The 277,546-nt window shown below is 34.7% G+C and overlaps 3 protein-coding genes across 4 annotated transcripts; 1 reads left to right on the top strand and 2 right to left on the bottom strand.

The window, feature by feature from the left end:
• Positions 1-11,510: 11,510 nt before the first annotated feature.
• Positions 11,511-14,421, top strand: LOC116413596 (uncharacterized). Its single transcript, XM_052894528.1, has 4 exons — positions 11,511-11,655; positions 12,257-12,409; positions 12,772-12,918; positions 13,902-14,421. The coding sequence occupies exons 1-4, from the start codon at positions 11,596-11,598 to the stop codon at positions 14,049-14,051; spliced, it is 510 nt and encodes a 169-aa protein (XP_052750488.1). The 5' UTR covers positions 11,511-11,595; the 3' UTR covers positions 14,052-14,421.
• Positions 14,422-63,726: 49,305 nt separating this feature from the next.
• Positions 63,727-70,569, bottom strand: LOC113515828 (uncharacterized). Its single transcript, XM_052894531.1, has 3 exons — positions 68,347-70,569; positions 66,979-66,982; positions 63,727-64,138 (listed from the first exon to the last, which is right to left on the bottom strand). Exons 1-3 carry the CDS (start codon positions 69,117-69,119, stop codon positions 63,770-63,772), a joined length of 1,146 nt encoding a protein of 381 aa, XP_052750491.1. The 5' UTR covers positions 69,120-70,569; the 3' UTR covers positions 63,727-63,769.
• Positions 70,570-73,986: 3,417 nt separating this feature from the next.
• On the bottom strand, positions 73,987-274,374 carry LOC113510534 (QRFP-like peptide receptor). 2 transcript variants are annotated; one of them, XM_052894526.1, is made up of 9 exons: positions 274,088-274,374; positions 251,438-251,779; positions 117,932-118,074; positions 111,942-112,168; positions 101,375-101,483; positions 84,363-84,460; positions 79,144-79,312; positions 78,394-78,515; positions 73,987-77,035 (listed from the first exon to the last, which is right to left on the bottom strand). In XM_052894526.1, the coding sequence occupies exons 2-9, from the start codon at positions 251,638-251,640 to the stop codon at positions 76,847-76,849; spliced, it is 1,260 nt and encodes a 419-aa protein (XP_052750486.1). In that variant the 5' UTR covers positions 251,641-251,779; positions 274,088-274,374; the 3' UTR covers positions 73,987-76,846. The 2 variants fall into 2 exon arrangements, with proteins under 2 accessions (XP_052750486.1, XP_052750487.1); XM_052894527.1 differs by lacking the exon at positions 274,088-274,374 and having other exon boundaries at positions 251,438-252,085.
• Positions 274,375-277,546: the final 3,172 nt, after the last annotated feature.

The raw sequence follows: 277,546 nt of genomic DNA, 5'->3' as shown, positions 1-277,546 counted from the left end.
ATTATATGTATTTATAGTGTATGTATTTATGTAGTATTTTATTATATATTTTAATATTTTATTTAACTGTATATTTGTTTATGTATTAATAGTTGTAGCACTTCAGCTGCCCGCTAACGAAATGCTTTCTCACTGTACTGGGTTGACTGGAAGAGATCTCTGTCAAAGATAAGTCCACCCTTGCTCACAACATTTATAAATATATTATTTTATATGTAACTTACAAGTGCAATAAAGGATATATATTGTATTTTATAGAAATAAAAGCTAAATTATTACATAAGAACATTTCCCGTTACAATGTGCCACTTTCCATCAGGTGAGTCATAACAAACTAATGGGCTAGCCGATGGAAAGTCAGAACCGTTACGTTAAAAAAATAACATTATTGTACATTTCACAAATATACTGTGACTCCCATGTCGTTCTTCGGGCATTGCAATGAAGATGTTAAAAAGATTTACAAGCTATTTGGCGACCTTAATGATTTTGCATCAACGTAAATTCGATCCTCGCACAACACAAACTTCTGTTATTATGAGTATATTATTTTATACAATAAATATTAAAAAAATGGAAATAAAATTCCAACAAGAACTTGAGATATATTTAATGTCGCTTGATTATTACTGATAATAATGATTATAAAATTGTCATCATTGTATTTATATATATAATACACAAATATAATAAGTACGTACATCAGCATTGTGAGAGGTAATAATTCTTCAGGCGCAATTTGAAATTTGAAAATGTATGTATTTATATAATGGACATGTCTCAATAAACAAACAAATTATTAAATAAATAAATATTGAAATAAATAAATAAACATCTGCGAAATGTTTTGTAGCCGATTTAATTATTAACATTTTCATTAAGGGCTGCTAAAACAGAGTATATGTTAAAGTGATATACATATATATTCTCCCTCGTTCCAAACATGTACACAGCAAGTATATTACAGAGATAATATATTCTCTTTACACTATACTATTTGGTTGTACAGTTTACGTGTAAGATAATTTTAGAGTACCACAGGGAGATCTATGTTTCAAACGGTAAATTAAACATGACATTAGTGGGAGTTCGTTATTATTATCCTGTGTCATGACAAGGCATGTCATTGAGTATTACGTATATATAGGATAGGTTTTTTTTTTATACAACTTAGAATGGCAAACAAGCTAACGGCCCACCTGATGTAAAGTTGTAATCGTCGCCTATAGACATGAGCAGTAGCATGGACATAACAGAGTATACTGTTTCGCCCGTGATACCCCCCGTGCGTTGCCATTCCTGAGGACTCAGGTGTTATTCCTCTGTACCCAGTAAATTCACGCCATATCCCACCATTCAAACCGAAACACAGCCATGCAAACACAACTGCTTCACCGTAGAAACACGAATGGGACAGAGGTACTCAAGCAATCGACTTTTGTACAAAGTCTCCCTCTGGTGGGAGTTCAAGTTACAAGAGTACAAGTTCAATAAAGAATATAATCATTTTACGTGATTTTAATTTGTGTTCATTCTATGGCAAAACCCAAGCTCCGTATGTCATTTGAAATGATTTATTTTCAACCGGAAAATTTTGATCCGGAAGATCGAACGTACGGGTGTACGCTCGCAGCAAGTAAATAAGTTCGTAAAAAGGCTATGAGAAGGTACATTCAAAGTCAAGAAGGTACTGATAGAAATGTATGAAGACGGAATATACGATGAAAGGTCGACGACACAAATAATAAATACAATAAAAATGTCATGTAGACAGACGTATATTCTTTATACCTTTTCAAAGTATTACAGTAAATAAACTTAGCAAATGTATTGCTTTTTATGTTGAGATTGTGTTCCACAAAATATTACTTACTTAAGTTGTGGCAAAATAAATTATTTTGATTTTAACTAATTAATTGATTAATTATTTATAAATTATTATTATTTATTTATTAATTATTTTATTTATTTATTGGAAAACCAACAGCTTACAATTTATAGCTTAAAACAACAACTTATCCATATAAAAAGCCAATAACAGGTTTTCACTAACTTAGCGATATAAATTTGTCGTGGCTAGAATATTATAAAATTTAGAAGGAAATAAAAATAAGAAACTACACTATAGTACATTATAACAATACTTACTAGATTGTGTGTGTGTGTGTGTGTGTGTGTGTGTGTGTGTGTGTGTGTGTGTGCGCGTGCGTGTGTGCGTGCGTGCGTGCGTGAATGCGTGCGTGTGTGTGTGTGTGTGTGTGTGTGTGTGTGTGTGTGTGTGTGTGTGTGTGTGTGTGTTGTGTTAAATTTTTATAAGACCAATTTTTAAGTATAATAGTTTTTTTTACATAATTAAAGGATTTTCTACATCAATTTACTGCTAATTTACAAGGTAATAAACATAAGAAAATAACCGAATTAATAATTTCCTGCTTTTTTTATAATTTTTTTATGCAACTTAGAATAGCAAACAATCTAACGGCCCACCTGATGGAAAGTAGTAACCGTCGCCTGTAGACATGAGCAGTATAATGGACATAACAGAGTATTTTGTTTCGCTCATGATTTGCTCCCCCCATGCGTTGCCATTCTTGTGGACTTGGATATTATTCCTTTGTACCCTATTCTTCTTTTTTAAGTTGGTTTTTGTCCAGACTTAAAAGCAATGGTAAAGTCACCAATATACTCCGGCAGGATGCAAGTAAAAGATAAGCATTAAAGTTAGTGAGGTAGTAGTTACTCTTGATGATGAAATCGGAGCAAAGGCTTGCCCCGAGGCCCCCCGAGGCTAAAGATAGATAGACAGATAATTTATTTGCATTACTTACAGCACACAAATTTTAACAAATACAGGTATACATAAAAAAGCGAGATAAGAGAAATGATTAAAAAAAAATACATAAAACCAAGCATAATTTTTCCTTTTGTGCGTGCGTCATAACAATACAAAATGGTCACAACTCAGTTTATTGCTTCGCCCTCAAAAGAGCAAAGCACTGATATTCTATTGTGGCTAAAGGGAATAGGGTAACAATAAAATAATACTACCATATTATCGATACAGTAAACTGACAGATATGACGGTCTATCTAGCAGACAAATGGAACATAGAGGTAACTTGCAGGAATATCTAACATTTGCCTTTCAATAATTTTTTTTTTAATTAATTTCGAAACTAGATTTAGTGGCGATCAGTCTTATGGGAGTTGGTATATTGTTCCAACATTTTGTGGCTTGATATCGGAGCTACCATTGAAAGCTGTTTTATGGGGATGACCAGCTAGAATAAAACGTAACGCACTAGTACTGTAAAGAGGTGATACGATTTAAAAATACTTAGTAATATTTAAAACTCATATCTATCTGTTAATTGTGTGGGAAGATAACCTACAATTAGTGGACTTTTGACGTTATGAAAGCATGGCCTAGATAACATAACACTAGAGTGGTAACAGTGGTGGTAAACTGTTGAGGGAGTTGTGGCAATACGCATTATGTACTTAGACGCCTCATACAACCATTCATTCTACATCGTGCACTCGGACGGATCGGTCGTTTACCAGTGTTGTTCCTTATTATTTTTATTTTTATATTCATTTATTCATATTTAGTTTCAAGCTTAATAATTGATAAATAAATTATAATAATAATTTAATTGTATTCATAATTATACGATTGTGTTCAGATTTTTTTAAGAATATTTGGTTCCATGCAACCTATACAATTATGTAACATTTTAATATAGATTTTTTTACAACACGGGGGCAAACGAGCATGCAGCTCATCTGATGGTATGTGACTACCGCCGCCCATGATCACCCACAACACCAACGGCATTGCAGGTGCGCTACCGGCCTTTTAAAAAGGAATATGCTCTTTTCTTGAAAGTTATAATGTCGTATCGGTTCGGAAATACTGCTGCTGGAAGTTGATTCTAAAGAGATTCTAAAACGCACAATGGAAGACCGCCACTCGTTCAGATGGTTGGGATGAAATTTTAGTTTATGGCTGGTTGTACGGTGGTGAAAATCAGCAGCAGATATCATTTTTGTATATAGTTGAAGATGGTTATTTTTACATAAAGATAGATATAAGGTTACATTGCAAATTGGCTTGTTATTCGGCTCATGTCACCGTAGACGCACCTCGGTCTATCAGCGAATTCAATTTAGTCCGTAAAACGTTACTCACATTTTGATTTATTCATCATCCATCAAGTTTAGTGCTCCTGTTTTTATTTATATATCTCAATCGACTAATGGAAGCAAAAATTTTTTTATTTTCGATTATATGTAGTTACAGAATATACACTTATAGAAGGGCCAAATTAAAAGTACCCGTAACCGACGAGCGTGTATGACAAGATTGATGAATGTGGAAGAAGCGAAAGAGGTTTGTTTGAATCGAAGCATTTGGCGTTCCAGTGTGGTCCACTGCCTACCCTAATGGGAGACAGGCGTGACAGATATGTATGTATGTATGTACTTATAGGACAATTAAGAATTATAGATAGAAAGAAATATTTTTATTCAAGTAAACTTAGATGCAAGCATTTTTTTTTATACCACTGAGGTGGCAAACAAGCATACGGCCCACCTGATGGTAAGCGGTTACCATAGCCTATGAACGCCTGCAATACCAGAGGTATTACGCGCTTGTTGCCGACCCTGAAGAAACCTCTTTACCCCCCTTTTGAAGAATCCTATGCTGTAGTCTCTTGGAAAAACCTCGGCAGGGAGCTCATTCCATAACCTGCGTGTTCGTGGGAGAAAACAGCTCTGAAACCGCGTTGTACGCGACTATTTAGGCTGTAAGGTATGAGGGCGAACTCCCTGTCGATGGCGAGCCGTTTTTTTTTAATATTTTAAGCATTTTTGTGTAATCATCCCTTTTTATTACAGTTATCATTATAAATAAAAATCAATTATTGACTATATTTCTTAATAAATGTAGTATAGCTGGATCTATTTAGAATTTTTTTATTGTTATTTTTGTAAGATTTATATGGAAGGAAATATTTAAATTAAAAAAAAAATGGGTTAAACCTTCAATTAAAAATGAAACCATCGCGCTGAATTCCAGACATATTTATCGCGATGGGCTAACTGACCTGCCTTTTCATCCTCACCTATTATCCCTCACTGGTGCCCCGCTAGCGTATATCGTTAGCGCAGGTGGGATCGCCACATGTTTGTTACGTTATAACTTCGTCATTTGTAAACTGATTTGAACAAATCTTTCTTTGCCTGAAAGAATATACTTGCACCTTGATCTCGTAGAATTTTTATCAAAATCGGTTCAGTCGTTTAATTTTGAAATTAAAATAACTTATTTTGCTACAAATGAAGTTTTTTTTTTTTTTGGTGGAACACAACCTTAAATTATTCTTTACGGAGTGAAACAAAAATAAAAATCGGTAAAAAAACTTTTAAGTTAAACGGTTTTATTTTATGTGCACTGAAAACTACAAAATAAATAAATAGTTACTTACCTATCAACCTACGTAGGTGATCTCGGTCATTAATATCTCTGATGGTAGTGGTTGTCATAACATGAACCATGTCAGCGGCCGAAAGGCAGTTCATGAGAGAACACTAACACCAGGGTTTGCTTGGTAGGTAAACTAAGCAGCCCACACTATAACAAGTAGGTATTTTGACCTTCTAATTCAGAAATATTTTAGTACTAGGCAGAATAGCTTTTAGGCATATTAGACTAAAATAAAAACGTGGGGCCCATTAACTATTTCTGTATTATTTTATACTATACTAAGTGTGGATTACATCGACTTATTATAATCGTCATCATCATCATCCTAGCGGTTTATCCCGGTCGCATCCGAAATCTCATAGCTCCGGAGTCCAGGGTCCGCTGAATCGATTTACTATAATCGTAACTGGAGGTTTTGACCATCAATAACCAGCCGTTACGGCTTCACCAGCGAACGCCGAGCTCATGATCTACCAAAGTATAAGATATGCTATAGGTATGATTTCAGAGGGGCCCCACGTTTTTATTTTAGTCTAATATGCCTAAAAGCTATTCTGCCTAGTACTAAAATATTTCTGAACTAGAAGGTCAAAATACCTACTTGTTATAGTGTGGGCTGCTTAGTTTACCTACCAAGCAAACCCTGGTGTTAGTGTTCTCTCATGAACTGCCTTTCGGCCACTGACATGGTTCATGTTATGACAACCACTACCATCAGAGATATTAATGACCGAGATCACCTACGTAGGTTGATAGGTAAGTAACTATTTATTTATTTTGTAGTTTTCAGTGCACATAAAATAAAACCGTTTAACTTAAAAGTTTTTTTACCGATTTTTATTTTCTTGTTTTTAGTATTTAGTGAAATTGTTTACCGAATATTCCTCATTCTATTTAATTCATTCAGTGCATCATTATTACATGGTTTCTTACCTGATAATTTAGTACAATCTAATTCCTCAATACATAGCCCGTCCAGAGACTTGACTCGACTTAGAGCCACGTATGCTTGTCCTTCCTCAAACAATTTTGAGCCCAAATATACTACTGCATGGTCGACGGTGTTGCCCTGCATTTTATGGACGGTGAATGCCCATGACAAAACTAAGGGCAACATCCTTTTTTCAGCCGTATCATAATTGAATTTTGCTGGAAACTGTATGGCTTTAGGGTAAATAACGTGCATGCCGTCTGTGCCAAAGTCAATTAAAACTGATGATATATCTGTTTCGTACATCTGGGTTCGACGGAACTGAGGCCAAAAAATTTCTGTAATGTGGCCTATAGCGTCATTTAACAATCCTTTTGTAACGTCAATGTTGGACCGCAACATTACTTTTGCACCTACAAATATTTCAAGTACCTCCAGGTAAGCCTCCAGTCTTATTTATATTTGTTGGTATTTTTTGTTTATTGTTACCATGTTGTTCCCACGATTAAGGGGCATTTTGACGGTCGACCCCCGCAGTCCAGTAAAGGGACAAGGCTTAATATACAACAAGATGCGCCCAATCTTGAGGGGGAAGCGCTTACGACATTACATTTTTATCCACCCTAATGCCAAACAGTCCTCGGCACGTTTTAACCTATTACCATAACTTGGGTGGTATAACTACCGCTTACTAACGAGGTATCTAATTACCTATTTTTTTTATCTGCCCCTCTAACGTCACACAATCTTAGACGCAACTGTTCTCGATACGACTAATCATGCCCCCACCTAATACGCCATTTTGTAACGGCGTATATCTTGAATTTGATATTTTGACATAATCATCGTGTTTTACTAGTGTAGCCCTTTCATTTGATACCCATATTGCGGGGGTTAAGGAAAAATATGTAATCCGCCATTTTGTATCGGCGGCCATCTTAGATTTATAATGTTATTGATTTTATTATATTGTATTGTCATCTAAATTAAATGTGTGTACCAAATTTCAGATCAATCTGACAACGGGAAGGTGCTTAAATTCCAATTTCTAATTTTGACCCAAATAAATAAATACCGTACGGGTCGAGCTAAATAAAACCGTTTAAAAAACTACTTATTGCAAATCAAAATCTATATGTAAACATACAATATTTTCAATATAGAAAATCTAGGAAAAAAGATATTGTAGGATATATCCGATACGTGTCATCGTTTAAAGGTTTGTTCACTCTAATTATGTTTGTCCAAACATTTTAAGAGCACGTAACCCAGATTAGGTAATACACTGATATTGAGCACACAAACTAGGTATATATACATTTTTTTTTATACAACTTAGAATGGCAAACAAGCTGACGGCCCACCTGATGGAAAGTGGTAACCGTCGCCTATAGACATGAGCAGTACCATAGACATAACAAAGTATACTGTTCCGCCCATGATACCCCCCATGCGTTGCCATTCCTGAGGACTCAGGTGTTATTACTCTGTACCCAGTAAATTCACGCCATATCCCACCCTTCAAACCGAAACACAGCCATGCAAACACAACTGCTTCACGGTTGAAACACGAATGGAACAGACAGAGACAAAATAAATCATATAAATGTATTTACTGTATACTAAAATAGCTAAACTACGGCTACATCATCAATTATATTGCTAGCGTGTTAAAGTGTGCTTTCAACTGTTATACTCGTTTGACAAACATGTCATTTGTCACATGTCACGCGGTGTAAACGAAAGTGTGGGAAGGAAATAAAATACGTTATATTGTAGATGTAATATAATATTTACAAATATATTTTCCGAGCTTGTTTTTGGGATTCGCTGCATGTAATTCTAGTGGGAGATCGGGATTGTTTTATTATAAATCTTTTGTTGTTTTTAAATTTAACAAAACTTGGTAATAATTTAGATACTAGAGGGAGACTTTGTATAAAAGTCGTTTGCTTGGGCACCTCTGTTCCATCCATGTTTCTATTATGAAACAACTATGTTTGCATGGCTATGTTTCAGATTGAAGGGTAGGATATGACAGTGAATTTATAGCTTACAAAAGAATAACACCTGAGTCCTCAGGAATAGCAACGCATGGGGGGTATCATGGGCGAAACAGTATACTCTATTATGTCCATGGCACTGCTCATGTCTATAGGCGACGGTTACCATTTTCCATCAGGTGAACCGTCAGCTTGTTTGCCGTTCTAAGTTGTATAAAAAAAATCAATATTCGCATCTCAGCTACATACAGTCGTATATATATATATATATATATATATATATATATATATATATATATATATATATATATATATATATATATATATATATATATATATATATATTTGGAATATGTAAACAAATATATTAAAATATGGTGATCAAGATCTATATCATAACTATTTTATTTTTGGCACTGCGGGTATCCTGTCCGTTAAATATAATATTCGATTATTTCCTTCATGTAAATACTGAGTAAACACTCTTAAACAGGTACAAAATGTTTATACATGACCTCTCCTGATGATCTAGTTTGCAACCAACCGTGTATATCTCGATACGGAATCTCTTTGTTCCAAAAACAAATCGTCGCATCGATTCATTCATAACGACCTATTAACATTCTATTGCCAGGTACGAATCTCACTTGACAAAAAGAGTATATTTTTATTAGTATTTTAGCTATTAACTGGCCATTGCTGAACATAAGTCTTGCCCATAAGAGTTTTGCTATTAGTTGCCATGTTTGACAGGCGGGTTGGCAATCACAGTTAGGCTTTGAAAGATATTTTAAATGAGACGTTACTGCCCATCCTTCGACTATAAGTTCCCTTAGTCGCCTCTTACGACACCCACGTGTCTGGTCACGTGGACCTCTCTCCATTAGCAGAATTTAAATTTAACAAAACTTGGTAATAATTGAGATACTAGAGGGAGACTTTGTACAAAAGTCGTTTGCTTGGGCACTTCTGTTCCATCCATGTTTCTACTATGAAACAACTATGTTTGCATGGCTGTGTTTCGGTTTGAAGGATGAGATATGACAATGAATTTACAGGATACAGGGGAATAACACCTGAGTCCTCAGGAATGGCAACGCATGAGGGGTATCTTGGGCAAAACAGTATACTCTGTTATGTCCATGGTACTGCTCATGTCTATAGGCGACGTTTGCCACTTTCCACGTAGGCCGTCAGCTTGTTCGCCATTCTAAGTTGAATAAAAAAAAATATTAAAAAAGACACCATTCGCCTAATGAAGAAGACTTCCAGATAAAGTGAAAACAATTGTTGGAAACAACAAACGTAGTAATTTCGTTAAATTGCACGTAAACAACAATATAGTTTACCTTTAAAAGGTTGCTAACGATGTCAGTTTCACTATGTGTACTCAAGTTTAATCAATGGTAAAACATTACTGTGTAACAGCCCGGCAAATAATACCTATAGTAAATGTAAAATTATACCCATTACAGCGTTCGGAATTATACGTAAATTCCGTTGTATTGGAAACGTACAAAACGTAATTATTTTTTAATATAATCTACGTATCAATTTTAGGATTCCGTAAAATATATTATTGTGTGATATCAATTACTCGCAAATCTTTTAAACCGTAATATATATTTATGTACATGTCGTATAGTCTATGTATAGAATAGATCACCTCTTCCTTGCCCGTGAGTGTCGTAAGAGGTTACTAAGAGAACGTTAAGTTCTCTTAGTCACCACTTGTCACTTGTTTGAGGGTTGAGCAACAGTGCAACTTTCAAAACATCACCGAACCCTAACTGCGGTTGCCAACCCGTCTGCTAAGTGTGGCAACTACTGGCAAAACCCTATAGGTATATCGTAGTGTTTTATAGACATATAATATATTTCAACATTTGTTTTATTTATTTATTTACTCTTTATTGCGCCATTGATAAAAAATAAAAAATACAGTAATTTTTAATGAGAAGTGATACAAAAGGCGGCCTTATCGCTAAGCAATCTCTTATAGACAACCTTTGGGCAGAGGACATTGAGAAAAAAACAAAGGGTTGGTGGCACACTATTATATGTATTATTTTTGTTTTATATATTTATTTTAATAGAAATATAATATTGTATATATTTATATTTATATATTGAAAAGTTTTTTTTAATAAAATTTTACTTATTAAATTATTTTTACATCATCATCATCAAATCAGCCTTTAACTGTCCACCGGTGAACATAAGTCACCCTCTTGGTGAAATTTGCCAGTAGTTGCCACGCTTGGCAGGCTGATTAGCAACATATATTATAAATGTTCGATATTTTATATTAGTGCCTGTGTTTTTACATAAATTCTCTTTTTCTATATTTTTTATTTATTTTATCATTAAATAATTCACATACATTATAATAACATTTATCAATTAGGATTTTTTTTTATTTATACTTAAATACATACATTAGTTGGAGCATCCTTTATAGATTTTGGTATTTTATTAAAGCCACGTTGATTGGTTAATTAAATAAATAAATAAAAATAAAAATAATATAAATCATATACTGTACTGTAAATAGTAGATTATAGCTAAAGATTCAAAAAAATATTTTTTTAGCAGTATTATATTTGAATTATTCCGTGATAAACATTTTACGTATTGGTCCCATAACAGACGTGTAGGTTCCGACATAGAATTGACCACCCCCTCCTTTCCCGTGGGTGTCAGAGGCGACTAAGAAAGCTTATGGTGGAGGGATGGGCAGCAGCGCCCCTCTTAAAACAGCTAACTATAAGAAAAGGAATAGGCACTTATTTATCAAACAGATTAGTTAGAAATGGCCTGTCGCGTCCCACTGTTGGGTAAAGGTCTTCCCCAACTGCTTCCACCTCCCACGGTTGCTGACCATAGTGTCGATCCGGTCGAATAGGTAAATAATACGAAATGTTAACATTTCCAGCAATTTTTTTTTAATACGGAACTCTTGTCTTTTTTAGTTCAACTGCCGCTGATCAATTATATCTATCGCAATTATTGTAAAATTGTACAAATGTTTCCAAAAATACATGTCGTTTGCATAAACAGCATTTTGATTTCACATTGACAGTACAATGGGTACGAAGGAATAGTCCTGTGTTCTCTATTGTTCGTTTTTTTTTTAAAATAAATAAATAAATAATTATTATTTATTACAAAATGTCCTCGAAACGACTACTGCTACTGCTCATCGGCTGGCTATGTGTTTACACTATATATGTAAGTTGTATATATATATATTTTTTATAGAACTTAGAATGGAAAATAAGCTGACGGCCAACCTGATGGAAAGTGGTAACCGTCGCCTATAGACATGAGCAGTGCCATGGACATAACAGAGTATACTGTTTCGCCCATGATACCCCCTATGCGTTGCCATTCCTGAGGATTCAGGTGTACCCTGTAAATTCCCGCCAAGTATATATTATTTTTTAAATATATAATAATATATATATATATAATTTTAATTCATCTAATAATCTATATTTTATATATGAATAATAATTGCTTACTAATATATCGCTCGCCAATCGGTTTGACATAAAATTTTATTTTGAATATTCTTTTTCCTGAGTCGGTGTATTATGTTTTTATTCAAATATTTTTTTTCATGTTTTGCAAAAAAAATGTCTAAGATTATTTAATTTACTCAATTTACTTTCATTTAATAAGTTTACTTTCATTTACTTTCATTTAATTCAACTAATTTAATTTAATGTCATTTAATTTATTTTAATTAATTTCATTTCATAGTAAATAGTTCTATATAAAATGATATTACAAATTTTACTAAACGCATTTTTCTGTTTTTTACCAACAGTGCATCCGAATAATACCTGAAAAAGCGGAAATTAATTACTTTAATCCTAAATTCATGTCGGACGTAGATATGAACGTGACGTCGTTAGCTAAAGGAGTATATGCCATTAATATTCACGGGGACACTAAACAAACATGGGCCAACAACGTTACGGTACAGTACAGGATCTGATAATTATATATTACATTGATCAGGTAGGCCATGGCCTATCTGAAAGAGCAGTAACCGGTATGTTTGCATAAGAGAAAGATGTATTTAAGAATCCATTAATATAAGCCTTTAAAACACCCAAAAATACTCTCTACGGACTTCAAAAAAATATATTTACTTAAAATGTTTATATATTTTTTTTATTATTAAAATCTGAAAATCGTTTCCTAAAAATTATTATCTGATCAATCAGATTCTAATTTTAACACAACCGTTTACTAAAAATAAACAGACAAATTTAAAGGACTTTGAATTAAATTTATTTAAATTAAATTAGATTATGAGTTTAATTAATTTCACTTCAGCTCGACGTCGTCGTGTATGAACTCCAGGGTAAGGAGTACAAGCCGACATTCATCGAGTTTCATTTCCGCCTTTGCGATTTAATAAACGACGATCCACATATTGGGAAGCTTCTATCCAGTGCAGGTTTCACCTGTCCCCTGTTACCGGTAAATTATTTTAATATCTAACAATTTAGTTGTAACTCTGATAAATTTTTAAATTAAGAACTTCTTAAATGGAGTGTCAAAAATCAAAAACGTCTTCAAAAATAGGCGTATGGTATTTTAGTTATTTGATTAATATTATTTTATTTTATTTTACAACCATGAGAATGCGCGCGACAGCTAACACTCAAAAATTGATAACTATTATTATTATCAGAAGTTCTACAACCATTCATATTAGTCACCAATCTCCGACCGCTATTACGTCCACGCACATTTTGCGGCATTTGTTTCATCTGTTTTTGTGTTTAGAGATTAATCATTAATTCTTGTAGGTTTATTTTTATTTAAGTATGTTGTAAATATTTGTTAGTGTTAATATGTATGTATACTCGTATTATTAATTTTTACCCACAATATTCCTTTATATTCGCCATTTCTTCGCACGCTTTTAAGTCAATCAAGAGAAAATCGTCTGAAATTTTAATCCGATCATGTAAATCCTCTAAAATGCTACAACACACACGTATTGTACATGTACACGGCTTACTGAAATGGAAATTTAGTCCGCGGACAAAATGTCCGCCATCCGTTTGAACCGTTTAATAACCAGTATGCGTATGGACCTTAAGAGTGGTACAACGATAGACAAACAATATGCCAATATTAAATAAAATCATTTAACGCCATATCTTATATCTTGCCGTGTAGGTCCCGGCATAGAATAGCCCAATCCTTCCTTTCCCGTGAGTGTCGTAAGAGGCGACTAAGGAAGCTTATGGTGGAACACAGCAGTCTCTTTTAAAACATCATCAAAAGCCAAACTGCGGTTGTCAACCCGCCTGTCAAACGTGGCAACTATTGGCAAAACCCTCTTTGTGGGAAAGGCTTATGTCCAGCAGTGGACATTTAGCGGTTGATATAAAAACAACATAGAACGTAGTATCTAGCCATAGCGGTGTAACTCATTTTTTCTTATTTTCCAGGGAAAGTATTCCTTCAAAAATATAGCCATTCCAAACGACGATATCCCATACCCGCTCCCTTTCCAACGAGCAAAAGGAGTTGGAACAGTGGTACATAATCCTACAGGAGTTGTTATGGCCAACGGTAGCATGTATTTGCACTTCAAATAGTACACTTTCATAAATTGAGAAAAAGTTATTGAATATTAATAAAATCGTGTTAATTATTAAGCAGTTTCAATTCAACTACAGAGCATATTATTAAAAAAAAAAATAAAAAAATAAAGATTTCGACGGTTAAAAGCCTATCTCCTAACACAGTGTAAAGAATTTCAATATTTATTTTAACAAGTTCAGCTACAAGGTATATGAATAAATCTTAATTTATTTTTTATGCAACTCAGAATGGCAAAAAAGCTGACGGTCCACCTGATGGAAAGTGGTAACGTCGCCTATAGACATGAGCAGTACCATGAACATACTCGTAATAGAGTATACTGTTTCGTCCATGATACCCCCTATGTGTTGCCATTCCTGAGAACTAAGGTGTTAACCTGTATACCCTGTAAATTCACTGTCATATCCCATCCTTCAAACCGAAACACAGCCATGCTTCACGGTAGAAACACAAATAGGATAGAGGTGCCCTAACAAACGGCTTTTGTACAAAGTCTCCCTTTGGTGAAACTTAACTTTTCAAATATTAAAATTTATTATTAAATATAAAAATCAACTACTACCATAATTTTTTTACTGCCATAAATAATTACTACCATAATTTTTTTTATGGATGATATTTTTTTTGATTAGTGAAAATGGTATGGTAACTCCGTTGCGCTAACGGGATACGCTGGCGGAGCACCAGTGAAGGGTGATAGATGAGAATGAAAACAGGCCAGTAAGCCCATCATGATGAATTCATCAGGAATTAACCATGATAGTTTTCAGGGGGAACCGCGAGGAGGTCGACCTGGTTGGCTATATTGCTAGTAATGGGATTCTCAGTCTCCATTACTAACAATCCCTTTCTCCCCTTATGGATGATATTGGAATGACATCCCAGCCTGTGCTATCAGTATACGCTGGCGGGACACCAATGAGAAATGATATGTTAGAATGAAAAGGCAGGTCAATTAGTTCACGTGATCGTAAATTTACTTTGAATTAAACACTTTCTAGAAGATTTCTAGAAGGAACCGCGTGGAAGTCGACCTGATAGGGTATATTGCTAGCAAGAGGGCTGTTAAATCCCATTACTAACAATTCCTTTCCCCCCACCATATATGTAGCCAACAATAAATTAATCAATCTGCTAAATTATAAACGTTAATATGTAAGTGTAATAATCCGCGTGAAGGTCGACCTGACCGTTACTAAAAAATCTCAATAAAGCGATGTTATAAGTACACTGAAAGATGATAGACATGTATACACCATGAAACAATATAAACATATACACGTGGGCTTGTTCATTAAAAGATTTCTTTTTAACGTACATACGAGTATCCGTATGTTATGAAGAGCGATGTGAAGGGATCCGTCTGTTTGTTGATGCTATTATATGGATTTTTATGGAGAAATATGATGCAATGTTGGCAGTCATGGGTATTTTTGGAATAATTTTAACTGTTTATCCAGAGCAGATGGTAACAATGTGGCCTTCAAATAAATATTTGTATGTTTGTTTAGATGTTTTTTTTATAGAGTGTGAACATTTATTTATTTATTTGCCAATAATTTAAACATTAAAACTCACAACACCCAACACAATACCACAAAGTGGTAACCGTCTCCTATAAACATGAGCAAAGCATTGCCCATAAAGGGAGTTTTACAAGTAGTTGCCACATTTAGCAGGCGTATTGACAACCGCAATTAGGCTTTTGGACATATTTTAAAAGGGACTCTGCTACCAATCCCTCGACCATTAATTAATTTCCCTCAGTCGTCTCTTACGACACCCACGGGAATCGAATGGGTGATCTATTCAATGCCAAGACTACAAGGAAATATCGATATTTATTATTATTAAAAAAAAAAAATCTAATGAAGAACCTTCTCGATTATGAAGTCGCCTATAAATTACGTTATTATTAAAAAAAAACAGTCGAATTAAGAGCCTCTCAAATTATGAAGTCGCCTATAAATTACGTTATTATTAAAAAAAAAGCAGTCGAATAAAGAGCCTTTCAAATTATGAAGTCGCCTATAAATTACGTTATTATTAAAAAAAAAGCAGTTGAATAAAGAGCCTTTCAAATTATGAAGTCGCCTATAAATTACGTTACATTACACGAAATATTAATTTAAACATGTAGGTATTTGAGACAGTATTTGACATTCATTAGATGAGCAACATTCCCCAAGGCACAGCCTCGAATTAGAAAATAATATTTGAAGAATGTTTCACCATATAAACTTACAGATTGTATGTTATATTAATTTCGTATTACTACCCACATTTTGTGAAGTGATTCAGGAAAAATATACACCTAGTATATATTCGATGTTTGTATTTATTTATAATAAATTACCGTCACATGAGTATAATAAATGAAAATAAATTTAGTAAATTTATTAGATTACTAAAAAAAGCCACAAAATAAGGCCTATGCAAAAGAGTGGTAAGAACCTCTAGTCCTGTCCCAAGAGGCTATCTATTTCTCTCGCTACCATTGCAATGCCTAAAAAGTAATATATATATATGCCAATTTGTTCTATATTTGTCTATGGAGTTATACTATAATTCACATAATAGTAAAGTTATAAATAAATTTTTATGGCTGATTTCAAAGGACAACGAACATGTCGCAGGATGAGTTGGTACTGATGTTTATTTCCCATGCTGTTGTTATGGTCCCATTTTTGGCAATATACCCTGTCAGGTCGACCTTCACGTGGTTCCCCTGGAAACTATCGTGCTGGAATTCAGCACGATGGGCTAACTGATCTGCCTTTTCATTCTCATCTATCATTGCTCACTGGTGCACCGCCAGCGTATACCGTTAGCGCAGGTAGGGTTACCATTTTATTATCATTTATAAAAAAAAAACCAAAACGTGCTCCTATACGGTTCCTCATAGACAGAAGCTTCAAGTTACTTTTTTCGGAGTTTTTTTATGTGATAGAATTCGTAGAAGAACCAAAGCGACCACTGTAACCCTAAGTATAAGCAAGCTGAAGGGGCAATTGACTGGTCATAGCTCGAAGAATGGATAACCAATGGGAATGAAAGGTTCTTGGGTGGAGACCCCGTTCGGGCAAAATTAATATAGGATGACTCCCTACTAGATGGAGAGACGATCTCAGATGTATTACAAAGACAAAATGGATTTAGATGGCTCGGGACCATTCTTATTGTAATCTATAAGGGAGACCTGTATTCAGCAGTAAATAGTTAACGACTAATAGAATGGTAATGATGATGGTGAACAGTTATTTTAATTATGATTTTTTATGAATTTGCTCATTTTTCATTATCAACTAACCTACTTCTTTGACTTATACTACTTCATAGTTTCAATTCACTTTATATGTATTATAAAAATTAATAATAACCCATTTGTTTTCAATAATTGATTTATTAATTGCGTTATATGTAAATTACTGACGAAATATCTACTATTTCAATTTGCTCTTGAAACATAAAACTTGTATACCAAAATCTAATCACAAAATTCCTGAATTATATAGTATTATTTGATAGAGTAAAATCAATTATCTCGATGTACGAGGTGTTATTTTTAGACCAAATGCGACCTGTTGCTCAGCCCGAGTGTTAGGTTGAAAAAAGCTGTGTGACTATTTTCAAATCGAATTTTCTACCTCAACATCTAATATCTACCAAAAACTACCAAAGCGATTAATTTTGATAAATATTCTTCTTACTAACAAAACTCTTTACTTATTGTAACTCTTTGACATTTTGTATGTCAAATATTGATTATAAATACACCATTATTAATGTTATTTGATTTATTTTTCAATTTACCAAGACATACATAATATTATACCAATACAAATTTAACACCAACAATTATCGAGTGTAAACGATAAACAAATTAAATGAAATATATTGTAATTTACACGTTTCTGCGGTATAAAATTAAAATTATATAAATATAAAAAATAACAAAAATATAACAAGTGTTTGATAAGACATCTAGCAACACTATAATTGAGTCAAAAAGTACCAGACAATTTTTATCTACTATTATTAGGCTGGTAAAATTTCAAATTGCTGATTAGTTAATAAGAATTATATTGTATAATTCTGATTTTATTAATATATATGCTAATACTAATTAAAATAAAAACTAATCTAGAAAAATAAGTTAGAAATATAATAGTTGGTACGCTGACAATATCCTATGTGCTAAAAATATCTTCCATTTGTGTTTCGGATTTCATTTGAATCCGTAGCTAGAGCCACTTAAACGTGATTGAAAAATAAACATCAAAATATCGTCAAAAGCTCGGTAACACGAGACGTCATATGGTAAATACGGCACGACCCACGTAATTCGTCTGGGGAGATAATAGGGTGGTGTTGTTAGCTATTTCTACCGTAACCCAGCAATGGTAGTTTATTTTATAGCTGTCATTTATCTACTAACACTCTCACTATATTTCCCTAGTTAGTAAAGAGACACAGATAGTGATGTGCTATGAACGGCTGACTCGAGAACACGAATGACTAATACGTTCCCATGTATGAGAGTTTTCAATAAACAGAGGGCCTACCATGAAATGTTTTCCGAAATTTCGGAGCCAAACAGAAATTTGATGTTAAAATTACATAATACATGCCGTTTGGAAATATTAAAAATGTTAAAATATCGTTCCTTTGGACTTTTATGATAGGATGTATGACGAACGAAATGTTCAACTCCATTTATTGGTCCGATTTTGGTATGAACAAAAACACGAAATTGAGTCCGAAATTTCGGAATTTCATTTCATGATACACCCGCAGGATTCGAATAATCAATAACAGAGGGCCTACTATGAAATGAAATTCCGAAGTTTCGGACTCAATTTCGTGTTCTCGTTTATACATAAATCGGCCCAATAAATGAAGCTTAGCATTGCGTTCGTCATAAATCCTACCATAAAAGTCAAAAGGAATAATATTTTAATATTTTTAAAGTTTATAAAAGGTAAATATTATGTAATTTTAACATCAAATTTGTGTTTCGTTCGGCTCCGAATTTTCGGAAAACACTCGTGGCAGGCCCTCAGATTTCGAGTGCTTACAATATTTAAATGCTAGTCGCGTATTTATTACAAGTTGTTTGATCCTGTTTCTTGCTCGTAACATTTTATTTTTTTTTTCCTTAATTACCAAATGAAAAATATTTCAAACTAACTGAGCATTTATTATGTTCATAAAAATATTAAGTATTAAATAATATTTAGTATAAATACGCCTATGTTACTTAAACTTACGTAATTTGTAACTTCTACAATAATCAAATTTAAGAAATATTTTTATTTGTAAGGATCTGTTCACATAGCGTAAAATGATATTTTCCTTTTCCTGCAACATTGTATTTATATTTAAATTCAATAAAATAGTTTAAAAAATACACTCAATTTCTAATTAAAGTAAATAAAACTTGTAATTAAAGTAATTAAAATTCCTGAGTCCTCAGGAATGGCAACGCATGGGGGGTATCGTGGGCGAAACAGTATACTCTGTTATGTCCATAGTACTGCTCATGTCTATAGACGACGGTTACCACTTTCCATCAGGTGGGCCATCAGCTTGTTTGCCATTCTAAGTTGTATAAATATATATATATATATATATATATATATAGGTATATAAAGTACTAACGGCCCGTCGCCCGTCCTGGCTTCGCACGGGTGGACATTAAAAAAAAAATATCGATTAAAGTGTCCAATCTAGAAATTTTATAACGTAAAAATTCACAAAGAAAAGATTTTTCAATTTAAACTGGACACACGATACCACGCATGCAAATCCACGGACAACAGTTTGTGGTACATAAAGTAAGCTTATTTGTCTCGCAAAATTAACACCAGTCTGTCAAGTCCCCGCCACCGAAACACGGCTTCGAAAATTCAATTCAGGGAATTTTACAATTCAATAGACTCGACCAACGTGGCTGAACTGGATTCGATAATCAAATATTTCACAACATTAGCAAATGTATTTTAACTTTTATTTAAATAGAATGGAAATTTATAACTTTCATGGAGCTAATTATATCAATATTGTTTAGTTATACTATTTAATTTGCGTAAATATTGTTCACATTGTAAATAAATACATTTAATAAGTAACATTGGAATTGGAATGGCCGCGTGGTCCCGGCATAGAAAAGCCCACCCCTTCCTATTCCGTGAGTGTCGTATGAGTCAACTAAGGGAGAGCGAGAGATGGGCAGCAGCGTGCCTCTTAAAACGTCTCTAAAGGCTGACTGCGGTTGCCAATCTGCCTGCCAACCGTGGCAACTACTAACAAAACCCAAGGGGGAGGCTTATGTTCAGCAGTGGACAGTTAAAGGCTGATATGATGATCATGATGATTGGAATTGCAGGGAGCAAATTGATTTAATAGACTTAGTGTAGGTATCAAACAATTTGTGTTCTATTTCGGTTTGTTTTTTTTTTGTATTTTATTTAAAGAGGGGCTGGTCAAACCAGCACTATTGCATTGGGACACTCACAGCCTTAGCTGATCCAGTTCCTTTCACCTAATATGAGATATATATATATATATATATATATATATATATATATATATATATATATATATATATATATATATATATATATATATATATATATTTCTGTATTTTCTGTTGTAACTATGTATTTTTCTAGTAATACTCGTACCATCTGTTGAATTTCTACTTTATTTGTAGATATTTCACTACATCTCATTTTAACAATTACGTGTTAGTAACAGAAGTTTTCCATGTGGTACCGACATAGAATGGGCTACCCCTTCCTTTCCCGTGGATGTTGAAAAAGACAACTCAGGGAACTTAATTTATTTATTAATTTGTCTATTATCTAGCTGAAACATGAGGTACATGGCTTTACAAAAGACAAAAGTACATGTTATAATTTTATTTGTATTTATTTTAATAGTCGAGGGATGGACAGCAGCGTCCCTCTTTATACGTCACGAACGCCTAATTGCGGTTACCAACCCACCTGTCAGTTGTGGTAGCTAGTGATAAAAACCTTTCAAGAAGGCCCATGATCAGCAGTGGGCGTGTGTACCCTACACGTCTGATATGATGAACAGATATGTACAAATTTAAACATACAAATATTAAAAATGAGATATGAGAAAGGACATGCTACGTTTTGTATGGGACATGAAGGGAATAATATCTCTTACAGCTACTGGTATTATTTAGGCGGCGTACTATTGAGAGATGATTGATGGAAACGAAGTTAGTTCAATTGGCCGCCCTGACGAATTTACCAGGAATTAAACACGTGGAGGACAGAAGAGAGACAGTGGAGTTTGACCTTATATTTATAAGTTTACTATTGTAATCTTTTGGAGGAAACAATAAAGAGTATCTATCTATCTATCTATTTTGTGTTTTTTTTATGGGTGATAATGGAATGGTAACCTCGTCTGCGCTATCGGTATACGCTGGCGGGGCACCAGTGAGAGATGATAGGTGACCATGAAAGCAGGTCAGTTAGCCCATTGTGAAGAATTCCACGAAAATTCACCTTGATGGTTTTCAGGGGGAACCGCGTGGAAGTCGACCTGATAGGGTACATTGGTAGCCATGGGGCTGTTAGATGCCATTACTAACAATCCCTTTCCCACAATGTTTTGCGGTTAGAAATATAAGAAGAATAAAAACAAATAAACATAAGAAGAGTTGAAAACTGCGCCCAGTATGGTGTCTTGGAGAGGCCTATATCCAGCGGTGGGCTGTAATGGGCTAATAATGATGATAACTAGATAAACTAATTATAAAAGTCGATTGCTTGGGTACCTCTGTCCCATGCGTGTTTCAACCGTGAAGCAGCTGTGTTTGCATGGCTGTGTTTCGGTTTGAAGGGTGGGATATGGTGTGAATTTACTGGGTACAGAGGAATAACAGCTGAGTCCTCAGGAATAGCAACGCATGGGGAGTATCATGGGCGAAACAATATACTCTGTTATGTCCATGGTACTGCTCATGTCTATAGGTGACGGTTATTACTTTCCATCAGGTGGGCGGTCAGCTTGTTCGCCATTCTAAGTTGTATAAAAAAAATAAAAAAAAGTTATAGCAAACTTTAACACTTGTAGGTAACACGGTATGGTTTGTTCATAAAACTTTATTACCTCAATTACAATAAACTTTACCGCCAATGTCCCTGATATAACAGTTTTCGATAAAACCACAGGGAAAATCAACCCACAAGTTTTACAGACGCGAAGGTTAATGTCACTCGGAGACTGGCCGTGTGACCGAGTTCCAGTAATTCACGCAGTTTATAGGCTCCACATGTATGTCGTATGTACCAACTGGGACACGGTACAGTAATATAGAGGGTGTGGTGCCTACTTAGTGAATTGTTTGTCTTTAAGACTCACAGGGCATAATTTCAGAATACAGTGATAATCTTGAATTACAACAAGCACATATGAATATAAATGTACTAATATGAGACTTGATTACTGTGCCTTGTAAAGTTTTTTAAAAATGTCCACCCGTGCGAAGCCGGGACGGGCCGTTAGTACTTTATATATATATATATATATATATATATATATATATATATATATATATATATATATATATATATATATATATATATACAACTCTCTTTATCTGGAGCACCATGGATTGTGCTGAAACAGCACTGTAGCGCCTCAAATGCTGCAGCATAATGAGCACGGACCTATTTCACAGTACATTGCGACAGAGGGGAAGGAATTGTTAGTAATGGGGAGATCAGTCTCCATTGCTATCAATATACCTTATCAGGTCGACCTCCACGTGGTTCTCCCTTGAAACCATCGTGATTAATTTATCGTTGAATGTGTCACGATGGGCTAACTGAGCTGCCTTTTCATCCTCACCATCCCTCACTGGTGCCCCGCCAGTGTATTCCGATAACGCAAACGGGGTTACCATTCCATTATCATCTATTAAATAAAAAAAGTACATTGCGACACGCGCACCCATACGAGTACACACTTGCTCTTATTATATATATTTTTTTTTATTTTGATTATATATATATATATATATATATATATATATATATATATATATATATATACAGTTATACTTAGTTCTTTCATTTATGATACTGTGTTAGCCGCATGATTCTATGATTAAATTCTTTCTTTCTTTTCTAACAAGCTGTCTGGTAGACATAGAGACACATACGTCGAGATACAAAAGGAAACACCATAGAAGCTACAGATGAATCAATAAACGGTATCAAATTCTAAGTTGGCAATTTTCACTAGATGATGGAACTGTGCAGCCAAGACTGCCTTAACGACTTTTTTTTCGTAGCCAGTCTAAGGTACTAACAAAATTTGCCCAGGAACACCAGGATAAAGTCGACCCTGAGTACATACGATAAAGTTACATTTGGAGATAACTTTGTATAAAGTTTTTTAGAAAAAAAAACATAGATTGGACAGAATTTATCAAAATGTTAATGAATGTGACATTGGAAATGAGACGATCTTCCAAAGACTACAAAGTGCGGTAATAGAGTCAGCAGACTCTAACAGGAAACTTTATAATTTGGTGACAAAAACAAAATCTAGTCTTCATTGGGAATGATTTTCTGAAATTAAGGGTACTTTATTTATTTTTTTTATACAACTTAGAATAGCAAACAAGCTTCAGCTTGTTTGCTATTCTAAGTTGTATAAAAAAATTCTAAGGCCTTCAGGCCCACCTGATGGAAAGTGGTAACCGTCGCCTATAGATATGAGCAGTACTATGGACATAACAGAGTATACTGTTTCGCCCATGATACCCTCCATGTGTTGCCATTCCTGAGGACTCAGATGTTATTTCTCTGTACCCAGTAAATTCACGCCATATCCCATTCTTCAAACCGAAACACAGCCATGCAAACACAACTGCTTCACGGTTGAAACACGAATGGGACAGAGGTGCCCAAGCAAACGACTTTTGTACAAAGTCTCCCTCTGGTATCCATTTTATTAAGTAATAGCAGTCTGGCCTTACGTAGGTAGATAAAATTTTCGAAGTCAATTATAACATATGTGAAGGATAGGTAAGGCTGGTCACGTAGCTCGAAGTATCGACAACCGATAGGGACGAAATATTCTTGAGTGGCGACTCCGTATGTACAAACGCAATGTAGGACGACCCCCCATTAGATGGAGTGACGACCTCAAATGCATTTACTTATGGAAATCTACATCATCAGCCAGTAACATATTAACATAATCATCATCATTTCAGCCATTATCTGTCCACTGCTGGACATAGGCCTCTCCCATAAACTGACATAAGGAACTGTCCTGAGCTACTTACGTTTATTTCCTTATATCTTTATCTTATGCTATCAAAATTGTGTACAAAAAGCACTCGCTTTTTTTACACATTTAGACAAATTTTGATTTACCACCTACTACCAACTAACGGATTAGTTTTTTTTTTTCCAAATAATCCCATTTCTCAAATATATATTTACAAAATTTGGTTAAAACCAGAGCGGTTTATGAGATTAACGTGAACGAATAACAAGACTTTGACTGTGCCCGTAAAACAAGACTTTTATATAAGGATTTTTTTAATGAATGCTAATGAAATGGTAAGCCCGCCTGCGCTAACGGTATACACCAACAAGGCACCAGTGAAGGATGATAGGTGAGGATGAAGTAGGTCAGTTAGTTCATCGTAATAAATGCACGTGGAATTCAGCACGATGGTTTCCAGGGGGGACTACGTGGAGGTCGACCTGACAGGGTATATTGCTAGCAATGGGACTGGTAGTTCTCATTACGAACAATCCCTTCTCCCCTAATATAAAGTTTTAGTATAATATTAATTTAAATATAACGGTTTTTACAGTTTTATATTTAACGCCATCTCTTGTTTTTTAGAGACAACACTCTACTTGATATTTTTAATTGAAACGCTAACAAACATACAATGAAAGAATTTATTTATTTAATAACAAATCTATTAAAAAACGAATAATTATATGTAAAATAATTATAAATTGACATTAATGCATGTATTATAGCTACCTACCAATATAGGTAATTTTGCTACACCCAAACAGGGTTTCATGTTCTTACTCATTATAAGAACATTGTAACAACTCTATATTATGTACCTGAATGCATTATAATAAATAAATAAATAAAATATTATATCCAATATAAGGTAAATTTCTTAAAGTAATTACATTATTTCAATGTACAGTTTTGATTTAGTGACTACATTGTTATATGTAAGAAAAATAAATGTCAGACCTAATTTGTAATTCCTTTGAGATCTGTTTTTGTTTAGGTTAAGAAAAGGGAGTAGGTACCTTTGTTTCTACGCATTCGTAAGATATATACTTAATGTTAGTTCTAAGTTTTCTTTATCCAATTATTTTATTTACATTTTGTTTTAGTTTCTCATAGGTTGTATATGAATAATATATTATTCTATATTTATATATTTTAGTGTTCATAATTTTGTATTTTTTTTTATGCGACTTAGAATGGCAAACAAGCTGACGGCCCACCTGATGGAAAGTGGTAACCGTCGCCTATAGACCTGAGCTGTACCATGGACATAACAGAGTATACTGTTTCGCCCATAATACCCCTTATGCCATTCCTGAGGACTCAGGTATTATTTCTTTTTATACCCTTTTTGGGCACCTAGGATAAAATATTTACGATAATTTTCATTGAATTGTCTCAGACTGTACGACCTTGATTACGTGTCCTTATCAATTAATTAATTATATCAAAGATCTTCGATTAATAAGGGATGGAATCTCGCTGCGGGCATCTCGTTCTATAATTAACAATCGAAGTCGCGCCAATTACTTGACACTCCACATAGAATATAACTATATCAATAGAAATAATATAACTAGATAGATAGATAGATGGATAGATACTGTAGGAAACAATCTATTCCTCCAAAAGATTACAATAGTAAACTTATTATAAATATAAACAATTACAAGAAATAATCACAATGAGAAAACAATGGGCGACCTTATCGCTAAGAGCGATCTCTTCCAGGTAACCTTTGTATGGAGAGGAGTAATTATAAACAATTTGGTGGGAGGCACAATGAAAAACTAGTCATTTATTATGATTGAGCACTTGACAATTTTGTCGGGTGGTCCCGGCATAGAATGGGTCTTTTCATTCTTTTAGGTGTATGTCTCGTAAAAGGAACAGAATGGGCAGCAGCCCTCTTAAAACATCACCAAAGCATAACTGCAGTTGCCCATCCGCCTACCAGGGAGGAAAGGGATTGTTAGTAACAGGATCTAACAGTTCCATTGCTAGTAATGTACCCTATCAAGTCGACCTCCACACGGTCCCCCCTGGAAATCATCGTGGTTAATTCTCACGGAATTCTTCACGATGGGCTAACTGACCTGCTTTCGCCTTCGCCTATCACCTCTCACTGGTGCCCCGCCAATGTATACCGATAGCGCAGACGGGGTTACCATAACATTTTCACTCATTAAAAAAAACCCGCCTACCAAGCGTGGTTCTGTTAGACCCCCTCATTACCATTATAATTACCAATTTAAATAGATATATTATTGAAATATGTAAAATTATACAGAAAGGGACTTTTTTTTTTATAACTTAGAATGGCATACAAGCTGACGACCCACCTGATGGAAAGTGGTAACTGTCGCCTATAAACATGAGCAGTGCCATGGACATAACAGAGTATACTGTTTCGCCCATGATACCCCCCATGCGTTGCCATTCCTGAGGACTCAGGTGTTATTCCTCTGAACCCAGTAAATTCACGCCATATCCCACCCTTCAAACCGAAACACAGCCATGCAAACACAGCTGCTTCACGGTTGAAACACGAATGGGACAGAGGTACTCAAGTAATCGACTTTTATACAAAGTCTCCCTCTGTAGAAAAGTCGTCTGTTTGGATACTTCTGTCCCATTCTGTCATGCAGTAGTTGTGTTTTTGGGATTCTGTGTTGAAGGGTGGGATATAGCAATGAAATTACAGGATAAATAAACACATGAAGGGATTTTTTTTTTGTTAATGAATACTGTTCCTGGAAACCTGAGTCTGAGACTTATTGGGACACTGAGAGTAAAAATATTTGTACGAATTTTTCCTTTATTGATTTAATAATGTTTTCTTATTTTTAGATTCCTAGAAGGTAGGTATTACGCTTGAAGAGTAGAAGGACGACACAGTATGTTATATACTGTGTCGCCATGATTATATTCATGTCTTTAGGCGACGTTTACCAGTTTCTATCAGGTGGACCATCAGCCTGTTTGCTGATCTAAGTAAGCAGAAAATTACATTCCATTCAACACTAGTTGTGATTGTTAATTTCGTACGGGTATCCAGTGAAGAGACATTTTAACAAAGGTCTAATATGAAATTAAATTTCGTATTTTCGGATTTAATTTCGTGTTTATGTTTATACCACCTAAGTCCTCAGTAATAGCAACGCATAGGGGGTATCATGGGCGAAACAGCATACTCTGTTATGTCCATGGTACTGCTCATGTCTATAGGCGACGGTTACCACTTTCCATCAGGTGGGCCGTCAGCTTGTTTGCCATTTTACTGACCTAACTTCATCCTAACTCATCCTTCACTAGTAGTTACTGCTAATTTAAACAAATAGTTCGTATGAGGTTCTTTTTTTTATATATTAAAGGAAAATCAGCAAAACCCACATAACTGATATGTTCTAGTGGTATTACATAAATTGGCACAACCGGGAATTGAACCGGGAATATTGTTTAAACAAAACAACATGCCTACTTTTATACTACAGAAAATGGCGTCCAAACTCAGTTGTTACAATATTGCAAAGCTATTTAGAAAGCCTCCACGAAAAAATGCGTTCTCATTTTTACTGAGAAAAAATACTTCCCATTTTGAAAGAAACCGCTATAATCTACTCGGACAACTGAATATAATGCTGTTAGGTACTCACTAAACATTTGTTTGGTTACTCTTATTTATAACAACAAATACAGTTTATTTCAAAGGAAAAAAAGACAGCGACTTCCAGCGTAATATATTATAACAATAAAACAGTAAATTCTCTAGAAAATATTATAATATCTATGTACATATTATAAATGTGTAAATTTACAGTAGGCTGGATCCGCACTATAATTCCGCTCTCGGTCTATTATTACTTAAAAAACAATATGCGTACAAAATGCTGGATCCACACTATAATCCCGCTTTGAGTCCGCTCTCGGCCTAGTCCGCACTGGGCCTAGTCCGCTTTCGGTCTATTATTACGTAAGAAACAATAAGTTGGATTAACACTGTAGTTCCGCTCTGAATCCACTCTTGGTCTAGTCCGCTTTCAGTCTATTATTAACTATATAACAATGTGTGTATTCTCTCTACAATTTAATCTCCGAGCGAAGCGAGAGTGAACTGTGCCCGGCTTTATAGTATGGATCCAGCGTACATAGGACATATTTGAGAGAAATTTATTTAAAATGCCTTCAAAAATTCAAAAAAAAAAATTCAAAAATCATTTATTCATGTAGGACATTTTAGCCGCTTATGAACGTCAAATTTTTACATTATAATTTTATATTTTCCCTACCGTCCAGTTCGGTATATAGATCCAATTGAGAAGAACTGGCAAGAAACTCAATTGAATTACTTTTTTTTTTAAAGCCAGTTTATTTACAATGTATATTTATATAGGTGTCTATGTCTAACATTAAATGAAAATTCAGTGCATGAACAACTATTGCCATGCACTCTCGTCATTCAAGTAATCATTTAGTGAGTAATAGGCTTTGCTCAGTAAATATGATTTAACAGATGTTTTGAATTTATTTAAGGGTAATTCCAACATATCCTTTGGTATCTTATTGTAAATTTTTATACCTATTCCCATAAAAGACCTATTAACTTTTTCTAAACGATACTTGGGGACAGCAAGTTTGTCTTTAAATCTAGTATTAATATTATGAATATTGCTGTTTTTAAACGGTTTTATTTAGCTCGACCTGTACGGTATTTATTTATTTGGGTCAAAATTAGAAATTGGAATTTAAGCACCTTCCCGTTGTCAGATTGGTCTGAAATTTGGTACACACATTTAATTTAGATGACAATACAATATAATAAAATCAATAACATTATAAATCTAAGATGGCCGCCGATACAAAATGGCGGATTACATGTTTTTCCTTAATCCCCGCAATATGGGTATCAAATGAAAGGGCTACACTAATAAAACACGATGATTATGTCAAAATTTAAAATTCAAGATGGACGCCGTTCCAATATGGCGGATTAGGTACATATTTTTCCACAACCACCACAATATGGGTATCAAATAATAGGACTACACTGAGACACCCAGACACTAGACACTCGGACACTAGACACTCAGACGCTAGACCCTCAGACACTAGACACTCAGACACTCAGACCCTAGACACACAGACACTAGACACTCGGATACAAGACACTCAGACACTAGACACTCGGACACTAGACACTCAGACACTAGACACTCGACACTCGACACTCGACACTCAGAGACCAAACACCAGACATAAGACACTCAGACATTCGACACTCAGACACTAGATACTAGACACTCGTCACTAGACACTCGACACTCAGACACTAAACACCAGACACTAGACACTCAGACACTCGACACTCGACGTCACTCGACACTCGACACTCGACACTCGACACTCGACACTCGACACTCGACACTCGACACTCGACACTCGACACTCGACACTAAACACTAGACACTAGACACTCAGACACTCGACACTCAGACACTAGTCACTCGACACTCGAGACTAGACACTCTGACACTCGACACTCAGACACTAAACACCAGACACTAGACACTCAGACACTCGACACTCGACGTCACTCGACACTCGACACCCGACACTCGACACTCGACACTCGACACTAAACACTAGGCACTAGACACTAGACACTCAGACACTCGACACTCAGACACTAGACACTCGACACTCAAATACTAAACACTAGACACTAGACACTCCAACACTCGGATATAAGACACTCAGACACTAGATTCTCAGACACTTGACACTCAGACACCCAGACACTAGACACTCAGACACTAGACACTCGAAACTCGACACTCGACACTTGACACTCGACACTCGACACTAGACACTCAGACGCTAGACCCTCAGACACTAGACACTCAGACACTCAGACCCTAGACACACAGACACTAGACACTCGGATACAAGACACTCAGACACTAGACACTCGGACACTAGACACTCAGACATTAGACACTCGACACTCGACAATCAGACACTAAACACCAGACACAAGACACTCAGACACTCGACACTCGACGTCACTCGACACTCGACACTCGACACTCGACACTCAAATACTAAACACTAGACACTGGACACTCCGACACTCGGATATAAGACACTCAGACACTAGACTCTCAGACACTTGACACTCAGACCCTAGACACACAGACACTAGACACTCGGATACAAGACACTCAGACACTAGACACTCGGACACTAGACACTCAGACATTAGACACTCGACACTCGACACTCGACACTCGACACTCGACACTCGACACTCAGACACTAAACACCAGACACAAGACACTCAGACACTCGACACTCGACGTCACTAGACACTCGACACTCGACACTCGACACTCGACACTCGACACTCAGACACTAAACACTAGACACTAGACACTAGACACTCGACACTCAGACACTCGACACTCGACACTCGACACTCAGATACTAAACACTAGACACTAGACACTCAGACATCCAGACACTAGACACTCAGACACTGGACACTCAGACACTAAACACCAGACACTAGACACTCAGACACTCGACACTCGACGTCACTCGACACTCGACACTCGACACTCGACACTCGACACTCGACACTCGACATTCGACACTCGACACCCGACACTCGACACTCGACACTCGACACTCGACACTCGACACTCGACACTAAACACTAGACACTAGACACTCAGACACTCGACACTCAGACACTAGACACTCGACACTCGACACTAGACACTCTGACACTCAACACTCAGACACTAAACACCAGACACTAGACACTCAGACACTCGACACTCGACGTCACTCGACACTCGACACCCGACACTCGACACTCGACACTCGACACTCGACACTAAACACTAGACACTAGACACTAGACACTCAGACACTCGACACTCAGACACTAGACACTCGACACTCAAATACTAAACACTAGACACTAGACACTCCAACACTCGGATATAAGACACTCAGACACTAGATTCTCAGACACTTGACACTCAGACACCCAGACACTAGACACTCGAAACTCGACACTCGACACTTGACACTCGACACTCGACACTAGACACTCAGACGCTAGACCCTCAGACACTAGACACTCAGACACTCAGACCCTAGACACACAGACACTAGACACTCGGATACAAGACACTCAGACACTAGACACTCGGACACTAGACACTCAGACATTAGACACTCGACACTCGACACTCGACACTCGACACTCGACACTCGACACTCGACACTCGACACTCAGACACTAAACACCAGACACAAGACACTCAGACACTCGACACTCGACGTCACTCGACACTCGACACTCGACACTCGACACTCGACACTCGACACTCAAATACTAAACACTAGACACTGGACACTCCGACACTCGACACTCGACACTAAACACTAGACACTAGACACTAGACACTCAGACACTAGACTCTCAGACACTTGACACTTAGACACCCAGACACTAGACACTCAGACACTAGACACTCAGACACTAGACACTCGAAACTCGACACTCGACACTTGACACTCGACACTTGACACTCGACACTCAACACTCGACATTTAGACACAAGACACTCAGACACTCGACACTCAGACACTAGACACTAGACACTCGTCACTAGACACTCGACACTCGACACTCGACACTCGACACTCGACACTCGACACTCAGACACTAAACACTAGACAGTAGACACTCAGACACTCGACACTCAGACACTAGACACTCGACACTCGACACTCAGATACTAAACACTAGACACTAGACACTCAGACATCCAGACACTAGACACTCAGACACTGGACACTCGGATACAAGACACTCAGACACTAGACTCTCAGACACTTGACACTCAGACACTCAGACACCCAGACACTAGACACTCTGACACTCGACACTCGACACTCAGACACTAAACACCAGACACTAGACACTCAGACACTCGACACTCGACGTCACTCGACACTCGACACTCGACACTCGACACTCGACACTCGACACTCGACACTCGACACTCGACACTCGACATTCGACACTCGACACTCGACACTCGACACTCGACACCCGACACTCGATACTCGACACTCGACACTCGACACTAAACACTAGACACTAGACACTCAGACACTCGACACTCAGACACTAGACACTCGACACTCGACACTCGACACTCAAATACTAAACACTAGACACTAGACACTCCGACACTCGGATATAAGACACTCAGACACTAGACACTCAGACACCCAGACACTAGACACTCAGACACTAGACACTCAGACACTAGACACTCGAAACTCGACACTCGACACTTGACACTTGACACTCGACATTTAGACACAAGACACTCAGACACTCGACACTCAGACACTAGACACTAGACACTCGTCACTAGACACTCGACACTCGACACTCGACACTCGACACTCAGACACTAAACACTAGACACTAGACACTAGACACTCAGACACTCGACACTCAGACACTAGACACTCGACACTCGACACTCAGATACTAAACACTAGACACTAGACACTCAGACACTGGACACTCGGATACAAGACACTCAGACACTAGACTCTCAGACACTTGACACTCAGACACCTTTTTGGCCTCAGTTCCGTCGAACCCAAATGTACGAAACAGATATATCATCAGTTTTAATTGACTTTGGCACAGACGGCATGCACGTTATTAACCCTAAAGCCATACAGTTTCCAGCAAAATTCAATTATGGTACGGCTGAAAAAAGGATGTTGCCCTTAGTTTTGTCATGAGCATTCACCGTCCATAAAATGCAGGGCAGCACCGTCGACCATGCAGTAGTATATTTGGGCTCAAAATGGTTTGAGGAAGGACAAGCATACGTGGCTCTAAGTCGAGTCAAGTCTCTGGAAGGGCTATGTATTGAGGAATTAGATTGTACTAAATTATCAGGTAAGAAACCATATAATAATGATGCACTGAATGAATTAAATAGAATGAGGAATATTCGGTAAACAATTTCACTAAATACTAAAAACAAGAAAATAAAAATCGGTAAAAAAAACTTTTAAGTTAAACGGTTTTATTTTATGTGCACTGAAAACTACAAAATAAATAAATAGTTACTTACCTATCAACCTACGTAGGTGATCTCGGTCATTAATATCTCTGATGGTAGTGGTTGTCATAACATGAACCATGTCAGCGGCCGAAAGACAGTTCATGAGAGAACACTAACACCAGGGTTTGCTTGGTAGGTAAACTAAGCAGCCCACACTATAACAAGTAGGTATTTTGACCTTCTAGTTCAGAAATATTTTAGTACTAGGCAGAATAGCTTTTAGGCATATTAGACTAAAATAAAAACGTGGGGCCCCTCTGAAATCATACCTATAGCAGAGCATATCTTATACTTTAGTAGATCATGAGCTCGGCGTTCGCTAGTGAAGCCGTAACGGCTGGTTATTGATGGTCAAAACCTCCAGTTACGATTATAGTAAGTCGATTCAGCGGACCCTGGACTCCGGAGCTATGAGGTTTCGAATGCGACCGGGATAAACCGCTAGGATGATGATGATGACGATTATAATAAGTCGATGCAATCCACACTTAGTATAGTAGAAAGTAATACAGAAATAGTTAATGGGCCCCACGTTTTTATTTTAGTCTAATATGCCTAAAAGCTATTCTGCCCAGTACTAAAATATTTCTGATCTAGAAGGTCAAAATACCTACTTGTTATAGTGTGGGCTGCTTAGTTTACCTACCAAGCAAACCCTGGTGTTAGTGTTCTCTCATGAACTGCCTTTTGGCCGCTGACATGGTTCATGTTATGACAACCACTACCATCAGAGATATTAATGACCGAGATCACCTACGTAGGTTGATAGGTAAGTAACTATTTATTTATTTTGTAGTTTTCAGTGCACATAAAATAAAACCGTTTAACTTAAAAGTTTTTTTACCGATTTTTATTTGGAAATAAGTCAAGATTTTTATGAACATATAGAATATTTGAATATATAAATTGAGAAGCAACGGTGAGAATATTTGCCTCTTTGAATTTCTCTCTTAATGAGTCACGACTCTTCATACAGTAGATCGCTCGAACGGCACGTTTTTGTAATATGAATATATTCTTAATATCTGCCGCTTTTCCCCATAGTAATATTCCATAAGAGAGTAAACTATGAAAATAACTAAAATAGACTAATCTAGCAGTATCAGTATCAGTGTACTGTCTAACTTTACGCACGGCAAAAGCTGCTGAACTTAGTTTCGCTGCAAGGCTTTGAATTTGTGCACCCCATTGTGTTTTATTATCTAGTGTGATTCCTAGAAAGACAGTAGATTCTATAAATTCGAGAGATTCGTCATTTAATTTAATATTGCAATTAGTATTAAAACTTTTAGATAGAGAGAAATTAACACATTTTGTTTTTTTAGCGTTTAACATAAGATTGTTAGTTGTAAACCAGTGCAGGAGACGCCGCAAAGCACTATTTACATCGTCATAATTATTAGTCATTCTATTAACTTTAAAAATCAATTAACCTTAACTGAACAGCAGAAGCCAGATCATTAATAATCCCCGTGGGAGTAGACAGGCATCTGTAAATAACTGCTGCTGTGGCTAACTCACACTCGGTATGCCCACAATTCACCGAGTATATTAAAATACAACGTGATGGGAGCGAACTTACCATGGTCATTCGAATTAATCAATAAACTATTAGTACTAATTATTAATATCAGAACTATTTATTTATATTTTAAGGATACAAATAAAGTGAAATTACTGAAATAAAAAATAATATATACATCCATACTGATCGACTGGTTCTCAAGCCGGGATAGTCTAAGGTATCCTTTGTTATGAAAGAATAAGCTACAAAAATCGAAAAGCACAACCCAGTATTAAGTAATTATTTAATTACTTAACAAATGTCAATTATTCTCATTCCAAATATAATTAGCATACACAAATCTATTATTCTCTCTAAGTGCTTTCTAATGTATTTATCATACTGTCGTGTAACAACAATTAACATTACCACCGCACCTACGAGTATAAGACCACGCCTGAAGCAAAGCAAAAACTAATTACGTGCTAATAATATAGGGTTTATTATTAATGAATTAATTATCTTCTATCATACAGATGGAAGCATAGCAGTTTTAAAGAGTTAAAATAAAAGGTTCCGTTTATAACATAAGTTTGAATAAAATGCTCTTGTGCCTCTCGAGTCGTTGTTTTTCCTAAATTTCGCTTAAATTTCAAAATTCTAATTATCATTCTTGGACCCTCTAAATAGACAGACTGACAATCAGGTAGATAAATAAATAAAAAACAGACAGGCAGACAGATGGATAGAAAAAAAAAATATAACGATGATGATCATTTTAATAAAGTTCAACGTCACTCAATATACAAAAACATGGAATAAACAGATTACTGCACCAATTACAAGAACCGAAATCGTTTTATATAATGGAGAAGCTATTTGGACATAATTAATATCATAAATTTGGATAGATATCTTTCCGTTTAAACATTAAATGCTCCAGCGTTTTTATAGTATTCCTATTGTCTATTATTATAATATTTTTCGCTTTTTAACTAAAACACCTCGATTAGTTAAATGTGTTTTTGAACGGGTTATACACAGAACTGACCTGGTTCATATTGTTAAGTATTATTACTCAGTATCCAGTACTGTGTGATAGTTTTCAAAAAATTATAATATTTTGGAGAAATGTTTTCTAGCCTGTTATTTACATTGCTCGCTGGATGGCTGTATAACTTTACTATACATGTAAGTTGATTACCTATTTGTTTTCCCTGTTACTTCCTACGCCTGAATTATGGATGTAAATATTTATTTATTTATTAATTTATATGTTTTTGTATATTCACGTATAGTATAGATATTAGGTTATACCAAAATGTACAGGCGGACTTATCCCTTAAAGGGATTTCTTGCCGTCAATCTCGACAACACGAAAGGTGAAAGTATTTATAAAGTTTATACATAAAGTATAACATATATAGTGCAAAAAGAATATTTTGATTAAATTTATATTATTTATTTATTTTATTTAATTCTTTATTGTACACACCAGTTATAAGAATATGACAGAGGTAATCAAATGTACAAAGGCGAGCTCAACTCTGATAGAGTTCTCTTCCAGCAATACCCAAAGTGGAAAGGAGCATTATTAGTAGTTATAAAGTTAGTAACAGAGTAATAAAAGAAGCCTTTATTATCCCCCTACCTAAAAAAAATATCCCCACAGTTTTTTTCGATTATCGACCTATATCCATTCTCCCCTTCCTTTCCAAAGCTCTGGAAAAGTTAGTACATCAGCAACTCAACTTGTTTCTGTCCAAAAATAACCTTCTTAATCCTCTGCAATCTGGTTTCCGCGCAGGTCACAGCACGACTACTGCTCTTGTAAAGATCTCTGATGATATCCGTTTCGGAATGGATAGCTCAGAGCTGACAGTTTTAACATTATTAGATTTCAGTAATGCTTTTAATACCGTCGATTTCGACATTTTGTTGCAACTGGTGACTTCTCTCTACATATCTCCAACGGCAATTGAATGGTTTCGTAGTTACCTGGTTGGACGTCGGCAGCGTATTCGTATCAACGACTCTTTGTCATCTTGGTGCAGTACATCTGCGGGCGTGCCCCAGGGTGGCGTCTTATCTCCTCTTTTATTTGCCTTATTTATCAACAATATCACGTCTCAGCTTCGGTCTTCCTACCATCTTTATGCAGACGACCATCAAATTTACTGCCGGGCTCCTCTTATTAATATTTCTGTTGCAGTAAATACAATAAACGAAGACCTTGAACGTATATCTGTCTGGAGCAAATCCTATGGTCTTGCTGTAAATCCGACTAAGACCCAGGTTATAATCATAGGTAGCCCTAGTTACATTTCCAGAATGGCTTTGAATGACCTTCCTTCTGTAGTTTTTAATGGAATGAAGTTAAACTACAGCGACCGCGTTAAAAATCTCGGCATTTGTTTTGATAGTACTTTATCCTGGTCACCTCAGATTGCTGAGATTAGCAGGAGGATGTTTGCGGCAACTGGATCCCTTTACAGGTTGCGTAAGGTTCTTCCTATGGATACCAAAATTGCGCTTGCTCATACATTGCTCCTCCCCATCCTTGACTACGCCGATTCCTGTTATTCAAATGTCACTGAAGAGCAGTTAAATAAACTTGAGCGTCTTCAAAATTTATGTATACGGTTCATATTTGGACTTCGCAAATATGACCATGTATCCCAATATCGTACACGACTCAAGTGGCTCTCTATCCGTCTTCGTCGTAACTGGCACATCCTTTCCCTTCTTTACTCAATTCTCTTTAATCCAGTTACACCTCATTATTTAAAAGAACGTTTTATGTTTCTTGGAGAGAGCAATTCTAATTCTTATTCTTTACGTAGTACTGACAACCTCCAACTCATAATTCCTACCCATTCTTCCTCTTTCTACTCCAAATCCTTTTCCGTGCAAGCAGTTCGTTTGTGGAACTCACTCCCTACCTCTATACGGTGCGCTCAATCGTTGCCCATTTTTAAAAACTTAGTTAAAGCCCACTACCTATCCTTATAATCACTTAGTCCTACGTATTTCCAGTTTTATGTGTGTTATATATATATAATAATAATAATAATAATAATAATAAACAGATTTATTTCTCTTCACAATTCATTACAGTGAAATACAATGCTTATTTTAAACAAATTATAAATATAATTGTGAGAGACTGGTGCCTGAGATAGGTATAAGAATACCTGTATTACAGGTCACCAGGGCCTCACTCCGCGGGGTTACTTACTAAGCACTTGTAATACAATAAAAAATAGAAAGAGATATTTAATTATAATTTAATCTGGAAGTTGTGTGTGTGTGTGTGTGTGTGTGTGTGTGTGTGTGTGTGTGTGTGTGCGCGTTCGTGTGTGTGCGTGTGTGTGTTCGCGCGCGCGCGTGTGTGTGTGTGTATGTGCGTGTCTCTCGCTGTGTGTATTTGTGTTTGTACGCATTCATATAAAAATTAAGGTAGTTAGTTATTTTCTCACATCTGTGGGATAAGTAAGGCCTCTGTAGCATCATAGTCAAGTGATTTTAACCAATTGGATATGAGCTTTTTACAAGCGTACCTATGATGTCGGTAGATTGACAACTGAGCGTTGATTTTATTATATAAGTAACTACTTAGAAAACAATAAAAATTTTTTGAGAAGCATTTTTTAAATGCTTTAGTAGAACAAACAGAATTTTTACGACGTTTATGCCTCTTCAAATTTGGATCAAACAACATCTGTGAATGTTTTTTTAGTACTGTTGATATTATAAATGTTTGCCTGACTGTTAGCACGTCCCATTTCTTATATAATTCTGTAGTAGAATAGCGAGATGGGAGTGCACCTGCAACTTTTAATATCAATCTCTGTGCTTTTTCGGCCTCCAGAAGATGAGTCCTAGCAGCACCTCCCCAAGAAGAAATACAGTACTGAATCAAAGACTGGCATAACGCAAAGTATACCATTTTAATAACACGGCGATTAGCCACATGCCTTAAGTTCTTAAAGATGTAAATAAGTTTGCGAAGTTTAGATACCAAGATATCAATATGAGCTCTGAAGTTTAATGTTTGATCTATAACTACACCAAGGTACCTGATAGTAGCTGTTCTTTGAAGGGACGGACATTGGCAAACGACAGAGCTTAAGTTCTGGCAGGAATGGGCAACTATAGTAAAAGACAATGGAGGTAAGAGGTTTTTCCTGAAACCAAAAGCTATATATTTACTTTTAGTGACATTGAGAGTCAGAATATTACTATGAAGCCAGGCACATACCTTATCAAAACCTTGTTGCGCACTTTGGAAAACACTTTCCCAATCATCACCGCTGAAGAAGAGAGCCGTGTCATCAGCAAAGGTAAGTATACGACCATTTTTAAGCTGGATTTCACACAATTCATTAATATATACGAGAAATAGCGTAGGCCCAAGTATACTCCCCTGTGGAACACCAAAACATATATCAATTTCATCACTAATCCAATCATCAATCTTTACCCGTTGCTTCCTGTTTGATAAATAATCCTTAAAAAGCTTCAAAGGAAGACCTCGTATACCAATTCTTTCAAGTTTCTCTACAAGTAAAGGAATAGAAACGGTATCAAATGCCCGGGCCAAGTCAAGAAATATCGTAAGACATTTCTTTCCTTCATCAAGGTTAGTAACAACTGAATTAGTTAGTTCATGTACAGCTTCATCTGTTGACCTTCCAGAGCGAAATCCAAACTGAGACGAAGATAGGAGAAAGTTTTTTTCTAGAAAATGGATTAGTCTTTTATTCAACAGCCTTTCCAGAACTTTGGATAAGGTAGGGAGAATTGAGATAGGTCTGAAATTATCCACACAGTCACGATCACCACTCTTATGTACTGGTTTAATAAGAGCAATTTTAAAAACTAAAGGAAATACACCTGAAGCAATTGCGAGATTACAAATATAAGTTAAGGGAGGAATAATTGCATGCATATATCGCTTAACAATTGTACCAGATATTTGATCTATTCCTGCTGAGCAACTATTTTTCAAGCCCAAGATAAGTTGTTCAATCTCTTTCTCATCAGTATTGAGCAAAACAAATGATTTTGTCGGTCCTGCATAACCAGAGCTATGACTAATGTTAGATATATTCAAATCGATTTTTTCAGCTAATCGCTTCCCCACGTTTGCATAAAAAATATTAACATCATCAACACTCTTTTTTGGATTGTCAGGTTTTATAAGTCCAAGCGAATAGTCAATATTTATTGCAGATCCACCCACAGATCTAATAATTTCCCACAGTTTTCTTTTATTATGTTTTGCATTTTCAATTTCCTGGCTTTCATATTTTCTTTTTTGTTTTTTTAAAATAGAGTTACAGAAATTTCTGTATCTTTTATAAATTGTTTTAAGTATTTCATTATCTGGGTCTTTTCTTACTTTTTTGTGTAAATTATCTCTATTTCTCATGCATCGCAATAGACCAATGGTTATCCAGGGTTTGTATATTTTTTTTCTTCTAGAAACTGTAACAATTTTGGTGTTTTCCTCAACAACTCTATTTAAACAGGAATTAAGGAGTGCCGCTGCCACATTAACATCAGAGCATTTAAATATGGGATCGAAATTTAAACCTTGCACCGCTCGATCCAATCCAACAAAATCAATGGTTTTATTTGGCTGTTTTGAATAATCTATTTTATTATTGATATCAAGAAAGATTCCTACACTTTCGTGATCAGTTATAGAAGTTTCAGCTACAGTACAAATAGGTTCCAATTTTGTTTTGATCATAATGTGATCCAGACATGCATGACCACGTGTAGGTAAATTATGAGCAGGCAACATACAGTGGCTAGCCAACAGATTGAGATAATCATTAGAACGTTTATCTGAGGAACAGTCTGCTATGTCAATATTTATATCGCCACATAAAATAATATTTTTAAAATTATTTAGGTTACTCAATATTAGATCAACTGAGTTTATAAAATTAATTGTATTATATTGGCTAGGTGGGCGATATATACCAATGATGCAGATTTCTGAACACAATTTTATCAATAAACAATTAGCATCATTTAACTCCGGCTCCTCAATCCTGACGTTATATATCTTTTTATAATAAATAACTACACCTTCGTTCTGAGTTTTATGAGACGTTGTTGCAATGTGATTGTATTCATCCAAATCAGGAATATAAGATGCAGACTGAAGCCAACACTCGGTAAGTATTAATACATCCCAATCAATATTTGATCGTACAAGAAGAGTCATAAAGTTAGTCATGTTGCAGTTAATACTTCTTATGTTTTGGGTTAATATTTTTAACTTACGTCTGCAATTAGGTATGAGAGCTCTAATATCAGCGATATCACACTTAATAGCTTTGGCTATTGAAAAACTATCTAGACCCAGATTCAAAGCTTCGTTATCTAGAAAATCGAATTTTAATAAATGGGTTTGCAAGGCACATCTTATTTAACATAATTGGAGTTACAGAATTAAAGTGAGAAAAAACATGCGTAAAGTTAAAGTATATATTGTGTACGTGTAATGTCTGTTTTGGAGGTGATAACAAAAAGTAAAAATAATTTATTTCAAGAAGAGTGATAAAGTATGATTCTGTGATATGATTAAGTGTATCCCAGATAATTTGTAAATTTATTGTTACAATATATTTATAAAAACAGTATAGAATAGAAAAGTAAAATAAAATATAAAAAATAATAATAGGCATGCATAAAGTCCATTCTTGTTGAAGAGAAACATTAAGTCATAAGATAATTTGACTAATATCAACTTCATTCTCAACACGAATAGGTCTCTGGTTCTCTTCCTTCTTTATATATACTTTTCCAAATGATGTCCATGCTGCCAAAAGTTTCTTATTTTTCACGTTTTCTCTTGCAATATAGTAAAGTCGCCTGGCTTTGTTAGTCAAAAATTCTGAAACAAATACAGCCCTAGGCATACCTGGAAGATTAATGTTTTGAGTATTTAACTGCGGCTTCTTGTTAGTTCGACAGGATTTATTGTAATATCGGAACGAAGTCAGAAGTGATTCTTTCCTATTAGTGCTGGTGAAATCAATGACAATAGCCTCTGATTTAGATCGGTAAATATCTCTTACTTCCTGGTCCATTATTGGCATGTCCAAAGATAGTGCCGTGCCAACATTTTTGACTATATCTGTTAATATTTGTTTATTTTCATTATTTTGCTTAGGTATATTTCTAATTTCTATAGTAGAACTGATAGTTTTCCTTTCCAACACCTACAACTTTCTTTCCAGATTCGCTACTCGCTTTCTATATTCAACATTCTCATGCTCTAAATTACCCACTTTAAGCAATAACTCCTCATATTGACCGGAAATAAACTCCATCGACTTCTGAATCTCTTGATTTTGATTAATTAATACACCCATGTCCTTGCTTAATGACTCAAACTTTTGCTCCTGCTGATTTTTAATCTCATTAAACATCTTTATTATATCAGACATGGAGGTTTCTGAATGATGTGGAAGTTCACCAAAGGTACGCTTTTGTCGCTTTGTTACATTGAGTGTATTAGACTCTAAAATTTCATTGCAGGACGATGATTTATCTAGAGCGGAATCCGAACCATAGTGTGTTGTAGATGCATTTCTTACAGTCAATTTTGACCCTGGCGGAGAGCGCTGTACTGACATAGTTACTACCAATTTTGCTCTTTATATTAGCTATGCCTTAAATAAATTTTTTATCATACAAAAAGTGAGCCGTTGTTGAGGATTGATCCTACAACTTCGTATCAGTAGTAAGACAACAAAATCGGTGGGCCACGAAGACCGTACTCGGTATAATGAAATAAGCAATCTCTTTCAGACAAAAGATCACTCGTGAATTGTTGGTGTGTCTATTTATAACATTTATAAGCAACGATGAGGTGAAAGTTTTTGAAGTGAGCCAGTGAAACCCAATAATAACGGAATGTTTCGAGAATTAAATTAAACAATACACTCACAATTCAGGCAGTCTACTTGAAGATATTTATCAACTTCAATGTTTCTTATTATGGTAATATAATGGTATAATTTTCAACTCCTTTTAATACGTTTCAGCACTTATTTTTTAATTAAATGTAAGAGCAACACAAACACGTCCATTCGATGCGACTACCCGCAGAGGAGAGGAATAATGTTAATAAAGGATATATGTGTATTAATATGGTATATTTGTATGTATTTATGCGTATATATGTATATGTATGTATATATATTTATATGTGTATGTGTATGTATATATATGTATATGTTTGGTTGTATGTGTTTATTTATGTATGTATATGTATATGACTATGCTGTCACAAATATTATTTTTTACAAATCTATTTTTTTTTAACGCGCCACCTACCTAATTATGCTTTAATCCTTTCTACCCAAAGGTTGTCTGGAAGAGATTGCTTAGCAATAAGACCGCCTTTTGTACTACACTATACGTATTGAAAATTGTTTTAACAAATCATGTTATGTTGGTGCAATAAAGTGTTAAATAAATAAAATAAATAAATAATAAAATTATAAATAATTATATTTTAATACCACTGAGGTAGCAAACAAGTATACGGTCTGCCTAAGGGGTTACCATAGCCTATGAACGCCTGCAATATTAGGGGCATTACGCACGTTGCCGACCCTTGGCAGTTTTTAGCGTATCAAGTTAAAACATACATCAGATTTCAAGCTCGTTCTTTCGTTGTTTGCCTTTTTGTTTTAATGGACAAATTAAAAAACTACTCAACCTATTTTTTAAAATTCTTTCGTCTATCAAAAGCTACATTATGAGCTATATATTTCAAAAATTCTATCTACTCGTGAATCTTTAGGTATGGGTATCTAGCTGGGCCAAATCACTAGTGCACATATAAAGTTATGAGGAATTGTTGCCCAAAAGAACAGATATAACAAATCTCAAGTCTCTTTCTGAACATGAAAATGTTTATTATAATTCGTTCAGAACAGAAAATTACACTTTTTCGTTCATTCATTTTACGATAAGTAAAGAAAATAGTTATTTATCATATACGTGTATAAGCAGCTTGACAGTAGAACGAGAAAGATATATTAACTTCATCATCATCATTTTCATTATATCAGGCTTTAACTGTCCACTGTTAAACATAAGCCTCCTCCTTAGGGGAGGCCAGTAGTTGCCACGCTTAGCAAGTGTATTGACAACCACAATTAGTATTTGGAGGTGTTATAAGAGGGACGCTGCTGCCTATCCCGCTCTCCGCCTTAGTCACTTTACCACACCCACGCATTATCACCATATCAGACGTTAACTGGCCCCAGCTAAACATAAGCGTAGCTCATAGATTGTTAAAAGTAAATAATTTAATGAGGGAGTTGTCTTGTCTCCTTGTCTGCTTGTGTTTGTCTGTACAAGGTGGTCACTCAACAACCTTTCTTCTCCATCGGTTATCAGTTCTTCGAACTATGCCACTAACTTGCTACTTCAGTCATATTACTTTATATACATACCATATGTTAAACTTTAAACTTTACCAGTGGGAGACTTTTATACAAAAGTAGATTGCTTGGGTACCTCTGTCCTATTCGTGTTTCTACTGTGAAGCAGTTGTGTTTGCATGGCTGTGTTTCGGCTTGAAGGGTGGGATACGGCGAGAATTTACAGGGTACAGAGGAATAACATCTGAGTCCTCAGGAATGGCACGTAATGGGGGGTATCACGGGCGTAACAGTATACTCTGTTATGTCCATGGTACTGCTCATGTCTATAGGCGACGGTTACCACTTTCCATCAGGTGGGCTATCAGCTTGTTTGCCATTCTAAGTTGTATAAAAAAAATGTTAAACTTTAACAAATTTTACTTTTGTCAACAGTGCCTGCAGGTAGTACCTGAAAGAGCTGAAGTGACTTACCTTAACCATGATTTCATAGTGGACGCATATCTAAAAGTGAGAAGAAACGTTAGAAGGGGTCCCTATGTAATAAATTTGTACGGAGAAATCAAACATACGTGGGCAAATAATATTTCGGTATAGTATAATAGTGTTAAATATCTATAATTGAGGGTAGAGGATATAAAAAAAAAAATTAAAAAATACCACGATTTTGTTCGTTCAATCGTAGCAATACCATATATTTTACCACAAAAACTAAGCAACTCAACCGATTTTGATAAAATTTCATACTTTTAGTATATACTTTTAGGTAAAATAATAAATTTTCAAATCTATTATTTTATCTAAAATTATTTATAAACGACGGAGTTATAAGGTAAAATACATGAACAGTACCGTGAACATAACAGAGTATACTATGCCGCCCATGAGACTGATCATGCGTTGCCATTCCCGAGGACTAACCTTGTTCATAAAATCAAATAAACCTATTTTAATCATTACACGGTTTTGTCACTTTCTTTCAAATAAGGAATTTAGCACCAAAGAAAGAGACAAACCTGTTCAATAGATAAAATGGGCTTATAAAAGGTTAGAAAATTTGGGAGTAAGTATTGTATAAGCATCTATTAGTTTCACTTATTTAAATATATCTTGTACATGCATAAATATATTTTATTAATATATATTTATGAAATGGTAACCCCGCCTGTGCTATCGGTATACACTGGTGGGGAAGTGATGATGAAGCAGGTCAGTTAGACCATCGTGACATAATTTATAATGTATCAATCACGATGGTTTCCAGGGTAATCGCAATGAGTGCTGTATTTCTAGTAACAGAGTTGATAATACCAATTATTAATAATCCATTTGCCTCCACTCAAATATTTTTTAATGTACCAAGTCGATACACATTGTAGTGCGTTTTATCTTTGATGGTCATAATTATTCAGTCCACGAACGAAGGGTGAAGTGAGGCCAGCAATATTGGCCTTTAGAAACGCATTTCTATTGACAAGTTACACTGTACATCTGTTAAAATATAGCTCATTTATACTTTTTTTTTTTAAATCTATCAGCTGCATTGTTATCAGATCGACCTCTGCGTGACAAAACCAGTTATTTTAATTAAAAACTAAATTACTGGACTGACTGACCTGTAAATATATCATTCGGCATAGAGCTCATTCATACAGCCTGAGTTTTATATTTATACAACTTAGAATGGCAAACAAGCTGACGGCCCACCTGATGGAAAGTGGTAACCGTCGCCTATAGACATGAGCGGTACCATGGATATAACAGAGTATACTGTTTCGCCAATGATACCCCCTATGCGTTGCCATTCCTGAGGATCAGGTGTTATTCCTCTGTACCCAGTAAATTCACGCCATATCCCACCCTTCAAACCGAAACACAGCAATGCCGAACACAACTGCTTCACGGTTGAAACACGAATGGGACAGAGGTAGAAATTAAGTTACATAATTACTGTGTTAATCGATTAAATTTGTTACAGCTCGACGTTATCTTGTACGAGTTTCTGCACAATGAGTATAAACGTACATTTGTTGAGTTCCATTTCAGATTTTGTGATTTGATCAATAACGATCCGTACATTGGCAAAGCTATGGCAAACGTTGGAATTATATGCCCCGCACCACCGGTATAGTCAATTTACGTACATTTCTATATTTATGTTTATTTATATTTAGTTATATATGTATATTTATACAATTTAGTCATATTTTAATTTGGTTACTTTTTTCTGTATTTACTATGTATGACTTGCGCCATTTGCCATCTCTCTGTACTTACTTACTACTTTATGCTATATTGTCTATAAGAGATTTCTTTTATCACTACTAGTAAGGCCGCCTTTTGTATTTGCACATTCTGTATTAATATTCTTTGTAAACATCTCTTTTGTACGCAATAAAAAGTTTATTATAGTTATTGTTACTAACACAACTTATCGATTCACTCGATCACTATATCTTACAGTTGTTGGTATTCATATAAAACTTCCATCAATGCATTATCATCATCATGTTAGCCATTATGTGTCCACTGCTGAAATTAGGCCTCTCTTATACACTGCTATAAGAAACGATCTTAACCTACCTGCATCCACTGATTCTCTGCAATGCATTTGAAATCATAGCTCCATATAGAGAGGGATCGTCCTAGTTTGCATTTGCTCGTACGGGTCTCTAGTCAAGAACTTTTCTTCTCCATCGGTTTTCGGTTTTTCAAGCTGTTTGATTTGTTGCCACTTTAGCTTGCTTATACTCCGGACTTTGTAGGTAACTTTGTTTTATTTTTATGGATGTAATAGTGACAATTAAAAAATGCGGCGATATCATCTTCATCCAATCATGTCCCCAATTGATTTATCTTTGAGATCCGTCCGTTGTTCATATTGGCAAGTTCACTACTTCTTATCATCGACAGCATACTTCCATTAAATTTATTTGTTTGAAAACAAGGATAACTTAATAATTCTGTTGCATTATTATTATTCTGTTTCTGCCTACCCTAATGGGAGACAGGCGTGACAGATATGTATGTATGTATGTGTGTATTATTATTATTATGATAATTTGAATATACGATCGGAGCTTATCTCAATGCGATTACAAGTAAATACAACCTATATACTTCATTTTTATTGGCAACGTTTCGAATTGGATTGTTATCATGTCATGGTCACGGCAGAACTGAAGTTATCTAATTCATCTGTAATAGCAGCACTTTAAGTCGTGATCGTAAAATTAAAATAACGCGAAAGTTGAATATTAACTATTTTATGACATTGTTACGTAACTGTAGAATATCTTGCGTGTTCTTTTAAGCATATAATGTTTCAAATCTGACAGTGTTATCAAAAATTTCCTAATTTAACAATCCTTGTGGTAAAATTTTTAAGTTAGTTACTAATCTTATCATTCGATGTTTTATTGTTAATCCTCTTCTATATCTTCTTAACAATAGATACAAATTAATGTAAAATAAGTGCTATACAATCACACCGACCGTCTGATCCTCGAGCTAAGGATCAGGAACCAGACAACGAATTTCTAGAAGTACAACTCAGAGTACCTAACATATACTCGACACAATTGAAAAAAGTTCATCAAAAGGATGTTCTGCACTGGATTACCCAAATTAAATCACTTTCTCTCTAACTACACTGGGTTGGCTGGAAGAGATCTCTTTCAGAGATAAGTCCTCCCTTGCTAACAAGTTGTTAAACTAATTGTCGAATATATTGTTTAAGTGCAATAAAGAATATATATCATTTACACAAAGCAATATGCCTACTATTACATTACAAAGATCGTCAATAAACTTTACATTTGATTTTTTTTCAGGGAAAATATAATCTTACTGACATACGTATTCCCGCTGATAATTTTCCATACGTATGGCCATTTGAGCGTGCAAAAGGCTTTTGTGAATTCACACACAGCCCTACTGGAAAAGTCATAGCCAACGCCAGTTTATACTTGCAATTTAAACAAAAACCATTAGGCAAAACCACGAAAAAATAATGATTAACTAACTTCTGTAAATTTATAGTTAATATAATCATGTCATCTTGGGACCTGTACAAATCAAGAACTTTTGCAAAATAAGTTCTGTGGATTATAAAGTACATTCATATATTTATTGTTGTGATTCAATATATCTTATATAATTGTTAATTACAGGAATGGATTAAATTCTGCAAATGCATTGTAATTTTTTTTGTTATTTTCAGTCTTAATTTGTCTTAATAAACAGCATTATATTTCATATAGGGTTTTGCTATTAATTTTGTAAAATCAAAAAGAGCAAGTAGTTTAATTTCACATAAACTAGAATGCCTATGGCATCTGTCTCTAATTGTCTATTTATAACTCTCCATTGATTTCAGTAAATGGAAAAGATAAAACATTTGTTTTTAAATGAAAACATGCTCTCGTTATTACCCAATTTTCTTTTGTACATAACTTCTTTTTTTATACAACTTAGAATAGCAAACAAGCTGACGGCCCACCTGATGGAAAGTGGTAACCGTTGCCTATAGACATGAGCAGTACCATAGACATAACAGAGTACACTGTTTCGCCCATGATGCCCCCCATGCGTTACCATTCCTGATGACTCAGGTGTTATTCCTCTGTACCCAGTAAATTCACATATTAATTACAACTTTATTTTATATATTAAAATAATAATATCCACATGCTTTGCTAGCACATGAAATAGTCCCTGCTCTGCTTAAGCTGCATTGTCATGTTGCAGCGCTGATTTTCAATGAAGCCAACACTGAAGAGGTAGCACTCTAAAAACAAGATCAAATGTATATATAAAATACAGTTAATAGTATATTGAAATATACTATTTTCTGGATTTTATACATGATACCAACATTATCATATCAGGGAACAAAAATTTGTGATTCGACCTTTTGAAAATCTATGTGAATTTAATTTGGTTTTATAACTTTTTATGTACTATCTATCGCGTAACTTCATAATTTACTTAGTAGTTATACTCGTGTATTAATAATGAATAAAGCCTATTATATATTAAACAATAACTTACGTGCCTGGCGGCTAATAGTCAGATATGGGACAATTTATTATCTAAAATACGAATTAGGTCTGACATATGTACATCTGAATATATGTATGTTATATGATGTACAATACAATATTTATAATAATGGATTCGATTTATCTAATAATTTGAATCACTTTTGTACTAATCTGTATTGACAGAAATTCATAATTGTAAAATCTACTTGAAGAAAGCAATAGTTGAGTTTCTTGCCAGTATTTCTTAACTGAAATTGTATACCGAATAGGCGATAGAAACAAAAAAAAACTATTCAAAAATTATTGTAATTAAGTTTACTTGAATAAAAAATATAAAATATATAAAACATATTATTATATGAAGAATACGTCAAACATACAGAAATCCTAATGTAAAACATTAAAAATTTGTAATACTGCTAAGCCCCTGCACTTAAGTAAATTGATTAATAAATCTGATAACAATGTAAAAGCTATTTAAAAGGTAATAAATGTCGAGGCCGATAAAATAAAATCTTACAACAACAAAGTAAATTTAAATCCTGATAGTAATTTATTAAAATAGATAATGAAATAGCAAGTACTTTAGAATTATTTATCTCCAATATGCCAGTCATCATACCCACTGGTAAGCTTCTCTGCATTTACAACTGAATATTTTCAACAAAAAATTTTAACAGCCCATTTATTTGGTACTCTAGTATAGTAATTTTTTATGCAACTTAGAATAGCAAACAAGCTGACGGCCCACCTAACGGAAAGAGGTAACCGTCGCATATAGACATGAACAGTACCATGGACATAACAGAGTATACTATTTCACTCATGATAACCCACGCGTTGCTATTCCTGAAGACTCAAGTGTTATTCTTCTGTAAATTCACTACCATATCCCACCCTTCAAACCGAAACACAGCCAAGCAAATATTACTGCTTCACAGTAGAAACACGAATGAGAAAGAAATACCCAAGCAAACGACTTTTGAACAAAATCTTCCTCTAATAAGTAAGTAAGTGCAAAATGTAAGATATGTTATAAATATACAATGCGTCATATATTCAAATAATCTTTTTCAAATGTACTTCTTTATATGGTAAGCACTTTTGAATTTTTTTTTTCATCTATTGCAGGATTGAGAATGTTGTTGTCTGCTAAGAAAAGCCGCATATATATTTAAATGTTCTATGTCTAAAATTACATGGTCATTATAAAGCTCATACATGATCGACTAACACTAATCACGTTTGTCATTTTAGTAATCGTTTAGTGTGTTAGGCATTGAATGTGAAGACCCTATTGAGTTTTATTATCAGGAGTGATTCCGAGAAAAGTAGTAAAATCTAAATAATAATTAAAAATATTTTTTTTTAATTATTATTGATCCTCTATGAATAGCGTTTTTTTTTTCTAGTGAAGAAACTAGTAATTTTAAAATGTTCAAAAGGACAGACTTATTAACTTTTTTTTAAACCGATGTTCAGTTAGACATAGTACTTGTACATTTTTGGGACTCTAAAAAAAGACCGATTTCTAATTCTTTGCTGGAAAAATCACGAATATTTTGATAAACTAGAACCATATCCTATAACCATTGTCTTACATATCAGTTTAAATTTATACATGACACATTGTTATTACCAATGCTTCTAACATTATTATTATAACTCGTTATACTACTTATAACAAGATCTTATATATTATAAGCCAGTAAACTAGCTAATTTTTTTTTTGTGTTTTACGGACATTTATCCCTAGTCAAGTATTCCGTAGTCTTGAATGCGTCCATAAGCTACAGTGACCATTTACCATCAGACGGGTTGTATGCTTATTCGTCACCTTTGTAGTATAAAAAAAAGTTTGTAATATAACCTGTTTTAATGCCACAAACTTTTACTTTTATTTTGTTACCTCAAAAAAATAAATAAATATGATTACAAAATATGTAAATATTATAAATAATCATATAAAATCTAATTTAATACGAGTAGTAACTACATCCTTAGAGACAATTTTAAACATTCTATAAAAAACGTTTTATATCACTTTTTTTTTTCATATATGATGTGGCTATTAAATGATATGTAATGTCTGTGATTATATTTAAATAACCAACTTCCTTTCCCGTATCGCGATTTTATTATATTTCAAAATTCTATTTTCAAAATGTTTATGCATAAATGCAGTAGAACTAGAACGGAGAGGTAGAACTAGGGCTTTTCACCAGGTAAGTATCTTTTAGATCGTTTTCCAGCTGCCTATTAAAATTGAGATAATTAATATCCAAATTTAGAAAATATTGATTAAATGTTCTTTTGAATAAAGATATTGAGACATTTAAATCAAGTAATAATAGTGCAGAAACGAGAGCCTTGCACAAAAATAAGACTACTTTAAAAAAAATTTAAAGTGTTATTCGAAATGAAAAAGTCGTATCTATGATTCGTACGTTCATTATTTCATTCTGAATAAGAATTAGCCTTTATCAAGCGTAAATCTCTCGCTAAGCAACTGTTTTGTTTAAAGAGACCCATTTGACAATAAAATTATGATTTACTACAATTTTAAATGATACAGTATAAATAATAATATTTTTATTGAATAAACTTAATTTACAATTAAGTTTGTTTTTTCAATAAGCATTTAAATTTTTATGAATCTACCGCTGAGTTGGGAATATAATTTTAGCTGAGAAGAATGGGCAAATATTTATATTCATGAGCATCCCTTTGTATTTGTCTTGATATGTTCTATATATAAGTACGTACTTTTTTTTCCAACACGGGAGACAATCGAGAGTGCGGCTTATTTGATGGTATGTGACTACCGCCGCCCACGATCACCTGTAACATCAGAGGCATTGCAGGTATGTTGCCATTCTTTTAAAAAGGAATATTCTCTTTTCTTAAAGATTATGTTGTCGTATCGGTTCGGAAATACTACTGCTGGAAGTTTATTCCAAAGAGTGGTTGTGCGTGGAAGAAAGTGTCTTGAAAAACGCACGGTAGAAGACCGCCACTCATCTAGATGGTAGGGGTGAAACTTTAGTTTGTGGCGGATTGTACGGTGGTGGAAATCTGCAATAGGTATCAATCCGAACAATTTCTCAGAGCACTCCCCATGATATATTCGGTAGAAGATGCACAGAGATGCAACATCTCTGCGCAGTTTCAGTGGATCATGCTGGACAATAAGGCGCTGATCATCAATAGTTCGAGCCGCCTGACTTTGAAAGAAGTGCAACGGAAGGAGCTGGTACTGCGGCGTTCCTGTCCATAGGTGAGAACAGCGTTCCATATGTGGCTTAACTTGAGCTTTATACTCGTACAATTTCAAGCAGTGTTCTGGCGTGAAATATCGTCTCACTCTATTGAGCACTCCTAACTTTTTGGAGTCCATCTTAGCCTTTTCCATACCAAATTAAAAGTGACAACCACTACACTCAGTCATTACAAAATTAAATATATGTATAACATTATTGTTATTATTTAAATTTCTAGAAAATTCACATCTCCCCTCTTCAGGAAAGGAGATGGCAAACTAACCCCTGGCAGAAGGACAGTCGGCCGGGGTTCAGGGCCCCAGGGAGAGATACCCGCGTACAATGCGGGCAGAATCTAAGAGCACCGCTTTCTGCATCTTTCCCGGAAGTGAGCCGCCTCGGAATCCCAACCGTCTGAAATGTTGTTCCAGACTGGTTAGGATAAGACCATTCACCGACATAACGATTGGAATGATTTCGGTGGATGTCACCCCCCAGCCCAGATGTAAGCCAAGTCAAGATATTTTTTTTTCGGTTTCGGCTTTCACGAGGTTCTCGTCATGCAGTACGGTGACATCTACCAAAAACACCCTCGAGAGTGCCCGATCCATCACCAGGATATCAGGTTTGTTCACAAGAACTGTCCTGTCCGTGATTGATCCCTGTAGAGCCTGACGCTGTTGCTTTCGAGGACCGGCAGGGGCTCATACTTATAGCACGGCAACCTCTCATTCGCGAAGCCGTACTTCAAAACTAACTCTTGATGGAGTATTTTGGCTACCAGGTTGTGTCTGTGCAAGTACTCGGTGTTGGCAAGAGCTGAACAACCCGAAAGCACATGTCTGAGTGACTTACCGGGATGGCGACATGCCCGACAGATGTCCTCAGTGCCATCTTTCAGAATGTGCTTTCGGTAACTGTTCATCTTAACCACCTGATCCTGTATTGCACAGACAAAACCCTCGGTCTCTCCGAAGAGATCACCGAATTATAGCCAGTGCACGGAGGTCTTCGTGCAACTCCTTCTCTCTTCATACGGTCTCCCGCTGAGAGGTACCCTGGACTTCGAATTTTTGCCAGTCCTCTTTAGCCAGAGGAAGAGGAGTGAATCCTTTGTCACATTCTATGACCTCTCTATGCATAACCTTGTCTCTTTTTTGTAGAAAATATGTCCTGAGGCTATCGATCTCGCGGTTATGCATGGTCTTAACGCTTAACAAGTCGCGAGCACCAGCCTTCCGCGGGATATACAGCCTTATGACTGACGATTTCGGGTGATGTATTCTATAAAGGGTCATAGTTGTGCGAACTTTCCGATCCAGAGCTTCGAGATCAGTTTGAGACCATTTGAACACGCCAAAAGTGTAAAGGAGTACGGGTATGATCCAGCCGTTATAAGCTCGGACTTTATTGGCCCCGACAAGGAACTTTTCAGTATTCTTTTAAGGTGCGCAAAAAACTCCTCGCGGACTGACTGTTTCATATCCGCCTCCCTCACATCGATGTTTTGTGACATGCCCAGATACATTGTATGTTTCAGTCTCAGAGAGGGTTTTGATATTAAAGGGATCTGTAACGATCCCTTTAGTTTGAGTGACCCGTCCCCTCTGCACATGGAGAACCACGCACTTGTCTATTCCGAGCGCCATCCTAACAGAGCTGCTTTAATCATTTACGATATTTAGCAGCTTCGTCAGGCGTTCGACGCTCGGAACTAGCAGTTTCAAGTCATACATGTACAGAAGGCGAAACACTAGTGTACCTCCTCTCTGATACTGAAATCCAGTCCCCGAATTACTCCAGTAAGGTACTGAATAGATTCAGGGACAGGCAAGACGAAAGCGGACTCAAACAATTGCCTTGGAATATTCCCCTCTTGACCTCAATCCGGTCTGCGGTATCTGTCAATTGCTCGCCCTGGATAGTGAAAATCGTCGTCCACTGCCCCATGCATGCCTCCAGGAACACACGAACTGTATTATCAATCTTGTACAGCTCGAATATTCTCCGGAGCCATGAATGGGGCACGGAATCGAACGCCAGAATCTATCCAGGCGGCGGAGAAATTCCGACGGTACTGCTTGACCAGGTGGCCAGCGACAGCATCAATGAGGAACAGCTCCTTCGATCCGCGCTACCGCCCCCTCATTCGTTCTGAGCGTTAGATAGGATCTTATTCTTGTACACGTGACGAGAGATCTTAGCGCTCAGAACGGATGTTAACGTCTTATATATTGTCGTAAGACAAGTGATGGGGCGATATTTAGATGGATCCGCGGTATCGCTGTCTTAGAAGCTAAATGAGTGATCCCGGTTGTAAGGAAGTTTGGGAGCGCCCTGTTTTCGAGGACAATCTGGAATTGCACGGCTAAAGTCGCTTAGGTGGCCGAGAACGCCTTTAGCCATTAGTTCTGCAATCCGTCGATTCCCGGACTTTTCCAGTTCGGAGCCCGACAGATCGCGGCAACCACGTCTTCTTTTGTAATGGTAATGGCGTTATTCGAGCACATGCTTTCTCAACACCGTGCATCCATGCGCCCTCCTCATGTTCCACAGGTTCAGACCACAGCTGTCGCCAGAAGGCGACGAAATTCGCTGTGTCGGGTCTTTGTCCTGTGGGCTGTAGTTTTGGGCGCTCCAAGTTCCTATAAAATTTCCGTTGATCACTCATAAAGAGACGATTTTAATTATTATAGAACATACTAATGATTTAGATAGCATATATGTCAATATTTTAACGTTATACGTTATAGGTATCAACTTGAATTTATTTTGGCCAAGCATTTTTGTCATTCTGTAATAGTACTTTTTACAAAGAATCTTTTATATTTCATTAATTTTTTATTTCACTTTATTAGGAAATTATATAATTCCTAGAACACATAAATAATAAATATAGCAATAAGATAAATCAGTGAAGTTTTCACAAAAAAACCGAGACATTAAATAAACAAGAGTAGATAATAAATATGAAAATGTATCTAACATAATACGAAGAGAAACGTAACAATAAAATAAACAAAAAATTTTTTTTTTAATTAGGAAATTGCAAAATGTTCCGTCCATATGTGCTATCATAGTAGTTTTGAAACGTCTCTCCGGTTTTTTTTAATGGCCCCTAATGGATTGATACCCCACCTGCGCTAACGGTATATGCTGGCGAGGCACCAGTAGCCCATCGTGATGTATACACATAGAATTCAGTACGATGGTTTTTAGGGGAGACCACATGGAAGAGTATATTGCTAGCAATGAGACTGGTAGTCCACATTACTAACAATCCCCCCCCCCCCTCAAGCAGGACTGTTAAATTTAACTAGTTTATTATTAAACCCTACACACACTACCTAAGAACTATACTGACCTCTAATTTCAGTCGACACAATACCAACAGTAAGAATATCTGTACATACTTGTACATATTTATCACGCCTGTCTCCCATGAGGGTAGGCAGAAACAATGTCTGTACAGATACATTAAACAAATATATAAAATAAAAATTACAATACCTCGAAATTATTCTGTGCATTCCAAGTTCGGCGGCTCGAATTATTGATTATAATCAACGCCTTACTGTCCGGTTCGACCCACTGAAACTGCGCAGAGATGTTGCATCTCTGTACATCTTCTACCGAAATTATCATAGGGAACGCTCTGAGGAATTGTTCGGATTGATACCTGCTGCTGATTTTCACCGCCGTACAACCCGCCATAAACTAAAGTTTCATCCCAACCATCTGGACGAGTGGTTGTCTTCCACCATACGTTTTTCAAAGCACTTTCTTCACGCACAACCACTCTTTGGAAATAACTTCCAGCAGCAGTATTTCCGAACCGATATGACAACGTAACCTTCAAGAAAAGAGCATATTCCTTTTTAAAAGGCCGGCAGCACACCTGCAATACCGTTGGTGTTATGAGCGATCACGGGCGGCGGTAGTTACTTATCATCATACTCGTTTGCCCCCTGTATTGTAAAAAAAATATTTTGTAATGAAAATATTTTACAATGTCTACTGGAACGCTAGCGCCTCTGCCTTGAGGAGGTGGACGTTGACAGCCACGACACAGTTATTTTTTACTAATGTGGCTGTTATCGTACACTACCCTACTTTTGTAATTTTTTATGTTTCCAATAAATACAAATACATCCTATTTGTTGTGTCAACAAAACCGTAGTTCGCAAATTTCTATGTCTTTGTCTGCAAAATATATAACCAAGTCATCAGCATATTGTAAAATATGAACTATATGGTCTAATGATTTACAGATTTTGTCAGACGCTATATTGAAAAGGCGAAAGAGGGTCGCCCTATGCCAAAACCTTTATTCGTGTATCATGTGATTATATTATATATTATTAAAATGTCTTGCAAATTATCTATTATACTGTTTACTGGATGGCTGTGCTCTGTTTTCATTCATGTAAGTTTATTATTGCCTATTAAGACGCGCCTGTTTCTATTTCGATCTATTTCTAAAATTAAAACGCCAATTTTAAAACCGTGAATTTCCGGCATAGAATGAGCCACCGTATGTGTCGTAAGAGGCGACTAAGGAAAATTAATAGCTGAGGGATAGAAAGCAGTGGTTCTCTTAAAACATTATGAAAGCTTAACTATGGTTTCCAACTCACCTACCAAGCGTGGCAACTACTGTCAAAATAGGGGCTACACAAAAATTGGACGGCAACCTCCCCAAAAAGGAGATCTATGTTCAGTGGACAGATAAACACCCGTAACTATAGAGGAACTGCAAATGTGTTGTCGGCCTTTTAGAAAGAAACATGTTTGTCTGCATGTTTGTTCTAGCATCATACAAAAAATATTGCTAGTGCAATAGTAATTTAGTAATGCGATTTTCACAATTGTGTTCCCGAAGATCGAACGTAAAATCTATTGAAGTTGCAAGTAAATTCTTGGTTTCTTTTTAATATACATTATGCTAACAGGGCCTCGAGTTAGTACCTGAAAGAGTCGAAGTGAGTTACGTTAATCGTGACTTCATAGAGAAACTCAATATAACCGTGAGGAGGAACGTCCGAAGAGGGCCTTATGTAGTCAACGCGTACGCTGAACTTAAACATACATGGAACAATAATGTTACGGTACAGTACAGTGATAGATTTTAGAATAGAATAGAAATAATCTTTATCAATAATTATGTAGATTACGTGTATCTATATCATTATATAGAATAGGCCACCCCTTCCTTTCCCATGGGTGTCATAAGAGGCGACTAAGGGAGGGCGAGATGTGGGCAATAGCGTCCCACTTAAAAGATTTCCAAAGCCTAACTGCGATTGCCAATCCGCCTGCCAAACGTGGCAACTACTGGCAAAACTTATGTTTGGGAGGCTTCTATTCAGCAGTGTACAGTTAAAGGCTTATCTGATGATGATGATGATGATTATGTCATAATACACATTGGCATGCACACATACATGCACACGAGTACACACTCGCACATTTTATTATTATTTGTTTATTTTTAATTATATTAAATACTTAGTTTTTTTTTTTTTTATTTATGCTACTGTTCAAGTAGTACGATTCTATGAATAAATTATTTCATTCTTTAAAAAAAAAAAAACTTATAAACCAAGTTTGTAAATTCATTTTTTATCTAAAAGGATATAAGTACTTACAGATTCGTCTCGTAGACATTTTATCACAATCAGTTGAACTGTTTAGCGTTTAAATCAAAATTTATAATTTTACCATTACTGAAAACGGGTTTTTTTTAACGGTTTAATTATTGTACGATGAAGTACACTTGTTTTTGTTTCAGGTTGACGTTATTTTATACGAATTTCTGCACAATGAGTACAAGCGGACATTTGTTGAGTTTCACTTTAAACTATGCGACATGATAAACCATGATCAGTTCATAGGCAGAGCTGTGGTCGCCGCTGGCATAAAGTGTCCTGTACAGATGGTAAAATTGATATTTCACGTGGGTGTCATAGGAAACGACTAAAGGAGGGCGAGAGATGGGCAGCAGCATCCCTGCCATCCTTTGCCCTCCTTAAAACAGAGATGTTTTAAGAGGGACTTTCTATCAGGTGTACTGTCAGTTTGTTTGTTATTCTAAGTTGCATAATAAACAGCCATTACAGCTTATGTACGCACGTCTGCAATACTAAAGATATCACGTGCTCATTACTGCCTCTGGAGAAACCTTAATATGCCGTTTTTGATGAACTTTGACAAATCAATTTACAATGAGTAACTCGAGTCTCTTTCTTTTTACTTTTCACCAGAGGGAAACTTTGTATAAAAGTCATTTGTTTGGACACCTCTGTTCCATTCGTGTTTCTACCGTAAAGCAGTTGTGTTTGCATGGCTGTGTTTTCGTTTAAGTGATGGGATATGACAGTGAATTTACAGAGTACAGAGGAATAACACCCGATTCCTCAGGAATGGCAACGCATAGGAGGTATCATGGGCGTAACAATATACTATGTTATGTCCATGGTACTGCTCATGTCTTTAGGCGACGGTTATCACTTTCCATCAGGTGGGCCGTCAGCTTGTTCACATTCAGCCATTCTAAGTTGCACAAAAAAATCTCAATAGGAATTCTTAACAAATAAACATGGTGTTTACTAATTGTTTTCAGGGAATATATAATCTCACTGGTCTTGGTTTTCCTGCTGATGACTTTAAATATGTATGGCCTTTTGAACGCGCAAAAGCCTTCGTTGAATTGACACAAACCGCTACAGGGAAAGTCATAGCCAACGGCAGTATTTATATCCTTTTTAAGCAAAAACCTTTATACAAAACAACTAGAAAGCCTAGAGTATGATGTGTATAAATATATCGTAATGTAGTATGAAGTCATAGTCCAGTATAAATATGAATATATATGTGATTAAAAGCAGGTTGAACTGCCCTTACATTGGTCCCTGTTGTGGTATATCAAATGGGATGCTTCAGTGGCGATCGAATTTGTTTATTGTTTCTTTTATTTATTTGTTTTATTGTAAGGTATACTAACATTAGGCTAAAGTATTTAAAGTTTTTCAAGGCACTCTCTTCCACACACAACCACTCTTTGGAATCAATTTCCAGCAGCAATATTTCCAAACCGATACGATATCATAACCTTCAATAAAAGAGAATATTCCTTTTTAAAAGGCCAGCAGCACACCTACAAGGCCTTTGATGTTGTGGGTGATTATGGGTAGCGGTAGTCACTTACCATCAGGTGAGCCGCATGCTCGTTTGCCCCCTGTGTTGTAAAAAAAAGTTATGTTAACAAATTGGGCTTGTAATAAAGATTATTATTATTTTAAAACAAGAGATATTCACTTGAGTTTTGTTACTGGCCGTCTCAAGTTAACGTATTGTATATTGCATCTCGTTGTGTTATACTTATTGAACTTAGATTATATATATATAGAGTATTAAATGTCAAAATTAGTTTTAAGTTTTAATCAGCCAATGTAACATTTGGCTGATTGATTCTTGACTCTTGTGTTTCTTAATCAAAACAAAAGACGCCTTTTTTAGTGTTGCAAGTAAATAGGTTGATTAAATTTCCCAGATTAAGTCGTATTTTAAATTTTATTTGAGAACAATTTTTCTTATATTTTTCATTTTCTCTCTGTCTTCATTATCCGTATCATATAGTGTCATTTAAAATTGTAGCTACCTTCAAAAGATTTATAAATGAAAACATATTTTATATCTATGATCATTGTCATGGCAGCCTATAGGGGAGGCCTATGTTCAGCATTGGACAGATAATGGAATGGAACATGATATATGGTGTTTATTATATGGGGGAGGTATATGATACCCCCCATGCGTTGCCATTCCTGAGGACTCGGGTGTTATTCCTCTGTACCCAGTAAATTCATATATCCATATTAGGAAATATATATACACAAAAAATTCTTTATATACATATTATAATAAAATCGCTTATGCATTTCATACATGCACTTATATTACTTGCATACACCCATTCTAACTTTCCTACCTCGCTTTGGAATCAAAATTTTTGTTCGTATAAATAAAATCCGTTATTGGCTGTATTCATAAGAGACTTAGCATGTAAGTTGTTTTTTAAGAGCTGTGGATTTTTGTATAAAATAAAATAAAAAATAAAAAAAATTAGTGATACTGGCAATTTGTTACATATTTTTTGTTTGATGACAAAAAGGGATAATAACTTAATATATTCATGTATTCATACAAACATTGTATTATTTTTTTTGCTCATCTCTCAATATAAATATCGAATGAAAGAATATTTTAAATAAAATACAATAAGAGTTCCTACAGTGTGGTCCCGGGATAGAATCGACTACCCTTTCCTTTAACGTGGGAGAAATCGTAATCGTAAGAGAAAACTAAGGGAACTTAATGACCCAGGGATAGGATGCAATTCAGAACTTCATTTTGCTTATTTTCACCCAATCATATAGATAAATGTTGCTTGTCTGCTTCAAAGGGAAATGGCGAATACAAACCGCTGCATTTTTGCGATAGATGTCGCTGAATTAAACAATGCGATCTGAGACTCTGAATCTTATAACGAACTATATTTTAATAATAAAAAAATTAACTGCTAACGACTGTAATCAATAAAGCGGCAGTTAGAGACCTAAATTACCAATTATAATCATTGTGATGAACATAATATTCTTTAAACTAAATTTTCTCACATAATTTTAATACAACGTAGCACCAAAGGGATATTAGCGATTCTTCCACAGCGAGAGAGTTATTCGTGTACAGAAATATATGTAATACTGGATATATACTGCTTCATATTATATATTTTTTATTATATTTTTATTATATATACTAAATATATCAGGATATTGACCTCGGACCTTTCCGATGGTAGCTGTAACTTGTAACAAAATTAAAACCTATTATTTGTTTCTATCGTATAAATTGGAATTATACAGTTTTATAAGGCAGGACATTAATACTGATACTTTGCAAATTTAAAGTTTATTATACGCCAATAGATGGCGTAAGATTTTTAAATATTGTACTTTTAACTCCATCTATGTTTGCGAGAATAAACTACTCACGTTCTGTATTAAGAAATAGTTTGACAATAGTGGTCATTAGGAATAGAACATACTTAATAATAATAAAGGCACAGATAATATAAAATTAAGTATAGTATTATATTATACCCATGATATTAGTAAGTAACTATGCGTATTTAATGTTAGGGGGCACGGCAGTGCACTCGCTAAGTCGAGGACAGCCCTACTATACTATTATAGTGACTGTACTCACCATCATCTCAGCTATTATCTGTTCACTACTGAAGGCCTCCCCCCCCCCATAGATAGCCACAAGAAATAGTCCCGAGCTACCTGCATCCACTGAGAGCCATAACAATATTAGAGATTTTAATTTTTATAACAATTATAATGACGTGGCATTTGTACGGCAAATGAATAATCTAATACAAAATCTATTATTTCAATTTCTAAGTAAATCTAAACATCGCACTGAAGAATAACTTATTTTATTAGTAAAATATGATATCGTGTACATTATATTTAATATAAAAATAAAAATGTCTAATATTAATACGGTCATTATAAATGTTGATAGATGTCGGCGCACAACACTAGCGATCGGCTCGCGGTCGGCCCAATCCAGTTGAGGTTGGCTCGCCTGTACCGTTTCCGACGTCCACTACATAGGACGTGCGCATAAAATTTATTTGTAAACCTTTATAATATAATCATTTAAAATTGGAGTCAGATTATTATTCATATCCACCTCGGAACATGGTGACCACGACGTGATTTCCAAAATATCTTACGCGTAATTACACATCGTAAAGCATTACAAACAGCGCTTGTAAGTTGTGCACCTAGCAGACATGCACTTAGTTCGAGACGCGGGACAGTTAACGGTTTTACCGGAGCTACCCTAGCCTTAGCACATAAGAGACGAACAGTTATATCACCTTGCTTGTTTATAGACCGAAGATAAATGCAAGCAGCATATGCTGACTCTGACGCGTCACAGAAACAATGGAGTTCAACATCTACAGGGGATTCGCACAAAGCATGTCTTGGAATACGTATGTCGTATATATATTTTATATTATAAATAAATTCTTGCCATGATTTAGCGATATCCTTTGGAGCGGGATCATCCCAGCCAATGTTATCCAACCATAATCGTTGGATTAAGATTTTTGGTTTAATAGTAATTGGACTCAACAAACCAAAAGGATTTAATTATCAGTTCATCATCTCACACATTAGGTATAGGGTGGAATCCTAACAAAGATTATATACATTTTCCAACTAATTATCAAAATTCAAAAGACATTCCAACTAAGAGATCTATATTGTCAGATTCATGTAAAGTTTTTGATCCTCTTGGTTTGTTGAGTCCAATTACTATTAAACCAAAAATCTTAATCCAACGATTATGGTTGGATAACATTGGCTGGGATGATCCCGCTCCAAAGGATATCGCTAAATCATGGCAAGAATTTATTTATAATATAAAATATATATACGACATACGTATTCCAAGACATGCTTTGTGCGAATCCCCTGTAGATGTTGAACTCCATTGTTTCTGTGACGCGTCAGAGTCAGCATATGCTGCTTGCATTTATCTTCGGTCTATAAACAAGCAAGGTGATATAACTGTTCGTCTCTTATGTGCTAAGGCTAGGGTAGCTCCGGTAAAACCGTTAACTGTCCCGCGTCTCGAACTAAGTGCATGTCTGCTAGATGCACAACTTACAAGCGCTGTTTGTAATGCTTTACGATGTGTAATTACGCGTAAGATATTTTGGAAATCACGTCGTGGTCACCATGTTCCGAGGTGGATATGAATAATAATCTGACTCCAATTTTAAATGATTATATTATAAAGGTTTACAAATAAATTTTATGCGCACGTCCTATGTAGTGGACGTCGGAAACGGTACAGGCGAGCCAACCTCAACTGGATTGGGCCGACCGCGAGCCGATCGCTAGTGTTGTGCGCCGACATCCTCCGGGGCCTTGGAAGCATCAGCTTCCAATGAAGTCTCCTCTGATGGCTCCATCAATGGACAGATATACTTTACAGCACGTCGGAAATTGCCTGCTGCAGTTTTAATCTCAACAACGCGCACCACTCCATCTTGACCTGGAAACAGAGAGCAGATGCGACCCATTCTCCAGCACATGGGAGGGGAGTTATCTTCCTTTAACAGTACCAAATCATTTATTTGAAGCTGTCTATCTGGGATCCGCCATTTCTGCCTTTGCTGCAATTCAGACACGTATTCCAACTGCCAGCGTTTCCAAAATTGCTGCCGTAAAAGCTCCAACCGTTGAAAACTGTTTAAACGGTTTATCTTTTTATCCTGCAAATTAGGTGTCGGTAACGACAAAAGTGGTCTTCCAATAAGGAAGTGCCCTGGGGTTAAGGATTGAAGGTCATCGGGACAGGACGACAAGGGACATAGGGGTCTACTGTTAAGAATTGCCTCAATTTGACTAAACAACGTTGCCATTTCTTCAAATGTGAGATGAGCGTTACCTAAAATCCTCTTTAAAAAATATTTGGCTGACTTCACGCCTGCTTCAAATAAACCCCCGAAATGCGGAGCATAAGCTGGTTGAAAATGAAATTTAATACCTTCCTTGGAAGAAAAATCTGAAATGTCATCAGTGTTGGCGCTAATAAACTGTCTAATTTCTTTAGAAGCTGCCACAAAATTGCGACCATTATCGCAAAATATATCTAAAGGCTTACCTCTGCGAGAGATAAAACGACGCAGTGATAATATGAACGCATCTTTAGAAAGTTCACTCACGGCTTCCAAGTGCAGACACTTGTATCTAAGACACACAAAAACGCACAGATAACATTTTGTTATTCGAGAACCTTTACCCTTTCTGTTAGTTATAAAGAATGGTCCAGCAAAATCGACACCAGTACTAATGAAAGGAAAATCTGGATTTACGCGTTGCTTGGGTAGTGCACCCATTAATGGTGTTGATGTTCTACCGCTTGCCCTTCTACATACAGTGCACTGTCTAGCTACAGTACGCGCTAAATCTCTTCCAGCTATAGGCCAGACAGATTCTCTAACCGAGGACAGAAGTAGCTGAGGACCAGCATGAAGAAGACGTATATGTTCCCGCTGAAAAAACAACTTGGTGAGTCTATGCTTAGCATGAAGTAGCATAGGATGACATTTATCAAATGTGTAACAAGAGTAATTCAAACGTCCGCCTACTCGCAGGATACCATTACTGTCTATAAAAGGACTCAACGAACATAGATAATTTTTAGAACTAAGAAATTTATTGTTTCGTAATAAAGTTATTTCTTTAGGAAAACTTTGTTCCTGAGCTACTTTAACTAAAAATTCAAACGAGTAATTTAATTGTTCAAGTTGTAAGATACCAATCTGCTTGTTTGAAGGGTATCTACAATTATGTATGAATCGAAACACAAATGCAAAGGTACGCTGTAGACGAGTAAAATTTGAAAATCGATCAAAATCTATTATCGATTCTACACTTTCATTACACATGTTAACATTCACCTTTATTTCAGGCAAATTGTTAACCTGTATCCCTGTTGGAATTGAAGTGGGCCATAAAGAAACATTTTTACGCAAAAATGAAGGACCCTGCCACCATAAATCAAAATTAAGAATTTCCTTCGCATTGGCACCACGTGAAGCTAAATCAGCTGGATTTAATGTTGTAGAAATATGATGCCAATCAGCGATACTAGTTAAATCAAGAATGACACTGACTCTGTTCGCCACGAAAGTTTTTAATTTATCGTATCTCGTACCTAACCAAGCCAATACTATGGACGAATCAGTCCAAAATATCTTACGCGTAATTACACATCGTAAAGCATTACAAACAGCGCTTGTAAGTTGTGCACCTAGCAGACATGCACTTAGTTCGAGACGCGGGACAGTTAACGGTTTTACCGGAGCTACCCTAGCCTTAGCACATAAGAGACGAACAGTTATATCACCTTGCTTGTTTATAGACCGAAGATAAATGCAAGCAGCATATGCTGACTCTGACGCGTCACAGAAACAATGGAGTTCAACATCTACAGGGGATTCGCACAAAGCATGTCTTGGAATACGTATGTCGTATATATATTTTATATTATAAATAAATTCTTGCCATGATTTAGCGATATCTTTTGGAGCGGGATCATCCCAGCCAATGTTATCCAACCATAATCGTTGGATTAAGATTTTTGGTTTAATAGTAATTGGACTCAACAAACCAAGAGGATCAAAAACTTTACATGAATCTGACAATATAGATCTCTTAGTTGGAATGTCTTTTGAATTTTGATAATTAGTTGGAAAATGTATATAATCTTTGTTAGGATTCCACCCTATACCTAATGTGTGAGATGATGAACTGATAATTAAATCCTTTTGGTCGTTCCGTGAATCGACCAAAATAGATGGTAAGTTCGAACGATATTTACGTAAGCTAAAGCAACCAGAGGAAAGAGCGCTTTCCACCGACTTCTTAATATACACTAGTTCATCTTTATTATCACTGCCCGTTAACAAATCGTCAACCAAAAAATCATTTTGTATTATTAATTTTATATTTAGATCATCACATTCCTCGCCTAACTGCCACAAACAGCGTGTACTTAAAAAGCTACTACTAGTGTAACCATAAGTTACAGTATTAAGCCTAAGAGATTTCAGTGGTTCATTTTCATTGAAACGCCATAATATCATTTGTAAATTACGATCACTGTCCTGAATCTCTATTTGCCTGTACATTTTTGCAATATCGCCTGACAGTACATATGTGTATTGACGAAACCTAATTAAAATATTAAATAAAGAATCTTGAATATAAGGTCCAGTCATTTGTATATCATTAATAGAATAACCAGATGTAGTTTTAACGCTACCGTTGAATACAACGCGTAGCTTAGTAGATTCACTAGATGGCTTAAACACTGCATGATGAGGAATAAAAAAAGATTGATTCGGAATAAAAACAGGTGATTCCGTTAAATGCCCTAAGTCTGCATACTCCTTAATAAATTCTGAATAAGATTGCTTAAGTATTGGATTTTTCGCGAAACGTTTTTCTAAAGCTAAAAATTGTCTTTTGGCTGACCTGAATGAATCTCCCAAACAGTCGGGTGCAGTAATAAGGGGCAATTTAACACAAAATCTACCGTCCTTATTTCTATATATTTTTACAAAAATGTTGTTCACATAATATTTCCTCCTCAGTTCTTTTATTATTAGCTGGAGGAATCTGTTCTAACTCCCAAAACTTCTTTACTGTCTCATTTAAACAATCATTACTATTATCTTTATCTTTATGTTCAATAGCAAGATTACAAAATACTGAATTAGTGTTCATGGTATACATTGGACCTGCTAATATCCAACCAAGTTTGGATTTTCGCATTATTGGTTTATTCGGTCCAAGATTAATTTGTTGAGACTCAATCAGGTCCCAAAAGATATCAGTGCCCAATAGCATGTCTATGGGTGCAGATCGATTGAAGTTAGGGTCTGCAAATTGTATATTAGAAGGCAAGTGAAGTTGAGAAATATCAAATGTTTTATTAGGTATATTTCTGGTTATTTGTGGAAGTACAAGACATGATAATTGTGTTTTAAAATTGTTATATTTAGATTTTACGTTAACTTCACAACGTTCTAACGCATTAGAAGAAAATAAATTACCAACGCCTAATATATCAACCCGGATTGGCAGAGAAGTCAATTGCAATAAGTTTATCATTCTTTTTGTAATAAGAGAAGACTGACTTCCACTATCCAACAAGGCTCGAACTGTAATGAACTTATTCGTCGTTGGATTCTGTACTTCTATCAAAGCTGTAGATAGCAAGGCATTGTTACTACTAAAATGATTTGTGAAGCCACATACACTGCTTTCAGAATTTTGTCCGACTGCAAATAAGGCAGTTTCGGTATTAGAAGTAACTGCATGTACCTGAGATGAGTTTACAGGTTGAGAAGACTCCCTATGTAGTAAGGTATTATGACGTCTCTCACAAATAGAACAACGACTTAATCTGCATTGGTGTGATGAGTGTCCCTTACATAAACAATTAAGGCAAACCTTTAACCTTGATGCTTCAGAGATTCTGTCCTCTACTGGCTTGGATAGGAACGATGCACAATCATACAAACGATGGCTACCGCGGCAGAGGACACACGAAGGTGAAGAAGCAGAGGCTTGGGTCTTAGCTGAAACCACAAAAGATTTGAAGTGAGATCTTCTATTTTGATTAAGAGATGAATTATGATCTACCTTTATCTGATCTACACGATCAGGCTTGATGTGATTTAATGATTCTAAAACATCTGCTCGACGCTTAAGAAAACTAAAGAAATCATTTAAAGAAGGCGATTTCTCAAAACTATTTTTATGTTCTTCCCATTTAATGCTAGTACTGCCGTCGAGTTTTGCTGAGACTAAATGGATGACAAGAGTATCCCAGGACTGAGTTGGTTCACCTAGATTATTAAGAGCGCGCAAATTCTTTGATACATGGTCTATCAAAAACCTTATCCCCTTGGCAGAGTCGCGAGTGATAGGCCGAATATTACACAAAGAATTTAAATGATTGTGTATTAACTGCTTCTCGTTGTTGTATCTCTCACATAAGAGATGCCAAGCTTCTTTATAATTGACAGCACTAACTTCTAAATTACTAATGACACGAGAGGCTTCACCCTCTAGGTAAGAATTTAGATAATGAAATTTGTGGATAGGGTCAATATTATCATTGTTATGTATAAGCGAAGTATATGTGTCTCTGAACTCAATCCATTTAAAATAAGTCCCATCAAAGCTCCCAATTTTTAGAGTGGGAAGTTTAAAGTGAAAGCTCTTATTATGACCACATGACTTATTACAATCTGAACTCGATCCAGAGTGAATCGATTTATAATCATCTACAATCTGATTTTTCTCTAAAATTACTTGAGTCTTAGCAATAAGAGTAGAAAAATCAATTTCGATTTCCTCTCTTGTATCAAGTTCCGACTCCAAACTATTTGAATTCACAAATTCAATTTGTGATTGACAATCATCAAAAATGGACATTAAGTCTTTAAATCTCTCAAATCTCTGTGTTAACATAAGCAAACTAGTCTTATCATGTTTATCATATGAATCAATAAATTTAGTTAAAAAATTACTGTACTTTGTTATGCGACCTTTAATTGAACTTCGTTTGGTAATAAGATCCTTTATATTACTAGGATTTATAGTTGGAACATCTAATTTAATGTTCTCTAAAGGTGTTCTCACAGATCGATCTGAGGTGTGTGACATTATAAATAACACTTAAACAATTTACTTAATAAACTTAAAAGGGATTGACTTTGATAAACTAAAAATATACGAAAAGAAAAAAATAAAATAAATGATACGTAAATGTAACCAAGCTGGCCTATGACGATGACGCAATAGACCACTCGACGCACGAAAACAATAGGGCCAGGCGATGCGAGTGCAGCAGCCAGGTAAGCGGTAGGTACTTATTGCAACTGCGCTGGTGCACTGGAATGTGTAAATATTGCAAATGTTATAAAAAATGTACCAAACATAAAATGTTAATGTTGCATTTATAATATTTATTATTACTTCATAGTGAATAGTAATAAAATTACAATGAAATAACCAACTACTTGAATGTGATATAATTATCTTACTAAAGTATTTGCGTAGCACTAATAATCAAATATGCAACAAACTATATTCTAACTAAATAATACTCAAATAGACAGATACAATAAAACAAACTACTAAAACAATTTACTACTACTAAATTAATTTTCTACTTAGGGATTTAGATATCTTTTACGTATGTTTTACTTAATTATTATACCATTATACCTACTATTGTTATATTATACATTAGTATACAATTGTATCTATTCTATTGGTTATTCACTGTAATAGTGTTATAATTATCTATTTTAATCGACTTCTACCTTTCTGAATTGAGATCGTAGGGTAGTTATGATAAAATAATAAAAAGATATGTACCAACGTTTATACGATAAACTATTGAATTATTTAGCTTACAATTAATCGATAAGCTTGTAGATAATGCGCTAATAACTACAGGTATACTAAATAGTATTAGGTACCCCTAATTTAATAGACTCAAAAAAAAAAAAGAATAGAAATTAAATTTACGTAATCAACTTATACTGAAAAAAATCACTGATTAAGAAGTAGCAACTAAAAGCAAATTGAGGCAGAATGATTATAATAATATTAGGTAGGAAAGATAGGATAAGGCACTTCCCTTGCTAAGCTGTAGCTGCGGCACTGCTCGTAGTCTGCTGGTGGACCGGCTGGCTTTAAGCAATTGGTGGATAGCCTTCCGTAATTGTTGATGTTTTTTATTGTTGTAATTAGCTTCTCCAGAAACAAATAATACCAGATATATAGATTTCTTCAATATATTCCCATGTAATGGAGGTAGATAAATATTTTTCTTGCTAAGCGTTAGCTGCGGTGTTTTATTAATACTGTTGACCGGCTGGCTTTAAGCAATGTTACTTTATATTAATTGATATCTTGAAAATCACGTCGTGGTCACCATGTTCCGAGGTGGATATGAATAATAATCTGACTCCAATTTTAAATGATTATATTATAAAGGTTTACAAATAAATTTTATGCGCACGTCCTATGTAGTGGACGTCGGAAAGGGTACAGGCGAGCCAACCTCAACTGGATTGGGCCGACCGCGAGCCGATCGCTAGTGTTGTGCGCCGACAATAGATAATTGGTAAGATAACATTTTCTAACGAAGTTGTTTAATAGGTGCTTCCATTCATACTAACAAAGATAACTGACGTAGTTTTACATGAGATTTTACAATTTTTAATAGTGAAAGAACAGTGTTACGAGACTTGGCATTTTTTACATTTTATATTTTTAATGGATTATTTTTTCCTCTTTTTGACCGAAAACTTATAGAAAATTATAAAAAACTAAACAAAAACAAAAGTCTATTGCACGGGTAGCTTTGTCCGACTTGTATGTCTGCCGCTAAGCAACAGTGTTTGAATGTCTGTATTTCGAAATACAAGAGTTGAAAGATGCACGTTGCTCTTTTCGGTCGCATATTTTTTTTGCAACGTTCTTTCCAGGTTCATTATTATTATCATCTCAGCCATTATTCGTCCACTGTTGGACACAGGTCTTCCCCGTGGACTGCCATAAGGAACGGTCCTGAGCCACCTGCATTTCCACGTTGCATCTTATTAATGTAATAAATGCGAAATTTTATAATCAAGGATGAGTGAATAAATTACTGTTTGTTACTCTTGTTTGTTTCATCGTGCCTCCAACCAAATTGTATATAATTACTCCTCTCCATCCAAAGGTTGCCTGGAAGAGATGACTCTTAGAGATAAGGTCGCCTATTGTTTTCTCATTGTGATTATTTCTTGTAATTATTTATATTTATAATAAGTTTACTATTGTAATCTTTTGGAGGAAACAATAAAGAGTATCTATCTAACTATCTATCTTTCACGCAAAAGTTACTAAACGGGTTTCAAGTAAATTTAGTACACAGGTCATGTCCTAAATTTTGCACAGAGAATTACTTTATGTACTGATTCCCGTGCGCAGACCCACGGGACACAACTAACTGAAATATAAAAATCAAACAAACCTAATTTGAAAATAATAATTTATTTACAAAACACCGTTATTGTTTACATTATATTTAGCATACTCTTTCAGTTTACAGATCAATGTGTACCATACATATTATACATTCCCTATATTTAAATTTTAATAAAACAATTAAAGTGCATGAAAAGTATTGCATTGCGTTATATTTCTTACAAACATAAACAAACTTATGATAGTAAAAAATATGTTCCTATTTACATTATTTCAATTTAGTTTAATAAATTTTTTACACTATTTTAATTTAGTTTAACAAATAAACTTTTTTATTACATAATTACTTTTACACATACACTTGAACGACAATTTTATATATAATTACATTTATCAAAGACTTAGATGTTCCCTGTATTCGAAAAAGCTAAATATTTAAACAACAATTGAATGTGTTATAAAAATCTTATAATATTTCGATAATTTATATATAATATATAAAACATTGCCAAAGAGGGTTGACGTCAGGCAGGTGGCCGGTCGTAAAACTAAAAACCAAATCTTTTTGTAATATGGATAAAATCATATTACGCCGACCCCAAATGATTGGGATAAGGGCAGGAAGATAATGATATATAATATATAAAACAAAAATTTTAATACAACTCACCAATATTTCAATTTTTATTTCGTTGTTGACAAGAAAAAAATATTGTACCTAATCGATTATTATTCTATTCGATTATTATCGAGTATTCGATTATAAAAATAAAATATATTATTATCTAAATAAATAAACACTAACTCCCTTGTTCATAAAAATGTCAAACCTCCCATAAATCTATTTTAGCTATTGAACTCTTTTGTCTCTTTCTTTTACACTAAATTCCCAATTTGAAAGAAAGTAACAAAACAGTTTAATTTGATCTAAAAACCAAACAACTGAATTGATTTTGATAAAATTTCTACGGGACCAATGTGTAAGAGTATCTTCTCAGATAAAAAAAAATCCAAATCGACTTAGAAGTGACGGATTCATGAGGTAGAAAACATAACAACCATACGTACTTTCTTTTTTAAAGTCGATTAAAAATAGGTTTGTTGTTATGAATATGCGGATAAAAAAATATCAGCTCTAGCAATAGTCTTTATTAACACATTATGTATATATATATGTATATATATATATATACATATATACATATATATATATATATATATATATATATATATATATATATATATATATATATATATATATACATAATGTGCTAATAAAGATAATATATCGTCGTGTATGGGTGTCGTAAGAGACGTGTAAGGGAGAGCAAGGAATAGGCAATAACGTCCCTTTTAAAATACCTCTAAAGCCTAACTGCGATTTCTAAGCATGTCAAAATACAGCTTAATACAGCATGAGACTCTTCTCGTAAGAATCTAGAATTATTATAGGCTAGTTGACTTGGTACAGTTCTTTTATACTACTGTGGTAGCAAACAAGTATAGAACCTGTGTGATGGTGAATTTACTGGGTACAGAGGAATAACACCTGAGTCCTCAGGAATGGCAACGCATGAGGGGTATCATGGGTGAAACAGTATACACTGTTATGTCCATGGTACTGCTCATGTCTATAGGCGACGGTTACCACTTTCCATCAGGTGGTCCGTCAGCTTGTTTGCCATTCTAAGTTGTATAAAAAAAAAATGGTAAACAGGATTATTGTAACCAAAACTTTGCACTATCGTATTATGCTTTGTTCTTTTAGTAATCTAGTAATCAAGACCTAGTTTAAATATAAGAGATGACCTTATTTAATTATTCATTATCATGTACAAACGGTATTGACTAGATTTTTTTTATTATTAATTAATTAAATAGAATTATTTATTACTTACATGAATTATTATTAATAAATTACAAATAAACATATTTAAATTTATAGATTATTTACAAAATTATACTGTAAATCTCATAGATCTATATATAAATCGATCTCAAATTATTTTTAAGAACAAGCTTCAGTATAAATACACTTAAGGTACTGTTTTGATCAATAAACAGAAGTTGAAGTATCACTCGAGTACTGTAAACATTCGCTTATAAAAGGGAAGGAAAAAAAATACAAGATTCATTAATAAAAAAAAAAACTCAGAATGGTATCTTGCCATCGGCATCTCCACATAGTATTAATCTTTTGTAATCTATTAAGACAATTAGTCAAATGGGCCACCCCTTTTTTTCCCATAGGTGTCGTAAGAGGCAACTAAGGGAACTTAATGGTCCAGAGCTGGGCAGCAGCGTCCGTCTTAAAACGTCAACAAAGTTTAACTTTTGTAGCAAGTACTTGTAAAACCCCACTTATGGGGATCCCAATGTTCAACAATAGTTAATCATGCTGTGTATAGTATAAAAACCATAATAACCTATATATATATATATATATATATATATATATAATTATGAACAGTGTTTTGAATGTAAGTATATAAGCTACTTTGTATTTAGGTAAACATATATATTATTTCTTAATACTGTCTCCTCCTATTATTGTACGCACACCGCCCGCTCCTTTCCACTCAGGGTTTGCTGGAAGAGTACTCTTACAGAGTTAAGCTCGGCTGTTGTACATTTTTAATTTAATGCAATTTTTTCTATATAATAAAATATAAATAAATAACAATACAAATGAAATATCATAAAAAAGTAGCTAAAAACTAGCATATATGATCTTCTTAATTATTATTACTGTTATAACATATGTACAGTTATGTTTAATAAGGAGCCAAAACAGTAAAAAAGTTTCTTTTGTTAGTGAATTTGTCCCAAGGAGGGTCAAGCAAGCGGTCGATCGTAAAACTGAAGGCCAGAAACTTTGGTGATATAGATAAAAGTATATTACACCGACCCCAAACGATTAGGATAAGGACCTCCGTCCTTGTAGATGATGATAATAGGTGAACTTCGACAATATACTAGTAGATTTGCATGTTTAAACGTAATAATTTAATTTGGCAATATTTACTTACTGGAGTGCACATAAAAAAAAACATTTTTTTTTTAATTATACAGGCCTGAATGACTTTGAAGAAAAAGAAATTAAATATAATATAATTAATCTAATTTTGTCTAGTTTGTTTAAAAATTGTCACAATATTGTACACTGCTGTACCCGCTGACATTGATGCTCCTTTCCACTTTGGGTGTTGCTGGAGGAAAACTCTATCAGAGTTAAGCTCGCCTTTGTACATTTAATTACCTCTGTCATTTTTTTATAACTGGTGTGTACAATAAAGAATTAAATAATAAATTTTATACAAACATTTATTTGTTTTTTTTTTTATTCTATAATATTCCGCTATAAAATAGTTAAGTCTTTTATGATATCTATCAGCATCAATATTTTGGGCAGCGGTCTATTATATTTATTTATTTATTTATTTATTTATTTATTTAAGGAACACCAACAGCATATTGCATTATAACATATAGGTATAACAACATTAAATACAATACAATATTAATGCACATGCCTATTATAGGTATTCACAGCATTCACTTTAACGTAATTATACAGTGTAAGAAATTTAAGTAAATAACAAAAATAAACATGTAATCTAAGTTGTGAGCAAAATCAGAAAATAAGATTATGACTAAATTAAATTAAAAAAAAATATTAAAAAAAATATATATTATGACAATTAGAGTTAATGTTCATAAGATTGTTGTACAAAGTGCTTCAGCAATTTATTCCTGTAGGAATTCGAATTATCGTACACTATATCAATTTCAGGTAATTTGGCATTAATTTCATTGTATGACACATATAAATAATTGTACAAAACTATGTATATTTATTTATTTTATTATGTTGTTACTTCTAAGTGAATAACATCTGAGTCCTCAGGAATGGCAACGCATGGGGGTATCATGGGCGAAACAGTATACTCTATTATGTCCATGGTACTGCTCATGTCTATAGGCGACGGTTACCACTTTCCATCAGGTGGGCCTTCAGCTTGTTTGCCATTCTACGTTGTATAAAAAAAATGCATTATTTCGTTTTCCACTTTCGTCAATATAGAGGCAGTGTCGACTCCTGACACCGTAGTCGTTGCCTGTTCTACGTTTGTAATAGTTGGGATAGAACCAGTTTTTTTATGTAAGTTATCTGCCACTGTCAACCAAATATTTTCCCACCATTTTTTCATATAGTTAATTTAATACAAATAATGTAAGAATAATTGTCTTTCAGTTAATTATTCTATTAGATTTATTGAATAATTAAAGTTATGTTTGACTCAAATTTCGTTTATTAATCAAAACTGTACCTTAAACACTCTTGACACGCTTGAGGTCGATTTACAGTATAGTCCTTAACTTAGGCCTTTTTATAACTTAATTGATTATTAAATCCTAAAAATATACAGAGTATTTATAATTAGTTCATGTCTGTTTGTCTATCTATCCGTATAACATTTTTCTTTGGTAATTCAATGAGATCTGAATCATTTTAAACACCTTTTAAAATTGCTTCTCAATTTTGAATATACAAAATATTTTCAGAACCATTTCCCCAACTTCAAACAAGACACCTGTCTAATATCAAAAGTTTTTAGGCCATCTTTTTTAAGCCGCAAACATACCATCCGACACGTCCTTCAACCACGGCTGTTGGATACGATCTGAACAATACATTTACATTATACACTGTACACACCAGTGATACATAACTTTGAATCGTACTTACACCGTCAGACATTCGTTGACGATTTGGCGCGTTGGATGTTTCGCACACCCACATGTACGTCGATTAAGGAGAAAAAGAGAGAGAGAGATACACAAATACTGTGAATACTTTTCATTAGTATCCATCAGTCGCAGCTGACGGACGTACTCTATAGTGTGTTTGTGGGTTTACGCGCAAAGGTTTTTTTGTTTTGTTTACTGGATGAAATAAGGCAAGGGATAATAATTTTTAAATTATCCAAACATCATATTAAACAAAGTCGAATTTAGAACCACAATCGAGACTAAGTACGTACTTTTAATAATATTTACATTATACAATAAATTATTAAAACGAAATGCAAGTTCCTTAATTTTATAGGGATTTTGCAGGCAAGGGGGTTTCTTATGAGAGATTGTAAACCTGACAGTAAATTAAAATGAGCTGCCTTCCAAATCGCTACTAGACCTATAAATATAGATTTAAAAAGTCAATCCAGAGACAAATTAGATATTATTGTAATAGAAAATAATAAATAGGATAAAGATTTTAAACCACACAGGGAAGCCATTTGCTTCATAAGCAGTTTAGTAAAAAAGAAAAGTATTTAGAAAGTAAAGTTTACAGTAAATGCCAAATTAAGGTATCCACTGATATCGAAACTGTCTGTCGGTGAATCTTACAGAAATTGCGGATTCATGTGTCGATCTTTCCAGCTGTTCTCCCGTACAGAGTTCCTCTGGACCCTTCCGTACTGGATACTTGGAGCACACGTGGTCCGTCCCAGTTGGTTATTGCTGCTTCTAAAAGTCACTGTGGTACAAGTTCGCATACTAGACATGTTGGATTTTTGACGTAAACCTTGCATCTGGAAATAAATATGACGATATTTTTTTATATTAGTAGATTATTACCACGATGATTTTTCATGACCTTCATTACGTAGCGATAACATTGACTTCCAGTGTCTGCGGAGTCGATCTATATACTCGTATCAACAGATATTTGTATTCATATGCATGTTTGTTTGTGTGTATCGATATAAATAAAAATGTATCGGTAAACGAGTTGCTTAATGAGAATTCAACTACTCGAGAGTGGCTAGAGTAATTGTGCTAAGTTTTTTTTTATTCCAAATATTCGTTAATCTTGCAGAAAGATTTACGAAGATTTTTAAAAATTAGTAAATTGTTCTTTAAATTCGTAAAGATCTTATTTTCTTTTTTCCATATAAACTGTTAGTTTATGATAGAACGACGTTTAACGAGCTAGCTTATATATTTATAAAAAAACTATCTGACAGTTTTCTAGTACCAATAATATAAGCTTTGGTTAGATTGGATCTAAATTACGCTGTGTAATATGTCCAGTGACATTTGTTGTTGTAAAAAATTTTTTTTCTAATTACATCCCATCCCAATTCTTAACACACAAATCAAACTTTTAATCTATTAATGTAGAATCGTTTGTCTGTAAGAAAATTTTGCTTTGCAGCCAGCAAAATTTTGCACACCAAAGAACAAAGACAATGGAAATGTGAGACCAACACGGGAGTAAACTCTATTAATTGCAGTAAGAATTATAAAAATCGATTCATACTGGGCGGTGTAATCTCGTAACTTCATAGCAGAGACAAAAGAAATACAGCAAAAGTAACAATGTCATCCAATTTGGAGTCCCATAAAAGTTAAATTCTACAATGAAGTTAAACACATATGGTCAGTATCACTAGCGCAGATGGTGAGGCGTGTGGAATATTCAATGGAGATATCCAAGGCTACAGTGAATTCTGATTAGTACTAGCTTCAGCGATATAGCCTTATACCCACTTATATTACAGTATTCCAAATCAGTTACATGTATTCCAAATCAGTTACATGTATAAAGAACAACCAGTGGTCTAATACCTTTAACAAATCTCAAACGATTACATGATATTTTCCTAAATATTGTGTAATCGTTAATATTACTCGATCTGGACGTGTTTCTTGGATAATTGGTAAAAAAGAATTCTGTAAACTGTGTACCAGCACTGATGTTACTCGTAATTGGAGTGAAAACAATGTATATTTGTATTTATGTTCGAATAAACAGCAGTATGGGGACGATGTATCAATACTTTTAATTTGGTTTTGCAAAACATTAAAAAAATTAAAGATCGAATGGAATTTATATAAAAAAAAAGTATTGCAACACCGTCGTCTGCGTGTAGTTGTGTGAACTTACATGGAAGTGAGTACTAGAGTGTATGTTACCGGTGTCGTGGCAGATCAGCTTGCGCAGTGACCTTCTAAAGTTACGCGTCATCAGGCAGTACACTATAGGATTTATGGCCGAGTTCGCGTGCCCTGAAATGTAGATAAGGATCTTGGTGCAATATAAAAAGAGAAATATTACATTTTTATTGCCTGTGCAACAATTTAGGTTCTAGAGGCCCTTTGTCGCCAGAATTACTTTTCACTCGTCTAAGTGGCAGAATAACTCTTTATTTCTCTGAAGTTCCAATGTATCCAGTAGATACAACGACAGATGGTATCATCGTCTTCTATTGAATATACTTGTATGTTAGATATCTCACATAGAGTGTGAAAATTAATAGTTCTGAACCATGCTTTTGGCCATTATATTATGGTATGATATACCAAACAACGAGCATCTTGAAGCATACTATAGGAATAAGTTCTTATGGCATAACCTAAGACACTCAAATTTGAAAAAAGAAATAAAAAATCATTACCCCAATTGGCTTGATTATTACAAAATTTATTACCGAATCCAATGATTTAAGTAATCCGGTTTGAAGAGTGGAAATTACAGGGTATTGAAGCACAACATTCTTCAAGTTCTTAGAAATGGCAAAGTATTAGTGAGACTATCAACGTCACTGTGTACGATGTCCATTTTCTATCAGGCAGTTTGTCAGCTTCTTTACCATTCGATAGTGTACTATCAAAAACAATAATCACATCTACTTACCTAGTAGCAGTGTGTACGGCAACACGGATGAAACAGATTCAATTTCCACAGCGTTCACATCAATTAGCAATTGCAAGATGTTGTATGGCAACCAACACAACGCGAAGAGAACGGCAAGTAACAGGAGAATCCATGCTACCCGCTTCCTCTCGCGAACTAGTCGTAATCGCTGGAAAGAGAGAAATAATATACTTTTAATTCTTAATTAAATCAGTTTATTAGTCTTTTGGTTCTGCTACTGTATTTGGCTCAAACACTTAAGAATTTTATGATTTTACAATGGACAAATATATTTTCCTATTGTTTCAACGCACACGTTTGATAGAATATTAGAAAGCTCATCCCATATCATAACGATTAATATGAGTTCATAGTTTTGGATCTAAATTTCAATTTCATAGGAGCATTTTCCTGTATATAATCAAGTTATGGAATAAACTTGTAAATAAGTTTGCTTCGGTTTCTGTGAAGCATGGCTTATACATAGCTATATTGATATTGTTACAGTTGACACTATAAGCAGTGGGCTTTGGCACAGTTAAGTTTTGGTGATGTTTAAAGATCACCAAATCGACCATAAAATTCCCTTAGTCGCCTCTTACGATACTCACGGGAAAAGAATGGGGTTGTCCATTCTGTACCGGGACTACACGACTAACTATCATCATAATATGGTATTATCACACAATCACACCAAGTTTTGAAGCTAGAATACTCTAAACCCGAATCATTTCACAAAAGTTCATATCCTAATTTGGCCTTACTGGAATAGAATCCGGAATCTCGATTATGTATAAAACATCTTGACCACTAGTTCACGAGGTAGCCAATGTCAAATGGTAATGTATAAGAATATACTTGGGGTACATATTAAATTTTTGTCGTAGCAATTACTGGCAAAACCGGGAAATAGAGGAAGTCAAAATAGGAGAAGTCTATGTTCAACAGTGGGCAGTTAACAGCTGATATAATGATAATGACATAGATCCAAATAACTATCTCGTAAATCTAACTGAAAAGTTATATTACCTTTCAAAACACGTACTAAATCTTGCATCCAACCATAAAGGAAATTAATTATATCGCGACATGACATGCCTGACTAAATAACGATTTCATATATGAAGCGATGGTATAAATTTTGTATTCATATTAAATTTTGATAAGCTCATCACAAGGATTAAATTAATTTACCTATTAAATTAACATGTAGGTGTAATTTGTGTATCTTGCTAATTATTTTTTATCAGATTGAGATCAGAGGGAGACTTTGTACAAAAGTCGTTTGCTTGGGTACCTCTGTCCTATTCGTGTTTCAACCGTAAAGCATTTGTGTTTGCATGGCTGTGTTTCGGTTTGAAGGGTGGGATATGGCGTGAATTTACAGGGTACAGAGGAATAACACCTAAGTCCTCAGGAATGGCAAAGCTTAGGGAGTGCCATGAGCTTAACAGTATACTCTGTTATGTTCATGGTACTGCTCATGTGTATAGGCGACGGTTACCACTTTCCATCAGGTAGACAGACAGCTTGTTTACCATTCTAAGTTGTATAAAGAAAAAGATTGAATTTTTTCGGTAATAAGAAGTACCTGCAGCTACTAATCACCATCACCAAAGCCTAACTGCGGTTGCCAATGAGCTTGCTAAACGTGGAAACTACAGACTTTTCAATAAAGGAAGCCCTATGCTCAGTAGTGGACAGGTAACGACTTATATTGTATGGTATGATATCTTCCATTTACAAGCACCGTTTGGTTACAGTTTTATTATATTAATAAAAAATAGTTTTGTGAAATGAATTGGGTGTACATCGTGTCATCGCAGTAAGTCCGTTTAACTGAATTGATATTAGTACGATTAATTTTAACAAAATGGCGACTAATCAAATACCTAACTTTTCCATTCAACATATCAAACCTTCAATTTATATCAGTTAGCTATCGCAGCTAAAGCTTGTGTATGTTTCGTTTTTGTAAATGAGTTCAATACTCAGTCTCGGGGGAACTTGTTTAGTTGGCTCCGAACTGCCACTCAGTCAAATGAGATTTGATGCTATCTACGATACTAGAGAGATCTAAGCATATCTAAATAGTTACCTATTTTAGATATCTATATGATAGAGGACTTTTTTTTTTTAATTTCAGCAGTAGACTGTCTTATTGCAAAATCAAAAATAATCTATTGATTATTTTTGATTTTGGAATAAGACATTCTTTTATTAAATAATATATATTTGTATATTCCTCATAAAATTCCGGAATGATTTCAGTAAAATCTAATGTGTTAATAATATTATATCATCATTAATACGTTGTCCTTTTATTCCGAACAGAATTTCTTAGTTCGTTCAAGTTGTGTACTTAAGCTTTGTAACTGGATTATTTATTTATTTTATTTATATACTATTTTACATTTACTTATAATATAGATATTAGGTTATCATTAGACTTATCCTTTAAAAGGATTGCTTCCAGTCAACTTTAAGACCCCGAAAGGAGAGAGTATCTAAGGAGTATAAACTATATGTAAGTATATATAGTTTTAGTTAGTTATTATTATGCGTATGCAATGACTAACTCAAATATTTAGGCCATAAAACAAACCCATTTTCTTTAGTGAATCTGAGATCTGTGTCAGTTAGTCGCGGATACACTAAATATTTCTTTTTTCATTAATAGTGACCATCATTGCCCATGAACACTTGAACCACAAGGACAGTTGCTGGTGCATTGCCGGCGTTATAAAATCTATCTGTTAGCTTGTATATTGTAACTATTATATAGCCAATATTGTGGACACCTTTAACAGGCATGCATATACTACCATGTTTTTTACTTTTTATGCAACTTACAATGAAAAACAAGCTGACGGCCCAACTGATGGAAAGTGGTAATCGTCGCCTATAGACATGAGCAGTACTATGGACATAACAGAGTGTACTGTTTCGCCCATGATACCCCCCATGCATTGCCATTCCTGAGTATTCAGGTGTTATTTCTCTGCACCCTGTAAATTCACTGCCATATTCCACCCTTTAAACCGAAACACAGCTATGCAAACACAAGTTTTTTACGGTTAAAACACGAATAGGACAGAGGTGCCCAAGCAATCAACTTTTGTACAAAGTATCGCTTTAGTAAATTTAATTTATATAATATTAAAAACTATATTTTAAAAATATATATGTATATAACACTGTCGATGTACCAATAAACAAATAAGTAACATTCAATATTCCAAAAAAAAAATGTATTATTCTCGTTCCAAGAAAATAAATTAAATGGATAAATATTCTTTATTGTTTCTACCAAAATAATGCAGTAGAGAATTGAGGAAAACAGAAACAGATCAGATACAAAAGGATCAGTGGGCGTTGTGTATTTATATAAAGTGGTATCTTTTATTAAAAATAATATTGTACGAAATAATAATAACTGTAATGTAAATGTAATAATAAAAATGTAATAATAACGAGTATGAAAATCTTAATAAAGAGAAATCCCGTGACGCACCAGAGGGAGACTTTGTACAAAAGTCGATTGCTTGGGTACTTCTGTCCCATTCGTGTTTCAACCGTGAAGCAGTTGTGTTTGGATGGCTGTGTTTCGCTTTGAAGGGTGGGATATGGCGTGAATTTACTGGGTACAGAGGAATAACACCTGAGTCCTCAGGAATGGCAACGCATGGGGGGTATCATGGGCGAAACAGTATACTTTGTTATTTCCATGGTACTGCTCATGTCTATAGGCGACGGTTACCACTTTCCATCAGGTGGGCCGTCAGCTTAATTGCCATTCTACGTTGTATAAAAAAAACGCATTGAGCGTTTCCGTTAATGTAATAATTATGAAGCAGTGTAATGATTGAATATAAATATTGTAAATGTATATTGTTGTCTTGATTTTTTTTAAACTATTGACATGGCAAACAAGCATACTTGATGGTAAGCGGTTACCGTAGTTTACAAACGCCTGTACAAGAGCATTACGCGAGTCGCTGACCCTGAAGAAACCAACTTTTTTAATGGGTTAAAATGGAATGGTAATCCCGCCTGCGCTAATGGGATACGCTAGCGGAGCACCAGTGAAGGGTGATCGATGAGAATGAAAACAGGCCGTTAACCCATCATAATGAATTCGCCAGGAATTAACCATGATAGTTTCCAGGGGGGACCGCGAGGAGGTCGATCTGGTTGGCTATATTGCTAGCAATGGGATTCTCAGTCTCCATTACTAACGATCCCTTTCCTCCCGAGGAAACCTGTTTACCCCTTATTTGAAGAACTTGAAAGACTATTACGCAAAATTTCTTTACTTTCCGAGGTAGGCTCAGGTTGGGATCTCGGGGCGAGCCCCTTTGCCCCGAATTAACACTGGGGATGACTATCCTCAGATTACTGACTTCAATGCCTCTTGTTCTAGCATCAATGAGGAGTTAAGAATAGTAATACTAATCCTTCTCTTCTTTCTCTTACTGAGAAATAGTACAGTTTTATCCAAATATAAACATTAATGCCATGTGGTCTTGACATAAAATGAGATTCCCTTTTTATGCGTCCTTTTTAAAACGCCAAAGTCTAACTGCGATTGCCAACTTATCTGTCAAACATGGCAAATACTGGTAAAACTTCCCAATAGTTAAAAGTCTATATTCAACACTGGACAGTTAACAGCTATTACGAATAATGGAAATGGAAGGGATGGTAAAGGAAGGGATGGCTTATTCTATGCCGGGACCACACGGCAAATTATATCTGAATACAAAATATATTTTATATAGACTTAATTAATATAAATGAGAATATTTTGTGGACCTATTAGCTCATCTAACATCACGCGTGATGGTGATCAACAGTGAAAAAAAAACAAAAAAAAAATTCTGTCTTAAATATAGCCCAATATTAACCCCATTATTCGGGCTAAGTTTTTTTTTTTATACAACTTAGAATAGCAAACAAGCTGACGGTCCACCTGATGGACAGTGGTGGAGTGGTAACCGTCGCCTATAGACACGAGCAGTACCATGGACATAACAGAGTATACTGTTTCGCCCATAATACCCCTCATGCGTTGCCATTCCTGAGGACTCAGGTGTTATTCCTCTGTACCCTGTAAATTAATTCAAATAAAATTCCTCTGAGCATTCCATGTAGTGATTTAAATGTGTATTTATTTTCCTTTAAAGCAATAAAAAGTGTTAAGCTCACTAAGAGCTTACCTGTTGACTGTTGACACTGCCTTCTGTCTGGTCGAAGGGAGGCAACACGGAGCATAACCTTCTGCCCATAAGAGAATATGACACCACCACTATGCAACCTGAAAATGTAAATTTGAAAATTTGATGACATTTTTATTTTATTTATCCTAAACCATAAGAATTTTATTTATTATTTATTTATAATTGTCATCATACCAGCCTTTAACTGTCCACTGCTGAACATAAATCTCCCCCTTGGGGGGTTTTACCAGTATTTGCCACGCATGGCAGGCGGATTGGAAACCGCAGTCAGGCTTTAGACATGTTTAAGAGGGACGTTGCTGTCCAATTCTCGCCCTACCTTTGTCGGTTCTTACGACACCCACGGCAAAAGGTGGTCTTTTCTATACCAGGACCACACGGCCAGGGGTGGCCTATACTATGCCGGGACGAATTCGCAAATGCGAAACATGATTATTTCTTAGTCTACTATAATTGTATTATGACACGCATATTCATCATCATTTCAGCCATTATCTGTCCACTGCTGGACATAGGTCTCCCCATAGACTACCCTAAGGAACGGTCTTGAGCCACCTGCACCCACTAACTTCCTACAATGCATTTCAAGGGGGGGAATGGGATTGTTAGCAATGGAGACTGAGAATCCCATTGCTAGCAATATACCCAACCAGGTGGACCTCCTCGCGGTTCCCCTTGGAAACTATCATGGTTAATTCCTGATGAATTCATCATTATGGGCTAACTGGACTGTTTTCATTTTCATCGATCACCCTTCACTGGTGCTCCACCTGTGTATACCGGTAGCGCAGGTGGAGCTGCTATTCCATTTTCATCCATCAAAAAAAATGCATTTCATCTAGTGGGGGATCGTCCCATACTGCGTTTACCCGTACGGAGTCGCCACACAAGAACCTTTCTTCCCCATCGGTTGTCGGTTCTTCGAGCAATGTGACTAGCAAATTATGGCACACGTCAATATCAAAATTAAATATTATTTAAATTAATGTGCAAAAATTAATCTTTCATTTGACTAAAGACTGATATTGAATGACTCATGTATTTAACTTTCACTTTCCTACGTCACCGCCCCACTCCTTTTCGAGCGATACTTCTATGCGCTAGAGAGCAGACTTGCATTGACTTCCTAGTAGCACAGTAGAGAAGACCAATATAAAATAATATTGGAGAGCTTGTTTTATTTATTCAAAGCCCAATTTTCAATAAAATACAATTTTAACGACAGATGTTTATTAAAATTCCACGATGTATTCTAATTTATACCGTAATGAAAATTCACATAACTGTAAAGAGGCAAACAGTTATTTATATATTAAACGAATTCGCCGCGTATATTTTGACGTACATATTTAAATATACAGTTGTGATATTAATGAAATGATATATTTCATAGAAAATTATTTACATTTGTAGAAATAAAATTGTAACACAGTGATTTTGTTCGTATTCTGTTTTCAATAAAGAAAGAAAGAAGAAAGAAACATTTTTTTAGATTTATGCATTCTTGAATAGTTATATTTCTTCATTTCTATTATAATAATATTCCTGATAAAATTATATCCTCTAGCCCATATTTATTTATGTAAAAGTGAGTTTGTTCCTTTGTTACATTATAACGCCTTAATGGCGAAACAATCACTGTGAAATTTAGTATACACATACTTTATGGGATGGAAATAAAATATATGCTACTTTTTATCCCGGTCAGTAGACATTTCCCGGTCACGCGGACAAAGTCGCGAGTAGAAGCTATTATGGTATAACTAAAGATCCTAATAATAAATGTATTATAATGATAATAAATGTATAATACAAAAAAAAATAGCAAAAAAAATTCAATTGTAACAAAATCAGATCTTTTAATCTAAAAACTAAATTACTTAGCCAATTTTGATAAAAATTCTACGGAACTAATCTGTAAGTATACTCTTTCAGATAAAAAAATAATTTTCCAAATCGGTTCCAAATTTTACAACTCATGAAGTTATGAGGTAACACACATAAATAAAAAAATACAACCGAATTGAGAAACTTCTCAGTTTTTAAATTCTTTAAAAATTCATAGACATATAGCCAATTTGGCAACTAGTAATAGACTGAGTTTATAGTTTGTTATAAACTCAGTCTGTAGGTATAGTTACTAAATGAGAAAATGAGTTTGTATGTTCAGAAAGAAAGAGTCTTTTTGAAGTGGTTTGAAAATATGTATTTACGTGATACTATAATGTTATTTCAAAATCTGTCACCTTTGTAAACAATAAAACATTACTGTTATGTTAAATTGTACAAATAGGCTTTTAAAAAAATACAACCGAATTTAAAACCTCTTCCATTTTTAAGTCCGCTGAAAATTAATAGTCTTTGACTATATAGCAATTTGGCAACTAGTAACAGACATGCTTATGGACTGAGTTTATAGCAAACTATAAACTCAGCCTATACTAGCCTAGTTACTAAATAACAAAGTGAATTTGTATGTTCAAAAAGAGTCTTTTCGAAGTCGTTTGAAAATATGTATATTTATGTAATATAATGTTACTTCGAAACCAGTTGCGTTGATAAACAATAAATCATTACTGCCATGTTAAGTTATACAAACAAGCTTTCAAAATCAACTACGTAATTTCCAATCAGAACCCTCCTGTATATTGTTATAATTTTGATTAATTCAATTTGCCGTCTCGATACATATACCTAATCAATATTCACAGGGATGGATTAAATTTGATTACACGTATCCTTTAATGAACACTGTAATAAGCTGTAATGTCACGAGACAACGATTTCATTACAAAGGGTTAAGACAAAATTATTACAGGATTATTCACCTAATAGCTAATTGGTTAGAATTAACTTTATAATCATAAAGACGTCCAAATACATGTCATGGGTAAAATCAAACGACTCTGAGATTCACGTGCACGCTTTTTCCTATTTTTTTCTATTATATATATATATATATATATATATATATATATATATATATATATATATATATATATATATATATATATATATATATATATATATATATATATATATATATAATATATATATATATATATATATATTATAATGAAATAGATTTCCACAAACAACGATTTATATTAGTATAGTAATATCAATGGATTTTAATTAAATTATATAAATGTGTGACAATATGGTTTTGACATAGAATACCACTTCCTTTCACGAGGGTATCGTGAGAGGCAAATAAGAGAACAAAAAAGCTGAGTGGTGGGCAGCAGCATCCCTGATATTGTTCATAGCATATAATAGTTTGTTACTTTTTATATAATTTATCAGTTGTTTCAGCCATTAACTGTCCACTGCTGGCTATAGCCTCCCCCATAAGGAGGACTTTTTCAGTAGTTACCACGCTTCGCAAGCAGGTTGGAAAACACAGTTTGGTTTTTGATGATGTTTTATGAGGGACGCTGCTACCCATTCCTTCACCATGAGCTCCCTTCGTCGCCTTTTACGACACTCACAGAAAAGGAATGGGTGGCTTATTCTACGCCGGCATCTACATGGCTATCATTTATATTTTATTAGTAGTATTTATTTATTTATTCTTTGTTCATCATATTACAAAAAAATGTGTAAAAGCTGGACTAAATATTATATAGCATTAAATATGCATATAATACATACTACAAATATAGGCAGGGAAACAAAAATGTGTGAGAAATATTTGTCATACTCCAAACACACGTCATATAGTCGCTTCATTGAACGAAAAAGAATCGGTCGTTATGAGGGTTCGTATTTCATGGAAGGATTGCAGTAATACGACGAGATATGATCATACCAGTAGGACAAAAAGGGTCCAAGGAAAGGACCCGTTTCAAAGGAATACCGTCTCGAAAAATAGATAAGCAAGTCGTAAAACATATAAAAAGAAAATACACGCGATAAATAGGATATCAAAGGCACATTCTACTCATAAGTTGTTATTACAGTTGAAAATCCCCATATTTCACAATACTGAGAATACTGAGTTTATAAACTAGGTATGCAGGTATAATACCGTGATGTTAGTTCGACTGTATTAAAGTTTATTAAACAAATTGATATAGAGTAAGGGAATTTATATTAATATTATAAATTTGAAAGTGAGTTTAGTTTGCTACCACTTGATGCTTTAAAGGCTCAATGAGTAGTCATAAAATTTGATAGGAAAGGACTAATTTTTAAACCATTGCCAATTAATTTATATTTAATATTATATTTATAGTAATTTATTATTAATTTCCAGTTAATTTACGAGTAATAGTAAGTAAAAATAGAGCATTACAAAACATATATATTTATAAGTTTTAAAAGTAATATTTTATTTTGATTACAATTTAAAGGTCAATATCTGAAAATAACTAACTAATTACGTAGTATTTCTTACTACTCAATAAAAATTGTTTAAGTAAGGAAAAAATGTTCGTACAATGATATGTCACAAGATGAGTAAGGTACAACCCCTTGTTTGACATAATTAAATATCTGGAAGACGAAGGACTTAAATAAATAAATGTACTTTTTTTCGTAATGTTCTTTTGTTTGTCCATCGTTGCCATCTTGAATAGCATTTTTCTCTTTTCCCTTTAACTGTCCACTGCTAAACATAAATCTCCTCCAATAGTGGGATTTCTGCCAGTAGTTGCTATGCTTGGCAGGCGGGTTAGCAACCGCAATTAGGATTTGGTGATGTTTTAAGAGGGATATTGCTGCCCTCGGCCATTAAGTTCCCTAAGTCGCTTCTTACGACAGTCACGAGAAAAGAAAGTATGACGAAGGACTGATATATCCATCAGGAATGAACCATCGTTAGTTTCTAAGGGAAATCGCCTAGAAGTCGACCTATCAGGGTATATTGCCGGCTTATAGATTCTATTATAATCTTTACCTCCATTCATGTTATAATATCAAATACCTACCTACATCATTGAATGAATGATTTTTTTTATACAACTTAGAATAGTGAAACAAGCTAATGACCCACCTGATGGAAAGCGGTAACCGTCGCCTACAGACATGAGCAGTACCATGGACATAACAGAGTATACTGTTTCGCCTATGATACCCCCCATGCGTTGCCATTCCTGAGGACTCAGGTGTTATTCCTCTGTACCCTATAAATTCACGTTACATCCCATCCTTCAAACCGAAAAAAAGCTATGCAAACACAACTGCTTTACGGTTGAAACATGAATGTGACAGAGGTACCCAAGTAAACGACTTTTGTACAAATTAATTCTTTATTCTGCATGCTGTGGTAATTATAGTTTGATAGGTAGGTAATATGGTACAACATAGTCTACCCACAACGTGCGTGCACTATGAAAATTATAAAAAAAAAATACATTACACATTTTCATTACAAATAGTCCAAATAAATTACAATAAACAATTTTTATATCCTTTTTCTAATATTCATTATTAAAATATTCTTTTAAAATTATAAAAACATTTCACAAGAAGTAACTGTTTTAACGTCTTGTCATCAAACATCCCATTACTATCCCACGTTTGGGTATAAGTCTTTTACCATTAAAAAAAAAAGGTCATTGTATCACACTGGCTGAAGGAGTCGGAATAAAGACACAGGCACTATATAGGCAAGATCAGTCACTATATCGTATTTATATGGACAAATTCGCGGGTAATAGCTAGTCGAATATGTTTTAAAGGTCGTTAAACGAAATTTCTCTCTAATTTCATACAGAAGTTCGTGACAGAAAAATATCGTTGGCACGATAATAGAGTTCTACGGAATCCTAAAAATGAATTTAATATCAAATACCAGACAATCATAAAGGGGAAATATACATATATAGATATATATATGTAAATATGATATAGCAATACAAAAAATGCGTACCATTTACACCGAAATAATTGTGAGTGCAATAGAAGCGAGTGAACGAAATTTTGACAAATTATTTTCAAAACGTTCGTAAAAGTATGTTTTTTTCAGCAAAAAGTATTGGTTGACCCGGAATGCGTTGATTTCCTTCCAAAATAGATAGATTCCAAGAACCCCTCCTGTGCTAACGGGATACGCTGGCGGAGCACCAGTGAAGGGTGATAGATGAGAATGAAAACAGGTCAGTTAGCCCATCATGATGAATTCATCAGGAATTAACCATGATAGTTTCCAGGAAGAACCGCGAGGGGGTCCACCTGGTTGGGTATATTGCTAGCAATGGGATTCTCAGTCTCCATCACTAACAATCCCTTCCCTCCCCCCCCCCCCCCCACGTAATGGGGTATTAGATGAATGCAACAACAAAACTATATAAAAGGGATGATTGCAGATGAACTCTAAAAGGTTAAAGACAGCTCTTAAACTTTCCAATAAGAGTTACACGATCGTGACATGAATATCTGAACAATTCACTTCGAACTTAATTCCAATGCAAAATTTCAGCTAAATCTGATAGAAAAAACTAGTTCTGATTCAATTAACACGATTTGACTTGAAATAATTAAAATATAACAAGCGAAATATCACAATATACCAGAGGGAGACTTTGTACAAAAGTTGATTGCTTGGGTCCCTCTATCCCATTCGTGTTTCTAGCGTGAAGTAGTTGTGTTTGCATGGCTATGTTTCGGTTTGGAGGGTGGGATATGGCGTAAATTTACAGGGTATAGAGGAATAACACCTGAGTCCTCAGGAATGGCAATGCATGGGGGGTATCATGGGCGAAACAGTATACTCTGTTATGTCCATGGTAATGCTCATGTTTATAGGCGACGGTTACCATTTTCCATCAGGTGGGCCGTTAGCTTGTTTACCATTCTAAGTTGTATAAAAAAATAAACTATGTGAAATTATTCGTCACTCCATTTTTTTAATGCAACTTAGAATGACAAATCCTTCAAATCGAAATACAGCCATGCAAATACAAATGGTTTACGGTGGAGACACGAATGGGACAGAGGTACCCAAGCAAACGACTCTTGTATAAAGTCTCCCTCTGGTGAAGCTACAGTGCTTCATATAAACTAGCAAATAACTCATTATAAATAAAATCGCAGATTGTGATTGCGTTCGGATTTATTCACGAGTCATCGGCTGCTCTCGGTTAACAGTACAATGAGGAGGGAAAGGGATTGTTAGCAATGGAGTTTGACAGCCCCATTGCTAGCAATATGCCTTATTAGGTCGACCTCCACGTGGTTCCCCCTGGAAACCATCGTGAACAATTCTTGTTGAATTCGTCACGATGGGCTAACTGACCTACTTCATCCTCACTTATCATCCTTCACTGGTGCGTCGATGTATACCGATAGTGCGGGTAGGGCTACCATTTCATTATCATCCATTAAAAAACAGTGCAATGAAATCGCAGCAAACAGTGACTGAGCCATATAGAGCAAGCGAATGGAGACTTTATTACAATGCGTTAAAGTCTTATCATAAAAAGCATAATTTATATTTCACATTCAATAGTGCATAGTAGCAATTGTGATGTTAAATTATAGCAAAGTAAAATCACATTTAATGATTTGTAACAGGTGATATCAATGTGAATAAAAATAATAACATTTCAGGCATTATCCGTCCACTGCTGGACATAAGCTTCGCCCATAAACTACCATAAAAACGGTTCTAAGCCACCTGCATCCACTGACTCCGTGACAATGCATTTCAGGTCGTCACTCCATCTTGTGGGGATCGTCCCATACTGTGCTTGCCTGTGCACACAAGAACCTTTCTTCCCCATGGGTTGTCGGTTCTTCGAGTTATGTAACCAGCCTATTGCCACTTTCATTTGAATGATATTGCATTAAATATATCATTAATTACTGTCTAGTAATAATTGGAACATTGCTAGGGCGTTCCTCGCAACTGACGTGGATAGATGCTTACCTAGAACAAAAATGGCGACAAATGATTGAGAAAGCCAACTCTGAGTAACGAGACAGCGTGAATAATATAAGAAAATAGAAGATTAATACATACAGAGTGGCTGACTTAATTATTTGTTACTAACTACCCGCCCCAACTTCGCACGGGTTTACATCTTTAAAAGGATATTTTTACACTGTTCTTTCACAATAACCTTGTCCTGATAAATAAATACAATAGAAGAAAAAATATATTTTTTTTTTTTATACAACTTAGAATGGCAAACAAGCTGACGGCCCACCTGATGGAAAGTGGTAACCGTCGCCTATAGACATGAGCAGTACCATGGATATAGCAGAATATACTGTTTCGCCCATGATACTCCCCATGCGTTGCCATTTCTGAGGCCTCAGGTGTTATTCCTCTGTACCCAGTAAATTCACACCATATCTCACCCTTCAAACCGAAACACAGTCATGCAAACACAACTGCTTTACGGTTGAAACACGAATGGGACAGAGGTACCCAAGCAATCGACTTTTGTACAAAGTCTCCCTCTGGTATCATCATGGTATCATTAAATTAAGTGTACCCGTTATAAAGTATTGCGCTTAAATACATACATACACAATTAATTTTTATGTATACAGATTTATAGTAAAGCCTGCAAGTAATAATTCTGTCTATTTATATAAGTGAATTTAAACATGGATAGCAACGCATAGATATGTATGTAATAGACAACGCACAGTAACAAAACTAACCCATAATAATAAAAAAAGATCATGACCGACAGCGCGTCAACAGTCCCTCGAACCGTCGTGCAAATATGAGACGAGTGGAATGAAGTGAAATAGATGAAAGTGAATAAAGCAAAAGATTTGTAAATCCTTTGATTTTTGATCCTCTCTATCTGTACTGTAAGAAATTTATAGACATTACCCAATTTTGTATGAACGGTCAAAATAAAAATCACTTATAAAATTTTCTGCTCTAATGCACCGTATGTAGCAATTTTCAACCGACCAAAAAAGAAGAAGATTCTTAATTTGATATTTTTTATGTTTATTACCTCATAAATCCTCATAAAACCAGTTATTAATAGATTTGAAATAGTACATTACTGCAGCGGCCCGCAACTGAGGCATTGATGGACGAACGTGCGAATGTAGGCAGAGGCGTAGCCGAGGCACACATACGTGAGTCCATCAATGTCTAGTTGTGGCCAAGGCTTGTATAATACTTTTCTCAAACAATGCGCGGAAATCAAAAACATAATTTTACTTTGAAGTTCAATGACGAATAACGAACAATAATAATTTTTCACGCGCCATAATGTTCCTTTGTTTTTTTTTCTTCAATAAACAGCTGTCTATTTACAAGCCAGTTCGAAATTTAAATGAAACCTTTTATTAGTTACCTCCTTGGTAGCCATGTTTCGAAGTAAAAGGTCATTCCATTTTTAAATTACAGGACAGATATGAGTTTACATAGTAATTTATCTGGCCGCAAAACACGACAGATATGGATTTTCATACAACTTTTACTGGCCGCTGCCCGCATGTATTTGGCCAGTACGGCAATTTTGATTTATCTCGAAGAAGATTGTCAAAATAATGCTCACATTTCCAAGCATGTTTGAGAAAAAATCTTTTTTAATTAAAAAGATATAGTTACATAAAATGTTTATCAAAATCGATTCAATAGGTTGGTTTTAAAATAAAAATAACTGGTCTTTGCGATTCGACTGATGTATGTTTTTTTTTTTTTGTCGAATACAATCTATTAAATTATTGTAAAAATAGCATGAATATGTATTGATTTTTTTAACATTTTATTAAATCGGTTATAAGCTTTTAGATAAAGCGTTTTTTTTAATTTATTTCTATCTATATCTACGATATCATTGAACTATTGCCAGTTTCCCCTTGTAAAGGGTGATTGAGATATCATTAAATTATTTTCATGATTAAAGGAGACTATCCTATTATGGAATTAATTATTGAATGGTATTAAACAGAATTAATTTGTCGTCGTACCAATATTAAGGTAACTGCCGAGTGGTATTGGTACAGTCACTTCGAATATGTGTTTAAGCATAAAAATTACATGAAATAAGAACTGATTTTTTCAAACTAATGTAATAAAATTGTGATTTGACAATATTTATAGGTAAAGGGAGATATTAATAAAAATCTTTAGAGCAATAAAATCCAAGGCAATAATTTTTAGAAATTTTGTCTGTCTATCAACATGTTTATTCAGACATCTCATAAAAAACTATAATACCAAATTGGGTGTAGTTTTCACAGTTGTGTCCGCAAAGGCCTTTTTTATGTATTTTTATTGTATACAATTTTATATTCATTACATTTGGGTACAAATTTGTTTATAATATCAATTGAGAAATTAATTCATCATCATCACCATCATATCAGCCGTTAATCATCCACTGATGAACATAAGCCTCCCCTTTGTACAAACAAAATGTAGCCAACCGTATCATAATCTATACTTATAATAAATTTGTAGAGAGGTCAATTCTGTACATGAAATATATTTCCAAAATAACTATCAGCGGGTGATTCCTGATCGATACTGATGCCAAAAATGCGATCAGTAAAATTTTTGTCTGTCTGTCTGTATGTTCGTTATAGAAACAAAAACTACTCGATGGATTCTAACGAAACTTGATACAATTATTCTTCATACTCCTGGGCAGGTTATAGTATACTTTTCATCACGCTACGATCAATAGAAGCAGAGCAGTGAAGGGAAATGTGTCTGTTACATCAAAACCACTGAACCGTGTGGAAGGACATAGGCTACTTATTTTACGAAAAACGACGGAAACGCGGACGAAGTCACGGGCAACAGCTAGTTTTAAATAAATCTGAAAATAAAGTCTCGTCCGGTTTCCGCCTCGATTGTACCAACCACCGTCGCGTGCTGCGAAACACTAAAATTTCACTTCTGCCATTTAATTTGGCTTCGAGATTTACTAGATAGATCAACGACATCTTAACAATGGAGACGATTGGCCGGACCATTAATTAAGCTCAAGTGACTTGGAAATGAGATGATCCAAAAGATCAGTGAATAATTTTCTCCAGATAAATAGATAGTAGAGAGGGCAAAATAACAATTTGATCTTGCTCCCAAAATTAACAAATTTAAATGCCATAATTTATTGTTGCATTCCTAAATTTTCTTGTGTAATAGGTTTTAATATTTACACGCCTACATTGTGGCAGAATGTAGTTCGCCGTGTAGGTCCTGGCATAGAATAGGCCACCCATTCCTTTTCCAAGAGATGACTAAGGGAGCCTAAGATGTAGAGATGGGCAACAGTGTCCTTCTTAAAACATCTCCAAGACCCGACTGTATGCGAATGTCGAGAGATTCACGTGTGGTCCCGGCATAGAATGGGAATAAGGAGGCTGAAGGAACTAAATAGTCGAGGGATGGGCAGCAGTGTCCGTTTTTAACATTTCCAAACTCCAACTGCGGTTGCCAATCCGCCTGCCAGAAATGGTAACTACTAGCAAAACCCTCCAAGGGGGAGGCTTATGTTCAGCAGTGGACAGTTAAAGGCTGAAATGATAATGGATAACGATTGTGGCAGAATAAGATTGGACTATAATTTTCTTCTGATGGCAACTCATTCCTTGGCCTGGATGTCAGAGACCGAATAAGGAAGTCATGAATGAAATCGCGCTGTATGCGATCATTCAGTTTCTAAAGTATGGGGTCAAGCTCTCTGTCGATAGCAAGCGATACGACAGTAAAAAATGGTAACGAACTTCATATGAAACAAAACAATTATCAATACCGTTTCAGAATTAGAAAATATATTGTAATAATACAAAGCAACAAACAAGAACAAACAAAACAAACAAATTTTGCCTTAAACAGTAGGTATGTGTACCTACATGTATACCAAATTTCATAGTGATTTGTTAAGTCATTAATTAATCAGTCAAGCCACTTTTTATGTTACTTAGAATTGCAAACAAACTGACAGCTCATTACAATTATACTTAAAATATAATAATTAACTAATTATTACATTAAACATTATAGAAATAAATTAATCTTTATCACCAGAGGGAGACTTTGTACAAAACTCTTTTGCTTATCACCTCTCTTATGCACCTCTGCCCATTCGTGTTTCAACCGTGAAGCAGTTGCGTTTGCATGGCTGTGTTTCGGTTTGAAGTGTGGATTATGGCAGTGAATTTACAGAGTACAGAGGAATAACACCTGAGTTCTCAGGAATGGCAACGCATGAGGGGTATCATGGGCGAAACAGTATACTTATTTATGTCCACAGTACTGCTCATGTCTATAGGCGACGGTTACTATTCTCCATCAGGTGCGCCATCAGCTTGTTTGCCATTCTAAGTTGTTTAAAAAAGAAGTATATTAAAGTAAAATATTACAGTTAAATTGAAGATCTAGTCTTCGTTTAAAATGCTTCGAAACAGTTAATTACAAGATAATAATGTACAAAGATTAATACTCGACAATAGATTGACTCGGCACGTCGCTGTCGAGACGTGATGCGAGGCACACATTTTAATCAAGCCGCTTTATAGAATCAACAAAAATAAAGACAGTATTACAGTTTCCCGTAATTATGCCTCTGCTCGCTTTCCATGGAAGATTCCTTTAATTTCCGCGCATGTGAATGTCTCGGTTTACTTTGTACGTGTAAAGTAAATAGATTAATTAATATATTATTATAATATATACACACATCCTGTATTATTTGTAATTGTGACAAATTAATTATTATTTTATATGAATTCTCGTTCTAAAATAGCAGCTCTTTAGTGAGAAACGAATCATGTGTTTATCAATGCATGAGAGTAAATCTGTTATAGACGATATTGTGTATCGTTATTTTAATATTAGAATATACGATTTTATATTAAAATTCCAATGGAATTGATAAATATTTTATTAGTATACTAGCGACCCGCCCCGGCTTCGCACGGGTGCAATGCTGATACTAAATAGCGCCGCCGGCCCCCTATTATATTACGACATTACATTAGAAACTTTTAAAATTATCAGTGCTCCTCTACTATATTATGTATGTATTATACATATAAACTTTCCTCTTGTATCACTCTATCTTTTAAGAAAAAACGCTTCAAAAATCCGTTGCGTAGTTTCAAAGATTCAAGCATACATAGGGACAGACAGACAGCGACAGCAACTTTCTTTTACACTATGTAGTGAAGAGGTATATAAAAATATCTTGTTTAAACATAAGCTGCGGCCGCTTGTGGCTGGCTAATACTGATTAAAATACATTCAATCCTAGAGTGGATACGTCTAAATCCCTCTTACTAACTAGTTCATAAAAAGTTTCATTACACTAACCGTCTGAAGTATTCCAATCTCGTGGCTGAGGTCAAACCCTTAATTTACTGGCATTTGATATTATAATAAATTTTATTAAAAAAAAAAAACTTAGATATTTACACTAATATTATAAAGAGGAAAGATTTGTATTTTTGTGTATGTGTGTGTGTGTGTGTGTGTGTGCATGTTTGTAATGAATAAACTCAGAAACAACTTTGCCGATTTCAAAACTTCCTTCACCATTACAAAGCTACATTCACCCTGAGTAACATAGGTTATATTTATTGCTAGAAAAGATTAGGAATTCTTACTAAAACTTTAGTAACGTAACTCAAGGTGTAAAAAAATGCTATAAAATAACTTTCGTCGCGTGCGCTGCGGAAACTATTGGTGATAGAACAAAAGTATGTTTTACAATATTGAAGAAAATATCAATCACTATAAAAAACTTCGCGATATGATATGTCCAACTATTATCGTTATGTGACAATGACCACTTTTTAAAATATTGTAAAAATGCCCAGCGTGCGAAGCCAGGACGGGCCGCTAGTAAACATAAATAGATGAAGATTAAAGCAGGTTAGTTAGCCTATCGTGATGAATTCCACATCAATTAACTACGATAGTTTCCAGAACTATTGAATTTACTGGGTACAGAGGAATAACACCCGAGTCCTCAGGAATGGCAACGCATGAGGGGTATCATGGGCGAAACAGTATACTCTGTTATGTCCATGGTACTGCTCATGTTAATAGGCGACGGTTACCACTTTCCATAAGGTGGGCCGTCAGCTTGTTTGCCATTTTAAGTTGAATATAAAAAAAAACTATTGAACCTATTTTAGTAAATCCTTTCAGATAAAAAAAGAATTCCCTAAATCGGTTTACAACTGACGCAATTATGAGGTAACAAACATAACAAAAAAAAAATACAACCGTATCGAGAATACTTTTCTTTTTTAAATCAATTAAAAATAACACAATAGTTTAATAATACAATAATTTGAAAAGAGCAACTGTTGAGTTTATTCACCTCAGCAGATAAAAACATTCTGAATCCTGTAGACGATTAAAAAAAAATATTTTTTAAAAGAGCTTTGTAAAGAAGTCCTCTTAAACTTTCACTTCACCAGAGGGATACTTTGTACAAAAGTCGATTGCTTGGGTACCTCTGTCCCATTCGTATTTCAACCGTAAAGCAGCTGTGTTTGCATGGCTGTGTTTCGGTTTGAAGGGTGCGATATAGCGTGAATTTACTGGTTACAGAGGAATAACACCCGAGTCCTCAGGAATGGCAACGCATGGGGGGTATCATGGGCGAAACAGTATACTCTGTTATGTCCATGGTACTGCTCATGTCTATAGGCGACGGTTACCACTTTCCACCAGGTGGACCGTTAGCTTGTTTGCCATTCTAAGTAGCATAAAAAAAATCGATTCTATTCTTAAAATTAACCGATTATAACGAATGCCTAACTATATTACATTATTTTAATGCCATTTTCATGTAAGAATACTTAAGAAAACCATAAAAGACGACTAACACTGTGTATTATATTGAAATATATGTAATTTATCTAAAAATAAAACACATTGAAAAGCGACGACTCATAAAATTCTTCTTCCAAGTTAGAAATTTTCCCTTTTTCATTGCCATATGAAAATAAACTTTGAATATTAGCTGCATTGTTTTAAAATTCATTGAACTCTCTGCTTTTTTTTCTCACAAACTGAACCATGATGGCTTCTTAAGTGTGAAATATTACACATTTCGGTGATGGAAACCAGTTTGCTCGAAGTATTGTTGTATGATTTTTATTTTTATGAAGAAACTTTACTACTGTAATATGTATGAATCAGTTAAAATTATGAAAATATGTTATAACAAACTAGTGGAATAGAGTATTACATTTTGCTTATTTAATTTTTCTTTTTATGCAATTTAGAATGGCAAACAACTTGACGGCTCACCTGATGGAAAATGGTAACCGTCGCCTATAGACATGAGAAGTAACATGGACATAACAGAATATACTGGTTCGCCCATGATACCCCCATGCGTTGCGATTCCTAAGGACTCGGGTGTTATTCCTCTGTACCTTGTAAATTTTAAATAAAAGAAAAAACTATTTGAATTACTTAAATAATGATAAAATTAATATTTAATACTAATGTCATTGTTCTAATCATTTCCCGTTAGAATACCGTTTAGAATAACCTACTTCTTCTGATCCCATGGGTGTCATAAGAATCGACTAAGGGAACTTAACGGTCGAGGGATAGGCAGCACTACCGGCAACTAAGTGGGGAAAGAATTATTACTAATGGGGTACTACCACTAGCACCACTGGTAATAGTATACCCTATCAGGACGACCCCCACGTAGTTCCCCCGGAAACCATCAGGGTTATTTCTTGTAGAATTCATCACGATAGGCGTCACGAAATTACCTGCTTTTATCCTCACCTGTCATCTATCACTGGTGCCACGCCAGTGTATACCGATAGCGTAAAGTTACCATTCCATTATCATCCATAAAAAAAACACTACTGGCAAACCTCCCAATAGGGGGAGCCTATATTCAGCAGTGGACAGTTAACAGCTTATTCTGATTTATAAAGTAATAAAATACATGGATATAAAAAACAAATAAATTTTCAATTTTGTTTGTTTTTCTGCTAGAGGACATTTTCCTTTATTCTGTCATATTAATTTTGTGTCAAATTAAGTCACACTTTTACGAATACCTTTCGTAGTAATATCCTGGCTTTGGGAATAAATTTAATTTATTTATTTGTACTGTTATTATTATTATATAAGCCGTTAGCTATCCACTGCTGGAAATAGCTCTCCCATAAGGGGGATTTTGCAAATCGCTTGGCAGGCGAATTTGCAACCGCATTTAGACTTTGATGGTGTTTTAAGAAGAACGTTTCCTTTAATTATTAAATTCCCTTAATCACCTCTTACGACACCCATGGGACAGGAAAGCTTAGCTTCTTCTATACCGGGACCATATGGATATTATTTGTGCTAGGTAAGTTGTAATTTATGTAGATATTTTTATTTTATACTAGCAAATCGTCCCAGCTTCATTCGGGTATATATGTAGTATATACCCGAGCGAAGCTGGCCGCCACCATTAGTATGTGTGTGACTGCTAACACTTGAAAATTGACTAATAGAAATTCCATAAACTTCCACACTAGCAATCCAGCAATCCCCCTCGTTTAGAGCCTAGTATTAATCATCTGGGATGGTTAATACTAGGGTCTAAGCAACGATCTAATAATTTGCCTGAAGATGCTTCGTTTAGAGGAGAAATACGTGTCGCAAAACGTGCGTGATCAAAATGGCTGTTGGAAATTAATGGCTAATGTGGGAGACCAGAGGGAGACTTTGTACAAAAGTCGATTGCTTGGGTACCTCTCTCCCATTCGTGTTTCAACCGTGAAGCAGTTGTGTTTGCATGGCTGATATAGCGTGAATTTACTGGGTACAGAGGAATAACACCCGAGTCCTCAGGAATGGCAACGCATGGGGGGTATCACGGGCGAAACAGTATACTCTGTTATGTCCATGCTACTGCTCATGTCTATAGGCGACGGTTACCACTTTCCATCAGGTGGGTCGTCAGTATATTAAATAATGAATATATTAAACTATATTACTTATATATACAAACACATGTTGCAAAAACATACATACATATACAAACAAACATATATAATATACCGTAATACCAATAAAGATATTATTTACTTACCAGGGACAGCGTAGACCAGGATGAAACTGAATGTTCCAAACAGCTCTTTCCTGATTGAATCCGGCCATTTTTCTGTACAAAACTCAATTGTGCCTTCCGCCCATATTCCCTGTAAACAAAAAAATAATATGATGTTAATATCTTAACATATGAAAACTTAAAGTTCACAAAGTTTGTTCATGCTAATATGAAATCCAAAATCGCTCAACGGATTTTAATGATTCTTTTTAAATGGGCTTTGTTTATTTCTATATTAATTGAGACAAATGATAGTTTTTATCTCGCTAAGAAAAAATGTACCCGATCAGTAGTGGTAGAGGCGATACAACGTCGATGGCGTAAGCTATATAATCGATAGAAAAAATTACATATTTCAGCCTATATGTCCGTGCTTATCTACACACTTTACCAGAAGGAGACTTTGTACAAAAGTCGTTTACTTGAGTACCTTTGTCCCATTCGTGTTTTAATCATGAAGCAGTCGTGTTTGCATGACTGTGTTTCGGTTTGAAGGGTGGGATATGGCGTATATTTACAGGGTACAGAGGAATAACACCTGAGTACTCAGAAATGGCAACGCATGGGGGGGTATCATGGGTGAAACAGTATACTCTGTTATGTGCATGGTACTGCTCTTGTTTACAGGCGACGGTTACCACTTTCTATCATGTGGGCCGTCAGCTTGTGTGCCATTCTAAGTTGTATAAAACAAAACACACACACACTAAGCGAGAAGAGTACAAAATACTATAGGCGAGGGAAACGCAAAAACTTTCTAAAGGGTAACATTGGCAAAATATGGACAAATCTTACCCCAAATGTTTTTTCCCCTATAATTATATTTGCGATCAGTCAAGGGCTGTGAGCAGATGTGTTGTTTGCGAATAATAACAAAATACTGTGCTACCCAGCGAGAAAATCTACTCATACAGAATTTTAATACGCAACCGGCGAGCTTGTAAGGAAAGATTGATGTATCTGGAGGAAGCGAAAGAGGTTTGTTTGAATCGAAGCATTTGGCGTTCAATTGTTTCTGGCTACCCTCAAGGGAAACAGGCGTGACGGATATGTAAGCAACTTTTATATTTATTTCTGTAATCACTAGGTTTATTTTCATGTTAGTCGCATATTATTTTCATTATCCTATCAGCCCTTGACTGTCTACTGCTGAGCATAAGACTTCTTAATAAGGACTTTTTTAATGGGTGATAATTGAATGGTAACCCCGCCTGAGCTATCGGTATATCCTGGCAGAACACTAGTAAGGGATGACAGATGAGGATGAATGCAAATCAGTTAGCCCATTCTGACTAATTCCATAAGAGGTAAACAAGATGGTTTCCAGTAGGAACCGCGTGGGAGTCGACCTGAAAGGTTACATTGCTGGCAATGGAGCGCTTAAATCCCCATAACTAAGAATCCCTCCCTCATAAGCGGGGTTTTCTAGTAGTTGCCACGCTTGATTGGATTGGCAACCGCAGTTAGGCTTTTAGTAATCTTTTAAGAGGTACGATGCTGTTCATCCCTCGACTATTAAGTTTTCTTAGTCGCCTCTTACACTTATAGAAAAGGAAGAGGTAGGCCAATCTATGCCGCAGCCAGGACTACGCAGTGATATTAATAAGTGTAAATTAATTTAGTTACGATTATACTACGACCTATTCAATTTTTGCAGGAGTAATGACCTAATTATTTAGTTACGATTATACTACGACCTATTAAATTTTTTCAGGAGTAATGACCTATTAATTTAGTTACGATTATACTGCGACCTATTCAATTTTTGCAGGAGTAATGACCTATTAATTTAGTTACGATTATACTACGACCTATTCAATTTTTGCAAGAGTAATGACCTATTAATTTAGTTACGATTATACTACGACCTATTGTATTTTTGCATGACCTACTTATATTTTTGAAGAATAAATGAATGAAAACTCTTTTGTTTCTTCATAGAATGGTACAGGTTATAAAGATAAACAGCATAGACACAAAAAATATAATAATTATCGTAATCACAATTTGTAACATACATACATTTATGGTACAATTGCAATTTATTTATTTATTATTTATTGATTACATTACAAAAAAAATCTTGTACGAAAGGCGGACTTAATGCTATATAACATTCTCTCCCAGTCAACCTTTGGCGAAATAGAAATACAAATATGCGGTTAAAAATTGAAAAGTGTTGTATAAAAACAATTACACCTAAGTTACATCCATATTGTATATGAAATGTATATAAAAAAAATTAACTATGACGTTCAAAATTAACAGCAATAATATTAAACTTTCTAAGGTAGGTGACCCGTTTAAATTTGACACATGACGATTGTTTTGATACAAACTGTCGATCCAAATCTCACAGCCTCTTGTATAGAATATTGTTAATTCCATCCTAAGTTATAGATATATTGGTAGTTAGTTATTAACTTGGCGTTATTAAACTACACATAGGGCGAAATAAATAAACTGAACTAGACAAATGATAATTTATAAATTTCCTACATTGTTTTCTTTAAATAAAGTGTATTTAGGAAAAGAGATGAATGAGTAAGTATAAACAGTATGGCCGGCAGTACACCTGCAATGCCGCTGGTGTTGTGGGTGATCATGGGCGGCGGTAGTCACTTACCATCAGGTGAGCCGCATGCTCGTTTGCCCCCTGTGTTGTAAAAAAAAAATAAACCCTTTATTGCTCCCTCCAAAGAAAGTTACATGAAATTCATTATCATGTTCCTACCTTTACTTCAATCATATAAATTTTGCGATTTCATCGACCATTAAGTTTCCTTGGCCGCCTCTTACGTCAGCCATGGTTTTTTTATATTTATACAACTTAGAATGGCAAACAAGCTGACGGCCCACCTGATGGAAAGTGATAACCGTCGCCTATAGACATGAGCAGTACCATGAACATAACAGAGTATACTGTTTCGCCCATGATACCCCCCATGCGTTGCCATTCCTGAGGACTCAGGTGTTATTCCTCTGTACCCAGTAAATTCACGCCATATCCCACCCTTCAAACCGAAACACAGCCTTGCAAACACAACTGCTTCACGGTTGAAACATGAATGGGACAGAGGTTACCCAAGCAATCGACTTTTGTACAAAGTCTCCCTCTCCCCAATACTTAATTTATTAATATATATTATTATATATTGAAAATTTATAAATAACTTTCATAAATACCTCACGAATTTCCTACGGCTGGAGCGTATACAATTTACATCACCTGGTCTCGAACTAATTGTGTTGTTCTCCTATGTTATGTTAATGAGAGACGACTAAACAGCTGGTAACGCCGCCCCCATTGTCTGTACTTCATTTATGTACCCGCCGCGAGATGAGAATAGAACGATGAGGACAAAGTAATTTATACAACCGATATAGACATCGCTTAGTCGTCTTTATATGTATATGTATATCTGTATATGTATTTGTATATGTATATGTATGTATATGTATATGTATATGTAGTATATGTATATGTATATGTATATGTATATGTATATGTATATGTATATGTATATGTATATGTATATGTATATGTATATGTATATGTATATGTATATGTATATGTATATGTATATGTATATGTATATGTATATGTATATGTATATGTATATGTATATGTATATGTATATATATATACTCGAGAGCAGTGAATCCAGGTCACCTAAAGAAAACTATAAATCTTTGAAACTAAGAATGCTAGCTTAATAAAGTTAACGGTAAAAGGAACGGAAATTAAAGCTTCTTAATTACTGCAAGATTATGTCATAAAAAATCTAATATGAAAAAGGCAGACTTTCAAAGATGGAACTACGACATTACTGCATTTTATTTTGCTTTTGTTTCTAATCTGTCGTTTAAGTGGGTATATAAACCATATTTATTATTCAACCTATAATCGTGTCAAATACAAGGTTAGTCGTAAATAGTATATAAAGCTGAATATCAGCAACAAAAAAAAAAAGGAGACAAAGTCTCGTCTTAGACTTAAGGGGTCGTTAACGCCTATGAGCTTCGAATCGACTATTCTCAAAGCCCGTCTTTGAACCAAGTCAAGAGGACCAAGCTGGTATCTGCGAGTAGGTGCTTCGATCCACAAGTAAAAGCAGCAAAACTTTTAAAGTACATATTCATAAAACATACCTCTTACAGTATTCACTTTTAGATTTTCCCGCTGAATATTTTATATTTTACAAGAGACAGGAATTATTGTATTGGAAAATAAGTAGATTCTGTATTGCATGTACTATATTTATACTTATATATTACATTCATAAAGATATAGCTTTGATATTACCTATACAAGAGGGATGTGTACATTGAGATGCCTTAAGGGACCAACCACGTCCCTAAACAAAAATGGACACGACATACTAGATGGCGTTAGAATCGAGATTTGTAGTTTTTATTGATTATTTTATAATTAAAGACAACTTGAAGCAAAATTTCTAAATCTGCTGACGGTTATATTAATTTTTTACTCATATAGTGATAATTTAATATCTTTTTTATATTTATTCTCCTGTGTTGTACATTTAAAAAAAATACACACTAGGATGGAATATTGCGAGTGTGTGAGTCATTATTCATTCAAAATAGGTCGCGTTTTATTTGTCATTTCATTTAAATTTTAAAAATGCATACACATTTATTACTACGAAAATGAAAGTACACAAACATAATGCATAACGTGTCAGAGATTTGCATACACCAGATGGCGCTGTGTGTAGTGCATACGATCACCATAATAATTACCACTTTTAATTAAGTACTGGACGATTTTACTGTTCATACAATAGGAGAGTATTATGTATGCATGCGATGCACGTTGAACAAAATATTAAAGAGGAACAAGTAATATTCACACGTATGCACACACACACACACGCATACATACACGCACACATACGCTTTTTCATCTACACACACACGCATACACTCACTCATACGACTCATGCCCACACATATCTGTAAGAAGATATTAGGCTGCAACAAGTTTTTTTAATGGATGATAATGAAATGGTAACCCCACCCGCGCTATCGGTATACACAGGCGGGGCACCAGTGAAGTTTGATATATGAGGATGAAGTAGGTCCGTTAGCCCATCGTGACGAATTCAATAAGAATTGTTTACGATGGTTTCCAGGGGGAACCACGTGGAGGTAATGTGAGTCAGTGGATGCAGGTGGCTCAGGATCGTACCTTATGGCAGTTTATGGGGGAAGTTTATATCCAGCAGTGGACGGATAATGGCTGAAATGCTATAAATATTAACGGTAGCTTGAATCATCACAAAATTAATACAATATTACTGATATTGTCTTAATTTTGTGATAAACTAATATAATAGCAATAGGGAAATAAATGCATTATTTATAATAAGATTTACTTAACAAAATTGTTTCTGAAATATCTCTCTCTCTCTTCGTCCTCTTCATTACTGAAGGTCGTGTCCCTGAAATATCTATGTCGCGTTAAATATCAATAAAAACAAATTCATACTAATAGGGAACTTCCTTCATCATCATCATCATCATCACCCTTATACCAATCACTATTTGGGGTCGCCGTAATATGTTTTTGTCTTCCATTCTTCTCTATTTGGAGTCATTTCCGCAATGACTCCCATTCTGGCCATATCACCTTTCACACAGTCCATCCTTGTCTTTTTAGCTTTTCATCTGCCCTTCTTTCGGTATTATCGTCCAAAAAATATATTATCAATTACCAAATAACTTCCTTTGATCCGCGTCAATTTTATTGAGACCCTGTTAAGGTCTGTTTATGAACAATAATTACTTATAATTAAATTCAATTAAGGGTATAAATTTATAAAATACAAAATGGTTTTGATCTAAACATTATCGGTACTAATTAGAAATATTAAAAAATCTTTGATATTTTTATGACGTTATTAATTATTGATAATTAAATATCTTATAAAAATATAATCACAGAATTAAATTCACCAGAGGGAGACTTTGTACAAAAGTCGATTGCTTGGGTACCTCTGTCCTATTCGTGTTTCTACCGTGAAGCAGTTGTGTTTGCATGGCTGTGTTTCGGTTTTCACGCCATATCCCACGATATGGCGTGAATTTACTGGGTACAGAGGAATAACATCCGAGTCCTTAGGAATGGCAACGCATGGTGGGTATCATGGATGAAACAGTATACTTATAACAGTATAACCGTCGCCTATAAACATGAGTAGTACCGTGGACATAACAGAGTATACTGTTTCGCCCATGATATCCCCCATGCGTTGCCATTCTTGAGACCCTCAGGCATTATTCCTCTGTACCCAGTAAATTCACGCCATATCCCACCCTTCAAACCGAAACACAGCCATGCAAACACAACTGAAACACGAATGGGACAGAGGTACCCAAGCAATCGACTTTTGTACAAAGTCTCCCTCTGGTATAAGTATAGATATGTATTGATTTAAAGTATTTATATAGTTTACTGGGGATTGCGTGTTTTGTTTGTATTCATTGATGGAGGCATTGTGATATCATTAGAAAGAGCGCTTCAAAATCTCTAACCTCGGATTGGAAAGGATTTTATGTACATGAACATATTATGTAAAGGGATTTTGAGTGGACGGTTATTATGTAAATGTAAACTACCGTAAAAGTTTTTAAACACAAACGTCTGTTGTCAATAATTCGCAGAATTTGTTCAGCGTAGTTGTCACGCTTGGCAGGTGGGCTAAAGTACTGTACCGATTTTGATAAAATGTATACAATACTAATCTGTAAGTAAATAAATAAATAAATATCCTTTCAGATAAAAAAAAAATTTCTTCCACGCACAACCACTCTTTGGAATCAACTTCCAGCAGCAGCATTTCCGAACCGATACGACAACATAACCTTCAAGAAAAAAGTATATTCCTTCTTAAAAGGCCGGCAGCACACCTGCCTCTGTCGTTGGGGGCGATTATGAGCGGCGGTAGTCACTTACCATCGATCGAGTCACATGCTCACATTACCAGAGGGAGACTTTGTACAAAAGTCGATTGCTTGGGCACCTCTGTCCCATTCGTGTTTCAACCGTGAAGCAGTTGTGTTTGCATAGCTGTGTTTCGGTTTGAAGGGTGGGATATGGCGTGAAATTACTGGGTACAGAGAAATAACACCTGAGTCCTCAGGAATGGCAACGCATGGGGGGTATCATGGACGAAACAGTATACTCTGTTATGTCCATGGTACTGCACATGTATAAAGGCGACGGTTACCACTTTCCATCAGGTGGACCGTCAGCTTGTTTGCCATTCTAAGTTGTATAAAAAAAAAATATAAAAAATGCTCGTTTGCACCTGTGTTATAAAAATATATATATAAAAAAAAACAGCCGAATTCTAGTTCATCTCTCTATTCTATGTTACCACAAAAAGTATATAATATAACAAAAAAATGAGACAAAATTTCATGTACAGGCGTTGAAGTTGTCACGAGTCGTATCGTTCATTATGTCTGGAGAGCTACACATGTCACAGTAACTAGTTTCGACTATTATCTGTTTCTGACAAATAGTCTGATAAGTTTATTCTAGGAATTGAAACTAGAAAAAAATTAATATTACTGTGGCGTATACATGAAAAAAAAATGTTACTAATTTTATGCATTCTGATTTTGTTTTTGTTTTTTTTTATTTTTTGTACATGTATCTTTATTTTTTCACTGTGCTTTTGTCTCTTTTGCTGTTTGTGTGCTGTAAGTAATGCAAATAAATTATCTATCTATCTATCTATCTATCTATCTATCTATCTATCAGTATATTTAAACGCATCACTTCAGAATGTTTGGACATATTTGGATAATTTTTTTTTGATGTATTTATTCATTTCAGGACAAGGTTTGTATAAAATAATCATTTTCCTTTGTTTTTTTTTTTGAAAAACCATATGGAAAATAGAAAATTTTGGGTTAAATAACCATCATATAAAAATGTTTGTGAGTGAGAGGCAATATTTGTTTTTTTTATACCACTGAAGTGGCAAACAAGCATATGGCCTACCTGATAGCAAGTGGTTACCGTAGCCTATGAACACTTGCAATACCAGAAGTACGCGCGCGTTGCCGACCCTGAAGAAACCTCTTTACCTCCCTTTTGAAAAACCCCATGCTGTAGGCTCTTGGGAAAATCACGGCAGGGAGCTCATTCCACAACCTGAGTGTTCGTGGAAGGAAACATCTCTGAAACCGCGCAGTACGCGACCATTGAGGCTGTAGTTGATTTTCTTTTCTTCATTAATGTACCCGCATGACAACAGCTAGTTTTAAATAAATACATATATCTTATTTCTGGCAAATTTGGTTTTTAATAGAATTTACGTATGTATATCCCTGAAAGCTTAATTAATAACAGTACCGAGGCTTATTGTGAGAATTTTTTCAGGAATTTTTACTTTACCGAGTTGATTTATTTTAAATCATTATGTTTGCTTTCAATAGAATCGACATCCATATTGGTTTCGTATACATTTAACGATTGAAGTTGGGTTTTTTGTGTAACATTTTATATATGTGACTAACCAGAGGGAGACTTTGTACAAAAGTCATTTGCTTGGGTACCTCTGTCCTTTTCGTGTTTCTACCGTGAAGCAGTTGTGTTTGCATGGCTGTGTTTCGGTTTGAAGATATGAGAGTGAATTTACAGGGTACAGAGGAATAACACTTGAGTGGTCAGGAATGGCAAAGCATGGGGGGTATCATGGACGAAACAGTATACTCTGTTATGTTCATGGTACTGCTCATGTGTATAGGCGACGGTTACCACTTCCCATCAGGTGGGCCGTCAGCTTTTTTGCTATTCTAAGTTGCATAAAAAAAAACATCATTGTGAATTATTGTGGACTATTTACCAGCCTCTTTGAAATAAAAATTTTGTATCATATTTATTTTTAAATTTAACCTTACAACATACTTTCTCCCATAAATTGATTTATAAATGTATATTATGGTAACCTTATTCACGCAGTATGGATAAAAAAGTTGACCTGTTTATAGAAAGGCATTTGTATGGAGCCACTCCATCTGTATAATACTCTATATAAGTCAGAGGTTCCCAAACTTATTTTGTCCACTGCCCACTTTGAGAATAAATTATTTTTTAGCGCCCCCATTTGTTCACCTATTTAAAAACCACTATTACCTCAAGATAAGATCAAGGACCCACCAACAGCAGATATAGCTTATTGCGGAAAATCTTAGACATAAGTTCTTAATTTACTTATTATTCAGATATTATTAATAATTTATTAAATATTATAATAGTGCATGTGGTGTTCGCGTATAAAAGATTTTTACATTAGGCAAAATTATTTTTTTGTATTATTAAGTTGCATGTAAAATGTAAAAGTTGTATGTGAACCTTATTAAATAAATAAATAAATAAAGATCAACAAATCACCCTCCCAAGCCCGCAACACAACGCCATTTTTTTTCTGGGTCTCTTGTCCCTTTAGGCCTGCAGCGCCCACAAGGGGGCGTTATCGCCCACTTTGGGAAAGGCTGATCTAAGTGTACGAATACTTGAATGTTTTTTTTAAGCAGTTAATATACATAGAAACGATGTTCAGTTAAGCTTACTATTTTTCAGTTGGACGAGCATCAAGTTATTCCATTTGCTTACATTCGATACGATCACTTGTACATTACGTATGTTAGTATTTGGAGGGATCATGGAGACTGTAGTGAATACAGTCAATTTGTATTGAGTTTTTTAAGGATATTCGTGAATATAAAATTGGATACCACAAAAGAAAATCGCCTTCAATTGTGGCCAAAATAGTTCTTTGGATTTAAAAACAAATACGAGTATGTAAGTAAATCCTTTCAGATAAAAATAAAATATTTTTCAAATGAGCAGCAAACATTAAAAAAATTGCGACCAAACTAAAAATGGAAACCTTTTTGAAGTCGGTTAAAACTAGATTTCTTATGATATTTAGGATGGCTAACAAGCTGACAATCTACCGTAACCATAACCATTGTTTATAGACATTAATAACACCATGAATACGACAAAATATACTGTGACAACCATGGAGCCCCTCACAGGACGCTATTTCTGAAGACTATGATGCTACGCTTCTATACTATATAATTTCACTGCCATCGATTAAAACACAGCCATAATAAGCGAGTACAGTAACTTGCTCCACAGAAAAATACGGGTTTTTTTATGCAACTTAGAAAGGCAAACAACTGACGGCCATACTTTACGGTAGAAACACAAACGGGATAAAGGTGCCCAAACAAACGACTTTTGTACAAAGTCTCCCACTACTAATTGAATAAAGTTTACTTCTTCTGTATATTATTATTATTCTCTTTCTATTACATATAATAGAAGAAGGATGAAGTCATGAAGCTCCGGAACTCGCGCGCATATGTCAGACGAGTCTTGAAAATGCATGAAATGCAAGATATGTGCAAGAATAGAGGCCTTTGGTATTCGGTTCTCTCTGCTTACCCCTCAAGGAATTTAGCGTGAAGACTGATAAAAATTTAAATAAAAATATCTTACCGATCCATTTCTCGTCTTGGACAGCAATGGCACCATCTCTCTTTCAACCGCTGCCACTCCTAGTAACGGAGCAAATATCATCAGCGCCACAAACCACAGCGCAGCAAGGAGGCTGCAGGCACCGCGTCTTGACGGCATCCAGGGTTGCCGCAGACTCTGCGTGATGGCCAGGTACCGGTCTACCGACATGGCTGTGATGGTAAATACGCTGGATGCGACTGCCACCCCTGAAACAAATAGAGACATGACCAGATTACAAACAAATATTTCAGAATTCAGAAAGATAAATCGTGTTTTTACACAATGTGTGTACAAGTAAATTTTGCTTTTGCAATAAGTAATCAGATTTTTGCTCCACCATGCAGAACAGCAGCTACAATTATCGCAAAATTGATCATCATCATCATCATCATATCGGTTGATAACTGTCCACTGTTGATCATAAACCTTCTTTATAAAGAGGTTTTTGCTAGTATTTGCCACGCTTGGTAGACGGGTTGGCAACCGTAGTTAGGATTTGGCGATATTTTAAGAAAGACGTTGCTGCCTATCCCCCTACCTTTAAGTTCCCTTAGTCGTCTCTTACGATACCCACGGAAAAGGCTGGCTCATTCAATGCTGGGACCACACAGCGAATATTGTAGATCCCCACATATATATATTATATATTATAGGGAGAGATTGTTAATAATGGAGACTAAGGACCCCATTGCTAGCAATATACCCAAACAGGTCGACCTCCACGTGGTCCCCCCCTGGAAACCATCGTGCTGAATTCCAAGTGTATTCAACACGATGGGCTAACTGAACTGTCTTGTCATTCTCATCTATCATCACTCACTGGTGTTCCGCCAACGTATACCGATAGCGCAGACGGGGTTACTATTCCATCAGCACCCATTAAAAAAAAATACTGTTGGTATAAATAAATACAATAAAATAATACATAACTGTTTCAAACTAACAAGAGTCTAAGAGACGAGACTAATGTAGTAGTATGTAGTATGTAAGTAGTATGTAGTTTGTAAAGTACCGATGGGAATGAGGTCCCAGATCAAAAACTTCTAATGTAATGTAGCATGCAATGGTACTGTCTGTTTACAAAATTGAAATACAATCCTTTCATCTATTTTTGCAGCATCCGAACATTCTTGGAAACTTTCTCGTTTTATATTTCAACATTTACTGAATGTATGAAATATATTCCAGTATTGTAAACTTGCAGCTCGCGTCAGCTTCACATTTTTTTTTTTTTAATATAATAAAAATCTTGTTACTCACTAATAATGTAAGCTTTATATACTTAAAACGAATTTTTAAAATCAAAATCATATAATTAATTTACTTATTTATTTAAACTTTAATACACAGTAAAATTCCATGTACCTACATTTGGCGGACTTAACACCGGACGGTGTTCTCTACCAGTCAACTATTGGGCAAACAGAGAAATACGTACGCGGTGTATTATTGAACAAAGTTGCATTATTTGATTATAATAATTTGTAATTTATGTAAATATTTATTTTAATTTCTGTTTTGCACTACTACTGCCCACTCACTACTTCCTATGCCACTGCGTTAGGTTGACTGGAAGAAATCTCTTTTTTTTTTACAACACAGTTTTACAATATACAGGATTAGTGCGTCATACAATGAAATTAATGCCAAATTACCTGAAATTGATATAGTGTACGATAATTCGAATTCCTACAGGAATAAATTGCTGAAGCACTTTGTACAACAATCTTATGAACATTAACTCTAATTGTCATAATATATATTTTTTTAATATTTTTTTTTTAATTTAATTCACTCATAATCTTATTTTCTGATATTGCTCACAACTTAGATTACATGTTTATTTTTGTTATTTAGTTAAATTTCTTACACTGTATAATTATGTTAAAGTGAATGCTGTGAATACCTATAATAGGCATGTGCATTAATATTGTATTGTATTTAATGTTGTTATACCTATATGTTATAATGCAATATGCTGTTGGTGTTCCTTAAATAAATAAATAAAATAAAATAAAATACAATATATATAAAAAGGTATCAATAATATTTAATATATGAAATATACCAATCTAGTCACTATAAATGTCAGTTAATATAAAACAATTTCTATCAAACTCGATCACTTATAAAGACTTATTCTCAATTTTCTAGTTATACTTAGATAGAGTTATATTAAAAGCATAAACTAGGCAGAAGTGACACTTCATTTAATACAGTAATGCTTAAAATATACCCTTTTCCCTTGCAAAGCCCTATTTGGTAGGCTTGTCACGTATTTTATACATATTTAAAAATTAATTTTACAATGTAACACAGTACACACACAAATGAGCGAGATGCACGTCTTCATTGTGGTCCCTGTCATCTGCAAACATTGCTTATTGTTTAATAGAATGAGAAAAATTAGCGAGTCAACGTTATTATTAATTACTACCTGCCCATTCCGACTTCGCACTGGCATACTAGTGAAGAAAACGAAACCAAATCTTCCCTAATTTTAATACAACTAAGCAAATCTTCGCTCTTACTCACTCACTCACTTTTTATGAGGAGATTTTTAAAAATCTATTTATTTATATATTAAATTTATATATGCTAGATAACACAACGATTTTGCCACTTCTCCATAATGAGTTACTCGTCAGTCACATTTAACTGGTTAAGCTACAATCGAGATAAATCGCATTACTACAGATCCCGCCTTTAATATGTCAATACGCCTAGAAAGTCTGAATGGCGAACTTAACACCATATGGCGTTATTTACCAGCCGACCGTAGACAGGAATAATGGAAAATATAATTGATGGTACAATGGCATGAACAATGTTAAATTCAAAAAGTAATAAAAAAATAATAAACATATATTATTATAATATTACATACATACATTATACATACATATAGTAGCCTTTTTTTTTTTTTTTTTTTTTATACAACTTAGAATGGCAAACAAGCTGACGGCCCACTTAATGGAAAGTGGTAACCGTCGCCTATAGACATGAGCAGTACCATGGACATAACAGAGTATACTGTTTCGCCCATGATACCCCCCATGCATTGCCATTCCTGAGGACTCAGGTGTTATTCCTCTGTACCCAGTATAAAGATATTAGAAGCGGCTCAGAAATATTTAGAGTCTGGGTTAAATACATTTATTATAACTCTGTATGTTAGCACACTAGGTTTATAACATTGATTTGGCTTTTGCCGTTATAATGTTATAATTATTTTTAATGAATAAATAAATAAATAAATAAATATTACCAACATTGTAACCTTTTGGAGGAAACAATAAAGAGTATCTATCTCGGCTGGGGCCTGTACCAATGAGTTATTTTCTAACATATGTACGGATTTAGCAATTTTTCTAAATTATCGCTCGCTTTAAACGGTGAAGGAAAACATCGTGAGGAAACCTGCATACGCTAGAGAAGAAATTTAAAAGCGTATGTACCTACAAGCATCCATATAACGGGAAAGCTTTCACGGCAGTCGCTCTTGTAAAAAGCTGATCTTGTCAAGTCACATATGGTGTCGCTTGCAAGCGTACCCTGGGCTCCAATTAGGATGCAACCGGGACATATGCTCGGATGATTATAATAAAGAGTATCTATTAACTACTAGCAAAACCTCCCTTATGGGAAACCTGTGTTCAGCAGCAGACAGTTAAAGACTAATAATAAATAATATCGAAAGAAAAACTATTCAAATAAACCAGCGTCAGACAAAGCAAAGGGTCCAAGACATTTTACGTTTGTATAGATTCCAAACACAAAGAATTCACAAGAGTCTCACCAGAGGGAGACTTTGTACATAAGTCGTTTGCTTGGGTACCTCTGCCTCATTCTTGTTTCAACCGTAAAACTGTTGTGTTTGCATGGCTGTTTCGGTTTGAAGGGTGAGCTATGGCATGTATTTACACACACAGAGGTGTTACACCTGAGTCCTCAGGAATGGCAACGCATTGGGGGTATCATGGGCAAAACAATATACTCTGTTATGTCCATGGAACTGCTTATGTTTATAGGCGACGGTTACCACTCTCCTTAAGGTGGGCCGTCAGCTTGTTTGCCATTCTATGTTGTATAAAAAAAATAACTTTTATTTACAATTTTTCACATTTTTTTTTCATATAAAATTTGTTCTGCCAATCAGTCTGAATGCAACAAATAGCCAAATGGCTGTTACTATTCTGAACTGATGGGCTAACCTACATTCGACAATTGATTTTATTTATTCATGTAATTACATATTCACAGAATAAATTATAGTTTTCTTTCACCTTCGAGAACATTAATATAATATCTATGATGAAGGATAAATGGTTGAAAATACGTAATATTTACAAGTTTTATCAGTGGATCATAGACTATTTAAAAATGGGCTACGTTTTGTTATAATAAATATCCTGTCCATTAAATGATACAATATCTTGAAATTGACTGGCATTATAAATATGAATCACCAGATTTTAATGATAATTACGCATAAACGGCGAATGAATATAAATCAAATCTAGTACGCAGCTAAAGGGAAGAAAGGAATTGTTAGCAATGGAGTTTGACAGCCCCATTGCTAGCAATATACCCTATTAGGTCCCCCTGGAAACCATCGTGAACAATTCTTGTTGAATTCGTCACGTTGGGCTAACTGACCTGCCTCATCCTCATCGATCATCCTTCACTGGCGCCCCGCCGGTGTATACCGATAGCACGGGTGGGATTACCATTCCATTATCACCCATTAAAATAAAATAGTACGCAGCTAGATCGTCTACCTTCTATCATCCATTATGTCGGATTATAAGAACGGTGAAAGACAAACCTGGTTCACGAACTCCCCGTGTTTTTTACGCGTTCTTGTTTTATCTTCAAATTGTCCAACACTTTTGTTGATTCGCTTAAGTATCACTGTATGTTGCGCGGAGATCGCGGCTGATTGAATAATATGCAACTGGCGGAGATTTATTTGTGATCTTACAGGAACTTGATTAGCTCGACGCACAGTTGGATCTATAAGTCTGATTTTGTCCATCTACCCCCCCAATGTGATTCCAGATTTGATCAGGAATATGGATAGGTAAGGAGGGTAGAAGTGTATTGGGGCGTGGCGTTCGGAAATGTTTAATATACATATATAAAAATGATGAGATTATATTAACCACATTGTTATTATTAAACTTTTCATGTTTCTGTATGTATATGTATGTATTTTGTGTATGTGGGCCAGCTGGTTTGCCATTCTAAGTTGTATAAAAAAATCTTCATTTATGTATTACAATATTGTAATTCATACATGAAGTCTCTAAATAGTATAAAATAAAGCCGCGATTTGCATTTGTTTGTCTCTCTGATTTTTTAAACCACGCTATATTTTGATACAAGTTTCACTATCATAGGCCTCACCCATAGACTGCTATAAAGAACGATCCTGAGCTACCTGCAACCACTAAATCCCTGCAATGCATTTCACTCCATGTAGTGGGGAGTCGACCTACGCTACGTTTACCCGTACGCGATCGCCACTCAAGAACTTTTCTTCCCCATCGGTTGTCGGTTTTGTGACCAGCGCATTGCCACTTCAGCTTGCTTATCTTTCGGACTATGTCGGTTAGGTTTCATTGTATTTACATATTATTTTTACGTCCTCATTAAATCTCATGAAATTTGAAATACCGAATTCAGATGAAAAAAGATACAGGCTACTTTTTATTCCGGTCAGTAAACACATTACCGGAGGGAGGCTTTGTACAAAAGTACACCTGAGTCCTCAGGAATAGCAATGCATGGGGGGTATCATGGGCGAAACAGTATACTCTGTTATGTCCATAGTACTGCTCATGTCTATAGGCAACGGTTACCACTTTCCATCAGGTGGCCCGTCAGCTTGTTAGCCATTCTAAGTTGTATAAAAAAAATATATAGTTTAACAAAATTAGTAACATTGTATAGTACGAAAAACTTACCTTGTAGAAAATTAACTGTCTTGCACATAACCTCCCCGAAGTACCACAGCAGCGTGACAGACTTAGCTATCTGTACCGGCATACAGAACAGTGTGACCAGCAAGTCTGCCACCGACAGGTTCACCAGGAATATGTTCGTCACGCTGCAACAAGAAAAATAAATTTTATTAAGAATTTAAAAGAATTTTTCACCGTGTGGTCACGGCATAGAATAGGCCGCCCCTTCATTTCCTATGGATATTGTGAGAAGACTAAAGGAACTTTATGGTTGAGAGATGAGTAGCACGGTCGCTCTTAAAACAACATTTATATACAAAATAAAGAGTACTGGATATTTACTTCTTTAAAATAACTACATATTCATACATATATACATACATATCTGTCACGCCTGTCTCCCATTAGGGTAGGCAGAAACAATGGAACGCCAAATGCTTCGATTCAAACAAACCTCTTTCGCTTCCTCCACATTCATCAATCTTTCCATACACGCTCGCCGGTTACGGGCACTTTTAATTTGGCCCTTCTACAGCACGTCGCCTATTTGGTCAACTACATATTTCTATTAACAAAACGCAAAATTGATTCACATATCATTGAAGCATTTCACAAAGCATGCAATGAGATTTTCTTATTCAGCACTAATGAACAAGAAAATCGCATTAAACGCACAAGTAATCTCGTATCTCAATGGACACCGTACACTTTGTCTCACAATCGCTAAAGACATTACTGACAAAGCAATCCAATCAATGTCACAAAAGATAGACAAGACAGAACAGTCTCGTGCAGTTGGGCTAACACTTCTGATCAGTGTGAACAACAATTCTCTACCTCATTAGTTACATAGGTACGTAATCTAGTATTTTCAGAGCAGAAAGACAATTCAGCGTTTAAGTAAATGACATAAGGTATATGATGAAGTAAATTATGCACAATAAACTTAAATCGACACTTTCTTTAACGCATAACCATTCTTTGGAATCAACTTCCAGCAGCAGTATTTCTGAACTGATACAACAACATAACCTTCAAAAAAAGAGCATATTCCTTTTTAAAAGGTCGATAACATATTTGTAATGCTGTTGGTGTTGTCGGTGATCATGGGCGGCGGTAGTCAAAAGGGCGTTGTAAAACAAAAATCGACTTCAAAATGAGTATGAATGATTTTTAGCAAGTACGATAGCTGGCCAACTTTAGCAGACCAGTCAACTGTGCTTTTAAATTCTAGTTTACAGAAAATCCGATGACCCCAAAATATTGAAGGAATCATTTTATAAAACTCTTTTCCACGCTTAGCCTCTCATATATATATATATATATATATATATATATATATACGACAATCAGTCGTTTTTTTAAGCAACTTTTTAAAGAAAATTATTCTCAATTCGTTTGAATTTTAGTCATTCTTTTTATACTACTGAGGTGCCAAACCAGCATATAACCCACCCGGTGGTAAACGGTTACCGTAGCCTATGAACGCCTGTAATACCAGAGGCATTACGCGCATTTCCTACTGCAATTTTACTCTTTTTTTGAAGAACCCCATGCTGCAGTCTCTTGGGAAAACCTCGGTAGAGAGCTCATTCCATAACCTAAGTCTAAACGAAATCTCATAAATACAAGCATTACAATTATATTATTATATGTAAAACTGTACAAAACAATTATAGAAATTGCAAGTAATATTTCATGGCCAATTAAAACCCCCATTACGTTAAACCCTTTAATATTGTTTTCCCTTTAGTAAAGGTATTAGATAAATTGACGCAATTCTGTTGTCTTAAACAAATACAACAACGAATTTCATTTACACTTCAGTCTAATTAATGAAAGTAATTAACAATGTAAGCCGAGGTTTTTTTTTAAACAATACACTTGTTTGTCTATTTTTTAGACAATTTACTTATTTGTCTTTATTGCTGTGTGGTCCAGGCCTAGATATGGGTCATCTCTTCCTTTCCCATGGGTGTCGTAAGGGAACTTAACAGTCGAGAGATGGAGAGCAGCGTCCCTCTTTAAACATCACCAAAGCTTAACTACGGTTGCCAACCCGCCTGCCAAGTGTGGCAACTACTGGCAAAATCCCCCAATAGAGGGAGGCCTATGTTCGGTAGTGGACTGTTATATATAAGTTTGCCTTTGCTAACATTATTATTAACTTATCGTTGTTCCTGTATATATGTATATATATATATATATATATATATATATATATATATATATATATATATATATATATAGTCAAAAATATAATACTACAAAAATAGCTGCATTAAATCAGATATAATTTTTACAATTGTATTCCTGAAGATCCATTTTATAATCAAGCGTATATTTTATTGCAATAGGCTATCTTAAAGTAGTTTATGTCATTGGTCCAGTATCCAATATCTTTTCGTACGAAGTCGCAGTCTAGTCCTAAATAAACGCTTAAATAATTGTTTTTATACTTTATTTACTAGATACACGAGTTTAAAAAACGAGATTGGCGACGTAAAAACAACAATGAAAAGCCTCAATCTGTTATATACTTAGTTATGATTTATATATTAATTAATCTATTATATACTATGTATAGTTATTTATATAAGATGTTACCAAATTATCTGCATTCCCTGCTACAAGGCATAGTATTAGATATATAGTAGTAATGCGAAGTAGTATGAAATTATTGTAAAAAAATAAAATAAAAAAATACTTAAATTTCTTCATTGCTTGTAAAACGTCCTTGTAACCATACTTTTCTTTGACTCATCGTTGGTCGCGCTCGCTACGTCAGTTTTAGCGTAACGTTTTTTAAAAGGCACTTTTTGCACAGGGTGAAAAAATTACATTGACTAAAGATATTTTTTGTATGAAAAATTTTATGACATTTGAGACACGAATATCTATTATTAGTGTAACGTATATGCGTAATACTATATCCCCTTAAAGGGAATACAAATAATTTAGTAACACCTTATATATGTATTGTATGTGATTTATGAATACATATTTTTTGTAAATATATGTTTATTTATCATAAATTGTTATAGTTCAAAATATTTAATTAATTTACAATTTTTTTTTTTATTTAAATCTATGCACCGCCATTTACTCCCTCTGTTTAACTGGTAGAGAATGCCATCAGGCATTAAGTCCGCCCCGTAGACATATTCTAATGCGTGCAAAAATATAAATAAATAAATAAATATTAAACTGGATAGAAACAAACAGCTGATAAGGTTGATTCGATAAATAAACAAAAGATTAGCAGAGGCGTTCCATCGTTTTCAATAACTGTCCGAAATTGGATATTTGCTCCGCAGGGAGAATGTGTTACGTGCTTATTTACGGATTCCTGTTTGCGAACCTTAAGATTACCATCTTACTGATATTATAAAAGTTATTTTTTTAATTATTTATTTAAAATAATTTTATTGAACAAAATAAAATATTGTATAAAAGGCGGTTTTAATGCTAGTGACATTCTCTACCAGTCAACCTTTGGAATGAACAGTGAATCACGAACGTGGTACTTTTTTTTTTTTGATGGGTGAAAATGGTATGGTAACCCCGCCTGCGCTAACGGGATACGCTGGCGGAGCACCAGTGAAGGGTGATAGATGAGAATGAAAACAGGCCAGTTAGCCCATCATGATGAATTCATCATGAATTAACCATGATAGTTTCCAGGGGGAACCGCGAGGAGATCTGGCTATATTGCTAGCAATGGGATTCTCAGTCTCCATTACTAACAATCCCTTCCCCTCCGGCACTTTATTATTGGGATACTTAGACATATTAACGGTTAAATAATGAATACCTATATACAATATGTAAGGTATACGTATATAATATAAATTGATTATTACAATATACATAATATTAATATTTGATACTGCGACATATGCTGATTTAGGTCCTTTGCACAAACACTGCTACATTCATTTTGTTTTTTATATATTTTTCTTTTATTCAAAATTAAAGTAAAATAGTAATGTTATTATATAATTGTGTAATCTCCATTATTATGTTGTTTTGTTATATGTAACATGTATAATTTATATTGTTTTTCTTAAAAGCAATTGTATTTAACTAATGATACTATTTAAATGAATGGTTTGTTTAGTGTATGTGTAAATAAATAAAATAAATAAATAATAATAATAATATAGTAATAAGTTTAAGTTTTTCATAATAAGTTTCGTCGGATAACCACACAGTGTATGTGTTCAGAGATTTAGGCTATAATGTAATTTCTAGTTAAGTTAAACCTGTTTTTTACATTATTCCTTTGTTATACGAGTTTTTGTACTGATGCTTTCCTGGGTGAGCGTATTGGAAGACTGTAAAGCGCATCCAGTTGATGTAATAAATATATAATATATCATATGATAAATTAATTTTTATAATAACAAGTATTTTTATGCAGGTATACTTAGGATGGTAAACAAGCTGTCCACCTGATGAAAAGTGGTAACCGTCACCTATAGATATGAACAGTACCATAGGCATAACAGAGTGCACTGTTATGCCCATCGCACTCCTCATACATTGCCATTCCTGATGCCATTCCTAAGACTTCAAACCGAAACACAGCCATGCAAACGCAACTGCTTCATGGTAGAAACACGAATGAGACAAAGGTACCCAAGCAATCGACTTTTGTACAAAGTCTCCCTCTGGTAATGTTTTACACAATCATAATTATTAATTAAATAATTGATCAGAAATATTGAAAATTCATCGTGTAGGACCCGACATAGCATGGACCACCCTTTCCTTTCCCTTGGGTGTCGTGAGAGGCAAATAAGAGAGCTAACAGTGGAGGGATGAGCAGCAGCGTCCCTCTTAAAACATCTGCAAAAGCCTAACGGCAATTGCCAACCCGCTTGCCAAGCATGGCAACTACTAGCAAAACTCCCCTTATGGGGAAATCTTATGTTCAACAATGAACAGTTAAAGGCTGAAATAATAATAATAATAATAACAAAAATTGAAAATTCGCATTTCAATAAACATTGTTATGAATACGCTTAATATTATTTACATATGTCGTATTACCTATGTCGTGTTGTTTCGAGAAAGGCGCAAACAAAAGAATGGGAAACTCACAAAACAAGCTAAGAATAGCATCTATACGTAGTCGTAGCGATAGTGACGACCAATTACTCGCTTCAATAACAATTTCAATCGTGACGCCAACGCGAACGTTACCACGGGGGCACTACCAGACCCTTTCACTTGACAATAATTATGAACGCTTTGAAAGTTTCAATACTGAGCGAGTCTGTTACGTATATACGCAATTGTATTGTTCTACAGAACGCTTACAATAGTATTTTATTTGACTTAGAATGATGAACAAATGAATAAACAGACAGACAAATCGATGAAGATATGAATGAATGAATGAGTACACTTTATTTGTATTATACAATATAGGAAATAAGCAAGGCAATTTACAAACACAACGATACAATGACATAAGTACAGTAAGGCGTTCTTATTGCTGAGAGCAATCTTTTCAAGACAACCTTAACAGAAATTTAAAAGAGTAACTGTTGAATTTCTGGCAGGCTCTTTTCAATAGATAATTAACAATCTAATCTATCTAAATAATTAACAAACACCTGATAGAAAGTGGTAGTTTACTGGGTACAGAGGAATAACACCTGAGTCCTCAGGAATGGCAACGCATGGGTGATATCATGGGCGAAACAGTATACTCTGTTATGTCCATGGTACTGCTCATGTTTATAGGCGACGGTTACCACTTTCCATCAGGTGGGCCGTCAGCTCGTTTGCCATTCTAAGTTATATAAAAAAAAACTAGGGTTACCAACTCACCCGTCAAGTGTAACAACTACTAGCAAATGTCTTTCTACCAGTGAAATATCCGGAATAATAATTTCGTTGTTATTTTTCGATAACTTTCGTATTTTTTTTTATTTTTCCTAATACTGTACAATGACCGAGTCCAAAATGAAACATCTCCTTTGACGTCGAATTCCTTATGAAATATAAACATGCATTCACAAAATAGCGGGTCCGTACAGACAAATATACAGGAAACGGCTAAGGGCTATAAATGCTTAAAATATTTCGCATATTTGTGTTGCACATATGTACAAAATGTACTTTGATATATAATAAAAAGCGGAAACGTTGACCCAATATGTAAATTTTTGTTGCCTTTCAAATAAAAAGGCAATACAAAAATTTTGCGTGAAATATTTGCCGATGAAAGCTGTTTATATACCTAAAGCCTTTCTTATTGTTTTTTTTTTTTTGACTAACATAGCTATCTAATATTTACTTTTGACCATGAACACTGTATAATAACCAGAGAATGTACCAGAGCGAGACTTTGTACAAAAGTCGATTGCTTGGGTACCTCTGTCCCATCCGTGTTTCAACCGTTAAACAGTTGTGTTTGCATGGCTGTATTTCGGTTTGAAGGGGTATGAAGTGAATTTACTGGATGCAGAGTAATAACACCTGAGTTCTCAGGAATGGCAACGCATGGGGAGTATCATGGGCGAAACAATATACTCTGTTCTGTCCATGGTACTGCCCATGTCTATAGGCGACGGTTACCACTTTACATCAGGTGGACCGTCAGCTTGTTTGCCATTCTAAGTTGTATAAAAAAAAAGAAACGGAAAAAAGTCAAAGAAATAAAACTACGTTTTCTGGCTGAAAAACGCTATTGAAATAAAATCTATTAATTCAAGAGATCTCCAGGAAATTTGGGACAAAGAGTGTGTCCTCAGATTTCGTCCAAATCCTTTAATCCTTCTGCCAATTATGAAAAGGCTTTGAAGATCGATTGTTTTTTATAGAAAGACTTTACTGATTTAGTATAACTTTCTCAAAATTAAGATTATGTATTTTTATAAGCAGAAAAGGAAGCAAAAAGGTTGTCAATACACCTGCATTTGTTTTATAAGATTTTTTTTTATATACAACTTAGAATGGCAAACAAGCTGACGGCCCACCTGATGGAAAGTGGTAACCGTCGCCTATAGACATGAGCTGTACCATGGACATAACAGAGTATACTGTTTCGCCCATGATACTCCCCATGCGTTGCCATTCCTGAGGACTCAGGTGTTATTCCTTTATGTGATGTTTAACATCGCATAAAATTTAAAATACCGTGTTTAAATACACCTATTTAAATACACTAACGGGACTTAAATCAATTATTTATTCGATGTCTTTTCCAATTATAATTCCTTTTGAACGATAAAGTTAATAGTCACGCTGAAAAAGTTACGGGCAAATAAATAAAACACCAATGAACCCAATAATGCCATTCAGGGGGGCACGATTTGCCGTTTTTATTATCTAAAAATATAAAAAAATATTTCTGCCGAAATTCAATTATATTATATAATAAAATAGAAATCTTATGTAATATTCAAGTTCCTTTTAAAAATAATAGCGATATTGCCAGAAGTTGATCCTAAAAGAATTCTTTCCCAAGAATTTCAATTATATGTTACATTATCGAATACAGGGAACATTACAGATGGATTGAAATGATTTACACCTTATATTTTTATCAAACATGTGTTTACTCGCGACTTCGCACACGTGGGCACAATCAAAGTAGCTCATGTCTTACACCATCTTAACTACTATATGTATTTGGGGGGGGGGGGGGGAAGGGATTGTTAGCAATGGAGTTTGACAGTCCCATTGCTATCAATATGCCCTATTAGGTCGACCTCCACGTAGTTCCCCCTGGAAACCATCGTGAACAATTCTTGTTGAATTCGTCACGATGGGCTAACTGACCTGCTTTATCCTCACCTATCATCCTTCACTGGTGCCCCGCCGGTGTATACCGATAGCGCGGGTGGGGTAACCATTCCATTATCACCCATTAAAAAAAAAAACTACTATATGTAAAATTTCTAATCGTTTGTATATGTAACCTACAAAATTTCATTAGAATCCGTCCAGTAGTTTTTACGTGAAAAAGTAAGAACTATCCATTTATCCGTCGATCTATCCATCTATCCATTATTACAAACTTTCACATTTATTATAAATGTGAAAGTTTGTAATAATAAATATATTTATATTATTGTTTATTTAATTTTTAAAAATTGACAAATCCTTCTGGCTTTACCATACTGTGGTAAACTTTGATATGAACGCAGTTAAAAATAAACATGGTCATGTTAACTTTACTACTTAATAATATTTATTTTTTATTCCTTATTGTACGCAAACATAATGTTAAGAACAATTAAATTCAAACGTAATGCACAAAAGCGAATTAATCTCTAATAAGAGATTACTTCCAGCAAACCTTTTCATGTGAATTAAGTTGTATTTTTTAAACTAAATATAAACTATATAATTATACTAATATAAATATATAAAGAGACATCAGATTTAAAAAAAATCCTATGAATTTGATAGCTTATTTCTTGAGAAACATTATTGGTTATTAAACATGACAATACAATCACGGGCAAATCCGCAATATATAGCTAGTATAATATGTATTTTCTTGTACAATAATCAAATTTATATAAATTTGATACACTAGAATAGCTGATAATACTAGTATATTTAATAAAGATATATCTCTTTGTGAAATATAATATTATAGTGTTACCAGCTGACTCTGTATCTACTGTGCATGCGTGTGTAAGCTAAACTAACTAAGCTAAGCTAACTATATTATTTATCTATAATATATATAATATGTTATGAAGGGTAATAGATTTTCATAGTAATTTAACTACGTAATTCTAACTTTACATGTATGTTATATATTCTTTAGCAATATAAAGGTTGTAAGCCTCTTAGTAATGAAGAGAAATGAAGCACAAATACTCACAGTTCATTTATTTTAGAAATTATACTATTAAATCGTATTTACTTAGTATATTATATATAACAAATAATATAAAATAAATACTCTTAAATAATAGCTTATTTAGAACTTCCATCAACAATAATTGTGATATATTTTATATAATGACCACGTGGTTCACTATACTTGTTCACTCTTGATACGTCAGGGAGCTCCGCTCTGTTCAACGGTTGGATAAGAAGTGCCTCCCCACCCAAATAACAATCTTTTTATATCTACAGGGCCGAATTCGAGTGAACAAATCAGCGACGTGAGAACAGTCGGCGTCAGAAACACGTGTTCTATCAATTTTATTACTTTTTATTCAAGTATCATGATAATAAATAATTATAAAATCAATTAAAATATAAATTAATGTTTTATATTATATATTACAAGAATAATTTATTACAAAATTTTTAATATTTTATTATTTTTAAAGTAGTTAGTCTGATTTTCATTAATAAATGTAGGTACACATTTTGACACAAGATGTTTAAGAAAACTAATATAATTAAAAAAAAAATCTAACATGTGCATGCATGCAAAAAAGATACTTTGATTTAAAATCATAATTAAAATCGCTTTTTTGTGAAGTTGAAATACTAATAAATAGTATGTACTAGAATTATAAAAAAAAAATACAAATATACAACTTAATATAAAATGCGTATACATTTTCGACCTAGACTTTTTTTTTGTAATTCTACCATCTATTCGAAATGAAGTATCGTACTTGTTTATTTACAAAGATTTATCGAGAAAAAAAACGTTACCTTTCCAGTTTTCTAAGCGGATGTTTTTTCCGAATTCCCCGATAAAAACCATGACATGCAACATAAACCCTCCATAAGAAGGCATCAGTCGCACTGAGGCTTCGAGATTAGGGTGTATAGACAGACAGCTGTGACAGAGGAGTTTATTTTGTGCTATGTATTTTACTACGACCGTTACTACTTTCCATCAGGTGGGCCGTCAGCTTGATTGTCATTCTAAGTAGCATAAAAAAAAAATACATGATATTTTGTAAATAAAACGTTTAACCTTAGTTATAGTATATTTTGTTAATATTAAAAACGTAAAACTTGTACATTTACAAATAAAGGGACAGAAAAGATTTTTTTTATACTACTTAGAATGGCTAACAAGCTGACGGCCCACCTGATGGAAAGTGGTAACCGTCGCCTATAGACATGAGCAGTACCATGGACATAACAGAGTATACTGTTTCGCCCATGATACCCCCCATGCGTTGCCATTCCTGAGGACTCAGGTGTTATTCCTCTGTACCCAGTAAATTCACGCCACATCCCACCCTTCAAACCGAAACACAGCCATGCAAACACAACTGCTTCACGGTTGAAACACGAATGAGACAGAGGTACTCAAGCAATCGACTTTTGTTTTTATATTTTCCCATTTATAAAATACAGAATTATTCTTTTAACGTACCACCTACCTATTTATTTGTTTTTTTATGAATTATAAAGATCTTACTAAATATAACAGTCCATTATAAGTCACTCTGTATGTTTGTACTAACTAAGCAAGTCCAGAGAGAAGTACTTTCGTATAGTATGCATATGTGCATTCTTTGGAATCTTTTATATAATATAAAAGTCATCAATCTTCGTCCGCCAACGCAAACAGAAATTTTATACCCACAGATATTATTACATGCCTATACTGAATACGCCTTATATATATATATATATATATATATATATATATATATATATATATATATATATATATATATATATATATATATATATATATACTTCCTTCAAAAAATGTTACTGCTCATGTCTATAGGCGACGGTTACCACTTTCCATCAGGTGGGCCGTCAGTTTCTTTGCCATTCTAAGTTTTTTTTTTACAACACAGGGGGCAAACGAGCATGCGGCTCACCTGATGGTAAATGACTACCGCCGCCCATGGTCACCCACAACACCTACAGCATTGCAGGTGTGCTGCCAGCCTTTTAAAAACGAATATGCTCTTTTCTTGAAGGTTATGTTGTCGTATCGGTTCGGAAATACTGCTGCTGGAAGTTGATTCCAAAGAGTGGTTGTGCGTAGGAGAAAATGTCTTGAAAAACGCACTAAGTTGTATAAAAAAAAAAACAAAATAATTCAATAGCTGGATTGGGCTCGAGTGGTTTGATGTCTTTATGAATAAAGGGTAATATTATAAACTAGCCATGTGGTCCCGGCATAGAATAGGATATCGTAAGAGAACGTAATGGTCTAGGTATGGGCAGCAGCGTCCCTCTTAAAACATCTCTAAAAGCTTAACTACGATAGCCAACCTGCCTACTAAGCGTGACATTTACTGGCAAAACTTTTCTTCTGGGGAAGGGTTACGTCCAGCAGTGGACAATTAACAGCTTTTTTTATACAACTTAGAATGGCAAACAAGCTGAAGGCCCACCTGATGGAAAGTGGTTACCGTCGCCTATAGACATGAGCAGTACCATGGACATAACAGAGTATACTGTTTCGCCCATAATACTTGCGTCGCCATTCTTGAGGACTCAGGTGTTATTCCTCTGTACCCAGTAAATTCACGCCATATCGCAACCTTCGAACCAAAACACAGCCATGCAAACACAACTGCTTTACGGTTGAAACACGAATGGGACAGAGGTACCCAAGCAATTGATTTTTGTACAAAGTCTCCCTCAGGTAAATATGATGATGATGATTATAAACTAGAGACTAGCGATCTGCCCCGGTTTTGTATAGTAAGCCGGCATATATAGTTCCATCCGCATTTCTATCGAAAGAAGGTGTCTTTTGATGTCAAGAATGGAATATAGCGTAATACCAGGATAGTCATAACACCATAGTATTTAGGAATGGTAACTCATGAGGAGTACAATGGGTGTCATAGTATATTCTGTAATGCTCGTGGAACTATTCCTATATATAATGTGACTGTTACCACTTTTAATCAGGTGTACTATTAACTTCTTTGCCTTTCTTAGTTACCTAAAAAAAATATAAATTACGAGAATTATTTTTTTTTTTTGCAATTTGATTATAAAACATTAAATTAGCTTATTTAAAAGTTTAGTTTAAATGTATTATGGACACAAACTATCTGTAAAAAAAATAATATTTAACTGACAGTAAAATCTATTTAATAAGGTTGGTTAATTTCGGAGAGGATAGATGAAAGACGAATTACGGAAGAGTTTTATCAAGCATGAATGAATAGAGATGTCGTTAGGGGCCGCCCTAGATTGACATATGTCGACCAAATAGGCGACGTGCTGAAGAAGGGCCAAATTAAAAGTACCCGTAACCGGCGAGCGTGTAAGAATGTGTAGGAAGCGAAAGAGGTTTGAATCGAATCATTTGGAATTCCATTGTTTCTGCCTACCCCAATAGAAGGTAGGCGTGATGAATATGTATGTATATATGATACAGATATAAAAATACGTAGCGTGGTTTTGTAGAAGTAATCGGACATACACACATACGCAGTCAGTGTGTTTATATAATGTTGGCGCCTCAATATCGTCATAAAATTTTATATTTGAAATGAAAAAGGTCAAGGTAATGCTGCCAGTATCTCAGGAACGCTGTTTCGATGTGGTGCGTTGAAAGAATATTTATAAATATATATTGTTATGTATTATAAAATCTTATATCTTAAATTGGACACATTAAAAGATTTAATTTATAATGGTGGACTTATCCCATAGTGGGCTCTCTTACAACCTTTGAGAAGATGAAAGGTAACTATAGAATCTACAAGGGTAAAAACCGTACAGTTATACTATTAGATAAACTCAATAATATCTACTAAAAATTTAACTTATAATACAATAATAAATAACTGTATACACTTACATATGTAAATAATAATAATAATACATATACATTTTAATTTAACAGATAAGTAATTTTAATTTTGACATTGTAACTATCTTGTTTCAAAATTGTAGCACCATCTGTACCTTTATGACATTGGTATCGATATCTATTTTGACATTATATGTAACTGTCAAGTGTAATAATTTCCATTTTGACATTATAACTATCTTATTTCCAAAGCGTAGTACTATTTGTACTCGTACATTTATGACGTTGTTTCAAAATTGTAGCACCATCTGTACCATTATGACATTGGTATCAATATTTATTTTGACATAATATGTAACTAACAAGTACAATAATTTCCATTTTGACATTTTAACTATCTTATTTCAAAATTGTAGCATCATTTGTACCTTTATGTCATTGGTACCAATATCTATTTTGACATAATATGTAAATGACAAATATAATAATTACTATTTTGATATTTTAACTATCTTATCTCGAAATTGTAGCATCAGTTGTACTTTTATGATACTGGTATCAATATCTATTTTGACATAATATGTAAATGACAAGTACAAACATTTTCACTGTAACATTGTTACTATACTATTTCGAAATTATGGCACTATTTGTATTTAAATTTATTCCAGAGACATAAATTTATGTATAACTTCATTTTGCATACTAAAACTGGGTTAGTGTGTAGTGACATAATATTTACAATTCCATCTTTGTTAACCGCATTTATTGCGAGTAAATATTATTATTAGTGTTATTATAGATTTTTTTTTTTAATTAATATATCCCTGACAAAGGAAAAAAGTTGCGAGTAAAGACTATAAGCTATATAAGCTTTTCACTGTCCTCTGCTGAACGTAAGCCTGCCCTTGGTGGGTTTTGCCAGTAGTTGCTATGCTTAGCAGGCCGATTGGCAACCGCAGTTAAACTTTAGAGTTGTTTTAAGAGGGACGCTGCTGCCCATTTTATGCTGTTTGTTTACATTATAGCGTCTTAACCAATCGCTATGAATTTGGTATATACATACATTATTTAATAAAAAAAAGGATATAAGCTTCTTTTTATTTTGGTCAGCCATCATATCCCGGTCATACGAATATAGTAGCAAATGTGAGATTTTGTAAAAATGTTTCAATGTTTGTTCCACAATCACTCTTAAGCGGCTTAAGGGATTTGAATTAAATTTAATACATGGATAGTTTATATTCTAACTTAATACATAGGATATTTTATATACTGATGCACATGGGCAAAACTGCGGGTAACCACTAGTTGATGTATATTTCTTGGCCCCTAAAACGTAGCGTGAAAAATCACTTGTTGAGTCGGCACTGTTCAATCGACCGTTGAATTGGAAATATCCTTTTTCCACTTGTTCGCACTCATAAGGCATTGACTGACTCTAATGTATATCTCATCTATCATACTGCACGTGTAATGACGAATTAAAAATGGAATGGCCCGCAATTTTTTTTAACCGACTTCAAAAAAGGAGGAGTTACTCAATTCGATTGTTTTTTTTTCATGTTTGTTACCTTGGTTATTTATATACCGACACGGAAAATTGTTCTTTTATTTTAAATGATACACACTCAGATTATTCTCATAAAAGTTTCATCATAATCGGTTAGATGGTTTAGTTTTTAAATCAACAGGACCGTTTATTTCACAGTTTTAAAATGAGAACAGTGTCTATTAATAATTATTTTCTTCGCTGATGCTCTCTTCTGAGAGTCCTTCACAGTCAACGATAACTACAAGAGGTACAGCTGCTCATCTCCAACAAAACCATTGCTTCCGGTAACCGCTATTTCTGACCCCACCCCCGCCCGCACCGACGTCATCATGGACTATGCGAGCTGCGGCCCGCAGTGCGAGGCGAGACGCCGTGACGCAAAGTGCCGTACGGCCCCTGAAGAAGACTTTTGGATGAAGTTGAGTTATCGCTTGCACGCCAGAGATATGATGACCCAATAAAAGACAAAAATTTCGAAAAATTATTGTTTTGGTGTCTTATGGTCTATATTTTGATTCTCAGCAAAATAAGGTAAGACACAATACTTACACGACTACCATAAGCTGCATAATTCCTTATACCTCAATTTACTTAGCATGAAATAATATCAAGCATCCAAAACCTCTTACAAACATGTTCAAAGTAAAATGTGAATAAATTTTATCGCCGAACCATCGATAAACTTTTAGACATATTTCTTTTTGACAAATTGTTTACCTACCTATTGGACGTTAAACACTTTTTCCTGACAACGAGCTATCAATCTTCTAATGCTGTCCATGTCATAGCTATAAAAAGCGCGAATTCGTTATAAGCATATATATCGGAATGTTTGTGTAACACTTGATACAAATAAACAGTTTATCTATCTATCTGTCAGGATCTCGAGGTATGTTAGTTCCCATGATAGCTTTCCCCACTTATAAAATACAGATCTATTCTTTTAACACGCCACCTATCTATTTATTCATTAATTCTTTCTACCCAAAGGTTGTCTGGAAAAGATTGCTTAGCAATAAGACCGCCTTTTGTACTACACTATACTTATCGAGAATTCTTCAACAAATCCTGTAATGTTGGCTCAATAAAATGTTAAATAAATAAATAAAACTCACGTAACTAGCTGATGACATAGCTTATAACAAATCAAAGAATTTTAAAAATCTATTAATATTTTTTCGCGTTTATCCATTGTAAATAAAAAAAATATTTTTTGTTTTTTATAATATTAGTTTAGGCATATTATTTAAGCACACTTGGATACAGAAGTTAGATCCTATGAAACATGGTGCTAGAGAAGGATGGAGAAAATTGGCTGGAGAGATCGAATTAGTAATGTGGAAGTCCTGCTTAGGGTTAAGGAAAAGAGACAAATTATAAAAACTATTAAGGCCAGAAGGGAAAATAGTTGGGACATTTGATACGATACGACGAACATATAAACATTATAATAGAAAGTAAGATAGAAGGAAGAAGGGGAAGAGGGAGACCGAGGCATAGTTACATCAGGCGGTGAGGAGGCATCAAGAGGTGAGGAGACTCGCTGAAAATCGTAGTAAGTGACAAGAGCTCCACTGACAAGAGCGCAGCTCTTAAATAGGATAGATAGATAGATATATTTGAGCACACACATACACGATAAGATGTTATTAAGAGATTTCGATTCGTAATAAGCAATTGTTTGTTCCACCAAAATGTGCAGCAAGTTCCAGTACACAGAGGTCACAGAAAAGTATACATGCTATATGGAGCAGCAAAATTGAAGAACCATTTTTGCATACCGGTAATTTTATCGTAAAATATTGATAAGATTTAAGAAACATTATTCAGTTTGTTAAAATGACACACTGGTCATACTAGTATACGGTTTTCATACCGGTATTTCGGTACCAGTAATAATTCCTAGTGCCTAGTGCCGTGTGATCCCGGCATAGAATGTGCCACACCTTCCTTTCCCGTGGGTGTCGTAAGAGGCAACTAAGAGTACTTAATGATCGAGAGATGGGAAATAGCGTCCCTCTTAAAAGATCACCAAAAGCCTGACTGATGTTACCAACCTGCCTGCCAAGCCTAATTACTGGTAAACCCCCATTATGGGGGAGGTCTATGTTCAGCAGTGGACAGTTAACAGCTGATGATGTAATGGGCATATAATGCTGATGATGAAGAATCTTTGGCCCTAAAATCAAGGGGATGGGAAGGAATAGATTGTTAGTAATGCGGAGTACCAGTCCCATTGCTAACAATATACCGTGTTAAGTCGACCTCTATGTGATCCCTTCTGGAAGCCATCGTACAGTATTCCTTACGATGGACTAATTGACCTGCCTTTTCATTCTCATCTATCATTCCTCACTGGTACCCCGCCAGCGTAGAGGGAAAAGGGATTGTTAATAATAGGATTAACAACCTTATTACTAGAAATATACCCTAGTAGGTCAACCTCCTCGCAGTTCCCCCTAAAAACGATCACGATTGATTCATTAGTGAATTTGTCACGATGGGCTAACTGCCCTACTTCATCTTCACCTATCATCCCTCACTGGTGCCCCGCCAGTGTATACCGATAGTGCACGCGGGGTTACCATTCCATTATCATCCATTAAAAAAACCACGCCTGTGTATATCGCAAACGCAGGCAGGGTTACCATTCCATCGTCATCCTTTAAAAAAAACAAGGCAACAGAACACCGAATATTCCTCAACAATGCAAATTACTGTTCGTAGTCTTCAAAGGTTAAAAACAGCGGCCAATTGAACCCCATCAACTTGACCCAAATTTTTAGTATATTTGGGTCAAGTGTTACAAATACCTTATAGAGGAGATAAAAGCTTCACAAAGAGGAATTGGACTCCAGTAATAAAATAGCATGGAAATAAAAATGCTTTTAAATCCACTTGCATAAGCGATATATCCGTAATGTGTTTTAAAAAGTAAGTACTCGACTTAAAATTTTATAAAATTTACGGCGGAATAATTTAAATACATGTAATAGATATATAATGCTAATTCAATAGTAGTAAATTTGAGTTTAGTTGAGAACTAAAAATTAACATTTGTTCCACTAAATAAAATATTTACTCCTATTAATATAATATTTTAATTTTATCTAATATTTATTTTTTATAATTTATTATTTAATCTAATCTAATTATTTTGATTTAAAAATTAAAGTACTGGACCGAAATAACTCAAAATTTCTTCAGGTCCAATCTAAAAGTACATAGTATGAATAAACTTAAAATGATTACTGTCTACCTACCTACTTTCTTGAAGTCGGTTAATAACCATATAAATGAGAAGTAAACATTTTTATTTGTACCTATATTTATATAGTGTATTATCTTATACATATATACATGACCGTATGGTCCCGGCATAGAATAGCCCATCACTTTCTTCCCCGTGGGTGTCATAGAAGGCGAGGGATGGCCAGCAACATCCCTGTTATACATATAAAACGTTATATATATAAAACGCTAGAAAAGTATTTTATACTTAATACAAAATTGTTATGGCATTACACCGGATTGATATCGATATTAAATTCAAGAGAGTTATACATCACTAAAGCCTGACTGCGGTTGCCAATCGGCCTGCCCAGCATAGCAACTACTTGTAAAATCCTCCAAGGGGGAGGCTTATGTTCAGCAATAGACATTTAAAGGATGATTATCTTATACATGTATAATTTTGTGGTGATCGCACATTAATCCACGCTAAAAGAGCTTTTTACGTTATTTTACTTTGACGTCAATGTCAAAATGAACAATACTATGCACTGAACATTCTAACAAAATTTGACGAGATTTTTATTGACACGGGAATATGGCAGTAAATTTACAGTGTATAGAGGAATAACACCTGAGTCCTTAGGAATGGTAACCCATGGGGCTATCATGGGCGAAACAGTATACTCTTTTATGTCCATGGTACTGCTCATGTCTATAGGCGATGGTTAACACTTTCCATCAGGTGGGCCGTCAGCTTTTTTGCCATTTTAAGTTTTATAGAAAAAAGACCTATGTTAAAGTAAATATTAAACAAGCATACGGCATAGCATAATCCACCTGTAACAATACAGTACGTCCACTGTTAATTTAATATAGGAGGTAAAAAATTTTTCATTTATGAATTTTTAATTTAAGTAATTTTTGTTTTTATATATTTTGAAATTTCGAATTCAAATATTTATCTTTCCACAATATGTGTGTGTACGCGTGCGTGCGTGCATGCGTGCGAGCGTGAGTGCGTGCGTGTATGTGTGTGTGCGTGTGTGCATGTACGTTTACTTGTGCGTGTGCCTATATCGTACGTAAGAATAGAATTAACACGTACTATGTTATATAGGCACATATTATATGTATTATATAGGTACATTATTAGTTTTAATTATCGACTTTGTATAATAATTAATAAAAAAAAAACAATTATTATAATTATTAATACATAAGAAGATATTACTTACACAATAAAAATAAAAACTATCATAGCTCAGTGGAGAATTAATAAACAGTGCTTTAAAAGCAAAAACAGGTCAATAAGCTGATACTGTTTCGGTAAATTAAAAGTCAAAGTAAAATCTACTAATGAGCTCTGACCTCATTAACCGACTCTCAGGCAGCTAATTCAAATTCAAATTCAAATTCAAAAATCATTTATTCATGTAGGACATTTTAGCCGCTTATGAACGTCAAATTTTTACATTATAATTTTATATTTACCCTACCGTCCAGTTCGGTATATAGATCCAATTGAGAAGAACTGGCAAGAAACTCAATTGAATTACTTTTTTTTTTAAAGCCAGTTTATTTACAATGTATATTTATATAGGTGTCTATGTCTAACATTAAATGAAAATTCAGTGCATGAACAACTATTGCCATGCACACTCGTCATTCAAGTAATCGTTTAGTGAGTAATAGGCTTTGCTCAGTAAATATGATTTAACAGATGTTTTGAATTTATTTAAGGGTAATTCCAACATATCCTTTGGTATCTTATTGTAAATTTTTATACCTATTCCCATAAAAGACCTATTAACTTTTTCTAAACGATACTTGGGGACAGCAAGTTTGTCTTTAAATCTAGTATTAATATTATGAATATTGCTGTTTTTTGGAAATAAGTCAAGATTTTTATGAACATATAGAATATTTGAATATATAAATTGAGAAGCAACGGTGAGAATATTTGCCTCTTTGAATTTCTCTCTTAATGAGTCACGACTCTTCATACAGTAGATCGTTCGAACGGCACGTTTTTGTAATATGAATATATTCTTAATATCTGCCGCTTTTCCCCATAGTAATATTCCATAAGAGAGTAAACTATGAAAATAACTAAAATAGACTAATCTAGCAGTATCAGTATCAGTGTACTGTCTAACTTTACGCACGGCAAAAGCTGCTGAACTTAGTTTCGCTGCAAGGCTTTGAATTTGTGCACCCCATTGTGTTTTATTATCTAGTGTGATTCCTAGAAAGACAGTAGATTCTATAAATTCGAGAGATTCGTCATTTAATTTAATATTGCAATTAGTATTAAAACTTTTAGATAGAGAGAAATTAACACATTTTGTTTTTTTAGCGTTTAACATAAGATTGTTAGTTGTAAACCAGTGCAGGAGACGCCGCAAAGCACTATTTACATCGTCATAATTATTAGTCATTCTATTAACTTTAAAAATCAATGAAGTATCGTCTGCAAACAATACTATGCCGCATCTATCCTGCATGGCATATGGGAGATCATTAATGTAAACTAGGAATAAAAATGGACCGAGAATAGATCCTTGAGGTATACCCATTTGCACAAGTGACCCGTCAGACGTAGCGTTGCTAATCTTCACTTTCTGTATTCTATCAGATAGATAAGATTTTATTAAATTTAAAGCATTGTCTTTGACGCCATAAAAAGCAAGTTTTTTTAGCAATGTATTATGATCAACGCAATCAAAAGCCTTAGAAAGGTCACAAAAAACACCTATCACATCCATTTTAGTTTCCCATGCAGCAAATACGTGTCTAAGCAACTCTGCACCTGCGTCTGTAGTTGAACGACCTTTGGAAAAACCGAATTGACTATTGTGGATTAAATTATTTAAATTGAAATAACTGACAAGTTGCATAAGGATTATTTTTTCAAAAATTTTACTGAGTGCTGGGAGTATGGATATAGGTCTATAATTTATTGGGTCACTCCTATCTCCAGATTTAAAAAGCGGTATGATTTTACTAATTTTCATTATGTTAGGAAATTTACCTTCATCTATACATTTATTGAAAATAAAAGCAAGAGAAGGCGCAATAATTTCCATTATACTATCCAGTATTTTAACAGATATACCCCATAGATCCTCTGTTTTTTTATTATTAAGTTGTTTGAATATTTTCATTATTTCTACTGATGATGTATGTCTAAAGTTAAATACAGCTGATGACTTGCTAACATTGTCTGTTAGTAAAGTTTCAGCAGCAGACGGGGAAGATTTTAGAGCCTGTGTCGTAATTAATGGAATATTAGTAAAATAAGATTCGAATGTATGCGCGACCTCTGTGTCGGAATTTACCAATTTGTTATTAATATTTAAAGCTATTTTGCTATTTTGAAAATTAACTTTTCCAGTTTCGCTATTTATTACTTTCCAAGTGGCTTTTATTTTATCTTTAGATTTAGTTATTATTTTACCTAAATAGAGAGACTTAGCTGTATGACAAACCTTTTTAAATATTTTCGAATAAGATTTTACATGTTCATGAAATAAGGGATCGGATATATAGCTTCGTTTTTCGTAAAGTTCGTAAAGATTAGCCCTAGACTTATAAATACCAAACGTGGCCCAGTCACAAAACTTTGATTTTACACTAGTTGAAAATGTTTTTGTTTTAAATTCACTGCTAGCTTCATGTTCAATTAAATTAAAAATATGTTCACATACAATGTCCGGGTCATATTGAGGTACTATGACACTAGATATTTTATGTTCAATTTTATTTTTAAAACGTGCCAAATTCTTTTGTGTTATTTGTCTGCATGTAATTGTTTGAGTCCCTTTGGATTCCTTAGTTTCAATTATAACTTTTTGTCCGTAATGATCAGATCCAAGACAGTCGAAATTCATTTTCACCTTTACTTCACAATTACAAAAAACATTATCTATACAAGTGGCAGAATTTCCTGCGACCCTAGTGGGTTCTAAAAAAAGATTGTGCAAATTAAATGATTTAAATAAGTTAATCAATCTTAAGCTTATTGAGCATTCCGATAATAAATCAACATTAAAATCGCCACATACAAATAATGTTTTATTCCTCCGTGCGACTCGTCTCAATGCTTCCTCCATAGCCAGTTCAAAAGAATCAAAACAAGCCGATGGCGGACGATAAACGCAAATTATTATACAAGTAACTAATTCTACGCAAGATAGTTCAATTGTTTGCTCAATAGAAATGTTTACAATGTCTTGACGGTTTTTATATTCTACATCATTTTTTAAAATAATAATTGACCCGCCATGAATGGCATTGTTCCTAGCAAAAAAACTAGCTATATTATAATGTTCAAAAGGACAAATTATTTCATATTGTTTAAGCCAATGTTCTGTCAGACATAACACCCGTACATTGTTAGATTCTAAGAAAAGACTTAATTCTAATTCTTTGCTGGAGAAGCCACGAATATTTTGATGAATAATGACCATATCCTGTGGCTTAACCAATGTCGTAGATGTTAGTTTAAATTAACACATGTCACATTATTAGTATAATTACTAATATTACTAATTAAACCCGTTATACTACTTATAATGGGATCATAAATGTTATACGCTAATGTTATACGATAATGATCAAATAATTTGCAATTAAAAAAAAAACATTCCACTACAAACTAATTAAAGTTTTACACTATGTAACCTTGTAACCTGCTGATTTTCACCATCGTACAACCCGCCACAAACTAAAGTTTCATCCCAATCATCTGGACGAGTGACGGTCTTCCACCGTGTGTTTTTCAAGGCACTTTCTTCCACGCTCAACCATTCTTTGGAATCAACTTACAGCAGCGGTATTTTTGAACCGATACGACAACATGGCCTTCAAGAAAAGAGTATATTCCTTTTTAAAAGGCCGGCAGCACACCTGCAATGCCGCTGGTGTTGTGGGTGATCATGAACGGCGGTAGTCACTTACCATCAGGTGAACCGCATGCTCGTTTTTAAAAACTGCCGAACTTTTAAAAAGGAATATGCTCTTTTCTTGTAGGTTATCATGTCGTATCCGTTCGAAAATACTGCTGCTGGCAATTGATTCCAAAGTGTGGTTGTACGTAGAAGGTACAACCACGTTTAGGAAATAACGTTGGAGGACCGCCACTCATCCAGATGGTTGGGATGGAGCTTTTGTTTGTTTAGTTAGTTTGTTAGTTTATTACACTATAATATACAGTTATAATAACAATTAGTAATAAATTAAACCAAGATGAGCATATTTCTACATATTAAATAACCAAGATTTAATTTTTTTTTATACAACTTAGAATGGAAAACAAGCTGACGGCCCACCTGAGGGAAAGTGGTAACCGTCGCCTATAGACATGAACAGTACCATGGACATAACAGAGTATACTGTTTCGCCCATGATACCCCCCAATGCGTTGCCATTCCTGAGGACTCAGGTGTTATTCCTCTGTACGCAGTAAATTCACGCCATATCCCACCCTTCAAACCGAAACACAGCCATTCAAACACAACTGCTTCACGGTTGAAACACGAATGGGGCAGAGGTATCCAAGCAATCGACTTTTGTACAAAGTCTTCCTCTGGTATATATATATATATATATATATATATATATATATATATATATATATATATATATATATATATATATATATATATATATATATATATATATATATATATATATATATATATATATATATATATATAGACATTGCTATATATTACTTATCTGTAAAATCACCTCGTCTTGACAGTTTCAAAGTCCATTAGAACCCATGTCAGTCCTGTACACTCGTTATTTTTAATGCAACGTCAACATAGATGTATTGAAAAAAAAAAAAAAGTAATTAGCAACAAGTCAACAAGCACGGAGAAGCAACGCACTTCACGGAAATTTTATAACAACACGAATTAAAAAGTTACTTCTTCCCTTAATTTAATTGAAAATTTTCGCCGCCCCGTAAGGGCGTAATGAACGCTTAAATGTACGAGAAAAGATATTACCTTTTAAGATATTAAAAAGCATAAGCAATTAAATACAAAAAAAAAATTAAAGCATAAAAAAATATAAGTGATTAAATATATTGTATAAGTTGGTTTGGTCATTTGGAGAGGATGGATGAAAAAAGAATTACGAAACAGATTTATCGAGCAAGAATGAATGGAGATGTCGGTAGGGGCCGCCCTAGACGGACGTATGTCGACCAAATAGGCGACGTGCTGAAGAAGGGCCAAATTAAAAGTACCCGTAACCGGCGAGCGTGTATGACAAGATTGATGAATGTGGAAGAAGCGAAAGAGGTTTGTTTGAATCGAAGCATTTGGCGTTCCATTGTCTCTGCCTACCCTAATGGGAGACAGGCGTGACAGATACGTATGTATGTATGTATGATTAAATATACAATATGTGTTACTTCGTAAGATATAATAATGTTATGACTTAACTTTGGACTAACTGCTTTAGAGATGTTTTAAGAGGCTGCTGCCCATCCATCGCTCTCACTTAATCATCCTCTTTCAACACCCATGAAAAAGAAAGGGGTGGCCAATTCTATGCCGGGACCACACGGCTAAATATTTTTTTTGATGGGTGAAAATGGTGTGGTAACTCCACCTGCGCTAACGCGATACGCTGGCGAAGCACCAGTGAAGAGTGATAGATGAGAATGAAAACAGGCCAGTTAGCCCATCATGATGAATTCATCAGGAATTAACCATGATAGTTTCCAGGGAGAACCGCAAGGAGGTCAACCTGATTGGGTATATTGCTAGCAATGGGATTCTCAGTCTCCATTACTAACAATCCCTTTCCCCTGGCTAAATATATTAGTACCTATTGACTTCTTTCTTCTCCAATTCTCTTATATCTAAACAGTACATTTACACGTAAAATTCCTTCTTAGCTTTAAATGTTTGATTAAAATATTACGGCATAAAAAAATATTTTTTTGGTTTATTACTCCTTAGTTACGGACGGAATTATGTGTTTTATTTCATTTGTGTACCTAATATTTACGATTTTTATATGTTAGGGACATAGCGAGCCGCTTTCGATATCGCTGACGCTGCACCGTATCTAGAACTAGTGTAAATGACGTCAATGTCTAACTTGTCTAACTTACTGATAGTCCACCACGAGGCTGATCCACATAACGTCTTGAAAACTCATTCTTGGTTCACACATCGAACCGGGCAGTAGTTTTATTTACAATTTAATATAAGAAATTTACATTGTAATTTTTATTATTTTAATTAAATTACTTTTTTTTTGTGTTATCCGATTATCATCCTTATAGTTTTTTTTATTAATATTGTTTTAGCCCACGCTTCTCTTTAATATATTTTTACTCAAAAATTTCCTGAAAGGGTTGCCTAATACTGACTCTTCTTATATTTAAATGTCTATTCTTGAACATTTATTTTGGTGATAAAGCATTAATTAAATAAATGAAATGTGTAATTTAAAGCAAAAAATATTTTACCTCAACTAAATATAACTTCTAAATTGATTCTTCTTAATTTGTACAAATGCATAAATTATTTATATTAGTCTCATAGTATATATTACTATAACAAATTTAAAATATAAATACTTATTAATTTTACGCAATTTTATTAACTGAGTACTGAGTCAGCACGCTTTCAGAAAAATAGAATACTCTTTCAGAATAGAAAATGAGGCAAACATAATTATATTTGTTCTACGATACACTAGAATAATGTACTTTTATACAACGAAATGTAATGCAAACATATTTATTCTATGGCCAGAACAAACAAGCTCGGAATACCTGACAACGCAATATTTTGAAGTCACAAGCTTATTTTGTATGCACAGTATTTCGGTTTCTTACTCACTGACTCTTCAGGTCCGCTATAATTTTATTAATGAGTCCACTCGTGTCAACAAAAGTCACTTCCACATTTACATGTTTAAATAAACACCTTCACGTCACATAATAAAGGAGTTAACTTTTTTTTTTACACAACTTAGAATAGCAAACAAGCTGTCGGCCCACCTGATGGGAAGTGGTAACCGTCGCCTATAGACATGAGCAGTACCATGGATATAACAGAGTATACTGTTTCGCCCATGATACCTCCCATACGTTGCCATTCCTAAGGACTCAGGTGTTAGTCCTCTGTACCCTGTAAATTCACGCCATAACCCACCCTTCAAAACACAGCCATGCAAACACAACTGCTTCACGCTTAACTTCTAACATTTCTATTATAACATGTCGTGACTTCTTTCAGTATAAGGATTTGTTTATTTAATGATAACCATCGTAAGTGGTCATCATCATTTCAGTCATTATCTTTCCACTAATGATCATGGTCCTCTCCCATAGACTGACATAACTAGACCACCAGAAGAAGAAAATTTACAGTTTTTACTTTTATGACTATGTACACTACACGATCACATCGTCAATTCTGGGGGAAAAGGGATTGTTAGCAATGGAATTTGACAGCCCCATTGCTAGCAATATGCCCTATCAGGTCAACCTCCACGTGGTTCCCTCTGGAAACCATCGTGAACAATTCTTGTTGAATTCGTCACGATGGGCTAACTGACCTGCTTCGTCTTCATCTATCATCCTTCACTGGTGCCCCGTCGGTGTATACCGATAGCGCGGGTGGGGATACCATTCCATTATCACCCATTAAAAAAAAACATCGCCAATTCTGAGCCGATTTTAACAATGCTCTTGCAGCCGAAGAAGTTTTCCCCCGTGTTGATTCCTAATTGATTCAACATCTGGGTCCTCAGGAATGGCAACGCATGGGGGGTATCATAGGCGTAACAGTATACTCTGTTATGTCCATGGTACTGTTCATGTTTATAGGCGACAACCACTTTCCATCAGGTGGGACGTCAGCTTGTTTGTCATTCTAAGTTGTATAAAAAAAAAGTTTTATCTGATCTTTTAGTTATTAAATGTTTTACTTTTGTACCTTACATTTTTACCAATTTGGACAGTAGCCTGGCTAAATTGCCAGCTCTGGCCCTATTTAACACGAATACACAAATCTAAATTTTTATAATTGAATTAATTATTAACGTATTCCCATATAAACAACATGAATAAACAATACACTCCAAAATGTAAACACAAACTACGCCGCGCTTAAAATACTCAAGTTTTCAACGAAACTCGTTCAAATAAAGTTGCGTATATAAAGACTGCAACAGATTTAGGCACTGAGTTCATCAGAGATCACAACAATATATCTCCCTGGTATTTACCTTGCTTACAAATAAACATTCTGTTGCGTTTTACTTAAAAGCATCTCGTCTTAAAGGACTATACCGGGAATTAAACCTGAATTTGGCGTTGTGGCAGTTTGACACACTGCCGTATCTCGCAATGGTTGTTAGTTCAATTTCCACACAATGCAAATATTTGTATTCATGAGTGTCTCTTTGTATTTGTCTTGATGTTTTCTATATATAAGTACATACTTTTTTCGTCTAACACAGGAGGCAAACGAGCATGTGGCTCATCTAATTGTAAGTGACTACCGCCGTCCATGATCACCCGCAACACCAGAGACATTGCAGGTGTGCTGCCGGTCTTTTAAAAAGGAATATGTTCTTTTCTTGAAGGTTATGATGTCGTATCGGTTAAGAAATACTGCTGCTGGAAGTTTATTCCAAAGAGTGGTTGTGCGTGGAAGAAAGTGACTTGAAAAACGCGCGATGGACGATCGCCACTCAGCCAGATGGTTGGGGTGAAACTTTAGTTTGTAGCGGGTTGTACGATGGCGAAAATCAGCAGCAGGTATCAATCCGAACAATTCCTCAGAGTACTCCCCATGATATATACGATAAAAGATGCATAGAGATGCAACATTTCTACGCAGTTTCAGTAGTCGAGTAAGTAGTAAGGCGCTGATCATCAATAATTCGTGCCGCCCGACTTTGAATACGGAATTTGAATGCATAATGTACTTACGAGAAAAAAATAAGTTGTTCTGTCGATTGGCTAATAGATCGTAGTATAATCTTTGCTTAGTTTGGGATAAGCTAATGCTGTATAATATAACTAGTAGTGGTCATCTAGCAGCTGGAAGTGCAGTTGAAGACTTTTCAAAGGCTACTTCGCGAATTATCCGTAGTTTTCAAGTTCCAATAGCCACTTCCCATCGTTAATAATAGATCAGCTCAGTGAGGATACCATTCGTTTTACTCAAGCAGTAACATTTAGTTTTTGATTTGTTTTGTTGCAACTTAGAATGGCAAAAAAGCTGACGGCCCACCTGATGGAAAGTGGTAACTGTTGCCTATAGACACGAGCACTACCATGGACATAACAGAGTATACTAACATGTAGTAACAAGATACCCCCCATGCGTTGCCATTCCTGAAGACTCAGGTGTTATTCCTCTGTATCTTGTTCTTTTTTTTTGTTTTTTGTTCATCCTTAAGATTACACCTTATGTTACTTCATATGCAATACCACTAAACTGTTTGTGGGAATCTATTAGTGGCTTAGTTCGTATTCCTAGACTATTTCTATTTACACTAGTTTAACCCTGGTTTTCCTGAATAAATAAACAATATTATATTGTCCCCGAACTTACATAAGTATACCAATTTACAGCACAAACGGACGCAAGTAAATTTAAAAAATTAATTGCAAATATTGAACGGAAATACTGAAGCAATTTAAATGGAAGCTTCCAATAAAGCTGTCTACGGAACATCTCGCAGTGTATCAGCACGTGTGTGTATGTATGTGTATGTATTTCCGTTTGAAGTCACTTGTTTGCGGGGCAATTATACATCCACTTGTGATATTGATAATATAAATTTTGTTTAGCTCAGATATGACAACTGATCTTCGTACTGAATAATGGAATGAAGGATACCGATCAAAGGGAAACGTACTGCGTAAATCGCAAACAATAGGTCAAAGGTAATCACGAGGGTATATATCGGGGGAAGAGGGATTGTTAGCAATGCGCACTACCAGTCCCGTTGCTAACAATATACCCCGTCAGGTCGACCTCCACGTGGTCCCCCCTGGAAACCATCGTCCTGAATTTCGTGTGTATTAATCGCGATAGGCTAACTGACCTGCCTTTTCATTCTCACCAACTATCCCTCAATGGTGCCTCACCAGTGTATACCGTTAGCGCAGGCGGGGTTACCATTTCATTATCATCCTTTAAAAAAAAGATGGTATACATCCTCAAATTAAAAATAAATTGCAAGGAATACAATTGTTTATTGTATGTTATTATTATATTACACTAGCACTTAGTTATGGACGTAACAGAGTATACTGTTTCGCCCATGATACCCCCCATGCGTTGCAATTCCTGAGGACTCGGGTGTTATTCCTCTGTACCCTGTAAATTCACACCATTTCCCATCCTTTAAATCGAAACACAGCAATGAAAACACAACTGCTTCACGGTAGAAACACAAATGGGACAGAGGTACCCAAGCAATCGACTTTTGTACAAAGGTATTTATTGTAGACAGCAAACATATTCAGATTACGCGAACGAAGTCGCTCATAAAAGCTAATTTATTCGATATTTTTATCTAAAATTAACTACATGAAATAGGCAGTTACTAGACAGTAAATATATAATATATATTTGAAATGGAATATAAATAAATGTTACATAAACGTTAAAAGGCTCCAAATACTATCCATTACTTAAGTATTTATTTAGTAAGCAAGTTATCACTTATTTTTGGATATACGTGACCCGGAATATATTTGTGTGGAACTACAAAATTATTAAAAATGGCGTCCATGCCTGTGCTATCGGTATACGTCATCAGGACACGTGTAAATAGCTGTATGTGAATCTTTTATTATATTTATATATTTTCATTTTATTGTACTAGTTAACAATAATAAATACAGTTAATTTTAATAAAAAAAAAATATACAAAAGGCGGTCTTATCGTTAAGCAATCTCTTCCAGACGAATTTTGGGTAGAAGACATTGAGAAAAAAGACAAAGGGGGTGGCGCATTTGTATTATATATACTAATTTATACAAACATATAATACTTTTATATGTATATATAATGTATACATAGAATAGACAAGAAATAGTAATTTATTTTTGTGACAAAAATGTAAAGTTACAATCACAAGATAAAATGGGCCTCACACTAGACGAACCTGTATCGTGGGCACTCAACAAAGGTTAACAATTCACAATCTGTTATAATAATTTACTGGGTACAGAGGAATAACACCTGAGTCCTCAGGAATGGCATGGGGGTATCATGGGCGAAACAGTATACTCTGTTATGTCCATGGTACTGCTCATGTCTATAGGCGACGGTTACCACTTTCCATTAGGTGGGCCGTCAGCTTGTTTGCCATTCTAAGTTGTATAAAAAAAAATAAAGAGTACATAGTGGGCGGGTATTAATATAAAAAAAAGAAATATAAAATTGACATAGTGATCATTGTTGTTTACATTTTTTTTTTTACAACACAGGGGGCAAACGAGCATGCGGCTCACCTGATGGTAAGTGACTACCGCCGCCCATAATCACCCACAACACCTACGGCATTGCAGGTGTGCTGCCGGCCTTTTAAAAAGGAATATGCTCTTTTCTTGAAGGTTATGTTGTCGTATCGGTTCGGAAATACTGCTGCTGGAAGTTGATTCCAAAGAGTGGTTGTGCGTGGGAGAAAGTGCCTTGAAAAACGCACATTACATAAACATACACATATTTAATAGCACACATATAACAGGAGAGTATGAAGAAGGAAGATGAAGAGAGAACAGGAAAATAGTACCAAAGAAATGGATGGTAGAACTTAACAGAGGTTTTGAAGCTAGTGAGTGTTAGAGCGTACCGAATAGAGGCAGGTAGTGAGGTTACAGGCGAAGTTTAATGATACCTAAAATGGCAAACAAGTTAACTGCCCACATGATAGAAAATGGTAACTGTGGCTTAAGACGTAAATAGCACCATAGACATGATTGAATATACCGCTGATTCCCATATCTAATTGATTGTTATTCTTGTAAACTGTATTTTCCCTCCATACCCTGTAATTTTACTACCATATCCCACATTTCAAACTGAATTACAACCATGCAAGTTTAGCTGTTTCATGGCAGAAATATTTATAGGAGATAGGATTTTTAATTATTTAATTACTTACTTATTTATGTACTTATTTATTTTTTCTATTTACTTATTTCTTTTTTTATTTATTTATTTGTTTAATTGTTCATTCGTTCGTTTATTTATCAATTTATTTATACTTTATTTAACACACTTAATACATAAAAATATGACAGAGGCAAGCAAATATACAAAGGCAAGCTTAATTTTGTAAGAGTTCTCCTCCAGCAAACTTTTACAGTCTCCCTCTGATAGGTATTTTAGGTGCTTTTTTTTTCTGTTAATGTTATAATTGTGTTTTGTAGAAAAAAACAAATGGTTTATCTATTTTAATCTATTTCAAATGAAAAGTAAATTCTCATTTCCGCTGTATATTATTTCACATCAGTGCGGTTACCTTATAGCACCCGTGTCATGCGATATTTTTGAACGATTAATTATTTTTTCAGAGTGAATCTTGGACGTATCTTCCTCGTGCCAATTTTTGAAGTTATTCTATAATTCGCCGTTAGTGTTGTGATTTTATTAGTTCAGTGGAACAAACTATCAGTTTGTTCCACTGAGTTTACGCGCGTTAAATTAACATGGAATTAAAGTAATATTTCAACCCATGTTTTTTGTATGATTTTAAATAATAAAACATATATATACAAGTTAATTCCTCTCTCAAGAATATACTATAGGATCTGTTTACTACATAAGGGTATTAACAGGGACGCGTGTAAATTACGTATCTCCATAAATTAAGGCACTTTATAGGTTTTCCGAAAAGCCTATCAGAGTAATTATTAAGTGACTATCTATTCTAGCTATCACAGGATCAATAGAGTTGCTTACTACCAATTTATCCTAAAGGGAGTGCTATTAAGTATATAACATAAGTAAGCTTCATTTCTACTTTAATCTGTAGTGTACAGTGGAGAAAATATAAAAAAAAAATTCCGGCCGTTATGGATTTTTTTAAAACACTCTCTTGTAAACTTCCAAGTGGCGCCACCTACGCAGATCTTTGCGTAATCTTTCCGTATCTTGAGAAAGTTTTAAAATATTCACCCCGCGATCATAAAATGTCCGGAATTTTATTTTATTTTTTATTTTTATATAACTTAGAATGGCAAACAAACTAACGGCCCACCTGATGAAAAGTTGTAACCGTCACCTATAAACATGAGCAGTACCATGGACATAACAGAGTACACTATTTCGCCCATGGTAACCCCCATACGTTGCCATTCCTGAGGACTCAGGTTGTAACCAGCCAAAATCAAACACGTGCAATTCAACGCAACTCTACATACATACGTGACATGTTCGTCTTAAATCCGTGATCTCAAGACATGCCTTCAAACTTGTAATCGAACGAGTGTGTGACTTTATAAATGTGTGCTTTTTGTCGATTAATGTAATTATAATCGAGTTGGAAAGACATACGTGACTCGATTCTTTAACAAATCTCAATACGGAAAAGTTGTAATTTTTAGGTAAGAAGTTTTGCGAAAAAAATTATATACTCATAGCTTGGAATGCTCACTAATGTTATAAATATAAAAGTGTGTTTTTTCAATTATTACATATTCCTAATTGCACTTCCAAATTGCATTGTTAATGCACTTATAAATATTGTGAGCAAGGGTGGACTTATCTCTGACAGAGATCTCTTCCAGTCAACCCAATACAGTTGGAAAGCATGTCGTCAGCAGGCAGCTGAAGTGCTACAACTAATAATACGAACTACTATTACTTCGAATACGAATAACTATTAACACTAATCAATACATAAGTAAATATGTAAATAAACAGTTAAATGAAATATTAAATGGAATATTCACTGGAAATCCAACGTGGAAATGCCGCAAGTATCATGGGGTCCTTTGGATCAGGGTACGAATCATAAATATTACTTTTCCTAATAATTAATTTAATATATTTTTTTACAGGAAATCGAGACATTTAGCAAAAACTATCAGGCCAGATTGAATAGCCATAGAAATGAATTGGCCGCTCAATTACAGGGATCGGGAAGCATTAGTTTCTCTCGATTAAAAAGACACAGTATCCAAGGACTGGTAGAAAGATTTACAGACAGAGACTGGGAGCTGGTTAATGGATTGGCCTCATCATATATTAACAAGATTTAAACCTGACATCCAGACAGCTGATTGGATTATTGTTCTATAAGGAACAGATTGCCAATTAGCAGACTAGAAAAAGAAAAATTTTTTTTTTTTTTAAACATTATTGCAATTTAAGTGTGTATGAGTAAGTAATAAGATCTATGTGAAATATTAATTTCATAATTGCAATAAATTAATTGAATGTCAAATTGTTAAAAATAATACCATATGTATATTCAATTGTCGTTATATATTTATTGTAATTTTTATAATATTTTTAAAAATACTCACATTTGTAATTTTACAATTTATTGTCATGGATTTTAAATAATAATTTGTTAAATATTCGTTTATAAAATACCATCTTCGTTACCAGAGGGAGATTTTGTATAAAAGTCGTTTGTTGGACACCTCTGTCCCATTCGTATTTCTACCGTTAAGTTGTTACATAACAACGTATTTTTTATTTCTTAATTCTTAAATATCAACAAAATTGATTGCCTTTAACTTCCATTAACACAGATTATAAATACCCATGGAAGTCATAGAAAATTATTATACGTAGGTGCGTATCATTTGACGGAAATTACAGATTAAGCGTGTGGTTTACGGCCCCTTTCAGCTACTTGAACCCTTAGTGCACTTCATTATACCTTTTCACCTTTCCTCATTAAGGAAAAGAAATTAATAAAGTCACATAGCTTACGCATTGCTTTGAAATTCCAGTATTTTTAGAACTCGAATATAAACAAATTCATTACTAGAAGGGTCACATACCTATACAGGATGAATTGAATTTCATTAACGTCCTTTCAGAGTGTTCTATCAGTGAAATTAAGCATTGTTACCAAATAAACCTGGGTAGAATATGTACATTTTGTTCCACAAAAAATCGATATTATATATGAACACACAGACGAGTGCATCGATGCACCCCGTATGCACGCACGCACGCTAACAAACACACACACACACACACACACACACACACACACACACACACACTCACACACACACACACACACACACACACACACACACGCACGCACGCACGCACGCACGCACGCACGCACGCACCCACGCACCCACACACGCACGCACACTCATACACACGCACGCACGCACGTACACACATACACAAACACAACGATTATTGACAAGATATTAATTAAAGGATAAAATACTTACATTTTCTAGTAACAGTGCGTTATAGCTGTAACTTATTAGTTATAAACTATCCTAATTTTCAAACTGTAACGTATTAATCGAATAAAAATAATTACTTAATATATATATACTTAGTATATACAAAGATCAAACCATAGATACGTTACATCAAAAATGTTTCGAATTTAGACCATGGGATTGCGTAAATCGCTAAATTATCAGATTTTATTTTATAAAAAAAACCGCAGTATAAAATAATACGGAAATAAACTGTATTGATTTAAAATATAATTAATTTAAATTCAAGTAAAAAATACATTCCACTTAAGACACTCTTTCAATTGGAAGTCTTTTAAATTAAAAAATAAAACCAATAAGCTATTGTGAAATTTATAAAACATATTTATACTTAAAATAACACCAATTGATTACTCAATTCCAGTTTGGTTCAAGAATAATTGGAGCCATTAATTAAATTTCACATAATCGAATCGTTAATTAAACCTTTCAATGGGTCTTATAAATCTGTATTTGAATTAAAAGATGGTTGCCAAACAAATGGTATTGACATTAATGAAAATGTACAATGATTTTGTGTAAATATAAATTTTGAATGATCTTTTCGAGTGACTTACAGAAAAAGGATCTAAATTTGTTTGTATTTTTTTTTTATATTTGTTACGATACGACAACATAAGCTTCAAGAAAAGAGTATATTCCTTTTTAAAAGGCCGGCAGCACACCTGCAATGCCGCTGGTGTTGTGGGTGATTATGGGCGGCGGTAGTCACTTATCATCAGGTGAGCCGCATGCACGTTTGCCCCCTGTGTTGTAAAAAAAAAACTCTTAACTTCATCAGATATAAACCGAATTAGAAAATTATATTTTTATCTGAAAGGTTAAAGGATATATATAAAGGATTTGTCCTAGAGAAATTTTATTAAAATCGGTTTAGTAGTTTAGATTTTAAATTAAAAAAAAAGATTTTATAACACCTAAAGTTTTTTTTTTTTGTTTTTCAAACACAATCTTAAAGATTGTGTTTCAAAAACAACTGATAGACAAAAACAGCGACTAGACATAGAGGACGCCACCGTCATACCATTAGCTAATTGGAATCAGTACAAGGACCCCTTCTTTACAGTTTCATTAACTATAGTACTTTATAGATTGTTATTTTCGTATTTATGTCATTCTAATAATTCGTAATAACGTATTCGTATAATAAATATTTAATTAAAAAGTCAATCTTTATAATAAACCTTAAAATAAAGTATTTTGTTAATATCTCATTTACTTATTTTTATTTTGTTAAACTTTAATATTAAAGTTCACACTATCTAGGTATATACCTAGATAGTGTGTACGACTGGTTTAACATCATATGGCGTTATCTGCCATTCGAGCGTAGATGATGATGATGATGATGATGTTGATGGTAATTGTATCGTACAATCTGCCTTGATATTTCGACTGGACAGGAGTATAGTGGTTTTACTAATTAAACAATCCGTGTAGGGACCGACGAAACATACAGATAACAAGCTATCAAACTTCATATTTGTTCAGTGTACCGCCTACATGCTAACCTTTATTTTGTCTCTTGACTTAGGAGTTTCGAGTGCGTCGTTTGCATTCACTGGATCGGAAATACAATGAAAGTTTGTTCGGGTAAATGATGGGATATGACAATAATTTCTATAGTGACCTATATATATATATATATATATATATATATATATATATATATATATATATATATATATATATATATATATATATATATAAAAAAAAATTTTGGAAATTCACAGATAAGTCCAACGCGGAAATACTGCAAGTGTTATGGGGACCTTTGGGTCGAGTTAGATCGTAAATATCACTTGGACTAATAATTATTCTAAGTTATTTTTTGATTAAAGCATTATTGTTATTCAAATGTAATGTATAATATATACATATATATATATATATATATATATATATATATATATATATATATATATATATATATATATATATATATATATATATATAAGCGGTTAATTGAGCTTATATAACTCTGTTTCAATTTAAAAAGTGGAATCATTATTATCATATCAAACCCTTAACTATCCACTGTTGAATATAGACCTCCCACTATTGGGGGGTTTTCCAGTAATCGCCACGTTCAGCAGGTGGGTTGGCAAGCGCAGTTTGGCTTTGGTGAGCTTTTAAGAAGAATCCTGCTGCCTATTCCTCTACCATTAAGTTGCATTAAGGAAAGGAAGGGCTGGCCCATTCTATGCCAAGACCACATGGTAAAAACGGGCTATGGCGATTTAAAACTGACTAAGTTATGGAGGTAACAAATATGAAATAAAATACAACCAAATATTGAAAACCTAGTTCTTTTTAAACGGTTTTATTTAGCTCGACTCGACTAGGCAGAATAGCTTTTAGGCATATTAGACTAAAATAAAAACGTGGGGCCCCTCTGAAATCATACCTATAGCAGAGCATATCTTATACTTTGGTAGATCATGAGCTCGGCGTTCGCTGGTGAAGCCGTAACGGCTGGTTATTGATGGTCAAAACCTCCAGTTACGATTATAGTAAGTCGATTCAGCGGACCCTGGACTCCGGAGCTATGAGGTTTCGGATGCGACCGGGATAAACCGCTAGGATGATGATGATGACGATTATAATAAGTCGATGCAATCCACACTTAGTATAGTAGAAAGTAATACAGAAATAGTTAATGGGCCCCAGGTTTTTATTTTAGTCTAATATGCCTAAAAGCTATTCTGCCTAGTACTAAAATATTTCTGAACTAGAAGGTCAAAATACCTACTTGTTATAGTGTGGGCTGCTTAGTTTACCTACCAAGCAAACCCTGGTGTTAGTGTTCTCTCATGAACTGCCTTTCGGCCGCTGACATGGTTCATGTTATGACAACCACTACCATCAGAGATATTAATTCAAATTCAAATTCAAATTCAAATTCAAAAATCATTTATTCATGTAGGACATTTTAGCCGCTTATGAACGTCAAATTTTTACATTATAATTTTATTTTTTTCCCTACCATCCAGTTCGGTATATAGATCCAATTGAGAAGAACTGGCAAGAAACTCAATTGAATTACTTTTTTTTTAAAGCCAGTTTATTTACAATGTATATTTATATAGGTGTCTATGTCTAACATTAAATGAAAATTCAGTGCATGAACAACTATTGCCATGCACACTCGTCATTCAAGTAATCGTTTAGTGAGTAATAGGCTTTGCTCAGTAAATATGATTTAACAGATGTTTTGAATTTATTTAAGGGTAATTCCAACATATCCTTTGGTATCTTATTGTAAATTTTTATACCTATTCCCATAAAAGACCTATTAACTTTTTCTAAACGATACTTGGGGACAGCAAGTTTGTCTTTAAATCTAGTATTAATATTATGAATATTGCTGTTTTTTGGAAATAAGTCAAGATTTTTATGAACATATAGGATATTTGAATATATAAATTGAGAAGCAACGGTGAGAATATTTGCCTCTTTGAATTTCTCTCTTAATGAGTCACGACTCTTCATACAGTAGATCGCTCGAACGGCACGTTTTTGTAATATGAATATATTCTTAGTATCTGCCGCTTTTCCCCCATTCCATAAGAGAGTAAACTATGAAAATAACTAAAATAGACTAATCTAGCAGTATCAGTATCAGTGTACTGTTTAACCTTACGCACGGCAAAAGCTGCTGAACTTAGTTTCGCTGCAAGGCTTTGAATTTGTGCACCCCATTGTGTTTTATTATCTAGTGTGATTCCTAGAAAGACAGTAGATTCTATAAATTCGAGATATTCGTCATTTAATTTAATATTGCAATTAGTATTGAAACTTTTAGACAGAGAGAAATTAACATATTTTGTTTTTTTAGCGTTTAACATAAGATTGTTAGTTGTAAACCAGTGCAGGAGACGCCGCAAAGCACTATTTACATCGTCATAATTATTAGTCATTCTATTAACTTTAAAAATCAATGAAGTATCGTCTGCAAATAATACTATGCCGCATCTATCCTGCATGGCATATGGGAGATCATTAATGTAAACTAGGAATAAAAATGGACCGAGAATAGATCCTTGAGGTACACCCATTTGCACAAGTGACCCGTCAGACGTAGCGTTGCTAATCTTCACTTTCTGTATTCTATCAGATAGATAAGATTTTATTAAATTTAAAGCATTGTCTTTGACGCCATAAAAAGCAAGTTTTTTTAGCAATGTATTATGATCAACGCAATCAAAAGCCTTAGAAAGGTCACAAAAAACACCTATCACATCCATTTTAGTTTCCCATGCAGCAAATACGTGTCTAAGCAACTCTGCACCTGCGTCTGTAGTTGAACGACCTTTGGAAAAACCGAATTGACTATTGTGGATTAAATTATTTAAATTGAAATAACTGACAAGTTGCATAAGGATTATTTTTTCAAAAATTTTACTGAGTGCTGGGAGTATGGATATAGGTCTATAATTTATTGGGTCACTCCTATCTCCAGATTTAAAAAGCGGTATGATTTTACTAATTTTCATTATGTTATACTACTTATAATGGGATCATAAATGTTATACGCTAGTAAACTAGCAATAGTCTTTTTTTGTTTTTTAGGAAGATAAAAATTACCTCCCGTCATATAATAATTTGTAACAAATTTGTTACTTTCAAAATAAAATATATCATTACAATGATATGTCATCGAATAAATTAAATTATTTATACTATAAATGAACTTATTCTGTTCATTAGTCAGGGATTGAGAGTAGGGAAATGCGCATAATAATATTTTACCTATACCAAGCTCCACTATATTATATAATGATTTTATTAAATTAACTATATCAGATTTACGCATATGCAAACAATTCCCTAACGCTATTACTAGGGTCGTGTTAATGACCGAGATCACCTACGTAGGTTGATAGGTAAGTAACTATTTATTTATTTTGTAGTTTTCAGTGCACATAAAATAAAACCGTTTAACTTAAAAGTTTTTTTACCGATTTTTATTAAAGTCGTGTTTTTAAAAACATGGTAACTATTTTCTATCAGATGGGTCGCTAGCTTGTTTGTTATACTCTCGTAAGTTTAAAACTTCAAGTAAAAAAACACAATACTTTTATTTCAAACTAAACAAGCGACCAAGTGAAACTGCTTACTTATTTCTAACCACAGAGATAATGAATAAGTAATATACCTTTCTCTGTCTACTTCTGAGCATTATGTCTCCCAAGTTGCAACTTGGAGTCAGTTCACCGCAATTTGCATGTAAGCATTATATTGTATTGACACTAAGGGAATACCCTTTTCCCTTGAATACTTTCTATAAAAGTTTAATAAATTTAAATTTTATTCTATTTTTATTTTGAATGGTTCCAGTAAAAATAAATACACCTAATACTAAAAAAATATGAATGTTGAATTACACACTTTTTAAGTTAATATGTTTGCGGCTATTTTTAAATTAAAAAATACCTTCGTTCCAGTAATACTCTTCAACTATCTATCCCCTCTCGCTGTACTAGTTTCGCTTCAAATTCTTTACTCCTACATTCTTCATGATTCTCGAACGCGTTTCCTGATACCATTAACAGACTACCGACTAAACCGTCTTCCAAAAAAATGTACACGCTCACTTTTTTACTTTATCCGATCAGTAAGTGCTTTATATTATTCTCAATTTCGTGTATAATATAGTATATGTATATATGTGTAAATTGTATATTTGTTATTCATATATATTTATTCGTTTATATATGTAATTTTAGTGTGTATGTATATCTATAATTGCTAGTACCGCATTCGTGTATTCTGACACTTCCCTATGGTTGACTGGGAGAGAATGCTTTTAGCATTAAGTCCGCCATGTACACATATATGTACTAATGAATTAATAAATAAATAAAAATTAATAAATGATTGCAGTTTATTAGTATTGTATTATTTAGTATTATAGTTGCTAAATAAAAAAAAAAGTATTCTTTGATGTAACTGCTATACGTCTTAATTGGTATATTTTGGAATCCTGACGAGGAGAGCGTTGACATTCGCGACACAGTTTTCTACTTCTGAGGATATTATCGTTTTTCAATAATATTATAATCAATGGTTTTGTTCCAAATAAAGAATTAGTATTATTATTATTAATGTTATTTGTGCATTTCCAATTGTGTTTCAACCGTGAAGCGGTTGTGTTTTCATGGCTGTGTTTCGGTTTGAAGGGTGGGATATGGCGTGAATTTACTAGCTACGGAGGAATAACACCTGAGTCCTCAGGGATGGCAACGCATTGGGGGAATCATGGGCGAAACAGTATACTCTGTTATTTCCATGGTACTGCTTATGTCTATAGGTGACGGTTACCACTTTCCATCAGGTGGGCCGTCAGCTTGTTTGCCATTCAAAGTTGTGTAAAAAAAAAAGATAAAGTTTTTTTTTTTTTACAACACAGGGGGCAAACGAGCATGCGGCTCACCTGATGGTAAGTGACTACCGCCGCCCATGATCACCCACAACACCAGCGGCATTGCAGGTGTGCTGCCGGCCTTTTAAAAAGGAATATACTCTTTTCTTGAAGGTTATGTTGTCGTATCGGTTCGGAAATACTGCTGCTGGAAGTTGATTCCAAAGAATGGTTGTGCGTGGAAGAAAGTGCCTTGAAAAACGCACGGTGGAAGACCGCCACTCGTCCAGATGATTGGGATGAAACTTTAGTTTGTGGCGGGTTGTACGGTGGTGAAAATCAGCAGCAGGTATCAATCCGAACAATTCCTCAGAACACTCCCCATGATAAATTCGGTAGAAGATGCACAGAGACGCAACATCTCTGCGCAGTTTCAATGGGTCAAGTTGGACAGTAAGGCGTTGACTATCGATAATTCGAGCCGCCCGACTTTGAATGCGGTCTAACGGAAGGAGTTGGTACTGTGGCGCTCCTGCCCACAGGTGAGAACAGTATTCCATATGCGGCCTGACTTGGGCTTTATATAATTTCAGGCGGTGTTCTGGCATGAAATATCGTCTCACCCTATTGAGCACTCCTAACTTTTTGGAAGCTATCTTAGCCTTCTCCTCCAGATGACCGCAAAACTGGACGTCGCAAGATATATCAACGCCCAGAATTCCTAGACTTGACTTTTTATCAAGGGAAGTGCCCTGAAAGTGAGGAGATACGACAAATGGCGTCTTTTTTGCGGTAAACGCGCAGACTTGTGTCTTTTTGGGGTTAAATTGGACAAGATTTTGTTCACCCCAGATCGAAACTTGATGGAGTGAAGTTTCGATTTCAGACACAAGTCTATTCCGGCACTCATCGGTATGTGCCCGCGAGATCTTTGCATGACCGGTATATAATGTATCTCCTGTACTGTCGTCCGCATAGCAATGAATATTACTTATCTGTAACATATCATTGATATGCAGAAGAAACAGAGTCGGAGATAGTACACAGCCTTGCGGGACACCAGCATTCAAAGGTTTTAAATCAGAGCATGCACCGTCGACTACGACCTTAATGCTACGTTCCTTGAGAAAACTGGCGACCCAAATGCACAGTCTCGCAGGCAACCCAAATGAAGGTAGCTTTGAAAGCAGCGCTCTATGCCACACCCGATCAAAGGCCTTCGCAATATCCAGACTAACTGCTAAGGCTCTCTCTCTTACTCTCGATTGCCACTGCCCATCGGTGTGTTAAGTAAGCTAAAAGATCACCGACCGAACGTCCCTGTCGAAAGCCATACTGGCGATCACAGATCAGCCGGTGCTCTTCTAGGTACCGGAGCAGTTGACGGTTAATGATGGATTCCATAACCTTCGAGAATAAGGAAGTGATAGCTATGGGCCTATAGTTAGCTGGATCTGAGCGATCTCCCTTTTTAGGGATCGGATGCACCAGAGCAGTCTTCCAAAACTTTGGGACTATGCCCGATGAGTAGCTAATCCTAAAAAGACGCGTAAGAACCGGAGCCAACTCTGGTGCGCACGTCCTAAGCACAATTGGAGGAATACCATCAGGCCCACTCGACTTATGGATTTCGAGGGAGAAAAGTGCTCTACGCACTGAGCTATGCGTGAATTTAATGTCAGGCATAGAGCTCCTACAACACGTGATGGTCGGTGGTGGTTTCTCCCCGTCATCCAATGTCGAGTTTGACGCAAAGATGGATCCAAGAAGATCGGCCTTTTCTTTAGCGTTCTGGGCCAACGAGTCATCCTCCCTGCGCAAAGGTGGAAAAGATGACTTACAGAAATTCCCTTGTGCAGCTTTGGCAAGAGACCAGAAAGCTCGAGTCCCAGAGGGCAAACTAGCCAGTCTCTTGCCAATTCTACTAATATGCTCTGACTTCGCTGTGGCTATAACTCTTTTGAAAGACCTAGAGGCAGAGTTATACTTCTTTTTAAGAGCACTGGTGTTAGGATCTCGCGACGCCACACCTTTAGCCCAGGTTAGGAAGCACTCCTGTTTCAGACGAGATGCTGTTCTACAGGAGGCTCCATACCAGGGCTGGGATTTCCCGCCGACGGGCACCACAGAGTTAGGAATAAATAATTCCATTCCCTGAAGCACCACATCAGCAATGGAATCGGCAATGGCGTCGGGATCATCCAGTGTGAAGCAAACCTGCCTCCATGGGTAAGATGCGAAAAAAATCCGCATCTCATCCCAATCTGCCGACCTGTAGTGCCAAATGCGACGTCTACCCGTAGAACGAGGTGGAGTCGGACTCGTAAGAGGCACTTCGCTCCGCACCAAACAGTGATCCGACGATCCAAGCGGGGCTTCGACGGAGATCACATAGTTGTCTGGGTGGGTGGTCAGCAGAAGGTCCAGCAGTGAAGGTGAATGGTCCAACACATCAGGGATTCGCGTAGGCGAGGAAACAAGCTGTGTCAGACCATAAGCCAAAGCAAAGTCATGAACAGATCTTCCCGCATAGTCGGTTGTACGCGAACCAAGCCATTCGGCATGGTGGGCATTAAAGTCGCCAACAATCACGACTTCAGCGGAAGGAATCTGCTCAAGCAGGGAATCTGTAGCCATTTGGACGTGCTCAATTAGTTGGTCGGTTTCAGTGTTACCGCTGTGGGACCTGTATAGGCACGCATAGATGCGGGGATGGTCATTGCAATCTACGCGCAGCCATAGAATGGACAGGTCCGTACCTTCAAGAGTCCCAAGGCGTCGACAGCAGATATCCTCTCTGACATACGCACATACACCGGCACGCGAAACAAAACAATGTTCAAGCTTATACCCCGGGTAGGTCAGGTATGATGTTTCGTTAGGAGGGGATATCTGTGTCTCCGTGAGGAAGAGCAATGCCGGCCGCGCCGTTTCTAGGTGGTGGTGGACAGCGTTCAGGTTTGAATGAATTCCCCTAATATTACAGAGGCTCACATTGAGCAAAGGGGATGCCGCAGATCTTGCTCTGTTTGCCCTTGGTCCCATAGAGCGGAATTTTGCCCCCCCCCAGAATACGCAGGGCAGCCCGAGCGTGGTTGCTCGAGGGAGGATTCTCCAGCAATATGGCTGCTGGTACCTCCCTGGGGTACGTTATTTTTTTTAAATTCCACTGCCATGGTATTGAAAGATGGGGGGACGGAGTTGGGGGAGGATTTTAGGATAAGGAAGGGGATGGGTATAGGATGGGCCTCCGGACTCCCTCACTCACCATACGGAATGTGGTCGCACTAAAAGTGCGGCCACTTAGCGTCGGTATTCTGTGAGGGTGTGGTACTTCCCCGGTCGAGCCGGCCCATTCATGCTGCAATACCATATGGTATTACAGCGTGGCTCTACCACCTACAAAGTTCTTTTGTATCAAAATCTTATCTTACTAATTTTACTAATATAATAAAATTGCAGTATATTAGCCGTGTGGTTTCGGCATAGAACAGGCCACCCCTTCCTTTCCCGTGTGTGTCGTATGAGACGACTAAGGGAGGGCGAGGGATAGGCAGTAGTGTCCCTCTTAAAACATCTCTAAAGCCTAACTACAGTTGCCAATCTGCCTGCCAAGCGTGGCAATTACTGGCAAAACTGATAATCGAAGTAAATTGTAGTTTAATATACCTAATGGATGAGGTGGCTATTTTTAACGAAATAAAAGGTACCAACTCATACAAAAACATTTATTTAATTACATTCAGACGAAAATCAAGCGAGGTGACAAAAGCAGTGTAAATTTTAATGAAAACACGAACAGAGAAAATCTATCGCAAACGGGAAAACAACAAAACAATATTCATAATACTTATAATGGAATTGATTCGTTATTACATAGAAATAGAATTAATACCAAGAAATCGTGGCCATTTCCTTAATACGTTATTTTATTTGTCCCTACAAAGCCAGAGCAGTGATTTAAAATTCCAATTTTCCCCGGCGTGAGCGCGTTAAGATTTTTTCCCTCGCGATATTTACAGCAGCCGTTAAATTACTAATGGTAACCGTTTATTGGAAAAATAAATTTCATTACGAATACGCCATTTACATCAGGTAATATTCGGTAATATTACCTGATGTATTAGGCTGTTAGTTGTAACCCGCGGCTCCGCCCACGTGAATCGATACACAAAGTGTCCTGTATGCTAAGTTAGAGAATAATTTACCAAGGTATTAAATTTCATTTAAATCTAAAAATAAGAGTAAATAAATTTCGTTATGATAAGTCATTTATACCAGGTAATATTCGGTAATATAGAATATTAAGCTGTTAGTTGTAACTCACGGATTCGCCTCCGTAAATCGATACACAAAACGTCCTGTATGCTAAGTTAGAGTATAATTTACCAGGGTATCAAATTTTATATAAGCCATAAAATAAGAGTAAATAAATTTCGTTACGATACGCCATTTACATCAGGTAATATTCGGTAACCTAGAATATATTAGATTGCTAATTATACCCTGCTACGTCGTCCTTGTGAATTAGAAAACAAATTATCCTATATGCTAAATTAGAATAAAACCTACCTGTGTAGTAAATTTCATTTACTCGTAAATCTAAAAATAAAAGTAAATAAATTTCATTACGATACGTTATTTACATCTGGTAATATTCTGTAACGTAGAATGTATTAAGTTGCCAATTATACCCTGCTACGTCGTCCTTGTGAATTAGAACACATAGTATCCTATAGGCTAAGTTAGAATATAACCTACCTGTGTAGTAAATAAATTACTCCATTTACTCGTAAATCTAAAAATAAAAGTAAATAAATTTCATTACGATACGTCATTTACATCTGGTAATATTCGGTAACGTAGAATGTGTTAGGTTGCTAATTATACCCTGCTGCGTCGCCCTTGTGAATTAGAACACAAATTATCCTATATGCTAAGTTAGAATAAAACCTACCTGTGTAGTGAATTTCATTTACCCCTAAATCTAAAAATAAAATTAAATAAATTTTATTACGATACGCCATTTACATCTGGTAATAATCGGTAATCACTACATAGTATAAAACAAAGTCGCTGCCGCTGTCTGTCCGTCCCTATGTATGCTTAAATCTTTGAAACTACGCAACGGATTTTGAAGCGGTTTTTTTTTTATAGATAGAGTGATTCATAAGGAAGGTTTATATGTATAATACATGCATAATATAGTAGAGAAATACTGATAATTTTAAAGGTTTCTAATGTGATATGATGTAATGTGCATTCGTGCGAAGCCGGGGCGGTTTGGGCGGCGGGGTAGTATAGAATAGATTACTAGTTGTAACCTGAGGCTTCGCGTGAATCAGTACACAAAGTATCCTATATGCTAATTTAGAATATAACCTATTTGTGTACCAAATTTCATTTAAATCTAAAAATAAGAGTAAATAAATTAATTTCATTACAATATGAGTACGCCATTTACATTTGGTAATATTCGACAACATAGAATGTATTCAATTATTACTTGTAATTTACCAGAGGGAGACTTTGTACAAAAGTCGTTTGCTTGGGCACCTCTGTCCCATTCGTGTTTCTACCGTGAAGCAGTTGTGTTTGCATGGCTGTGTTTCGGCTTGAAGGGTACAGAGGGATAACACCTAAGTCCTCAGGAATGGCAACGCATGGGGGTATCATGGGTGAAACAGTATGCTCTTTTATATCCATGGTACTGCTCATGTCAATGCAGTTGTCGATTCTTCGAATAATGTGACCAGCCCATTGCCACTTCAGCTTACTTATCCTTCGGACTATGTCGGGTACTTTGGTTCTTCTGTGCATATCCTCGTTTCTTTAAAACCTACATAATAAAAATCTCAAAATTTCAAAAACCATCAGAATATCTCCATCATTCTTTATTAATTTTTTTTATTTTAGCCGTTAACTGCCCACTATTGGACATAAGGCTTCCCCGTAAGGGGAGTATAGCCAGTAGTTGCCACGCATAGCAGACGAGTTGGCAACCGCAGTTAGGCTTTTAAAAGGGACGCTGCTGCCCATCCCTCGCCCTCCCCTAAGTCGCTTCTTACGACACCCACAGGAAAGGTGGGGACGGCCCGTTCTATGCCAGGGCATAAATGGCAAATTAATTTTGTAGTCATCATCATTACATTTAGCTTATTTTTCTCCGCTGAATATGTTAGGTCTCACATATTGGGAAAAATACTTAAACGTGAAGACAAAAATTCTATTTCTGCGACAAGTACGTCAATACAAGCGCTATATATATATATATATATATATATATATATATATATATATATATATATATATATATATATATATATATATATATATATATTGAGGGGTATGAAAAATAGATGTTGGCCGATTCTCATACCTACCCTATATGCACACAAAATTTTATAAAAATCGGTAAAGCCGTTTAAGAGGAGTTTGGTAACAAACACCGTGACACGAGAATTTTATATATAAGATATATATATTTGTGCTGCGACAAACGTTGACTGCGAGCTCCAATATATTCGCAGATTCATACCTCTGTCGAGTTATTAAACTTTGGAATTCTCTTCCCGGTCACGTGTTTCCTGCTACCTATAATCCTGTGGCATTTAAGCGGGGCGTGATGTGATGCATTTGTAGTCTGTCAAGATGAGGGTCGCCATCGCAGCAATTTATAATATACCATGTTGGCAACCCTTACGTTTGGACCACATTACCTGCTCTGTAATGCTGATGATCTGCTGTGGATGTGATCACTTTAACTTTTTTATTTTTTATTAATAATTGGAATTATATATGAAAAAATAATCATTTTATTGTATGTATATATTATATATACAACTTAGAACGCCAAACATATATGGCTTGGTATAGAAATAGTTGGAAGAAAATGCATGAATTAGTTGCACCGACAAGAGGAAACTCTTAAACGAAATGAGAGACGAAATAAATACAGAGTATATATATATATATATATATATATATATATATATATAGGGTTGTCATATCTGTGACAGAGATCTCTTCCAGTCAACCCAATACAGTAGGAAAGCATGCCGTTAGCGGGCAATAAATGAAAAATAAATACTTAAAATTTAGATAAATTTACATATATATGTATATATCTTTGTATATATTTGTTTATATATAATAGTACTAATATAAAAGTGCGCCACCTACCCTTTATTTTTCTTTGTTTTCTCAATGTTCTCTGCCCAAAGGTTGTCTGGAAGAGATTGCTTAGCGATAAGGCCGCCTTTTGTATCATTTCTTATTACAGTTAAATGTGTTTACTATTTTATAAATGGTGCAATAAAGTGTACATAAATAAATAAATAAATAATTTTAAACATTTATTTTGCCCATTAAATAAATATGTTACGAAAGAGCATACTTATTTAATCATCAAATACAAATAATTTCTACAAAATATCGAAAAAAAAAGAAAAGAAAAGGTCGAAGAAATCATTTTCACAACTTTGTTTCGTTCGGTAGTTAATTTTAGCCCGCCATTGAAAATTGATCGCCTGCTAAGCTGTAAATTGGCGGGAAAATGCAAAGTTCACAAGGTCAAGTCGCACAACAATCACGGTAATAGGTGTACGAAGATTACGGAACCCAATGCCGGTGAAATTAGAGTTCCTTCCAAATTTGATACTGTAACGATTTTTGCTTAACAAAACTTATAAAATTACGTCCGATTCTGAATTCGACAATTCTTTACGACAATATAAATATTGCCAAACGTGGGAACTACTGGCAATACCCCTTATTATGGGGAAGGCAGGAAGGGAAGGAAATATATTCCGGAGAGGATATACCCTTTTAATATTGACCATATCATTTATCGTCATTAGAATTATGGTTATATATTATATATGTATTTGTGTACGTAGGTAGATGCATGTGTATACATATAAAAGTAAATACACTTATTCTATCTTCATCTTCCAGTATCACTCTCTCCTGTTGTATGTGTGCTTTTAAGTTTGTGTGTGTTTATATATATATATATATATATATATATATATATATATATATATATATATATATATATATATATATATATATATTCTAATGATACAGCGATTATTTTAACAACTTGTCAGCAAGGGTGGGCTTATCTCTGAAAGAGATCTCTTTCAGTCAACCTAATGAGAGAGAAAATAGCGGGTAATTTCGTGCAGGAATGTTGTGCACAAGATAGAAAAGAACTTAGTGTAAATACAAAGTACATATTTGTTTATATATAATAGTGCGCCACTTACTCTTTGCTTTTCTTTCTTTTCTCATGGCCATTCATTCTCAGGCCGCCTTTTGCCTTAATTTCTCATTACAGTTAAATGTATTTACTATTCTATAAATGGTGCAATAAAGTGTAAATAAATAAAAAAAATACACTTATATAAATAGAAAGAATAAAAAATTTTGTAGTATGGAAATTAACCCTTTCGATTTAAAAAAAAAATATCAAAAGGTTCACGACTGACAAAGGACAATAAAAAAAAAAATAATCAAGTTTCCGCCTCTTCCCTTTTTTGATAAAAGTATTAAATAAAAATAAAAAAAAAGAAAATATGAGTGAAACAATCAAAGATTTTTTATTAATTCCGGGAAGATATTTTTAAATTGCGACAGTAAAGAACGCTCGGGTCGAGGGTTCTACATAACTTGACCTATATTGCCTTTTTGACATTTATTTCTTTGGAAAATAAGTACCACTAAATAATATATAGTTTAATTATATGTTTATTTTTTCGTACTATCAATTATATATATAATTTTGACAAAGCGAAATAAAAAACTGATTTACATAATAATAATACAGTCAGAAAAAATTCAAAATTGAAACGGAAATTACTTAGAAATAAAAAGTGTTCAATTCGAATCATGTACAAAAAAGATTTTACAATACAATACAATACAATTAAATGATGTATTTGCATATAAATTATATTATAAATAAATATTTATTTATTTATAATATACATATGTATTATGTAATATTAGGTACATATTACAATAATGGAATAATAATAATAAATCTCGACCTGGCTCACGAGGTGACCGAAACGTGGGGGGTGAACGTCCACCGAAATCATTCCAATCGTTTTGTCGGTGAACGGTCGTATCCCAACCAGTCTGGAACAACATCTCAGACGGTTGGAATTCCGAGGCGGCTCACTCCCGGGAAAAATGCAGAAAGCGGTGCTCTTAGATACTGCCCGCATTGTACGCTTCTGGAGAGATGTGAATTTTCTAGAAATTATAAAAATAATAATAAAAATCCTAATTATACTGAAAAAAATAATATATATAAAAATAATATATAAAAATATTTTCATGTTTTATAAAATATGTTAATAGACTACGGTAACCACTTGCCATCAGGTAGGCCGTGTGCTTGTTTGCTAATTTGTGTCTCATCAGTATGCACTGATGACACAAGCGGGGTAATCATTCCATTATTAGCAATTAAACCAACACTTTCGGTAATTAATAAATTACAGTGTCATAGTGCCTATCTCTTGAGAATATCCGCATAAGAACCAAAGTGACCGACATAGCCCGAAGGATAAGCAAGCTAAAGTGGCAATGGGCTGGTCAAGTAGCTCGAAGAACCGACAACCGATGGGGAAGAAAGATTCTTGAGTGGCGACCCCGTATGTGCAAACGCAGTGTAAGACGACCCCCAGTAGATGGAGTAACGACCTCAAATGTATTGCAAGGAGTCAGTAGATGCGGGTGACTCAGGACCATTCCTTATGACAGTCTACGGGGAGGCCTATGTTCAGCAATGGACGGATAATGACTGAAACGATGATGATGATAATGATTGATCATCTTATAAAGCGAAATACAACGATGCAAGCACACCTACTTGCGAACATAGGAGAGAAAGGGATTGTTAGTAATGGAGACTGAGAATCCCATTGCTAGCAATATACCCAACCAGGTCGCGGTTCTCCCTGGAAACTATCATGATTAATTCCTAATGAATTCATCATGATGGGCTAACTGGCCTGTTTTCATTCTCACATATCACCCTTCACTGGTGCTCCGCCAGCGTATCCCGTTAGCGCAGGCGGGGTTACCATACCATTTTCACCCATCAAAAAAAAAAACTTGCGATCATAAACATGACTGTGACCGAAGTACCCATGTACCTACGTAGGCGTTTAGCTATGAAATTTAATTGAGGAAAGTTCTTTGAAACCTTCTCAAATGGAAATTGGCTGAAAAACTCAAAATAGATATCGAATATAGAGCCTTTTACTTTTTTTTAAGGTTATAATGAAATTGATTTTATTAATGCTTTTAATTTTCAAAAGAAATTCAAAGTACACAACGTTACCAGAAATAAAAGATAAAAGTAAAAAAAAATCAAAAATAATTACATTAAATAAAATAATATGTTTAATCATTTTATTTGTGATTAATTTATAGTCTTCCCTATTAAAAAAAAAATATGATAATACCATAAAAAAAAAACTCAAATTAAATGGAATTTCTATTGTATTTTACAAGTTTTTATTAAGAGTACATATACCTAATTTTTAATTTATTTTATTTTTTATATTTATATAATTTACAATGCAGTTTTATATAATTCTGTTTTTTTTTTATACAACTTAGAATGGGAAACAAGCTGACGGCCCACCTGATGGAAAGTGATAACCGTCGCCTATAGACATGAACAGTACCATGGACATAACAGAGTGTACTGTTTCGCCCATGATACCCTCCATGCGTTGCCATTCCTGAGGACTCGGATGTTATTCCTCTGTACCCAGTAAATTTACGCCATATCCCACCCTTCAAACTGAAACACAGTCATGCAAACACAACTGCTTCACGGTTGAAACACGAATGAGACAGAGGTACCCAAGCAATCGACTTTTGTACAAAGTCTCCCTCTGTTGTAGACACCTATATAATCTAAAAAGATACCGTGAGCTTGTAATCAATTGGGGGAAAAATACATGAATTGCTCAACGAGAAGTCTTAGCTCTTTTTTATTATAACGGAACATGTGACCACACCATCCTGAGCGAACACAGAGACAACATGGTCCACGAATACGGTCAACCGAGAAGAGAACGTTCCACTCTCAATGATTGGTCGCACTATGCCGGCTTACTAAGTGCTTTTTCATGCTGCGTTTGACAATATAGGATGAAGAGAACACGTCACGGGCAAGGCCATTCCGCATTGTTACGGTACGGTTCACGTAAGAGTTGGCAAATTTATTTGTACGTGAGCGCAGGTAGTCAAATGTCGGTAACCCATCCTCGGAGATATTGAATAGGGTAAGGTGGAAATTAGAAAGATTGCAAATCTAAGGAATAAATTGTTCCATTTACTTAAAGCCTACTTTCATTCATTCATATCGGCCTTTAACTGTCCACTGCTGAACATAAGCCTTCCCTTGGGTGGATCTGCCAGTAGTTTCCACGCTTGGCAGGCAGATTGGTAAACGCAGTTAGGCTGGAGATGTTTAAAGAGGGACGCTGCTTCCCATCTCTCGCCCTCTTTGAGTCGCCTCTTACGACACCCACGGAGAAGGAAGGGGTAGCCTATTCTATGCCGGGACCAAACGGCGACAAGGCGAAAGCCCACTTTTTCGAAAATGTATGCATATAAGCTTTACCTGGGCGAATCTGAGGCGGGTTGTTAGAAAATACCATTTAATTCTTTTAATAAAATTATCTATTCCATCCGAATCCAGGCATTCTAGACAAGTGGCAAGCGAATTCGTCGATGGAATCTACATCGCTAGCGAGTCCGTGAGATAAAATGAGATATCAACATCGGATAACTCATTCAAACTCACGGATTTGCCAGCAATGTCGATTCCATCGACATATTTGCTTGCCACTTGTCTAGAGAGCCAGATTTTTATACAGTAGAATAAAAAAAATAAGTTTCTATTTAGTATATAGTTATTAATATTTCAACGCTATTTTTAACAACAAAATTTTAGGCATTTGCTTACTTATAACGATTTCATGTTCATATTCCGCGTCAAATGTTAATTTTAATAAATCTTCCCTCGCTTCACACTCGAATTGTGAAGTTAGAATTAATGCCTGAACGAAAACGTAATACAAACTGGAAATAAGCGGTTTATTAACGATAAGACACTTAATAATTTCAAAAATGTTGTTCTTTTTTTCTTTTATAACACAGGGGCAAACGAGCATGCGGTGGTAAGTGACTACTGCTGCCTATGATCGCCCACTCTCCAAAGACATTGCAAGTGCGCTGCCGGCGTTTTAAAAAAGAATGTGCTCTTTTCTTGAAGGTTATGATATCGTATTGGTTCGGAAATACTATTGCTGGAAGTTGATTCCAAAAAGTGGTTGTAGGATTGATACGAATTAAAAATTGTCCTCAGAGTCCCACTCTTTATAATATGAAACAAAAAAAAATATATCGACTCATTCTTATTTGTTAATTAAATTAAAAACTTTACTAAATAATTTCTAATAGTAATGAATAATGATTTATTTAGTAACTCGATGAAAACTAACTTTCAGTTTTTCACTTTAACAAGCTGACTACACGCGACATTTCGCTCGAAGTCATCGACACTCGCGTCTGACGAGAATAGTGATGTGCCTTTTTCAGTATTCGAGTATTTTGATACTAGTTAAAAAAAATAATCGAATCATGACTCGAGTCCAAGAACTCGGTGAAGTATTTTAGTACTTGTACAAGTATTAAGTAGTAAGTAATTGAACTCGAGTGCCTTTTTAGTTTATTTTTGAAAACTGCCCGTTTATAAAGATAATAAAGAAAAATGTTCAGGAATCCAATAATTTTTCCTTTGGCAGTTAAGGAACAAAAAAAGAAGATGAAAAATATATTTTTATTATTATTAATTATATGTTTATTTCCTTTTTTCAGCATATCTTATTGATCATCATTACCCTTCATACGCTTTTCGTTTTTACCTTCTGGTTAGCAAGTAAAGTATGCCAAATGGCATTAAACTCGCCACTTGTACAAAGTTTAATTAATTATGCAATAAACAATAAATAAATAAATATTTAAAAAGCTTACAATATGCACGCGCGAATCGTGTTCGAGTACAGCAATAACTCGAAACCTGTACTCAAATATCGTGTATTCGAATTTTGTATATTGAGTCCAGTCCTCTTAGCTTTCAATATTCGAGTCAATACTCGAATCTGTTTCGGCACATCACAAAACAAGAGCCAAATTACGGAGTTGTTACAAGTTAATGTCACATACGAGTACACGTGTAATAATAATTACATTGTACACTGTCATACATAATATTGTGTCAAAATGTGTCATTGAAACAAGAATAATTAAGATATAGATTATTATAATAGAATATATATATACAATATATATATAATAATTGCGCACCTATTTATTAGAAAAATCACTGACCCTTTAAGCTTCCCCTGCTGGTTGCTCTGTGTTGTGTAGTTGAGTCATAGATTACTATTTGTTCTTTTATTGCAGTTGTTTTATTTAATTGTTTTATATAGTAATATTTTATGTATATATTTATGTATGTATTAATTGTATGTATATATTTATTTATTTAATATATTATGTGTACGTTTATATTATATGAATTTATCAAATATTGCTTTATTTTTTTTCCTCCATTCAAAAATGCACCACCTACTTATTTCTCTGTTTACCCAACGGTTGACTGATAGAAAACACCGTCCGGTGTTAAGTCCACCATATGTATATAGAATTTTATTGTGCCTTAAAGTTTAAATAAATAAATATTATGTTCATAGGTATCTTAGTAAAATAACATAAGATTGCATTCCAAAAACGACCAACTTAATTTGTGGCAATGCTAATTTTTTATATTTAAAAATATGTACGGTCCCAGCATAGAATGGGCCACCCCTTTCTTTCTCGTGGATGTCGTAAGTTATGGAATTAGTAATGGGATCTAAAGGCTCTATTACTAACAATATATATCCTATCGGGTCGACCTCCCCGCAGTTTCCTCCGGAAACTATCTCAGTTAATTCTTGTTGAATTTGTCACGGTGGACTAACTGACCTGCTTTCATTATCACCTCTCATTTTTTTTTTATACAACTTAGAATGGCAAACAAGCTGACGGTCCACCTGATGGAAAGTGGTAACCGTCGCCTATAGACATGAGCAGTACCATGGGCATAACAGAATATACTGTTTCGCCCATGATACCCCCCATGCGTTGCCATTCCTGAGGACTCAAATGTTATTCCTCTGTACCCAGTAAATTCACGCCATATCCCACCCTTCAAACCGAAACACAGCCATGCAAACACAACTGCTTCACGGTTGAAACACGAATGGGACAGAGGTACCCAAGCAATCGACTTTTGTACAAAGTCTCCCTCTGGTGAACCTCCTCACCTCTCATTCCTCACCCATAGGGGTGACTAATATATAGCAATATCTATATATTTTAGTTACAATATTGATATACTGGTCTAATAACGAATATGTTAAAAGTCTGTTATCTGAAAAATAATATTGGGTAACAGACCTTTAACATATTTGAAAATAGATATCCGACTGATATAGGTGACATTGAAATCGGCTATGACCTTTTTTTCAATTTTCATTATTACCAATAGTTATAATTAGATGAATTAACTTTATATAAAATCAACATTCTATATGTTGCACTAAAAATTTAGCTGAACTAATATTGTACTATGTAATGAGGGTTGAGCGCTGTTATCTGAGATACAGGTTTTATAACCTAGTTTAGACACAGATGTTTAAACTGATCCAAATGTACAAATGAATTCGTATCTAGTTTCACTGTAATTTCCAATGCTGAGTTACAATCACAGTTATGCAATAAAGTTATTATTATTATTATATTCAAAAATAGATAACCGACTGATATAAGTGACATTGAAATCGGTTATGACCTTTTTCCACCATCAATCTCCAGAGAAATCAAACATATAGATATCGGATCGATATCTAAATTACCCATGCCTAGTCACCGGTGTCCCGCTAGCGTATACCGACAGCGCAAACGAGGATACCATTCTATTTATAACCATTGAAAAAATCGAGTAACATATACACAAATAATGCAGACGGATCGAGAATCTCCACCTTTCGAAAATCGCTTAAAAGAAACAAAAGATAATGATATTTCTGTCAGCGGCATGACGTGAAATTTGACGTTATAAACGATCCGTTGTTTGTTTTTGCAACTGTTTCAAAAATATGGGCCAATTCTTTGTTATATCAATACGTCTTAGGATTCCGCACTAAAGAGTTGCAAATATAACTTTCCCGTTTATCCGTCTGTCGTAGCAAAATTTAATTAATGCTATCAAATTTAAATTCACTATAGTTTTCTAGTTATCATCATCATTTCAGCCATTATCCGTCCACTGCTGGACATAAGCCTCCCCCATAGACTGCCATAAAGAACGGTCCTGAGTCACCTGCATTCACCGAAGCATTCACTTGCTTATCCTTTATATACTCGTATATAAAATTGCAAGCGATATTTAATATACCCTTGGGCCAATATAATAATTACAATATTGCTATATATTCCGCATCACTAAAACACAATATATTTAAAAAGTGACGGAACCCTCGACTCGTGATCTAGCTCAACTGGCAAAAGGCCGATTTATCATAAAGTATATTTCCCCGCTACGTACAGCCAGACACAACAATCACTCTAATGTTACCGTTCGTAAACAACACGCTCTGTGGTTCACTGGAACACGACAAATCGTAAATTCGAATTTTGTGTAAGTGTACTCTCCAAATCTTCTGCGATTATGTTTTTATTTGAAACAAAATATCATTAAAAGTGATATTGTAATATCTTTATTTCTTTTAAGATGTTATTCCTTGTAAAGAATGTTGTAATACTGATATATCTCAGTGGAAGCTAAATTAAATTGTATCAAAGTTGTTCTTTTTATATTTCAGATAAAAATGACCGAGACACATTGAATATAATTTATTATTTGACCAGAGGGAGACTTTGTACAAAAGTCGATTGCTCGGGCACCTCTGTTACATTCGTGTTTCAACCGTTAAGCATTTGTGTTTGCATGGCTGTGTTTCGGTTTGAAGGGTGGGATATGGCAGTGAATTTGCAGGGTATAGAGGAATAACATCTGAGTCCTCAGGAATGGCAACGCATGGGGGGTATCATGGGCGAAACAGTATACTCTGTTATGTCCATGGTACTGCTTATATCTATAGGCGACGGTTACCACTTTCCATCAGGTGGGCCGTCAGCTTGTTTGTCATTCTAAGTTGTATAAAAAAAAACGTATTTACGGACTTCATTCAATCACATCAGTTTAACGCACGGCTGAATACAGATTGGTACTTACTTCAATTATTACCGGCGCGTAAACTCAAAGAAAACTTAACGAATGTAAAGCTTACCAACGGATCGGAAAGTCCAAAATTAGGATTATATATTTTTTTGCAAAGGAAAATAAAATACCCAAATAGTTCGTTTCTTGTGTAAACTTTATTATTATTGTAAATTTATGTTTAATATTGGGTTACAGAGAAAATAACAAGGTACATGGACGGACTTAAAGATTTGAAAGATTTGTTCCGGTCAAACTTAAGAACCCGAATGGAGAAAGATATAGTGTTTGCATATAAATCATAACATATATGGTTATTTAGTGTACCACTTTCCATCAGGCGGGCCGTCAGCTTGTTTGCCATTCTAAGTTGTATAAAAAAAATAGTTAGTATGCAACTTAGAATGGCAAACAAGCTGTCGATCCACCTGATGGATAGTGGTAACCGTCGCTTATAAACAAGAGCAGTACCATGGACATAACAGAGTATACTATTTCGCTCAAGATACCCCTCATGCGTTGCCATTCCTGAGGACTCAAGTGTTATTCCTCTGTACCCTGTAAATTCATTGCCATATCCTTCCCTTTAAACCGAAACACAGCCATGCAAACACAAATGCATCACGGTAGAAACACGAATGGAACAGAGGTGCCTAAGCAAAACGACTTTTGTACAAAGTTTCCAAAAGTGGTACAAAAATATAATAAATAAACTATGTTAAGTCAAGTGCATTGTAAAATAATTTTTGTTTGAACTTTAAAGGCATGAACGGTCTGCGCCATTTTAGTATCGTTTGCGAGAGGGAATTCCAAAGTCTAATACACACGATGATTTTCACAATTCTTTTGGCAATTTGTAGACCCATATTAACATTGTGACAACTGAAGCTGCTGTTTTTGTTGCGGAGCTACCGCCATCTATCTACAAATCTATACTATTCCAAATTCAAAATTTAAAATAATATTTTCAATCTAGAAGGTATCTGCAAAAAATATAATCGTTTTTTAAATACGAATAAGAAAAGTGAAATAATCAAATGTGTCTTTTTCGAAGTCGCTGTTTTGTATCGTGAAAGATTTATTATTTTAATTTTTCACAAATTATATAAATATCCAATGCAAATAAACCATATGTGTTGTTGTTGTAACAAGTTTTTCTTTTTTTAATTATTTTTAACGGCTTTTACCTTCTTCAGGTATATCAGCCCTATCGTACCCTGAACTGATTTCTCAAATAAAGCTTTATCTACTTTCCCTAGACACGGAAAGAGAGGAATTAATGGGCATCAATAATTTACAGAGATGTTCAAATATTTCTAGTTAGAAGTATGGTTTGAAACTATCTAAGTATTATTACTTTACTGCAGTGTAATATGATGTTAGCATTACCATAATAATAAATAAAATTTTTACTCGTTCTTAGTGTGCACAATTTTATAACATTTACGTGATCTGTCAGTAACACACTCGTCTTTTATTTACAGAACCATATTTATTTTAGGATGTCTAAATATAAAATTATTTATTTATTTATATACTTTTATACATTCACTTATAGTATAGATAGATTAGGTTATAACAAAAATGCACATAGATGCACTTATCCCTTAAAAGGATTTCTTCTAGTCAACCTTGAGAAGCCGAAAGGAGAAAGTGACTATAGGGTTTGTATATAAAGCATAACATATATGGTGCAAAAATAATAGGATAAATAATAAATTATTTGTACATATATATCCCTTTCAGACCCAAGATTTTTTTCTTTCAGATTAAATATATTTTCGTGTTTTGGAGCCAAGCCATCTTGCCGGCACGCACGAGACTACTGCACCACCTAACCGCTAAAATAATTTCTTATTGGCCGGTTTAGACTCTCACTATAATGTTATTTCAGCATCGTGCGTAAAAATGTATTGCGCGCGGTTTTAGAATTTTTTAAAGTTACAACTCACGCCCGTATCGTTCAGGTGTGAAAGGGATATATATACAAAGATAAATGTAACTAAATACATATAAACATCGAATGACTATTATACAAATAAGTAACTCAACTGTCAATTGTATTGTAAAATCTTTTTACTTATTTATTGCTCAAATATTTAAATTTACTTTAGAACTGACCTATAAATTAACAGTAGCACAGCGGACGACGGGAAGAACTATACTTGGAATCTCTCTAAGGAACATAATCCGGAACGAGGTAATTCTATGAAAAATTAAAATAGTCGATAAACCTCTTAGTCTATCAACTGAAGTGGCAGTAGATCAGTCACATTTTTTTTATTTAGCCTTTGTTCTAAATGGGCCGATGATATTAACAAAACAGCCAGAAGGAAATTAATGCGGTAAGCAAAAGATCGTAGCAAAAGATAGTCGTACCTGTCCAGCAGTGGACAGATACGACTTGTATCTGTCCAATATGAAAATAATGTATTTTTAAATAAAGCTACACGAATGTTTTTAATATATTTTTTTTTATTTTTTATTAAATTCCAAATAGCAATGCAGAATTGTTATCGGATACTTTTATTGCGACATCAGAAAAGAGCGTCATCCGATTGTATGTGTGAATTTTGCAATCATCGTCAATTCTGAGCAGCTTTTTATACTCTCTTTTTTTTTTATTTAAATTCCATATTAAGTCTTTTCGATTTATTTGCAAGTCTATATTAATTTTGTCTCTTTTGAAATTGTAGATTATTAACTGTGCAAAAATTTTAAGGAAAATTTTATTTTTAATATCGAACCACCAGAGGGATGCTTTGTACAAAAGTCGTCTCACTGGGTAATTCTGTTTCTGCCATGAAGCGGTTATTTTAATTTGGTAATATTTCGGTTTAAAGAGTGATAATGAAATCACATGGTACAGAGGCAAAAGGCTTTAGTCTTCAAGAATGGTAACTCATGAATCGTATCATGGGCGACACAGTATACTCTGTTATGTCCATGATACTTTTTATGTCTATAGGCGACGGTTATTACTTTCCATGACATGGACCATTCTAAGTCGGATAAAAATATCCAAGGAAAACTGAATTTTTATTATCACTAAAGCCTAACTGTGGTTGCCAACCCACATACCAAGCATGGCAATTACTGGCAAAGAATTCTAATAGGACAAGGCCTATGTTCAGCAGTGGACAGTTAACGGCTGATATGGTGGTGATGAAATAAAGCCATTAAACTATTTGTCACTAAAGTAGTTCCTAGCTAATATAAAGCTTTAATAATCAAAAGATATTTGACACTAAAGTAGTTCCCAGGTAATATAAAGCTTTAACAATCAAAATAAATTTGACACTAAAGTAGTTTCCAGCTAATATAAAGCTTTAACAATCAAAATAAATTTGACACTAAAGTAGTTTCCAGCTAATATAAAGCTTTAACAATCAAAATAAATTTGCCACTAAAGTAGTTCCTAGCTAATATAAAGCTCTAACAATCAAAATAAATCTGCCACTAAAGTAGTTCCCAGCTAATATAAAGCTCTAACAATCAAAATAAATTTGCCACTAAAGTAGTTCCTAGCTAATATAAAGCTTTAACAATTAAAATAAATTTGACACTAAAGTAGTTCCCAGCTAATATAAAGCTTTAACAATCAAAATAAATTTGACACTAAAGTAGTTTCCAGCTAATATAAAGCTTTAACAATCAAAATAAATTTGCCACTAAAGTAATTCCTAGCTAATATAAAGCTTTAACAAGTAAAATAAATTTGACACTAAAGTAGTTCCCAGCTAATGTAAAGCTTTAACAATCAAAATAAATTTGACACTAAAGTAGTTCCCAGCTAATATAAAGCTCTATCAATCAAAATAAATTTGACACTAAAGTAGTTCCCAGCTAATATAAAGCTCTAACAATCAAAATTAATTTTATAAGCGATTCCCTGTTAGAACCAATTATGGACCACTTAATCACAAATCATCCAAAACGACAGTAAACTACTTAACTATTATTTCTCCCCCGCAAAAGCTGTCGGAAAGTGTCATTCGAGCCGATTTGTATGACGTCTCAAACAATTAATGGTTTAAAGTCAAACATTTAAACGAGATATTCATTTCTCGCATCTCTCTCAATCTCTACTACAGTAACCCTATTGTCAAACTTCTTATAAACCTATTTTAATCTACTGAAGTGTTTTGTCTCTTTCTTTTGTAATAATTTCCTAATTTGAAAGAAAGTGACAAAACCGTGTAATAATTAAAGTATATTTGTACAGGATATTAGCTTTTAAGCTTTAAGTTAGCGTATCAGAATAAAATAACGTATGGTCCCGGCATAGAATAGGCCACTCCATTTTTTCCGTGGGTGACGGAAAAGTCGACTAAGGGAGGGCGAGGGATGGGCAACATATAGACATGAGCAGTACTATGGACATAACAGAGTATGCTGTTTCGCCCATGATACCCCCCCTGCATACATACCCAGTAAATTCACGCCATATCCCACCCTTCAAACCGAAACACAGTCATGCAAATACAACTGCTTCACGGTTAAAACACGAATGGGACAGAGGTACCCAAGCAATCGACTTTTGTACAAAGTCTCCCTCTGTTGTAGACACCTATATAATCCAAAAAGATACCGTGAGCTTGTAATCAATTGGGGGAAAAATACATGAATTACTCAACACAGAAGTCTTAACTCTTTTTTGTTATAACGCAACATGTGAAAGACGGTTTAGTCGGTAGTCTCTCAATGGCATCAGGAAGCACGTTCCAGAGTCGTGAAGAATGTAGAAGAAAAGAGTATGAAGCGTAACCAGCGAAGTATCACTTCTGCCGAAACAACATACTCTTGTGGGTTGATTTTTTACATCACTAGCGTAAGTAGGAGATAATAAATAACTCAATTTTTGTTCTTCCCAGATAATCGTGATTTTCCGGTTTTTATTTCAACATTTTTATCGTAATTTAGTTTTCCACCTACGCAATGAATATATATATATACGTACACCTACATTTTTTCCTTATTAATTTTTATTATTATGTTATTTGTATTCTACGGGTATACATATGTACTTATTACTGTCGTATAGCATTGCCTTCGTTGCCAGTGACAACTTATAGAACCAAAACATGGCTCTACACGATTGCCCGTATGCAAAAGCTTCAAATAATTCAGCGGGCTTTTTTTTTAATGCACCAGTTAAGGCACCAGTGATAGATGATAGGTGAGGATGAAAAGGCAGGTCAGTTAGCACATCGTGATGAATACACTTGGAATTCAGCACGATGGTTTCCAGGGGAGACCACGGGGAGGTCGACCTGTTAGGGTATATTATTAGCAATGGAACTGATAATCTGCATTACTAACAATCCCTTCTCCCCCAATTCAGCGAGCTATGGAGATGACTATGCTTGGAGTTTATTTGTTGTTTATTTGTTTACCAGAGGGAGACTTTATACAAAAGTCGATTGCTTGGGTACCTCTATCCCATTCGTGTTTCAACCGTGAAGCAGTTGTGTTTGCATGGCTGTGTTTCAGTTTGAAGGGTGGGATATGGCATAAATTTACTGGGTACAGAGGAATAAAACCTGAGTCCTCAGGAATGGCAACGCATGGGAGGTAACATGGGCGAAACAGTATACTCTGTTATGTCCATGGCACTGCTCATGTCTATAGGCGACGGTTACCACTTTCCATCAGATGGGCCGTCAGCTTGTTTGCCATTCTAAGTTGTATAAAAAAAAATTGTGTTATAGAATCTGAAATGAAGATATCCGCTAAAGAACCAAAGTAACCGACATAGACCGAGGGATAAGCAATCTGAAGTGGCAATGGGCTGGTCACATAGCTCGAAGAACAGACAACCGATGGGGAAGAAAGGTTCTTGAGTGGCGACTTCGTACGGACAAATCAAGTGTAGGATGACCCTTCACTGGATGGAATGTCGGCCTCAAATGTATTGAAGGAATCAACGGATGCAGGTGTCCAATATTTTTATGCCGATGATCGGCATAAAAAATAAATATATATACCTTTTTTTATCCCACAGCAGTATAAAATGCGTATACCAAATTTTATACTGATCGATTAAATCTTTAAAGTGGTAAGAGGTAAGAAACAAACTCACTTTCACATTTATAATATTAGTGAAAGATTCTCGCGAGGAAAACTGCGGAATACAGCTAATCTTTCATAAATCTCCTTTCATACATCCGTATTATGTGTACATACAAAAACTGGATGAAAGAAGACATACCAAAGATATACGCATACATGAGAACTTAATATAAGCACGTACCGTTTTAACAATAAGCATGCAATATGCGAGATACGAGAGTCTTTGTGTGTAAACTGAAAGTTCACTGAGCTTCCTGCTTATACCATCTTTATACAATTTCGCCTCGACAAATATAAAATGTTACTTACGTATTTATATGTATGTATATAATATAAATATGTTCAGTGTGTAAGGAGAAGCCATGTAGTGGATTCGAGTGAACGTGATCCCTTCATTCGAGTGAGGGGAATTATTAAATTGATCCTGATCTACAAAAAAAAAACACAAAAACATAGTTAAATAGTGATAAAATTAATATTGTGCCACCGTGTGGTCCCGGCATAGAATGGGCCTTCTCTTCCTTTAGATGGGTGTCGTAAGAGGTGACTAAGGGAACTTAACAGTCGAGAGATATTAAGTTCATCGCCCGTCCTTCTTAGCTAACATTTCGAACTTGGCAGTAGATTAATAAAAAAATGTTATTCAAATATGCTTACAATTAAGTGTGCTTGAATAAATCATATTTTTATTTATTTATTTGTTACACAAAGAAAAACGGTCAATCAACTTTGGTCAAAATTAAAAAAAGGCCATTACGATAGTAAACCTTGTCAAGTACAATTAAATTATCAAAAATTATTCGAAAACAATAAACCAAATGTTTCGTAGACACATCCGACTGAAAATGTTTGAATTTGGAATGCGCAATTATTTATTTGCACGTAAAAACCTGATGGATGCTTTACAAAGCATCAATCAGCTTTTTGCTCCCCAATGAAATACGACGGCTCATGTCCTTAATATGGGATCAACACGGATAAAATAAACTCTATCGCTTGCAAAAAAGAATTATCTAATCATGATAATTATTAAGAATTTTAAAGTAATTTGAACTTTCTAATCGTAAAGTGCTGAATTTATTTTTGGCCTTTAGAAATCGCTTTAAAAAAACAACGGCTAATCAAAAATCCTATTGCTGCTGTCTTACTTAGAGGTAAGGAAAAGAGACAGGTTATAAAAACTATTACGGCCAGATAATTACTACTGTCTGATCCCGGCATAGAATGAACCGTCACTTTCTTATCTATGGATATTGTGAGCGGCAACTAAAGGAATTTAATAGTCGAGTGATAGAAAGCAGCATCTCTCTTTAAAAAAAAAACAAACAGCCTGACTGCGGTTGCCAAGCTACTTACCAAACGTGGCAACTACTGGCAAAACTTAACGGCTGGTATGATGATGATGATTGAAGTCGGAAGAGAGAAAATGCTGTTTCTTCTTTCTTCTTCTTGATTCTTCTATTCTTTGTATTCTTGATACGCTATGACGAACTTATGAACATTATAATAGAAGGTAAGATAGAAGGAAGGAAGAGAAGAGGGAGACAAAGGCATAGTTACACCAGGCAGATCAAGGAAGAAGTTGGTGTCGTGTCGTATCATGAGGTGAAGAGACACGCTAAAGATCGTAGTGAGTGGCTAGAGCTCCACCAACAAGAGCTCAGCTCTTAAATATGAATGAATCAAGAATCTTCACCTTTTAAAACGTGCTTAAAAACTAACGCAAAACAAAAGACCTCTGACCTGTTCATCACAATCGTATCTACTTTTATAATTCCATCAGAAAGATGGCCGCACTCAAAGGTGTTTGAACTCGCTTAATGACATCGTCCGACAAAAGCTATTGCCACACTCGGAGTGCTCTTCAGGTGAGATAAAATTTGTACAATAAAATTAAAAGATACCCCGTCTTAATTAAAATCACTTACCGAATAAAATTAGAGCGTATTTAGAGGCAATTATTAATGTTTTCGAAGTATTAAATGAATATTAGGAATTAAGATTTTATAACATTTAACCTGTGACCTCGTTCGTATGAGTGGAATATTAAGATCGATTATAATTTAATATTGTGTCCCATGAACAAACAAACAGACAAGCTGACGGCCCACCTGATAGAAAGTGGTAACCGTCGCTTATAGACATGAGCAGTACCATGGACATAACAGAGTATACTGTTTCGCCCATGATACCCCCATACGTTATCATTCCTGAGGACTCAGATGTTATTCCTGTGTACCCAGTAAATTCACGCCATATCCCACCCTTCAAACCGAAACACAGGCATGCAGACTCAACTGCTTCACGGTAGATACACGAATGGGACAGAGGTGCCCAAGCAATCGACTTTTGTACAAAGTCCCCCTCTGGTAAAAATATTATGATTGTTTTTATGAACAAAATTTATACTGTTTATTCTAGACTAACTTTACTTTCTCAATAGAAGTATAATGCTCTTGTATACCTTAAGGCACTTCACATCCTTTGGGAATACCTTATGTTCTATAGTTCTATTCCTCGCCTCTAAAAGGGGTCAAAGAATAGATTACAGATCAGACAGGCCACTGTCCTCTGAAGGATATAACAGATATGTAAATGTCGTTCCAGGTTGTTAAATTTCTTTAGAAACCATTGTGCACTTTATGTGTTTTGCAAGCCAGCAACATTGCTACGACAGATAGTGATTTTAGTACCATTGCCCGGTGATTTTTTATAGGTATATTGATCTTTCTGTATCTAAAGAGTGAACCATTACTGAAGGATTATTAAACAACATTAGGAACATTAGGGTCTGTATACTATACAGAATTTAAAGTATTTCCAAACCGACACAACATCACAACCTTAAAAAAAGAGCACATTCCCTTTTTAAAGGCCGGCAGCGCACCTGCAATGCCTGGTGTTGTGTGTGATCATGGGCGGCGGTAGTCATTTGCTATCAGGTGGGCCGCATGATTGTTTGCCCCCTGTGTTATAAAAAGAAACACAAGATATTTCTTAAATCTTCAAGTAATACAACAGTGAAACCTGAATCCAATTTGGTGCAATAGTTTTTATGTAATACTCGAACAAAAATGCAAATGCGGTTTTTACAGTTGTATATCCGAAGATCAAATTTAAAATTCAGCTTATTTGCCATTCTAAATTGCATAAAAAAGGTAGACATACAAAAATTCAAAAAAATATTGTACTTATTAAGAAAAATTATATTAAAGTATATAAATTCTTAAATACGGGAATCCCCTGTTAACTTTCTCCCGTGATTAGTACTGCACTATTGGGGGAAAGGGATTGTTAGTAATGGAGACTGAGAATCCCATTGCTAGCAATATACCCAAACAGGTCGACCTCCTCGCGGTTCCCCTTGGAAACTATCATGGTTAATTCCTGATGAATTCATCATGATGGGCTAACTGGCCTGTTTTCATTCTCATCTATCACCCTTCACTGGTGCTCCGCCAGCGTATCCCGTTAGCGTAGGCGGGGTTACCATACCATTTTCACACATCAAAAAAAAACGTATATATTAATTGTTACAATCAATATATATTTATATAATTTTGTGGCAGTATACATAAAGATATTGTAACTATGTATATATGATATGTATCGCCCATCTCTACGTATAAAACCAAAACCTTGTTCTCTCAGTAATCGAAGCAATAAACGATATTTGTGTTATTCTGTTGCTCGAATGGATAAAGGTGCGAGAAAAATAGGTCAAAAGGGGATCGTTGCACATTTACCTTAAGCAAAGCCTTTAGCAAACTGTCAGTCGGGCTAATAGATAATAATTAATGACAATATTAGGAGGGAAAGGGATTGTTAATAATGAGATCTGAGAAGGTCATAGCTAGAAAGAAAGAAAGAAACTTTATTTTACAGAAATATACGACAACACTCACACCCCCTGTGTGTTTAAAAAAAATCATATATTAAAAATTATAATGAAAAGACAACACCAAAAATATATATATATAAAAAGAATATAAAATTAAAAAAGAAAAATAAGCTAGCAATATACTTTAACAGGTCGACCTCCACGCGGTTACCCTTGGAAACTATCGTGGTTAATTTTTGATGAATTCATCACGATGGGCCAAATGACCTGCTTTATCTTCATCTATCATCAATCACTGGTACCCCGCCAGTGTATACCGATAGCGCAGGCGGGGTTACTATTCCATTTTCATCCATTAAAAAAAACCTAATGACAATAAAAGACCGCTTATTTAATAACAAAGGTAAATGGTACAACTTTTTTCATATTTTAAATACATAATTGAGAATTTTAGTGCCTTGTTTCCATTCCCGTGTGATCCCGGCATAGATTAGGCCACCTCTTCCTCTCTCGTGGGTGTTGTAGAGGCAACTAAGAGAGAGCGAGGGATGGGCAGCAGCGTCCCTCTTAAAACTAACTTAAAACCAAAGCCTAACTGCGCCTGCCAACCCACTTGCTAAGCATGGCAACTACTAGCAAAACCCCCTTTAGGGAGAGGCTTACGTTCAACAGTGGACAATTAAAGGCCGAAATGATGAATGATTAATTTTCTCGCGATTGAAATTTACTATTTTTTTACGAAAATAAACGTATTTGTACTATAAAAATTTATGTGCATGCGAAAGTGATGTATTTCCAGTCATTTAAGTGCGACAGCTTTTTGCTACGTTACACAATCCTAGCTGTTGAGCTGTTTTTTGTTTGGGTTTGTTTGGGTCGCAATTTGCAATGTCCATTCGTTAAATTCAGCAGTGCGCATTATTGGTTGTAGTTCCCGATTCGAATTTTTCACACAACTGTTCAGAATCCGTGTCAATTGGTAGAGAAAATATTTTGCAATTATATATCTTACTAGCGGCCCGTCCCGGCTTCGCACGGGTGGACATTTTTACAACATTTTAAAAAGTGGTCATTGTAACGTAACGATAATAGTTGGACGTATAGTATCGAGAACTTTTTATAGTTATTGATATTTTCTTCAATATTGTAGAACATACTTTTGTTCTATCGCCAATAGTTTCCGCAACGCACGCGACGAAAGATATTTTATAGCATTTCTTTTATACCTTGAGTTACGTTACTAAAGTTTTAGTAAGGATCCCTAATCTTTTCTAGTAATAAATATAGCGTATGTTACTCAGGAGGAATGTAGCTTTCTAATGGTGAAAGAATGTTTGAAATCGGCAAAGTAGTTTTTGAGTTTATTCATTACAAAAATACGCACAAAAATACAAATCTTTCCTCTTTATAATATTAGTGTAGATGTAGAGTATTATTATAAATATTTGTTGTGTTAGCCGTAAACTGTCCACTGCTGAACATAGTCTTCCCCATAAGAGGGGTTTTGCCAGTAGTTGCCACGCTTGGCAGGCGATTTGGCACGCAGTTCAGCTTTTGGTTACGTTTTAAGAGAGACACTGCCTTTCCCTCCACTATAAGCTCCCTTATTCGCCTCTTACGACACCCACGGTAAATGAAGGCCTTCTCTATGCCAGGACCTACAGAGCTGATTAATAAATATATAAAGTTTGTAAATATGTTTGGATGGTTACATATGGTTTCACGTCCACATCCATGTCTTTATCTGTCTCTACAATCACCATGTCCACCTTATGGTTCACACCAATATCCACGCCCACAGCCATGCCCACGTTATCGTCCACAATATTGTTGGAACCTGAAGGAAAGTGGTAACGGTCGCCTATAGACATGAGCAAGTACTATGGACATAACAGTATACTGTTTCGCTCATGATACTCTCCATACGTTACCATTCCTGAGGATTCAGGTGTTATTCCTCTGTATCATGTTAATTCACTGCCATATCCCACCCTTCAAACCGAAACACAGCCATGCAAACACAACTGCTTTACGGTTGAAACACGAATGGAACAGAGGTGCCCAAGCAAACGACTTTTGTACAAAGTCTCCCTCAGGTCTTTCTCTAGCATGTCTATAAAATCTTCTAATTGTGCCTCTCCAACTAGTGAAGGTTAGCTATCAGCTCACTGAATCTGTCCTTGTCTCTTGCGAGATGGAATAATACGGCTGCACTTACAATGCCCGTGATATTGCGAAGCCAAGATTTTTTCTGCGACCAACCCTTCTTTTGCTAGCATTTTCGCTTATCGTAATCGTGTAGAAGGTGACATAAGTCATGCTTAAGTGCATGGCTAAATTTTTGGCCCCTTTTTTAAATAAATAGTTTTACGATCCATACATTAAGCATATAGCGGTCTTCTATTGTCATTAGTTTTTTTTAGTGGATGAAAATGGAATAGTAACTCCGCCTGCGATATCGGTATACACTGGCGGGGCACCAGTGATTGATGATAGATGAGGATAAAGCAGGTCATTTGGCCCATCGTGATGAATTCATCAAAAATTAATCACGATTGTTTTCAAGGGGAACCGCGTGGAGGTCGACCTGTTAAAGTATACTGCTAGCTATGGCCCTCTCAGATCTTATTACTAACAATCCCTTTCTTCCCTGATATTCATATTCTCCTATGATATTTTATTGTGACGGTAAAATTTAAGAATTTTGTAAAAATATTATTGTTAATATTAGCAACTGGCAATATAATAACGTCAATTTTCTAATAATACAGACAAAAAATAACGTCAATTTTCCTTATTCATTCACAAGCTTAAATAATTAAGAACTCTATTAATTACAAGTACCTAAATGCATGTATTCAAAATGATTTTTTAATAGGTGATAATGAAATAGTAACTCTGCCTGCCCTATCGATATACGCTGGCGCGACACCACAGAAGGATGACACGATGATTATACGCGTAGATGACGTATTCAACTAGAAATAAACACAATAGTTTCAACAGTGTACCGTGTGGAGGTCGACCTCATAGGGTGTATTGCTAGCAATGGGGAAATTAGACCCCATTACTAACAATCCCTTCCCCCTTCTAAATACGTGTAGCAATCTAGAACGTATATACCATGTAAATACATGTATAGTTCAATTATTAGATAAAATAACTTCACACAAAAGAATAAAGCACTTGGAATTTGGAGATAAAATATTACTTAAAATGTTGCCAGCTCTAAATATATCTGGATAAATATAAAAAGCTGCGGGTTTGGGGATTTGTTAAAGTAAATAAATTAGGTAGAGCGATGTAACTAACTCGGTAACACAGTTACAGAGTTATTCTATTTTGTCATTGTTCTGCTACGTAACTTTCGAGTTAGTTTGTTAAAACAAAATGTAAGGTGAGCGAGAGTGGAAACCGAATAAATACGGCGTCGATTGTGTAAAGTGGAGTAAATAAGTAAAGATAATAATATTATCATTACAAATAAATAGAATTATTTAGATTTATTCATCTACATTGCTTAGTGTTTCACTTTTGAAAAATCAAAATGACGAGACAGACTGATACCAAAATTATTCTCAATTTCTTTTTAATGAAATCTACCTTATACCGCGATCAATAAATTCTCTACCTACCGACTTACGAAACAATATCACTGTCAAAAACATAAAATTTAAACTGAAAACTTATCTACTGTCCAACCTTGGTAAAACAGCAGAATATTAATGTAAATAGTGACATTTGAGAACCGAATGTAAAGTATCACACACAAGCCCAAGAGGTTTAAGTGGTACTAAAAATCCAATTTTTTTAATGTATTTATGTATGATAATTAAATAAAAAAAGAATTATTTATATTAAATTATTTAATTTAAATATTAAACGTTAATTTCGTTAATTCAATTTTTAAATAAAATTTATAGATGAGTACTTTTAAATTCTTAATTAAATTCTTTATCCAAAAATACACATTGTAGATCCCAACAGGAGTAAACAAAGAGATCTCATTAAAAAAAAAAGGGTAAAAGGGATTGTAATGAATGGTAACGTTACAGCAAAACCGTGTATTTGCAACATTTTTATTCCAATTAAGTTACAACTGCTTACTTAACTAAATCCAACATACGCTGACGGCCACCTGATGGAAAGTGGTAACCGTCGCCTATAGACATGAGCAGTACCATGTAAGATAAGTCCGCCATTGTATTTTAAATCTTTTTATGTATAAAATGTAAATTATGTACAATGAAGATTTTACAACAATAAATGTTTTCTCTTTTATTTTATTATAATATAGATAATTCTATATTAAACAAGGAAAGATTTCGAACATTGCCTGTTCCAAAGTTTTCTTAGCCCGCGGCTAAAGATCTAAATGTCTTCAAACGAACAACCTTCAACTGTTCACATATGCGAGATATTTATTGTCTGAGTTATTTTCTGTTTAAACAATATAGTATTAGAACCATAGGATAATAATATCCACTGTCTATGTTCAGTAAATTCTCACAGTGAAATCTGGACTTATTTCGATACATTTCAGTTCCGCTTTGATGTCAGATTGGTCAGGACAAAGTATTTTGAGAACCGTGCTTAAGAGTTTTTTTTTTTTTTGTTTATGTACGTTTATTTTTCTCGTTTGACAAAAGAACAGCTCTATCCGGATTTATTTTTAGCTTTATATTGAAAAAGAACGGTATACGTTTGTTTTTTGTTTTTTTTTTTTATTTTTTAGTATGTATTTTATTCGCTATCTATTGATTGTGAATCCATTAGAATTCATCATCAATTCGTACGATGAGGGAGTGGGGCGCGGGGGGGGGCATAAAATCAAACTGTACTGGTATCAATATTAATAGGAATACCCAGTAACTGCGAATACATACATATGAGCACGTAGATGGTATTTATTCGATGTTCCGTTAAGAAGAACAAAGTTGGCTAAGCTCCCCTATCACTTGCATTGAAACTACACAATGATATTTTGATCCGATATCCGCAATTGGATGTATTTGCCTCCAACTTGCTAGAGTTTCGTTGGATAACCACAGAGTGTTTGTGTTCAGAGATTTAGTCTCTAACGTTATTTCTAGGTAAGTTAAACCTTTTTTTTTTTATATTGCTTCTTTTATTTCTGTGTATTATTCGTTTTTTATATATGTTATTGTACTGATGGTTTCCTGGGTGAGCGTTTTGGGAGACTGTAAAGCTTACCCAGTTGATGAAATAATTAAAAATAAAATGATCGTCTGCCGTTAACTGTCCACTGCTGAACATAGGTCTCCCCCTTGAGGGGTTTTACCAATAGTCGCCATACTTGACAGGCGAGTTGACATCCGCAGTTTAGATTTTTGTGATTTTTTAAGAGAGCATCAAGTCCACGGGAGCTGTTTACGTTGCTGTCCATCTTTCGACCATTAAGTCACTTACCAAACCATCAAAATTATTATCAATTTTAATTTCTATTGGTAACAACACATTTTTAAATGTAATATTATTAATAAAAAACTATTTTACTCTCCCACAATTCGTTAAGGGAACCTGATGGTTGAGGGGTAAACAGCAGCGTCCATGCGTGGCAACTTCAGGCATAACTTCCAATTATAGGGGTGACCTATGTCCAGCTGTGGACGGATAATGGCTGAAATGATGATGATAATGATTTGAAATACACTATCGGGACTTATGCGATGAAAAAAAAATTTTAGGTAAGTAGTACCTACATATCTGCTTCCTTTATTGCCGATGTTTCGATGTGGATTGCACCACGCCGTGGTTACGACGGGACTGAAGTGAGCGGCGTGTGTATATATTTAAAAAGATACACTCGCCGTATGTATTTAAATTATGTGTGTGTTAAAAATTACCTATAAGTAAGACCTCGTAAAATAAAAATAAAATAATAATAAATAAAAACAATAATTGAAAATAATTTAACTAAAATTTACACAAATTTTCGTTTCTTATGTAATTACGTGGGATATGGCGTGAATTTACAGTGTACAGAGGAATAACACCTGAGTCCTCAGGAATGATAACGCATGGGGGGTACCATGGGCGAAACAGTATACTCCGTTATGTCCATGGTACTGCTCATGTCTATAGGCGACGGTCACCACTTTCCATCAGGCGGGCCGTCAGCTTGTTTGCCATTCTAAGTTGTATAAAAAAAACGTAATACTACCCTCTCTAAATAAAAATATGGCGCGTTCTAAGTAGCTTTTCTTGAACAAATCCTTTTCCATGGTAACTGCTTCTACCTCATAAATTCTTATAGGACCTTTGGGTTCCGCACTTAGAAAAAACTCTAGGCTAAAGCTCTCTACGGTCTCATATAAACATCCTTTACTAAAAGTGATTACAAAAAAAAAACGCATGAATATACGTGTGTATTTAGGTTACTTCTAAAGGGATGAGATTCCTAATTCGCCTGTATTTCTCATGCCATTATTGTATGTCATCAATAAGTAAATTTTGGACCGATTTTAATAATTCTTTTTACAGTCGATTGAGTTTACTTCCGAGTTGGTATTATATTAATTTTGAGACGATTAAAGCAGCTATTTTATGACTGTAATACTAATCTATCTTAACACAGATCATGTCTGTCGTATATCCAGTTTCTATAATTACATTTCTCTCTCTATGGCGAAATAACACACTTCTACAAAACTTTCGTACATTTGTACAAATTAAAAGCACTAAGCACGCAAGTTTACCCTTCCCATGATTATTGGTGTTTAGTCCAAGTCATAAGAATATAGCGACATCAGCAATACCCACGATATAAAACGCAGTTAATATTTAATTTGGTAATAGCTCGGTCAGATTGGACATATATTTTTAATAAAATTAATTATTTCAAAAACAAATAATACACATTTAATTCAAACTAACTAAATAAAGTTATTATTCATTCATTCCCTAAAAAGAATTTAAAAGTAACTATTTACTTAATATATTGTTTATTTTTATATAAAGAAGCATATCTACGAAGATTAAATACTTAATATTTTTTACTAAATATTATTGTCGAAATTCAAATGTTATGTCTAAATGTTAATCATGTTGTGTACACATGTTTTTGAATTGTAACCTAGTATAAAAACCATAATTACCTATATATACCATAAACCTAACATGGTTATAATTTATTATGCGTGCCTCATTAAAATAAATAAAAATAAATAAATAACAAAAAGTTAATATTAAATAATTAAATAAAAAATTTGAGAGATTATAATTTATATATCTTACCATTTATTTCAGTTTATATTATACTTCAAACGTGTTCCAGCTAAAGTTACCTGTAATAAGAAAATACGATTGAAATGAGATTGATAATATGTAATTATAGAAAAAAATATCGAGATAAAGAATTTGAAACTAGGAATTTAGACAACACGCCCATGAGTTAATAATAGTTTGTTTGCCACTCTAAGTAGTAAAAAAAAAATTAAAATTTCGTACTCGCCATATTTTACATTTTCAATTATACACATACATTTTCAATTATATACATTTTATTACACTTTTTCAATTATATTTCAGTTAAAAGGTAAAACATTACAAAATTCCCTTCTAATCCTTATCCATACCACAGATAATATAATACTATATCCCTACATTGTAAAAGTATATTTGTTTGATACGCTTTGGCTCCTTACACTCATATTATTATTATTTTTATTACTTTTCATTATTCATTATCTAGTTGCAATTCTATTATAATAGTATAAGATACGATTGTATACTTCAGAATTATTATATAACTTTATTGGTGTGAGAACTTGGATTTTAATAATTATAAAATAAGAGAGAATAATCCTATACTGATACTCATTTTAATTGGTATTACCACAGATTACACATTTTTTTTAAGGAATATTATCAACAAATATTTTTTATATAACTTAGAATGGCAAACAAGCTAACAGCCCATGTGATGGAAAGTGGTAACCGTCACCTATAGACATGAGCAGTACCATGGACATAACAGAGTATACTGTTTCGCCCATGATACCCCCCATGCGTTGCCATTCCTAAGGACTTAGGTGTTATTCCTCTGTACCCTGTAAATTCACGCCATATCCCACCCTTCAAACCGAAACACAGCCATGAAAACACTTCGACTTTTGTACAAAAGTTAACTTGCTTTGGCACCTCTGTCCCATCGTGTTTTTACCGTAAAGCAGTTGTGTTTGCATGGCTGTATTTCGATTTGAACTGTGAAATATGGCAGTGAATATACAAGGTACAGAAGAATACAAGATCACACTCCTAACACCTGAGTCCTCAGAAATGACAACGCATGGGGGATATCATGGGCGAAAGAGTCCTCAGGAATGGCAACGATATCATGAGTGAAACAGTATACTCTGTGATGTCCACGATACTACTCATGTCTCAACATTCCACCAGGTTGGACATCAACTTGTTTGCCATTCTAAGTTGCATAAAAAAAAATATAAAATTATTCCAACAATTAGAGACATTACAACTCGCTTATCGCTTATCACTTAATATATATCTGGACAGAATTAATCAAGGTGCACTAACACTGAGGTTTGGTTGTAAAACACAAGTTTGTAACTACGCACAGGCCTGACCTCACCAGACAAATAAACGATGACTAATTAACCTCTTTAAATAGGTTAGTATGTTGTTTTATTGCCTGTTAAAAAAAAGTAATTGTTGCGTTTGCATTTTTGTGTGTGGCAACATTATTCTATTTCCCGCGTTTTTTACTACTTTTGTCTTTGTACCTATTGTTTATTGTATGTATAGGCTGTCCATCTTAGATTATATAGTTTTGTTTTTTTTAATGGGTGAAAATGGTATGGTAACCCCGCCTGCGCTAACGGAATACGCTGGCGGAGCACCAGTGAAGGGTGATAGATGAGAATGAAAACAGGCCAGTTAGCCCATCATGATGAACTCATCAGGAATTAACCATGATAGTTTCCAGGGAGAACCGCGAGAAGGTCGACCTGGTCGGGTATATTGCTAGCAATGGGATTCTCAGTCTCCATTACTAACAATCCTTTTACCCCTTATATTAGATTATATAGTTAGGAGTGTCCCCATAGAAATGATTCAAGTAAAACGGATAATTTTTTTTAAATATACTCGTATATAAATATGAATACTTATGAGTGATTCCTTTATAACTTCTATATTTATTTTGTCTTACAATTTTTTTCGCAAACACTCATTTTATTTATTAAATAATACGTCAAAATACATTTTATGCATAATATATACAACACTGTCAAAAAAAAGAACGAGACAGCTAATTTGACAATTAGCTGACAAAAAAGTTGACCTGCTTTTGAAGCTCGATGCTCTATCTATATAATTTAAACTGTCAACGTATTAAAAATAAACTATAATAGATGGTTAATCGTATTATTCCTAACAATTATACTGAAAAATAATGTAAAAAGTTTATCTATTGTGATGACTACTAAAATCTAGACATGACTATCATCGTACGGAGTTCACCCTCATACCCTACAGCTTAAATGGTCGCGTACAACGCGGTTTCAGAGATGTTTTTCCCACGAACACTCAGGTTATGGAATGAGATCCCTGCCGAGGTTTTCCCAAGAGATTACAGTATGGGGTTCTTCAAAAAGGGGGTAAAGAGGGGTTCTTCAGGGTCGGCAACGCGCGCAGTAATCCTCTGGTATTGCAGGCGTTCATAGGTTACGGAAACTGCTTACCATCAGGTGGGCCGTATGTCGGTTTGCCACCTCAGTGGTATAAAAAAAATGGGTAATATGGATACCGATTCGATATATATTGGGTTCTTCCGGACGTTGATGGCAGAAAACAGGTTATTACCTATTTCAATATCGCCCATAACGGTCGATTATCCATTTTCGAGTATGTCAAAAGGTTATTACCCAATATTATTTTTTGGATAACAGACTTTTAACATATTCGTTATTTGGGCCAATATGTAGATATTAAAACTAAAATATACGGATAATGGTATACTAGAGGGGGACTTTGTACAAAAGTCGATTGCTTGGGCACCTCTGTCCCATTCGTGTTTCAACCGTGAAGCAGTTGTGTTTGCATGGCTGTGTTTCGGTTTGAATGGTGAGATATGGCGTGAATTTACTGGGTACAGAGGAATAACACCTGAGTTCTCAGGAATGGCAACGCATGGGGGGTATCATGGGCGAAACAGTATACTCTGTTATGTCCATGGTACTGCTCATGTCTATAGGCGACGGTTACCACTTTCCATCAAGTGGTCCGTCAGCTTGTTTGCCATTCTAAGTTGTATAAAAATGTATATATATATATATATATATATATATATATATATATATATATATATATATATATATATATATATATATATATATATATATATATATATATATATATATATATATATATATATATATATAAATGTATATATATATATATATATATATATATATTACTCACCCCTATCTCATGTCACGGTATCTAAATGAATTCAGTTATTTTTTACTATGTGATAATGTATATAACGATGTGTAGATGTACCGTACGGTCCCGGCATAGAATGAGCCACCCCTTCCTTTCCCGTGAGTGTCGTAAGAGGCGACTAAGGGAGGACGAGAGATAGGCAGCAACATCCCTCTAAAAACATCTCTAAAAGCCTGCGTTTACTAACCAAGCGTGGCTACTACAGGCAAAACTCCCCTTATGGGGAAAGCCTGTGCTCAGAAGTAAGCAGTTAATAGCTGAAATAATAATTATAATATATAACAAATGTTAAATTACACTTCTTGTGCTATTTATTTATAGTTAGTTAGCTATATAGCTAGTTTTTTATAACTACTGTTTTTTTGCCTTTCTCTTCTACACAAAGATTGTCTGGAAAAGATTGCTTTAGCGATAATACCACCTTACGTACTTCATAAATGTAATATATATTTATCTTTGTATTATTCTTTATGTTAAGCAATAAAGAGTAAATAAATAAATAAACTTACCATTAAAGTATATTTTATTTTATTTATTTAAGGAACACCAACAGCATATTGCATTATAACATATAGGTATAACAAACATTAACTATAATACAATATTAATGCACACGCCTATTATAGGTATTCACAGCATTCACTTTAACATAGTTATACAGTGCGAGATAATGAAGTAAATAATAAAAACAGACATGTAACCTAAGTTGTGAGCAATATCAGAAAATACGATTAAACTAAATATAATAATTAAACTAAAATATATAATTATAAACTATTCAAAAATATACATATAAAATTTCTCAACGTTAAATTCCAATTACGCATTAAGAGTGAGGCTGGAGCGTGTAAGTTAAGTTCAACCACGTTTTAAGCAAGCTTTTATAAAGTAAGTACGTAGTAATTCAATGATATATCTTGATAAAACAGATTAACTTTTGTTTAAGTTGACTAGTATATGATTACTTTTAAATATATTAAGCTTATCTATCTATTTTTTTTTTACAACACAGGGGGCAAACGAGCATACGGCTCACCTGATGGTATGTGACTAACGCCGCCCATGATCACCCACAACACCAACGTCATTGCAGGTGTGCTGCCGGCCTTTTAAAAAGGAAAGTAATATTGTCTTTTCTTGAAAGTAATATTGTCGTATCGGTTCGGAAATACTACTGCTGGAAGTTGATTCCAAAGAGTGGTTGTGCGTAGGATTTTTGTAATTGTTTATATTAATAAGTTTACTATTGTAATCTTTTGGAGGAAACAATAAAGAGTATCTACTATGTATCTATCAGAAACACAACCATGCAAACACAACTGCTTTGCGGTTGATACACGAATGGGGCAGAGGTACCGAAGCAATCGACTTTTGTACAAAGTCTTTATCTGGTTCTGATTACATATTCCAGTCGCGTAAACGAAAACGCGGGTAAAAGCTACCTTGTGTTTTATAAATCCTTATCGTTGCTCAAGTAGTTGAGAGAATATTGTTAGTAATGGGGTTTAAGGACCTGTTTCCTAATAACTTACCTCATCAGATCGACCTCGCGTAGTCCTTCCTGGAAACCATTCGATTAATTCATCACGATAGGCCAACTGACATGACATCATCCTCACCTATTATCCTTCACTGGAATCCAACTAGCGTATACTGATAAATAAGCAGACATACCATTCCATTTTTATCACTAAAAAATATCATAAATCTGAAAGTGTGTTTATTTGTCACCTTTTGGAGCCTTAACTATTTAACTATTCAACAGGAAAGTTACTTTTTATCATTATTTTTTTGCCATAGCTACACTTTAAATAATAATATATGGGTACAGTCCATATTCGTGATATAATAATACCACAATTCAAAGGGACACAATTTACTGGAGAATCGAAATATTGGTTTGCATTTACTGACACTAATCACAGAATTATAATTTCAAGGTAGTAAGGAACATCAACATTCCATCTCTATTGGGGAGACCTATTTCTTTATTTTTATTTTTTTATTAAACTTAGAATGGCAAACAAGCTGACAGCCCATCTGATGGAAAGTGGTAACCGTCGCCTATAGACATGAGCAGTACCATGGACATAACAGAGTATACTGTTTCACCCATGATACCCCCCATGCTTTGTCATTCCTGAGAACTCAGGTGTTATTCCTCCGTACCCAGTAAATTCACGCCATATCCCACCCTTCAAACTGAAACACAGCCATGCAAACACAACTGCTTCACGGTTGAAACACGAATGAGACAGAGGTACCCAAGCAATCGACTTTTGTACAAAGTCTCGCTCTGGTAGATTTAAATGAATTTAAATTATTAAAGTTATTAAATCTAAAGCAGATTTAATATTAGTAGCATTCTCTACCAGTCAACCTTTGGTATAAACAGTAAATCACAAATACAGTACTTCATTATCGGAGACATATATTCAGCAGTGGAAGATAATGGCTAAAATGATGATGATGATGATGATGATGATGATGATGATGATGATGAAGTCTTAAAAAAACAGATTATGCAAATAAAAGAACCCATTGGAACCTTACAAAGATTATCCCTATTAAAACAAAATTCAAAAAACAATCTAATACTCTTCGTGTTAAATAGATATAAGTAAACCTTGCCGTAACTTTTAATACAAAAGCGAGCCTAGAGATAAGTAGATTTAGTATTAGATAGAGAAAATTATCACGTGTTATCATCACATTGAAGTTAGCGTGAAATACAAGGATAAATAAAGGTGACTCTGAGAATTATCATTTCTTAGAATCTTATTGTTCGATTCACAGATGTTATTAGAATAGTTTATATTTTATTGGAATCTACATCTGCACTAATATTATAAAGAGGAAAGATTTGCATTTTTGTGTGTATGTATGTTTGTAATGAATAAACTGAAAAACTACAATGCCGATTTTAAAAATTCTTTCACCATTAGAAAGATACATTCACCCTGAGTAACATAGGCTATATTTATTGCTAGAAAAGATTAGGGATGCTTACTAAAAGTTTAATAACGTAGCTCAAGGTGTACAACAGTGCTATAAAATATCTTTCGTCGCGTGCGCTGCGGAAACTATTGGTGATAGAACAAAAGTATGTTCTAAAATATTGAAGAAAATATCAATAATTACAAAAAATACTACGATACTATATGTCCAACTATTATTGTTATGTCACAATAATTAGTTTTTAAAATATTGTAAAAATGTCCACCTGTGCGAAGCCGGGACGGGCCGCCAGTTTATAAATAAAGATGTAATTGTACGAATCTTTACCCGGGAATTCGTCTCCGTGACCGGGATATATAGATTGACCGGGATAAAATTACTCCATCTCAAAAACTACATGTACCACGAATTTTGTGAGCGGTAAGATGTAACTAAAAAATAAAAATCACACAAACATAGTGAATGTTTAGCGACTATTGGTATAAACACGTCAAAGATCTCATTATCCTATTTTAAATATTGTCTTATCTTTTGTCTCTTTCTTTTACGCAAAATTCTCAATTTGAAAGAAAGTGACGCCAGCTTATAGTTAAAATAGTTGTTTAGCTGGTTTTGGTTTTTATGAACAGGGAGGTTGATTTTTTATTCATAATATTATGTAAGGATTTTTTTTTATAACTTAGAAATTTTACTAAAACCGATTTAGTATTTTATTTTATAAATCAAAATTGTTTTGCCAAAATTGTAGACTTTTTTTAGCATAACCTTCAATTATTGCCTCCCACCAAATTGTTTATAATTACTCCTCTCCATCTAAAGGTTGCCTGGAAGAGATCGCTCTTAGCGATAAGGTCGCCCATTGTTTTTGTCATTGTGATTATTTCTTGTAATTGTGTATATTTATAATAAGTTTACTATTGTAATCTTTTAGAGGAAACAATAAAGAGTATCTATCTATCTATCTATTTAAAATTTTCATCTGTCTGTTCAGGCATTATGCAATGACACTGCACTAAATTGATTTTTACATGTTTTTGTTTCTAAAGATGGATCCTAAAACCTGATATAGAACCGTCTAGAGTTGTCTATTTCAATAGTCATTACTTCCATAATTTATACGTACGTAACTAATATTATATACGCCAATAATCATAATAATATCACTAAATATAACTCCAACCCTTCGCCGACTACAGCCTGCCAATTATTTAAACCTAGACCCTTTGAGAATGCCAGACCAATATTAAATATTGAACGTTTCTCGAGAACTGAACGCCGCTACAATGTAATCCTTATACGTTTATTAAAGCGATTTTAGAAATATGAATAATATTTACACACGCTTTTTTAAGATATCTTTCAGAATATAAAAAATAAGTTAATTTAAAATTTTACATTATATATATATTGATTTATAAATATGTGCCTTCGCTCGTGACAATTTTTATAATGCAGATAGTAAACGAGCATTTTTTTATACCACTACGGTGGCAAACAAGCATACGGCCCACCTGATGGTAAGTGGTAACCGTAGCTTATGAACACCTGCAATACCAGATGATAAGTGACTAGTGACCGCTGCCCATGAGCCCCTGCAGCATTAGAGGCATTGTAGGTGTGCTGCTGGCCTTTTAAAAAGGAATATGCTCTTTTCCTGAAGTTATAACCTTCAGTCGTATTTATTACATAACCTATAAATTGCTTGATCTATATAATTTCTAATAATATTACTATTCTTTTTTCAAAACGAATAAAATGCACATTTGATTTATAGGCATATCAGTTAAAATATTTGAATTTGGAACGTGGAATTATTTCTATCTATGTCAAAAAAGGAACACAGATGCGTACTTTGTACAAAAGTCGATTGCTTGGGTACCTCTGTCCCATTCGTGTTTCAACCGTGAAGCAGTTGTGTTTGCATGGCTCTCTTTCGGTTTTAAGGGTGGGATATGGCGTGAATTTACTGGGTACAGAGAAATAACACCTGAGTCCTCAGGAATGGCAACGCATGGGGGGTGTCATGGGCGAAATAGTATACTCTGTTATGTCCATGGTACTGCTCATGTCTATAGGCGACGGTTACCATTTTCCATCAGGTGGGCCGTCAGTTTGTTTGCCATTCTACGTTGTATAAAAAAAAAAAGATAAGAAGCAATTTGATCTATTGTACATAAAATGATAATGGAACCAATATAAAAAATTAGGCCCGAATGGATAACAAAAAGAATTATCAAAATCGATTCAGAAATGACAACGATATCGCGTAACATAGACAAAATAATACGCTTGTATCATTTTTTAATTTTTCATTGATAACTTTTGAAAGCCGCTGAAAAAATGTCTATAATAAAATGTTTCTTAAGTTTTTCATTCTAAGATTATGGTTGTCCATAGACTACAGTATCTTTTCATCATTATTATCATTTTTGCCATTAACTCTCTACTGCTGAACATAAGCCACTCTCATAGAATGCCATGAAGAACAGTCTTGAGCCACCTGCATCCACTGACGCTTTACTATGTATTCGAGGTCATCGTTTCATCTCGTAGGGGTGGTGTCTTTTTTTTTTTATACAACTTAGAATGGCAAACAAACTGGCGACCCACCTGATGGAAAGTGGTAACCGTTGCCTATAGACATAAGCAGTACCATAGACATAACAGAGTATACTGTTTCGCCCATGATACCCCCCATGCGTTGCCATTCCTGAGGACTCAGGTGTTATTCCTCTGTACCCTGTAAATTCACGCCGTATCCCACCCTTCAAACCGAAACACAGCCATGCACACACAACTGCTTCACGGTTGAAACACGAATGGGACAGAGGTACTCAAGCAAATGACTTTTGTACAATGTCTCCCTCTGGTAATGTTTGCCACTCAAGAATCCTTATTCCCCATCGATTATCAGTCCTTCGAGCTATACGAGTATGACCAGCCCATTACCACTTCAGCTCATTTATCCGAAGGACTATGTCGGTCACTTTGGTTCTTTTTCGGATATCCTCATTTTGGATTTTGTCACGCGAAGAACTCCAAGCATCTCCCTCTCCATAGCTCGCGAGGCAACTTTTTTTTTTATAGCATATAGGTAACAAATAAGCATATAGCCCGTCTGATGGTAAACGATTACTGTAGCAATTTGAAGCTTCTACATAACTTGATACTTGATGCTTTACCATCGAGCAAATGATAGTTAAAAAAAATACTACATACATATATACATATCGGTCACGCCTATCTCCCATTACGGTAGACAGAAACAATGGAACGCCAAATGCTTCGATTCAAACAAATCTCTTTTGCTTCATCCACATTCATCAATCTTTTCTTACACGCTCACTGCTAAAAAAATACTCCGTCCGATACAAAAGAAATATTGTACACTAGCGTCCCGTCCCGGCGTCGCACGGATGGACATTTTTACATTTTAAAAAGTGGCCATTAGGCTGCACACGCGACCGACGGCGTTCGACGCGACGGAAGCTTAAAAAATGGAGTAAGTTCTTCCGTTTACCCAACATTTCCCTTCACTGCTCTACTCCTATTGATCGTAGCGTGATGAAAAGTATACTATAACCAGCCCAGGAGTATGAAGAACAATTGTACCAAGTTTCGTTAAAATCCGTCGAGTAGTCTTTGTTTCTATAACGAACATACAGACAGGCAGGCAAAAATTTTACTGATTGCATTTTTGGCATCAGTATCGATCACTAATCACCCCCTGATAGTTATTTTGGAAATATATTTCATGTACAGAATTGACCTCTCTACAGATTTATTATAAGTATAGATGTAATATATGCCTAGAATGTTTTTTGAGGGAAAATAATTTCATATAGAATGTCAGCAGAACAACTTTTCACCTATCACTTTTTACCTCTCTACAATCAACTTGTCAGATATCGAACTCGAGCCCTAAATGTTGTCACGCGCATCATCCGCGTCCTTGTCAATGATATAGGCAGTTCAATTTTATAATAAACTAGCGACCCGTCCCGGCTTCGCACGGGTGGACATTTTTACATTTTACATTTTTATCTGTACCTACCTAGCTACCTATTTCATAGATGTGCCCGCCCCCACCTGCCCCTCTTTCGCATCGCTAAAATAGGTACGAATAACATGTACAACGCGACAGCGTTATTTTTTCTATTTCTATGAATTGGTAATATCTATTGCATGGAATAGTCGATTTGAACAATTCAAAAAGTAATCTACATAAATTGAAACAGTTTTAAAAACAATACGATTTATTTGAATAAGGATTTAAACAGAAGTATGAATAACATGGTGTAATTTTGGTCGGTGTTTCTATCGACTTTTAAAATGTAAAAAGTGATTATTGTAACATAACGATAATTGTTGGACATATAGTATCACGAAGTTTTTTGTAGTTATTGATATTTTCTTTAATATTGCAGAACATACTTTTGTTCTATCACCAATAGTTTCCGCAGCGCACGCGACGAAAGTTATTTTATAGCATTTTTTTACACCTTGAGTTCCGTTATTAATGTTTTAGTAAGGATCCCTAATCTTTTCTAGCAACAAATATAGCCTATGTTACTCAGGGTGAATGTAGCTTTCTCATGGTGAAAGAAAGGCAAGACTCATTATGGGTGCCCTAACAGGACATATGTCAATAAGGCATATACTACACAAGACGGGTCTATCTTCGGACACACTGTGCAGACTGTGCGGGGAGAAATCGGAATCCATGGAACACTTGATGTGCAACTGCGATTCGTTGGCAAGTATGCGTATGAGTCTACTGGGAACGGCTTATCTAGAACCAGGAGACTACAGATATCTTAAACCGCGGGATATCGTTAGGGTAACACATAAGATCTATGAAATGGTGGTATAAGGCAGGGGAAAGTACAAAAGATCCGTATGGGCCAATGTGCATCGGCTTAGCTAACCTCATATGCGAAAAATAAGATAAGATAATGGTGAAAGATTTTGTTGAGGTGACTAAGGGCCTCTTACAATACTCAGATAAAGAGAAGGAGTGATCCATTCTATGCCGCGTCCACACAGCAACCTATAGAGTATCCTAGATCTAGAACATGATCTATCTATGTAACAAATTTTATTCAAATTCATTCCCCTGTCTACACTCGATTGAAAGCCTCGTTGGGCACGTAATACTGTCATTCGTTAAGCCACATCAGAGACTTTCATAAATGTTGAAGACGGCTTAGCAACTCTTCATACAGCAGGTCGACATCCTCACTTACAGTGCATTATATTTTCCACAGTGGCAAAAGTCGACAAATGTTATACTGAATACCAACTACGCCATTAGGTTTTTTTTTATACGACTTAGAATGGCAAACAAGTTGACGGCCCATCTGATGAAAAGTGGTAACCGTCGCCTGTAAACATGAGCAGTACCATGGACATAACAGTACACACACATACTGTTTCGCCCATGATACCCCCTATGCGTTGCCATTCCTGAGGACTCAGGTATTATTCCTCTGTACCCTGTAAATTCACATCATATCCCACTCTTCAAACCGAAACACAGTCATGCAAACACAACTGCTTCACAGTAGAAACACGAATGGGACAGAGGTACCCAAGCAATCAACTTTTGTACAAAGTCTCCCTCTGGTAACTGTATTATAGTTGTGAGCATATTTGTTTTTATTCTAATAAAACAGACATTTTCAACGAAATTTTTCCAACAGACAGAGCCTTCGGTGTCCTTATTTACATAGAGGTCGCTTTCATATTGCGACCTCCGATATCGTATTGGCAATACGACGCCCTTTTTAGGCTGAAGATCGTCTGTAAATGTCGACATTTGCCCGAATAAACTTGTCTATATACCTAACACGTTGCTTTTTATAAGACTGTAGTGAGGAACCGAGTCTGTAGATTTATAGTTACCATCCAACTTTCTATACTAGTCCAGATGGTAACGATTGGGGGGAAAGGGATTGTTAGTAATGGAGACTGAGAATCCCATTGCTAGCAATGTACCCAACCAGGTCGACCTCCTCGCGGTTCTCCCTGGAAACTATCATGGTTAATTCCTGATGAATTCATCATGATGGGCTAACTGGCCTGTTTTCATTCTCATATATCACTCTTCACTGGTGCTCCGCCAGCGTATCTCGATAGCGCAGGTGGGGTTACCATACCATTTTCACCCATCAAAACAGATAGTAGCGATTACAATAGTTCTCTCTTTCTCTCTTCAGTCGCACACTCTTGACAGAGTGGTCGTGGTATTTATGATGATAGTGGATCGTCAATGAGGCCCTCCTTCGCTATTGAGGTCCTCGCAATGCGTCTCCATCTACTTCTGCTCACAGCCGGGCGAGAGCATTCCACAATAGACTGCTGTATGGCAGTTTTGATGACGGCAGTCCATCGCGTACTTTTTATAAGACCGTAGTGAGGGACCAAGTCACCAAGTTTTTCACGATATCAGAAAAATCTTCAGACTAGAATTAGAAACTTATGTATTTTTTTTTATAACACAGGAGGCAAACGAACATGCGGCTCACCTGATGATAAGTGACTACCGCCGCCCATGATCACCCACAACACCAGCGGCATTGCAGGTGTGCTGCCGGCCTTTTAAAAAGGAATATGCTCTTTTCTTGAAGGTTATGTTGTCGTATCGGTTCGGAAATACAGCTGCTGGAAGTTGAATCCAAAGAATGGTTGAGCGTGGAAGAAAGTGCCTTGAAAAACTCACGGTGGAAGACCGCCACTCGTCTACAGCAGCAGGTATCGATCCGAACAATTCCTCAGAACACTCCCCATGATAAATTCTGTAGAAGATGCACAGAGATGCAACATCTCTGCGCAGTTTCAGTGGGTCAAGTCGAAGTTATGTTTAAATAATGATTTTGGTACCAAAAACATTCTTGTAAGAAAGACGTTATGCGTCTTTCTTACAAGAATGTTTTTGGCCAATGCCAAGTTGAATAAGTGCACAAGTAGTTTAAAGTTTTGTCACAAGTACGGTCGTGCCTGTTTGTGTTTGGTTGTTGTTGTTTTGTGTCCCAACAACAATAAACAACATCCCTGTTTACAACATCAGTTCAGTGCACATAATTTTAAATTGCATTTATTTATACATTTACATATTTCAAACTAAGTGCTTACGATCAGGATACTAGACTGATAATAGAAAAATACTAATTTAAAATATGTATAAAATGGGTGTTTTTTTTTTATTTGTTTTTTTCTTACACCGAATTCTTTTCTTTGTAAATGATATATATATTTTTTTGTTATTATTACAAAAACTCATAATTACAGATAACATGTTTTATTAGCATTTAGAAACCATGTAGGTTTATATAAATGCTAAATACTTTAAGACTATTTAACTTGTATTAGTATTATGCAAAAAGTTTTTTTTTTTTTAATTTACACTTGTTGTTATTAATAGTAATATTATCCCTATACATATACGAATACATATACATATACATATACATATACATATACATATACATATACATATACATATACATATACATATACATATACATATACATATACATATACATATACATATACATATACATATACATATACATATACATATACATATACATATACATATACATATACATATACATATACATATACATATACATATACATATACATATACATATACATATACATATACATATACATATACATATACATATACATATACACACAAATACATATACATATAAAAATATGTAATAAAAGAGCATTTTCTATCTTTAAGAACATATATTTACTTACCTGTAAGTGACAGTATATAACATACGTGCGTGCGTGCGTGCGTGCGTTTGTGCATGCGTGTATATGTATATCTTTATGTCTATGTATATATATATACAATAAAATATGATGTAATTAGTTATGTATAAACTTAAGTTTGTCTAGTTCTGACATTGATGCTCCATTCCACTTTGAGTTTTCTGGAAGAGAACTCTTTTAGATTTAAACTCGCCTTTGTACATTTGATTACCCCTGTCATTATATATGTATATATTTAGTGTGTACAATAAAGTGTTAAATAAATAAATTAAAATATATAATAACACATAACTAGTTTACGACGCTATATATTACAATATAATATAAATATATTAACAAGATATTGCAAAAGTGTTCGCAGCAAAAGTTTGTTATAAAAGTAAATTAAAATCTACTCAAGACACAATTTGTTTAAACTCCAATTCACCTCGGAGTAATGGATAAAGCTGTGCTAATGACAAACCGTTGTTCTAAGAGCATGCTATGAAATAAAGTTTTATCTTTACTTTATATTATACAGATAAAGTGTCTCCATAGAAATGCTTCGAGGAGAGCGGGTTAACTTTTTTATACATTTTTGCGTGATAAATAGTTATGAGTGATTCCTTTATAACGATATAGGGCCGCCTTTGGCAGCAACAGAATATCAGTGCTTTGCTCTTTTGAGGGCGAAGCAATAAACTGAGTTGTGGCCATTTTGTATTGCTATGGCACACTCAGAAACGAAAATTGTATTTAGCTTTATGTATTTTTTTTTATCATTTATGTTATCTCGCTTTTTTTTTGTATATGTATATTGTAATTTGTGTGCTGTAAGTAAGTAATGCAAATAAATTATCTATCCATCTATGTATATAAATACCTAGACCAGCCATAAGTTCTGTTACAAACTAAAATGTATTTTTTTCTATGAAGTAATGTAAAATTACTAAAATTTATACCTACATATTTATTAAAGTCTCTCTTAAAACAAATTCAAAGGTCAGCTTATTACAGCATAGTAACTCAGACGGTACCATCTCTTGGCTTCACGCCACAATATCATTAATAGTAAAAAAAAAAAACATATTTCACCATCACAAATATTGTAAACATTAATAAAACATTTTGATTCAATTATAAACATTTCAATATTAAAATACGATACAAATAAATAAAAATAAACACTTTTTCATCTTGTATTTATCATTCATAAATTCTTTTTAATTATTTATACCGTATGTGTCATGTATAGTTAATTATTATTAATTTATTACAACTGTAAGCTTCCTTAAAAAAATATAAAAACAAAAAATCTATATTTGTTTTGCCTTATAAATTCTGCGCCTTTTTATTGCGTTAATATTAATTTCATTTATTAAATAATACGCCAGGAGACATTATGTGAGTAAATATATAAAGCACTGATAAAAAAAAACGAGTCAGCTAATTTGACAATTAGCTTACAAAAAGTTAATCCGTTTTTTAAGACTCTATCTATATAGTCTAAGCTTATTATCTTATATTATATATATATATATTACCTATATCTTTAAAAAGGTAGACACTAAAGTGTTGTACACGTTTGGTATTTTGTATTTGAAACAGAGGTATTGATTTTTAAATCAACTTAAAAAAAAGACAAGGATTTTAATTCGATTTCATTTGTTTATGTTTGTTACCTCATAATTCTGTCATTTATATACCGATTAGGAAATTTTTTTTCAGAAGAATTATACATACTTTTACCTCATAACATAATATATAATCAGTTTGATAATATTTTATCAAATTAGGTTCAGTAGTTTGATTTTTAAACCAAAACAATAGATTTGTCCACAACTGAAGTCGGTTTTTTTGTGAAACAAGATCTATGTATTATAGTAATCAAAAAATAATCTTATATGTGATCCGTACGATAATTATGTAGAATAGGCTGTCTCGTGTCGTGTTTCCTTTATCCTATAACCCCGGATCCTTCAAACGTACCGTGAAAAAGCACTCGGTAAGCCGGCATAGAGCGGCCAACCGCTGAGAGTGGAACTCTCTGTTTTCGGTTGTCCGTATTCATGGACTATGTCGTCCCTGTGTTCGCTCAGGATGGTGTGCTCACATGTCGTACTATCATCAGCACCGTCAGCCATTATCTGTCCACTGCTGGGCACAGGCCTTCCCCATAGACTGCCATAAGGAACGGTTCTGAGACATAGTCTAATGTCGTGCTATAGTAAACAAAAATTATTAAAACGCATTTTTTTAATTCAGAAACAAAGTGCTAAGCTTAAATATTTTCAGACAACATTTCAGTTAACTTAGTTTAAGGCTAGATGGCGTCCTATTCTACGTACAGAGCTAATTATTTATTATTTTTTATCATCATTATATCAGCCATTAACTCCACCACTAAAGTCCACTGCTAAATATAGGTCTCCACCATAACGGGGTCCCAGTAGTGGCCACACTTGGCAGGCGAGTTGGTAACTGCTGTTAGGCTTTTCGTGATGTTTAAATAGGGACGCTGCTGTCCATCCCTGACCATTAAGTTCCCTATGTCGCCTCTTACGACACCCACTGGAGAGGAAGGGGTGGCCCATCCTATGCCGAGACTACACGTCCATACGTATTGGGCTATATGTATAGACCCCTCTTATAGTTTCAAATTATTTACTATTGTATATATATACATATTATATTTACTTTTATTATATGTAGAACAATTTTATGGCCAAGTCATGGCCAGTAATAAAAATAAAAAGAATTTCTCTGCCGATTATGAGAATGTCTAATCATAAAAAAATATCATAAAGTTACTCATATTTATTACATATAAAATTCAATATAGTACATGTCTCTTATATTATAATAAAGTATCTATTAGAATCCATAATAAAATCGTGAGGATCAGCGAGTCTATACATCGAAAATTTTTCGTGAAATTTCTCTCGACAGATTACCACAAATATATTCTGTCTCACTTTTGGCCACAACAGAATATCAGTGTTTTACTCTTTTTAGGGCAAAGCAAAAAGCTGAGTTGTGGCCATTTTGTATTACTGCGGCACACGCATGAAGAAAAAGAAATTTTTACTAATTTTATGCATTTTGATTTTGTTTTTGATTTTTTTTTTTAATTCTTTTGTACATGTATCTTTTTTTATCTTTTTTCACTTTGCTTTTGTGTCTTTTGCTGTTTGTGTGCTGTAAGTGATGCAAATAAATTATCTATGTATCTATCTATCTATCTTCGAAAATAACTGAATGAATGTCAATAAAATATTATAACTAGTCCAAATTAAAAACTGGTGTGTATTTTATTAAAATTAATGGAACAAATCATGAGATATAACCCTTCCAATATAATACCTGACACAATCGTGTTTGTATAGCTGTGTTTCGGTTTGAAGGGTGGGAGATAGCAATGAAATTACAGGATACAAAGGCATAACACCTTAGTCCCTAGGAATGGCAATGCATAAAGGGTATTATGAGCTAGACAGTATACTCTGTTATGTCCGTGATGCCGCTCGTGTCTATAGGCGCCAGAGGGCCTACCATGAAATGTTTTCCGAAATTTCGGAGCCAAACGAAACACAAATTTGATGTTAAAATTACACAATACATGCCATTTGGGAACATCAAAAATGTTAAAATATTGTTCCTTTGGACTTTTATGATAGGATGTATGACAAACGAAATGTTAAACTCCATTTATTAGACCGATTTTGGTATAAACAAAAACACGATTGTATATATGTATATATATATATATATATATATATATATATATATATACCAGAGGGAGACATTGTACAAAAGTCGTTTGCTTGGGTACCTCTGTCCCATTCGTGTTTCTACCGTGAAGCAGTTGTGTTTGCATGGCTGTGTTTCGGTTTGAAGGGTGGGATATGGCGTGAATTTACAGGGTACAGAGGAATAACATCTGAGTCCTCAGGAATGTCAACGCATTGGGGGTATCATGGGTGAAACAGTATACTCTGTTATGTCCATGGTACTACTCCTGTCTATAGGCGACGGTTACTACTTTCCATCAGGTGGGTCGTCAGCTTGTTTGCCATTCTGAGTTGTATAAAAAAAAAAAAAAAAAAAAAAAAAAAATATATATATATATATATATATACATATATACATCACACAGTCATAATTTTTTACTCTAAATGTTTAATTTTTTTTACAAAAAATCTATAAATAAACATAAGTATGCGACTAATTATTGCCTAAATACACACACACATAAACAATCTTATGTAAACTGCCATTGGCTCCGGATGAAGACATTACGTTTAATACGTACAGTTAATTGTAGGTTTATGTATACATGTGTAGATGGAGATAAAAATAACATTTTCTGAGAGAATATTACTCAATATTAGGCGTGAATCAGCGTATGTTAAAGTGGAATCCTTGAAAACGAAACAAAAAAAAATTCAACCGAATTGAAAACCTGCTTCTTTTTTAGGTCGGTTGATTTTTTTTTTTGTGGTTTGCGGTACAGTATTTAAGGCATCACGTCCTCGCTATTGGATACGGATGACGGAATGCCTATACAAAAGGGTACATGGTGGGCGCAGTTTAGACGCAATATTTGAGGAGCATTAGGAAGGTACAAGGTCGGTTGATTTAATAAATCTTATTGGTTTGTACTTATTTGATTGCGATTACGTCATAAATTCTGAACCTATATGAAAAAAGTTATTTTTTTTATTTATTTATTCATTAGTACAAATATGTGTACATGGCGGACTTGATGCTAAAAGCATTCTCTTCCAGTCAACCATAGGGAAGTGTCAGAATACTCGAATGCGGTACTACTAATTATTGATATACATACATACTAAAATTACATATATAAACGAATAAATATATATGAATAACAAATATACTTACACATATATGATATATACTATATTATACACGAAATTGAGAATAATATAAAGCACTTACTGCTCGGATAAAGTAAAAAAGTGAGCGTGAACGCTTTTAAAGTTAAAAGGAAAGAAAGAAAGAAATATTGTCTTTGAATTTTTTTAAATTTTCAATCAAATAAAATTGAATGTAAATATTTTTGAATAGTCACTTTTTTTTTATTCTAACGCCAATTTGAAATGAAATTTCAGCTGAGAAAGACAAAAACTAGTTGGTTTTTTTTTTTCAAAAAGTTTAATTTCATACATTAAGGAAGTTAAAAAATAAACATTTATGATTGTATGGACAATTGACGAAGAGAATGTTTTATGTAAGTACCGAAATACAAGCGACTCGTCTTGGCTTCGTATTTTTTTTTTAATTCATCTCAATTTATCCGTTTATAAAATAGCTTTAGATTAAATATTATTATAGTTTATCATCACTACATAGTATAAAACAAAGTCGCTGTCGCTGTCTGTCCGTCCCTATGTATGCTTAAACCTTTAAAACTACACAACGGATTTTGAAGCAGTTTTTAATAGATAGAGTGATTCAAGAGGAAGGTTTATATGTATAATACAAGCATAATATAGTAAAAAAACACTGATAATTTTAGAGGTTTCTAATATAATGTCGTAATGTAATGGAGGCCAGCGACGCTATTTAGTATCAGCATTGCACCCGTGCGATGCCGGGGCGGGTCGCTAGTTCATTATAAACAAAACATCAAATGTTTACTTTTTATTATAATTAGTATTTAACTAAAGTTTAGATGAAATGAGCGCAAATGGCTTAAAAGTAGAGGAAGACTAAAAAATAGACTGTGATACAAGATATAAATAACGGATTGTGTGAATTGTCTACAATAAATAAATATTATACAATTTAACAAAGTATTGAATCGTTAAAAACATGGAGGAAAGGGATTGTTAGTAATGGAGTTTATTAGCCCCATTGCTAACAATAAACCCTATCAGGTCGACCTTCACCCGGCTTACCCTAGGAACTATCGTGGTTAAATTTAGTGGATTTTGTCACGATTGGCTAATTGGCTTACTTTTATCGTCACCTATTAGTCTTTAAGGATACCTTGCCAGTGTATACCGATTACGCAGGCGGGGTTACCATTCCATTCTCACCGATTGAAAAAAAAATAAAAAATACTTAAATTAGGTGGGAAAGGAATTGTTAGCAATTAAGTTTTACAGCCTCATTGCTAGCAATATGCCCTATTAGGTCGATCTCCACGTGGTTCCCCCTGAAAACCATCGTGAACAATTTTTATTGAATCCGTCACGATGGGCTAACTGACCTGCTTCATCCTCACCTATCATCCTTTACTGATGCCACGCCGGTGTATACCGATAGCGCGGGTGGGGCTACCATTCCATTGTCACCTATTAAAAAAAAAAACTTAAATTCATATTAGCAAAACAATCTATTTCAATTAATCGGCAAATTGACAAATTAATACAAAAGGCTAATCAACAAAGTCGCTCTCAAACTCAGCCGTACGTATTTGACAAGTAATTTTGGCGAACGCAAAATAGCAAAAGTATTAATTGTCGAGTTTACAGTAACTTTGATTTACGCTGAAGGTTGGGCGCTCTTTGTTTCGCATCAATAATTAAATTAGAATTAATAACTTGGAAACAAGCTGAAGGCCCGATTGCTGGAAAGCAAAAAGCACTGGAAAGCAGGCAGACAGACAGATTTTTATTTATTTATTAAAACTAAAACCGACCTATTACCATTTTATGTTTATCTTTTGATTTATATCGATCATTTTATCTCTCTCTGCGAATATCCAGTTAGAATATATGTCTTATCTGTAAGAACTTTTAACATAAGAACGTACTTACGAACTCCAGAGATCGTGATTTGTCGGCGACACAAAAACTTTGTTAAAAATTAACTTTCAAAACACTGGAATCCACAATTTGTCTACGGAGACAGAGATATTTTTCTTCTTTGTTTTTTTTTTTTTTATATATGAAATATATTATTTATTTATTTATTTGCACCCTAATAATATATTAATTTGAAATATATACTTATAACAGGTTTGTAACATAAAAAATGTATTGTTGAGTTTTGTAGGTAGGTTTCCATAAATTCCATTCTCGTTTATTGATGGTTACACATATATATATATATATATATATATATATATATATATATATATATATATATATATATATATATATATATATATATATATATATATATATATATATGTTAAATTACAACCATGCTTACCAGTTATGGAATAATTAATATACAAGTTACAGAAAGTTTAGAAAATTCTCCACAAACAGGTAAAATTTCAAACCAAAGTTTATGTTTGTTGCTCAGTCATCCATAAATTACCTTAATGGACTCGAACATACATAAATTGCCATAATTATATTATATGATATGATTATATAATGCTATTTTTGTTTTACCACAGGTAACGCCAAGAAACTTGAGATGGGAAAGTTAATATGTCTACATAAACACGGCTTCATGCCTAAGTTCTATTAGGAATGTGAGTAATTTAATTACTTATTCGAGGTTTATTTTCGAATGGCAGACATGCTAATGTCGCTTATAAATATACACAGCACCTTGGATAGACAGCATGATTGTCCAAGGTACCTTTCATGATTTTCCATTCCTGAGAACGACGGTGTTATACCTCTATCTACACTAATATTATAAAGAGGAAAAATTTGTATTTTTGTATGTATGTATATTTGTAATGAATAAACTCAAAAACTACATCGCCGATTTCAAAAATTCTTTCACCGTTAAAAAGCTACATTCACTCTGAGTAACATAGGCTATATATTGGTAGAAAAGATTAGGGATCCTTACTAAAACTTTAGTAACGAAACTCAAAGTGTAAAAAATGCTATATCTTTCGTCGCGTGCGCTGCGGAAACTATTGGTGATAGAACAAAACTATGTTCTACAATATTGAAGAAAATATCAATAACTATAAAAAAAACTTCGCGATACTATATGCCCAACTTTTATCGTTACGTCACAATAACCACTTTTTAAAATGTTGTAAAAATGTCCACCCGTGCGAAGCCGGGACGGGCCGCTAGTATTCTATAATTTCACTTCCAATAATTAAATAAAAACTAATAGCCCTTTAAAACAAAACATCGTCAAGCACAACTACTTTTCACGTTCACGACAGAAACACAAGTTGAACTACTTTTGTACTCGTAGAAAGTCTTTGGTTTTAAAATAGGAAGTAAAATTAAAAAAGACAGGAACTGTCTAATTAATTATAAAGAAAAAGGCGTGCTACAATCTAGTTTCAATAGAGAAATTTTTTTTGAGCAATTTTTTTTCAATTGACTTATTATGAATTATTTTTCCATTAACATTTCAAAAGGACTTGTTTTAAATAAGTATAAAAAAATCAAAGAGTATCTTGGATGCTTTTAATTGGATATAGTATGACATGTTTTTCTCTTATCATCATCGTATCTGCCATTACCTAACATAGACCTCCCCCATATACAGCAGTCTATGGCAATGAAAAATTATCCCGAGCCATTGACCCCCCGCAATGCACTTAAGATCGTTGCTCCATCTAATAAGAAGTAATCTACACTGCGTTTTCTGTACAGGATTGCCACTTAAGAAATTTCTTCCCCATTGATTGTCAGTTCTTTGAGCTATATGACCAGCCCATTGCCACTTCTTATGTGTCACTTGCCTATATGTCAGTCTTTTTTTATGCAACTTAGAATGGCAAACAAGCTGACGGCCCACCTGATGGAAAGTGGTAACCGTCGCCTATAGACATGAGCAGTACCATGGACATAACAGAGTATACTGTTTCGCCTATAATACTCCCCATGCAGGGGGGAAGGGATTGTTAGTAATGCGGATTAACAGTCCCATTGCTAACAATATACCCTAACAGGTCGGCCTCCCCGTGGTTCCCCCTGGAAACCGTCGTGCTGAATTCCAAGTGTATTCATCACGATGGGCTAACTGACCTGCCTTTTTATCCTCACCTATCATCCTTTAATGGCGCCCCGCCAGCGTATACCGTTAGCGCAGGCAGGGTTACCATTCTATTATCATCTCTGTGATGTCCATGGTACTGCTCATGTCTATAGGCGACTGTTACCATTTTTCATTAGGTGGGCCGTCAGCTTGTTTGCCATTCTAAGTTATATAAAAAAATCTATTAAATAAAATACTCCCCATGCGTTGCCATTTATAAGAACTCAGGTGTTATTCCTCTGTATGCTGAAAATTCACTGCCATATCCCAGCCTCCAAACCGAAACACAGCCATGCAAACACGAATAGGACAGAGGTACCCAAGCAAACGACTTTTGTACAGAGTCTCCCTCTGGCAGCAGGATAATGATTTATAATAACAAACGCCAAGCCGGCGCGAGTTACTGTCATACCACAAAGGATGTCGTTTAGGCTCTCTGGCTTAGTGTTGACAGTTTATTAATGGAGTTCCGCCGACTAGTTTACACAATCTCAGGCCTCAGTGTGAGTTTAACTAGATTCACGTTACGACGTTTGCGTTGGCGTTTACGTCGATAATTGCTATTGAAACTTAGTCGAGTCTGGCAGGTAATTCTTTGTTAAATAGATTATAATGGAATGACAATTATAGGCATACGCTGGCGGGGCACCAGTGAGAGATGACAGGTGAGGATGAATGTAGATCAGCCAACCTGTCGTGACGAACTGCGTAAAGGTTGATCTAACAGGGTATATTGGGAGGAAGGGATTGTTAGCAATGGAATTTGACAGCCCCATTGCTAGTATTATGCCCTATCAGGTCAACCTCCACGTGGTTCCCCCTGGAAACCATCGTGAACAATTCTTGTTGAATTCGTCACGATGGGCTAACTGACCTATTTCATCCTTATCTATCATCCTTCACTGGTGCCCCGCCGGTGTATACCGATAGCGCGGGTGGGGTTACTATTTCATTATCACCTATAAAAAAAAAAAACAGGATATATTGTTAGAAATGGGGCTGCTAGGTCCCATTACTAACAATCCCTTTCCCCCCTCTAGGAAGTAGTTGTTGAACCTCAGTTTTTTTTTAATGTATGATACTTTTATTACAGAACCGTTTGTGCTATTGATGTAGGTTGATGGGTATCATATTCGAGAGGTATTATGGTGAAGATGAAGTCAAATTAATTAGCCTAAAGAGTGACCGTGAGGAAGTCAACCTGATATGGTATATTGTTAGCAATGCAGCCTCAAGTACCTATCACTATTGATCTATTTTTACCCCCCAAATGGGTCAAATTGTATTTTTTTTTCAAGTTGAGAATAAACTCTTCTTGACAGAAGATGGCGTAAAACATAAAATATATGAAAATAATTGTACATACAAAATTTATTATGTTTAAAGTATTTTATAGTACAAACAGACGAATAAAGTCACGGGTATATATTATAGTTTATATTACGGAGTAAGGTTTAGATAACATTGCATTAAATTCCTTCTGCTCTTGGCAGCCATTGAACCAAAATTGTAGATGTACCTACTTATAAACTAAAGTAAGAATCTGACTAAAAGCCCAATATATACTTTCTGTACAAGTAAATATATATTTTATTATCATTAGGGATCTAAATGTATTACTTTAGTATGGATGTATCAAACAGAGGGAATAAAAGGCAATGTTTTAAAAGAGATATTATTGTAAGTATTATTATATCCCCCGCTTTCGCGTGAACAGAAAATAAAAAATATGCCAAATCCTTTAAATGAGAATATAACCTACCTATGTGCCAAATTTTATTGAAATTCAGTTGCCCGTTATCGACATACTTTTTAACTGTATCGGGTTGACTGGAAGAGATCTCTGTCAGAAATAAGTCCACCCTTGCTCACAATATTTATAAATGCATTATATTACATGTAATTTACAAGTACAATAAAGAATATATATATATATATATATATATATATATATATATATATATATATATATATTTATTTGTGATTCCATTATGCTTAACTTGCTGAACAGATTTATATATATATATATATATATATATATATATATATATATATATATATATATATATATATATATATATATATATATATATATATATATAAAACAAAACTTTTTAACAAATTACTAGTATAATAATAGTAGAATGTATAGACATCATTTGGTTACAATTTAATTATTTCAGTAGAATTTTTATTCTTTTTGTACTAGTGTAAGGCACTTTGTCTCTACCACTGGCTTTTTAACACTCTGGAGATGAAAATGGATGAACACCACATAGGTTTTTTTTTAATGGATGATAATGAAATGGTAACCCCACCTGCGCTATTGGTATACACCAGTGGGGTACCAGTGAAGGATGATAGGTGAGGATGAAACAGGTCAGTTAGCCCATCGTGACAAATTCAACAAGAATTGTTCACGATGGTTTCCAGGGGGAACCACGTGGAGGTCGACCTAATAAGGCATATTGCTAGCAATGGGGCTGTCAAACTCCGTTGCTAACAATCCCTTTCCCCCCACCACATAGGTAAGAATGAAGTTAAAATATTATTTTTAGTAATACAAACCCTAGTTTTACAAACGTCCATAAGCTACAGTAACCCTTTATCATCAGGCAGGCTGTATGCTTGTTTACCACCATCGTCGTATCAAAAAATGAAATTAAGTAATAATTTTAGGTCGACCTCTATCTCTTGGGGGTCGTCCTACACCGCGTACGGGGTCGCCACTCAAGGCTTTTCTTTCCAATCGATTGTTGGTTTTTCGAGCTATGTGACCAGCCCATTGCCACTTTAGCTTATTTATCTTTCAAACTGTTTCAGTCACTTCAGTTATTCTGCTTCATCCTGCACTGTGTTTGTCTGCATGGGACCGCTACTCAATAATCTTTCTTCCAAAAACCATTCCATTCCAAAGCTCATTACCACTTCAGCTAAAATAAGCACTTTAGATTAAGTCGGTAACATTGGTTCTTCTATGGATATCCTCATTTAAAAAATGAACCTAAATTTTAACAATAATATTATTTTCATAATAAATATCAGTGTTTATTTATTTATTTATTTTTATTTATTTATTTATTAAATACAAAAAAAAATTACAACAGCGAGTACATTGGACCCCGCACTAGGAGAACCTGTATCGCGGGAGTCCATATGAGATTACCAAGACACGGTGGTTTACAAATATAAATTAAATTAAAATACTAAGCCAGTTTTACGAAAGCAACAAGTTAAAATGAAGTGCTTCGTGAAGACATGCGCATAAAACAGAAAATTATGTAAATACTCTAATATTACATAAATAAATACATACAATTAAATATACTAAAGACATACACTACTATATACGAATATCAATAAATGGTATATAATATTAATTCTGTGGCATCGTAATCAAGATTTTGTAAATATCCTTGTATCCTATGTTTAGCTTCCGCATTGTTAAGACCATCCAGTTTGCAGAGATTATTAAGTTTTTTATATATAAATGGGCACGAATAATAACTAAAGCGCTTTGCAAATGCAGTATTAATGCGAGGGATGATTATTTTGCGCCTTCTCTGGTCCGAAGGTTTTTGCGGGAGGAGAGGAGATTTGTGGTGCATCATTACTACTTTAAGTATATAAAGTTGACGCACTGTCAGAACAGCAGCCTCCTGATACAAAAGATAGGTGGGAAAACGAATTGGTTTCCTAAACATTACTTTTAATACAGATCTTTGTGCCCTTTCAAGTGCAATCATATATGATTTTGATGCACCGCCCCACACTGTGATGCAGTACATCAACAGTGATTGAGCTATGCTTTTGTATACAAGTAATAAAACATTCTTGCTCGCGCCGTTACGCAGAAGCTTCATAACGTGTATAAGTTTTCGTATACGTTTAGAAAGCACTTGTATATGAGAAGCAAAAGTCAACTTTTGATCCAAGATTAATCCCAAATATTTCACTTCATGAACCCTATCAAGGAAATCACAACTGCAGATTTTGTTATTATCACATGAATATTTATGGATAATCAAGGATAATGACGTTGGGGGACTAGAAGCTTTGGTGTTGTGAAAACAAACATATTTAGATTTTGCAGTGTTTAAAGTAAGTAGGTTTGCTCCCAACCAATTTGATACAATCTTCATGGCCGAGTTAGCTGCAGAAAAAACAGAAAACCAATTTTCTTGTGTGCAAATTATTGCAGTGTCATCAGCATAACAGATTACTTGGACGTTGTTGTCATCATCAAATAAATGGCAGAGGTCATTCATGTAAATAGAAAACAGTGTAGGCCCGAGGATACTTCCTTGTGGAATTCCAAAAGAAATATATGATGTATTACTTTTATGTTCATCTACGACTACGATTTGGTTTCTCCTTTCAAGATAACTAGAAAACCATCTAAGAGTCACGCCTCGTATTCCAATAACTTCGAGTTTCCGTAGTAGAATATAGTGAGAAACAGTATCAAATGCCTTGGAAAGATCGAGAAATATTCCAAGAGATTTCTGTCTATGATCAATAGCATCAGTTACAGTTTTTATAAGGAAATTAGCTGCTTCTTCAGTAGATTTTCCTTTACGAAAACCAAACTGGTTATGACTTATAACGTTTTGAGATTCCAAAAATTTTGTTAAGCGTAAATTTACAACCCTTTCTAGAATTTTGGAGAACACACTTAGGAGAGAAATTGGGCGATAGTTTGACGGATCAGTTTGCAGGCCATCCTTGTATATAGGTATTATAGCAGCAGATTTCCAACATTCTGGAAATTGCCCCGAGGACAGACTCAAATTTATTATATGTGTCAGGGGTTCAATTATAAAATTGCATGCTCTTCTTAGCATCTTAGTGCTTATACTATCCAAACCAGGAGCACTATTAAGGTTTAGTTGCCCTATTATTGTCCTGACTTCATAAGTATCCGTTGGTGTCATAAAAAAAGAACCTGCTGAACCTCTGACATTGCTAACTGCTCTAGCTAGATCCTGTTCCGATTTATTAATATCTTTTAATATTTTTGATGCTAGATTTTGCCCTATGCTAGAAAAATATTTGTTGCATTCAGAGAGAGACTCTACTGGGTTATTTTTTATATGAAGTAAATCAATACTGTTCTTCATTTGTATCTTCAGTTCACAGATATCTTTTATAGTTTTCCAAAGTTTTCTTGGATTATTTTTATTAGTTTCCAGATTTTTACCGTTATATTGAATCTTAAGTTTTTTAAGTAGGTCAGTGAGGAAATTCCTGTATCTTTTATAGGTTACCTGTATAATTAAATTATTTGGTTCTTTTTTTGCCTGTAAATGAAGAGCGTCACGATGTCTCATGCATTTTATCAACCCAGGAGTGACCCATTCATTAAGAGCGTATTTTGATCTGCTAACTTTCAATAATTTTGTATGCTTTACTGTCATTACATGTAGTTTCTTCATATATTTTTCAGCTGCATCCGTTGCATTACCAGAGCTCAAAACGTCTGACCAGTCTGTTTCGTTAAGATCACTTTCAAATGCCTCAAAATTTAACTTCCTAACCAATCGCTTACGCCTCGAAATCCTTGGAGTTTCCGAGATGCCAACCATAACCATTTCATGATCAGTTATGGATGTTTTACATACTGCACCAACTCCAGTTACCTTAGAACCAAGAAAAATGTGATCAAGACATGCAACACCTCTGGTAGGAACATTAATAGCTGGTTTTAAACCAAACGATGCTGTGAGACATAGGTATTTTGTTACATCATCTCCATTCTTCAGGATGTCAACATTCAGGTCTCCTATTAACATAACCTCTGAATCACGAGAGTTATTAACAATGTATGATTCTAAAGAATTACAGAAATTATCTATATTTCTGAAAGAGGGGGAGCGATAAATTCCAAGAACAGTGCGATGGTTTGGAAACGTCAAAGCTAGACAATCAGCATCCTCTATATCTGGTTCAAATACTTGTACTCTCCACTCTTCCTTAATATATACAACAACACCTCCAGCTTGATTATTGATATTTCTAGAATAAAAACTTGAGTAACCAGGGATGCTTCGTATTATAGAACATACACCTAAATGGCACTCTGTGAGAACAATAATGTCAAATTCAATGTCTAATCTTTTTAGAGCCACGTAGAAAGAATCAAAATTCCGTTGAATACTTCTTATATTAAAATTAAGAACTTTGAAGCCGTAATTATGCCGATAAATGTTCTTACATGATTCGAGATTGTGGAATAAGTGACATGGTACATTTAAGATTTCGTCAACTTCTGTTTCAATTCTTATGGTGGTTGTTTATTATGATTTATATAATATGAAGTAAAAAAACAGCATATAGTTTGTGTCACTTTACGTCCACTCATAAATGTTATTATACTGATGTCCGCACAATACGCATAACCAAAATATATTAGTGCATGTAAATATTGCAAATTACATAAAATAAAATAATTACAATAAACAGTAAAGCACATATCAACACAAAGCACATAATTATACATATCATCAAAAGTAATCATATTTCCAAGTAACAATAAAGTAAATATTTTTATAATACTTATTAACATATATATTATAACAAACATGATATTAGTAAAAAATAATGAAAAGGATTTATTTACGCTATTAAGCATACAATGAATGATTACATTAATTATTCTCCGGAACGGCAAGTTTTTCTGCCATTTCAGCTTGTGATCGAATTTGTATTGCCGAACTGCCCTCCCGTTTTCGTATGAATACGTTGCCATTTTGAGTCCAACAGTATTTGTATCCAGCATTGCTTGCCCGACTTCGTGATTCGCGAAATAACTTACGTTTTTCGCTGGTTAAACGTTCATTAATAAAGATCTTCTGCACATCTGCTTTAATAGGCAAGTCCTGTGTCGTCAAGTTCTTTCGCGATTTTCCTGCTCTAAGAATTTCGTCGCGCTTCCCCCTTCTAACACACCTAATAACAATTGGTCTTGGCAATGATTTCCCTGTACCTGGAGCGCGCTTTAATCCAACTCTGGTCACCCAATCAACATCCGTTTCATTCAAAACAACTCCAATTTTCGTAGCAAGGACTGTTGCTATTTGCGACAAGTTTTCACTAGAAGTTTCGGGGATACCTACTAGTTCTATCTCATTGCGCAATGCGGCCTGTGCTTGATTACTAAGCTGATCTTGGAGCGTGTGTACCTGACATTGCAATGATGCCACTTCAGCCTCACGCTCCTCTAATAATTTTAAACGTTGATCAGTTCGTGTCATATGATTTTCTACTTCGGATAGCCTTTCACAACATTGGGTGAGTGCCGAAAATATTTCAGTTACTTTGTCTGTGAGTTGTGATACATCTTGCCTCAAGAAACGAATTTCAGCAATTAAAGATCCCAAACTACTATTCTCCAGTTCTGGTGATTTTTCAATGGACGTGCTAGCTTTATTTTTATTACGTATAGTAACATTCACGCTCGCAGAGGAGGCCTTAACCGGTGTCTCAGTGTTATCGCCTCCTTTTTTCAAACTGCAACGACATTTTTGACACACCCATTTACGCACGTCTTCTGGAGGGGATGGTCCTATACATAAGTCACGGTGAAACGGCACTTTACAAGAATCTATGCAACATTTTATGTAATTTTTGTCTATTATATCCTTTAGGCAGGCCCCACATTGCAACCCATTTTTAGAGGACATTTCTAAAATATATTTATATCACACCAATAATTTATTTATCAGAAATGAACTATGAACTGAATATACACAAATCTCACAATCCACAAAAAGACAGAGCCAGTAGACAGGTTTGAAACATGGACCTTTCAAAGTCAAGTCGTAACTCTCCTCACTGCGCCACCAATTTCTACAGGTCGTAAACGAAATTGTCGATCGTATACTGTGCGTCAGGTTTTTTTTTTTTTTTTTTTTTTATTTTTTTTTTTTTTTTTTCTGTGGGTAGTTTTTAATTTTGTTGATATTGTCTCAAGTGTAAACTCAAATATATTCCAGATGTAATCAGAAATGTCGCTGCTGGGATTACAAGTACTAAGTTCGAGCCCACACGGACATTTGTATAAAAGGCTTCTCTTGTTCCCCGCATTCAATATTGAATTTGTTTCGGTAACTCCGTTTACTTTTGCCAAAACACTCAATAATGTATTGTTAATCGAATTAAATATTTCAGTAGGTTTATATTTGAACAAGAATGAAAGCTTACGGGACTCGACATGAGCCATGCTTTTAGGTTTGAAAGTGGGACATGGCAGGGAAATTATAAGGTATGGGGGCAGAGTCCTCAAAAGTAGCATAACGTGAGGGGAACCATGGTTTGTATTGTATTTTGTGATAATCGTGATTGAAAATATGTTTTTTTTTTTATATAGTTTTATCTTTTATATATTTATATAACATTTTAATTATTTCTTTTTATTTTATGTGTTTTCTTTTAATGAATTACTCAAGCTGTGCACATAATATAATTGGATTATAACCTAGCCGAATCACAAATGTAATTATTACTTAAGTTTCTTATGGCTGTAATCTGTTTTATGTGCCAATAAAATAAAATAAAAATAAAATAAATAAAATCGTGGCACTATTTATGCCTAAATGAAAGAATGATCTAGGAAAGAATGATGGAGACTTTAGAAGTGAGTTAACAAAGTTTTTTGATGAAGATTTTTGGGGAAAAAAAGGGAGAATTGCAGTAATGAAAGAGATACTCAGAGAGATAGGTCAGAAACTGCAGTGGCTCGGCAGGCCAAGACCATGTACTCGTGTACCCTTACTCTAGAACTGGGCATATCTCGACAATACCCCTGGTAAAAATTTTAATTTATTCATTATTTAAAACTGACTTTCACTTGCATCGAAGAAAGTATAATTTCATCGAGCGATAAGTCACAAATGATACTTTCGTAAACAACAAAAGTGACCTAGACATACTTGACACTAACGCGAACTAGTAACACGAATAATAGGCACTGTAGTGTAAACAGTAAATACGGACAAATACAGTGTAATTTTATAGTTTAAATTTCATACATACATACATACATATCTGTAAATTCCAGTTCAAGTATCATCATCATCGTCATCTTCATATCAGCCTTTAACTGTCCACTGCTGAACACAAGCCTCCCTCTTGCGAGTTTTGCCAGTAGTTGACACGCTTAACAGGCGGATTGGTAACAGCAGTTAGGTTTTAGAGATGTTTTAAGAGGGACGCTGCTGCCCATCCCTCGGCCTCCCTTAGTCGGCTCTTATGTCACCCACGGGAAAGGAAGGGGTGGCTTAATTTATGCCGGGACCTACACGGCGAGTATTATATTATATATGGAAGCTAAAGGAATTACTTTTATACTATATCTTTTATTATATCCCCGAAAAATAGAAATGTTTGTAGTCGGTTTGTCTGTTTGCTTTCAAAAACACAATCAAAATTTATCAAAGAGAGAGAGAGTGCAAGATTAGACGCTGGAACGCAAAAGTACAGCGTTTTAAAGTTATCCATCAATTTTCCCAAAATGGTAAAATAGTATTAATGAATCCAATTAATTCATGGGTTTGTACATGACGTGATATAATTCCATGGCGATGAATCGAATTAAAGGTAAATGGTATAATTATCCCGATCGATGGAGGTTCTTCGAAGCTTAGAACGTTTTGCCACTAGAGGGCGCTATCCTCAAAGGAAGTTATTCGGAAATTCTACAATTAACTAAAATACACATAAAATATTATATGTACATTTTTTGACGGTACATAGAGAATATATACTTCAATTTTAACCAGATCCGTATCTGCGACTTCAAGTATTTGTGTTTGCATGAAACTGCAATCATTGAGGATGGAAGCAATCGTCATCATTATTATAAAAAACACAATTTTTTTGGAATGGAATGGGTTACTATTAACTAGCCTGCGCTATCGGTATACGCTAGAAAGGCACCAGTGAGAGGTGATAGGTGAGGATGAAAGCAAGTCAGTTAGCCCATCGTGAAGAATTTCGTGAGAATTAACCACAATGGTTTCCAGGGGGAACTGTGGAGGTCGACCTGATAGGGTAAATTGCTGACAATGGAACTGTTAGATCCCATTACTAACAATTTTCCCCCCACAGTCACTAATAGTCAGCAAATGTTGATTGTAACAAAACTTGCGTTATTTGGTTTAAAAATTAAATTACCGAATCGATTTTGATAAAATGTCCATGGGACTAATCTGTAAGTATATCCTTTCAGACAAAAGAATCCAAATCAGATTAAAAAGTTCGGTTTGGGTAAGACGTTAAAACGCTATAAGGCAACAAACAAACAAACGCACTTGCATATTTATAATATTAGTAAGGATTTATTTGTGTTAAAGGGAAAAAAAGTTAAATTATACGGTTCCATCATCCAATACTTTATATCAATAACCGCAGACAAATATTTAAGAACATATTTCACATGCGGTATTTTTCTGAACGACTGTACGATTCCCAGATTTGTTGTAAGTACTTTTATGCCCCTCTCCTCTTAGGTAACCTAGGCAACGTCCTAGATTCGGCCTTTAAACGAGTCTGGTGTACTATTGTAGATAGATAGATAGATATATACTCTTTATTGTTTCGTCCAAAAGATTACAATAGTAAACTTATTATAAATATAAATAATTACAAGAAATAATCACAATGAGAAAACAATGGGCGACCCTATCGCTAAGAGCGATCTCTTCCAGGCAACCTTTGGACGGAGAGGTGTAATTATAAATAATTTGGTGGGAGGCACGATGAAAATTTCTGTTAGTTCTAAATTTTTTTTATACAACTTAGAATGGCAAACAAGCTGACGGCCCACCTGATGGAAAGTGGTATTTTACGTCTCCAATATTAATGGGTATTGAAAAATATTTTTTTAAAGAGATCATCTCTAATATACTTTTAAATTTATGTTTTTTTTTACTCTCAGAAAAACGCTTAAAAATTATTATTCTCTCGATTTTCCAGAAATAAAATTCATTCATTTATAACTGTCAATATACTCGTAATATGTTTGAGGGATCGTTACGAAGTTGTCAAATTTAGACTGGAATTGATTGAATAACAAAATATGGTGTGACGCAAAAAAAAATCGACTCCAATTGTGACAAAAGCGGTTATTTTGATAAAAACCGATTTATGGATAAATCCAAAGCACAAAACAAATTGTATAGCATAGAATACTACATGATAACAATTTCAAAAATTATAAATTACAATTACAGTTATTTACAGTCAGTACAATTCAATTTTTTTTCTTTTTAATTAGGTATATTCAGTTCACTTTGTAAGTTTATATAATCAATACAGTTTCACCAGAGGGAGACTTTGTACAAAAGTCGATTACTTAGGTAGCTCTGTCCCATTCGTATTTCAACCGTAAAGCAGTTGTGTTTGCACAACTGTGTTTCGGTTTGAAGGGTGGGATATGGCGTGAATTTACAGGGTACAGAGGAATAACACCTGAGTCCTCAGGTCCTCATCCTCATGTCTATAGGCGACGGTTGCCACTTTCTATCAGGTGGGCCGTCAGCTTGTTTGCCATTCTAAGTTGTATAAAAAAAAATCTATTTTGTTTCGTATATTTTACGTTACTTTCAGCAATCAGCTTTTAGTTTTTGACTTACATTATTTAAATATAATAATTCTAATCAATTAACATGTTACATTATTGAAAAATACGTGTAATTCGTGTTTTCGCGGAGTAATGTTGCCTTCCTTTCTTTCTTTATTCTTTATTGTACACAAAAGGTTATTGAAATGTAAAAACAAACATAATAGTGCACAAGGGCGAGCTTATCTCCAATAGAGATTTCTTCCAGCAAACCCAATATGAGAAAAATGACAGTTCATTAGTAGTCTTTTTTTTTAATTTTCGTAGTAAAATCCACTTGTTGAACTTGCTTAAAAATTATCACTTTAGTTCACTAATCGTATTAATGTAATAAATCTGAAAGTTTGTAGCGATGGATGAATGTTTGTATCTCTTTCATGCCAAAACTACTGAAATAGTAATACCATAATACATACACACATACATATCTGTCACCCCTGTCTTCCATTAGGGTGGGCAGAAACAATGGAACGCCAAATGCTTCGATTCAAACAAACCTCCTTCGCTTCTTCCACATTCATCAATCTTTTCGTACACGCTCGCCGGTTACGGGTACTTTTAATACCATAATAAAATAAAGTATAATATATCATAAAATAGTAATAAAATTAGAAGACTAAAACAGATAGTTTCTTTTTTATACCACTGAGGTGATAAACAAGCATACGGCTCACCTGATGATAAACGGTTCACATAGCCTATTATCATACATCAGCCGTTAACTGTTCAATGCTGAACATAAGCCTTTCCCATAAGAGGAGCCTTGCCAGTAGTCCCTTGGCAAGCAAATTGGCAACCGTAAGTAGACTTTTAGTAATGTTTTAAGAGGGACGCTGCTGCCACCACCTCCCCCTTCTTAGTTGCCTTTAACGACACCTATGGAAAAGGAACGGGTGGCATATTCTATGCCAAGACTATGCGGCCGTAGCCTATGAACGCCACCAAAATCAGGGGCATAATGCGCGCATTACCAACCCTGCATAAGTTTATATCCTAACTTGGCACATATGATATTTTATCTACTGATATATATATATATATATATATATATATATATATATATATATATATATATATATATATATTATAAAATAAGTTAGTCGATTCTAATTTCCATCATATTCAGTCTTATATAACTAGTATATCTGGATAGATCCAGTTCTCGAATATTCTCTCAGCTTTTATTACAATTCATGAATATTCTAAGTTGTAAAAATTGGTATTCGCTCTTGGCTAAGTCAACCCGTTTGATTTAATAACAAACTTTAAAATATTCTACCAGAAGGAGACCGTACAAAAGTCGTCTGCTTGGGTATCTCTGTCCCACTCGTTTTTCTGATATAAAGCAGTTATTTTTGCATGACCATGTTTCGATTTAAAGGGTGAGATCATCATCATCATACCAGCCTTTAACTGTCCACTGCTGAACATAGACCCCCCCCCCTTGGGGGGTTTTGCCAATAGTTGCCACGCTTGGCAGGAGAATTGACAACCGCAGTCAGGCTTTAAAAATGTTTTATGAGGGACACTGCTGCCTATCCTTCCCCGTCCCTTAGTCGGCTATTACGACATCCACGGAATAGGAAGGGATGGCACATTCTATGCCAAGACCACACGGTCACAAAAGGTGAGATATGGCAATGAAATTACAGGGTACAGAGATGTAACACCTTAGCTCTCGGAAATGGCAACGCATGAGAGGTATCATGGACGACATAGTGGACTCTGTTATATCCACGATACTGCTCATGTCTATAGGCAACGATTACCACTTTCCATCAGGTGAGCCGTCAGCTTGTTTGCCATTCGAAGTTACATAAAAATGTCTCTAGTCAAGATATCTTTTGATAGTTACACTTGCCTCCCATTTCGTTTAAGAGTTTCCTCTTGTCGGTGTAACTAATTCATGCATCTTCTTTCAGCCAGTTCTATCCCAGACCACATCTTTGACCTCCCTATACGATATGACACCTAGTGTTTCTTTTATCTGTCCCATGTAGTTATTCCTCGGTCTTCCTCTTCCTCTTTTGCTCTCTATTTTTCCTTCTACTATGCTCTTTAAAAAATCGTCATATCGTATAAAATGGTCCAGCATTTTGCCACTTCTATTCGTTACACTTGTACTTGATTGGAAATTCGCTCTTCATCACCTGTCTACAATTAAACTAGTGACTTTAACTGCTGAAAATAATTTCGAACTGGCTGCCAACTTTAGCCATTTGATAGATGAAAGTCTTAACATTATTAGCAATTAACCAAATTGCCTAAAAGAGCTGTTGAACTATGAAATTGTTATTGAAGCAAAACTTTCAAATCTCATTGAAATGTGTCTGTAACGTCAGAGGAATTATTTAATATGATGTCTAAAGCCAGTTTCTGTTATCGTACGGCTCGCCATCGACAGGGAGTTCACCCTCATACCCTACAGCCTAAATGGTCGCGTACAACGCGGTTTCAGATATGTTTTCTCCCACGAACACTCAGGTTATTTTAATGGATGAAAATGGGATGGTAACTCCGCCTGCGCTATCGGTATACATTGGCGGAGCACCAATGAGAGGGGATAGGTGAGGATGAAAAGACAGATCAGTTAACCCATCGTGACGAATTCAACAATAAATTAGTCACGATAGTTTCCAGGGGGAACCGCGTGGAGTTCGACCTGATAGGGTATATTGATAGCAATGGAGTCTAACCTATCAATAACTAACAATCCCATCGCCTTAACTTAACTTATATAGAGCTTAACTGCTGTTGCCAATCTGCCTGCCAAGCGTGGCAACTAACAAAAGGTCTCTTATGGGGGAGGCCTATGTTCAATATTGGACAATTAACAGCTGATATGATGATGATGATAGTGATCATGGTATTTTCTTTATAACAAAAGAATGTTTAATTCTTTTGCTTTCACTTTCCTTCTTTTACTTTCTTGCACCTTCTCATTTAGAAGTCATTTTAAAAATCATGCTAGGTGCATGATTTTTCATGATCTATCTAATGTGATAAAGTAAATGAAAAAAAAAACCTATAAATAAAGTATATTGTTTATCTGTACTTATAATAAATCAGTAGAGAGGTCAATTCTGTATCTTTACCTACTTATAATAAAGTCAATTCTGTACATGAAATATATTTCCAAAATAACTTTCAGGCGGTGATTAGTGATCGATACTGATGCCAAAAATGCAATCAGTAAAATTTTTGTCTGTCAGTCTGTATGTTCGTTTTAGAAACAAAAACTACTCGACGGATTTTAACGAAACTTGGTGTAATTATTCTTCATACTCCTGAGCAGGTTATAGTATACTTTTCATCACGCTACGATCAATAGGAGCAGAGCAGTGAAGAGAAATGTGTCTGTTACATCAAAACCAATGCACCGTGAGGAAGGACATAGGCTACTTATTTTACGAAAAACGACGGAAACGCGGACGAAGTCGCTGGCAACAGTTTTATAACAATAACTTATTTATAAGTTAGTAAATAGAAATAATAGTGATTAGTGTCTCGTATAGAGGCATTATACTTGAGCGTTCTGAATAATGGGTTATTTTCGCTAAAACTAAAGTCGTTCTAGCCCATTAAGTCGGTGTTCTACAAAATACTACTTAGAAGGGTTCTTTTATGGGTGAAAATGGTATAGTAACGGCCTGCGTTAACGGGATACGCTGGCGGAGCACCAGTGAAGGGTCATAGATGAGAATGAAAACAGGCCAGTTAGCCCATCATGATGAATTCATCAGGAATTAATCATGATAGTTTCCAGGGGGAACCGCGAGGAGGTCGACCTGGTTGGGTATATTGCTAGTAATGGAATTCTCAGTCTCCATTACTAACAATCCCTTCCCCCCTAATTAGAAGGGTTATAACAGGTCATGATGTGTAACCTCTGTAATTATATATCTAAGGAAAATAAACATGTATGTACACACGTGTGAATATATAGTAAATGTAAAATAACTCAATGATAAGCCTAATCCATGGGGAGTGGAAGGGATTGTCAGTAATGCGGACTATCAGTCTCATTGCTAGCAATATGCCAGAGGGAGACTTTGTACAAAAGTCGATTGCTTGGGTACCTCTGTCCCATTAGTGTTTCAACCGTAAAGCAGTTGTGTTTTCATGGCTGTGTTTCGGTTTGAAGGGTGGGATATGGCGTGAATTTACTGGGTACAGAGGAATAACATCTGAGTCCTCAGGAATGGCAACGCATGGGGGGTATCATGGGCGAAACAGTATACTCTGTTATGTCCATGGTACTGCTCATGTCTTTAGGCGACGGTTACCACTTTCCATCAGGAGGGCCGTCAGCTTGTTTGCCATTCTAAGTTGTATAAACAAAAAAATATTGCCAGCAATATACACGCCAGAACTGTTATTCCTTCAATCCTATATGGGATAGGTAGCATTTAGAGGGTAATGAAATGAACGCATAAGATTATTGGATACCGTAACTTAAGGTTTTCAAGTCACAAGGGTTGGCAATGCGCTTGTGATGCCTCTGATTCGCATTAATCTATTTTTTTTCTGTAAATTTCACTTGATGTTATCTGAACTTGAACCTTTCTGGATATCTCTCGAACTAATTCTAAAAGTCATTTTATTACAGTCGGTACCGTCTACTGTGTATTTTTTTTTTTTTATGATTATGGAATAGTAACCTAGCCTGCGTTACCGGTATACGATGGCAAGTTGCCAGTGATAGATGATAGATGATGATGAAGACAGGTCAGTCAGCCCATCGTGAAGAATTCGACAAGAATTAACCACGATGGTCTCCAGGAGGACAAGGAAATAAAAAAGTAATATAGCCAGGGTTACCTCGCTACATTACATGGGCGGCTTCATAAGGGACCCGTCTCAGCTCGTGTCACAGAGAAAGCCACGACCCTAAAAAAATTCCCGGCCCACGAACGGGCCCATGTTTGTATTTATGTAACTAAACAGTAGCTATAAATACGTGATATTTATTCGAAACTACTTGATGGACCATTACAGGTTTGTTTTATACTAGTGGTCGTACAATTCTCGAAATTCGACTGTAACATTATATTGTAATAAATGAATTTATTACAGTTATATTTAACATTCAGTAATGAATGTATGAATGAATTTTATTGCTAAAAATTTTGTACAATAAGGTGATATGGCAATATTATAATATTTTCACACATTCATTTCACATCAGTATGGGGTTCTTCAAAAGGGGGGTAAAGAGGTTTCTTCAGGGTCGGCAACGCGCGCGTAATACCTCTGATATTGCAGGCGTTCATAGGCTACGGTAACCACTTGCCATCAGGTGGGCCGTATGCTTGTTTGCCACCTCAGTGGTATAAAAAAAAACTTTTTGTCATTATTGACGTACGACAGTCGTCACAAAAGTTATGACAAAATAATTCTTTAATATCTATACTTATAATAAATCTGTAGAGGGGTCAATTCTGTACATGAAATATATTTCCAAAATAACTATCAGGGAGTGATTAGTGATCGATACTGATGCCAAAAATGCAATCAGTAAAATTTTTGTCTGTCTGTCTATATGTTCGTTATAGAAACAAAAACTACTCGACGGATTTTAACGAAACTTGATACAATTATTCTTCATACTCCTGGGCAGGTTATAGTATACTTTTCATCACGCTACGATCAATAGGAGCAGAGTAGTGAAGGAAAATGTTGGGAAAACGGGAGAAGTTACTCCATTTTTAAGCTTCCGTCGCGTGTGCAGCCTTTATGGCCACTTTTTAAAATGTAAAAATGTCCACCCGTGCGAAGCCGGGACGGGCCACTAGTGTTATAATAAAACAACATGTAAATTTTTTAAACGCTAATTGTACAGACATATGGTAATAATATAATAATAATTGTAATATAATTGTACAGAAATATAAATTTCATTTGGCAAAATTTCAAAATTTCAAAATTTCAAATGGCATTCATAATATGCCAATATTTTATATTTTATAAATATTCCTGGACACTATAGTAACAAATAATATTAAAAATAAACAATATTAATCTATACTCAATTTGATCACAGACTTTAACAATAAACAAAAGAGTATATATGTGTATATGTGTGTCAAATACATAGTAGTGTGTGTAATGGCGTGAATTTACAGGGTACAGAAGAATAACACCTGAGTCCTCAGGAATGGCAACGCATGGGGGGTATCATGGACGAAACAGTATACTCTGTTATGTCCATGGTACTGCTCATGTCTATAGGCGACGGTTACCACTCTCCATCAGGTGGGCCGTCAGCTTGTTTGCCATTCTAAGTTGTATAAAAAAAATGTTTTTTTTTATTGATTTAATATATTTTTACAGATAATTCAAAAACAAAATATTAGCATTTTGCATTCCGTTTCTATATAATCTATAAATGTGTCAAATTTCATACTCCTCCGTCCGTGCAATTTTCGTAAAAAGGGGTACAAAGTGTTTGCTTCACATATTAATATATAGACATGAGTTTGATATATCATCAACCACTAGAGGGAGACTTTGTACGGAAGTCGTCTGCTTGGCTCCTGTCTCATTCATGTTTCTACCTCAAAACGTGAAAGTCCACATGTTTTTTTTTAATGGATCATAATGAAATGTTAACCCCGCCTGCGCTATTAGTATACGCTGTCGGGGCACCACTGAGAGATGATAGGTGACGATGAAAGCAGGTCAGTTAGCCCATTGTGACGAATTGCACCAGAATTTACTACGATGGTTTCCAGGGGAAACCACTTGGAGGTCGACCTGATAGGGTTTATTGCTAGTAATGGTGCAGATAGACCCCATTACTAACAATCCCTTTCCCCCCATTTTTTATAGTTAGGTTATGGAATGAGCATCCTTTTCCAAGAGATTACAGCACGGGGTTCTTAAAAAAAGGAATGCCCCTTGTATTGCAGGCGTTCATAGGCTACGATACCCTTACTTACTTACTTGCTTACCACCTCATTCGAAAAAAAAGTTACTTACTTTTTATTGTAATAGATATTTTCCATTTACCTTCGACGGGACAAATAAATAAGTCGACTATCATTAGTAACATAAATACAAACTAACTCGCAGATAGTATAGCTAAGCTTGATTTCAACAAACTTTTAAACGTATTTATGTCTTGCTAACCTTGCAATGTTACAGTAAATACGTCTAATAATAAATATCTTCGAATCAGGCTTCGAAGGTACCTTTGGTCTATAAGGCGACCGCTTCATTTAGTTTGTTAGCAAGTTAGCTGTTTGATCGTTTACTATATTTTCAAAGTAAATAAAAACAAATATAAAAACAGTAAGCTAAGTAAATGGATAAATATGTATTTTTCTGCCTTATTTTATCTGCTGTTCTGATTTGTCGTTATTAGATTGATAGTTGTATATTATATGTATGTTGTTTTCTCACTGTAATCATTTCTTGTAATTATTTGTATCTATAATAAGTTTACTATTGTAATACTTTTGAAAGAAACAATAAAGAGTATCTATTTATCTAAAATGACACTCACTCGGTATATTTATTTAATTTACTCCTCTCCATCCAAAGGTTGCCTGGAAGAGATCGCTCTTAGCAATAAAGTCGCCTATTGTTTTCTCATTGTGATTATTTCTTGTAATTATTTATATTTATAATAAATTTATTATTATAATCTTTTGGAGGAAACTATGAAGAGTATCTATCTATCTATCTATCTTTAATACACAATGAAATTGCATGTATATTTGGCGAACTAACCACCAGACAGTGTATATAGGTACTTTTAATATAATAAATGCAAAAGTTTGGGTAGGTGTTTGTTATTTTTTTACGCATAAACTACTGAATGGATTTGAATGAAATTTGGTACTCGGGTAGATTATATTTTAAATTTGTACATAGGATACTTTATGTACTGATTCAAGCAGGTAGGACTGAGGGATATAACTAGTAAGTTTTAGGTTTAAATTTTTACTAATATTACAAAAAGTTCCTTTCTTATATATATAAGAAAGAAGAAAGAAAGAAAAATCCCAAGATTTCTTTTAGTATTCCTTACTATCTCTTATGTTATCGGATTTGATCCTTCACTCTCGTTTAATAAACTCACCCTGTATAAAAACGTGATTGGAATTCCGCTCACGTGTTACCTCTGGACTTGTTTGCGCTGGCTTACTCAATAAATGGTATTTATTAAATACAAATAGATTCCCTCGATCGCTAATATTATTTCAATCGAATAGAGAACCTTCACGAAGGTGCACGACGCCCCATAGCTTTTTTTTAACGCCATCTTGCTAGCGTCGTATTTTGTTGGTCTACTTTCTTTATTTGCTTTCTTTATTTATCTTGCTTTGGGTATGTGTTTTATTTTTTATTTATTTATTCTTTATTGTACACAAAAAATTACAAACATATAATATATATATAAAATAAAGATGTACAACAGGCGAGCTTAACTCTGTAAGAGTTCTCTTCCAGCAAACCCTGAGTGGAAAGGAGCGTTAATTACTCGTACCAGCGGGCGGTGTGCGTACAATAATAGGAGGAGACAGTATAGTTGTTTCTATTAAGAAATAATAAATATGTTGACATATATATATCACCGTAAGATTGTAAATACCGTTAGATTACAATCTATCTCGCGAGATTGTAAACTGTCGAAAGATTGTGAACCTTCGCATACTGCTTACAATTTGATGTATTATTTTTCAGTAGATAGTACTTTGGTCACTCATGATCATCATCATTTCAGTCATTATCCGTCCACTGCTGAACTTAAGCCTCTCCCATAGACTGCCATAAAGAACGGTCCCGAGCCACCTGCATCCACTGACTCCCTGCAATGCATTTCAGGTCGTCACTCCATTTAGTGGGGGTCGTCCTACACTACGTTTACCCGTACGCGGTCGCCACTCAAGAATCTTTCTTTAATCAAGAATCTTAATTTATTTTTTTACTTTGTTCTAATTATATTATTTTTCGTGATTATAAACGATTATTACCACTTTACATCAGGCGGGCCGTGAGCTTGTTTACTGTTTTAAGTATTGTAAAAAAAATATATATGTTCATTTTTATAATTAATTACTGATTTGTAGTTAGTATTCACACAAATCCATAACTTGCGAAAAATATGTTTTTGAAAAAACCACTGTGTTCCTTGCTCGTTCTTATAAGCTGAAATTGCGTTTTGAAATGGGCGTTAGAATCATAAAAATATGACTATTCCAAATTAAGTTTGTACGCATGGAGGGTATCATGGGTGAAACAATTTTTTTTTATACAATTTAGAATGGCAAACAAGCCGTCGGCCCACCTGATGGAAAGTGATAACCGTCGGGCGATAGACATGAGCAGTACCATGGACATAACAGAGTATACTGTTTCGCCCATGATACCCCCCATGCGTTGCCATTCCTGAGAACTCAGGTGTTATTCTTCTGTACTCCGTAAATTCACGCCATCTCTCACCCTTCAAACCGAAACACACTATCGAATATACTCTGTTATGTCCATGGCACTGCTCATGTCTACAGGCAACGATTACCACTTTCCATCAGGTGGGTCGTCAGCTTGTTCACCATTCTAAGTAGCATAAAAAAAAGTTTATTACTTAATTAAAAATAATTTCTTTAAATTGATCTCCGCGTGGTCTTCCTGTAAACTAATTAAAACTGATTCTTTAATTCAATTAATTCACCATGATGCTGACTTTATTTTCACCTATCCCATTAATAAATTCCATTTTATTAATAAAAAAAAACATACAACATGCCTATTCTTCACTTACGCATGAACAAAGCCGATACAGCTACGAGTATTAAACAAAAATAAACATTGACCCATAATCACACGGAGTGTAACACAAAGGGTAAAGGTAAATAGATCGATGGCGTGATATGAAACTGAGCAACTTTCGCCAACTTGAAGGTCGAAACACAAAACCAATTGATTCTTCATACAAACCTATAATTTATATTACGGTGATAATGAAATAGTTACCCCGCCTGCGCTAACGGTATACGCTGGCGGGGCACCAGTGAGGGATGCTAGGTGACGATCAAAGCAGGTCAGTTAGCCCATCGTGACAACTTACACTAAAATGAACCACGATGGTTTCCAGGGGGAACCGCGTTAAAGTCGAGCTGATAGAGTGTATTTTATTTTTATTTTATTTATTAGGCGCACATAACAGAAGTTTACAAATACAAACTTAAACTATAACATGCAAGTAAATTAATGTATTGATCAGGTAAACTTGCCACAACATGTGCACACAGCATGATTCAATAATAAATGCGACTGCAACAAAGCCTTTGCATTCGGTTGTAACTATTAGTGAAAAAAATTAAACATACAAAGAAACATAAACATAAAGATAGTTAAATAAAACAAACAAAACAAAATTTCATATTTAGAAATTTTTTATACAATTGCTAGCAATGGGTCAGTAAGACCCTATTACTAATAATCCTTTTCCCCCCAAGTTATTGGATTATCTATATGTATACATATAATAAAACTGTAGAGGTCAAATATGTGTATATAGAAAAAAAACGCTAAAAACTGAGTCAGAGGAATGTTAGAATTGAAACAGAACACATCCAGATTTTTTCAAACTTTGTATTTCTCTGTTTGTCTGTTTATACGGATTACTCTCCGAAACTGTTGGACCGATTTAAATGAAATTTTGCATGGTGGTACATTACATTCTCGGTCAACATTTTAGATACTTTTAATCACGAAAAATTATAGTGTTCGCGTAGGATAGTTAAACGCATAACATTAACAATCTGCAAAACGAGTGTGGACTGAATGGCGGTCGGAGATTGATAGTTAATATGAAAGGTTCTTCTGATAAAAATAATAGAATTAAACAAAATATTTCTAATGAACTAACTAGATTAGAAATTATAAAATATCGGGCAATAAAGTGCTTTCCAACTAACATTAGCTAATATAATTTAGTGAAATATACACAAATATAATCTACTTTATGCCTAAAACCATTTAAAGTTTCCAAACAGATTTGCCTACACAGGATTATTTTGATTCAAAAATTTAATAATCTAGTTCTAAAATAAATCTAGATAAATCTGTATTTAAATTACTAGTTAACTTGGACTATTAATTAGTTAAAGTATGTGCCTTAATTAACAACGATTTTAAATATATGTATATGCTTTAAAAGTTAAATTCCCAAAATGTCTGTGTCTAAAAGAATAGTAAAATTATTTTAAATCGAATTTATTAAGAAGATTTGTTTGATATATATACATATATATATATATATATTCAAATACTTATTTTCAAGTTTTTTAACACTACCCACTAATATTTATCCCGGCCATTGAATATATTTCAGTCGCATAGATAAAGTGACAGGTAAAAGCTATTTTTTATATTTTATACACTTCGAATGACAGCCCCATTGCTAGCAATATGCCTTATTAGGTCGACCTCCACGTAGTTCCCCTAGAAACCATCGTGCACAATTCTTGTTGAATTGGTAACGATGGGCTAACTGACCTACTTCATCCTCACCTATCATCCTTCACTGGTGCCCCGCCGGTGTATACCGATAGCGCGGGTGGGGTTACCATTCCATTATATCCATTAAAAAAAAGTACCATGGACATTACACAGTACACACATTTAGATATTTTAAAACCTGTATTTCGGAAATAATATTTTAAATTAGAAATAAAAATAGAATGATATAAAAATAAATAAATAAAATTATGTTTTATCCTAACTGATACCGGAATACAGTTAGTATATACATACATAAGAGCGATAAGATTGAACGACACTTTCCTTGTACGTTAATTATATTAATTTTCTTAAGCGATAGTAAACACTATTAAAGCAATTACGGCTGCACCCCTCACAAGGATCATGAGCATCAGGGTGTGCTGTGCAGTGTTGACAATAAGTAATTTAACGATATCCGCGACTCTGAATAGGCACAACTTTACGGTTGTGACCTTAAAATGACCAAATAATGACGTCCACTTAAGGTCAAAGATGTCACCATGTTTTTTTAATGGGTGATAATGGATTGGTAACCCCGCCTGCGCTATCGGTATACGCTGGCGGGGCACCAGTGATAGATGATAGGTGAAGATGAAGGCAGGTCAGTAGGCTCATCGTGAAGAATTTTACAAGATTTAATCACAATGGTTTCCAGAGGGAACCGCGTGGAGGTCGACCTGATACGGTATATTGCTAGCAATGGGGCTGTCAAACTCCCATGTTAACAATCCCTTTCCCCCCAAGATACTGTGTTTCCATACCTTGTTTGTGTACGAAATGACATCAGTAATGGTACTAACAATCCCTTTCCCCCAGTGATGTCACCATGTTACTTGCGTATGTACAATTATATTTTATATATTTAATAAAATACATATTTTCTCCTTCAATACACGCAACCCTTCTTTTAAGCTACATTCATACAATAATGTTGATCATGGTTCATTCTCGGTCCAATTTCGGTCTGGTAAAATATTATAATGTAAGAAACAGAGTGTGTATCCATACTATACTCGCATATTGTTATATGCGAGTCCAATTCTAGTCACGATCAATATCAAAGTGTTTCTACTTGACAATTTTTAACCAGACGAAGATCAGACCGAGAATTTACCTTGATCGATAATATACTGACGATCTAATCTAAAAGGCTTCCGACCTTAAAATGACTAAATAATGACGATTATTTAGAGTCAGAGATATCGCTATGTTACCAGTGTAGTAAGAAATTTGAGAACAAAATATTGAAAAAAAAATTTACAACTATTAATACGGAATAATAAACAGTACAAATAAACAGAAGAGATATGTTTAAGCAATTGTGTTTGCATGGCTGTGTTTCAGTTTGAAGTATAGGATATGGCGTGAATTTACAGGGTACAGAGGAATAACACCTGAGTCCTCAGGAATGGCAACGCATGGGGGGTATCATGGGCGAAACAGTATACTCTATTATATCCATGGTACTGCTCATGTGTATAGGCGACGATTACCACTTTCCATCAGGTGGGCTGTCAGCTTGTTTGCCATTCTAAGTTGTATAAAAAAAATGTAGATGCATACGTTTTTATATAGTGAAACATATGTAAAATTAAATAACGTACAAAAACTATATTTACCTCAGTAAACCATGAGCTTGTTTACCCATTTATATTTCATAAAAAATAGTTTTAAACAACTATCTAGGTACTCTACATTTTATTTATTTATTTATTTTATTTATATTTTCTCTTTACAATCTGTTATTTATTTCAAATATGAAAGTACAATAAAACTTATACACATTAAGCACATACGCACGCACACATATATATTATATCTTTGTAGTCAACACTTACAATTTATCTATAACTGCCCCAAATTTCAATAACGGCGAGCTACAAACGCTGTTATGTAAATTAAGGTCGGCTGTTACTTTAATAATGCAACAACAATTGAGTTTGATCGTGTTACAAACGCATATAAATGAGTGAGACATTATTAATAAAACAGATGTAGTGCTAAAAGTTAATAATCATTCATACATGAATACATACACTCCTAAAATCTACATAAAATCTTAATTTTCAGGCATGGGGATAGGCAACGCATTGTACGTACCGCGGACGTCATTATAGCGTCTGTGAGAGGTAGAGTGTTAAGGGAGTTTTACAGCCCCATTGCTAGTAATCCTATCGGATTAATTTCCACATGGTTCCCTCTAGAAGCTTTCGTGGTTTATTTCTGATGAATTCATCACATGGGGCCAGCTGACCTGACTTCATCCTCACCTGTCATCATTCACTGGTTTCCGGCCAAGACATCAACGTACACCAATTGCGCGAGCAGATAATGCAACGAAATTATTAATACGTGAAAAAAACTCTACGCATGGATATATTAAACAAAAATCTTTTTAACCGACTTAAAAAAAATGTTCTCAATTCGGTTGTATGTTTTATGCTTGATACCTCATACCTCAATCAGTTTTAAACCGACAAAGACAAGAAAATTCTATTTTATCTCGCTTACAAATCGTTCCCATAAAAACTTCATAAAAATCGGTTCAGTAGATTAGATTTTATATCAAAATAACCAGTTTTGAGGTCATGGCACCAATAAGAGATGATAGGTAAGGATGAAGTCAGATCAGCTAGAACATGACGAATTCACTAGAATTTAAATTTGTAAATGAGGCCATGTGGAGGTCGACCTGAGAGGGTAATAGCTAGCAACAAACCTACTAGTATTTCCTATGCGGTCCCGGCATAGAATAGGCCACCCCTTCCTTTCCCATGTATTTCGTAAGAGACGATTAAAGAGGGCGAGGAAGGAGCAGCAGCGTTCCACTTGAAACATCTTCAAAGCCTAACTGCGGTTGCCAAACCACCTAATTAGCGTGGCAACTACTGGCAAAACCCCTCAAAGTGAAGGCTCATAGATAGATATATTTTTTTTATACAACTTAGAATGGCAAACAAGCTGACGGCCCACCTGATGTAAAGTGGTAACCGTCGCCTATAGACCATGATGATAGCCTATAGAGATGAGCAGTACCATGGACATAACAGAGTATATGGTACTGTTTCACCCATGATACCTCCCATGCGTTGCCATTCCTGAGGACTCAGGTGTTATTCCTCTGTACCCTGTAAATTCACGCCATATTCCACCCTTCAAACCGAAACACAGCCATGCAAACACAACTGCTTCACGGTTGAAACACGAATGGAACAGAGTTACCCAAGCAATCAACTTTTGTACAAAGTCTCCCTCTGATACTCTTTATTGTTTCCACCAAAAGATTACAATAGTAAACTTATTATAAATATAAACAATTACAAGAAATAATCACAATGAGAAAACAATGGGCGACCTTATCGCTACAAGCGATCTCTTCCAGGCAACCTTTGTATGGAGAGGAGTAATTATAAACAATTTTATGGGAGGCACGATGGAAAATTATGTTAGTTCTAAATATGAAGATGTGATACATGTAACAATATAAATATACGGCTTATGTTCAGCAGTGGATAGTTAAAGGCTGGTATGATGATATATATGGTGAAATCTACTAGTAATTCCATCATACAGAAGAAATTATATCAAATTTCTAGAGCATTCCTATTTAACCCCTGAATAATATTTCGGCGTAGGCGTTCAACATAGTATTTACAAGATATCTATTAATAGATCTCTTACTTACATTAGTACATAATTATATTGATATTAGTATCAATATAATAAGTTATTTCAATGTCAGAACCGTATATACGTATTTTTTTTAATGGGTGATAATGGAATGGTAACCCCACCCGCGCTATCGGTATACACCGGCGGGGCACCAGTGAATGATGATAGGTGAGGATGAAGCAGATCAGTTAGCCCATCGTGACGAATCCAACAAGAGTTGTTCACGATGGTTTCCAGAGGGAACCATGTGGAAGTCGATGTAATAGGGCATATTGCTAGCAATGGGGCTGTCAAACTCCATTGATAACAATCCATTTCCCCCCGCTATATACGTAACTACCATCCCGGTATAGAACCATCCCTTCCTTTTCCGTGGGTATCGTAAAAGGCAACTAAAAGAACTCAACGTTCGAGGTATGAATAGCAGATATGTATGTATGTATGTATGTATGTATATATATATATATATATATATATATATATATATATATATATATAAGAAGTGTGTCATATTAGCCAAAAGGAACTGGCTAAGCTGACGCTACGAGTTCCCCCGTGCAATGTGTACGAGCACAGTGCTGGGTTTCAGCCAGTCCCTCTCTTAACAATTAGCTATTATATATACAATATATGCAATTGTTTACAATCTCCATGACGTAATTATTATCATGGCGGTGTCACTTACACAAACGATGGAGTTCGTTTTATTGTCAGGTTGTACGTATGTTTTGCTTCGTCAAAATGGTAGACAAAAAATAGAATTGAAGTCGTCAATCATAAGCGGTGTTTCGTGTTCAGATTGAAAATATTTAAATTTAGAACATAAAATTGTAGGTCCGTTTACATGTAAATTTTGCTTTACAACAAGCACTTTTTTCTCTACAGGAAATCGTTCCAAAATTTTGTACTAATATGTAAGTACCAAGTAAAACCTGTCGCCTTCAATCTTTTACGAAATACCATATGAGTAGTTAGTTGAGACCGAGTACAAATATTTGCTAGTGGAGACTGACGGACTTATACAAAACGGAATTAAACAAAATAATTCTATTGTCTACAAGTGACGAGAATTACCGTGACCATTTAGGTAAACTATAATAATTTACTCAAATTATACTTTAAAAATAATTTACCCTTTTTTATACTACTGCTGTGGCGGATTTTTCAGTTCCTTCGATTCTCCTAGTAGAACAAAACGAACTAAAAATCCATTCTGTTCTACAAATAAAACAAAGCGAACTAAAAAAGCTAGTTATATTACTAAGAAATAACGAAGAGGGAAATTGATAATTAATTTACATACGGATTGTTCAACAATTTAGTTCCACTATTTTTAATAACAAGGAAAGAAACCTTTTCCCATTTAAAAAATTTACGTGTTTATTATTACAGTAAAGAGATAAATACGTTTGAAATAAATGTTATTCTGGATAAATATGGTTATAGTTTAGTATATTTAATAAAAAACTCTGGGGGTGGTTCTTAGGACAATATGGATACAAACTTTAATGTGAAGGATATAAAAATACTAGACCGCAAAAACTTATCGTTGTCTTAATATATATATATATATATATATATATATATATATATATATATATATATATATATATATATATATATATATATATAGTTTTGTTTATATATTATATGTATACCTTATGTATTATGTGTGTTTATAACTATTTCAGTATGTCATTATAATTCTTACGCTTTCTGTTCTCACCCAATGATTAGCTGGTAGAAAATTAAGCTCGCCACTTGTACAAGGTTTTATTATTTAAAAACAATAAGTAAATATATAAAATGAATAATTTCATTAAAAACAAACGTGAAAATCTTCTAGTTTTTAATGTAATTTCTCCGGAATTAACATTAATAAATCAAACAGTTTCTGAATACACTAATGTATTCTCAAGAAATACCATCGAAAGCTCTCGTTAAACAAAATAAACTATTAATAATAAGTCGTTTCAAGCCTTCGTTGCTAACTTCGTACATGAAACAACGAACCGATAAAATATTAATCCTACTTGCTACTAATTATTCCATGGACCGTGAAATTTTATTATCCATAAGATAATATGATTACTCCGCTGCCAATTTGATGCCCTAAAACAGTCTTATCTTACAAAGAACTGAAGATTATAGGAATCCTAATATTCGTACTAAAAATTCGACAACGAAATGATTTATACGTATAGGTGCACGTGTATCTTTGGGAGAAAATTGAAGTCAAAATCGCTAGAGAGGTCTTTTTTTTATACAACTTAGAATGGCAAACAAACTGACGGCCCACCTGATGGAAAGTGGTAATCGTCGCCTATAGACATGAGCAGTACCATGGACATAACAGAGTATACTGTTTCGCCTATGATACCCCCCATGCGTTGCCATTCCTGAGGACTCAGGTGATATTCCTCTGTACCCAGTAAATTCACTGCCATATCCCACCCTTCAAACCGAAACACAGCCATGCGAACACAACTGCTTCACGGTTGAAACACGAATGTACTCAATTGACGAATTGTTACTATTGTAAATTTAAATACATATTATATGTTGTTTTTATTAAGAGATGACTGTAAATTGACTATGTATTGCTTGTAATTTTTATTTTTGTACTTTCTTATTAATATTTCATTTATTTTTCATGTACTGCTTATGAATTTTAATGTACCCACAATGAATAAATACATATAATGTTAACAGAGATTTAAAAAAATAACTGTTGAGTTTCTTGCGGACTCTTCTCAATAGATAAGTACTTTTTCCTATGTTAATCGCATACAAATTTATTAATACAAGTACGAAAACAACGGTACTGCTCATGTCCATAGGCGACGGTTTTTTTTTTTTGAGTGAAAATGGTATGGCAACCCCGCCTGCGCTAACGGGATATGCTGGCGGAGCACCAGTGTAGGGTGATAGATGAGAATGAAAACAGGCCAGTTAGCCCATCATGATGAATCCATCAGGAATTAACCATGATAGTTATCAGAAAGAACCGCGAGGAGGTCGACCTGGTCGGGTATATTGCTAGCAATGGCATTCTCAGTCTCCATTACTAACAATCCCTTTACCCCCCATAGGCGACGGTTACCTACTTCCATCAGGTGGACCGTCAGCTTGTTTACCATTCTAAGTTGCATAAAATTAAACGAAGATGAGTTGAGAACCTTTTTTTAGAAGTAGGTAAGAAAAGTCATTAACTTTTTTAAATATATTTTTATATATCACACATGACACAAGAATAAAACTAACCACACGGATATATTTTTCAAATAACTCAAGAGCCCTTAGATCGAACCTAACGAAGACTAAAAATATCCAACGTCCAATCTAGATATTTAAAGCGATCTTATTACTAGTACATGTGCCTTATTTCCCCAGGGCGTCCTTCCTAAATATCCATTTTCATATTGGCCTAGTAAATCCGATTCTGACACGAGAGATATGGTAATGCGTTGGCCAGTTCTAAAGAGTTCGACCCATCTAATGTTTACGAACAAATCGAATATGATATTTTGTAATAAACTAGAAATTTATTCGGAACTTTCTAAAATAATATAATAACCTATAGAATCTTTTTATAGGTGAACAATATTTTAGAATCGATTGAGTAGTTTTTGAGTATTTTCCATTACAAACAAACAAATCGTTATCATCATATTAGACTTTAACTGTCCACTGCTGAACATAAGCCTCCCCTTGGGGGGTTTTGCCAGTGGTTGCCACGCTTGGCAAGCGGATTGGCAACCGCATGTAGGCTTTAGAGATGTTTTAAGAGGCAAACTGCTGCCAATTCCTCACCCTCTCTTAGTCGGCTCTTACGACACCCACGGGAAAAGAAGGGATGGCCTATTCTATACCGGAACCGACACGGCGAAACAAACAAATATTTCCTCTTTATTATATTATATATATATACACACACACACACACATATATATATATATATATATATATATATATATATATATATATATATATATATATATATATATATATATATATATATATATGAAAGATACAATTATTAAAAATACAGTAATCATTTACCATCAAGCGTGCCGCATGCTCGTTTGACTACTGTTATAAAAAAAATGTAGACATAAAAATAAAATGTTTAATTTCTCTCCTCACAAAGGTTATCATTAAGTTTCAATTATGTGAAACAGTAAGCTAACAATAAAAAAAATAAAATAATTTGGCTTTGCGAGAAACTAGTGTCTAAACTAGATTAAGAATTCATTTATTTGCTAGTTGGTTTGGTTTGGCCATTTGGAGAGTATGGATGAAAGAAGAATTACGAAAGAGATTTATCGAGCAAGAATGAATGGAGATGTCGGTAGGGGCCGCCCTAAACGGACGTATGTTGACCAAGTAGGCGACGTGCTGAAGAAGGGCCAAATTAAAAGTACCCGTAACCGGCGATCGTGTATGAAAAGATTGATGAATGTGGAAGAAGCGAAAGAGGTTTGTTTGAATCGAAACATTTGGCGTTCCGTTGTTTCTGCCTACCCTAATGGGAGACAGGCGTGACAGATATGTATGTATCTTATTTACTAGTATAGTAGTAGTAATATTATCCAATCTTATTCTGCCACAATGTAAGCGTACAAATGTTAAAATTTATTAGAATTTTGAAGTCTATAAAAAAACTAGAGGGAGACTTTGTACAAAAGTCGTTTGCTTGGACACCTCTGTCGTGTTTTAACCCTAAAGCAATTTTGTTTGCATGATTGTGTTTCGGTTTGAAAGGTGAGTTTTATGGCGTGAATTTACAGGGTACAGAGGAATAACACCCGAGTCCTCAGGAATGGCAACGCATGGGGGGTATCATGGGCGAAACAGTATACTCTGTTATGTCCATGGTACTGCTCATGACTATAGGCGACGGTTACCACTTTCCATCAGGTGGGCCGTCAGCTTTTTTGCCATTCTAAGTTGTATAAAAAAAAATTCCGTTATATAAATATAGACATAAAAACTCTGTTATCCAAGTATTTCCTATAGGTCGCCATACAATTTTGATCGAGTGCCATTATCGTCACATGGCCTTCTGCCGACCAATATGTCATCTGGACCGAGAAATCAGTACTTTTGAGTGTTTAATACCAATTACCGTCGATGGTCGTCCACGCTCATTGTACTACGTGATTGAAGTCTATTACAACATTGATTTGTCGACAAATCGATGTGAAGTCCTTATACTGGGCCTCCCCGGTTAATCTGGTAATAGTAATAATAATAAATTCTTACTTTTTTTTTTAATGGATGATGACCCCGCCCGCGCTATCGGTATACACTAGCGGGGCACCAGTGAGAGATGATAGGTGTGAATGAAAAGGCGGGTCAGTTAGCCCATCGTGACGAATTCAACGATAAATTAGTCACGATGGTTTCCAGGGGGAACCGCGTGGAGGTCGACCTGGTGAGGTATATTGATATCAATGGAGACTAGCTTCTCCTTTACTAATAATCCCCCCCCCTCCCCAATAAATACATACTAGACATATTGCAAAGCATTATCTAGTCCAAAACTAAGTTTATTTTATGAGTACTAAAGGAATAAACAAATAAACAAGGCTTATGTCCAGCAGTGGACGGATAACGGCTGAAATGGTGATGATGATGATGAAACAAAAAATAAATATACCATTTTAAAATGCACATAAGATATTTAAGACTATGTTTCACTTATACTCTTTTCATTTAAGAGTTACCTCTTGTCGGTGCAACTAATTCATGCATCTTCCTCCAGCCAGCTCTATCCCAGGCCATATCCTTGACCTCCCTATACGACATGACACCCAGTGTTTCCTTTATCTGTCCCATGTAGTTATTCCTCGGTCAACCCCTTTCTCTTTTGCCCTCTATTTGTCCTTCTACTATGCTCTTTATATTTCACTTATATGAATTATTAATTTTTGTACACACATTTTTGAATAAAACTTTTTAAATATAACGAAGAAGGTAAAGCGGTATGTTTAACCACTCCACCATCAGGATTGTCATAATGTACACCTATTCAAACATATTAATTGCTATAGCTTCATTAAAATAACATTAGGCACCGTGAAGATCATTTGATACCTTAAAGATATTGTTTAATTCGTATCTAGTTTCATAGATAAATTATAGGCAAATATTCGTATAGTCCATGCAACTTAATAAGAAATCGTGTAAGTTTTGTTGAATTTAACGCTGAGATAGAATACAAACTACATATATTTTAGATTTTAACTATATTACTAGCTAACCATACCATAGTATTTTTGCCATGTAAATTATTTCTAGAGAATTTTTTTTTTAAGTGAGCGACCCTTATCACTTAGGGGTATAAAAGTATGTAAATACCAAGTACTATAAGTATACTACTATTATTGTCAGACCTTTTTTTTTTAAACACAGGGGGCAAACGAGCATGCGGCTCACCTGATGGTAAGTGACTACCGCCGCCCATGATCACCCGCAACACCTACGGCATTGCAGGTGTGCTGCCGGCCTTTTAAAAAGGAATATGCTGTTTTCTTGAATGTTATGTTGTCGTATCGGTTTGGAAATACTGCTGCTGGAAGTTGATACCAAAGAGTAGTTGTAGGTGGAAGAAAGTGCATTAAAAAACGCACGGTAATTGTCGTCTCTTATAAACCATTAACCATGCAATGGACTCGTTATGCCTACTTTTCATCAAGAATATTAGAATACATGATATTCTAATCCAGAAGTTATAAACATCCAACTTACATGGAATTGTATATAATATATCAATATTTGTATTTTTTTTTTATAATATTAATAATTGTTTTAATGACTCATTCAATTAACATTTATACTTTTTAAGTTTTAAATTTTGCATTCCTAATTATGGCCAAATATGAGTACTTATACCTATTGTTAACATATATATACTTATCACGTTTCTTGTAAATAAATAAATAAATGAATGTGTAAGTCTAAAAGTTAAATTTTAATATTATTTATACAAGCGACCGGCTCCGATATATCATCGTCAGTCAGGCGAATGATGCATCGAAATCGATAAATTATGTTTGACAGGAAGTTGAAGAAACTCTAAACAACTGGAATGTTTATATTTACCATTTTGCTCTATTTCAAAGTCAAATAAAACTTTGAAACGAGAAACCTTGTTTGCTTGGGTACATCTGTCCCATTCGTGTTTCAACCGTTAAGCAGTTATGTTTGCATGGCTGTGTTTCGGTTTGAAGGGTGGAATATGGCGTGAATTTACAGTGTACAGAGGAATAACACCTGAGTCCTCAGGAATGAGAACGCATGGGGGGGATATCATGGGCGAAACAGTATACTCTGTTATGTCCACGGTACTGCTCATGTCTATAGGCGACGGTTACCCCTTTCCATCAGGTGGGCCGTCAGCTTGTTTGCCATTCTAAGTTGTATAAAAAAATTATATAATTTGTAATATCAAATATTGAAACGCAGCCATGCAAACACTACTGCTTCACGGTGAAGACACAAATGGGACAGAGGTACTCAAGGAAACGACTTTTGTACAAAGTCTCCCTCTGGTATATCCAACCGATATGGGTAATATCTAAATAGGTAATGACCTTTTCTACCATCAATGTCTAGAAATACTCAATATGCGGATATCGAATCGGCATCCATATTACACATGTCCATTTTAGAGTCATAAAACATAAGTTACAAACGAAAAGCAATCTCACCGGACGATTCCTAAACCGTAAAAGGTATTGTAAAATTTTTTATTGTTATTGAAAATGCATCACTAACGTTGACAGTTCTGTATTATTTACATTATATATTATTAACCAGAAAGAGACGTTAAGCAAAAAACGCCTGCACAGGCACCTCTGTCCCAATCGTGTTTCTACCTTGAAGCAGTTGTGTTTGCATGGCTGTATCGATCCGAACAATTACTCAGAGCACTCCCCATGATAAATTCAATAGAAAATTTAATAAATAAACATCTCAATAACTATTTACCTTACAAGTATTAGTATTAGTGTATATATTCGATAACAATGTCTAAAACATGATTTTTTTTCATTATTAACTTAAAAAATAAAAGAGTAATATAAGTTACAAAAAACTTTGGACAAACGCCACGCCTACACGTATAAATTTTGTTATACCAATAAAATTTATTATTTCGCGTAGTAACGGTAAAAATAATATAGTGAACTGGAAGTAAACAATATGTTTACATAAGCATTGTATTCTATAGTAAAATATTTATTGTACATACATAACATTATTAGGTACCGACATCGAATAGACTACCTCTCCCTTTCCCGTGGATATCGTAAAAGCTAACTTAGGAAGCTTATGGTGGAGGGATGACCAGCAGCGTTCTTCTTAAAACATCACTAAAAGCAAACTGCAGTACTAATCTACCTGCCAAGCCTTACAACTACTGACAACCGGGGGGAAAGGGATTGTTAGTAATGGGGTCTAATAGGCCCATTGCTGGTAATATACCCTATTAGGTCGACCTCTCCGCGGTCTTCCCTGGAAACCATAATACTGAATTCCAGATGTATTCATCACGATGGGCTAACTGATCTGCCTTTTCATTCTCACTTATTTACTTTCTTTCTCATTTTACCAGAGGGAGACTTTGTACAAAAGTCGATTGCTTGGGTACCTCTGTCCCATTCGTGTTTCAACCGTGAAGCAGTTGTGTTTGCATGGCTGTGTTTCGGTTTGAAGGGTGGGATATGGCGTGAATTTACTGGGTACAGAGGAATAACACCTGAGTCCTCAGGAATGGCAACGCATGGGGGGTATCATGGGCGAAACAGTATACTCTGTTATGTCCATGGTACTGCTCATGTCTATAGGCGACGGTTACCACTTTCCATCAGGTGGGCCGTCAGCTTGTTTGCCATTCTAAGTTCTATAAAAAAAAAAAAAAAAAAAAAAAAAAAAAAATTCTCACTTATCATCTCCTATTGGTGTATACCGATAGCGCAAGTGAAATTACCATTTCATTATCATCTCTTAAAAAAACTAAAGATTACCCCCTTATTCATAAAAACTAAATCCTACTACAAACCTATTTTAGCTATTGATATATATTTTTGTTACTTTCTTTCAAACTGTGAATATAACATAAAAGAGAGAGACACAACAATTGATTAGCTAATAACTTACGAGACGTATTGATGTTTTTATAAATAAAAGCATTTATATAATATTGTATAAAATATATATACATAAAATATATATATATATATATATATATATATATATATATATATATATATATATATATATATATATATATATATATATATATATATATATATATATTGACGAACTTGTCTTATAGAGGAAAGAGGAATCTCTTACAGTCAACCTTTGAGAAGCTGAAAGACAACTACAGAGTAAATAAAATGGCTGCACAATTATTTATGTGACATCTGTATCAATCGTACACTCTGTACCTCTTTACCAGAGGAAGACTTTGTACAAAAGTCGATTGCTTGGGTACCTCTGTCCCATTCGTGTTTCTACCGTGAAGCAGTTGTGTTTGCATGGCTGTGTTTCGGTTTGAAGGGTGGGATATGGCAGTGAATTTATAGGGTATAGAGGAATAAAGTCTGAGTCCTCAGGAATGGCAACGCATGGGGGGTGTCATAGGCGAAACAGTATACTCTGTTGTTGTGTCTTTTACATCCTAATTGTGAATCTAACCAGTGTTGATGTACGGAAAAGGAGTCAAAGCCATGGGATGCACCCAAGGTCTTCAACTATCCAGCAAGTTAACCCGGTCGGTGAGTCCTACTTTCTCTTTTCTATATCCGTCAATGCATACTCTTCTGCTGGATTCTAAGGATTCCTAATATATTTCCAAGCAGGTGAATAAAATCCCATACATTTTCTCTGAAGTTTATCGTCATAATTTACCAATAATAGTAAATAAAAGAACCACTCACCTTCTCATATACTGGAATTTGATGACGATGAAAATCAGCAGCGTATTCGCCGACAATGACGCCGTCAACACCGCCACGTACAGTGCTATTATCACCACGTCCGGTCTATAAAAAACGCCCAAGTCCACGGGCGATACACTCCATATATCAGTTTCGTTCCACGGCACATTTTGCAATGTCGCATTCAACGGACGAAAAGGCATTGTCACTTGTTACACTTGGTATTCACGACACTTGTTAATACACGGGATATATTCACCCGTAACCATTGTACAAACGGTGGTTACTCCGCATCTTGTTTAAATTTAAACTGTGATCACATTCGTCTTTACAATATGATGGCTGCCAGATATAACGGTTTATTGCAGAGGTTAAGGTTAAAATTAACGTGTTTTTATTACTGTAACTAGTTAGTACCCGCTTCTTCGTCCGTGTGTTATGTTATCATCGTGATATATCGGTTAAAACAAAACGGGAAAGGTAACTCAGTGAAAAAATTAAACGGAAAAATGTAGTCTATGTTTTTGCCATAATTGAAGTCACTTTTATTTTTTTTTGTAAAAAAAAATCTTTAATTATTATCAATATGAAATTTGTGATAGTCATTTTGTTTATTTAACTTTTTTTAAACACTCTATCGGGACTTAATACGATAAAAAATTGTGCAGGTAAATTGTATCTGTCGTGACCACGACGTGGTGCAATCTAGGTTGAAACGTCGACAATAAAGAAGCAGGTATGTAGGTACTATTTACCTGCAAAATTTTATATTAATTTAAAAAGCCTGAAGTCCCGATAGTGTGTTTAAAATATGTGTAAACAACGCGAAATTTGAAAATTAATAACATTTTTTTATAAACAACTTTAATTTGAAAAGAACAGCATCTGAGTTTATTGCGCATTCTTCTTAGCTAAAATTGCATTCCAAAATAAACGGTAGGTTTATAAAAAAAATGAATGTTTCAATATAATAATACTTATAATAAATCTGTAGAGAGGTCAATTCTGTACATGAAATATATTTCCAAAATAACTATCAGGCGGTGATTAGTGATCGATACTGATGCCAAACATGCAATCAGTAAAATTTTTGTCAGTCTGTCTGTATGTTCGTTATAGAAACAAAAACTACTCGACGGATTTTAACGAAACTTGGTACAATTATTCTTCATACTCCCGGGCAGGTTATAGTGTACTTTTCATCACGCTATGATCAATAGGAGCAGAGCAGTGAAGGGAAATGTTGGGAAAACGGTAGAATTTACTCCATTTTTAAGCTGCCGTCGCGTGTACAGCCTTAACGGCCAATTTTTAAAATGTAAAAATGTCCACCCGTGCGACGCCAGAACGGGCCACTAGTAATATACTATTTATTATATAACATATATGATACAACAATGTATAACGAAGATATATAAAATAATTATGTATACGGCGTTCATATTATTGATTTAATGAAACGTAACACTCTCATATCTCGAATACGTTCCTCGGGGGAAGGTCCAGTTTCATGTGTACTATCACTTATTATTTATCGACTGATAAGCAACACGAAAGCTGCTGCTTGCATTAATTATACTAAGGCGCCATAAAAAAAAGTAATTACTATATGTACGTGCTGCATACATAGTAATTTTTATGAGGGGAAAGAATCACGCTTTGAAGTGATCGCATCAAAGTTTCCACATGTATACAAATAAACACATCAATTTAATATTACATATTCATCATCATCATCATCATCATCATCATCATCATATTAGTCTTTAATTGTCCACTGATGAACATAAGCCTTCTCTCGTATCTCGTATCGTAGCGTAATGAAAAGTATACTATAACCTGCCCAGGAGTATGAAGAATAATTGTACCAAGTTTCATTAAAATCCGTCGAGTAGTTTTTGTTTCTAGAACGAACATACAGACAGACCGACAAAAATTTTACTGTTTGCATTTTTGGCATCAGTATCAATCACTAATCACCGCCTGATAGTTATTTTGAAAATATATTTCATGTACAGAATTGACTTCTCTACAGATTTTTTATAAGTATAGATTATAGATAAATACTCTTTATTGTTTCCTCCAAAAGATTACAATAGTAAACTTATTATAAATATAAACAATTACAAGAAATAATCACAATAAGAAAACAATGGGCGACCTTATCGCTACAAGCGATCTCTTCCAGGCAACCTTTGTATGGAGAGGAGTAATTATAAACAATTTTATGGGAGGCACGATGGAAAATTATGTTAGTTCTAAATATGGAGATGTGATACATGTAACAATATAAATATACGGCTTATGTTCAGCAGTGGATAGTTAAAGGCTGGTATGATTACATATATGGTGAAATCTACTAGTCATTCCATCATACAGAACAAATTATATAAAATTTCTAGAGCATTCCTATTTAACCCCTGAATAATATTTCGGCGTAGGCGTTCAACATAGTATTTACAAGATATCTATTAATAGGTCTCTTACTTACATTAGTACATAATTATATTGATATGAGTATCAATATAATTAGGTATTTCAATGTCAGAACCGTATATACGTAATTTTTTTTAATGGATGATAATGGAATGGTAACCCCACCATATATATATATATATATATATATATATATATATATGTGTATATATCGAGTGGTGGCCCCACTGAAAATTAGCGCTGCAGCACCAAGCTGCAGCTAAGGCTGGGTGGGGACCACTTCGGCTGCTACCACAGAATAATTATTTTAATTTATAAAGTTGTTATTAATATTGTTGTTTTGTAACTGAATAAATTATTTTATTATTATTATTACTAAAATATATAGAAGTACATTCAATTATATAAAACAAAACAACGACTTGATCGTAATAAAATTAATCATTACTCGTAATATTAACATTACTGATTTTTTTTTATGGAAAACGGTAGCCGTCGTCTTCAAATATGAGCAGTACCATGGACATAACAGAGTATATTGTTTCACCCATGATACCTCCTATGCGTTGCCATTCCTGGGAACTCGGGTGTTATTCCTCTGTATACCCTGTTAATTCACGCCATATCCCACCTTTCAAACCGAAACACAGCCATGCAAACACAACTGCTTCATGGTATAAACATGAATGGAACAGAAGTATCCTAGCAAACGACTTTTGTACAAAGTCTCCCTCTGGTAAATATTGGGAGGTTTGCTAGTAATTGCCACGCTCGACAGGTAGGCTGGCAACCGCAGTTTTAACCACTAAGTTCTTAAGTTCACTAAGTTCCCTTAGTCGCCTCTTACGACACCCACGGAAAAGGAAGGAGTGACCTATTCTATACCGGGACCAAACAACCACAATATTAGAATTCAACTATTTGAATTTAAAACACGAAATCGTGTGTCAACAAATTGATTTTTCTCCACAATAAGCAGCGTTTTCTGCAAAGAAAGACAGCTGATTGAATGATATCGCGAGCGTATACAGAATTTTATAAGCGTCATACAATTGCATTTATTAGGCGACTTCTAAAAGAAGGCAGTTCTAAATTGGTATGATTCTTCTTTTTCTTATATATATTACGTGCTTAAATTATACGTAGAGCATCGAGTAAAAAACGCGACAAGTTTTTGTCAGTCAATTGTCAAATGGCTGACACATGTTTTTTTAGTGTTGCAAGTAATTAAATTAAAAATTTCCCTGATCAGGTCGACTTTTTAAATTTGATTTAGCAATTGTATAATTATAAATAAAAATATAAACAATTATAAATGAAAATATATGATTTGATTTATAACTATAATAGAAGTATACAAATGTGCGTATAACTTACAAAGGGGGAGACCAGGGGGAAACCAGAGGGAGACTTTGTACAAAAGTCGATTGCTTGGGTATCTCTGTCCCATTCGTGTTTCTACCATGAAGCAGTTGTGTTTGCATGGCTGTGTTTCGGTTTGAAGGGTGGGATATGGCGTAAATTTACTGGGTGCAGAGAAATAACATCTGAGTCCTCAGGAATGGCAACGCGTGGCGGGTATCATGGGCGAAATAGTATACTCTGTTATATCCATGGTACTGCTCATGTCTATAGGCGACGGTTACCACTTTCCATCAGGTGGGCCGTCAGCTTGTTTGCCATTCTAAGTTGTGTAAAAAAAAAGAAAAAATATAAATGTATTAATTATAATAGCACTAAATGTAAATATATTATATGTTTATACTCAAATATAAATCGAAGTATTTAGTAAAGATAAACAACGTTACGAATCATTATGGACTATTTAGCTAATACTTTTAAATACCATTAAGTATTTTGAATCGTTTTTATATTTTAATTAATCTTACGTGATATTTTTCTTTTCAAATCAAATCAAATCATTTATTGCACGAATATGGGTACATACATTAGATGAAAATAATAATTACATGTCCATTATTCCAGATTCTACCATATCGGCGTGTACAATATAAAATTAAAGTAATAGTAACTTATAACAATAAAAATAACGTCAATAATAATAATAATAAAATGTAAAAATGTCAATAAAAATAATTAAATTGCATGTCTAATATTTATCACTGTAATAGTCATGTAACGTATAGTAACATTTGGCTGTCAAATATTCTTTTGCTTTTTTCTTAAATACATTTAAATTGTTTATTTCCTTAAATGCTTTCGGGAATTTCTTATATATTTTAGAAACCATACCGAAAAAACTTTTATCAAATAATGCTGTGACGTGAGGCTGAATGCGAATTTTATCGGTATTATGGTCACTTTTTAACTTTTGAAATAAATATTTATTCTTTTTCACAAACAACATTTTTTCAAGAATATATAGGCTTTTTCCCCACGTGCTTAGCAATAAATGTATATTATGGTAACTCTACAGCATGGATTAAAAAAAATTTACCTGTTCTTAGTGAAACATTAGTATGGAGATACTCTGTCTATATAATCTAAAATTACGTGATAACAATGATAATTCTGAACTGATTTTTACATTTCTTCTTAGAATAGATAGGATTTTTTTTTATTCTAGGATGATGGTGTAGTCACATACTACACCATCCTGAGAGCGCTTTAGTTTCGCAACTAAAAATGTCATGCTATTCCGTGATAGCGGGACGATAAAATCATGTCGTGTCGTGCTACGATAATTTATCGAAATATCCAGTTGATAAATACGTGATTCCAAATCAGAGTATACTAATACGAAATTGTACCAGTATAGTACCTTTAGATTTACATACGTAAAGTAATTTATTATCTGTGGCGTGTTAAATGCTTTGGCGGTCCGTGTGAAAAGTACCTATAAGGGTTTGCGCGGGAAACGTTCATAATTAATCTTCCCAACGTAAACAACCGGGGGTTTCCGGTCAAAATCGGAATTAAGTTATTAAAGGATAATGGAAGTGAGATATATGTAATTAATTCGGCGGTTATGACTTTTTAGGGCCCCGCATTATCACCACAATATATTTTGACCTTAGATTACATTGAGGATCGAATGTCAAAAACGTGTCAAAACATTTTATCAGCTAATTTATTCTAACGTTTGGTTAAGAACATTTTTTACTTTTTTTTTTATCAAATCAAATCGCTTATTTCTCAGTGTTGCAAGTGTAATAAAAATTTTTCAGAACAAGTGGATTTTGAAATTAGAATTGAAAACTGTTTTATGTGAATACACGTTTTTTTTTTATACTACTTAGACTGGCAAACAAGCTGACGGAATGTGGTAACCGTCACCTATAGACATGAGCAGTACCATGGATATAACAGTACACACACATACCGTTTCGTCCATGATACCTCCCATGCGTTGCCAATCCTGAGGACTCAGGCGTTATTCCTCTGTACCCAGTAAATTCACGCCTTATCCCACCCTTCAAACCGAAACACAGTCATACAAACACAACTGCTTCACGGTAGAAACACGAATGGGACAGAGGTACCCAAGCAATCGACTTTTGTACAAAGTCTCCCTCTGGTATATTTATAAAATTAATTAAACAAGAGGCATTTATGGAAAGTACGTCGTATAAAAATTTTCCAAAAATATAATTTTCCCACACAAACATAATCATCAATCGATCCCTTATTTTATTGAAAAGATAATCTCCTAAAATACATGTAAAAAAAATGGAATTGAATACTTTTTTTTGGAGTCGGTTGAAAAGAGTTTACAAAGTTCAATGACTGCATGCCGATAAATGCTTATGCAAAAACAATTTGAATTTATCAAAGCATCGACAAAGGAATGTGTAATGAATTCATTTTTGTGAACTGTGCAAAAGACTTTTGTAATAATTATCCAGGATCTATTTCGGGACAGCCCCAGGGCACGAATTGCTTGAAAACAAATTAAAATTTCACCCAGTCTCAAAATCTATCTAATAACAAATTCTCAAAGGACTAACATCAAATTGATACAATTAAAAATTGTTTTTCCACAAAAAACTATTGTCTCTAATAGTAGTAATGTTGGAGTCTTAATACTGGCTGTTGACACTGGGGTTTTTTAGAAACAATGTATTATTTTTATGTTTGTTCTATGTCAGATTTTGTTTTATACAACTTAGAATGACAAACAAGCTGACGGCCCACCTGTTGGAAAGTGGTAACCGTCGCCTATAAACATGAGCAGTACCATGGACATAACAGAGTATACTGTTTCGCCCATGACCACAAGTCTCCCTCTGACATGTCTCGTATTTTTTCACTAAGCTTATTATTTTATATCACAAATACATATATGTTTTATTACTGCATTCTGCTATTTACAACAAGTAATACCAATTATTTTGATTTACAAACTAAACTAATGTTCAATAGTTTATTTTTTAATTAAAATAATAAAAAAATGTGTTTCAGTTTTGATACAATTTTTTGTGGTATAAATCTGATAAAAAAAGGCAATTTCCAAATATGTTTGCAACTGACTCAGTTAAGAGGTAACAAACGCAAAAGAAAAAAAATACAACCAAATAGAGATCCTTGTAGTTTTTGAAGTTGGTTTTTTTATGCAACTTAGTCTTCCGGGTTATATAGTTCCAGGTGGGGGTAACAAAGTAGTCGCTAATTATATATATATATATATATATTGCCAATAGTCGTTGCACTTGGTAGGCAGGTTGGAAACTGGAGTTAGCCTTTGGTAATGTTTAAAGAGGGACCCTGCTATCGACGTTAAAGTTCCATAGTCAGTTCTTACGACACAAGAAAAAGAAAGGGGTAGCGTAATTTATGCCAGAACCTATATATATAAATAGTTTACTCTGTTATGTCCATGGTACTGCTCATGTCTATAGGCAACGGTTACTACTTTCCATCAGGTAGGTCGTCAGCTTGTTTGCCATTCTAAGTTGCATAAAAAATAGCTTTTATCTGTCTTTATCTATGCAACCGAAATATTTTGATTAGTCAGAATAAATTTTAGGCGATAGTATCAAAAAAATTGAAAATAAAGTATTTCAATTCATACAAAAGAAGTAACATAATTTTTCATTTCGTGCCTGTACGACAGTAATATAAAATAGTCTCAAATCAGTTTATTGCTTTGCCCTTAAAAGAGCGAAACACTGATATTTTGTTAGGTCCAAAAGTAAATACTTATTATTTATATTATATATTACTTTTTAATTATGTATCTTTTTTTTTCTTTTTATCCAACTTAGAATGTCAAAGAATTATAAAGCCAACTACTTTGCAGGGTTTATTCCTCAAACAAAATTGCTTGGAAGTTGATTATTGAACTGAATGTAAATGAAAACTTTTCATAGCAAATATAAGTATAAAATAAAAAAAAACATTGCTTGCCAATTGATAGACACCATATAAAATATATATTTCTTTTTAATTTCTATATATAATTGTTCATATTTTTTTACTATTAAACAAATTTGGGAATAATTATTAAAAAATGCCCTTCGAAGGGATGAAGCGCTTTAACGAAGGCGGTCCAAAAACTCTTGTCACTACAGTCCGACACTATCAAACGAATAATAATAATAATAATTTAGAAATATTGTACTTCAAATTAATTGCAGAAAATTGTGAAAAACTTTTGTAAATATGTTATACATAATTACAGATTGTTGAGAAATTCTTGTGAAATTAATTAGAAAGAATGAAATTGGTTTGCAGCAGGTATCCCGTAAATTGGTGAAATACATTTCTAAGGTTTGACGTTTTAATGAATTCAGTGGAAGCAGTAAAATTGTAATGTTGCTTTCATACATTTGTGATTACATTGTTCTAATGTGTTACTCATTTTTAGCCAACTGTTAAGGAAAGAAGGGTAATGTTTTTCCAAAGTATGTTTATATAAATTAGGGTTACCAGATGCGATTTTTCGCCGACTTCAAAAGAAAGAAGAGGGTTCTTAGTTTGGTGGTATTTTTTTTTTATGTTTGTTACTTGATAACTCCGCCAGTTATAAATGGATTTAAAAAAATATTTTTCAATTAAAATTTTATATAATTTCAGATAGGTCTCGTAGAAATTTTATTAAAATCTAATCGTTAATTTAGTTTCAAAATGAAGAAATATCCAAATTTGTCCTATTTCATTTTTCGCCAATCATTTCTCCAAAATATCGCAAACAATATTTTTAGTCAAATTTGAAAAAAAAATACATATATATATATATATATATATATATACAAACAAAATAAATAATTCAATACATAAAGATGTACTTAAAATAAATTTGCCTTTTAATAGTACTTATTAAATAAACATTATTATGCTAAATTAATATTAATAAAAAAAGAACGTAGTGTTTATATAAAACCGCAAGAATTAATTAATATTTTCTATAAGCACAATTAAGTTGCGATCGGAGTCCTTCAGACTTCAAAGACGCAAAAAACCAACTAATTAAAAATTTCTCTGTGATATTTAAATATCAAAAACCCATACTTCAAATATTTGATCGAAGTGAAATAAGACTTTTTACCGACTTCAAAAAGATTAAAGTTCTCAATTTCGTTGAATTTTTTTTTTTTATTTTTGTTACCTCATAACTCAGTCGGTTATAAACAGATTAAGAATTTTTTTTTTTACTTAAAATAATATTAAATTTTTATTCTATTTTTTTTATACTACTGAGGTACAAACATACGGCCCACCGGTTGGTAAATGGTTACCGTAGCCTACGAACGCCTGCAATACCAGGACTATTACGCGCGCCTTGAAATGAAATGAATTTATTTTGCTAGAATGTAAGTAGTTTTCGACGAAAGAGGTTTACATTTCCCATACACATTCTGTCTCTATGTCGACGTGCAAATTATTAACAATGTCAGAAATTTACATATATTCTACACTATATTTCTTTTCATTAGTCATATAAATCAATACATACATAATTTATTACAATAAACAGAAATTTTATTTTATGTTGCCGACCCTGAAGAAACCTCTTAACCCCCCTTTTAAAGAACCCCATGCTGTAGTATCCTGGAAAAACCTCGGCAGGGAGATCATTCCATAACGTATTTATCAAAGTTATGCAATAACTAGCGGTTAGAGGCTGAATTTTTTTAAAATAACCTAAGCCGGAACCATGCGGCATGTAACATAGACCATGTTACATGCCGTGTAATCCTGGTTTAGAATAGACTACCTTTTTCTTTCCCGTGGCTGTTATAAGAGGCAATTAAGGGAAGACGAGGGATGGGCAGCAGCGTTCTTCTTTAAACGTCTCCAAAGCCTAACTGCGGTTGTCAATCAGCCTACCAAGCGTGGCAACTACTGGCAAAACCTCTTCTTATGGGGATGGTCTATATACAGCAATGGACATTTAACAGCTGATATGATAATTATGATGATAAAAATACAATATTTATAAATAACGTAACAGACTAATTGCAATTAATAAAAATAAAATATATTTTCACCTTTTCGACTTGACAGAGCCGTAATAAAAGGCAGCAGAAATTCAAAAATAAAATCCTATCAAAGGTGACAAACGGTGAAATTGTTATTGCACGACGTGAATTCTACGAAACGAAAAAAGCATTTTACGATTTCACACTTTATGACTCTAAATGAAAATAAACAAATGGCGCAATTCGTTATTTGTTTCACTTCAGACATGCTTTTTGTCCGCCACTTCGAACGCGTGGATTTCGAAAGTAGCATAATCAAGTAACTATACCATTTAAAGCTTTTTGTCAGGTGTTCTACATGAGTAGTTTTTTTTTTTTTTTTAATAATAATAATGTTTCTTTATCTGACAACTTTTTTGAGTACAATGAACCGTTTATAATAATACCATAGATACATTAAAGTTGCAGAGAACTGGTGCCTGAACTGGCTATCCGAAGAACCCGTATCACAAGGCACCAGGACCCCTGCCCGGCATGAAACATTTTATGGCAATACATACAGTTGGAGAACATAAAAGTTGTTAGGCGTAGCAGATACAATACGAAAACATGGAAATACATATACAAATTCAAATTCAAATTCAAAAATCATTTATTCATGTAGGACATTTTAGCCGCTTATGAACGTCAAATTTTTATTACAATTGAATTACACACATAGTTATATAATATTTAAAAGTTTAAATAACAATCAGTCAAACTGGATATTAGCTTGTGGGTCAACAATAATTAAAAAAAAAATTACAATGCTCTTCGAGTCCAATATAATAAAGTCTTCAGGCCACTGTTGGAGCTACCCCGTCGCTGTAGTGCATCACACATGTTTGCACGAGAGCGTACGGACGATTTTTACGAAATACGGCGCAAACCAATTGTTTCGGTATTGGACAGGGTGCGTGTTAACTCAAACAGTGTCCTGGAGACAATTGCTAGCAAAATGGGCTGTCCCATCCTGGAATATTGGGTGGGACAGGTTATCAATGCAAGAGCGTCATGACCGCTCATTTACTAACATAGGTTAAGTCAATATGTAACTAACAAAATGAGCCTTGTGTTGTCTGATTAAATAAATATTATTATTATTATTTATATATGGCATATTAAGACGAAATTTATGCCAAATTTTAGGTTAAACCTTCAAGAATATAACTGTAAAAACCATATCCAATATGGTGCAGTAGTTTTTGTTTATACCCATACCAACACACAGAGATACAGGCAAAATTTCTAAAAAGCCAAGTCAAATTTCCCCTGTCTGCCTCTATTAATCTTATTAAGTTCTTCGGACACATATGTGGAAGGAAAGAGGAATAGAGAGCACCAAGAATATGGATGGATACAATTCAACAGGCAACTGGGAAGCTATCTTGCAAAAATCCATCTACAAAGTACAAAATAGTACCAGAAAAGGATAGTATCACAGGCTACACGTCTTAATCACGTCCCTCATTCTTCTGGACATAAAGAATAGAAGCGTCTTCTTAGAAGCCCTTGTGTTTTTTTTTTTTCTTAATTGAAATAAAATAAATTTCTTTTGCAGAAATGTAGGCGATTTTGCGATAGAAGTGATAATTACCCGTATACATTCTGTCTCTGAGAAAGCGTGCAAATATTTAGCCATTTTTGAAATTAGATAGGTACAAGCTTTTAATTGTTAGACGGGTGGTCCCGGCATAGAATAGGGTATCCCTTTGTTTCCCGTGAGTGTCTAAAGAGGCGACTAAATGAACCTAATGGTCGAGGGATGGGCAGCAGCGTCCCTCTTAAAACATTATCAAAGCTTAACTGTAGTTGTCAACCCGCCTGCCAAGCGAGGCAACTACTGGCAACCCCCCCCCACCCCACCCCACCTAAGGGGAGACTTATCTTCAGTGCAGCAGTGGACAGTTAAAAACTGAAATGAGAATGATGCATAAGATCTAATTTTATATATATTTTTTTTATGTCTTATACATGTACTGTTAGTGTACCTTAATAAATAAATAAATAAATAAATTCCAGTTAAGATTTTATTATACTAGTAAAATAAAGTTTAAGCCGTCAGCTTTAAGTTTAAGCTCACCTTACTCGCAGCTTACTCGTGATTCTATCATGAACCAACAATATTGCAAAGACTGTTTCAGTGTGAAGTTTGAATTTATTTTATTACATCACCAATCCTTTTTTTTCGATTTTAGCACTCAACAAGGCTTATTTCTATGTTAGTCCCATTTTTTGTGTAGTAGTAATTATTGAATCTGTTTTTTTAGAGCAAAATTACATCATCATGTTATATCAACCGTCTATTGTCCATTGCTGTATATAAGCCCCTCTTTACCAGAGGGAGACTTTGTACAAAAATCGATTGCTTGGGTACCTCTGTCCCATTCGTGTTTCAACCGTAAAGCAGTTGTGTTTGCATGGCTGTGTTTCGGTTTGAAGGGTGGAATATGGCGTGAATTTACAGGGTACAGAGGAATAACACCTGAGTCCTCAGGAATGGCAACGCATGGGGATATCATGGACGAAACAGTATATTATGTCCATGGTACTGCTCATGTGTATAGGCGACGGTTACCACTTTCCATCAGGTGGGCCGTCAGCTTGTTTGCCATTCTAAGTTGTATAGAAAAAAAAAACAAACAAACTCACAATATTTCTAAGAAGGTAAAGTCTGTACAAAATATCCTGATTTTTTAATTCAATATTACTTATTGACAATTTCTGCTACAGCAGTAGTCATATTGATATACGTAATTAGGGACCCGAGTTCGATTCCAAGAATCGAATTATGGGCCAATTCAGTAAACGAACTCTTCTAAATATTGGATGTTTCCTGTTGTTCGTAGCCGTTATCTCAAATTCGCTGTTTGATTTCTCAATTGGCCTGATTATTTTACAATTAGTTTTAGAAATAAATTGCATTTTAATAGCTAATCCTTGAAAGGTCGGAGCTTTTGGACCTCTGTCTATTTATAGAATAAATCCGAGAAGAGCCCTCTTTCTGTATTATTTATTTGCGATATATATTTTTAATAGCTACCCATCCCGGCTTTACATAGATGCATTAATGAAGAAAATGAGACGAAATCTATACCGATATTCACTGATTCACTTTCTTTTAGAATTTTTTTAGATTCCATCCTCAATTGATACAAAGCACTGCTGCAGAGTTTTCAGAGATGTTTCCTTCCACGAACACTCAGGTTATGGAATGAGCTCCCTGCCGAGGTTTTCCCAAGAGACTACAGCATGGGTTTCTACAAAAAGGGAGGTAAAGAGGTTTCTTCAGGGTCAGCAACGCGCGCGTAATACCCCTGGTATTGCAGGCATTCATAGGCTACGGTAATCGCTACCATCAGGTGGGCCGTATGCTTGTTTGCCATCTCAGTGGTATAATAAACAGAATAGCAAAGCCGGGAGTCACAGCTAAAAATAAAAAATAATACTATACTTGTTGCGTTATATTTTTTAAATGCCCGTATATTATTTTTAATGGGCGAAAATGGAATTGTAGCCCATTCTGTACTATCGGTACACGCTGGTGAGGCACCAATGAGAGATAATATAATCACTACATAGTATAAAACAAAGTCGCTGCCGCTGTCTGTCCGTCCCCATGTATGCTTAAATCTTAAAAACTACGCAACGGATTTTGAAGCGATTTTTTTTTTCAATAGATAGAGTGATTCAAGAGGAAGGTTTATATGTATAATACATGCGTAATATAGTAGAGAAACATTGATAATTTTAAAAGTATTTTAATGTGATGTGATGCAATGTGTGCCCGAGCGAAGCCGGGGTGGGTTGCTAGTATGTGATAAGAATGAAAGCAGATCAGTCGGCTGATCATCAAATTCATCAACAATATATTCTTATCTTATTATGTTTACAATTGTCAGGACATCACAGGTTTTTTTTAACTCAAATATGTATTTAAAAAATCATACGTAAAATTTAAAAATTTGTATGTGAGTGAAATAGAAGATTCGGTCTCATTTTCTCAATTAATACACTCGTAAAAAGCCGGGGCGGGCAGCTAGTTTAAAATATGACTAGGTTTATAAGTATTACAGCAATGTTGTATGTTGTATAACCAGAGGGAGACTTTGTACAAAAGTCGATTGCTTGGCTACCTCTGTCCCATTCGTGTTTCAACCGTGAAGCAGTTGTGTTTGCATGGCTGTGTTTCGATTTAAAGGGTGGGATATGGCGTGAATTTACTGGGTACAGAGGAATAACATCTGAGTCCTCAGGAATGGCTACGCATGGGGGGGTATCATGGGCGAAACAGTATACTCTGTTATGTCCATGGTACTGCTCATGTCTATAGGCGACAGTTACCATTTTACATCAGGTGGTCCCGTCAGCTTGTTTGCCATACTAAGTTGTATAAAAAAAAATACAGTTGCTGATAAGTAGATGAATTATTAATGAATTTATTCATTCGTGATCACTATAAAGGTATTCTCAGGTATGAACAATAATCCTTTTCGTAAGATATTGGTAGCCAGTGGTTGTTTTCTGTGCCATTAATATTTCATACCTGAACGGAATATAAAGGATCGGCCTTTTGTATAGCCACGTATTTCTCATAGCAACAGATGTATGAACAAAACACGTACGGTTAATGCTCTTTAGTCTTACATGATACTTTAGAAACACCGGTCCGCCTACAGACTTTGTACAAAAGTCGATTGCTTGAGTACCTCTGTCCCATTCGTGTTTCAACCGTGAAGCAGTTGTGTTTGCATGGCTGTGTTTCGGTTTGAAGGGTGGGATATGGCGTGAATTTACTAGGTACGGAGGAATAACACCTGAGTCCTCAGGAATGGCAACGCAGGGGGTATCATGGGCGAAACAGTATACTCTGTTATGTCCATGGTACTGCTCATGTCTATAGGCGACGGTTACCACTTTCCATCAGGTGGGCCGTCAGCTTGTTTGCCATTCTAAGTTGAATAAAAAAAAACAAATAATAATAATAATACAGTGTTTAAACGTAAACTTAATAATTGACTGTTATATAATATTTTTTATGCTATTAATGAATATTTTACTAAAAAAAACAAACGTACTTTACAACCTATATTGGAAATGTAATCGGTACTTTTGCTCTAAGGTTTTATTTTCTATTAACTATAATAAATTATGTATTAATTGATTTATATGACTAATGAAAAAAAAATGTAAAATATATGTAAATTTCACATATTGTTAATAATTTGCACGTCGACATAGAGGTAGAATGTATATGGGAAATATAAATCTCTTTCATTCTAGCAAAATAAATTGCCTACTACCTACATTCTAGCAAAAAAAAATTAACTACTACCTACATTCTAGCAAAATAAATTACCTACTACCTACATTCTTGTGTCTGAAATCGAGAGAACACTAACTAGAGTCTCTGATTGGGGACGACAAAACTTGGTCCAATTTAACCCCTCTAAGACACAAGCTTGCGCGTTCACCACTAAGAAAACCCCATTTGCTGTGGCCCCACAGTTCCAAGGCACGTCTCTTAACATCTCTAAAAGCATTGGGATCCTTGGTGTCGACATCTCTAGTGACGTACAGTTCCGTGGCCACCTCGAAGATAAGGTGAAGCTGGCATCCAAAAAGCTCGGTGTGCTCAATAGAGCGAAGCATTACTTCACGCCGGATCAGCGATTAATGCTTTACAAATCGCAAATCCGGCCCCATATGGAGTATTGCTGTCACTTATGGGCGGGAGCACCTAGATACCAGCTTGAACCCTTCGACTCAGTGCAACGACGAGCTATGAGAATTGTCGATGATCCCATGCTTGCAAGCGGTATCGAACCCTTAAGTCTTAGGAGAGATTTTGCCTCACTCTGCGTGTTCTACCGCTTATACAACGGATTGTGCTCAGAGGAATTATTCAATATGATGCCTGCGGCCACTTTCTATCATCGTACGGCTCGCCATCGGCAGGGAGTTCACCCTCATACCTTACAGCCTAAATGGTCGCGTACAACGCGGTTTCAGAGATGCTTTCTCCCACGAACACTCAGGTTATGGAATGAGCTCCCTGCCGTTTTCCCGAGAGACTACAGCATGGGGTTCTTCAAAAGGGGGGTAAAGAGGTTTCTTCAGGGTCGGCAACGCGTGCGTAATACCTCTGGTATTGCAGGCGTTCATAGGCTACGGTAACCGCTTACCATCAGGTGGGCCGTATGCTTGTTTGCCACCTCAGTGGTATAAAAAAAAAATTCTAGCAAAATAAATTACCTACTACCTACATTCTAGCAAAATAAATTGCCTACTACCTACATTCTAGCAAAATAAATTACCTTCTACCTACATTCTAGCAAAATAAATTACCTACTACCTACATTCTAGCAAAATAAATTACCTACTACCTACATTCCAGCAAAATAAACTCATTTCATTTAATTTATTTAACGCTATTTTCTTTAAAAAAAAAACTTTGTGATCGGTTTGTGACCGAAACAGTTATAGGGTATCTTTTTAAAGTCATTTGATAAAATACACACCATGCTATATACTAGTAATGTAGCTTTCTATAAATAAAAGAATTTTTAAAAACGATCCAACATACTTTGAGTCAATCCATTACAAATAAGCAAAATAATCAATTCGTTCCTCTTTATTGAAAGGTAAAAGATATATTTTTAAAGTAATAGCCATTTGGTCCCAGCATAGAATAGTTTTCGCCTTCATATCCCGTGGGTGTCGAAAGAGGCGACTAAAGGAGGGCGAGGGATGACCAGCAGCGTCCCTCTTAAAACATCTCTAAAGTCTGATTGCGGTTGCCAATTCGCCTGCCAAGCTTGGTAACCACTCACAAAACCTGCTTATGTTCAGCAGTGGACAGTTAAAGGGTGACACGATGATGATGATGAAGGCAATGCTCTGCCAGAGAAACTGATTTTTCCCCCAAAAACGTAAAATAACTACAATTTTAATGTAAAATTACGTAAATTATTTTTATATATTTAAATTTTTTGCATGTAGTTCATTGTTAGTTACCACGTTCATATGCTTTCTTTAAATAATTTATAATTTAACATTGTTTTCTAACTGCTTTAACCATGCTGTTTGTACACCTGTCTGAGTCTCAATCTAGTTCATACTATTATCTTTATATAAAAGTTTTCTTTTTATACAACTTAGAATGACAAACAAGCTGACGGCCCACCTGATGAAAAGTGGTAACCGTCGCCTATAGACATGAGCAGTACCATGGACATAACAGAGTATACTGTTTCGCCCATGATACCTCCCATGCGTTGCCATTCCTGAGGACTCAGATGTTATTCCTCCGTACCCAGTAAATTCACGCCATATCCCACCCTTCAAACCGAAACACAGCCATGCAAACATAACTGCTTCACGGTAGAAACACGAATAGGACAGAGGTACCCAAGCAATCGACATTTGTACAAAGTCTCCCTCTGGTAGACTGATACTAACATTCCCTTCCCCCCAATTATTAATATGATAGAACCTCACATAAGACTAAACATCGTACAATTTATTAAACATCTTAAAATATCCAAATTTGTATATTTATACACAAACTAGTGATATAAGTTTATTAATATGTTTCTACCTATATACAAATAAACTTCGTTCGCGTCGTTGCCTTGTTTTCATTAGCATTACTACACTCAGTGTACCTATTAACCTCTTGCTTTTAACAGAGAACCTCTTTTAAAATCCCCGACTCCCAAATGAACGAACTAGATTAACCCGACTTAAAACTTTTTAACAAATAACTTTATTATTACAATCACTGTACCAGATGAAAACTCAACCAAATGGACGCGAAAGTGAAAGGACAAAGGTACTCCGACACCTACCGTTTGGTAGAGGCCCAAAATAACTTATTAATCAGATGTCGCTTCGCAAAGAAATGGCAGTTTCACTCGTCATGTAATTTAAAAAAAAAAAATTTTTATACAAATCTGAATGGCAAACAAGCTGACGGCCCACCTGATGGAAAGTGGTAACCATCACCTATGATATCAGCAGTACCATGGACCCCCTTCAAACCGAAACACAGCCATGCAAACACAACTGCTTTCAGTTTGAAGGGTGGAATATGGCAGTAAATTTACAGAGTACAGAGAAATAACACCTGAGTCCTCAGGAATGGCAACGCATGGGGGGTATCATGGGCGAAACACTATACTCTGTTATGTCCATGGTACTGCTCATGTCTATAAGCGACGGTTACCACTATCCATCAGGTGGGCCGTCAGCTTGTTTGCCATTCTAAGATACATAAAAAAAAACTTATTTTCTGTTTTAAGTTTCATAGAAAAATACAAAATAGACAACAGATGTAGCTACGTAACAAAACTTGTTAGTGAGTAAAGAAAAATTTAGTAATTGAAATAAAAAAACGTTTCTAAGAATTCAATATTGGCAAATAAAATAAATTCTCATATATTTTATCTATTACAGTCAACTTTTATTGTTTAAAAATATTCTAGAAATATTATAATCATAATGTTACAAAAGAAATGAATAATTTTCAATAGGCCCTTGACAGAGTGGGCTCAGATAAGTTCAGTTCTTAGCGTTTCACTAAAAGCGACTAAACGAGATTGGAAGCGTTGACAATGTGTATAGAAAGAGATAAAAATCTAAAGCCTTGCTGATTTATGATGGAATACATTTTTTAAACATTATTAAAGCCTAATTCGCAGGGTTTGAGAATCTTGAAGTTTACTAAAGAAAAACCGTGCCAGAACCCTGTAGAGAATTCATTCAAGTTTATGAAATCCATCATTGATTTTCTGTGCAACCATTAGTTTCTGAAATATCGATGAACAAAGAGAAAATTATTTCTTTCCATTCAAAGTCCGATAGCTCAGCCAGAAATAGTCGGAATTGAAGGGAAGTGAACAACCTCTCTAATCTATAAGGTGGTTAAATTGAAAAAATTTTTTCAACACCAGAGGGAGATTTTGTACATAAGTCGTTTGCTTGGCAGTCGTACCACTGTGGCATTCGTGTTTCTACCGTGAAGCAGTTGTGTTTGCATGGCTGTGTTTCAGTTTGAAGGGTGGGATATGACAGTGAATTAACAGAGTACCTACAGAGAAATAAAACCTAAGTCCTCAGGAATGGCAACACATGAGAGGGAATAATTGGCGAAACAGTATATTCTGTTATATCCATGGTGGTTAAGTTGAAAACATTTTTTTCAAGGCCGTTTACTAGAAATAAGTTCGAAAAAATTTCTTTAATTTATTTTTAATGATAGATCAGATTTTACTTAGAAAAATTGTTTTTGCAAATGCCAAAAATTAGAAAGTTCAAGCTTCAAATTGCTTTTCTTTTTTTCCAATACAACTATTTTTATCAAAGATTTCTCAATTTTTTCCGCTAGTGTAGATAGAGGTCTCCATATAAACGCTTCGCCAAAAACAGGTTAACATTTTTATCCATGTGTGCATAAATTGGGATAACAGATTATAAATTACTACCCTTTTGCTTGCTACTTCGTACGGGCGGATTTCATAAGTAGGGCACCCAATTAATAGACCACTACTAGATAGAGTATCAAATGAAAACATACACCAGTTTTTAAATTTGACTTACAAGAATTGAAAACCGTATTCAATTTTTGCATGATGTCGTAACGAACGCATATAGAGAGACAAATTTTCAAAAAATATTCGATTTGGGTTTTACTGCTTCTATTAAAAACAACTATATATATATATATATATATATATATATATATTTTTTTTTTTTTTTAATATTTTTCATGTACAGACATTGTCCAGTTCAAATTTTTACTATATTAGTAACATAAGATTAAATTAAACTAATGGGAAATAGGTTATATAAAGGTAATATGAATCCTTGTTTAATTCCTTAAAGTATAATTATTGTTATTTATTTAATCCTCTATAAAATTCAAGTTTATTTGCATATTTCATTATTATTCTTTGATTATTATTTAAAAATGATATATGAAAAAAAACACACCACATTTAGGAAATTTTGATTCAATTATGAAGATGTTTTTTCGAATACTTGCCACTCTGAAGAATGACGTTAAATCTATTTTATATAGAATATTGTTTTAAAAAAACATGTCAGCTAATTTGCAGTTACAATAGATAACTAAATGTTGACCTGTTTTCCACACTAGATGTTCTATCTATGTAAATTAAACCTGAAAGCTTCCAGCTCGAATTAAAAAATCGCTTCTGATGCCTAGAGAGTTGCAAAACAGAGAGCAATATTAGTAATAAACTCATGGAAGCTATCTGTTTAATAATCATTCACTCTGACTCGTTCGTTCGAGCTCTCTCGCTCCCGCCACTCAGCACGTATAACACTGTCATCACTTTATATATAGTTTTAAAATAATAAATATTCAATTATACCAAGTGCCTTTGGACTTTACATCCACTACAACCTGCATACCATAGTAAGGTATATAAATACTATACACTATCCATATGGTGGGAGCTAACACATGGGCATGAGGGGGAAAGGGATTGTTAACAATGGAGTTTGACAACCCCATTGCTAGCAATATGCCTTATTAGGTAGACCTCCACGTGGTTCTCTCTGGAAACCATCGTGAACAATTCTTGTTGAATTCGTCACGATGGGCTAACTGACCTACTTCATCCTCACCTATCATCCCTCACTGGTGCCCCGCCGGTGTATATCAATAGCGCGGGTGGGGTTACCAGTCCATTATCATCCATTAAAAAAAAACACATGGGCATGACTCCCATGCTAAAAATACCATGGATATAATATGTTGTCATTCCTCTGTATAGTATAAATACACTTCCATATCAGGTGGGATTTGGCTGTAAGTTTGATTAATTATGCCACGTTCAAATGATGATTCAAACCGAAATACAGATATGTCTCAAGTATAAATATAAGTATACAGAGGAATAACATCTGAGTCCTCAAGAATGGCAACGCGTGGCGGGTATCATGGGCGAAACAGTATACTCTGTTATGTCCATGGCACTGCTCATGTCTATAGGCGACGGTTACCACTTTCCATTAGGTGGGCCGTCAGCTTGTTTGCCATTCTAAGTTGTATAAAAAAAAAAATACGTCATAAATGTTCCGCAGTAGAAACACAAGTGGGACATTTTTTTTTTATTTTATTCTTTATTGTACACACCAGTTCTAAGAATATGACAGAGGTAATCAAATGTACAAAGGCGAGCTTAACTCTGATAGAGTTCTCTTCCAGTAAACCCAAAGTGGAAAGGAGCATCAATGTCAGCGGGTAGAGCAGTGTACAATATTGTGATAATTTTTAAACAGACAAAATTAAATATTTTTTTTTCTATACAACTTAGAATGGCAAACAAGCTGACCTGATGGAAAGTGGTAACCGTCGCTTATAGACATGAGCTGTACCATGGACATAACAGAGTATATATACTGTTTCGCCTATGATACCCTCCACGCGTTGCCATTCCTGAGGACTCAGGTGTTATTCCTCTGTACCCTGTTAATTCACGCCATATCCCACCCTTCAAACCGAAATACAGCCATGCAAACACAACTGCTTCACGGTTGAAAAACGCGAATGGGACAGAGGTACCCAAGCAATTGACTTTTTGTACAAATTTATTTTATAATAATTATGATACTTATAATGGCAAATAAGCTGACGGATCACCTGATGAAAAGTGGGAACTCTCACCAATAGACATGAGCTGTACCATGGACATAACAGAATACACTATTATGCCCACGGTACCCCTCATACGTTGCCATTCTTGAAAACTAAGATGTCTACGTACACTGTAATTTTAATCACTTCTTTCCCATCGCATTTCTGCCATGAACACTACCATAATACTACGTAGTAATACCGACTGCGTCTTACACAGATGGTAGTGTTAATACCTTTGTACCCTAGCATACGACATTATCTCTGCTTAATGTGATTAATGTACTACACAGGAATGAGAACAATTTAATTAATTTTCGTTCTTTTTAAAAGCTTTTAAATATTCTGGTTGAAAAGGGTTCCGCTAAAAATGAGTTCCGCTAGTAAAGAAATATGGGTGAAAAAATAACTAAAAAATTCATTACTATATATTTAGAATAACTATAATATTAATTACAAGATAATATAAAATATAATAAAAAAAGAAATAATTGCCTCGAAGACAGATGTAATGCAAAAACAGGTATAAAGAAATAAATTATTATAAAATAACATAGATCCTGTCCGACCGACTTCAATTATGACAATATAAGTTATTTATAATTAAAAACTAAACTGCTAAACCGATTTCGATAATATTTCTATGGGATCAATCTGTAAATACGTATATCCTTGTAGATAAAAAAAGAATTTTCCAAATTGATTTAAAACTGACGGAGTTATGAAGTAACAAGCATTAAAAGAATTGAAACCGAATTGAAAATCTCTTTATTTTTTAAGTCCATTGAAAATAACTAAAAAATTCAGTACTATTCTATGATAGAATAAAAATTACAAAAATTTCGAACCAACTTCAAAAAAGTGAGACCTACTTTTACAGCACAACTATATTTTTTATGTCTGTGAACCGATCGTAATGATTATTTTTTATTCTATAATTCAATTTATTAAAATTTAACATCAAGAGTTCAGTATTGATAAAAAACTAATAATTCATATCAGCTTTTTTGTCAATAACAAGTTATTTAACTTTATTCTCATCAAAATGACGATCTGGCTTCAATTTATTTTAAAAATTATGTAAATACTTTCAAACGATAAACCTATAATATATATTAAAAATCTTACATTAATTATTTGAAATTAATTCCGAAATTTTACCGAAATTTCCATTAATCACACTTAACACTTTTCACGGTAAAGTTTAAATCTTAAATTTAATACATCATCCGACTGATATAATTATCCCTCAGCACCGCACCGATAATTTATTACAATAATATATTAATATACCACAACCAAATGTTTCACAGAGATGTCCACATAATTCTATATTTCCATCGAATTGTGGCAGTTTTAATCGTAAAACTTTCGCGGCGTCGCGTTCGACGCGATGCGACCGGCGACTTTCTCGCTTCGTCACAACTCTAGGACTGAAGGCGAAAATGCTGAAAGCACCGAATCAATCGTTTTGATACTGCATTCTTTGCATTGTTGTGAGATGTGATTTGCTATTTTTATAGTTTATTTATATTTACTCATATATTACAATCTATATGTACTTACTAATTAAATGTATTACCTTTATATTATATATTACCAAAAGTAGAACACCTGCATTGTAACAAAAAATCAATCATGAAAAAAAATACTAAAATAACGTATTAATTACTTGTTCTACGTAAATATTTTAGATGATACACACATATTTAATTTATTTATTTAATTAACTTTATTGACTAATAAAAAATATGGTACAAAAGACAGACGTCATGCTAGTAGCATTCTCTACTAGTCACCCTTTAACTTTTAACCTTTTTACTTATTCTTGTTGTGACTGTTTTTTTTTTGTTAATTAATTTAGTAGTTTTTAAATTATTTTGTATTTTAATTTAGTATTTACTTTAATTGTATTGTAGTTTAATTTAGTATTTAGTGAATTTAGTAGTTTTTGTATTATTGTTATTATTTTTCAACCCCTAGGTAGGTTTTTTTATACAAGTTAGAATAGCAAACAAGCTGACGGCCCACCTGATGGAAATTGGTAACCGTCGCCTATATTTGTGCAAAATATAATTTATTTCTTTCTATCAAAAGAAAAAAAAAATGAATTTGAAATCATTATTTTATAACGCGGAATCGAGTGTACAAGTAGATTTTTCTTCATAAAAATCTGGGTTTTGCACTGCAAAGAGAGGAAAAAAATCATTACAAAATTAATACAAATTTACATTCTATTAATATAAATGAAAATTGTAAGTATGTATGGTCGGATGTCTTACACGAAAAAATTACTGAACGGATTTTAAAGAAATTCACATATTGTATTCTGACTTACTACATATATAGAATACTTTATATCGTGAGGCCAAAACTAAATATGTGCCAAAATAGTTAAAAATAAATTCTAATGAAATGAAAATCTTCTCCTTTTTTAAAATCACGTAAAAATTGTATGGGAATTCCTTCATTTTCTAGTTGGATTCTGTTGAACTATCAGGCTTTGTATTTGTTTTTTTTTTAATACAACTTAGAATGGCAAAAAAACTGACGGTCTACCTAAAAGAAAGTTGTAACGGTCACCTATAGACATGAACATTACCATGAACATAACAGAGTATACTATTTCGACAAAGATACCCCCATACATTGCCATTTCTGAGGACTCAGGTGTTATTCCTCCGTACCCAGTAAATTCACGCAATATCCTACCCTTCAAACCGTAACACAGCCATGCAAACACAACTGCTTCACGGTTGAAACACGAATGGGACAGAGATACCCAAGCAATCGACTTTTGTACAAAGTCTCCCTCTGGTCTTCCATAATATTTAGAAAATTATTCCTTAATTCAGACATCTCATGGGAACGGAATTTAATGAGTTCGTGAGGGTGAAGCTATGAGAAAGTTAATGACGTATTTAATACTATTATTATTATTATATTGATGTGGTTATAATAAAAAATATACGGCAAATAAGAAAAAAAAAACACGAAAATATTTATTTATTTTACACTTTATTGCGCCAAGTTAAAAAAAATAACAAATACAGTAAATATTAATGAGAAGTGATACAAAAAGCGGCCTTATCGCTAAGCAATCTCTTCCAGACAACCTTTGGGTAGAGGACATTGAGAAAAAGACAAAGGGTAGGTGGCACACCATTATATATTTATATATAATGGTATATATCATACAATATAAGAAAATAGCCATGACTGTTAACTTTAAAGGGGGTCCCCCTTTAAAGTGCTGCTGAACATGGTCCTCCTCCTCCTTAAGGGAGGTTACCACGCTTGGCAGGCAGCAACCGCAGTTAGTCTTTAGTAATATTTTAAGAGAAACAAAAGCTAAACAATGATAACATACACCGATTCAAATTTAGAATTTATTTCTATTGAGAAATCGGGCTATATAACTTTCCCCTATTCATCGATTCATTCAACTGGACTACAGTAAATATTCAATAATATAATTACAGCCTTTCATTTGGCAGTAAATCTTACAACTACGGCGATAAGAGGTAAACATTGTTCTAAAAGCTTTGTTCTGCTGAAAGCAATTTAACTGCCACATAAAAGATTAAATTCGTATCTATTCGTATTCATGGCCGTGTTTCGGTTTGAAGGGTGGGATATGGCGTGAATTTACTGGGTACAGAGGAATAACACCTGAGTCCTCAGGAATGGCAACGCATGGGGGTATTATGGACGAAACAGTATACTCTGTTATTTCCATGGTGCTGCTCATGTCTATAGGCGACGGTTACCACTTTCCATCAGGTGGGCCGTCAGCTTGTTTGCCATTCTAAGCTGTATAAAAAAAAATCTAAAATCATATCGGATTTTGTGGATGTGTAACGCGATTAATACTGAACTGTTTTCATTAATTTCTTTTGCAAACGATATGGTTTTATCTCGTTATTTGTCCACTATTATTAAATTTGTGATGTTTGGTATTATTATTATTTTTTTAATTTAAAAAAAATTCACATCTCCCCTCTTAAGGAGAGGAGATGGCAAACTAACCCCCGGCAGAAGTACAGTCGGTCGGGGTTCAGGGCCCCAGGGAGAGAAGCCGGTGAACAATGCGGGCAGTATCTAAGAACACCGCTTTCTGCATCTTACCCGGGAGCGAGCCGCCTCGGAATCCCAACCGTCTGAGATGTTGTTCCAGACCGGTTGGGATAGGACCGTTCACCGACAAAACGATTGGAATGATTTCGGTGGACGTTACTCCCCCACTTCCCCCCCCCCCCCTCCCCCCCCCCACTTTTCGGTCACTAATTTCTATCAGAGAATTTTAAGATATTATTATTGAATTCTTTGAAGCGAAATTGTTTTTTTTTGACAAGCAAAACGTACTCGTCTTGTGGTGACATAATAAACGGATAGACATCGATTCTAAAATTACTATATGTATATTTTTTTATTAATTATTATAATTAATTTTTATCATATTTTAGCATAAAACAAACCAGACACGTTACAGTAACAATTAATAATTGTTCTACAACAAAACAGAGACTACGGAAACAATTTAATCGAAATTTTAACATCTCAAGTGGTGGGCAAAGGAAAATATTT

Source organism: Galleria mellonella, unplaced genomic scaffold, assembly GCF_026898425.1.
Source record: "Galleria mellonella isolate WM207_F2 unplaced genomic scaffold, CSIRO_AGI_GalMel_v1 utg213, whole genome shotgun sequence".
NCBI lineage: Eukaryota > Metazoa > Arthropoda > Insecta > Lepidoptera > Pyralidae > Galleria > Galleria mellonella.
This window is presented reverse-complemented; position numbering and strand designations above follow the sequence as displayed.

Excerpts from the sequence above, each read along its gene's own strand:
- LOC113510534 (XM_052894526.1), bottom strand. The coding sequence starts at position 251,640 with ATGCCTTTTCGTCCGTTGAATGCGACATTGCAAAATGTGCCGTGGAAC. Across the intron at positions 84,461-101,374 it reads CCTGGTCTACGCTGTCCCTG|GTTGCATAGTGGTGGTGTCA; the intron begins GTAAGTAAATAA and ends TTACATTTTCAG. Across the intron at positions 77,036-78,393 it reads ACTCTAGTACTCACTTCCAT|ATGCAAGGTTTACGTCAAAA; the intron begins GTAAGTTCACAC and ends ATTTATTTCCAG.
- LOC116413596 (XM_052894528.1), top strand. The coding sequence starts at position 11,596 with ATGTCCTCGAAACGACTACTGCTACTGCTCATCGGCTGGCTATGTGTT. Across the intron at positions 12,410-12,771 it reads CATGGGCCAACAACGTTACG|CTCGACGTCGTCGTGTATGA; the intron begins GTACAGTACAGG and ends ATTTCACTTCAG. Across the intron at positions 12,919-13,901 it reads TCACCTGTCCCCTGTTACCG|GGAAAGTATTCCTTCAAAAA; the intron begins GTAAATTATTTT and ends CTTATTTTCCAG.
- LOC113515828 (XM_052894531.1), bottom strand. The coding sequence starts at position 69,119 with ATGTCACACACCTCAGATCGATCTGTGAGAACACCTTTAGAGAACATT.